General features: G+C 37.8%; 9 protein-coding genes across 34 annotated transcripts; 5 read left to right on the forward strand and 4 right to left on the reverse strand.

The window, feature by feature from the left end:
• The first annotated feature begins 41,374 nt into the window (after positions 1–41,374).
• On the forward strand, positions 41,375–195,120 carry sorbs2a (sorbin and SH3 domain containing 2a). Of its 21 annotated transcripts, XM_089132388.1 has the most exons (27): positions 41,375–41,445; positions 41,529–41,592; positions 161,546–161,598; positions 162,798–162,893; positions 165,320–165,346; positions 165,492–165,616; positions 165,901–166,482; positions 167,367–167,753; positions 168,901–169,021; positions 171,035–171,210; positions 173,254–173,320; positions 173,441–173,491; positions 174,112–174,310; positions 174,397–174,511; positions 176,581–176,664; positions 178,515–178,571; positions 179,943–179,989; positions 180,567–180,742; positions 182,164–183,825; positions 184,645–184,706; positions 184,973–185,070; positions 185,739–185,853; positions 185,960–186,088; positions 186,202–186,372; positions 191,386–191,423; positions 191,524–191,630; positions 192,881–195,120. In XM_089132388.1, exons 3-27 carry the CDS (start codon positions 161,589–161,591, stop codon positions 192,940–192,942), a joined length of 4,764 nt encoding a protein of 1,587 aa, XP_088988514.1. In that variant the 5' UTR covers positions 41,375–41,445; positions 41,529–41,592; positions 161,546–161,588; the 3' UTR covers positions 192,943–195,120. The 21 variants fall into 21 exon arrangements, with proteins under 21 accessions (XP_088988514.1, XP_039547239.2, XP_039547282.2 ...); XM_039691305.2 differs by lacking the exons at positions 41,375–41,445; positions 41,529–41,592 and adding an exon at positions 122,924–123,273; XM_039691291.2 differs by lacking the exons at positions 41,375–41,445; positions 41,529–41,592 and adding an exon at positions 135,847–136,226.
• On the reverse strand, positions 97,921–108,926 carry cyp4v2a (cytochrome P450, family 4, subfamily V, member 2a). Of its 2 annotated transcripts, none has more exons than XM_089132387.1 (11): positions 108,683–108,926; positions 104,475–104,587; positions 103,926–104,011; positions 103,577–103,767; positions 103,029–103,098; positions 100,543–100,669; positions 100,278–100,451; positions 100,087–100,189; positions 99,831–99,965; positions 98,524–98,703; positions 97,921–98,440 (listed from the first exon to the last, which is right to left on the reverse strand). In XM_089132387.1, the coding sequence occupies exons 1-11, from the start codon at positions 108,873–108,875 to the stop codon at positions 98,277–98,279; spliced, it is 1,536 nt and encodes a 511-aa protein (XP_088988513.1). In that variant the 5' UTR covers positions 108,876–108,926; the 3' UTR covers positions 97,921–98,276. The 2 variants fall into 2 exon arrangements, with proteins under 2 accessions (XP_088988513.1, XP_088988512.1); XM_089132386.1 differs by lacking the exon at positions 108,683–108,926 and adding an exon at positions 105,288–105,539.
• tlr3 (toll-like receptor 3) lies at positions 111,965–118,228 on the reverse strand. Its single transcript, XM_039691410.2, has 5 exons — positions 118,139–118,228; positions 117,023–117,502; positions 116,653–116,847; positions 112,502–114,351; positions 111,965–112,293 (listed from the first exon to the last, which is right to left on the reverse strand). The coding sequence occupies exons 2-5, from the start codon at positions 117,461–117,463 to the stop codon at positions 112,065–112,067; spliced, it is 2,715 nt and encodes a 904-aa protein (XP_039547344.2). The 5' UTR covers positions 117,464–117,502; positions 118,139–118,228; the 3' UTR covers positions 111,965–112,064.
• A 6,019-nt stretch (positions 195,121–201,139) lies between the features above and the next one.
• pdlim3a (PDZ and LIM domain 3a) lies at positions 201,140–209,429 on the forward strand. 2 transcript variants are annotated; one of them, XM_039691549.2, is made up of 7 exons: positions 201,140–201,374; positions 204,241–204,392; positions 204,852–204,936; positions 205,017–205,204; positions 205,632–205,762; positions 207,599–207,704; positions 208,629–209,429. In XM_039691549.2, the coding sequence occupies exons 1-7, from the start codon at positions 201,282–201,284 to the stop codon at positions 208,795–208,797; spliced, it is 924 nt and encodes a 307-aa protein (XP_039547483.2). In that variant the 5' UTR covers positions 201,140–201,281; the 3' UTR covers positions 208,798–209,429. The 2 variants fall into 2 exon arrangements, with proteins under 2 accessions (XP_039547483.2, XP_088988522.1); XM_089132396.1 differs by lacking the exon at positions 201,140–201,374 and adding an exon at positions 202,347–202,383.
• A 1,010-nt stretch (positions 209,430–210,439) lies between these two features.
• On the forward strand, positions 210,440–211,953 carry ccdc110 (coiled-coil domain containing 110). Its single transcript, XM_039647100.2, has 2 exons — positions 210,440–210,568; positions 210,865–211,953. The coding sequence occupies exon 2, from the start codon at positions 210,889–210,891 to the stop codon at positions 211,951–211,953; it is 1,065 nt and encodes a 354-aa protein (XP_039503034.2). The 5' UTR covers positions 210,440–210,568; positions 210,865–210,888.
• Positions 211,954–212,710: 757 nt separating this feature from the next.
• Positions 212,711–219,300, forward strand: ufsp2 (ufm1-specific peptidase 2). 3 transcript variants are annotated; one of them, XM_039691527.2, is made up of 12 exons: positions 212,711–212,842; positions 213,032–213,110; positions 213,224–213,410; positions 213,490–213,550; positions 214,839–214,993; positions 215,163–215,355; positions 216,007–216,153; positions 216,944–217,108; positions 217,343–217,467; positions 218,231–218,307; positions 218,658–218,782; positions 219,090–219,300. In XM_039691527.2, the coding sequence occupies exons 1-12, from the start codon at positions 212,840–212,842 to the stop codon at positions 219,174–219,176; spliced, it is 1,404 nt and encodes a 467-aa protein (XP_039547461.1). In that variant the 5' UTR covers positions 212,711–212,839; the 3' UTR covers positions 219,177–219,300. The 3 variants fall into 3 exon arrangements, with proteins under 3 accessions (XP_039547461.1, XP_039547471.1, XP_088988523.1); XM_039691537.2 differs by having other exon boundaries at positions 213,227–213,410; XM_089132397.1 differs by lacking the exon at positions 212,711–212,842 and having other exon boundaries at positions 213,033–213,110.
• A 1,377-nt stretch (positions 219,301–220,677) lies between these two features.
• Positions 220,678–222,417, reverse strand: ankrd37 (ankyrin repeat domain 37). Its single transcript, XM_039691611.2, has 4 exons — positions 222,233–222,417; positions 221,959–222,111; positions 221,772–221,863; positions 220,678–221,087 (listed from the first exon to the last, which is right to left on the reverse strand). The coding sequence occupies exons 1-4, from the start codon at positions 222,377–222,379 to the stop codon at positions 220,865–220,867; spliced, it is 615 nt and encodes a 204-aa protein (XP_039547545.2). The 5' UTR covers positions 222,380–222,417; the 3' UTR covers positions 220,678–220,864.
• Positions 222,418–224,397: 1,980 nt separating this feature from the next.
• Positions 224,398–232,597, forward strand: cfap97 (cilia and flagella associated protein 97). 2 transcript variants are annotated; one of them, XM_089132400.1, is made up of 6 exons: positions 224,398–224,601; positions 225,331–226,273; positions 226,355–226,644; positions 228,920–229,067; positions 229,676–229,806; positions 232,499–232,597. In XM_089132400.1, the coding sequence occupies exons 2-5, from the start codon at positions 225,373–225,375 to the stop codon at positions 229,765–229,767; spliced, it is 1,431 nt and encodes a 476-aa protein (XP_088988526.1). In that variant the 5' UTR covers positions 224,398–224,601; positions 225,331–225,372; the 3' UTR covers positions 229,768–229,806; positions 232,499–232,597. The 2 variants fall into 2 exon arrangements, with proteins under 2 accessions (XP_088988526.1, XP_088988525.1); XM_089132399.1 differs by lacking the exon at positions 232,499–232,597 and adding an exon at positions 229,990–230,211.
• A 302-nt stretch (positions 232,598–232,899) lies between these two features.
• Positions 232,900–234,525, reverse strand: slc25a4 (solute carrier family 25 member 4). The gene is made up of 2 exons (XM_039691562.2): positions 234,342–234,525; positions 232,900–233,426 (listed from the first exon to the last, which is right to left on the reverse strand). Exons 1-2 carry the CDS (start codon positions 234,450–234,452, stop codon positions 232,914–232,916), a joined length of 624 nt encoding a protein of 207 aa, XP_039547496.2. The 5' UTR covers positions 234,453–234,525; the 3' UTR covers positions 232,900–232,913.
• Positions 234,526–234,842: the final 317 nt, after the last annotated feature.

The raw sequence follows: 234,842 nt of genomic DNA on the forward strand, positions 1-234,842 counted from the left end.
ACTTCTATAATCGTTATTACAAAGCAAACGGACTACACGAGTATAACGTTGTATTTATTAGCAGCGTGTGGTAGCGTATCAGCAAAAGGTATGAGAACCGAAATCATAACCTAAAACGGTCTAACTAGTATAACTTCATAGTAAGGTTAGAGGCAAAAAAAGATGTGCTTGTTGATCTTTGAGGGGTTTAGCTGACTGAGGATGTCCATACAGTTTAATCCAAAAACGATACTTGTCAGGATTTGACTTCGGTTTTGGGAAGGGAAAAAAACGGACAACACCAAGGATCAGTGAAATCTCTCCACTAACCGAGGAATGAGTATCTAATTTACTCCTCTCCAGTCATCCTACCACCTGCCCTCTAGACCCCATCCCCTCACACCTTCTACAAGCCATCTCTACCACACTTCTACCAGCTCTCACACACATTATCAACTCTTCCCTACAAACTGGCATTGTTCCTACAGCATTTAAGCAGGCTCAGGTAACTCCACTGTTTAAAAATCAATGCTAAACACATCGCTCTTAGAGAATTACAGACCTGTCTCTCTCCTACCATTCATTGGAAAAACACTTGAATGATCTGCTTTCAACCAAGTATCATCTTTCCTGTCTCTGAACAACCAGCTAGATGTCAACCAATCTGATTTCAAGAAAGGGCATTCAACCGAGACTGCATTACTGCCAGTCACAGAAGCCCTGCGGATCGCAAAAGCTGCTTCCAAATCATCAGTTCTCATTCTCCTGGACCAGTCTGCTGCCTTCGACACTGTGAACCATCAGATCCTTCTGTCCCCCCTCTCATCACTGGGCATCATAGGTACTCCTCTCCACTGGTTTGAGTCCTATCTCACAGGTAGGTCCTTCAGGGTCGCATGGAGAGGCAAGGTATCCAAAGCACATCAACTGACCACAGGGGTTCCTCTTCTCAATTTACACCACATCACTGGGACCCATCATACAGGCAAATGGTTTCTCTTACCTCTTATTTCAACCAGATGATCCCACAGCAGCTGCACGAATCTCAAGCTGTCTGGCTGACATTTCAACATGGATGAAGGAACATCACCTGCAGCTCAACCTGGCTAAGACTGAGCTTCTCGTCCTCCCTGCCAATCCATCTCTACAGCATGACTTCACTATCCAGCTAGATTCTTCCTCAATCACCCCATCAAGGTCGGTCAGAAATCTTGAAGTAATCTTCAATGACAACCTGAGCTTATCAGACCACACAACATCAGGAAGATCAAGCTTTTCCTAACTGAGCAGGCGACACAGCTTCTTGTCCTGGCCCTGGTTATTTCTAGGCTTGATTACTGCAATGCTCTTCTGGCTTTGAAAAAAAAAAAAGAAAAAAATCTTTAAATCCTCACTTGCCTGGTTAATGCTACTCTGCGCAATGTTTGAAATTTGTATTTTGAGCACTTCTTATGTTCTTATTGCCTCTTCATGAAGACTTGTTTGGTTTAGTCCTCAGATGTAAGTCGCTTTGGATAAAAGCGTCTGCTAAATGACTAAATGTAAATGTAAATTACATGCAGTTGCTTCCTGTCGTCAGTTATGACTCTAACAGCGTTGTCTAGGGCGTCCTGGAAATTCTGCCCTAGCAGCTTGTGTTAGCAGAATTAAATTAAGGAGATTTGAAGTAAATACCTATTTACACTAGTAACACTACACAATTCACATACTCTGAATTAGGAACATATCTGTTTAATAAATCAATATTTTCAAATAATGCAAGTTGTTTAAGACAGGAAAACTAAATGTGAGTAATTTAGGCTACTCAATTAACAGAATTAACACAATTACAAGTCAAGTTTACTTAGACTATTTAATTATGCTTTGAAGTATATCTCAATCAAAAAATATTGGCCAAATATACTTAGACTTTTCTGACATTAGACGAGTATACTTGTGTAATATTAAGTATATTTGAAGTACATAAAAAGTAAAAAATGTATACTTTTTATTTTAGTTAAAATAGCACACTAATATAGTGTTAAAGCACACTTGAATAAACTTTTTTTTTTAAGGGCAGGTATATATCCCCCTTCTTCTATATTCCCCCCCAGCTCTAAACAAATCAAAATATCACAAAAAAGAAAGATTATTTCTTTAAATGGAAGGCGAGAAAATGAACAGGTGTTTTCTCACATTGATCAGTGTGCCTGAAAGAATGTGAGTGGTTAAAAAATTCATGTATTTTTGTCTTCTCCCTGAAGAAAACCTTTGTTGGTTTTCAGATGTTCTTAGGGGAGAAAGGTCTTCACTTTGTCAAACAGAATGAGAAAGTAAGGTATGAAGAACATCCCTACTGATTGCCCACAGTAAAACGGAGAATGAGGGAGCGAGAAGCATCATTAACCTTTCTGCCCTTTGGGAGATATGTTATAAATAAATCTAATGGAGAGAATATTACTCCTTTCCATTCCCTTCCTGCACCATTGAAATAATTCTTTCTTTCTTTGTGTTTCTGTCTATACTTTTTCCTTAACGTTGTTGTAGTTTGTGTGTTCGCTAATGCTGTCTGGAGATAATTCATCAAAACTTAATTTGTGAGTCTGAGCTTTACTTGAATGAGAATCAGTTTGAAGGAAATGAAAGGGATTTGAATTTTTGTTTTGTCCAGATGGGTCGGGGTCTGTAATGACATGGTGTACAGAAACAAGACAGATCTGCTGTTACTTGTTCCCTTGTCTTATGTCTGCACTTTGTTTTTTTTTTTTAGATAAAAGTGAATTAACAGTGCTCCAATCAAGTAAAAGGTCATCCTCATTTATATAGCGCTTTTAACAAAGTAGATTGTTTTAAAGCTGCTAAACAGAGATAAACTTAGTATAATTTAAAGTAACACAGATTGGTTTGGTTTTATAGCAGTTCTTGAATAATGTTATTTTCCAGCTAAAGTTCGTTTTGATGGATTCACTTCCAGTGAAATGATCATTTGTTATGAAAATTAGGGGCCACTATAAGATGACAAATTTCTCTCTAAACAGACTTTAAATGCAAACCTGTGATAAATGCTGAAGGCATTCACATGCACATTAATGGCAGGTTATGGTTATGGTTATTTTATTTATAAAGCACTTTACAACTGCACCTGCAGACCAAAGTGCTGTACAGTCAACTACATAAAACAAGCAACACATAAAAACAACAGGCAACTTACAAATATAAATGCTATCCAACCTCTCAAAGGCTAAAGACATGAAATAATTTTTAACACTGGTTTTAAAAACATTTAACGAAGTGATCTCTCTTAATTCAAGAGGCATACTATTCCAAAGCCTCGGACCCGCGACAACAAAGACTTTAAATGAGATCGACGGACTGAGAGCAATGATTTATTATTTGATCTTAAAGACATTGGTGCTTGGTGAGTAGCAATAAGCTCAGAGATATAAGTAGGAGCCATCCCATGCACTGCTTTAAAAACATACAGCAGGGTTTTATTTTATCCTGAAATCCACAGGTTGTCAAATTTCAGCTCTGGGTCAAACACTACACCTAAGTTTTTTACTTGGTCATGACAATAATCTGACCATGTGCCCAAATATGTCGCAATGTCAAGGCATCTTCTGGCAGGGCCAAAAAACATAATCTTTTTACTTTGAAAAAAAAGTTTTACTTTGATTTAACTGAACCAAATTATGAGTCATCCAGCTCTTAACCTCCTCCAGGCATGCCAACAGTAAATTAGAACCACAATTCTCTCCTGATTTCAACGGGAGATAGATTTGTGTATCGTCGGCATACAAATGGTACGACATGCCATATTTAAAAAAAATCAAAACCAGGGGCAACATATACAAAGAAAATAAAATAGGGCCAATAACAGAACCCTGAGGAACCCCACAGGTGACAGGCACTGCTGCTGATACAAAGTTACCATACTTTACTGAAAGTGTTCTATCAGTAAGATACGACTTGAACCACTTTAAATCTGTCCCACCTATTCCAACCATTTGGGATAACCGCTTTATGAGAATCGCATGGTCTATAGTGTCAAACGCCACACTCAAGTCCAATAAAATCAGAGCTGCAGCATTACCTAAATCTCGGATTAAACGAAGGTCATTAACAACTCTCAGGAGTGCTGATTCTAACCGGCCCTAAAACCGGACTGAAATTTATCTAGGATTTCATGTTTACTTAAAAATAACATCAGTTGTGCATAAACCACCTTCTCTAAAACCTTTGACAAGCATGCCAATTTTGAAATAGGCCTATAATTCTGCAAATCAAAAGGATCTAAGTTATGCTTTTTAAGAAGCGGCTGAATAACTGCTTGCTTGAGAGCCGTTGGAACAATCCCATTCTGCAGACTGCTATTAATAATAGAGGCAATACTTGGACCAACAGCATCCACCGATTCCTTGAGAAGGCATAATGGAGTCACATTACAAACATCAGATGTACGTTTCAAATGAATAATGATGTCCTTAACTTGCGCCACTGACACCTGCTCAAAGAAGTCAAAACTCTTAAAGGTTCTCTGAGCGATCCTGGGTGTTGTTGATGTTGGGAATATTTTCAAACAAATCGGAGGCTAGCTAGACCCTCCCTCCGCCGCATCTCATCTCCTCCCCCTCCCTTCCGTGCTTCCTGAAATAATTGTGAACGTGCATAGTTCTAGCTAATTATATCCTTGTGTGGGTTTGGCGAACATAAAGCGTCAATTAAGAAGAAAAAACAAACAATTTAACGTTACCCACCTGTCCAGCAAAAACAGAGCAACCTGAATGTCGGACTGGAAGCCCTTCTGCCGCCAGAGTTCTCGGCATCGTTCAAAAGCTTTGCTACCGATGTAAATTCGGAACTTCGCACGTTCTTTATCCGACTCCTTCTTCTTTTTAATTTGTTCTTCAGAACGACGTCTCTTTGGTCGTGTGTCGGCCATTTTTCAAACTTCCCTCTGATGCTTCTATCTCCTTCACACACACACCCCCTTCATGTGCACGCGCACCCCCAGACCCACCCTCAAATACTTCTTGCCAGTGATTGGCTGGAACACTGTTTGTTAGGTTTCGTGGTCCGGGTGAGACATGATTGTTTTTGTTGCCGTTTGTGGAGCCTGTGGTGTCTACAGAGACCGCGTTTTTTTACAGTGTGTTTAGGGGACAGGCAGCTAGCCGATAGTGAGGAGACGTTTGATGTATGTGACAAAAAATGTTTTGGCCCCACATCGCTTAGAGAACCTTTAACGCTAGCTGTCATTAACACAGTCTCAACTGGCAATAAAGGAAGACTAGATCTAATCATCTCCACTTTTTCTATAAAGAATGTTTGAAATCTATCACATGTTTCCAACGAAGGTGTCAAAGCAGAACAGCCAGTTGGTTTTAGCAGAGTATTTATCGTTGTGTAAAGGGCTCTAGGGTTGTTACATTTCTGTGCAATGACATTACAGAAATAATTTTGCCTTGCAGTTCTCAAAGCAGCCTGATAGTCTGAAAAACACTGCCTCATAATTTGAAGAGAAACCTGTAGTTTATCCTCTTTCCATTTTCGTTCAGCCTTTCTACATTCCTGCCTCAAAGAACGAGTATATGATTATTGAGCCAGGGTATCGAATTAATCTTTGGTTTCCTAACTTTATAAAGGGCCACTACATCCAAAATATCTGAGCAAACAGAATTAAAGATTAAGAATTGATTCTGTAGTTATGTGCATTTGAATTATGTGCGCAGGTTTGCAATTCCTGACAAACCATAACTAAACAAACTACTTGTCTTGCCTATAAATTATGAAACAGAATTATATTTTATTTGATTACTTCTGGGTTGGTACATGAACCCTAATTTCCACAATGGTGAACTAGGGGTCCTTCATAGGGAGAGGCTAGTTGGCACTTCAGCACTGCATTGTCATCGGTCCAGGCAAAGGTCCTTCGTCAGATCTGGAAACAGCCTGGATCTGGCAGGCTGCGGGAACACCTAAACAAAGATGCTAAAATTAGCGTAGATGCCATTTTCACTCTTTAAAAGAGATCTGCACCAGAGAATCCAATAAACACATTAACACACAACGTTTCTAATAGGGTGAAAGGTATGAACTATTATTCTACCAGTCTAAAATATGATCCAGTATAATTACTTTAATGTATTTTGTGCTGTCAGGGTCCCTCTATTCTTGTGACATGGTCCAGTGGTTCAAATTTGAAACTTAAATTAATCTTAAATTAACCAAATTTAGTCAATATTCTTAATATTATCTTAATTTGAAAATGAGAATCTGTGATGTAAGTTATATTCTTTAACAAAACTGGATGTGTTTTGAATGTCAAATGGGAAACTAATTTTGAAACATTCATTAAACGTTGGAAACAGGACTGGATCATCTAAAATCTTCAAATCATTGTCTATCTGATGCAAGTAGCCTATCTATGCTAATAGTCTTATCTTGTGCTCTACTGGACGTCCTGTGACAAAACAAAGAAGAGAAGTTCATGCTTGTTGTCATGATGTCAGGAAAAGAAACACAAATCTGTTTACTATGAAATAATATAAAGGGAGTTGAAGGAGACCAAAAACATAACAGGGGCACCACCATTTTTTAACCCATTTTTGACAAGTTAGAACTGTGGAATGTTAATTCACTTTCATTTAAGTTGATCAGACATTTATTATGCAATGTTATTTGTGGTAATCATAGAATAATTCGTTCTCTAATTAGTATTCAAATGATGTGTCAAAAAAAAAAGAGTTTATTATTCATAGTCTTTATCAATTCAGAATATCTCATATCTCAGCTGTTGTTCATCTAACTGTATTGCCCAGAACTCCTGAATGCACTGCTACTGATACCCATCATTCAAATTCTTTCTTTTTTTCTTTTTTTTTACCAGATGAGGCTGTTGGAATTGCTGTTAGAAAGTCAGAAATAATAACTTTGCTCAGGTTTATGCTTAAAACAAGTCTTGTGTAACTGAATATTAATACTATAAATATAAGATAGATGCACTGATTAATTGATTGATTGCAGTCTGTGTGAACTCAACTGAGGGATGTGTCTACTGTACTTTAACCGTACTTCAAGACAACTGTTAGTAAACCATTTGAGGTTTGAGAATGGTATCAATGATTAGATTCTGTGATGCCGTTAAATCATCGTTGTTTCAAAATTCGTCATTGTTTCAATTTAGTGATGCCGGAATTACATATCACCTTTTTTTTTTAAATGTATTTATTTTTTTATTTTATTTTTAAGTGCACCCTTTTTGCAGTCACAAGCCATATCATAATTTACAACTCCTTTGTGAACCGTATTCATATGCACTTGGTGACGTGTGCAATTTTCCTTCCTGTCAGCTGAAAGGAAACATGAATCTCTGCAGTTTCTAGGCAGCAGTATCTGCAATTGCATGTGTTTGTAAATGCACATTTGGTTCTATACATGTGTTCATGCTGAGCTTTTGAACAGAACTTGACCTCTTTGACTTGACCTTCACCTGTCCACATTTCAAAGTGGCCGGCAACATTCTGTGAGAGCAGAGTCAAAACAATGCTTATCTCAGGAGCATTAACTTCATTAGGACTGACAGAATCAGATCATGCATCAATGGATGCCGTGACCATTTCCACTAAACCTGTTACTGATCTTGACGTTGCCTTGAGCTTCTCCTCCAATGTGAGCGCAGAGGTTCTGTTGAAACTCTAAATAGCATTCGAGAAAAATCTGTCATCATGTTGTTTCCTTCCCGTTTGAAGACAGTTTCTAATCTCATCTCATTCTTTATCTCATTTCTCATTCCATTTATTAAAATCAGTCAAGTCGCGCTACAACCTGACAAATGCAAACAAATGCAACTTCAACGCGACAAGTCGACGTCAAGCTTAAAGCGTCACGGCATTGCATTAAGGTCGACTAATCGACTAGTTAGTTCAACCCCTAGTTTGTATATACATTCACATTTTTCATTTCGTTCAAAAATGTTTTTTTTTTTTTTTTTTTGAGTTTGCAAGTACTCTGCGATTCCTTAAATTCTTTTTGCAACACCGGCAAAGGTCGTTAACCCTCATTTTTCTTTCAAGTACTTTTTCCAGAGTGTGTGCAGTTGAGTTTTGTTGACAACAGTTGAGTTCAGTTGCTCAACATACGTCACTTACTGTGTTGCTCTGATTGGTTGTAGGTCTATCCAATTGAGTGCAGAGTTTTTTTTCTTATTAAGACCTCATAATCAAAGCCCTATGGAGCAGTATCAGACTCACATTCTGAATAGAATATAAGTATGATGAATTAAGGCTACTATACTCAAACTCTGGCACAATAAATAGTGCGCAAGTCTGTCTAGAACTCGACGTGGCGTTAAGCACTTTTCCACTTCAAAGACCGTTTTTATACATATCAACGTTAGCGTGAATTTTAGTATGCATCTACAGTGTGCACGTTTTATAAATGAGGCCATTGATGTTCTTGACAAGTAAAAATCCTATAAATTCTCCTAGCAAGCTCTGCACATTCCCCCACAATAACTTTGAGGTCCAGTTTTGTGACTCACTTAGGACTTAGGGACTTATAGACGAATCCGACGTGCAGTGGCCTCCAGTCACAGATGAAGGTACAAACGATCTTACAGATTAACGTCATTTATGAAAATAGCTTGGCAAGCTAGCTAGGCTAACGTTTGCTAACGAGGAAACTATAAAAAGTTCTGTCCATTTGGCAACAATAAATAAATAAATGAATGAAATAAAAAAAAACAAATTCATGTTTTTCATTTGTGTCCATTATTTATCTCATTTTCACATTGCAACAGGCAAGGGTATGGTAACGTTACAGCTAGAAAGTATACACAATATCGACCAATTAGTGTTTTTAAACCATGGAAAGAGGTCAATATAACAGCAGGAGAACAAGTATGTCACATAACGTTACATTTAGCTCAGGAAAGCCATTTAATGACCATAGCATGTTAATTGAATAGAAAAAATAGCAAGAGAGGAGATTTTGCTGATCACTATATCACATATTTATTATATATTTTTACTTATGTCATTAAATAATTGTTATTATACGCTAATGTCCACGTCTTGTACTCGCCCAGGAAATCTGTGTAAACCGTACGGCACCAGACAGGGACAGTCGACCCCGTGTATTCACAGTGTTTTCTCTTCAAAATTGAAATTTTACTGCCACCATTAAAACAATTTATAACGGAAACTGTTTACCCACTCGACATTATACAAGGGGTAACGTTGTAACGTTAGTGACAGTCGTAAATCGTGAGCTGTTTATTCCAGTGGACGCAAGTTGCAACTAAAACAATAGGAGGCAATGGCGCAACGCTACCCAGCAACAGCTCAGTAATGGCGCCCGCTTACTTCCGGTAGTTTCGCCGGATTCGTCTATACACAACATTCACAAAAGGCTGCAAGCAGTTATTTTTTGCTAATGGAGGGCACATGCAAATACTTTTATTACATTAACAAAGGCCAGAGTCTCCTTTTGCTCTCATATTACTCCAGCTGTTCTCAAGTTTGATGTCATCTCCCTAAGACAGAACTACTGTCATACTGACTCTTTTAATCTGTCAATCACTTCTAGAGGAAGAGACACAGTGTGTTAGTGTTACTGAACAAGAGACAAAAAGTTACGTGTTTGCTTCCAGATCCCATCAGACCTCTGGCTGTCTCTCCGATCCCCATCATCATGTCCATGTCACCCCTAAATAATAGCTACACATAATATCCTGTCTCATGTGAGAATTTATATTCCACATAATCTGCCTGTTTGAGGAACATTTATCTATACAAATCCTACTTAAAATGACCTCTCTACTAAAAAATAAAAAAAAAGTTTCCTACCCTACTTAGACATTCTCGTTCCAATTGAAAACATGCTCTGGATCAGGGGTGCGTTTCCCGAACAACGACGTAGTTCACTGTTTCACTACCATAGTACGATGCATCTTTGGAAAAATCACTAGCTAGTCACGACTGTTTCCCGAAATCCACTGTCGCAAAGTATCGTTCAACCACGTTGGTTTCGCATGTGGTGGAGTACCTATACTGTTTGAGATCCAATTAACGCTAGATTTGTTAATATAAATTACAGACATGTCATCTGAGGACTATGTCTAATTGTTCTCAAATATTTTGCTTTATTACCATACTCAATATTTGTCTCGTTCTTACATAGTAGAGCACGTTCGCACATGTGCACTCTTCAAACACGTTACTTCAAATCTTTTGAAAAACTAAAAGACGTAAATTACATTTGTATGTATTCTAAATAAAAGGCACGGTTGTACTGAATGTCAGCTTGCTTATTTTGCTCAAGATAAGGATTTATTACCTCCAAATGTGATGCAATATAGAAACGATGCCTCTAACCACAGGTCGAGAGCTGTCGTTCAAACCACCCAACTTTGCGATGCTGTTTGCGAATGTTCGTTGGAACGATGGTTTCGGGAAACACCGACTCGTTAAACTATGCTGATAACGACGGAACTTGCGACCATAGTTGGCTAAAAATGCTTTCGGGAAACGCACCCCAGTTCGGTTGTGGTGAAAAACCAATACAACAAATCAACGAACCAATATGTATCATAATTCACAATTGGAAATGTGTATATAAAAAGCAGCAGTGTCTGATTCTGTGGATGAGCACATTATATATTGCAATTGAATAGCAAAAACCACCTCTTTATCTTAAAATGTTGTCTAATTGCTCTTCTCCAAAACAGGAGCATTACAACAATTCTTTCCTGAAAGGCATATGAACTGTTTGCTTCATGTTAAGCCACATTATCTCAATTGGAATTCTGTTAAGACTTTGACTTGATCCTTCGTTCTCCTGAGCCATTTTAGATTTTCTTACCGTAAATCCATTAGGTCATTGTAAGTTGTTGGTCATTGGTTGTTGGAAGACCCATTTTTTGTCCAGGTGGTTTCTGGCAAAAATTAAGGTAGATTCCATGTTGGTTCTAGTAGTAGTTAAGGATCAATACAAGAAAGTTATGCAAATTACCAAATGAAAAGTTCAGATGCAAAAGCCTCTAAGTGCCATTTGAAATTTTCTTCTTTAATGATGATTTTTATCAAACTTGTATATTTAAGTTCAGTAATTTCACTTAAATGGTGATGATAATTACCTATTAATTGTTATTTAAATGAAATTACTGAACTTAAATATACAAGTTTGATAAAAATCATCATTAAAAAAGAAAATTTCAAATGGCATTTAGAGGCTTTTGCATCTGAACTCTTCAAATGTTAACCTTTTAACATGTGCATTATTATTAATCACTCCTTTCCTATTTGATTTAACTAATGCTTCCTGAGGTTGAATATTTTTTATTTTTCTTTTCACACATGATTTCTTATTACAACAGAAACAGGAAAAACTGTATTCAGTAATGACTGCGATATTGTAGCTAATAGTCTTTGATTTTACATAATTTATTTTAAAAGCACAGACATTATGAACAGAAAAGGCAAAAAAAAGGAATATCAATGGAGGTTGGATGATTAATAATACAGGAGAATATCAATGATAAACTCCTCACCTTTTTAATGAAACCTTCTTATGCCCTCCGATATGAGGCAGAATATTGCCCCATAACCTACATTTGGCATTAAGTGAACTGTATATGTAATGGCCGTTTTGCCAATGCCATATTTTATGCGCTGCTTCATTCTTGAGTGACACACTTATCCTTTTTGTGCTTCTCAGCCTCAATGATTCATTAACAAAGAAATGAGAAATGGTGCATGCGTGCAGTGCTGCTTCATTAGCAAGATAACAAGTGATTAACATGCACAAGGAGTGGCAAGCTGTCAGACTGAGCCGATAGCGGGCTGAAAATGTTGAGGTATGACTAATTAGAGAAATGAAGGACCTGGCATGATGACAGGCCATAGCCTGGGCAAGAAGCTCAGAGAATTGGACCTTTGAACAGAGATTTCTGAGACCTAGCAGGCCATGGCAGAGTGTTAATATCTTTACATTCCCTGGGCAAGGATTTTATGCTTGAATATTCGACTCCTGGAAAGTGTGCTTGGAAGTTATAAGCTTGATTCGCCTCAACCTATGTAAATGTGCCATAGAGTAAACTCAAGCTCAACATGCTTGGATGTACTACTGGCTGCCCATCCTTACTGGATACTGTTACATCCAGGTAGTTGAATGCTTGCTGAAAAAGCAAACCACAATTACAATCACGACATCAACAATTAGACATCAATTCAGTCATTTAGATAACCCAAAACTGTCTTGAAAAGCAAATCCACTTGAAAATAAGTGCTCATCGCCTTGCATGTCTTGCAGTCTCGAGCTGATCAACATACAGCATTTCCATTGTGTAATATAGCCTCAGGTTTGTATGAGTCCTCTAATCATCCTTAACCATATTGGGTCACACAGGTCAGTCTGAAATCCCAATGGTTTAAGCTTCTACTGGTGGAACTTTAATTGGAAGGTAATGACTCATCTGACCTTATACCCATGGAGTCCACAGGGAATTATCCCTCACAGAATGGCATGATCTGGGATTGTCAGGAGAAAATCCCCACAAGAGCCACAGGCTGTCAGAAGCCTACTTTACCGTAACTGAACAGGCTAAACGCCACATTGATTGGGTGAGTCAGGAAGTGCTGAATGTTTTAATTGCTAATTATGACATAAGCTTCTCGCTCCTGTATATAGGTACATTTTGGGTATTTTGGATAAAACTTTAAAAAAGTCTCACATAATAATACAGACAGTGAGTGAAGCCAATTGAAAAACAAAATAAATAAATAAATAAAACAAAATATTGAAATGGGTAAGCTTTGGAAATGATAAAACTCTCTTTGTTTCATGGGCGTTTCCTCAGAGGCAAGGGAGGCTCCTCAAAAACACTGGATGAGAAAATAATCAATATTACATAAAAAAAATAAGACAATGCACATTATTAAATGTCACATTAAAATGTTAATCACTATGATTGGATATGATTTGATATGAGTTGTCCGTACTATAAGTCCCACCTTTTGTTTTTGTGCACGTTCTTGAATAGGCCTGAATGAAGAACAATTTGGGGTTTAGTCAGCACATTTACACGTTTCTACAGATTGAATGAGACTCCCTCTCCAGCGGTATACGCTGCAGTGCTATCTGCCTGCCCGGACGTTTTGCAAGGGGATTCCTTGTGACTGCGTAGGTACTCGTCTTCCACTAGTACTTTCAGCACTGCCCCACAAAAAATGAAATATAAACTGGTTACAAACGTAACTGTGGTTCTATGACTAAGTGGGAGAACGTCTTAGTCTCTGGTCACTCGGCATCGCGAGTATGATCTAGAAATCAATCTGACGAGTTAGGAGGTGGTTATAGCTGAAGACACGTCATAAGTCATGAGGTGACAACTTTGTTATTTAAATTCTCGGTCAGGCGCAAACGCGAGGGATTTTCCACCAGTGCTTTCAGCACTGCCTCTGGCGGTCTTCCACTTTGTCTTAGAACCACAGTTACGTTCATAACCAGTATTTTTCCCCATGGTATTGAAAATGCTATCAAATATTGATATAGATATTTTCAAGATATATCAAAGTTAGAAATTCCAGTATCATGACAATACAACAAAGTTGGCTCTGATCTATCATCCGCATTTTCAGAATCAGACTTAGGCTCGAAATGGTGTGATAAACCCAATGATATTATTAACTGTTTGTGTTTACAATTGCTTTAGAAATCTTGGAAGCTTATTTTAAGGCGTGCAAGGTGTTTGGCCACACAACCGTCACAACGCACTAGGTCAGCTGGTCAATCAGAACACTGGGCTTTTTGGAAGGAGGTTCTTTGTAGAAACCAGAACTCAGTCAGCATGTTTCAGAGGTTTTTATTTATTTATTTATTTACACAAAGCATGTTAACCCATATGTTTGCACCTAGTAAACAAAATAATGACCTTTTGAAACAGCATGTGCACTATACATTAGTGGAATGTGGCACTGTTTGAAAGCAAATCTTTGGTGTCTGGTTTTAGATTTGCTTTGGGCCACATGAGATGTGGAATGTTTTGTAGTCTTGAAAACAGCGAGATGACATCACAGTGGGGCATTCTGGGACATAGGCAAGAGAGCAGATGAGAACTGAGAACCGCTGCATGTGGCCAGGTAAACAAATGTCTTTCACTGTCTCTCCCTTTATAAATTCACTTTGCCTCATACCAAATTTGCCACTTCAATTCACTTTACTCACCCCACTCTCACCGTGCGATTTACTACTTGTTACTTTTTCCAGGGATTCTAGACTCTTTTGATTTCAGCTTTTTGTTCATGTCATTCCTTTCATTTCTTTCAGGCTTTCTCCTCCATCTTCAGCCTCTGTTCTGTTTGTCATTCTCTCTGCTATATCTCAGGCACTTTATAGCTAAGATAAATAGCCAGTAGCCTCATCAAAGGTATTTCATTTTATTTCTATCTGCAGGAAAGCCAGGGATCGCTGTCCTTTGATTCCCATGTGTTAGAAGTACAGTTACTCCTCATCTTAGGGCAACTGATGCTTTGAGCCTCCAGAGTGGGAGATACTAAAGTTTAGCAGGTATATGTAAATTAGTCTGCATGCAGTCATTTTTAACTACTCTTTAACCTTATGCCACATGCTACACCATGATTGAGGTGACTATGCTAACCAGGCTAGGCCCTTTCAAAGTTCTGCCTAGCCCCCCTAAAATTTGTGATTTATGTAAGCTACACAAATTTGTGTTCGCTTCAGTCTTATAATCAGATTCACCGCATTCTTCATCTTCAATCGGCAGCGGTGCCGAGCAGAGAGCACGTCAGAAACAGAAAACAGTGTGTGTGTGTGTGTTCATCTGAGCCTCATTGGTCTATCAATCCTTGTCAATGTCAGAATATTTGAGATGACAAATCAAATCAAAGTAGGTGGGCTTTATGTTCATAGACGCTGCTAAGCGCGAATTTTAACAGTGTGACTCGACACGTACGGTCAAGTGCGAGATAAGATGTAAGTAGCTAAACTTAACATTTCATATTTGACCTTTTTTAGATCATAATTGTTAAACGGATGACAAAATAATGAGGCAAACTAATATAGTTTTGTCTAATTTCGCCATTTTGAACTGAAAATAGGCCTATGTAACGTACCTCATGTAATGTAATAATTAGTTTACTGTCATTGTGAGGGGACAAGCAACATTAACAAAGCCGTTTTCATCATTTTAGGCACAAGAGTAAAAATGTAATATATATGTAAATGTATAGATATTAAGAATATAATACAAATTGTAGCCTTTAGTAGGTTAAAAAAGCTCAGCCTTCGGAGGAGAAAGGGATGAAGAGACTGAGAAAAAAGAAACAGTGATGGAGATGAGGAGAGAGCAGGTACTGACAAATAAGCTACTGCCCACTGACATGGTTTTAAAGCTATTATCCTTTTTTTTTTTGGTCTTCAAACATCTTGAAATGCACATATCAGAGAAATAAAAAATTTGAAGCCCCTACCAACCTCAAATTTAGGACCTCTTTGATTATAAAGCCCTGTCTACGGCCCTGCATTACAGTAGGTATAAGATCAATAATGAATGTGTAGCCTACATATTGTGAATGCATTTAATAAACTAAATTACCTAGTAGCTTTCAGTAAATGAACGTGTCTGAGAAAAAAATATTCATAGTCAAACTCAAGCCTATATCAGTCAAAGCTCAGCTTGAAGATAAAAATAAATAGAAAAAGACGGTGCTGCTGCAGATGAGGAGAGAAAAATAATCAGCTGCCCACTGACAGGGTTTTAAAGCTGTTATCCTTTTTTTTTTTGTCCTTCAAAACATTTTAAAATGCACATATGTAGATCAGAGAAATCTAAATTTTCTTTGCATGGGAACCAAACTGCTTAATAATGAGCATTAGATCATAAACTAAAGTGGTACCTTTTTATTTTAATTATTATTTAAAAAAAAAAAGAAAATCATACCCTCATTGGGGGATTTAAGCCCCCTAAAAAGAATATCCTATGCTAACTGCACGTGGTCTCAACCCAAACAGCCTGAATTGGATCTGAATTCTGCTGCTGATAATGCGCTTGTTCTGCACCCTTGCTCCAATTATAATTAAAGTGATGTTATTGATAGAGGTTATTGATATGCTCCTTTGAATATTTGCCAATGTTCACCAAGGATCCTCCTTGTGACAACAATTATGTGGAATATTCATTACACCAATTCATAAAAGTGAAAAGAAACATTATGCTGTGGAGAACAGGACGGCTGAGGGACGTGAGAGGATGTCGCGAGGCCGGTGGTGTGATTGCTAAAGAGCAACACCTGTGAGCACACCGGTCTCGCGTCTCTCACAGAGGAGCGAAAGCATAAAGGGGGAGCGACAACGTGGATGATCGAGAGAGGAACAGGCCGGCTTTTGTTTGTATTTTATATTTTATTTTGGTAGCCAACCATCATCAGGGAGGGACTGCTGGCAGGTATTTATATTTTATTTTGGGGTTTATTTAATTTAAATAAACTTTTATTTTGATTGTTATCCGGTTCCTGCCTCGTTCTTCCTTAAACTTTACTACACATGCTAAAAAATAGCTGAATAAGCCTTTTGTCATAAACTAAAATTCATGCTAATCATTTATTCTATTATGAACAAACAATAAAATCGCTAGGCATTCTTTTGGTGTGTAATGAACTTCATGTTACGGAAAGAAGGAGGCGGGAACATTCCCAAGATTTTAATAAATGAAATAAACAAATACACAAATAAAAGTAAAGACTACAGTCCCTCACGGTCGACTGCCGCCACACATAATAAAACAAAACATCAAATAAAATAGTCCAGGAATGGTCCTCTCTCAATTTTCACGATCATTGCTCCTCCTTTTATGCTTCCGCTCCTCCGTGACAGATACGAGACCAGTGCGTCACGCAGGTGTCGCTCATCAGCAATTCACCTTTGGCTAAGCCCCGCCCCCCTTAGTTACTGTTGCTACATCCGTCAAACTTCATCTGCACTCTGCATGGCTTATGCTGTAACAGCTCTTCCTGCTGAAATGTTATCCAACTTTTATAAAGCAGCAAATAAAGTGTCCGATAGAAGTAGGCAAAAGGGGCTGCAATTTGTGTTCGAAGGCTATATTGAAGACATACAGGAGAAACGCAAGAAACAGCAAGGCATCCAAAATAGAGGCAAAAGCATAATGTTGCCGGTCACAGTCACAAAATGAACCACCGCATTTCCTACTAATCGCGACGGAATCTGGGACCATAGGCTGGGACTAACAATATCAGGGAGCAACACTGTTCATGCAAAGCTGGGTAGGTCTCTACTTCTATAATCGTTATTACAAAGCAAAAGGACTACGCGAGTATAACGTTGTATTTATTAGCGTGTGCTAGCGTATCAACAACCGGTATGAGTACCGAAATCATAACCTAAAACATTATAAAACGTTCTAAATAGTATAACTTCACACTCACAGTAAGGTTAGAAGTAAAAAAAAGATGTGCTTGTTGATCTTTGCGGGGTTTAGCTGACTGAGGACATCCACACAGTTTAATCCAAAGATTAAACTGGTTTTGGGAAGGGAAAAAACGGACACCCCCTCCAACCTCTCTGGGAAACGCATATCTGTGTTACAAATGCCCGAGGCACAACGTTTAACCATATTTTGGATAAAACTACGACGGTAACAGCCTGCCGAGACCAAAAATATGGGACGCCTGTGTTGAAAGTCAAAGGAGCGCTGTGAAAAAGTGTCCGACCTCTGTGCGAGCTCGTTCTTTGCTGCGCTGTGATTGGTCAATCTACATTCTAGGGCGTGGCTTAGCCAAAGGTGAATTCTCATCTATTCAGCCACATTCTATTCCAGCCTATTACTACTCTCAACAAGGTGCCTCTTGCCTTTTTAGCTCTGGGTAGCTGACCATCAGTATAATGTAGGCCTACTTCTGAAACCACTGCAGTCCTTATCATCCATTCACCCTTGTTTAAATAATTCAGACTGACATATCATTCTGGCTTCTCTGGACTTTAATTTTAATGACATGAGAGGAATATTAAGTGAAGCGAATGGAGAGGGAAATGGAGATGATGAGTAAGACTAAAACCAAAAGATGGAAAACAGAATGGAGAGGAGTGGGAAAGGATGGGAAAAACAGAATGGAAAGAAAGACTTGGATGGAGATGGAAACATACACAAGTTGTTTTGAAATCGGGTTCCCATCCCCCTCTGTAGAAATTGTAGAATCGCCACCACATTTGGGCCCTCTAGCGATGGCCCTGTCCATACTGATCATGAAAATGCTGCTGACCTTTATCAACAGCACCACTACACACCACAAGTTCATGGATGAATGGGCTCTGTGCACGGCGGTATTTCCGGTGAAGGTGTAAGGATGCTCGATAACTTCCGCCGATCGTTGAGTCCAATGCAATACAGAGAATTTATATTGAATTTTATACTCCATGGTTATAATAAAGAAACGTTAGTCACAAAAACAGATAAAACAGACACCCCTCGTTGTGTTTATGCTTCTTTTAAAAATTATATTAAATAAACATAACTATATATAAAATTACATCTAAACGTATGTACGTTTCGTTTCAAAGTCGGGAGGACAGTAAATTTTGAAGACTCTGCCATAATCCCGTTTTCCTCGGTTCCCCTCCGCTTTAATCTCCACAACCGGAAATGGACGAGCATCCTTGCGTCAAATGCGGAACTTATGCGTGCATATTAGCCCATTGAATTTTTAAACAAAGCAGGAAATATACATATTGTACATGATGGGATTCAGACAATAAACAAATAATATAAAGCACAAAATGCTAATATAAATACTAATATTTAAATATTATTTAATTACAGATTTTTAGAGCAGTGTTTGCCAACTGGGGTGCCATCTGACAATAGCAGGGGTGCCATCTAAAAATCCTTCAAACTTTTCTAAAATGCGTATAAAACATATGATAAATAGCTGATGTCTGAAATAATAAATAAAACAGTCATGCATGCATAATTGCCTCATAATTAAAAAAAGAATCAAATTCCCTCCCCCTCAACCCCTCTCGCTGAGCTGTCAGCAGCACGTCAACGCCAATGTGTGTATGTGTTTTATCCTCAATTAATAGTTTGTGACGATGTGTGTTTGTAGTGCAAAATAATATGGACAGATTTAAAAGAATAGCTCCAGATGCTTTTGGACCAACAACTTCATCCTCAAATAGCAGTCCAGAACGGGCAGCTGAGAGCAGCAGCTAGAAGACGAGAAGACAGTACATCAACAATTACTGTCATGGCTTCACCTTTATCGAAGATCAACCATGTCCTCTTCCTCTGTGTCTGGTATATGTGTGGACAAATTGTCAAATGAAGCAATGATTCCAAGCAAATTGAAAAGCCATCAGATGAAAAAAAATCACTAGTAAGGATGCAGAGTATTTTATTTGACTAAAAAGGCTACATGAAAACAGAACAAATATATCTAAACCACGAGAGAGGATATTTTAAAAAGTTTCCTCATTAGTTTGAGGTGTATCAGCAGTAAATGAGCGTAAAAGCTTTAGGGGCTTCTGACAATGACCATGTGATCTTCACCTCAGACCAGACAGCTTCTGATGAGTTTAACAAGGTCATTAACTACTTAGCCAGCCACACTTTTTTGCTACATCCAGCACCTCTCCGAGCCCCTTAAGGTCTAATTTAAATCTGTTAAGTACTGCCATGAGGGACTCTAGAGCAGTGTGCTTTGTGATGACCCCAGTTTAAAGAAATATTTTTTAAAGAGCTACATGCTAGATGTATTCAACAAGACAGGCGCACAGAGCGAAGCTTAACAAATGTTGCCTGCTGCCACTTCTAATATTAAACAAGTTGAGTGATTAAACATTCAAACACAAACACACAAACAAACAAACAAAAAACATTAGATCTTGGTTCAAGGAGAGATAAAGGCAGGGGTATGGAGGGATAACAAGTGCAGAACTGCATTTACGTCACATCTTCACATACTTTTTTGGAACATAAAAGAAGATATTTCGAGAAATGTCAATTTTTTCCTTCCTTTTTCTTAAATACAAGACAATTGAATGATAACTAAAACTGTTTGTTTACCACTATTTTTCTAAATGAAGAGTTCAGATGCAAAAGCCTCTAAATGCCATTTGAAATTTTCTTGAATGATCATTTTTATCAAGTTTGTATATTTAAGTTCAGTGATTTCACTTAAATGGCAATGATAATTACCTATTAATTGTTATTTAAGTGAAATTACTAAACTTAAATATACAAGATTGATAAAAATCATCATTAAAGAAGAAAATTTCAAATGGCATTTAGAGGCTTTTGCATCTGAACTCTTCAAATATCTTCTTTTGTATTATAGAAGAAATAAAGTCATACAGGTCATGCGGGTGAATAAAATGATTTTTGAACAAATTAATAAATGATAAATGATGAAATAAATGAATTGTGAATAAATGAATTTTCAAGTGCCATTAATGTACAGTAGCTTCCTTAATAGGCTCTATGCACAACTTACTTCTGTATTCTGTAAAACAGATCGCATCGCTTCCTGTTCAGGTCTTTTGTATGTGCTTCATGATTTTTTTTTTTTTTTTTTTTGCGGTTTTACTCAAGATAGTTTAAAATGAGCGAGCAAAGATTAGCATAAGCAATGTCCCTCACATGTGCAGATTGATATTTAAATGTTTTATATTTTTCTTCTTCTCTTCTTCACAGTAACGTTTAGATTTAAATGGAATAAAACGCCAATAACAAAGTGAACTAGGGTGTCCCCAGAGTGTGTATGTGAAGTTGTAGCTCAAAATGCCCCACAGATGCCCCACAGCATTTTTTACATGGCATGTTAAAGTTGTCAATTTTTGAGAGTGAGCAAAAATTAAACTTTTTGTCTGTCCCTTTAAATGCAAATGAGCTGCTGCTGGGGGACCTTTAACAGCTTGTGTCATTTTACCTCACACAGACAAACAGATATACACGTAAAATTTCAAAAACTTTTAGCCTTTTAGTTCAAACCAGAGCCAAATGATGTCAACTGAGTCAGAGATTTAAGAATGACATGTAAAATGCTACTCGGAGCGTGTCGTGTTGCCATGCCCACCTCGGAACTCAGTCGTGAAGCCAGAGCTGAAGCGGTCTCAGATGAAGCAATCCGAGTGGCATTGCATATGTGGCATATGCCCCAGGAGCCTCTAAAATAACTTCAGTGGAACCACACTCTTGCCCTCAAATTGTCTCAATGAAAAGTCAGCAGTAATTAGACGAGTCGATTTCCATATCGAGAAAAGAGGTCCACTGACGACATAAGCAGCTGAAGAATACCGGCTGTTTTTAAAAATTGAATTATGTATTTAAAAGTTGCAGAATGGATTAATTGGGAGACTCCAAAATTGGCAGAGATAGGCAGGCAATGCAAAACAAAATCCTACATTGGGAAATAGTGGGGGGGACAAAACTTAGATTTTGAAATGTGGTGGGAACATGTCCCCCCCACGTATAATGGCTCCTATGCCCATGCCTGAAGGAACAAGAGATTAAGTGTCTTGCTCAAGGGCACTGTAATAATTGGACTGGACTCTGACCGCTTCCTTCGTCTCTTTTACTTAGGATTGAAGAAGCAAACTTTCGAGATCAGATCCTCAAAGAAATATTCTAGGTTATTTCCAATTTATTTCCCATGTAATACATGTGTGCCATGCTGCCAGTTACAACAGAAAGTATTTCAAATTGTCCCTTATTTATTTAAACGGCTTGACAGATGTTATCTGATGTTTTAGAAATCAACCATACGATGTTAAATATGGTGTTATGAGGGTATTCGGGTCAACTAAAATGAATTATATGTACTTTTAATCATTTTTATTTTTTGTGCTTTTTTATAATCATTTCAATGCAAGGTTTTACAAGTTTAATAATTTATAATAATAATTGTATTAATTATTAATGAATTAAATGAAAAAAAAAATGTCACAATCTCCATTCACCAGTCCAGTCATCAGCACTCTAATTTCCACAATCCCTCCTGGTTCACACCTGCTCACACTCCACAATCACCAACATGTCTGCGATTATCCTCATCAGCACCTCTCTATATAATGCCTTGTTCACACTACATGATTTTAAAACGTCGGGCTGAACTGTGCGGTTCACACTACATGACTTGCTCTCAGTAAAATCTGGAGTGTTCAGGTTGTTAACTGTTCACACCACACAACACAACGTGATTGATCCACAACAGGAGGTAACTCACTACACGAGTTGACAACGCACTGCATAGAGATACAACCACGATCGGATGATAAGAGCAAATCATTTGTTCAATCATTTGACTCAATAAGAGCTGTTTCAGTACTATGTTACGGTCTAAATCCTGAAAATAATCAAATAAATAACAAGTTGACAACAACTCTGTCACCCAACGATTCTATCTTGTCAACAAACCACGTTTTGTCACGAAAAAAACACGCAATAAATAAATAAATATTGCGCCAATACCCAGCGAAGAAGAGAACACAACACGTGAATATGGACGTCAGACAGAAACTAGTGCTGCACACTGTTTGCTCGACGATCTGCTCTGAGGGAAAAAATGCGAAAAAAGAGAGAAAAACTAAGATTTACCTGGTGTCCTCAACCCATGCGTTGCTATGATTGGCTGTACTCATGACGTCACTGAGTTTGAGTCGCGCGACTGCTCTGGATATCTAGCAGGCTAGATATTTTTCTGGGCTCGGCGACGCGTCTGCGAGCGTTTTCGCTGCGTTGTTGGCTCTTTCATACACACAACAGATTGGCAAGCGTTCATCGTCCGCTAATCTCCCGCGATTTGCACGCGATAACACCCTGACCTGTCGGCGACTCAACGATTTGCAAATCGGGCATAAATCTGGCTTAAAATCATGTAGTGTGAACTTGGCTTAAGCTAGCACCACACACACATGTCAAGCCAGGCCTGTCTGGTCATTACTTATACCTGAACCACTTCTTCCCGACCAGTCTTCCCCCTCATCCCTGGAACAGATAAGGACTCTCATTCACTGCTATCATCAGACAACTTATCCTTTCACTCAGTTACTCACAATGCTTGTTCTCTGCATACTGGCAACACAATCTCCTGTTCAGATATTACCTGTGTGTTGCATTCTTCTGTTCCATGACAAACACAATCAATGCAACTCATGCAAATAATAACTGTTCAAACAGCCCCAAATTTGCAAGAATGTTTGTAACACTTGTGTTTGCATATGTGCATAATTCATTGAAACTGGTGCTAAAACAGCATGAAAACTAACAATGGGACTGCAATTCAATTGACAGCATGTCTCAAATACCTTTCCTGCATATCTTAATTTCCACAAGTGTCTTCACAAATAAGTGTCGAAAAAAATATATTATGTGCAGCAGAGCTTGTAACTGCTTTACGTGTGTGTTCTGTATGAGCACACCATTAGAAAACCTGTCAGGATAAACAACCACCTGTGCAACAGCGTGACGACTCCCCACAGAAAGAACTCAGTCACATGCCGCTTAACATTCCTGTCTTTTCTCTTTGCCAGATCAAAGGGATGGCATTTGACACGCGTTGATCGTTTGTGAAGAGACGTTTGGCTTTCATAAGGGTGAGTACATTTATACAGAATTTTCATTTTTGTGTGAACCGTCAATTTAATGTATCTCAGTCGGAACAATCAGACCTTTTGCAGTATATAGTCCAACAAAGATTTGTAACTATAGTAGCAGGTACGCACAAAGGCACTACTTGCACCAGTGTAACGGCAACAACAATTCCTTTTTCAACAACGCTGTTTACGAATTTTTCATCTTTTAATACTACTTGCTCTTCGTAGTACTGTAAATTAATAAAGACATTTCACATACCCCGGAAATGTACATCTCGTAGAATTAATAAACAATTTACTGTTCACAGGATAAACAGTTTAATTGATTGTAATATTCATTTCACAACATTAAAGCCACAATATGTATTTTATCTGCTTTATAAATAGCAAAAATAACTGTATCTATGTTATATATTTCTCTTAGATGTGTACTTACATTATCCCGACAGTTTCCACCAACTTTCAAATACGGAGAAATTTATAGTTTAATTCGAAGGCACGGGACGTTTCTTTATTTCCGTTTCGTCGCCCGTCTATGGCGTCATATAACCTTTGACTCCTCCCTTTTCTCTAACTTCCTTGCGGAACCCGGCGAAACTGCCAAACACAAAGGGGAACACTGGACTACCGCCAATAAAGCAAAGAAAATGACGAAGAAAAAAAAGTAGTAGCTATTTTTATGTGTGTAAATCACGTGCCCGCTCACGAGCGCTCACTCTTAACAGACACTGTCCCCGGTGCTGCTCGCGCATAAAGCGCTCCCCGTTTACAGTAACCGCGTCATTCAAAACAGCCAACTGTTGCTGTTAGCGAGCCGCGCACATTGAATACTCATATGAGTCAGGCTGCGAATGTACGTGCCCGCTTCAGCGTGCTCATGCTTACTAAACGCCTCACCTCCGGCGCCGCACACTCACTACATTCCCTTTAGCCTTTAGCACATAGTGGATGCATAACGCAAACCCAGTCAAACGTTTGACTGCAGTATCTTATGTGCTTTATAATCCGGTGCGCCCTATATATGAAAAATGTTCTAAAATAGGTCATTGATTGAAGGAGTGTAATATAAATATTTATATTCGTCTGTATTAGGCTATAGTTATGGACCACGATTACGCTTTGCCTGCACGTTCTGCTGCTACAGCCAGCTCATTAAAGCTCAAACGTACAGGTGAAAAATATGACCCGAGAAGGGTTTGGGACAGGAGAAAAAGCATGACACAGGTAAACATTGGGGTTGCATTTAAAGCTTCTCGACAAGCTAAATCTACAGAGAGATGCCGTATATCCGTATATTTTGTGAAACGATGATGTCATGTCATGAGCTGAGCTGGTTGTCATTGACAGCGACAACAACTCCCGTGAGCCCACGCTCTTTCCCGACGTCATCAAAGTACGTCTTTTGTTATTATTTTATATAAGTGACCCCTGGTGGCCAAAAATCGCATACTGTACGTTTAAGTTAATTACATTAAAGGTGGAATACCTAAGATTTAGATGCCGCTAGAGGGCGCTACATTCAAAACAACAACACCGGCTTTGCTTGATGACGACGTGGAGAAACGCGGAATGATGGGAACTGTTGTTTTCAACTCCACCGTGGATAAATCAGTCAGACGGGAATCAAAAATTAGTTGTCATGGATGAGGTAAAGTTCGATTTCTATAAATGTTGCGTTTAATGACATGCTTGTTTTTCATTAAACTGAAATAACCGCAAGAAAAGTCAGGTTTAAAAGTAAATTAGTTATCACAGATGTTAGGTACGAGTCACTGGACGAAGTGACTTATTTTTGTCTCAAATCGTTGCTAATGGATCCTGACTTCGCCCTATGCTGCAATATGCATTTAGTTTTGCATTCATTTACAGAAATCAGCTGCTTGAATAACAATAGCTGATGTTATTAGATTTTTCAGGTGAGATTCTCAATTCATTCAGTGAACGGATGATCTAGGTAAAGTTCTAGGTAAAGTGAGGTAAAGTTTTCAGAATGCAGACTCAGCAACGATTGTATTTAATTGTACAGTACAATCATAACATAGAACAGACATTATCTTTATTTCATGTCATTAAACATAACAATATTGCTGGCCATACACTGATGAGAAAGTGCGCGTCCGGTGTTCGATAACGTTACTGTGGAGTTGTCCTAAACGTGGCGCGTTTACAGCCAACAGTTCACATTCAGAGAATAAATGAAAAGAATAATTGTGCTCCATTCCATAACAAATGCGCGAAACAAGCTGACGTTTGTTGCTTGATAGACGCTAACGCACAACTACAACTTCCGCATTTGTCCAGGACTACACGTAGTACGAGCGGAGACCGAGGTAACGTGGATATGACGCAATTGACTGGCGACTCCCAGCTCACCCCTGCTCACACGCCCCGTTTCCTTGGTTAAAATATAAATTTTCTCGCGATTTAAACATTGTTTGAAACATTTGGAATATTGTAAGTTATCATCTTAACTAAATATATAACACTGGCCTTGTGATTTTGGGATATTTTAATGCAAAAATCTTAGGTATTCCACCTTTAACTGATCCAATTATTCATAATCAGTTATAGCAAGTTATGATTGATTACTAATATTTCTTTAGAGCTAATTTGCTACACACACTACAGTATGTGTGTGTAACTCCAGTTTGTCCTTCTGTAAGTGGATACATTTGACTAAAGTGTGACCTTTTCAGGGCATGTACCAGCTGCAGTGTCCTAGAGTTTCATGCTGGGATTTCTTTGGCTTAGCGGGTGTCCTTTTCATCAGACTGCTCTCTTGTTCCTCACACCACAACAGATAAAACAACTTAAATGTATTCAAATGCCTGACTCAGGCTCAACTCATTTAAGTTTATTTCAATTAATTAACTGCGTGCACTTGGCCGCTTGTAGTTTTTGACTCGATGGGTAATGCAAATCTGCCAACCTAAATGAGTCTTGGGAGCTCAGAGCCAAACATGAGAATTCATGAATCACTTATTACTGTAGCCAGTTCCAGATGTTTCACTGCAATCAAAGTACTGAATGAATGTGAAATCACCTCAACTGGAGGCAGTTCAAAATTGTAATCTTATTGTATTGCTTGAAATAATCAAATAGTGTATGTGGATCCGAGAATGTCCAACTTCTTCAAAGTTTCCAAAACCCAATAAAATAGCCTCAGAGGTATACGTATTTGTGTTTGTTTGTTTATAAACAACTAAGAGAGGCCGGCTCAAAGCTGCTCATCATGTAAGTGTGCTAGCACAGCAGGGAAATTAAAATCTCACACGCATACTTGTTCGCACTTTCACAGACGCACACTCGCATGCTAATACAAACACAGAGCAGAAAGATGTGTTTCTGTCCCCTTTTCTCATGTAACGGTCAGGGAATACATTCAATGTTCTATAATTTATGAAAATAAGTCACTATTTCCTTTGCAGCTTGCTTTTTCATAAAAATATGGGTGAATGAGTAATCAAGGTGAGAAGGCAGCACTTGAGGAGGAATCTCTGACACACACAGGGGTACACTACTATTTTTAGAACGCCTCCACCAAGGCACGCACCAAAGCAACAAAATCATCTGAATGAGTTTGGACATGACAGAGAGAGCATATGTATTTTTAGAAAGTCGCATTCATATTTTCATGAGTGAAATGTGTGGATCGCCTGTGGCACGTCAAAGCACACGTGTTCACATATGTGCGTGCTCCAGTTGTTGTAGAAAGGCAACTGGAGTTCTTCCTTCCCACAAAAACAGATTAGCTGTGGCAGGTTCAGGACAGTCGCGGCAAGCATGAGCACGTGTGTGTGTGAGAGTGTACTGATCTAGCAAACGTGTGTGGATCGTTCACAGGGACTTAATGTTTGCATAATGTAGGACAAATTAATGCTGCTGATGTTAAATAGCTTTAGAGAAATTTATTTGAGTGTCTGTTGGTATGTGCATAGTTGGTTAATCTGTATGTGCAGGTGTGTGACACAGAGAAAGTGCATTTCAAACTCAGGGGAAATCTGCCTCCAGGGAGATGAGGAAGCTGTGAAGTAGAAGGGAATCCACAGTGTAGTCTTTGTGTACGAATATGTGGGTGTTTATTGGTCCTCTAATAAGTGTAAAAAGAAATAAACATGTGCAGTCAACAAAGCTAAAATATTGTGCATTTATTTTCACATCATGGTGGTTTCAAACCAGTATATGGTTCCCCCCCCCCCCCCCAATGAAACACATAAGTACAATTGTAGAAAAGTACAAAAGAATCGTCATGCATTAATATTATTTTTAGATTTTTTATTTTTTTTTGCATACAGACGACAATGTTGACTGAGGACAGACTGATCCTCATTCAAGCATCCGTGAAAACAACTAAAAATGCTGTATTATGATATTGTAGCGCTGTAAAGATTGTAGCGTTATAATATGAATAACTGACCGGTAGTTGACCGGTAGAAGCTTATTCTGTCATATTAAGTGGAGCCTGTATGCAGCATGCTGTATATAATGAAGTTTGTTTTGGATTAAAAATATGATCAAAGGGGGGATTGATAGATTTTGTATTTTCAGTTATCAGATTCATTTACATTGTGACATGCATAATTAATCCACTCTGTCGGTGTCTGCAAAGGTGTGTGTCAAACGGCCCATACAGATGAATGGCCCATTCAGATGTATGGCCCACAGAAACTGATTGGTGTGAATGACAAAGACTCAGCATTGCTCAAAATGGACTAGCATCTCCTGTGGGAGGTCCTAACAGGTTTCTATTGTTTGTAGCCCATAATCTTCTTTATAAAGTTCTGTCTCACAGACAGAACATTGGGTTAAGATTGTTGAAGGGCGACATGATAACATCGCTGCTGAAGGACTGCTACACTACAAACCTTCAATAAATTCTTCTCCCCACAAGAACTGGTCAAGCTTACTTATTTTATGTATTGGAGAAATCCAATACATTGGCGAGCCACTGAAACCACTGCTCGGCATCACCAAAATCTAACACCATTGAAAATATAACTTTGTATCAATATATATATAAATGGCTTGCTGAGACCAAAAGGATCCTGAAGGTATCAAGAACTAAGTGAAATGGGCATGGGGTACAGAGATGCATCTTAGTGCATAATTACAAGCACCTATAGTTCATTTAATACTACGATAAAATCATAGATACCCCAATATGACATAGCCAAGCAGGCAAACATGAAAACATATCAAATATATCTTAGTAATGTTTTTATATGAGGAATGAAAAGTCCATGTATGTGTTTGTGTGTGTGTGTGTGGTTGTCTTGGGGGAAGCTTTGCTTTGGCCACCTGGAATTCCTTTCTTGCCGGGGAGGGGGTGTTGGGTGATACAAATCTGTTTGAGGCTCACGCGTTTGAGTTTGTAGCTTTTTGTTTTCTCTCGTGAATGCCACAAAAGTGTCAATGGGATTAATTAGCCTCCGGCTCTCTGACGCCCTACTTGTGAGTTACCGGACAAAGTCAGGGGTTAGAACGTTTCTGAGTGTTGGAATGCATGAGTCACCCTGACACTGTCCATATACGCTACAGTTGATTGACTAAAGACTGGATCATGGTAACTCGCTTAGATACAGGGCTACAATGGGCTGTTAAAAGCATAATACTGTGCATATTTGACAGTATTATGCACATGTCTTTATACACATTATACACATACTCTTTATACACATTTCATACATTTATTTCAGGTTTCTTTTCACAATGATTTTCTTTTTCACTATGTCACTAAATATAGTCTACCTTAATGATCTTTGAAACAAAGGACTGCAATCCTGATATCTTGATGGTATCTTTATGGTATCGTCAAACCTTTGTAAATAGGTATGTAGCATGGCTTGTTGTACCAGTATTGATTGGCAGGTTTGTGCTAACGCTAGAAAAAAAATATATATATAAATATATATACAAGGGGGCCTCTGCGATAAGTAATATGACCATTGTGCATGTGAATCATTAATGATCCATGTATGGTTGAAAATATTTCCATTGGCCTAATGGAGATAACATTCGGGGAGTTAAAACTATAAAGGATGAAGGATCCCTTCGGCAGCCACTCTGTGTGACTGTTTGACTGCTGGACTTTTCTTGCAAGAAAATAAACCTAAAAACAATTTGAATTGTGTGTCTCTTATTAAGTGATATACAGTAATTTGATTTGCCACTACCTTTTGACATGCATTCCTGTTGTGCATCTCTGTTTCTGGAATGGGGATTGGAGGGCCAGGGCTACAAATACAATGATTCATTACAGTTCCTTACCGAGTGTCATGCTGGTCTCATCTCCTCCTACCGCTAAAACGTTTTTCAGTTCCTGAGTGGGAAATGTTTGCTACTTTGGCACTCCAGAGGGGTTCCACCTCTTCCATACAACTTTCCTCTCCAGGGTGTCTCTCTCCTGTTCACCCCATGTTAGCCACAGAGGAGCATGAGTCTGTACAAAAACGCAGTGGCTGGAAGCTGTCCTGAACTACCCCCATGGATGCGCTGTCCTCACCCCAGCCCAACTACAGCCTCCAGACAGAAGAGAGAGATGTCCACCAATGTGCATTACATATTCCCAACTGTGCCCTCTCTACTCATCTACTCATCTTGTCGCCAAGTTTTACATTTCCAGGGATTGAAAACAGGCAAAGCGTGAGTAGTAGTGACACACTTTGAAGAGACTTTTATTTGAAATCAAATATGCAAAAGATGATTGAAGGGAAAAGATGCAAACAGAAGAAGAGTGCATGTTCCTTATCATGCTGTTTTATGTTTGGGACAATACAGAGGAGGACAGGTGGTCATTGTTTTCACAGATAAGTATCCTCAAACCTTTCTTTATAAAAAAAAAAAAAAAAAAAACGAGTAAAAAGCCTTGAGTATAATTCTAAAACTGTCCACCTTCAACAACAAACTGTCCAGTGTTTGGAATAACGCCGTTTTACCACTGTCGTCAGTTTGGTTTGAAATGTGCTGGGGACAGAGACGCATAGTGCATTTTCAAAAGCACTGGTACAAACTAGTCAAACGTCCTCTCTGCTCAACCCGTAAATAAATCCATCGGTCCGCAAATGCTGTTTGTGTTCTTCAATGGTCAAGTGGTAGATATTTTGCCAAGCGTGTCAAAGGTTACGGGTTCTAATCCGCACCACAATACCTCCACCACAGACGATAGTTCGCCATTCACTAGCAAAGAAAGACTCAGAGCAAAGTCCTCCAAGCAGCAAAAGCTAGATCTTTCTGCCTCACAACAAAAACCTATGACAGGCTGAATGAAGTCAACCATATGATAGGCAGGTATATGTTGTTAAAAGTATGTTGCCATTATCGACGTTGGAGGATGATTAATTCCGAGCCATTATTGCTAAAATACCTAAAAAAACAGGGGCCTGTACGCAAAATGACGTTTGCGAAATTAAGGAATTGCGAAATTAAGGAACAGCAAAATGAACACAGAGCTTATAAAGAGTTTTGAAGAGTTGGAATTTTTATCTACAACTGCAGATATTTGGACTGCGCACAACCACAGTTCGGCGTGACTGCCCACTGGTTAGATCCACAAAGCCTAGAGCGAAAGAAAGCATCCTCGGCCTGCAGACGTTTCAAGGGCCGTCATACGTATGACATCATTGCTACTGAACTGGACAAAATCCACTCATCTTTTAGTATTTCTAACAAAATCACAGTATACTGTCACAGACAATGGCTCGAATTTTGTGAAAGCTTTTAAAGTTTACCAGCCCGTTCAGGGTGATGACTCTGGGGAGAAGGAGGATGATGGTGATGCCTTACAACAAGACATAAATGTGGAAGAGGATGTGGAAGAGGATGTTGTGACTTTGTCACTACACTACAGATGTTCATCGCACGCAGCAAACCTTATTTCATGCTCCGATGTGGACAAGAGGCTACTTTCAAGGCCAGGCATAAAAGCTGTGTACAAATGCACAGCTTTGTGGAACAAGGCCAGCCGTTCCACAGTGGCTGCAGAGATCGTGGATGAAATCCTTGAAAGGAAGCTCCTTGTTCCATGTACGACCAGATGGAAGTCCTTTCATGATGCCATTTCTTGTGTCTGTGAATACCCAATCGCCGAGCTGAACACAATTTCCTACAATTTTGGGTTGAAGGCCATCACAGATCGGAAGTACCTGTTCCTTAGAGAATACTGCACGGTGATGAGGCCACTAACAGTAGCCCGTGACATCTTCAGGGCGAAGACCACTGTTTCTATGGCACCCTACTACCCACACTGGAGACATTGCTCTCCAAGACCCTGGACTTAAAGACTGGCCTCCAAATCTTTGGTGACTTTCCAGTAAGAGCTAGTATTTCTTCAAATACATTGAATACATACTCCCATACATGAAATATGCATTAATTATGAATTATGAAATCAAAGTAAGGTGTTTTTTATACCATCATCATTGTCCTCGTCAGAGCTCGTTTCAGAGCCCAGTAGCCTACATTCAGTATCTGGCTCATATTCGTGATCTCAAAAATATTCTCAAAACTATCATTTTCAACATATTCAAAATCAATATTTTGATCGCTGACAGCTTCGATCCAGCTGATCAACCATTAATGTAACACTGATGAGAACAGACAAAGAATAAAGGATAACTCAATGTTTACACCCGTGGAACAAACCAAGAGAATTAATGAGATAATTAATGAGACAACAGGTGAACAGAATGATTTATCAAAACAAACTGAGCTAGGTCACGGGGAACAAGACACAACATTACAGTGGCAATGTGACAAACCAGATAATGCTAGACAAACACATTGAAAGAGTATCTTTATTTAAATTTATTTAAATAAATGCAATGGATAAAAAAATAATGTAAATGGCTCTTTTCAAAGACTTCATTTTAAAATCTTGATTAAAATGTCAAAAAAAAACTCTCTCTCTTTCAGGAAAGATGTTTTAAATTCAGACCCATAATTTCGTTGACTTTCACTGGGGCTTCTGACTGAAAAATGACACCCTTCAGAAAAGATGGCATGTAATGCATCTCCTCCATTAGATATTTGCAGTGTTTTAGCCTGGTTTGTCTCATGAGCAGAAGTACTTAAGTCACATTTATTTATATAGCGCTTTTTACAGATTGTATCAAAGCAGCTTTACAGTGATAACATGAAAGTAATACGACATTGATCAATAATATTGTTGAATATTAAAATGTCCCCAACAAAGCAAGCCAAAAGCAAGGCAACAATGGCAAGGAACCAAAACTCCATCAGGCGATTGAATGGAGAAAAAAACCTCTCAGGGGTCGGGGTCCAGTTCTCCTCTGGCCAACGAAGGAACAGTGATTACAAAACAACTTGGATCGAAACATTAAGAGAATTGTCCATTTCCATCTGTTTGAAAGTCGAAGTAACCACGTCGGTTTGGAGACGAGTTGTTGGGAATCAGTGCCGATGGCTGCCGTGTCGATGAGGCCGGCACTTAAGGATGAGTCGGGATGGGTCCAGGCGCAGGTCCAACCATAGAGGGTCCCTCGGGATAAACAGAGAAACTGATATTAGCGTAGACGCCATCCTTCTTTTGATGTACCAAGTACATCAGGATTTACAGGACGTGTTCCCGGTTCCGCCTGATCCGGCTACAGTGTTCTTCCGCAAGACACGTGCAGTTTATTTATTGACGAATGTAGACGTTACGCGCATTGCACACTGATGGTGAAATGTGCCAATAATGAATTCACGAATTAAGGCATTTAAAAATGAAAATGTACCTGCATGACTCATCACAGATGTGCACAAAGTGAAGTAGTTCCAGCTACAATGTTCTTCCCGAAAGACACATTATTCTGTTAATAAACACAAGTTTGTCACTCACTAAAGCACCATAAATGTAAAAAATAAAGCCTCACACTGATAAAGCCTCACAAATAACTTTCAAGTACTGAGGCCCAAGACAGCCATCATTTAGTACTTTATACTTTATTTAGTACATCATTTAGCCTACTATAATTCTTTCTTCTTTCTTTTTTTTCCTGCACACCAGTGTGAATATTTGTTTTTTTTTCATTTCAAACAGGGCCATTATCTAGGCTTCTCCTAGGCTTATGTTTTTAAATTATAAAGGACCTAATGATGTTATTGTATTTTCAATATTATAAGCTATTATTTATGCATAAACATATCTGGTAATAGTAAAAATAAAGTTTGTTTGAAAACAACATATTTTGTCATCCTTGCTGCAAGCTTGAGTGATAATATAACTGAAGAGTTCAGATGCAAAAGCCTCTAAGTGCCATTTGAAATTTTCTTCTAGACTGATCATTTTTATCAAGCTTGTATTTAAGTTCAGTGATTTCACTTAAATGGCAATGATAATTACCTATTAATTGTTGTTTAAGTGAAATTACTGAACCTAAATATACAAGTTTGATAAAAATCATCATTAAAGAAGAAAATTTCAAATGGCATTTAGAGGCTTTTGCATCTGAACTCTTCATGTGTAGGGGGGCCCTAAAATATTTTCTTGGGGAAAGGGGGGTTTTAGACAAAAAAGGTTGGGAACCACTGTTCTAAATAAAAGAGCCAATCACCAAGAAGAATAAGCTCTGTTCCCATCCTGACCTGCACATTTGCATTGGCAGGACCAACTTGAAAAATGCTTTTATAACGCTATATGGGGATACGAACTTGACTTTTACTTTTATTGTCCATTATTTTAACTTCACCAACATAAATTAAGGCATCTTGCTGCCAAATACTCTTATAATTTATTAGCTTAAAGATTATATGGGCAAAGGAACACTTTAAATAGAGCTTGGCTCTAATTAGATTATAGATGCCATCTGTTTATTTGGCTGATTTATAATGTATTTCTCTCTGTCTCTCTCTCTCTCTCTCTCTCTCTCTCTCTCTCTCTCTCTCTCTCTCTCTCTCTCTCTCTCTCTCTCTCTCTCTCTCTCTCTTTCAACCAGCTAATCTCCGTATAAACACTTTCTGATCCACGTTTATCTCCTCTTTTCACTCGGGGACAGGTACGGACCGATGGGATAAAATGAAGAAAGAGTGGAAAGGACTGTGAACTATAAAAGCCAGACACATAGTTCAAGCATGTCAGCAGTTTAAGTCCATACTGTCCCCTGGGAATCTACTATATCAGCTTATAAGAGGCTCAAACAATATCAGATGAACAGACAAAACATACAGGAAAATGTACTGAAAGATAATTTCAGTGGCTAATAAAAATTGATAATAATTAAATTTAATAAAAATCATAAATTAAATTATTACAATCACATAAATTCTTTGAAACGTTTTTTCTGCATACCCACAATAGTTGTTGAGTCTTTAAATATAGGCATATTACCACTAGTTTTTTTTTTATCAAGACTTAAAGGGCAGTGAAATTGTGTTTTGCATTCAAACAAATTGTGCTCTCCAGCGCCTTGCTTTTTCAAATGCGTGTTTCATTTACGGTAGCCATTGTGTACCAAAAAGCTATGACAGAATGTCTTCTAATAGCACTTTGTCGAGGATCTTTACCACTCTCTCGACTCCCAGTAGGCTACAGATATTTTCAGTCAGAGAAAAGAGGAAGCTCCCGAAAAGACAGTTGCTTTATTTTTTATGATAGTCTATCTGATAAAATAAAAACATGATTGTGATAGCCTTTATGATTGGTCTGATTTCTTCAAACATTCACCATGTATTTTTTTTACTATGCGCAAACAATGCAAAAACAATCAAATGCTCAATTAAAATCTATTCTTTTTCGAATTTCTGGGTTACAGAAAGTGAAATAACAAACCTTGTTTTTAGCGACTTCTCTACTTTACTCAATAGCTGCCAATGTTATTCATCAAATAGTTTTACTTCTCACTATAAATGATTTACTGTCTATATTATAAAATACACAACCAAGCAAAGAAAAAATGCTTGTGATTAAGACAATAACATTGACTTACCTGTCGAGGAGAAAGCAGGACTTCAGTGTCTCTTTTGAAATATTTCTTGTTCATTAGCTCTATCCACCTGAAAAAAGCTATGCCGACATTTACTCTTGGTTTTTGTACTCTGCTGCGGTCACATTTCCTTTTTCGTTCAATTTGGGACTTTGGTGACGAGGTTTTATTCTCCTGTGGCTCGGCATACGTATGATTCGCCATAGAAAATAAAATTACAATTCAGCTTTTTAAAACTGGCGGGATTAGACTGCCTATGGTTTAGACTAGCGCCTCTCTCTGCTCTGCTCGTCCAGTTCTGCTGCTTCAGTCAGGTGACGCTCGCTCTGAACGAAACCACGTTGTGGACACTCATCGTCAAAATCCAACGCTTTAGCGTCAATATACCATGCAAAGAGCATTGTTCGGTTATGGGTAGGTTTAGTTCTGGGGTAGGTTTAGGGTTAGACCACTAGGAGGTGCCTTCTGGCCCATAAATATCTGCTTCTCATATTGACGCTAAAGGATGCCGTGTGCGTTGGATGTAGATGAAATGTCAAACGCGTCAGTATATGACGCCTTGGGATGAGAACGGGCTGTCTTTTCACATGAATTAGAAAGTCACTCTGTGTGCATCTCACAACAGTTCCTATAGAAGTGATTTAGATTATCCTGACAGAATATGCTAACTGAAGATAGTTAACTCCACATCAGCAACGTAAATTCATCAACTAACCATTCAGATATGTCCTGTTGCATTCTACATGTTGTCACTTCTTCTTAGTCTCTTCATCTTTGTCTGACTCTAAACATAAAAGGCAAAACAGTTTCTCACATTTTAGCATGTGTCTGCGTGGGGTAATCGGAGCTGCTAACTCTTGAAGCTCCGCCCACTGTATCGGGAGCTGCAGCTCACATGCATTTAAAGGGGTCATGAACTGGCTTTTTAAATTTTATTATATTGTTGTCTGAGGTCAACATATGATGTTCGATTGGTTTTTGCATTCAAAAACATCAAAATGAATAAGTAATAGGCTATTTTTTACCCTAGTTTTTAGCCTACCTGAAAAACGCTCGGTTTTTATGGGCGTCTCACACTGAAGACTTGGAAGTTAACGCCCACTGCTGTGAGTGGATAACAGTTTTGCATATTATAATGAGTTTCAACTCACTCGTCGGCGCACATGAGGGAAGGCATCTATGATAGTTAGCTATGCATGTAATGCATGAATCGGTGGGTGGGGCTAAACCGGCCGTGTTGAAGTAGGCATTGATCTTCTTCTGCGGGCGTGGTGTTTTATCCTCTTTGACGTTATAGTTCCCCACTTTGAAAAAAAGAGTCGTTTGAAGAGGCTGGTGTCAATAAAGGCTTTTATTGGACTAACAAGGACGTTTTCAGTTCTGAAACTTACAGGATATTCTTATGCTATATAAAAATATCCATGGGGTGTTTTGAGCTAAAACTTCACTATACACACTCTGGGACATTAGAGATTTATTTGAAATCTTGTGAGAGGGGCATATACCACCCCTTTAAGAAATAGTTCAGCTAGGGTTTGATTCAGAGATGTTAAATAATGTTTGACTTAAATAAAATCAATTAATGTTGATGTTACCACATTAAGCACACAATTAAATATACTATAAAATATAATTTATGTAGGCTATGTATGTGTTTTACTGGCCACTACATTTTATTTTTAGTGAGTAATTTTTGAAAAAAAAATAATTTTTGAATGGTAAGTAAATGACTACATAATGTTTGAGTGAACTACTTCTTTTATGCTCAGAGCTGTGTAATTTGTTGCACCTGATCTGTGTTTTACACACGGCTGCTTTGGATCTGTGTTTGCAGTATCCTGAGGGAGCCTAACAACTCACCAGCCTTCAAAAAAGAACTGCATTTAGACTGACTGATGGGATGAGACATGGCAGCGAGCGATCAACTTCTGTGTCCTTCACTCCATCTCTCTCACTCTCTCTCTTTCACACACACACACTCTCTCTCTCTCTCTTTCTTTTTGCTGAATTATAGTGCGATCCCTTTAAAATGTCTGTTCCATTTGCTTTTATTTATATGCACACAAAATGATGATAGCAAACATACAAGGACATGCTTTTGAACACTGATTGTTGCATTTGATCAGCAAATATTAATTAATTTATTCAAAAAATATTATTTTATTACCTCTCGGCTCTTCACTCTGAAAGTTCTTGAATAACTTTATCCTCTGAAATTGTTTTTTATCCATGTCTACGATTACGCTAAACTGGAGATTCCAAGAAGAAAAGCATGGGAAGATATGGCAGTTTCATCACAGCTCTCGATATAGATGCGGGTAATTTATGTTGTTCAACAAAACGTCACAAAGTATAGGTTATGTTTGCCACAATCTTTTTACACATAAATCGAAAACCCCCATTATAAAATTGGAAAATCTGAAAGGAACCATCTGTGAATTAGTAATGCCTGCACCACTCTATATTCAAGATACTAGGTATATATATATATATATATATATATATATATATATATATATATACATATACATATACATATAATATAACCACACTGACAAATTATTATTAATATTAATTATTATGAATATTATTGTGACTGTAGGAAAGCACTTCCACGCCAACAAGTAGCATTAAGTAAATGATATAAATATTTTGCTGATTGAGCATGCTGTTTAAGAATTAGTTCATTTGTTTAGTAATTATGATTACTGTGATTTAGAGATTCAGTAACATGGGTAATAGAAGAGATGGTCCTTCAATCCTGAAAACCCAGAGTAATTGGCCACTTACTAGGAGCTGCTGACTGGAAACATCTGTAGCAGAAGTGAACTGTCCACTGATTGACAATCAAATAGGAGTGAAGAAAAGGAACCTTTAGGGAATAAAAAGGGCTGCATTCAGCTCCTTTAGCTATTTTATTTTAATTGTTTCATTGCTTTCTTATCACCTTCGTTTCTCTCTTCACTCTGAGCCACATGCAACTTGTTTCCTTTAAAGCAGTGATTCTTAAAGGAATAGTTCACCCAAAATATAAAACTATCCAATAATTTACTCACCCTAAGTGTAAATGACTTTCTTCTTTCAGCCGAACACAATCTGAGTTTTTGTGTTAGCATCCCCCCACCTCCACAATGGTTGTCTATGTGCACTGGAACAATTATTCATAAAACTCATTAAACTTTAGTTTACACTGATATGCTCACACAAAAATGGCTGCAAAATATACTTAAAACCTGTTTTGAAAGCATCTTTTGCAGCTTTTTTTTTTATTTGGCACTATCTTAAAACCGGGTTTAAGTGTAAAATACCGAACTAACCCTTTAATTACCTTTTGCATATGGCCTTGTGACCTGTGTTCTGACTTCCTCATTAAATTAATATTCAGTAAGGTTAAATTATTCAGTAATTGTTAGCAGCTGCAACAGAACATGGGCAACTTGAAACTTGAAAACCCTATTTTATGTATGTTGAACAATTAAACATTTTTGATAAATTTTGATTTTGATAAATTTTGACTGAAATAGATAGACTTTTATAGATAGATTTTCAGATAGACTGAAAATAAAATTTGAATGTAATTATTATAACAATTTGACTAATGACATATTAAAATATTGTGAAAATAATGGTTCATCTTAGTTTTCATTTTCCCATCTCATATTTCATATTATTCTTTAGTGACACGTCACAGAATATGGAGGTGTGATTTGACAAGCTTTGTGACAACATGAATTGAGCTTTTAAAGTTTCCTTCAGAAAATGGGTGCCTTTGAAAATCGTGCTTTTTTTCATTCTGTGACACACATGGACAAACACAATGGTTGTTTTTCTTTTTTATCAAACAACCTTTTCCCCAGCTGCGAGTTCCCTATTATTATCCATGTGTTTCTATGATTACATTTTAAGTAGTTGTTTCCGGCCGAAATCGTCCATTGAAATAAATATTGGCAATTTAGTAGTTCTGCATTTATTCCATTGAATATGGTCCTGATTTGTATGGGGTCAAATAACACCCCTGGGCCAACAGTACACGTGTGGGACACATTTATGAATGTGTTGTACAGCCTTCAACAACAATTTGTTCATGTATGACCTCAGACTCCCACAGTGACATGGTGTCATTTTGGAATAAAGCAAACAAAGTCACTCTTCTCTGAACTACACATACACGTGCATGTACGTGCACATTATTACAGTAATTTATACCATGATACTTTCTTAATGTATGTTGACGCACGTGATGTGAATAGTAATTTAGCGTACGTGTACTGTAGTCTGTATTAGTCGCTTCACATGCACGCTTGATGGCAATATCTCTGGAACAATTAAATGTTCATCATTTACTCACATATGCACTCATTGTGTCCATCAAAGGAGCATTTTTTCTTGCTATAATCACTGTAGTTTTTTTTTCTGTGTGGAGTGTAATTATCAGACTTCTAAATATTGTCTATTGTCTAATGTCTATTGTTTTAGACACAAACACACACACAAGTAAAACTCCTGCTGGTCTGCACAGTTGCAGGCTGATCGACTTTTTGGATGCCTGGCAAGAGCCTTAATAAATCAGCTTGCTTTCTGCTGCCTCTTTTGTTTAATTTATCTTCTCTGTTCCTCTGAGAGCAAAGCCAGAATTATCCCAAACCTTAATTTTACTGGGTGTTTTTCCAACAATGGGAACATACAATTCCTTTTTGTATTTGAAGAGTTCAGATGCAAAAGCCTCTAAATGCCATTTGAAATTTTCTTCTAAAATGACCATTTTTATCAAGCTTGTATATTTAAGTTCAGTAATTTCACTTAAATGACAATTAATAGGTAATCTTCATTGCCATTTAAGTGAAATCACTGAACTTAAATATACAAGCTCGATAAAAATTATCATTTTATAAGAAAATTTCAAATGGCACTTAGAGGCTTTTGCATCTGAACTCTTCATTTTTACATTAACAATGTAATTAATGATCTATTTTTTTAAACCAACTATAAATCTCATTAAGTTAATGTTTTAAGCATTTTCCCCCAAAATAATAGCTAATGGGAGTAACAATTAAGCAATATATTTTATTTGAGAACTGATGGTCAGTTGTTCGTTTTAATAGTCAACTTATTTTTGGATCATCAGTCATCATGCTCGATAAACACTGGTCACAGACGAGAATACCTTTAATTTCACCAAGCTGATTGCACACAAAAAACTCCACACAGTCATCATGTTTTAGGTAATTTTAAGTATAATTTTGACATGACATCAAGTGGTCATATCTTAGTGCCTGAGCTGTTTACTTTACTGACTTTTTTACTAGTCTTTCCATTTATGCCATCATTTTGTTCATTCAGATGGATGTGCGAACACATCATAGTCAACCAATCACATTTGCGATAAAGGCATTTTTCTTTTCCCCATTCATTCTCATTTAACCTCCACTAAACCCATAATCTTTAGGGGGTCTGTTAAAAGTCAATGGGCTCATGCACGAGACCAATGTTTTGATGACTTATTGAAATATTGTGGAAAGAAAACACTGGATAATTTTATTCGCATCGCCATCCATTGAATTTCGTGTTGTTTTGCTTAATTTCTCGGATCAGAACCATTAAAACGTCTGCATTTGGTAGTTTCAGTGTGAATGCAAAAATCGGATATGGGTCACTTTTAAAAGATGATGTAAGCAGGTCGTCAAAAAAAAAAAAAAAAAAAAAAACGGATGTAGTCAGAAAATCGGATTTGGGCATCAAGACCTGCAGTGTAAATGCAGCCTTTATGTGTAGCCGGGTGGTGTTTGAACTTGTAGAAAAGTACTTCCCCTTTAAGAAATTTGAGCGCTGATGATGACGTGTCAATAGCGGGCAATGCAGAGAGAAACGGCAAACAGCAGTGCATGAGATTTATCCAGTCGTGTGTCGAGTATCATCCTTGTTTTAATTGATGCTCTATGTGAGTAAATGTGATGATCATCATTTAGTCTAATGTAATAGGATGTGTTTGTTTCATCTTGTGTATGTGTATTTTGCGGTTAGTTCGAGATGGTCGAAGATGTTTGATGCACGTGACTGCATTTTGAAGTCTCTATAAAAGAGTTCGGTAAGTCAATGTAAAGTGCATAACAAATGTGAATAACGTTTATAATATCATGTGTATGTTATATTTGATTCTTGTGAAATGGTGTTTGAAAGCACATGATGAAAATGCGAACAGGGGTTTTGTGTTTGTTAGCCACTCCCGTGTTTGTGTTTGCTTCCAAAGTGTATTGTTTCACTCTGAAAGTGTGCCCTAACATTCGTTAAGATTTGACATTGAGAAATTGACACTTTATGAGGCTTTACTGAATTATCAGTTAAGATATTTGTTTGTTAATTATTCATTTTGAGTTTATACTCTTTATTTGGTTAAATCATTACAGTGACCCCATGTGGGGAATTTGAGTAGTGTGGTTGAGTGATAAATTATCACCTGTTACTTGTTGAACTATTCAGTTTAAAGCATTGAAGATCTTAACAAAGAACATTTAAACAATTGATTGACTTAATAGATAAAGTGGTTCATGGTTCAGTGTCAATTGATTTGTTTTGTTTACTGGCAACATATAAGATGGCAGATTGTTCCAAAGCTGTGGAGCGGCCACAGAAAAGGCACAATCTCCTTTTAATTTTAGACAAATGTCCTCGGAACAGTCAGCTGTAGACTGCTGGTTGACCTGAGATTTCTAAAATCATGAATCTTCATATGTTCAACATGTGTGTCCAAAACTGCATATGATGACTTTACTTTAAAAGAAATCAGAGATGATGATGAAAATTTGTGCCATTTTCTTCAATGCCAAACATCCCCTGTGAGTGTAGTTTATCAGGCTAACACAGCTTTTCTGAGCAAAACAACAGTACAGGCATTAAAAGTGGATTAAGGGCATCAGCTTCTTTATCTCTTTTCCCCCCCGCTCATTTGTTGTCTTTTATGAAAATGTCACAAAGACATCACAATTGCACCATGAGAAAGAAATGCATATCTTCATCTGTCAGCTTACACAGTGAAAAGACATGCACAAGCACACCATTATATTCAGTGGTGTAGTGCAGGGTATACGCAGGTATACGGCGTATACCCACTTCCTTTTCAGTCGGCATTGCGTATACCCACTTCTAAATCCCCTCTGATGCGCATCTTAACGTTAGTTGCTAATCCAATTTCGTGAATAAAAAAAACACCCAGTTAGAGTCGTACCCGTATTAACTCTAATTTGTTGCTGCAATGATTCGCGACGATAACTGACCTTCTCATCTGATCTGCTTCAGCACTCAAACACCTGCTCGTCAATGTTTAAATGTTCGTGAGACCAATCAAAGAATGCAGTAGGCCTATTTCTGTTCACAGAAGCGCGAGCCGAGCGCGAATCCCAACGCGACGCTTCACTTCAGTTAACGACAGTGCGAGATAAGATGCAAGTATAGCTCAAATGTAGGGCTGTTTTTCAATAGACGTTTTAAATGACCGACAGAAATAATCAGTTTGATAAAAGACAATGGAAATTATAAGCTCAATTTAACAACACAAGCACCCTATTAAATATATTGCCATTATTATTGTATAAATATATTTGTATAACGTTTTTTCGACAACTTGCATCATTGAGCCAGTGGGTGGCTAAGTGACTGTCTTTTTGAGTGAGCAATTGAACCAATTATTAAATTAACAGATTAGTCCAAAAAACATTGATTAATTTAGGAAAGAAAAGTTGCTGAAATTGGAACTGATTCTCATGTTTAAGAATCTGATCAAATAGGCAACTTCATGATTTTAAAGCTACTGTTGTCAATTTTTTTGGCCATCAAAACACCTTAAAATTCTCATTTCGAAATAAGGAAAATCAAAATTTTCCCCCGAACCCCCCTAACAATATACTTTATGGGACCTGGCACCTGGGTATTTAGAAAAACATATGTGCGGCCCTGATATGCAAAGATACTACTGATTCTATGTGTTCTATTGTATTCATTACTCTATTCGTCTTGCATATTGAATACTAATGCAAGACTAGTAGTCTTACACGTAACTGTTTATAACACAGAGCGTTCATCCTTTGCTTGGACGCTTAAAAAAATATTGGGGGCATAAATTAAGAGTATACCCACTTCTCCAGGCACCACTACATCACTGATTATATTCCTTTCCCCTCTGTATTTCTGTCTTTATACTTCTCTATTTTAGGACAGTGTGTTTTAATAGCACTTATTTGATCACACAGTTTGAGCTCTTCTATCTCAAACACACCCCCTACACAATCTCTGATGAACCGATTCCTCACCAGATGTTATCAAGGTCTCTGCAAGGTTTCGGCTGCACCACAGTGCTCAGTTGCTAGGCCTGTGATGAAAGTAACAGACAGGGACAAGGTATTAGCTAAGGGGAAAAATGTGTTTGAGACATTCTGCAAATGTATTAAAACAACTTTTCATAATGTAGGTCAAGACATGTCAGAAAGCTAGAAGGTGCAGCTGTTTCTGTGAATTTGTAGATCAACATGATTCATTAAAGGGTATCCTCCACTAATCGATATCCTTCCAGATCATTCTCATTTACATTATTACGAATGTAATAATCTCTTTTAGGAAAGTGAGACTGGGGATCTGATATTGAATTTCATGACTATCAATTAGATTAGAGTGTACATTGCAGGAGAGACTTTCCCAGGATGATCAAGAAAAGCAATTCAGCACATTTCATTAATATATATATATATATATATATATATATATATGTATAAAGGTTCTACTATCCAGTTTGTGGGCTCCCCTTTTTTATGACTGACAAAAATTTATACAGTGAGTTTTGTCTAAAATATAAAATATTAAACTAGCTAGGAAAAAAAGAGAATTGTTTTAAATACAAGAATTTAGTTTGTTATTAAAATAAAGTCTAATCTAATAATCTAAACATAAAAATAACAATTGAACATGCACATTAAATATCCAATAAAGACCAGGGTTATTTTAATATTATTTATATAATAGTTTGTATTAATATTCATGTTTTCATTTTTAATGTTTTTTTTAATTTTTTAGTAATTTTTTTTTTTTTTTAGTTTTTTTTTTAAAGTACTTCAGCTTAAACTAAACATATTAAAAATGTTGTATTGGCAACTGACTGAAAGAAATGTAAGACTTTTTTAAATCTAATATTCATATTTTATTTTATTTCAGCTTGAATTCAATGAACAAAAAATGTTTTAATGGGTGTATTTTTAGTTAAAGGGATGTTTCACTGCTTTTTTGTTTACATGATTGTGTTTATGGGGTGCAATATAGCATGTGTTTGTGGTTTTTCTAGTTTAAAAAGTCTTATTTTTCATAAATTTCACCTATATTGTAAGTCGCGTTCTTCTCTGTCATTTGAATGACTGGTTTTCATCCTGATTGAAACCACTCCCTCAGAAACAGGCAGTGGGCTCAGATTGGTTAGTTTGGGCTGTTGTGTTGTGATTGGCTAAACTGTGTAGCGCACGTTGTCCGGATTCTTCATGACCAGTACCTTTACGGGCGAAAATTGCATATGTGTTCCTGTCAAATGTAAATAATGGTGTCGATACTGCAGTATCAGTATGAGCCAGAATCAGACCCAGAAAGCGGCGATGAAGAGAGTCAAGCAGAACCTCCCTAAACACGGCTCTTACAAAACATTTCTGAATGGTAATTTGCCGATATTTTTTTAAACTGTATCACATTTGTTTTACACAATAGCATCGAACTTACTGGCTACTATATACACAAACAGCATTGGCATTGGTTTACGTTCTTGATCAAATCGAAAAATAAGTTCCAAGTATATGCATGAAAAATACATTTACAAAATTAGTACATATACAAATTCAGGTCCAAAATATTTGTCCGCGTTTGTCGTAGACAAGAAATAGCATAACTAAGAGGCTATAAAGCAAGCGCTGGCATTTGATAAAACTAAAACATTACGTCTAAAATTTATACATGCAAATTGTGGAGATTCTGGAAGCTGTCTTTCATAAAATGCACAGTAGAGAGAGCTAAGTTACGATTGTAATTTTCAGGGACATAATCAAACATAAATTGTATCCATTGTTGATGAACTACAATGTCCGTTGGAAGCTGTCCGTTGACAGCTGGGTGAAAATACCACACTTTCGATAAGTCGCAGAAATATGGCCATGCCCTTTTTTGCATATTCCGGAGGGAGGGTTGATGTAAATGTATGGGTTATTTACGTATAAAACCTGTTGTAGTCCCATTCAAGTCGTTTTTGTAGGCATTAAACTTCCTGATTTTTAAAAGACAATATCTCTGCTTACATTGAACTTTCAGCGCTGTAACTTTGCAGATAATGTTCATGCACCAACAGCAACATTACACACTATTTAAAATGAAATCGCAATCAACCACCCCTTTAATGATAATAACACTGATATGGACCAATAAAGATTGAAACATTTAATATCATCTGATAACCAAAATGGTACTAATATAGCCTGCATCACCTCAAACATTTTAGCCTTATCAGAACATATTCAATAATAAACATCATCACCAAAACAAACATATCATTTTTAGTACTTTTTGGTAATAAAACACCAATAGGGCTAGAGTGGAATGTCAAAAATAAATGCTAAATTAAGTGAGCCTGTCTAAAACACAGAAATTTGTTTCTTATACGGTAAAGTTTATTGATGTGTATATTTTTTGTAACAAAATGTGGATACAACAAACACCCAACCTCCTTGTAAATTAGATTGTAAATCAAATGTTTATATATATATATATATATATATATATATATATATATGTAATTGAGCAGATGTAATTGAGCAGATGCACTGACAATATTCACACAGCCTGAGATGATAATATAATAAGTAAATCCAGTGTTATGGTGGCTACATATAAATTGCTTTGTGTCTGTCAAACAAGGACACTTGTAGAAATGGATATGAGTGTTTGACTTATATAGAAGTGAGTTGTTGGCCAGTAACTGTAATTAAAATGTATAAAAAGTTTTGCACTTCCACGGCGTACTTGATACTACAGAAGCAAATTCAAGGCTCTACTGCTGGAAGCAATTTTAGAGCAAGCTGAATGAGAACGGCTGGTGAGACAGGATGTGTTTTTATAGTAATTTAATTAGAAAGAAATAAGAACATCAAAGAACAGCCATCATCTGCATCCAAGACAACCTTCACTCTCAGAGGAATATATGAGTTCAAACACAGCATAACTTTTAGCATTTTTGGCAAAAATGATTGACTGCAAGAAATTAGTTATTTTATGTAGCGCTTGACCAATGCCAATAAATACGTTTTCTGAAGTATCAAGCTGTTACACTGAAAATTGTATAAAGATGCTCATCCCATTTATTTTCCTGTTCAGAGATATTAAACAGCAACGACACATACATTTTTACTGGTATCTGGTATGACGGGTGTCATGTATGAAAAAACTCAGTATGCTTGGGATTAAGAAGCAACCTATAAGCCACTACTTAGTTACAAGCACACACCCACACACACAGTATTGTAATTGCTTCCTGCCTTAATCTGATGCCCCACTGCCTTGCTGTTCCATCCTCTGCATGACTTAGCTCTTATCAACTCCAAAACACAACTGCCACACACACCCAGGCACACAAACCAGGCTTAATTCTTAATGGATATAAATGCAGAATGATAACATAGGACATCTGAGTGTTAGGAATTCCTGTAATGGTTTATGAAAGATTTGATATCACAAGGATTGTATGGGAAAAAAAAGTTTGAGTCTGTTTGTGTGAGTGTGTATTGGTAGTTTTGAATGATGAGCACATGTAAGGCCTTCAAACACAGTATAGACCATTTCACAAGATGTAAACAACACTGGCCCAGAAGCACTTCCTGTTTCAGTTTTTTAACACTACATAAAAGCTGGGATAAAATACAACCAACAGAACATTTAAAACTGATCAAAAAGTTAAACAAACATCTTTAAGATGTTTTCTTTACATGTGAAATAAAGAAAACAGTTACAAACTGAAACAGGAAGTGCTTCTGGACCAGTGTTGTTTACATCTTGTGAAATGGTCTATACAGCCTTGCTGATGATCTTCAGAAGCAATAAAGCAATCCTATTAGCCTACTGCCCTTCAATCTCCTGATGCCCTGATACAGTCACTGCTTCTTTGTTTAATGCACAAACATGAATACACACTCAAGCTTGTGCACTGTATTACATTTTATGTTATTATTACAAGAAATGTCTTCCCCCTGTTGTGTACTCACATGTGGGTGTATGGTGACAGTAAAATTTTAAAATGGTATTTTCAAGCCAAAGGGAATGTGATCTTTCTGGTCAGATACTGCCACAAAAAGATTTCCAGACTGGTTGATAAGATCGGCAGAGATCCTGGCTCAGTTGTTTTTCTTGGCGAGATAACACACTCTTGTTATTATTAAGTTGTATGCTAATGATTTACAAATGTGTTGCAAGTTATATTAAATTAATACGTAAATTATGAAATAAATCAGTTCTACCAGAAAGACTCAGGAGATATATTGATGAACAAATGTGAATTTATTGACAGCCCAGCAAACGATTATTTATGAAGTTCTTTGGCGTAGGCCCTGTCTGTAGTTCATTATATGAGGGTAGCGGATCTGCATTTCCTGTCTGGAGCAAAGGCAGGGGCGCATCCGACCCCCAGAAATAGGTGGATTATGGATCCAGGACGGGGCCAGCCAACCCCCAAAAATAGATAATGGAAGGTATACCCACCGGTGACGCCGACTTGGCAGTTCTCTTTCTGCCGGCTTATTTTTTGGCCAGATGCAGAAGGAGTTGCTGGACTGGTGGCAGACTCAGATGGATTCCCCAGAGTATTTTGAGCAAGAAAAATTAGATCCTCTCTGGACAGTCCTTGGCTGATGGGAATTCCGTCTGCTTCCAAAAAACTGGATATGTCCTCCGTGGACCACGTTACCCACAGTTGGTTGTGAAATTGAAGGCGTGCACTGCACCGTGTTGGAAGAGGAGATGGCGGAACAAAATCGTTATCAGAGTCTGAGTAATTGCAAACAATAGGCATATCGTTGGACATGGTGGTTTAAGCAGTGAGTGATAGTTGTCACGTCGGTATCTTTTTGTGAAGAAAAAGTACATACTTTTGAGTGTGTAGCAAAAGAGTAGGCAAGCTTTGGGACATACTACATCGTCATCTTTAACAGTTAATCTTTTGCCCACTTGATCTTTTGCTGAGGGCTAGTCCTACCCCACGTCCAGTCTCCCGCTGAAATTACTTCTAGAGGAATATTTCTGTTGAACTGCATTTTGCCTGTAAAGGGGCCATTTTCCTCCGTTACATTAAAAATACATGATTTACCTGCACTTCACTCTTGGGCCCTCTCTTCTCCACCTGACGTCAATAGTTTGATGAGTTAATAATTGATACAAAAATTATCACAAATAAATCATTGAAGTAGTTATATCAAAATTGTTTTGGTATCATTATCTCAATAAACAATGGCTCATCATGAACAAAGGATGAACAAACCTTTTAAAGTTTAGAAGTGTTCCACCCTGAGAAGCACCACAGACAGGACAACGTGATAAGATACAAAGTTGTTTTACTTTATTAAGTTTAAAATAGTCTCTCAACACAGGGCATCAACTAATCGACTTCTCCTTCTCCGACTTCTACTCCACAGTGGACCTTCAAGGCCAACAATAGGTAGCACTCGGGTAGGAGCTTCACAACAGACCCTCAAGACAGGTTACGAGGGCAGGGAAGTAAGACGCACTCTGACACGGGCAGCAGTGAGAAATCCCACAACAGTCCTCCAGACAGATGGTGCACAGCACTCAGGTAAGAACTTCACAACGGTGAACAGCAATCAGGTAAGGAGCTCCACGGGGGTTCTTCAAGGCAGACGGTAGGTAGAACTCAGGTAGGAGCTTCACAGCAGATCCTGCTGTTGTGAAACCCTCCTCAGAATAGGTGAAGCACCACGCGGATGTAGACTCCTCTTTAAATCATGCCAGCACGTCGGCAAGAATGATGGCTCTTTCCTGCTTTACACACACTCCACACATCACAGTTAATAAAGTCCAGCGTCCCATGGGGATAACAAGTCAACTGGTTGAAGTTACAGTTAAGGACAGAACTCGTATTCTTCCCACACTCGTGTATTCAAATCCAACTTCCAAGACTTTAAAATGTGCTTACATCACCTCAGACACTACAATGTACACACGTACAATGAATTAAGACTCCAGCATTCATCCAGTTTCCTCCATTCCCATGGAACCAGGACTTAAGGGCAGTATGAGAAAGCAATGTCGGCAGAGACACGAGCTTTGAGAGACCGCAACTACCGGGGTTAACTTTCAGGCTAAGGGACCCAAGTAATATCAGTAGGTTATTAGAATTGTCATCAGCGTGATTGTGGTACTTAACTGTCCCAGAAGTGATCGGTGCACATTAATTCTTCAGTTCATGAACGTTCCCCTTCCTAGCATCCATCAAGACTGCAATCATCTGTCCTGTTCCCACACTATCTCGGCCACTTCTTTCCCTTCTCCAGACTCTGCCTTCTCCTTCACCAAAATGCCTTTTTATACCCCTTGTATTAGACACGTGTTCCAATCGCTGATCACTTCCCTCATTTCTCGAAACTGACACTCATTTCTCAATCCATTATCCCGTGATCGGCCATCGCGGGTAAACTGGAACCGGCCCAGTGTTTCACCGGAAGTGCTCCGATGGGGAACGTCCTTGCTCGAAGAAAGGTTCCGCCTTTCCTTTTCGTCACTCTGTGACAGACACTCTCACAAATGACATACCTAAATTACTAAAATCACTAATACAACATTGTGCACACGGTTCAGCCATAGTGCAGTTTTCAGGCCTTGATCAATGCCCACAGGTATACTCATCAGTCAACATTCGTGGTGTTCCTGTAGCTCAAATACCAGAGTATAGGGCTTGAAACACCAAGGTCATTAGTGTGATTTGCAGGAATGAATGAACTGATAAAATAAGTTACCGGTCTCAGACAGGGAAATATGCAGCCCAGGCTCATTAGAAAAATGTACCTTTGACAATTTTTTTGCAAAACTCTAAATACACTTTATTGTGCATGTTTCACAACAGTTTCAAAGTAAAATATCCATTAAGTGGCGCTAAAAGCATTTAGCATTTTTCCAGAACAGATGAATGTGAATGTGGCAACATTTTATCATATTGGAGTTTTTACGTATAAACGCAGTTCTGAATTTAAATACCGTGAGTGGCGCCAAAAGCTTAATGTTATTTTAAAATAACAACACTCAACCCTAAACCCTTGGAAATCGATCTTTTATTCTCATAATTTCCTACAGGTATGTAAAATGTTTTTTATGGACCAATATCCATCCATTTTGATACTTGAGAGATTCATAAATGTTTTATCCTCCTTTTTAGCCCTTTAAGCTCTTCTTTTTTCATCTCTCCAACCCTCCACCAAAGACAACAATAATATTTCTTATTTATTTTTTTCTCTCCACTCCTCTCTTCTTTTCATGTGTGCTACAGTGCTTGCCCTTGAGTTGAATTCTGTCAAACACGGCCTAGATTTGATTCCTATCCCAACACCCCCTCACACACACAAATACACCATTTGCACAGTTCTGTCCTGGAATAACTTCTGATGTAAACTGGATGATAAATAATTGAAAGAGATTTACATCAAACAGCTGAACAAATGGGGAAAAAAATTTAATAAAAAAAAACCAGGAAGACCTTGAAATCAACATGGAATCAAAACTGAACCTATATGCTTTTATTTATACAAATTCCTGATATGTGGTACCCAATCTCACAAGAAAATATAACAACTCTGGGTGGTGAAGTGGAGATTTTGTATGGAAATGTAAAATTTTTCAGACTGATCTCACGAAGTAGCGTGTGTATGACACGCCAGTTCGTATTTCCATTTTTTGGTGTGCTATCAGCACGCATAATCGCTTTTCAGCGTGTTTATGAATGCCGTTGACTTAACGTTATTACTTTATATATAAAGATATGACTACCTCAACCCCGTCCCTAAACCTACCCGTCACTGGGGTTAATGGCATTTATGAGTCTTCCCCTACCATCCTAGGAAAAAAAAGATCGCTCGCCAGATGTAGAGCCACAGTTTGCTTCGTTTCGCTCGGACATTTGACGACGTGTACAGACACGTGGAATCACTCTGACATTAATGGTGTATACATACACGCATACACGCAGATAGCTCAAAATGCGTAGAGATAACACGCCACTTGACTTGAAAGTGGCGTGTATGTTTACGCAAAAGTCATGATGTCATGTTGCATTTTTAGAGGGAAAAAGCATGGGAGTCCACCCTCAGACCATGAGTGGGGCATAAGCAGATCATACGAAAACAAAATAACTATTTCATACCAATTCCCCTGCATACTGTATTACTATAGAAACCTGCCGTTCAAAATGGTGCACGGGTGACAACTTGAACCAACTCATTAAGAGCTCATTAACACAAAACCCAGAATATACACAAAAATAACGCCATTCATGCCATTCATGAAGTGACACAATCCAGCATTAAAACCTGTCATATTGATCAAGAATCTATTATATTTAAATACTTTTTGCACTTGTTGCACATTTGCAACATACTGTAGGCTACGTGTCTCGCTCAAATCCAAAGCTGTTCTAAGCTTTACGCAAGACGCGATTGGACGATTCAGCAAGTGGAAATGACATCACTCAAACGTAAAAGTCAATGTAAAAGACAGAACTCCAAACACCAGCACTTAGTAAACAGGAAAGAACATCATTATCATATTGCCTTGTATAGACGCAAGCATACATACTTTACTCATTGACATTTTGTTTCACTGCCCCTCAAGGACTGCGATACTCTACTCCATTGATCCTATTTTCAACTTTTGCCCATGTAACAATCTAAAGTTTGCGTGTACAATATGTACATGAAATACATAAAAAATATACACACACACACACACACACAACAAAACATATAATGCAAAGAACACACAACATTGAACTTAATCTGTACATTGCAAGAACAAAGCCAAAACTCTCTCACCGTAACTGTCTCACTCAACGAGTCTGTAAGCTTATCTCAGGCAGCGCTCTAAAAATGTGCCACAACTACAAAACGGCCAATAAAATGGTCTGTGCAAACATATAAAATTATTCTGTTTGAAATGTAAATGTTTGAGAGATATCTGTGAATGTGTAATGAATAGAACTCTATTTTGAGATAACATGAAAGAAACTGAGACCTACTGTAGCACTGTGCCACATAAGCATTCTATAAAAAAGTAATGGAGTGGAATCCATAGACACTTTAATGAGAGAAAACACTGAAAAGTGGGAAAAGTGCAGAAACTCAAGACTGGCAAAGAGGCTTCTGCAAGAAACTTCAGCTAAAGACTTGCACATAAAACGTACTCGGTTACTAATGTAACCTTGGTTCCCTGAAAATAGGGAACAAGTATTGCGTAGGTAATATGCAGTGGGGAAATTCATTTCCTTGAGAATATTGAAGCCTATATTTTAAAACGCAGCACAGCTGCACAGCAATCCTAGGGGGTGAACCTAGGGCAACATGCCCAAAGTTCACAGTGAGACACAAGCCACTAATAAAAAAAGCTCCTGATAGGGATATTCATTTTTAATGGGGACCAGACCTGAGTCGGGTCCTTATGACATAAAAGGAGGACTGGAGCTTTCGGAGCCATACCAGCTCTGTATGAACAATATTACTTCCCAGGACAGACTTGTGCTTATGGACAGTAAAATCATATTTAGACAGATAAGACCAGACGACCCTCAGGTCAGACTTATTATACAGAGAGGACTAGAACTTGTTAGCAGGGTATCCTCCATATTATAGAATCTGACAAATGTGGACGGCAAAGACTAGCTGGCCACTACACATGTCTTCAATCACCATTGGACCAGGTCCACCTCGACAGTCTCTGCTTCGTGACATGTAACCGTTTGGTGCAGCCTCCGAAGCACACAAAGAGCTGTTCCAACTGCCTGTATGGTGCTGAACACTCTGAACACTCGGGGCTGGAATTTCTTTTTGCCGGAAAAGGGGAAGGTTTTGAGGTGATAATTTCTGTGTGAAGCTGGCTCATCGCTGTTTTTAGGGGTGTTTTGTTTTAACACACATTCGCCATGAAAGTGTCAATGAACGTCATTAGGAATAGACTTTCTGGCACTCGCTGGTAAATTATTAGACGCGAGTCAAATCTTAAAGGTTTTTCCCCAAACTTAGATTGGTTGCGTCATGTGAGACTGTCCAGACACCCTACAGTATTCCAGAGGGGGGCTACTAGAAGGATTGTGCTTCTGATCTTCCTGGTCCGCTCGATGACCTGAGCAATCATCAGGATGGGAGGGAACGTAGAGAGCGGGAGTCTGGACCAGGCACTGGCCAGCGCATCCCTGTTCATAAAAAAGAACGTTGTGCAGTGAATGTTGCTTTCTGAGGCAAAGAGGTTGACCTCTACCCTGCCAGGGGAGTGTTGTCTTGGGACAACTGGTCCACACCCAGATTTTGGATGCTTTGGGATCTGTGTTTCAATAACTTGGTCTTCGACAAAACATGGCAAATGTGTTTCAATAATTCAGTCTTGAAGCCAAAACATGGCAACAGTGTGGGTTGTAGTAGTCAGTGTTTGGAGTTATTATTAGTAGTTTGGCGTTATTATTGAGAGTAGATTGAGTTTATTTTAGTGTTGTGATGGAGCCAGCGAGAAAGAGAACTCGTTCCCAAGTTTGGGAACACTTTAAACTTATTTCCCCAAATAAGGCTAGTTCTTTGACATTTCTGCATACAAATGTTTTTACATATGTAGTGCATGACATGGAGAAAGACAAAAACTTCAAAAACCCTCTGCTACATTATACAAGTTCAACCAGTTACACAAGCACATCCTTTTCACATACAAAAATATTAGTCCAACCAGTTAACAAGTTATAGAGTTCTGCTTCCCACAGGAAAGAAGCAGTAATGTAATGGTTTCTATATTCATGGAAACCATTACAGTTATTCTATTGGATGTAATGGTTTTCGTGGGAATTTAATTGGTTGTAATGGCAATTATATTGGTCTCTGTGGGTCTCTACTGATATGTGTTGGGTTGTATTGGTGGGGGCTTTAAATCCTAATGGAATATAACCCAAACACACTTCAAAAAATATTCTGGCAGTTAGCATTCTGAATGGCCGTTTCATGAGAGCTTTGTTCAGATGTCTGAGGTCTAAAATGGGCCTGATGCCACCATCCTTCTTTGGTACAAGGAGCGAGTGTAAAAACCCATCTGGCTTAGCGCAGGGGGAACTTTCTCTACAGCCCCTTTTGCTTTCAGGCTTAGCATTTCAGTGCAAAGAATGTGTGCCATGCTGCTTCACACCAAAGTCTTGATGACTGCCTGAAAGTGTGGGGTCTGCGAGCAAATTGGGGCGATTAACCTCACTTTATAGTGTTCTTTTCCCAATTCAGCCCATGTGGCTATGGGCCGCCTTGCATAGGGGGACCTATTACCAGTGCATTGTGTTTTGTACACATACTCGCTTTGGGGCTGGCTTGCCAGGCCTCGGCTCAACTGAATAGAGATAGAGTGACAACTGGGGATGGTTCGCCTAGTGAAGGGGGATCAGTTACTCACGTGTTGTGTTTGAAACATACTCTTTTTGTGATTTATATGGGTCACTGTACAAAGCGTTTGTTTGTAGGGCCACATGAAGCACAATGGCCCCTTTGACAATAGAAAAATCTCCAGCCACCTGAACTAAACAGGGAGCTGGGAGATCTAAGCGAACTCTTTCTCGAGGGCGAAGAGGCAGGTGCTGTAGACTGGCAAGTCGAAAAAAGCCATACTGTCCACCTCTTTGATGTCAGTCAGGTTTAACCAAAGATGACGCTCGAGCGTGATCAGGTTAGCCATACCTCTGCCGATAGATTGAGCAGTGGATTTCGTGGCGTGCAGTGCTAAGTCTGTGGCATTGCACAGGTCTCTAAATGACTCAAGATCCAATCCAGACTTGTCCATAGCTTGGAGAAGTTTGGCCTGGAATACATGCAGCACTGGCATGGTTGAACTGCTCTAATTCTCCATCCAGCAGTGGTGGGCGGGCAGAGATGAGGGGCAACCACTACTTCGAGAGGAGGCAGATTCTCATATCCTTTTTTTGCGGCACCTCTGAGCCGCTTCATCATGGCCATAGCCGCTTCGCTACAGTTGCTACAGCACAGCCAATGGGCGAGCTAGACGCTCTGCTGTGCAAAATATAAAATATAGACTTTAATATTCTCAAGGATATTTTCTCCACTGCGTATCAACTACACAATACAAAGTGACCGTTTTAAAAAGGAAACTTCAGCTCTTTAAAGGGGCCTAACCCTAACTAACTGCAAATTATTTTTTACACTGACACATGAATCATTCCTATTATGCACCTGCGGGCTTTTCCCTCCACAGATGCACTTAGGAAATAAACTTGCACTCCCTGGGCGAGCCGGCGCAAAAAGGAGTCATGTTTCGGTGCAAACATTCCCCAGTGCTGTTTTGCAGTTCCAGAAAACAATTCCGCAACTGACCAGAAAAAAACTAGTCTAAAGTCAGTGGTGCGTTGCGAATTGTTTATAATGCTATTTTAAGTATTTTAATGTTGCGTTTGCACAATGCGCATTAATTTTTATTCTCTCATCAACACAGATGCAACAGTTTTTATTTTTGGAAATCTTAAATTACATCAAGGAAAATATTCATTGTAGTGTTCATGAAGATGTAAAAAAACTGCATAATGTAAAAACATTTAGGAGATGTCCTTTCCATGCCTGTTTAACCTGTTTTCATTCTTTTGATATTCAATAACAATAAAATAAAAAAATACAAATGATTTAATATCTCCAATGTAACAATTTGAGAGACTTTTTGAGTGGCCATGCATTTTCTTTGTATTTGGTATGTGTACTCGATCTGGGATAGATTCCAAAAGTTTGTGCTAAAACTGATCTAAGTTCTATTCCAAAGAACATTCTAAGAAACCAAGGAAATCTAACTTTTCAAATAAAGGAATTAAAAAATATTTGATTTAATTTTTTTCATTATTTCAGTATTTTACACTGTGGTGTATCACAGCTAAAAAAAAAAATTAAAAAATCAGAAAGACACTGACAAGTTTTAAATTTGACTTTTAATAAGAACTCCTCATAGATATTTTAATATTTTCCTTGTGAACCGTCCAGCCAAAATAACTTTTGCTCTATAATTTTAAAAAGTAATTCCATATACACTTGAGGCTATGAAGAATGTGAAACAAAATTAAGTGAGGTTTATTGGAGCTTGCGCATTCCTGTGTTGATGGATGTCACTATAATAGATGAGAAACTTATAATAGATGGTTCAGGAGAATCCAGGCTTCATTTGAGCTGAGGAACATAATTTAGGAGGGTAGAGAAAGTTGACAATGATAGTATTCAAACTCCGAAACCATGTGTTATGCAATTTAAAGCCAATCTAAGTTTCCCAAATTATTCATGGAAAAAGTTTCAGATATATTTTTTGTTGAGTGTGTTCATCTATCAGGCCCCATGTCCTCAAGCAAATGGCTTGCTTAAATAATATGATGTAAGAGATTAATTTAAGGTTAAATTTGATTAAACTAACTTTTCAAGGAAAAATGGGCCAGGTTGTGTAAGCGGGGCAAATAATATAGTCTTAGGGACAAATGAAAAAGCTGACCCTCCTGCAAAATGAGGGTCAGAGTGATGAGAATCGCACATACTGAGAAAGAGGGAAGGAGAGAGAGAAAAAATAGGGCATTTCATTCCTCTGTAATTAGAACCTGTGGTTCAGTCAGGCTGACAACCAGGGGCTATAATGTCAAGACTTGTGCACTGCTTTATGGGTATGACCTGCAGGATCTCTTTGAATAAATGTGTGTGTGTGTGTGTGTGTGTGACTTTCCGAGTATGACAGCATGTTTTAACACCTCATTAAACAGGAAGTAAACCATGCACCATCTGAAGTCTGATTTTGCATTCCATCAAAGACCAGTAATGGACCTTCCTAACCCTAAGTCACCACTCCTTGGCTGTCAATCAATCCTAGCACTGGGGGTAGCCAGATGAACAGTTATTAATGGCCAGATTAATTATAGATCTGCTGCTTAATTATAAGAAGGACTGCGGAAACAAGGTCTTAACTTAGTCTCTTGGTCTCTAATGAGGACATTTACATTTTACTCAGTCACATATAAAGGAAAAGATTATGAACATCCTCTAAGGCTTTCGACATATTGTACAGTACATGCCAAAAAGTTTTTAATTAATAGCATAGTTTTTTATCTATCTTTTTATTTCCTTCTCTTTGCATTTCTTCCTGTTTTCTCTTGCTCTTCCTTTCTGTCCTACTCTTTGACAATTTCCTTGACTCAAGAATATTGATTATAAATGATTTTTATTTTGTTTTGTTTTGTTTGTTTTTTGATACTGGCATAGGCAACATCTCAGGTTATCTATCAGTGATGCGCGGGTTGATCCGAAATGAGCGGGTGCAGTTACAGGTCATCCAAAAATGTTTTTAATGATATTCGGGTCGCGGTCGGTCGGGTCGTTTGAAAAAAGATGACAATTAAACATTTGTATTAATATAGTACTAGACACAATGTTTGATGAAATATACAGCCCTACACATTATTGACTGCAATAACTGGCACGCAGATAACACACAAGCTCAGTCTGAACAGTTCTCGTTTCTATACTGGTGATTCGAGAACCGTTGTCCCTGTGCGTTCGGTATACGCAGTATCAGCTGCTCGTGCTCATCACTTCTCTCAACAGTGGCACATGTCTCGGTTCAGTGAACTGTTGGAGTTACTGGAGTAAAATATAATTCAGGATATTGATTTATTTCGATTCGTAGGCAACTGTCAGGCATGTCTGAAAGTGAGTAACTTTAGTAACTTGTGGATCAGCACTGATGCAAGACGCGAACTGTTTCGAACGATTCAGTTCGATTTAGTGTACTGGTTCGACCGGTTCACTAAAAAGAACCGGTTCAAAAGAACGATTCGTTCACGAACCGGCCATGTCTATGATCACTACAGTCTGCAGAAAGATGGAGGCGGCAAGAGTAAAGGTGAAGACTGGGGAGTGGAAGCTCTGCAAATACACAAATAGAAAGAGTAAAAGTGTGGGAGACATTTGCTGAAATAATGAAAGATGATGGCGAAAGTGCAGGCTTTGCCTTTGTTATGTGTAGGACGTCTTCTTGCGATGCTGTGTTGTTACACGTCTATGGCCCAATAACGCTCTGATGAGCATTTACTACTTTTAAAAAATGCGGTCAGGAAGCGGGTCGGGTACAATATTTTTCTACGGTCCGAGTTGCGGGCGGGTAGTTGAAAACATCGGTCGGTTGCGGGTTGTTTATACATTGACCCGCGCATCACTGTTATGTATGTAACCAGGTTCCCTGAGAAGGGAACGAGACGTTATGGTGTTGACACTATGGGAATACTCCCACAGTTCCACGTGAGCCAGTGTCTGAAGAATGTGTCTGCAAACACCAATCTGATTGGCCAAACGTATGGACATCATGACAGTGTATACCATCCATAAATAGGTGGCAGAAATGAGCATAAATAGATTCTAATTCTCTGAAAAAGAAGCACAGGTGTAAGCGAGGTGTGGCACGGGTCATGACGTTGACGATTTGGGAACTTCACTACCAAAGTTGACCCACTCAAGGTAACAGTGCCTGCACACAACGCTGTGTAAAAGCACAGACGCTTGTCGAGTGCAAACTGGACTTGAGTCAACCCTAAAGGCCACAACATCCTGGGGTTTAATCTGCATCCAAACTGTAGAGCCTGATGAATGTGTGCAGAGAGGACTAGCCTGCCACAGCACAAACATCCTATAAATGTGCACCCTTCACAAGAGGTTTAGAAGATGCCACACTTCTAGTGGAGTGGGCCCTGACACCTAGAAGTGAAGCCATTCTGTCACAGGATGGCATCTGTAATAGAATCCAAAATTTGAACAGAGCGAGATTAAAGATCCAGGAGAGGGTCATCTGAATCCACAGAGAGCATTAGAAATAGGCTATTCTCTTTCGTCTCAAAATCTGCCTCCACTTATTCAAGGTGCAGGAGCTTAGTCCCCATCCCTCGAGAAAAGGAGGGAGGCCAAGCGGGAGGCATTCCCTGAATAGAGGTTGTATCATGATTTCACCCTGTTTTCCCGTCACCATTGTTTCTGTATTCTATTCCTAGTTCAGTTCCTGTTTCCCTTGTTTTATTTCCTACCTTGTTTGTTCACCTTTACCTGTTCCTTGTCAGCCCCACGTTACCTTGTGTATTTAAACCCCAGTGTTACCTTGTGTATTTAAACTCCAACTTAGTTCTATTTCTTGTGGGTTTGTTCTGTTCGGTTCCATGTGGATTTACTCTTTGTTTTGTTTACTCTTTGACTTATTCTGTTTTTTTTTTCTTTCTTTTTTTTTTTATCTCAGCTGTGTGCATTTTTGTCATTTTATTAATTAACCCCTACAACTGCATTTTGATGCAGCTCCCCCGTTTCTCAGCATTACAGAAACATTTACTTTCTCTATGACTATCCACTGTATAACATCTTAAATAAAGTAAAATACACATCTTCAACAACTTTACCTTTGTGTCCAATGTGTAAAGTCATATATTTGTCTTCCTCTAATTACCACTTCTTTGGCCTGAAATGACCTTATCTGGATGTAATTGTACAACATGAGAGCCCAGAGAAGACATCATAGTGTCCAAACATTATGTACTGACTGATAAAGTATGTCATGACAGAGCAAAAGTGTTAGAACCAGCAGTAAACATTAGATTATAGAAAACAGATCAAGTGTCTTTTTCTTTCTCTTTGAGTGTGTGCTGTGTGTGCTTGACAAGAGATAGAGGTGGAATGTTGTGATAGGAGAGAGCGTGTTAAATTATTCCCTTTACAGTTCTAATAGCCTGCATGCTGAGCAGAATTGAATTGGGTGTTTAACTTTTTACAGAAAAGTAAGAGGGCTGATACACATAACTCTGACTCAAAGCAAGAAACCCGAAACTGGCTAATGCCTTTGTAAAGTACACTTATGGTTTAACATATTGTTTTGCTCACTATATTGTGATGTATTCAATAAGAATGAGAAATAATATTAATATATTTATTCCAAATATTTATATTTGAAAAACAATATCAGTTTACTGTAACAATAACATAATGGGATATACAGTATTATATATAATTTGTGTTATTTCATTCCTTATTTTTATAATACTAATTGTTTAATGTAATAAAAAAATGTGATGCAATAAGAGTAACATAATATAAGAAAACAATTTTAGGAATGCATATTAGGCAAGATCAAGTTTTAAGGAATATTACATAGTTATACTAATATTACAAGTTATTTCATAGAAGTAGTTTTTAAAATTGGATGTATCAGCTGTAACATGCAATAAATATAATAAATGGCAAAAACTCATAAAAAAACTCAAAGCTAACAAGGGTAATCGCTGACAGCTCTATTGGGGGAAATATATGAGCAGACGATTGGATTAGGAGGGGGATAAAAGAAGCTGATGCGGGAGGGAAAGTGAGCAGGGGAGAGGAGTGAGAAGAATCAGGGGAGATGCAGCAGAGAGACAGTGAGGAGGAGATTAGAGAAGGATTTTTTTGGAATGTCACAGCACTGTTTTTATAGCATCAACTAAAAACAAAAAAAAACTTTTATACATCAACATGATGGAAACTACAGTAAATGACAGAAACTATCTTTGGATAAAGGATATGTGAAGTGTAATTGAATTGTGTGTGATGAGTGATTAAGAAGAAAATCAAGGATTTATGAATCAATTCGACAGAATTACAAACACAAACACAGACTGGATGTGCATGAACAAAAAGGTAATACAGTAATCACAGTAAATAACTTTACATTACTCACAATTAACTCTTTGGAGTATATTCAACATTTTCACATCACTTAACATTTCTTTTCAGTCAGTTATTAAACTTAATTTGGGCCCAGGCTCTTGGAAAATATATATAAATGTAAAAAGTAGTCCCAATAAAGTAAACAAATAAAATTAAGATGCAGGCCTGAACGATGCTTGTGTGCGTTGGGGTGGAAAAAACACACATCGCCGCTTCACTCTTACTAGAGCCAAGTCAGCCAACAATAATGTAAATACTTTTCACGCTTGTCATGCTCACATCATCACAATCCCACAAAAAATACAGCAACGCATAGAGAGTCAGGAAGGAGAAAATACTGCGCTACAAAGGGCAAAAAGATCAACACTCACCGTGCGGTCCCGATCAGGGAATCCAACGAGGCCAGGGGAACTTACAGGCAGATTTTTTTAAAAGTGAAATAATTAAAGAAAGTGAAACAGAAAAAAAAGTTATAGAAGTTTGAAATTGATATCAAATGTTAGGTTGATATCTCATAAAATGAGCTTTCAGTAAGATTTTGTATGGGGGCAGTACTAAACTTTTTCACTAGATCCAGACTCCATTACTGCCCATATAAGGGTGCCTCCATTTCCATATGTGTTTTGAGTGATATGAACCACTATTTCCACAATTTTCATACAATTTATGAAGTAGACATCCTATTCAGAATTAAAATGAGAAGTTTGGCAGATTTTGATATGAATTCAACCTCGAAGAAACTCATAAAAAGAACAAGTATGTGCGTTATAGCTTCTAGCCACATCTCAAATGGTGAATTTATAATTATTTTCTTTATATTTCAAATATAAAGGCCTTTTTTTCTAAAATAATTGAATGAAGGCTATCTTTTGAACTCTTGGCATGAAAACAAACCGAGATTCCCTTTCATGGGAACTTCGAGCTGCATCAGACGCTGTAGGAACACCCCTGCGTTGTGCGTCATGAAGCAGGTATGGAATCAGCCCAGTCGAGACACGGAACGTCATAGGCGGGTAACGTCATCGACCAGGAAACTATAAAGCACCCCAAAATCACAAGCGCATCAGCTTCATATGCTATATGAGAATCTGTCTGAGTGTAAAGAGGGTACTGTGTCTGTCTTTAGTATTTGCTAGTCTGAGTGTAAAGAGGGTACTGTGTCTGTCTTTAGTATTTGCTAGGCAGGAGTTGTCACATTTACACCACACAAACAATTTTGTACGAGAGACTGCTCCCTGCTCTCGCTATCTAACGGGCGGGGATACACGTTCAACCTCCATGCCCGTGCTTGCCGTTTTTTTTTTTTCATTATCTCCATACTGAGCTGTCGAGATTATGGAAGAAGCCGGCTTCTAATAGAATTTTTACCCCCCCAATCTTTTACATATTTCGATTTAGCAAGGCTAGGTTTTTTGAAAAGAAAAGACGGCGCTTTGCCGTGGGCAGAAGAGACGCTTGCGAGTTATCTCTCTTCCGAGGCTGCATTGTCATTTAAAGCATCGGCATTACCTTCCAAGCTATTATGAAATATTTCGGCTTTGTAAAGTGTATTTGGCAGCAGGTCAGGCTGCGTCGTGTCTACATACAATGTCTATATTGCAGGCATACCAGGCTGATTTGCTAAAGGACACGAGCGTGAATGAGGAGGCAGTATTGACGTGGTTCGAGAACTGCGTCAGGCTGCCGATTTATGGTAAAATGAATTTTTTCCAAGAAAAAGCTTTCTAGATTCTTGATTTCTTCTCTCTCGCCTGCAGGGTTCTTCAGTGACATTGACAGAGTTAATATTGTCATTGATAATTTCAGGAAGAAAAGAAGCAGGCTGAAGCTTTTAAATGGTTTCTTCCATTAAAAGGTCACGACAGCCCCGGCCGTCTACGAGCTCATCGCATAGGCACTGCAAAGCAGAGTATCGTGTCTCGTGCTCCCCCTGCTGGACAGTGGGACTGCGGCACTCTCAGCCAAAGCTTTTGGGTATTAGAACTGATTTGAGGACAGCTATATTGGCTATGCTGAGGGTGGTCCCCACCGAGGGAGAAAGGTGTTCACCTCTTTTTACGGTGCCCATTCTTCCTCAGTGCCCTCAGGGACCCGTTCTGCCAACCCTGCCTTCATTCCTGGGGTGCAGATGGTCCCAGCGAGCGCTTTCCAGAGGGACGCTCGCTCCCTCCGAGGAGGGTCTCAGAGCAGTCAAACCAGTTGTTCCCTGCCGTTGCTCCATTACAGGGCGCTGTGTTTGCTTCTCAAATTACACCAGAGGCCAGTCTCAAGAGACTGGTACCCTTAGAAGATTTTTTTTTGGCAGAGTGGTAAAGCCTTCCAAGAATATCTCCGTGGGTCTTGCAGACAGTAGTAAGAGGTTATGCGATCCATTTCAGGTGTCGTCCTCCGAAACTCAGAGGAGTTCTGCCCATAGTGTGGCCCCCGAACAGGCTCTGGTAATGGAACAATGGTGAAAATGCTCCTTCAAAAGGGGGCTATAGAACGGGTTTCTCCTCCCAGTTTAGAGCTAGGTTATTACAGCCGATATTTCATCGTTCCAAAGAAGGATGGGGGGTTGCGTCCAATTTTTGATTTGCGCCTATAAAATCGCTTGATAGGGAAGCTCAATTCAAGATGCTCACTAACAAGCAGGTCGTGTTACAAATCAGGTTCGAGGGCTGGTTTGTCACATTAGATCTAAAGGACCCTTACTTACAAATTTCCATCGTTCCACAACACAGGAAGTTCCCGTGGTTTGCTTTCGGGGGCATTCCAATATAGGATTCATCCGTTCGATCTAGCTATCTCCCCGTACTTTCACGAAATGCACGGATGCAGTACTAGTGCCTCTGAGGCTTCAGGGCATTTGCATTCTCAATTACATCACCAATTGGTTGATACTTAAACAGTAAAGCTAGGCCAGCTACTCACTGTAAAGCAGATTCAGAAACTGTTGGGTTTGATGGCAGCAGTGTCCAACATTATACCTTGTTGTACAGGAGACCTGTTGTACATGAGACCGCTGCGGAGGTGGCTCAGGACCAAGGGATTCTCCCTGAGGGGAAATCCACTCTGCACAATCAAAGTCACGCAGCGCTGCCTTGCTCTGGTCTTGTGGAAATAAACTTGGTTCCTATCCAAAGGTCCTGTGCTTGGGGGCTCTTTGTCGTTGTGTAACGCTAACAATGGATGCTTCCCTCACAGGGTGGGGGGCGGTTATGAGTGGTCGTCCAGCCCAAGGTCTGTGGCAGGACCATCATCTATCATGGTATATAAATTGTCTAGAGATGTTGGCAGTGTTTCAGGCTCTGTAACACTTCCTAGCAGACCTGAGAGGTCGTCATGTGTTAGTTCAGTCAGACAACACGTCGGTGGTCTCTTATATAAATCAACTGCGGTCACGCCGGCTTTACAAGTTGGCCCGTCAGGCCCTCCTGTGGTCCCAAGGGAAGTTACTATCACTTAAAGCAATCACTGCATGAAAAGTGGGATTTTGGGCAATTAATGGCACATAAAATTGTCGTGGAATTTGAGGTTAAGGGCTATTAACGGGAATTTTTGGTCAGCACCAAAAACTGCCAGGAACTGCCAGGAATTGACGTGGGCTTTGTTTGTCAGTGTTGCTCCCATGACCCCCCTACCCCCAGGTCTAGGGGTGGCTTTCACATGTAAATGAAATGGCTGTGAGCCATACAAATGCAACAGTAAGTTAGTGGTGGAGGTTTGATTACCTTTCTGTAACCAGATGCTTACATTTTAATGTTTATTTGTTCATGCAAGTGACTAGAACATTTTTAACAAAAGTAAAAAAAAAAATCATTTTCTTTAATTTTAAATAATTCTTTGTAATATTTTCCATCAAATATGTGACTACACATGAAATATTATACAGAGGAAACATTTGACCAACGCGCGGCGCTGAAAACGTCCAATAACTGCTGGAGATTAGTGGGATTCATGGCAGTTTACAGGGATGAAAATCTCACTTTTCATGCAGTGAATGTATCTTCCTGGGTATTTGAATTTGGTATCAGACTCCCTGTCCAGGCAGAGGCCGAGGCCGGGGGAACGGAGACTCCACCCTGAGGTGGTGGAGCTTCTTTGGTTGAGTTTCGGTCTCACCGAGGTGGACCTATTCGCTTCCAAGGAGACCACGCACTTGTCATCTGTGGTCCTCCATCAGTCATCCAATCCCTCTGGGGTTGGACGCTATGGTGCAGCCGTGGCCGAGGTCACGTCTGTATGCTTTCCCCCCGATTGCTCTGCTACCAGGAGCTCTTGAAGTAGACTAAAGCCGTGTATACTCTCAGCTCTGGCTCTCCTTTGCACCTCCCGTCAGGAGGGATCTACTCTTTAATGCGGGCGACACGATATTTCACCTTCGCCAGTGGCGGTTCTACTTTGAATTACACCCAGGGCGAGACCACCCCCATAGCTTTTGTAGCCCTATGTCACTCTTAAAATGTCAGAGAAAAGGACCTAATCAGAGATTATTTAGAAAATAGAAAATTGCACTTTGCATATTATAGGCTACTGTAAAAACACATAATTAACGTGGATTTTAGTTGATCATTACGAAAATTATTTTTATTTCATGAATATAGTGACCAAAATGATCACATACACAGAATCTTGTTCAAAAAGCCTAATAGGCTACAAAATGAAATCAATTCACACATGCAAACATACACATATATACATACATACACATGCCTACACATATACACATGCACTAATGCATTCTCAATAAATAGATAAAAACAGCTAAAACAGTGAACACAGCAATTATTGCACAGAGTCAGATTCCACTGAGAGAGTAGGAGGGAGTAGTAGGTAGGAGACGTGTGTATTTATATTCGTTTGCATGGAGTTGCGTATGATTTTGTAATATGTTCACAGCTCTGGGGAAGAAACTGTTCCGGAATCTATTTGTGCATGTGCTAGGGGTTCTCAGTCTGCCTGAGGGGAGGGTGGGATAACAAGGAAATACTGAGATAACAAGGAATGTCCGGGGTGTGAGGTGTCCTTCCTGATGTTTATGGCCCTTGTGAGAAGACGGCTTGAGTATACTCCACTCAGGTTCGGTAGGGTGGAGCCAATTATTCTCTCAGCAGTCTTCACATCCCACTGCAGGTCCTTTCTTTCTCCTGCTGTGCAGCTAGAGTGCCACACAGTACAGCAGTATGTCAGGGTACTTTCAATTGTGCAGCGATAAAAGTCCGTCAGAAGTTCTTGAGGGAGCCCATTACGCTTCAGGGTCCTCAAAAAGAACATCTTCTGGTGGGTTTTTTTTAATGATATGTGAGGTATTCTCGCTCCAGGTTAGATCCTCTGCAATGTACCCTCTCTACCTCCTTCCCATTGATACACAGTCCATTGTGGCTTATTTTATTCTTTCTGTAGTCAATTATAATTTCTTTTGTCTTCTTAATGTTTAGGTTGAGGTCGTTGTCCGTGGACCAAGCTGACAGGCTCTGGACCTTTTTCCTATATGCTCTTTCATTGTTGTCTGATATGAGTCCCACTATGGTTGTATTATCGTCAAATTTAACGAGAGTGTTGGAATTGTGTGAAGAAGTGCAGTCATGGGTGAAGAGCGAATAAAGGGCTGGGCTAAGAAAACAGCCCTGGGGGATGCCGGTGTTAAGAATAATGCTAGAGGGAATCAGGGAATGAGTTAAAGGTAATCAAGTGTTGTGGAATAGTTACTTAAACTGTGAGGAGGCTAACTTAGGACATAGGACAGGTCATTGGAACGCAAGCTGTAATGGGACCACTGAGAAAAGACCGCCTTGGCCATACAGAATCGGCTATATGGGACAAGCCATAACAGACCGCACAGAGGGTGCTTCTCATTTCTTATTTGTGCATCCTCGTTTCCTTTCCTTGCTTCCTTTCCTTGCGTCTCAGCTCCACCCCCTGTAGGACGTGAGGGAAGGAAGCGAGGAAAGGAAAGGAGGACAGAGGAATCGAATAAAAGCTTTTTTATATCCATTGGAACTCTTGATCACTCGAGCGTCACTCCACAGTGTCATCAGCAGCGCTAAAAGGATCTGCCCTTATGTTGTTGAAGTTTGGTTATTTAATAAATTCATAATAAATAATAATAAAGATAGGCTATACTGTTGAAATATTTGAGATGTGTGGTTTATATAAACTGCAAAGGTAAAGTATAAATTAAAATGATTGTGACCGATGTGAAGGGGGAGGAGAATTGACACGTGCGTCACGTTTAGTCAGTATAACAGTTCCGCGTAGGATGCACCTGTGTATCCTCGCTTATGACTCCTCAGGAAGCCTCCTATCTCCTCGATCCTCGACTCCTCACGGTGCAATTAGAGAATTGAGATGTCCTTCAAGATGGCTGAGCTCGATCGGTTTCCGGGTCATAGGAGGGAGGACGGAGGAGCGAGGAGACGAGGAGGGATATTGAGAAGCACCCAGAGACATGGCCTTGATGGACCACGCAGAGCTAGGCCACCTTGGCCACACAGACACGGCCGCGATGGACCACACAGAACAGCCACATAGGGCCAGGCCTCATGGAACACACAGAGACAAGGCCGTGATAGACCACACTGAACAGAGCCATGATGGGCCAGGCCACCTTGGGCCACGCAGAGACAAGGCCACGATGGACCACACAGAACAGAGCCACAATGGGCCTGGCCTCATTGGACCACACAGACAATGCCACATTGGGCCAGGCCTCATTGGACCACACAGAGCAGGCCTCCTTAGACCGCAATCTGGCCACATTGGACCACACGGCCATGATAGGCCACAGAGACAAGGCTGCCCGCCCACATGGCCTTGCTAGACCACAGAGCACAACCACTAGCACACACAGAACCAAGACCATAAGGGTCACAAAACCATATAGGCCACACATAGGACAAGGCAATATTATGCCACAAGGCCTTGAGACCCGCACAGAGACAAGGCCCGCTGGGCCACAGGCTGCTAATGTCACACGAACAAGGCCAACGAGACACAGCCACTAGGCCACACAGAACCATGCCGTAACGGGCCACGGGACAAGGCCACATCAGGCTACACGGTCACAGTAGACCACACGGAACACATATCATGATTTTTTTTTTCCATGAGGCCACCTGGGACGAGACCACAACGGCTACTAATGCCACATAAAGACAAGGGCCACATCAAGACAAGGCCACTAGGCCACATATTGACGACGACTTATGACCATGAAAGCAAGCTGATTTAAAGACCAATATGACACCGGAATATAATGGCACCACCACCAGTAGTTGCAAAGATTATTTACCTGAACCGTTTAGTGAAGAGATTGCTGAGCTTCGAGGATGATTTTTGGATCAGGTCGTATGCATGACTCGAATATAGAGGAAGACCATCTGCCCAGGATTTTACTGGCTGCAGAATAAATGCCACGTTCGGCTGCTGTCGTGGCAGCCCCAATCCTGAAGGAATAACCAGTATACTGGAGGGAGATAAACTGTAGCTTTTGAGGACAGAAACTTGAGTCCTGAACTAGGCTTAGAGAGAAGTGCTCGTTAGTTAGGATAAATGAAGGGGAATTTAAAGAAATTAAATCATAATTTAATTTCTTTGGTCAATGTTACTGTATAAACATAACCAACATCTTCAAGGTTACAACACTCAGAGTTCAGCAATGGGAGAATTAAAGAATAGCTTTTTAAAGGTTAGAACAGCTCTGAGGGTAGCAAACAAATTCCTCCTGGGTTAGTGCATCACAACCTAAATTTACATGAATCCTGCCCACGGGACATGATTTAAAGAATTTTGACACAAAATAAGCTAATTAGCTAATTAGACTAGAGATAGCTACGATGAGCTACATAATTCATCAATAACCATTCGGAATGTTGTCTATGTTGACACTTGAGTCTCTCCATCTTGAATGATTGATTGAACCAATCACAGAACGGGGAGGGAGCACAGGCGCATTTGATAGACCTTCGTAGTACCCAATAATACGCCTCTGGGCATTTGTAAACCACGCCTCAAATACGAGAAAATGTACATGTGGTTTCCAGAACATGTTTCATTCTCAAGTGATAAACAAAGACACTCAAATTAGCGTAGATGCCATTCTTCTTATGATGTAACGAGTACATCAGGATTTAAGGGAAGTGTTCGCAGTTCCGGCTGACCTAATCTATGCAGCCTAACATTGAATTATAGAAGTGTATGCTAGGGCAAAGAGATGTGTTTTTAATCGAGCTTTGAATTAAGTGAAATATATTTAATTAATTATGAATTAATTATTATTTGATTAAGCTGTTATCTAGTTGTTGTTTATTAATCGTGCAGGGCAACCACCCAGTAGATCATTACAATAATCTAGTCTTGATGTCATGAAGTTATCAGTTATTTTAAAGGGATAGTTCACTTTGAAATTAATTTTTGATATGTTTTAGCTTACCTCAAGGGTATCCAAGATCTAGGTGTCTTTGTTTCCACAGTATTTTCAATTTTGACATTTTTCAGTCGAACCGTTGTTGTCTATCAGTCATACACTGGAGGCAAAGGGGGTCCACCAAAAAGCATGCACAGAGAAGTCAAAATTAAACATGATTTAATGACTCGTAAATGTAAGTAAACATTGATGGCCTAAGACGCGAAACGAGCGGTTTTTGTGAGAAAACGAACAGTATTTATATCGTTTTTACCTCTTGTAATCCAAGTGATCTGAATCAGTTGTTCAATGTCCTACTGAACCTAACTGAATCAGTTCAATGTTACGCCGGAAGTGATCGCTTGCATGTGACGTCACTCAATATTTACACGGAGATTTCGGAAGTTTTACCTTTTACTAAACATATTTAGATATACGGGAAACTGCAATAAAAGACGATTTCGGTATATCTAAATATGTTTAGTGAAAGGTAAAACTTCCGAAATCTCTGTATAAACAAAGAGTGACGTAGACGCGCAAGCGATCATTTCCAGCACATGCGCAGACCGAAGCGCCCATGGCCGTCAGATCATTTTGTCATGGCTATGATTACAAGAGGTAAAAACGATATAAATACTGTTCGTTTTCTCACACAAACCGCTCATTTCGTGTCTTAGGCCATCAATGTGTACTTACATGTACGAATCATTAAATCATGTTTAATTTGGACTTCTCTGTGCATGCTCTTTGAGGTGAACTGATTGAGGACCCCCTTCACCTCCAGTGTATGACTGACAGACAACAACGGTTAGACCAAAAAATTTAAAAAATTAAAATTCTGTGGAAACAAAGACACCTACATCTTGGATCCCCTTGAGGTAAGCTAAAACATATCAAAAATTAATTTCAAAGTGAACTATCCCTTTAACTTCAACTCTATATTTCTATGGTACATTTCATTTTGTTATCGTGAAAATACTAATAGTAAGTAATAGTAATATCGTTTAAGTTTCTGAGCTTAGCCAGAGCACTTTTCCGAAAGTCTGCTATTCTCTTTTATAAAAACATTGCTTTACAACACACACATTCCTTTTGTACAATTTCTAAGCGAACTGCCTACAAATGCCTGCTATTTCTCAACATGTGAATTTTTAAACATAAATGTACATGTAAAGTGGTCCCCTACAGCAAGCCTAAATATGCTAAAACTTGACAGAAAAAGACAGGCAGTTCTCTTTTATCTCTCTGCCTCTTGGGATGACTTGCATTTCATATGCCCCGTCCTGCATGTCAAGGTAAATTTGTCTGCACCCTAGGGCAGTTAGCAGTTAAATAGCCCATATTGAAGAGATGGGGAAAGGAGTGTAAATGGAAGATACTCTGTGTCCTTGGCCAGACAGAAGGCTTGAGTGTGCGTGTGTGACAGCCTGAGGCGTTAGAGGATCAGCCTCAGGGCTTCGCTGTGGGTAACATCACTACATACAACGTTAAGTGCTCAAATATTATCCGCAGACACGTACAGAACCACCCAAAGTCACAACGTGTAGGGGAAACATTCTTAGAGTGCCTGTAGCCATTTAGGCATTACTACTGAGGTGAAGGACCTGCTTAAATCCAAAGGTATGCCTTTGAACAAGACAAGGTGTTTACAGATAGTTGACTAGGATCTGGTTCTATAGGCCTAGAAAAACAAGTCTTTTTTTATACTCTGGAAGAACAGATCAATGTAAAAGGTAAATATTTAAATATGAAACAATTTACAAGAATCAACTGCATACGTTAACATGAACTGAAAAAGAATACTTGAGCAGCATTTATTAATCATAAGCTCTCATCTGACAAAACTATTTTTCGAATGACGTTTGAGTTACATTAGGATATGTTTTCAATTTCCACTGTGAGGCTGATAACGAAGCTCTTTGGAATGTAAAATCAAATGCATCAGTCGTTGCTTTGGTAACACGGCAGTTTACAGATGATATGAAATGTAAATAGCGACCGCGTTGTGAAGGATGATCAGATATTTCTTTTAATTGTATTATTCACTCAAATAGCACGTCTGGCCAGGTAGCTACAGAGAAACTGGCAGCCAAGAAACAGACAAGTGACCAGATTTTCAACCAGCATGGTTATGGGCCGAGAGCGGTTTGCCGTGCCAAACCAAGATCAAGTGGAAATATAACTGGAACTGTCTAACATTAGAAAAGCTATCATTACAGAAATTAATTACAGCTGTTGCCAAATATGCAGACATTTTTTTTAAATATAAGTAAAATGTAAAACATATTTGTATAAAAAGTACATTGTATCAAACAATTCATTAAAATATTAGGTAGTTAAAGACTTTTAATACATAGTTCACACATGGCGTCACAACATACGGGCATTTGCTGACCCGGCGCCATTGCTGAGGGCAAAACATTAGAAGAAGCAATACGAGTTGAACGAAGTGAAATGAGTTTCGTGCTATAAGTGAAAATGGTCATCTCCTGCTGGGTCAATAGATGATAAAATCGTGCCGGAGGTTCAATTAAATCGGGATTTTACACTATACCCGTCATTAGACTCCATGATGTGAAAAGACTACGTTTTTGTCCGAACAACGACGGAGATTCTGGCTGGCGAGCATAAACAGGAAAGAAACTCACTCAAAACACGCAAGAATTTGTTTGACAAAAGAACAATGTTGTGTTTTATTGCGAGTGTAAATAAATATAAGTTAACACTTTGCAGTTTGAATAATGTCCTGTATGAACAAAATGACGAGGTATTAAAAACATACAAAACAACATTGTTTCCACTGTTTGATCTCACATTCCAGCATCGCAATCTCAGATTATGTCCCTAAAGAACCCGCGTATAATGTAGTTCAGCATTACATTAATTAAATTGCACGCGAGTTATTTATTTTTATATTCATGCACCGAACCATGACGCCCGCAAGTACATGCATATTACAGAAAGCACCGGTGACTGTTTTAAGGGGAACATAGAAATTAAGTTGTGCAGACTATGGCTTTTTAATAGACAGATTAGCATCATGCTACTTCGCTATGATGACTAAGTTACTTTTCCATTGATTGCACTTGAGCAAACATCACCAAACCAACCCCACGTCAATCTGATCGTACGCCTCCAGTGATTTCCAGGCTCGGAATTGCTCACATGTGTAAAAACTCATGTTCCTCACCAACACCAGATAATGGTACACATGAAAATACTGTATCTGAGGCAAAGTTGCATAATCAGTGCTCAGTGCTTCCTTCGTTACTGCATAAGGATCCACACCATTTATGAATGAAATGTTCGCATTGTACCTCTCTCTGTCTTGTTTTAATAGTCTCTATAATCTATTTCACTTTTCATGATTTGCATAACAATATAAACAGAAATAAATATTTGTTTGTAAAACGACATTCTCTGATAAAACTTTGTAAACGCCTATGGTAAACACAGCGGTTTTGCCCTCAAAGATGGCGTCTCCGGGGAGGTCACGTGACATTAATTTGCCTGTGGGAACTATGTATATAAGTAGTGGCTGCAAGGGTAACCATCGTTCAAATCAAAAGGTGATGAATCTTGTTTAGATATTCCATAAACATTTTGATGAATGCATTTCTGATATTTTACTTTAAAATCCTCAAATGACTTAAAGGAGCAAAACGCAAGTATCTGAGTTTTTGCAGAACTACGCCCCCTCTGGCGACAAGCGAAACTGCGTGCACGCTCACACACACATACACGCACGTTTGCACGAGCTGTTCATAACCAAAGGAGCATCAGTGTGCGGCACACATCTTTTGTTACAGTCATAATGAGGTAATACAGTTATAAATCTGCAGGTCATTTAAAATATATGAAAGGAAAGGCATTCGAGTACACACTTATGTGTGTGTGAGGGGAAAACAGGGGTAGTAGAAAACTTCGGTTTTTGTTTCCATCTATCTCCATATTGAACTATTTTATGGGCTTACTGTATCCACGTATGATTGTATAATTATGGAAACACGTTCATGAACAATATAAGTTATTACTTTGTATAGGACCCGTTTGAGCCCTAGAGCAGACCGGAGATCTCTCTGTTTGTTGAAAGCCTTCCCGATGTTGACTCTCGTCATATTCCGACGTCTGGCACTGGACAGACAGAAGTTGTATTTTCTTTGTCTCACGTGGAGTTTGCGTTGGGGTTTGGAATGAACTACAAGCCGGTCTCTTTGGGGCTGTTTACATCTGGCCACAATGCGTTTTCTCAGATCGGATAGCTATCTGATTTATCAAAATGATTCAATTACACCTGGTCACATAAATGTGTTTTTGCAAAACGGATATAATCTGATCTTCAATTCCCGCTCTATATACAGAATTCATGAAGTGCACGTCACCGAATGCAACAGATATGAGCTGCATTTTATTAATCATCGGCTATTTTCGAAATCAGCAAAGACAGCAATAAGAGAGAGCGGCAACAGCCCTGGTAAAGATCAGTTCATTTCTTTACTTTTAATGAAGATGGTAGTGTTAAGAGTCTGCGACTTACTTTCACTTTGATTTGCGATATTGCGGCGCGCTGGCTTGATGAATAGGCGCTCAGCTGCTCATCTGAGGTGATGCGCATCGTCATATATGACTAAAATAACATGACATAACCTATAGCCTATAGTCCTCCGGGGGCCCCCATTGTAGCGTACTATCACCTGTTGTTAGCATCCCATTGACTCCCATTCATTTTGGCGTCACTTTGACAGCAAATAACTTTACATCTGAGGTGTCCAAAGACTCTATTTATCCATTATTTATTTCTAAAGAAACACGTCAATGTATAAAAGGCTCCATTACTTTGTATGTTACGTTATGGCCACGTAGACGCCGTTCTTGTAAAAATAGGCTAAAAATTGCGTCATAACCACTCGACTGTCCGTCGCACAGGAGAGAATTACTGTATGGAAGAGAAGCTCGCACAGCCTCGCAGGCAATCTTTTACTGTCTAAAGTCAGCCCATGGCATAAATAGAAGCAAGACGACAAAATAACTAATCAGAATATACTTACCAAAAGTTGCTACAGGTTGCGCTTCGCCGTCTCTGTGCACGATTAAAATATCTCTTGGCACAGTCAGTCAGTTTGCTCACGTGACATCTACGTCGTCAAGCTCAGTTTGAGCCTGCGCAGAACACTTGGCTATCAGGAAGTGAGTGCCCATGTTGAGCTTCAGCTCTCTCTGTTGAAATCAACGGGGTCGCTGTGTCCATTTCTTTTACTGTCTATGATAGCACCCAATAAATGACTCTGGGCATTTGTAAACCTGCATACGTCACGAAGTGTGGAACATCCAATAGGAAAATTCAACTGCAGTAGCTACCGTTCAACCTGAAGAGGGCAGCACTAAGACGTTTTTACACCATATATTGTAGAAATAAAATACTTTATATACAAATTTTAAAGTTACTCGAATCAATGACTGGTATTAATAAATATCCATTTTTACTGATCATTAACTAAAAAAAAGTTGGTTTAGGGTTTAGTTACTCTTTAGTTCTTTTTTTTTTGTCCTCTTTTGGAAGGCCAAACAAAGTAGGCTAGTTAGGCTTTCGCAAAAAAAAAAAACAAAAAAAAAACACGGCTTCTCCACACATGGCGGCGCCGACAGCAACAATAACACAGCAAGAATAAAAGTTGGTGGTGTTATGAAACACTTCCCCCACACACTGATGTATAGATTTGTGGGGGCATGTTTGAATTAAGTGTTTTGGGAAGGTGCGGCTGAGCTTTAATTTTTTTTTATAAAGAATATCTCTTTAGGTTTGACACTTGTTTATAAGTGTTGTAAATCTTATCTTATACTGCTTATACATAAGATCTTATACATGCACAAACAGCTACATAACACACTAAAGAAAAAGGAAAGCAAAAAAAAAAACACATCATATGACCCTTTTAATAAAGCTTTATTTGTCATTGACCTATTATTTTGTACATGAATGTCATGGTGCATTAAGCCAGATTTAAACAATTTTAATATTCTCTTCATATCTTTCCTCACCACATGGAAAATTACGTATCTGGGTTTGTCCTTGCATCCTGAGTATACAACTGGTGAGGTAATGTGTACATGGAGCTCACGCTGGTAATGGAAATCCCTAATTAAATGTAATTAGCTACCAGCTGTGAATGCAAGATCACATATATTTAATAGTCATCACAACTATGAGATTTCTTTAGAGATCTCCGCAAGACGAGATGATGGCTCACATTCAGAACACACAAGGACAAAGCTGCGCACTGTAACTCTGCTGCAACATTTGGTGTGTGAGAAATAAATCTCATAGAAAACCACTTTAACATATTTACCAGTTTTGCTCAAATATAACTTAAAAAAGGCAACGTGAGACTTTAAAACATTTAATTTATGCCTTTTGCACCATCTTGAAAAGTGCTGATTTTCCATGGTTTTTTGTTTTTGTTTTTTTGCACAAAACCATGCCAAGAAAGGCTGCAGATAAACAACGATAAAGACCATTGTTATTGATCTTTAGCTATAAATACCAAGTGACTGGAAACAATAGTCTTTCTGCTTACTAAAGGCCTCATTAAAACCAGTAGCTGCATTGCAATGATGAAACAAAGCACACTTGTGCATACGTCAGGGTGAAATTGCTAATGTGAGCAAAAAAAAAAAAAAAAGTAAACTCAAAAGAAATACATGCTTAAAAGAAAGACAGGTCATTGCACAGAACAAGTTCAGTTTTCTGGAACTGAACTGTAAGTGTGCAAGCATAACAAAAACACGTTTTTATTCTGAAAGTACCCTTCTTAGATGAGTTTCAGTTCAAAATTATTTAAGTTGGTCCTAAACCAATCACCAGATAGCACATAAACAGTCCTATAATGCTGCCCTTGCAACAAACTAAATGAGTGGACGTAATAATAATACAAGCATTATCGATAATCATCAGTCTTTAAGCAGAGAAAAGGGAAATGTGCGCTATTACAATACTATGTCTTTTTGTGCTATATACATTATAATCATATAAAACTGGGTCTAAATGAGAGTCATTTCCTTATCATTATCTCTATTATATTAATTATTGCCATTATAAAAGCATAACACATCTTTGGAGAGTTAATGCTTCGCTGTTTCAAATCGGAAGGAAATAAATCCTTCACATCAGCTGTTTTGAGAAGGTGCTGTTGCTGTCTATTATAAGTATAAGGGCACCACAATGACAGATGGTGCTGTTGCTGTCTATTATAAATAGTATAAGGGGAGCACATTGACAGATGATTCTTGGTTAGAGAGTGATTCAAAATGTCACTAAAATTGACCGAAATGATTGACCAAAGTTAGTTCTGGGAGTTTTTTTTAATTATAATTCTTGATCTATATCATGGTAAACATCTCAGTGGAAAATAGCTTACAGTTTAATTCATCCAAACCATTCATGTGTTATCTTTTTTTTTTCTTCAGGAAGCCATTTTAACATTATATAAATATATATATATATATATGTGTGTGTGTGTGTGTGTGTGTGTGTGTGTTTACTATTGCCTCCCTGCAGACCAAAAGGGCTTCTGTTCTCCCCTCATATCAGTGTTCACTTCTGCTAGATTTCATTCCTACAAGAAATAAGGAAACACAGCAAGAGCAAAAAATAAATAAACCATCCAAAAAAAGATCTCAATCATATTTGTTCACAATAGTCAAGCATTTCATTCACTTGTTAGTGGCGACATGCTTCAATATAATAACTGTGTAAGGCTGTGATAGATGACAAAAAACATTTACATGTTTTATTGCAGAAATACAAAAATCAATTTTATTTTGTATCACTGGTGATTCATAAAAGATGGTCAATGGGTGAAGATTTTTTGTAGCCCAAGACTGGTTGTCCACTGAAGCTAAGCAGGGCTGAGCCTGGTTAGTACCTGAATGGGAGACCTTCTGAGAAAACCAGGTTGCTGCTGGAAGAAGTGTTAGTGAGGCCAGCAGGGGCCTGTGTCCTAATGCCCCAGTATAGTAATGGGGACACTATACTGTCAAAGAGCACCGTCCTTTGGATGAGACGTTAAACCAAGGCCCTGACTCTCTGTGGTCACAATCCCAATCTTTTGCCCAGTGGTCTCTGTCCGTCATGGCCTCCTAATAATCCCTATATACCAATTGGCTTCATCACTTCATCATCTCCTTTCCACCAATAAGCTGGTGTGTGGTGGGCGTTCTGGCGCAATATGGCTGCCGTCGCATCATCCAGGTAGTTGCTGCACATTGGTGGGGGTTGAGGAGATTCCCCCTTCTATGTAGCGTGCAGAGAAAAGCACCATATAAATGTAATGAATTATTATTATTATTATTATTAATTTTATTTTTCACTGGTGATTCATAAAAGATGGTCAAAGGGTGACCATTTTTTGAGTCAACTATCTATACATGGTGTCTTTTGTCTATCAAAATTACCAAAAAGACTGCTAAATAGTAGACGCTATTGTGCTGCATTTTTTTTCTTAACTGACCACCAACCAACCGCAACTTTCAGATGACTTTTTCTTTTTTTCTTTTTTTACATTTACACTATATACTTGGCGATGCAACCCAAGGGAGACATACTGACTACAGACCTGGAAAAGCTTAGGCTGAAAGGGAAGCAAAAATGCAGTGATTTGCAATGGATGCAGACCAATTGATAACACAAGCTTTTGCTTACCCTTCGCCTGAAAGGCTCACAAGAGATAAGACTTCAGAATGACTCCACTGGGTTTAGCTTTTGTCCTCCATTGAAAAGAGTCATGTGATCGCAGTTGGTGTCCACCTGATTTGACGTCATTCTCCACAGTCGCTTTTTTTAAAAACGTATAACTCGCATTGACAGGGGGATATCCGATCTGTCCACTTACATGGCAGACGCAAATACACGTATCCGATTCATATCAGATTTATTTCCACATGAGGCCTTAAACCAATCTGAGAGTATCATAATCCATGTGCTTCACTTGAACCATGTAATGTAAGTTTGGCCGAGACATACCGATCTCTTGACTAAAGTTCTCTCCAGCTCTCAGATTCCCATCACTGGTGGGACTAAGAACACTTAAAGAGCACCTATCATGGATTTTTGAAAATGACTGTTCATGTAGTGTGGAATATAGCTCTAAGGGAATGAAAACATCCTGCAAAGATTTATATCTGAAAGTGCACCGTATATAAAGTTATTGTCTTTCAAAAGTGAGAGTCGACTCTGAGTCTATGAAATGAATTGTTTTTAAAACGAGTAATTAGCTGTTACATCGTGACGTAGATAGGTCATTGGCCATTGTCCAGGGACGAGCATGTGAAGAATCAGTGGTCAGAGTTCATATTTGCAACAGTATAGCCCTAATTTTGTGTTCTCATCATTTTAATGACGAATCATTCGCAACCCGGTTGTTCTTGAAGAAGGGCTCAGTATCCAGTGTATATGGATCAGGTTCGTCCTCTTCCGAATCACAATCTGTAAGTAATATTAATAATGTCTGCTGTTATGTTTTCTGTAGCATGCACAATATAGTTATATTGTGTTGTGTGTGTTGTGTACACTCCGCGCAGCTTCTAAGCGAGGTAAAGTTAGTTTTGTTTTTGATATTCACTAGACATTCATTGAAAAATGGCAATTACCTCCTAAACGACTTAGCCAAATATGACTTCGCTCTATATAATAAGCACTGCCTATCAAAAGCTGCCGCAATGTGTTTCGCCGGGAAAGCTTGCTCTTGACGGAGACGCGAGTAAGGGACCATGTGGAAGTGCACTGTTTCTGACACGTTTGTTCAAACACTATTTACAATTTTCAACACTTGACAAGCTACAATCCTGGTTATGGGCGTTCCGTTGCCGACAGTCTCTGCCTGCGGTTTACCAATAACAACTGACTGGGTCATTTGACCAATCGCCGCAGATTCGCGTCACTCAAAGGAGATGTTTGGGAAAATGAATCGTCGAACGAATCATTTGGGAGTCGTTGAGCAAATAAGTTAAAAATAAATGCATATTATAAGACAAATAAAGTGTTTTTAATCCTTGCATGCACGTTAAACTGTTTTTGGGAACTCCTAAAACAAAAATAGGAACATTTCAAACGCTATGATAGGGGCTCTTTAACAGTTTACCTTTAATAACCGATATACAAAAAAATTATGTCTTACAGACATTTTTAGTCTTTTTTTAATAAACCTTCCATAGATTAAATGAAACGTTTTCTCTTCAAGTGGAAAAAAATATCGTTAAAACAGCTGTTTTATTACAGTCAAATGTATTATTTATGTATTCTTTACATCAGTGTGTATTTGCACAAATTCACTTCCCTGCATCCAGGCCATTACTTAATTAATCATGTAATCATGATAACGTGTCATCCAAGCAACATAGCAAACCAAGCAACACCCAATGATAATTTTAATGACTTTTTAATGATCTCTATGTCTGCATTCTGAAATGTACTCAAGTCAGAAGAATAAGATCTGAATGGTAAATTATTCTTTTAAAGATGGCTTGAATTTTAGTGTTGGTTTCTTCCTGTGTAACTTCATCAGATTGTAACCGTACCAAGAGAAGAAACTGATTAAATAATACAGAAAAAAAAAAACTTCCCCTGGTCACATAGGACACAAGTCCCATCCAGCTGTTCATGTTAATACTTAACCTCATTATTCAAAAGTGACAGAAAATATGATTTAGATGATATGCATAATGATTTAGAGCGATAGCTATCAAAATGGAGGTTGGGGGCAGGAAGCACCTTTGAATATAAATATCAAAGACATGTGCACAGACAGCAATGAAGCAGATGGATCTTGGGCCACCTGAGATCTCTGTGTCTAACGGTGTTAGAAAGAAGCGAGGAGGACTGACACTACAAGGTGAGCTCCATCAGCTGAGGATCACTCCTCACATAAAGGAAAGCTGCGGCAGATGCAGAATAAAGCTAAGGATTCAGAACAGGTGCTTACACTAACTCGCAGCCTCGAACAGGTTTGCAGGGCTTACACAGGCGAGGGCAGCCATGTCACTGAGATGTTCTCTGAAAGAGGGAAGAATAAAAGACATTGGGCTCTATCTTGCACCCGGCACAAATTTATACACAAACGCATGTGTCATTCCTATTTTGCACGCGCGCAAAGCGGGATATTTCCTGAGGTGTCTAGACTTTTAAAACCATGAAAGCAGGAACAACCTTAAAAGAACTGAGAGAGTGTTTTAGATTTAGAGTGCATTTTGTGTTTGGATTTTCTCTTTCTCTGTCTTGTTACATTATTTCATTTGGCTGACATTTTTAACCTGTGAAAATCCATTTTAGGTGGTGTTAGCAATTTTTTTTTAGAAATGTACAGGAGGGAGTAAGAACCAAGTTTCACCATTCCTCATGCATAATCAACTGGAAAGCTCTCTACTCTGAAGGAGCATGAGGTCAGAAATAGTACAGTCAAAATTAAGACCGTCACACACACGCGTTCACCACAGTGCCCTGGAGCAATACATGTAGGAAAAGTTGACTGATAAACAGAGATTATTCATGAAAACACAAGGAGAAAAGGGGAAAGCTTAAAAAAGATTCAAATTACAAGTTATGAAATTTTTATGGTGCTTTTACGTCCATTTTGAAGCTTTGAAGCTTATAATACAACCTAGGTTCATTGGAAAAACCTTCTTCTACTTACATTTTTGCAGAACTCCTAAAATATACTTATACAGTGCATACAATTGACTGCAAATGGACACTATGGTAGCAGGAAAAAGCAACAATTAATATTCCTTTTTATATAAATAATTATGCTATATTATCGATTATTGAATAATAAAATAGTATTTTCATGCGTCTCTATGCACAAGACTGTTGTGACCTCAAAACACTTTCAATGGATGATTTGTAAACTAATACCTTTTGACATTCACCTCACATAAGCTCCATAATGGCTTTTCTGATGTAGTAAACTTGCTCAACATGATTCACCATGAAAGAGCTCAAAGACTCAATGAAGCAAGCCAACCTGACATGTTTGCTTCAGAAAATGCATTTTTATCTCCTGTTTGTTTTTGTTAGGTGAGGGTAGGGTTTAGTGTTGGCTGTACATAATATTCAAATGCAATGGAGCATTAAAGGAGAACTCCGGTGAACAATGAACCTTTGGTCTAATAAAACATTGGTACCTAGTCAATCGTTCTCTGAGATTTGTTTTCATGATTATCGAATGTAAAGAGTTTTGTCTCTAAAAACTGTTTAGCGTATAATGCTAGTAATGGGGGCATTGACTAAGTAAAAAGAAATCGCTAGTTTATACCACTAACAAGGCTCAAAATAGCCCCAGACTAACACAGCAACATAATGAGGCTCCATACATGCAAAACGAAGCATTGAGAACTTTGTAAGTGTAAAGACCGTTTAATAAGAAGATACTTTATGAAGAGAGTTCGCGTATACAGACAGGAGCCATCTTAGGAAATAGTCTCGATAAGTCGATCCCCGAACGCCGTTCATAAAGTTTAGAAGTTCGTTGAACTTCATACAGTTCAGCTCACTCAGCACGATGTTCGTGGTTTGACTTATCGAGACTATTTCCTAAGATGGCTCCTTAGCTCCAATGTTGCCATGATTCCCATTCCTGTCATCCTAATCGCTGTTAATTTTAATTTTAATAGTGACCAGCACCACTTGCAGAATTTCTCTTTTTTTCATTCTTCAGATTTGCTATGATATGACGGTGAGTAAATATTAAGGTATTTTTGGTGCAAAACGCCTGTGACAGTGGAATTTGTAGTTGTAGAGAATAGCCACGAATGTGTATCAGTAGATTTGAAGTCACAGAGAGAAATGTTTTCAGAGTTGCAAACTTGTAGACTTATTTTTTACATTAATATTCATGAGTTTCCCAGGCATGCTCGTGGAACTGCTCATTTTAGTTCATGCTTCTTGTTTCTCAACAGGATTAATGGATTATTTCAGAAAAGGTAAATATAGTTTTAGCGTGAACTTAAACTGCAATTGTGTATCGTTTAAGGACAACTCATTAAAGGTTGTATTAGCGATTGTGGGTAATGTCACTTCTGTTTGTGTTTGAAGCAAGATCCCAGAAAAAACAAGTTTTCTCGCCCCTCCCTGCGGTTTCGTACATCATTAAAAAAAACAAAAAAAAAACGATCATGCACACGCATATCTTAAAGCGACAAAAACACACTATTTTCAGATTGACAGTCTACCTCAATGATGGCTCATTCTGTGAACTGTAAAATGTGAACTTGGCTGCTTTGGATTACAAAGTATAATGATGTATATAAAATCTGCAGTCGAGCCATGTCATATCATACAGCTAGTTTTGCTGGTGCTTCACTGGAAGCAGCAGTGTGATAAAACGTACCAGAATCAGTCATATAGCTACAGATCTAACGTTATGGGGAAAACTCATGGTAACAACAGCTATCAGGAATAATTATAATTATAACACCGCATTATTATTATACGGCTAAAGTTATTCCTGAATGTAGGCTAGTGTTATTGCTAATAGTAGGCTACAATGCTATCATGGCTACAAGTAGATGTAACTAACACACTAACTCCCTACAGTCTGATATTCGCTAGAGCTATTAATATCCAAGTTTCGAGCTTCACTCATATTTTTTTAAAGAGTTATATTTTCACAAACAGTTCACTAGAAGCTACTCACCTGTCCAGAAGAAACACTGCAACCTCTGCACCCGATTGAAACATTTTCAATTCTTTGAGTTCTCTCCACCGTTCAAAAGCTTTCCTGATTAGTGTTAGTTTCTTTGACAAAAAAACAATGGTATTCCCTCGTCCTAATACTCCTCCTCTGCTTTTTGGGAATTGCCTTTTCCATGTTAACCCAGATAGCAAACTGACATTGAATCAACGTGGAAATATGACATCGAAACAACGTTGATCTGACATTGTTTTGCTCATCGAATTAACGTTGAACCAACGTCAGACACGTCATTCTTTCAAAACTAACGGAAAATCAACTTGAAATCAACGCGTCGTTTCAACGTTGTGAAAGCAAACCAATTTTCGATTTTCATTTAGCTTTGAAGAATGCCGCGTCTGACGTTGGTTCAATGTTAATTCGATGAGCAAAATCAACGTTGTTTCAATGTCATGAGAGACGTCGTTTCCACGTTGATTCAATGTCAGTTTGCTGTCTGGGAAATGTATTTGGTCCGGAAGCATAGAAAAGCATAGAGTTGATAGACGCTGGCTTATTCTTCGAGCGCAAAAACAAAAAACAATTCTGTCGGTGATTGGTTAGAACACTGTTTATTTTGATTTTGAGTGGTGGTTGTTCGCTTTAGTTTTTGTGTGCAGATCTTATAGGCTGCCTACAGAGACTCGTTTTTTTTTTTTTTTTTTTTTTTTTTTGACAGCCTGCTTATGGGATGGGCAGCTAGTGGATTGTTAGGAAAGATTAGATGAATGTGATCATTTTTGTCTGGGCCTTAAATCACTGATACAACATTTAAGTTCATAATGTTTTTATTTGTCACTCACTGAATGATTGCTGGCATTTACTTCGTCTAGGCCTATATAAAGTACAGCAAACTTCAACTCGTTGTATAAATTGCACCTTGAATTTGAGAAGGTGGAAGAAAAAAAAAGTCTACAAGTTTGCAACTCTTAAAACATTTCTCTCTCTGTGACTTCAAATTTACCGATACACATGTGTGGCTTTTCTCTACAACTACAAATTTCACTGTTACAGGCATTCAGTTGTTTTGAACAAAAAAAAAAAAATACCTTCATAAGTAAATGACAGAATTTTATTTTTTTAGTTTGTTAAATCATGATTTAGCCTACTCTCTACCTTTCTACCTTTTTCCTGCTGTCATGTTAAAGATATTGTATATAACAGAAAAAAGAAGCATGAAGTCTGCACACTGAAAATAGCTGCACCAAATGAATTTATTAATAGCACAACTTTTCGACCCTCAGTTTCATGAAACTGAAACCTTAACAGTGAACATTAACATGGACACATGGAAAACATGGAAACAATGAACCAATGACAACATGACAACACATGGTTGATCACATGACTAGAACAGGGGATCACAGGACAGACATGAAACAGGAATATGAAAAAAAATTAAATCATGACATATCCTCCCCTCTATTGATGGTTATATGGCATGAACAGTCTCAGGCTCTGCTGGCATGGAGTGAACAGTCTCAGCAGGCAAGGCTTTAAGAGGCTCAGGCTTGGCAAGCATGACTTGAAGTGACTCAGGCTTGGCAGGCATGATGTTTAGAGTCTCAGGCAGACATGCTGTTTAGAGTCTCAGGCTTGGCAGACATGATGTTTAGACTCTCAGGCTTGGCAGGCATGATGTTTAGAGTCTCAGGCTTGGCAGGCATGATGTTTAGAGTCTCAGGCTTGGCAGGCATGATGTTTAGAGTCTCAGGCTTGGCAGGCATGATGTTTAGAGTCTCAGGCTTGGCAGGCATGATGTTTAGAGTCTCAGGCTTGGCAGGCATGATGTTTAGACTCTCAGGCTTGGCAGGCATGAGGTTTAGAGTCTCAGGTTTGGCAGGCATGATGTGAAGAGACTCAGGCTTGGCAGGCATGACGTGAAGAGGCTTGGACGATACTGTGGGACTACGGGGCTCCTCGTCCACAAAACCCACAGTAAATGACGAGCCACTCAACTAAAGGGCGAAGTCACTATATTCTTATAGGGAAAAAAGTTGTATTTTATTTTATTTTTTTTCCCCCAGACATCTGTGAACGAATGGGTTCATTGAAAACCACTAGAAAAATCTATTTGAGTGTCACATCATTAAAGTTACACAGTTGACAAAGATCTTCTACATAATCCTCTGTAGGTGCCAGGTTTAGGTTGATGTCTTTTATTTTGAAATTTTTTATTTTCAGTTTGTTACGTCATTTGTTGTAGGTGCATATTACCTGTTAGTTTGCGTGTGGTTAGGAGGTTGGAAGGGGGTGAGTAGCTGGGACGCTCACTTTCTGTTGACCGTTTTCATTTCATTTTAGTTTTGTTGTTTTTCATTTTACTTTTCTGTCATCATCCATCATGTTCATTTCAATGTTACAATAAATCATCTGGATTTGCAGTGGCAACGCGTCACCTTTTATTCCCTCTACTCAGCCTCTTAGCGGTTACTGTCTGCCGCTACATCCTCTATGAACGAATAAACCAATGACAACACTGAACACATGGCTGGATCACATGACTAGAACAGGGGATCACATGACAAACATGAAAAAGGAACATGAAAAACAAAACAAAAAAAATGTTGACATGTAATTGGTATTTCTTATGCATTATATATATATATATATATATATATATATATATATATATATATATTTAATTTCTTAGGCCGTATGTCCACCAAAGCGTTTTTCCATGCACCTGACGTATGTTTTAAATTTTTTTCAATGGGAGCGCCGCGTTTTTTAAACGCCATGAGCGTAACGAGGCACTGAGCGTTTTTTTGACACTGAAGCGCCGAGCGCTTGGCGTATTTTACTGGTTGCCGAGAGTTGAAAAATGTTCAACTTTGGATAAAACGCAGCGATCATTACTGTCACTTTTAACCCAGCTGTCCAATCACAGTGGACGAGGGGCGGGACTAATACCACACCGACCAACTGTCACAACATTCAAACTGTGCTGCGGATATTATGTATCATAGCAACGAAACGTCTCAACGGAAAAAAACGCTGCGCTGCCAAAACGCTCTCAAGTGCCCAAAGCACGGCGTCTACAGCAGAGCGTTTAGCGTTTTCAGCTGGCTAAAAAAGCTTTGGTGGACACACGGCCTTATGCATATGTTGTGATTTTATAATTATTTTAATTCCTTTTCTGTATTGCACTTTGAATTAACATTGTACATTAAGCTACGCACATTAAATAAATTAAATTAAAAGAAAATATATGAATTAAAAAATATTTAAATATTTGCAAGATTAGGAAACAGCATTCCATGTTTCATCCAGAGTTGCAAATTTAGCCAAAATGAATATCTCATGCAGTAAGAACCAAATGATGTATCATAGTTTTTCATCAATTTTCCCATACAAATTAAAGTATTTGCTCCATTTTTAACAGTGTTGTAACAGTGTTGGAGGGTTAAACTTGAATAATATTTACATATTACACAAAATGGTAATAGGTTGAATGAGATCTAATGTTAAAGATTTTTGTAATGGGGACAATCTTGCAAAAACATTTAAAATGTGGGACAAGCCAAAATATATGAACAGAGTTTATTTACTATGATGAAATAAGTATGAATTCAACAGAATACATACATTTGATGTATTTTTTTTCATGCAAGGTTACTTTGTTGTTATAGTTTAAGATATCTAATAAACCTGGATATCTAAAAAGATCATTTCTTTACACTAAGAAAACATGAGTGTGTCATATAGTGTCCTGAGTGAACCATATTCTTAAGTGGCAAATAAATATATATATATATTTTGTGTGTGTAAAAGAGAGAGGGAAAGATGAAAAGTGAGTGAAGAGTGTCCCTAGTGCGTTGTCAGCATTTATTAATTTAGCAGAATTGTTTTGAAAATACTCTGTCTTGGAGGGTTTTAGTAAGGAAATATGAAATGCTATGAAGTTGTTAACGAGGATAAAATTGGTGGCATGACCCAAATTTCAGCCAATTTAGCTGTAAGATTACCACAGCACACACTTCAAAAGGAAGACCGTCACACCAGTATGGAGCCCTGAGCTAGTTAGCTGCCAGTACACGTGTGTTTGACACAATGCACTGCACACACACATATACCTGACCACACTGTCCATTGCACATCTATCTATCTATCTATCTATCTATCTATCTATCTATCTATCTATCTATCTATCTATCTATCTATCTATCTATCTATCTATCTATCTATCTATCTATCTATCTATCTATCATGTAATCTATTTTATACTTGTTTATTGAATTTTCTAATTGTCACATTCAGCATGACTATGAGTAAATAGTCAAAAGCAAATAATATTGCTTTTTAGAGTTAAAATAAAATTTAATATTGAAGTGCTGTGATGCTTTCATTAAATAGCTCACTTTAACTGTATCTTTCTTTCACATACATTTTTTTTTTTTCTAGATATGTCTATCTGCATTTCAGGGGAGTAGGTTCCAGGGAAGAAATATATTTGTAATATATTTCTAATAATGTATATAAAATATTATATTATATTATATTATATTAAAATAATATAATATAAATATGTATATTCTAAAGAAAATGTTTTTTTTTCTTTCCTTACAAAGATTTTTTTTAGGAAAGGAAAGAAAACAGTTTCTATATTTAAAAAAAAAAAATTGAAAAAACTTAAATAATAGATTTTTAATAAATTGTATTAAGCCTAGTTCACACTACGTGATTTTAAGCCCGATTTAAGCCCGATTTGCAAATCGTTGAGTCGCCGACAAGTCAGGGTGTTATCGCGTGCAAATCGCGGGCGATTAGCGGACGATTAACGCTCGCCAATCCGTTAGTGTGAAAGAGCCAACAACGCATCAAAGACAGCTCGCAGACAGGTCACCGAGCTCAGAAAAATATCTAGTATGCTAGATATCTCGAGCAGTCGCGCGACTCAATCTCAGTGATGTCATGAGTACAGCCAATCATAGCAACGCATGGGTTGAGGACACCAGGTAAATCTTACTTTTTCTTTTTTGCATTTTTTTTCTCAGAGCAGATCGTCGAGCAAACAGTGTGCAGCACTAGTTTCTGTCTGATGTCCATATTCGCGTGTTGTGTTTTTCGTTACAAAACATGGTTTCTAGACCAGATAAAATCGTGTTGTTGTCAACTCGTTATTTGTTTGATTATTTTCAGGATTTAGACCGTACTATAGTACTGAAACAGCTCTCATTGAGTCACAAATGATATGCTCTTATCATCCGATCGTGGTTGTATCTCTATGTAGTGCGTTGTTAACTCGTGTAGTGAGTTACCTCCTGTTGTGGATCAATCACGTTGTGTTGTGTGGTGTGAACAGCTAAACAACTTGAACACTCATGATTTCACTGAGGGCAAGTCATGTAGTGTGAACTGCACAGTTCAGCCCGACATTTTAAAATCATGTAGTGTGAACTAGGCATTAGCTGTCAGATTTAAACCATGTGGTAGCTAATGTCCATCTCATACACCTAATTGATATTCAGAGATTTTATTAAAGGGATAGTTCACTTTGAAATAAATTTTTGATATGTTTTAGCTTACTTCAAGGGCATCCAAGATGTAGGTGTCTTTGTTTCCACAGTATTTTCAATTTTGACATTTTTCAGTCAAACCGTTGTTGTCTATCAGTCATACATTGGAGGCTAAGGGGGTCCACGTCAAAAAGCATGCAGAGAAGTCAAAATCAAACATTGAATGACTCGTAAATGTAAGTCCACATTGATGGCCTAAGACGCGAAACGAGCGGTTTGTGTGAGAAAACGAACAGTATTTATATAGTTTTTACCTCTTGTAATCATAGCCATGACAAAATGATCTGACGGCCATGGGCGCTTCGGTCTGCGCATGTGCTGGAAATGATCGCTTGCACGCCTACGTCACTCTTTGTTTATACAGAGATTTCGGAAGTTTTACCTTTCACTAAACATATTTAGATATACGGGAAACCGCAATGAAAGACGATTTCGGCATATCTAAATATGTTTAGTAAAAGGTAAAACTTCCGAAATCTCAGTGTAAATATTGAGTGACGTCACACACAAGCGATCACTTCCAGCATAACATTGAACTGTTTCAGTTCGGTTCAGTTGGACATTGCACAACTGATTCAGATCACTTGGATTACAAGAGGTAAAAACGATATAAATACTGTTCGTTTTCTCACAAAAAACGCTCGTTTCGTGTCTTAGGCCATTATGTGTACTTACATTTACGAGTCATTAAATCATGTTTAATTTTGACTTCTCTGCATGATTTTTGACGTGGACCCCCTTAACCTCCAGTGTATGACTGATAGACAACAACGGTTTACTGTGGACACAAAGACACCTACATCTTGGATGACCTTGAGGTAAGCTAAAACATATCAAAAATTAATTGCAAAGTGAACTATCCCTTTAAGGTAGCATAGCCATTTATTACAGTGATATTTCCAAAGCCACTGTTCTAGAGTTGCAATGTTTGTACCAGAGATAATGCATCTCGTAAAAGGTGAGTTATTGCTGTGTCAAGACTTGGAGTTTGCCAGAGGGTCCAGTGCATATGCTTTACTTGGGCATTCATGTGTCTGGTGCCTTCAATTGTGGAGATTGTGTCTCTGTTTATGAGCAAATACAGTTAAAGAGGACAACACCACCCCTCTGTGCTCAGAAGACATCACTGCATGCATCCCTTTTATATTCAGTGTTAAAACAGTTTCAGCTCTCACGTTATTACTCCTTTACCAGCGGTTGTGTCACAATTCACAACATTTGATTTGGATTAGATGGAACAGGTTTTCATTAGCATCTGTGCATTGTAGCGATTATTGGCTCAAATAAAGGGAATATAATTTTAATGGAGTCATGCATATGTCCAGTAATCACATACATACTGTAATTAAATTTACCCATAAAGGGAAAAAAGTGAAATTAAATTATAGTTATCCATGCAGGTAGGCAAAATTAGATCAATTGTATATATCAATAATCGGTTTAACTATTTGATGTTCATTAAGTAATGTTGCACCTACATAACTCTCATTAGAGTGTTACTAGAGTATTAGTAGACCAGTAGGGTTAAGGATAGAATAAGTTGACATGTAGTTGCAAAGATACTTATAGTCAGTAGAATGTCTGTTGGAGGATCATCACTATAAAAAGTTAGCAGATATTAAGCAGACAGTGTACTGGTACTCTAATGAGAGTTAGTTGACATGTAGTTGCAAAGTTACTTAGTCAACATAATGTTCATAAGGGACAATAAAAAAGTGTTACCCCATAATCAATCACAACGAATTATAATTAAATATTAAAATGTCAATCGTCTAGGATAGATAGATTCCAAGGATAACTTTCATGGTGCCACAGTCCTCGTCTGCACCTGTTTGTCTTTCTCTGCGTTCCATTCGACCGTAAGTGGACTGCGAAGTGGACTTCACAGGGTATTTCGCCATCTTAAGTGAGATTCCAATTCGAAGGGAACAAACATGTTCAGTTCAAAGGGCACTGCAAACGGCATAGGGAATAAGGGAACATCGATACATCACTTCACAGGACGTCAGTGAAGTCCACTTCAAATGATATACCGTGTTCATGGAGTAGGGAGCATTGAACAGGGGGTGCTTCTCATTTCTTATTTGTGCATCCTCGTTTCCTTTCCTTGCTTCCTTTCCTTGCGTCTCAGCTCCACCCCCTGTAGGACGTGAGGGAAGGAAGCGAAGAAAGGAAAGGAGGACAGAGGAATCGAATAAAAGCTTTTTTATATCCATTGGAATTCTTGATCAATCAAGCGTCACTCCACAGTGTCATCAGCAGCGCTAAAAGGATCTGCCCTTATGTTGTTGAAGTTTGGTAATTCATAATAAATAATAATAAAGATAGACTATACTGTTGAAATATCTGAGATGTGTGGTTTATATAAACTGCAAAGGTAAAGTATAAATTAAAATGATTGTGACCGATGTGAAGGGGAGGAGAATTGACACGTGCGTCACGTTTAGTCAATATAAAAGTTCCGCGTAGGATGCACCTGTGTATCCTCGCTTATGACTCCTCAGGAAGCCTCCTCACTCCTCGATCCTCGACTCCTCACGGTGCAATGGGCTCTATGCACGGCGGTATTTCCGGTGAAGCATTAGGGATGCTCGATAACTTCCGCCGATCATAGAGTCCAATGCAATAGCGAGAATTTATATTGAATTTTATACTCCATGGTTATACTAATGAAACGTTAGTCACAAAAACAGATAAAACAGACACCCCTCGTTGTGTTTATGCTTCTTTTTAAAATTATATCAAATAAACATAACTGTATATAAAATTACATCTAAACGTATGTACGTTTCGTTTCAAAGACGGGAGGACAGTAAATATTGAAGACTCTGCCATAATCCCGTTTTCTCCGGTTTTCCTCCGCTTTAATCTACACAACCGGAAATAGACGAGCATCCTTGCGTCAAATGCGGAACTTATCACCCGGGTGCTTCTCAATATCCCTCCTCGTCTCCTCGCTCCTCCGTCCTCCCTCCTATGACCCGGAAACCGATCGAGCTCAGCCATCTTGAAGGACATCTCAATTCTCTAATTGCACCGTGAGGAGTCGAGGATCGAGGAGTGAGGAGGCTTCCTGAGGAGTCATAAGCGAGGATACACAGGTGCATCCTACGCGGAACTGTTATGTTGACTAAACGTGACGCACGTGTCAATTCTCCTCCCCCTTCACATCGGTCACAATCATTTTAATTTATACTTTACCTTTGCAGTTTATATAAACCACACATCTCAGATATTTCAACAGTATAGCCTATCTTTATTATTATTTATTATGAATTTATTAAATAACCAAACTTCAACATCATAAGGGCAGATCCTTTTAGCGCTGCTGATGACACTGTGGAGTGACGCTCGAGTGATCAAGTACTCCAATGGATATAAAAAAGCTTTTATTCGATTACTCTGTCCTCCTTTCCTTTCCTCGCTTCCTTCCCTCGCGTCCTACAGGGGGTGGAGCTGAGACGCAAGGAAAGGAAACAAGGAAAGGAAACGAGGATGCACAAATAAGAAATGAGAAGCACCCACTGTGTCGAATGGAACGCACCTGTCTTCACTACACTTCCCAGGATCCTCTTGTCCACACCTGTACTCACCCCTTAATCATCCACCTGTTCATCGTTATCTTCATCTGTGTCACCTGTCCTCACCTCGTTAGTGTTCGTTTGCATCTGTATTTAGTTCTCTCTGTTCAGTCTGTCTCGGTTGGTCTGTCAATGTTACATGGTGTATATGTTAGAGTGTGTTGTAACCAGCCAGCCTGTACCTGTTTATTGTTTGATTTTGGGCAAAACTGTTTCTATTGGAGCTTTTGCCTTATCTGTCTTCTTCAACCCACACACATGGGTCAATTTATTATCGAATAATCTGCTTTGTCAAGCAAAACTAATTGTCCGACCTTCATCAAACCTCATGAAAGTTATAGATGTTCAAGAGAAGTTATTCTCTGGCCATGAAAATTAACTTTCCTGTTTTTATAAATACTATTTAAGTATGAATTATTAGTGTTTGAATGCATGATTATCCCAGGCGTGGCCCAGATACGCTACATTATTACAACTGTTAGTCACATTATGGGTGCTATAATAAAAACAATTTTGCTGTTCCAGGCAGGGATGAAATCTATTTTCCTCCACAAAAGACTCTTATTTTAGCCTTGTTTTCATTTCTACTCTAAGATGGAAGATGTAAGAGGTCACATAGTACATCAGTGTTGTGGGTAAAAGTACAGTGACAATGGCTTTTCTGTCAAAATAAAGCAGTATAGTGAATGAGAAGATTATAGAGGAGAACACAAAAGCCAGAGAATGAAGGGAACGTTTTAATGAACTGCACCCCAGATGGACACTATATTGAATCTGCTCACAACTACCAGATCATTTGAGCACAAACAGAAAGCAAACAGCAGAAGCTAAATGAGGAGATAAATAATAAGGAAGAAATGGAGCCCTGTGCCTTTTAACAAATGCAGCTAGAGCTGACCACTATATGGCCCATGGCTGCTATGTAGTGTACCCAAACACATAGTGCCTATTTTTTTTAAAGCCTAATCTGTCTCGTCTGAAGTTAAGGGTTCTGCCATTAGAGGAAGTTGGTGGGCATTAGGCAGGGTGTTGATTAGCTCCGAAAACATGCTCACTGACCAGAGGTCGTGTGGGACCCTGTTGGTTGGGTAAAATGAGACACTACACTGATGAGAAAAAAAGAGTAAAAAGAGATAAGTACACTGATGAGAAAAAAGGAAGAAAGATTAGAAGAATGAGGACGGAGAGAGAGTTGATGGATGATGTCTGAAGAGAGGATGAAGTCATTAGAGTTTGACTTGGGTTCTGTAACAATTAACGTTGCCGAAAATAGGACAGAATGCACGTGCTGTGCATCACAGTCCACGTTTTTTTGTTGATAGATAGTAAGAGGACTTGTTTCTTTGTGATAACGTGCAGCAAAACTTTTGACAGCAGAACTGACAGGGGAGATAATGAAGAGATAATTAGAGTGGGCAATCAATGAGAACAGCAGCGCTATTCTTCTCCATTGTCAAAAATAAAATAGTACCCTAATCAGTTCATTTCAGCGATCTGAACAATAGAATCTGTTAGCTCTTTGCCAATGCATTTACTTAAAGTGAAAATAAATGCTTAAAACTGATTTAATTCCTTACACAATGTGTACTTTACCTCAAGGTGCTGGTGTGCTCAGTCGTGGGTCTGCAATTGAAGGAGGGGCCTATGGGAATTTTAAATAACATACATAATTCATTTGAAAAAGAAGTAATAAAAACAAAAGTGTATATATATAAGTGTGTTTATATATATATATATATATATATATATATATATATATATATATAAACTATATTAACTATATTAACTATATTAACGTTAACTATATTTAAACAACTATAACTATAATATAAATAATAATATAACTATAATATAATATAGTTCTGAATTTAAATGTGTATCTTGTTTCTATATATGATGTAAAAAAAAATATCAAAATATATTTTAAAACTTTTTCAAAAAGAAATGTTTCATGTATATGATAAAAAAAAAATAAAAAAACAGTAGGAGGCCTAACGTTACTTGTTGACTTTGACCAGTGTGTTGGCTCTCAAAATGGCTCTTCGAAAATAAAAAAGTAATACTGCTTTGTAGGAAGAATATGAAATGAATAACTTACCACAAAAAAAAGAAAAAAATTTTGTCGCTCCAAACTTGTTCTTGTCCCGGGATAAGCATAGACAGTGAAAAAAATGGACACAGCGATCCCCTTGATTTCATCAAGAAAATTGAAGCACTCACTTTCTGATAGCCAAGCATACTGCGCAGGCTCAAACTGAGCTTCATGACGTATGTGACATGAGCAACCGTTCTGACCTTTTAGTAGCTAAGCCAAGACAAATCTGAATTGAAATCTGAAACGAATCTGTTGAAATATTTTGTCCATTTGTTTTGTCTTTAAGTTTAAGGCAATGGAGTTTCCAATACAATGCAGTAAATCCAAACATAGCAAACAAAAGCAATATGAGATCATATTGGCACAGGACATTAATAGGTACTGTGATAAAACTCTAATGTCAAATGCTGATAAAAGCACTTTCATTAACCTTCAAGAAAAACTAGATCACTTATTTCTTTAAAGAAAAATTCTCAATGGGCTTATGTAAGGTCTCAGGTTAAATGGATAGAGGAAGGGGAGAAAAACACGTCTAATTTTAGTGGATTATAGAAAAGGAGACAGGAGAACAAGATAATTCATTCATTAATGATCAATGATACAGAGTGCACAGATCATAAAGTAATATCTGAAAAAAAATTATACATTTTACTCCAAACTCTATAGCCCTGAATATTCAAGATATGACTCATATCCCCAAAATAGAATTAGCCCTTAAAGAAATATGTGACTGAGATGAGAATGGCAGAATTAGATGAAGAGAATAGCAGTAGGGAAAGCACCAGGACAAGATGGCCTGACATCCAATTTTGAGCAATAGGACACTTACACAATGAAACAGGGGATAATAAGTCTCATTCCCAAACAAGGCAAAGACAAAAGATATATCAATAATATTTGCCTTATCACCTTATTGAACACTGACTATAAGCTACATGTTTTCTCATGTGAATGCTGACAGGTTGAGGAATGGTCTGGGTGATGTTATAAGTGATACTCAATCTGGTTTTCTCCAAGACAGATCTGTACATAACAATTAGATTGGTGTTAGACCTGTTAACATGCATCATCGAAAATATCATTCAGAAAAAAAATAACTGTTCTTAACAGTTGGCTACAAAGAGACGTATCTGTTTTTGAACGCATTTTATTTACTAAAATGCAAAGCTTGTCAAGTCTTACCTTCCCAGCCTCATTGGATATACCCAACAAATTAATTAAGAAGATCAATCAAGATAATTTCAATTGTTTTATGGAAAAATAAATATCAAAATAAAAGCGATACAGTGAAACCTGCCAAAGAAGATGTGTTAAATGTCATTGGCTTTGATCCATTGTATGGTACCATCAAATTAAAATGCTTACAGAATTTTGTAAAAGGTGATAATTTCTGGTTTGATTTCCCCTTCAAAATCTTCAAAATGTTTGGTGGCATACATTTCTTGTTAAGATGTGACTTCAACATTTCCAAACTACTGATTAAGCTTTCAACTTTCCATCAACAGGTTCTCCAATACTGGAAACTCACAGTACAATAACTTTACTCCTCATACAGTCCCAATATGCAATAAAAGAACTATGTTAATCAAGAGAAAATATTTTTTCTACATTTATTTACATTTATCTAATATTTTTTCTATTTTATCAAATAATTAACTCCATTAATTCTAAATGTATGTAAATGCGTGACTTCTACTTGTTTTAATGGGTGCGCGCGCTGAAAAAAACTGAACTGGAGCCAAGGGGGTAATCCATTGACCAGAAGTTGAAGCCTCGTGGGAGTTGCCATCTTGTAGCAGAACTTCACTTGCGTTAGTATTTCCATTGACTCCCATTCATTTTGGCGTCACTTTGACAGCGAATAACTTTACATCTGAGGCGTTTGAAGACCCCATTTGTCCATTATTTATTTCTAAAGAAACCTGACCGGAAGTTGCACCCACTTTATTTTTTACAGTAGCGCCCCCCGGAAACAGGTGGAAAGGCTTTTTTTTTTCCAGTGACGTTTCAAAGTTTTTAATGGGTCAATTATGCTTCTCAATGGAATCACAAAAGACCAATGTAGAACATATGCAGAGTGTGAGAAACACTTGAAGATAATTTACATCCAAAGCACAACCTGGAAACTTCGTTTTGGTGATTTCGAGTAAATGTGTTATAACCAGGACGACGTCCAGAAAGTTAGACGTGATATTTACGTTTTAAGAATGTCGAATTAACAGCGTTAAAAAAAACAATGTTTTTATGACTTTATGTAATGTTGTAAAAAAAAATTATTTATAACGTATAAAACCCCCCCCGACAACTCTCGTATTAAATACGTCGGATAAAAACGGTATCACAACCTTTTCACAACTTGAAAAAAGCATTTTTTAAAACGTTTTTGTGTTTGCTGGGTTCATAATAATAAGCAGTTATTAATATGCTATTTATATGCTGTTGTTTATTGGGGTGCATGGCTTTTATACTACTGTGGTGTTTAATGTTTTAATGGATGCATTATAGGCATATTTAAATGTAGTGATTGTTAATAACAAATGCTCAGGTGTAGCATACTAATTTAGAGCACAAGTGTTTTCAATGAGATATAAACCAGTGAGTGCTTTTTGCTTGATTTCTGCCATGCCAAATCATGTTGATATTTATGGTTTGGTGAATGTATGTGCTTATAACTCATTTATTGACGAGCCAACTTGATTTAGCACAAAAAGAAAATAAACAACGTCCAAATGACGTCTGGTGCTGGCTGGGAAGTTCAACCATGCTTGCTCGTGACATTAATTCCCAAACTCTTGTCTCTATCTAATGACTTTTATAAAAACCATTGATCTTTTTCAACACAAGTCATTACCGTCTCCATCATTTATTCTGAAGCTGTCCCATAATTCCAAACTTTTTCACGCTGACTTCACTGACCTATATATGAGGTATGAGTATTCATGTATACATGGGAATCTAACATTCTTTATCCTTATGTTGCATGTGTCATATGGCGTGTGTTTGAGTTATATTTGACTTGTGTTGATTATCCTTACAGCTATAAATGCAAAAGGCTACCAAATTTTGCCTGAGACCCCAAAGCTGAAAACGAAAACGAGACACTAAAGGTGCTTTAATAGTAGTTTCATTTTTAATAATTAGTTCTCATAATATTTCTACATATTTAGTTATTACAAGACTCAAAAATAGTTAGAATTGTAATCTTTGTCATTGTTGTTTATAAATTTCATAGTACTTTCAGTTACAGAACAGTTTCACTGCTAAAAATCAACATGTCTATGTGAGTGTTGTAATTGTGTCAACAGACTCTTCTGACAATAATTTGCACACGATGGCAATATCTTATGTAAAAATGTATAGAACAATAATAGTCAGGTCCAGGGGTTGGGTTTTATGGTTATATTTAGGTTTGAATCATACGCTCACATACATTTGACTCTCATGTCACTGTTTAGCTGTATGTTTTAGCGTTTTCTGCGCTCCAATGTGATCCAGATGCCTTGCTCTGGTCGCAGCACCAGTTCACCCAGTGGCCGGAGTTCCTCCCTCTTCTGACATGCCACTATGTTAAAGTAGCGCAGAATATAGGCCAATATAACCTTCTCCTCCATCATAGCAAACCGTTGACCTGAATATACATAAACATAAAAAAATGTTGGAAGCTAGAATAACAAATCAATGAAAAGTATGATGTTTGTGTGTAGGTCTCACCGATGCAGTTGCGAAGACCGGCAGAGAAAGGAATGTAGGAATAAGGATGTCGACCGACACAATTCTCTGGCAGAAAGCGCTCAGGACGGAACTCTTCAGGGTCAGGGAAGAAACGTGGATCACGGTGAAGGGCATAAGTTATGACGATGGCATTTGCACCTTTAGGGACTTTATAGCCATCTACAGAAGGCATATGACACACACACACACACACACACACACATACACACACACAAATCATGTCAGATGTCCATCTTTATAATTTCTCAGAATAGGAAGGACTAGCTCACCAAAAGATTGTCATTATTTAAAATATATATATATATATAAATTAGGAATGTCCGTCGGTCTGTGTGTCTGCTTGTTATCTGCATATCTCTCGAACCGTGAGTCTGATGGATTTCAAACTTGACAAGTGTCTTGCTACGGGCACTAGTAAGTGCAGTGCCATGTTTGACACTGTTTGGACTAGAAATGCAAAAGATATTGTTAAATATATTGGTAAAAGAAGCACACATTGAAGATGTTTAGAAGGTTGTGGTTTAAAAATAAACATTCGGACAAATACTGTTATGTCATATACTGTTTATACTGCACAGCCTGTTTGACCTATACTGTTCACATTGCACTCTTCTGCATTTTTGCACTTCTGGTTAGACCCTCTTCTGGTTAGGCGCAGTACCAAACTTTTTCACTATGTCACAACCAGACTCCATTACTGCCCATATAAGTACGCCTTAATTTCCATGTGTTTTGAGTGATCTGAATCATTATTTCAAAAATGTTCACACAATTTGTGAAGTAGAGATCCTATTCAGAAGTAGTATAAGTAGTTTGGTGGATTTTGATATGAATTCCACCTCTAAGAAACATACAAAGAACACGCACGTGCGTTATAGCTCACTGCGACATCACAAATTATGAATTTATTATTTTTTTCTTTATATTTAAAACATTTTCAGACCTTTTTTCTAAAATAATTGAATGGATGCTATCTTTCGCACTATTTTGGTTTCTACCATTTTTTCATGATTTTTCATGTTCATTGCTCTTTCAAAATAAAGGTCTGAACACGCCTTAGGAAAATATTCTTGTTGCAAATTGATAAACTACAGCTAAACTAGAGATTGTAAACTTTCAAATGATATATACTTTGTCAATATTACTTAAGATTTTTACTAAGATATTATTGTTTTAAAAATAAAATGGCAAACGTCCCAGTTAAGAGTGAAATTCCTCATTACTCAATGCATGCATGACTTAAAAATTAAATGAATATGAAGAGAAGACTAATAAAAGGAACTCACTTATCTTCGTATCCTCGCAGATGGTTCGGGCAAAAAATGGAACAGAGGGGAAGAGACGCAGAGACTCCTTTATCACACACTCCAGATAACGCAGTTTCTTCAGATCCTCTGTGTTAACAGGCCTCTCAGACTCGCCTGACACACACATTGCAAAAATGATTGAAATGAATTTCAGGCTCTTTTTATGTCACAACAATGTTTTAACTATGCTGGGTGTTTAACTGCATAATATGAACCACAAATGCGCTTAACACACCAAAAACCTCAAATAGTTCTTGTTGGGCCTTTCTTTGGATTTCAGGATGGGAACCTAACAAGTGTATGGCCCAGTTCATGGCAGCCGCTGTAGTGTCATGACCCTGCAAAAATGTTGCAAAATTGGTAATTGAAATAAAGCCATAAGGATATAACAGCACTCTAACATGAAGTTATTGTAACAGTTCCTGCCTCAAACATAAAGGTGTCCACTTCCTCCTGGATATCTTTGTGAGTTAACTTTTTCCCATCCTCATCGGTTGTTTTCAACAGCATGTCTAAAAAAGCCCGTCTTTTCTTCATGCCCTGATCTGATTCGCTGTCGGACTCAATGTAGGTGATGTATTCTGCCCTTTCATAAATCACCTGTGTCAGGAAAAAACAAACAGGTGATCAGAATGCAGCCTTGACTAGATTGAATCTAGACTGAATGTGGACGGATACCATAGGCACTTACACTCTCTGTGAAGGAGTGAAGGACCTTCAGACTACGGTTGTGTTCTCTGCCTTCGCCAAAATAGTTATACACAAAATCAGGCCAGTACCAGGGCATCCTCTGGCGCCTAGTAATGATGTCACTCATTCTGTACCAAAGAGAAAAAAGGTACTTGCAAGTAATTGACCCTTTTCAGAGACGGTGATGATGTTTTCACAATTATCAATAAGTCAATTAAAAAAAAAAAAAGTATATGTATATATATATATATATATATATATATATATATATACACATCATCTGAAAGCTGAATAAAGAAGCTTTCCATTAATGTATGTTTTTTTCAGGATAGTACAACTATTTGAAAATCTGGAATCTGATGGTGCAAAAAAAAAATATAAATACACTCAAAAAAAGATCTGTTGAATTCAATTATTTTTTTATTTTTTATGTAGACAGGTTCCACATAACTGGGTTATGTTAAACAAACATAATAAAAGTAATGTTAAGCGACCCAATTAAACGAACTGAGTGTTAAATGAACACTGAAGCAGTGTTAAAGTTAATGAAATAATTAAGTGAATAATTGAGTGAAGATTGAGCATTATTGAAGACACCTGATGTTACCAAGCAGAATCACTGAAGGAGAAAACCGTCATTTTAGGTCACCATTCAGTATTTGTTTTAGTTGGGCTCTTGACCCTCACGTCATTAACTTTAGTTTTTGTTTGGCTGCTGTATCTGAGTTATAACAGCCAGATGAACAAATAAAAAGGTGATCTGATGGTGTTGATTGTGTTTTATAATTATTATTTCACAATCATTTGACCTGAACTTGTTTAGGTCACCCAATTTCTGAGTTAAATTTACCTTATGGATTATAGCGGTACTGTCATTAATGTAGAGCATACCATTTTTAGCATTTTCAATTAAATCCAAATGATCAAATCAATAAAAAAAGAAACATTTAAAGAAAAAACATTGTATGCAGAGACAGACATCAAGAATTACCGTATGAATCTCAGCTATGGTGACAAACAGATCACCTCTGAACAAAAGCTAATTATTTTTTCATGCAGCAATGCATGATGGGAACCATTAATGAGTTTTGGTTGGTGACACCCAGAATGCACTGCAACATGCTTTATCTTTGTCACCATTGTTGAGATTCACAGACTGATTCTTGACGTCTTTGTATGATGTTCTTAATGTCTACATAAACTATTTTTTAAGAAGTTTCTTTTTTTATTGATTTTATCATTTGGATTTCACTACAATGGCAATGATGCTTTAATCCATAAGGTAAACTTAACTCAGAAATAGGGTTCAGGCCTATATGAGTTCAGTGATTCAGGTCAAATGATTATGATATAATGACTATGTTAAAACACAACCAAAACCATCAGATCACCGTTTCTTTGTGTTCATCTGGCTGTTATAACTCAGATAAAGCAGCCAAACAAAATTTAAAGTTAATAATGTGAGGGTCAAGAGCCCAACTAAAACAAACACTGATCACCATAATGGTTACTCAAAATTCCGGTTTCCACCTTCAGCGATACTGCTTGTTAACATCAGGTGTCTTCAATAATGCTCCAACATCACTCAATTATTCACTTATTTCATTAACTTTAACACTGCTTCAACATTACCCAGTTACTGTATGTGCAGTCTGTTGACATAAAAAAAAAGTTGTTTAAAGCCAAAATATCAGAACCTGATGACAAAAAAAAGTTTATTTATAATTAATGTGTTGAAGTTATATGAACAAATGATGTTTGTTTAACGTAACCCAGTTATGGGCAACCTTTTGATATAAAAAAAGTTAAGTCATGGAACCTGTAGACATAAAAAAGTTAATTAAAGCCAACATTTTTTTTTGAGTGTATTGAGAAAATCGCCTTTAAAGGTGCCATCTGCAAAAATTGAGGTTAAAATATCCCAAGAATGAGCTACACGCATCAAAAGAATGAGAAGAAATAAGGTTGATGATGTCATTAAAAAAATGACAAGTTATAGTGCTGCCGAGATATTAACCTGAATTAGCATGGTAAATTACTAGCCCCGGCCCGGCAGGTGTCGTAATACCAGTTTCGGCCATGGGAGGCGGTATGCGGGCAGGCAACATTACCACCAGCCAAACTGGCTGCAATAGACGAGTAAGTCGGCGGCTTGTGTGTAGATATGAGCTTTTGCAAGCGAGCTATAGTGTTGTGCTGAACCGTAAGACTGTTTTGCCAAATGATCTTAGAGTTTTGAGAATGTAATTTCTGTTTCAAGAAATGAGCCAAACCAATGGAGAAAAACTGTAAAAAAAAAAAAAAAAAAAAAAAACATGACAAGGAATAAAAACTAACTGGCCAACCCAGATAAATACACACAGTCATTTGCACAGATACAAACCAGTATTGATTTGTACTCAGATGTACAGTCCAATCTATCTACGTAATACCCACCACCCTAAATACCCCTGCCATATTAACACTAATGTAAAAAAAAACACGTACCTGTACACACTGCGCACATACTCCGAGTCATAGTTGCTCTGTGCATAGATCTTCTTCCCCATAGCAGTCTCTGAAATGCAAACCAGATCTGTTTTTAAGTTTGACATTTGCTCTACATCCTCAAAGTACTTTCTATTGTCATTATCACTAAAACCACCATTAACACACAAAACCGTGTACCTTTAACATCAGTCCAAAATGTATGAATTATCTATACCCTGAAGCATACATATCAGACTATCAGTACCTAGCCTGTTAACGGTCAGTGTCCAGGTAGCTTGACACTTGGTGGCCATTTTTATTGACTATCACATATAAGAGTAATTATCATAAATATAATTTGAAACCTTAGCTGTAATTCATAACTTGAAATTGGACATTGCATTACCATGAAAACTGTCATTTATAACCTTTTAGCAGGCTCAAACAGACTCAAAAACATATAGGCCAACCATGAATTACAACAATTTAAGATCAGATCTATGCTCAAAAAGAGGAGTATCGGTTAACAGGTTATGGTTAAAGTGTATTCAGAAAATCACACAAACCACAGATGATGTCAAGGGCGCAGAGAGTGATGTGGTTAAAGCAGTTGAAAGGCCCCTTTCCAGCTTGCTTCTCTAGTTTCTCTATGAGCACCTCCGCTTGCTCATTCATCACCTCAAGGAACTCAGTTAGTATAGAGAAATGAAATGTTGGAGTTAGCATCTTACGTCTGCGTCTCCACTTATCCCCAGTACTAATAGAAAGGAAAATAGAAGGGAATTTAAGACAGATATCCTTTATATCAGTGTGGATATTATTCACATACTTAATGGATAATTTGATCATTATTTGCAAAGGGATAATCCTAACATGTTTACGCTTTTATTAAGAGTGAGTTAGTCAACAGTTTACCTGGTGAGTAGTCCTGTTCCCAGCCAGGGGTGCAGAAATTTGTACGCGTAGGCCTTGTCCATGTGAACAGGGTTGTTCAGCACTGTCTGTATTATGTGTTAGGATTTGCCAAGAGCAACATTTAAAACAGAAGTGAGGACTTGTAAAACTGACAATCGTAAAACTCAACAAAATTTGACAGGTTTCATAAAGACTGCGTCATAACACTAATTTCACAATCTTGTCTTTTTTCACAAGTGTGAGGCATCTTGTTGCTGATTTGAGTCTTTTGTACACAGTGAAACTTGCACTTCTTTTTACTTTTCATTGGACTTTAAAACTCCATATAAAATTATCTTTTTAATATTCTCTTCTAATCTTAAACATGTATTATCTTTGTAGTTGTACTTATCAACTTTGTTATGCTGTCAGAGAAGTTCACAAACCCAGGTTATCTTCATCTTCAAACATTTGCTCATATCGTGAAATATACTGATATTATACTGATAGGCCAGAAACCCTGGTCAAAGGTTAGTATTTCTGTCTACATGCAAGTGGACAATACAGTACCTCGATAGTCTCAGCATGGTATAAGAGTAGAAATGGGACCGGTCCAATCCATACTTTAAGCAGAGGGGAATTCCGGAATTCATTTGTGTAGCCAACCAACTGACAAAAGAAATCTGAAAGAAAGTTTTTAACTTTTTTATTTTTTATTTTAATGCATTTGAAGGGTTTTTTATGTTTAATTGAATAGAGACTGGGGGTAGTAGTCACATTGGTAAGGTGACAAGTACAGTATATATTTCAAGTGTGTAACTTTAAGTAAAATTATTTCACAATCACTTATGCAAAAATTTACTATTGAGACACCTAGTCCCAGGCTTAAAATATGCCAAGGTAAATTGTATATTTTAGTGTTTTTAACTGATCACGATTTCTTTTACGTCTTCCCTTTGTATTGAGAATCAGATTTTGGAACAAGTTTCTAATTTCAAGAAAAACATTTTGAGAAAATAAAAGCTCTCATTTGTAATTTCTCAGAAATATTTTTGAACTGGGAAAATCTGTCTGATTCATTTGCAACAAACACATGACCTGCCAGAACTCACACCGAATGAAGTTGATTTTTTAAATAGAATAGTCTTTCAATTAATATGGCATAAAGCTGCACTGATGAGAATTACACATTGGCCAATTAGGGAAAAAAAATAAAAATTCAAGGAATTATAGCAGTGCATTATAATCATACTTTTATAATTTACTTGAAAATATTTTCATTTATAAATTTCATTTTTATTGATCAGGTTATAGCAGATTAAAGTCGGACGGCCTGAAGATTTTATGGGCAAGGGAAATGGACCGATATAAAGCTCTTCTTACCTCCCGCGTTTGATTTAAACTGTAGCGCGTTCCCAATGAATGGATATGTGTTTCCAATGCTCGGGATGGGCTTCAGCTCTTTCCAGTTGTGCAGGTAGTTTTTCAGCAGCTGGTAAGTGATGTATGTCAAGAGAATAACGCATACTGTTGCGGCCACGAACCCAAAGGTATACGCACCGCCAAACATGACCATCTTGACAATGAGATGCACGACCGGCGAGTTGTCTGTGTCTCTATCAGCTCCCCAGTGAATTTACTGGACTTTGGATCATCCTGAGCAATAATTACACAAGTGCTGGGTTAACCCACTGAAATGACTAAGAATTGCATAACTGTTCAAAATAAAAATGTTCTTTGAAATGACACAATTTTAAATTAGAAAGTTTGGTGTGTTTATGTTGTGAAATTCCCAATGGGAATTATTGGAAGGACTATAGGCTACAATAGGATGTTTGAAGCAGATACGTTTAGAGTGAATGTACCGAAATAATACTTTGTATAGAGATCTGCCAGAAAAATCACCCATGATTAATGGCCTAACTGATTTGTAGAAGGATCTGATGACCAAATAAATTGCAGTTCACAAATTTATAAATCGAGTGAGCCCAGAGCAATTTGTGTCCACAATGTACGTTTTAGCGAAATCTAGTCAGACCACCTCCCAAGATGCTCTTGGGTTGGTTCAGTCCAGATCGTTTGAAGTGCTCACATATCGGCAAAAAGACCCCTAAAAAGGACCAAGTGTGACAACTCATTTAAGGATGTGTTCACACTTGTTGATAGCATCTAGGCTACAGTGCACGAAGACATATTTGATGTCTGCAAGACGTATTTTTTAGTGTTTGCTCACTGGCAATATGTCATTAAGATTTTCCTGTAAGATGTCAAATAGACATTTAGAAAATGTCTTTAACATCTTTATGATTTAGAATGTATGGACAATTGAAGAATGGTTGTACACAGAAGATGCTTTCCAGACAGTGTGATGTATGTACAAGACATTTTGAAGATGTCCTATCTGGGTTGGTTGCATGACATCATGACTGTTGCGTAAACATACACACCACTTTCAAGTCAAGTGGCATGTTATCTATACGCATTTTCAGTTATCCGCATGTATGTCTACGCTGTTAAATGTCCGAGTTATTCTGCGTGTATGTACCCTACACACCATTAAATGTCCGAGTGAAACGTAGTAAAATGTAGATCTACATCTGGGGAGTGATATTTTTTATTCTAGGATGGTAGAGGAAGACTTGTGAATGCTATTAACCTCACTGACAGGTAGGTTTAGGGAGCGTGCCGAGAATTTATTTAATATATGATGAGATTGTTCCAGTTCATGTGGTGACCGCGCCTCGCCGGCGCCTCCATGTCATGATTATATTGTCTGCTATATTTGCTTCTTATTTATTAAATCCAGGCAATTGGTTAATGAAAAAAAAAATTATTAAAATTAAGATACAATTTATACAAAACGAAATTCACTTTAAAGAAAGGCTTTCTACAAAACAAAACATATGAAGTGGTCAAAATCATGCCAGAACCACTCCATCCATGTCTCCCGATATTCTACTTGAAAATGCATTTGTTTGATAAAAATGCATTTTCTCAGCTTTTTGTCCAGAATGTTGTGTTTTTGACAAAACCCGCCTCTGTTCAAGTAGCAATAAACAAGATAAAATAACATAGTTTTTGTGTGTTTAAAAGAAGAGGCTCAGATCTTTATTTTGATATATAGCATCTTTATATATTCATAGAAGAAAATATTCTGCAGGCCATTCAATTTTAGCGAAAATCGTCAAAAACCCTGGTGGTGGCTGGCAACTTTTTTAAAAATACTGGCAGGGAAAGAGTTAAGACAAAGATTGTGTTATAAGGGGTAAGAATTTTGCATTAAATTCTATTTATATTTATATTAATTCATATTTATTCTCCAAATAAATTGATTGAGATTCACAAATAAATGTAAAGAGTTTCACAAAATGAAGAAAATTCACAAATAATTAAAAAGAGATTTCCAAAAAATAATAATAAAGAATACTAATGTGTTTTATGACACAAACACATCATGGCATTCATTTGTGAATCGCTTTCTTTGCGTTTGTGAATTGCTTTCTATGCATTTGTAGATCCCCGCACGCATTTGTGGATTTAGAAACACTTCTAGCGTCAAGATGTGCAGACAAGTTCACAAATAAGTGGAATCCACCAACCATCTAACATAAGCCATCAGATAACAGTCATTTGTACTGATCACTCTCATGCTCCAACCAATCTTTAAAATCAGGTTGGTCTTGCCCCAAAATAAAGGTGCGTTTGCAATTATTATTTCAACTTGTAAGAAGTGATATCCGCGTGTATGCAAGAGATACAGCTTGTAACTTAAGAGGTCTGTCTTGTGAACTTTTTGTACCACACGACTGCTGTATCACCTGACTACTGCAGGTTCATTTAGGTGTTGATAGTGATGCCATAGAAACAAATACATTTCCATTCTCATCTTCAGACATGTCGGTTACAACATGGCGTGAATGCAGCATAACTTTGCTCATTCATCTGCATTGGTTCAAATAGGAAGCATAAGGCCCATTGAAGTGGTACAGGGATTTTTTATTTTTTTTTAATTTGGATTGCATTAAACCATTAGACTGTGTATCAAATCAAGCTGGTATTAGGCTATACTTTATGAGCCTTTGGAAATGCCAGAAAAACAACGCTTAACATCTCTGTTGTGGGAACAACACACGTTATTCAAGACAGAACAGAAAAGCATGCTAGCACTTTAGTTCACAGTCCTGTTCCATGTACATACATTTTAATCATAATAACTGGGTGAAATTTTTACATTGGTAAAGGTTGTGGCTGTAATTAATGGTGTCTGGATTTAAGAATGCAAATATTGCATTAAAATGTTGCTATCGTTTGTTTTATCTTCCTGCGTACATGTAAAGCATAACGTGAAGTTTGGCTAGGTTGCTATGACATAAGTTTCCTCCGTCATTAAAGCATGAGAAAAGAAATGTCTAAGTTGCCAGGATACGGTGATCAGAGTTGCAGTTATTCAGCTCCACGGGAGAGGGAGGCATTGTGCACGTAAAAGTATTGTTGGGTCGCCAGGGACAGACAAAACACTGAAGCTCATTCAAGGACAGGTTATTGTTTTAAATGTTTTATTGCTGTCTTTATTAGTGTTAAGTTGAACGTTGTTAGACACTGTAAGCTACTTACAGATCATGCACACGTTAATCATAAAACCAGTAGCCTTATTATTTTTAAATGTATCAATTTAAACAAAGTTAAACTGAAGTAGCTAAATAATTATCATATTTTATGTTTGTATATTATATCCTGTATAATATAGCCAAATAATTGTATTGTAACTTTGCACTTACCTCTTCTGTTAGACTTAAAATTGAGCGCGTTGCCTAGGAAAGGGTAAGTTGGACTAATCCCTGGGACAGGTTTTAGTTCTCTCCATTTGTGCAAGTAATCTTTAAAAAACTGATATGTTGTGAAAGTCAAAACAAGTAAAAGTAAGACAAAAAATAGAAATGCGTATAACAGTTCACCAACTTCCACATGCATTTTGATGTTTTGTAAGATGTGTAGTGCAGTAGTGTTCCAGAGATCATCGCCTGTTAAATGGCTACTTGAAAATGTTGTTGGCTACAGTACATCCCCCTAAAGACATGGGACGTGCTTAGGTTTTCAAATAGCCTACACAAAATGACTCTCCTAGTTTATTTTGCATAAGCCACAATCTTTATTTAATATGGAATAGAAATGACAAAGAGACCTCTCTCTCTCTCAATATATATATATATATATATATATATATATTGAATAAATACAAAATATATAAAAGGTGTTCATTACGCCAGACACCTACATGAACACGTTACGGTTGGTTTTATGACTTTAAGTCGTTCTCTTCAAATGCTATTGAAGTTAGAAACGTGTATACCAATGTCGCATGTAACTTTATTCTGTTCTGGTTCTGTTGTCAATCCGCGTTCAGTGACGCTGCTGACGCTGCTGAGTGCTGACGTGTATCTGGTGTGCCGGAGCTTTGTTTACAGTGTGAGGGAGACGCACGCTGTAAACTAAACAATCTTGGCAAACATGTCTAAGGATTTCGACACAGAGGAAGCCTTGCATTTTTTGCCCAGCCATATTTATTTGACCCAAATACACAGACACGCCAGATAAAACGTCGGCAGCGTCTTGCATCATCAGTGTCACTGCGGACTCGTGAACGTGGATTGACAGCAGAACCGGAAGACAAAACAATGCTGAATAAACCATAAAGTCATAGTTTTTGTTATTTTTGGACCAAAATGTATTTTCGATGCTTCAAAAAATTTCTAACTAACCCATTGATGTCACATGGACTACTTTGATGATGTCTTTATTTCCTTTCTGGACAAGGACAGCATACATTTTCAATGGAGGGACAGAAAGCTCCCGGAATAAATCTAAAATATCTTAAACTATATTCCGAATATGAACAGAGGTCTTACGGGCTTGGAACAACATGAGGGTGAGTCATTAATGACATAATTTTAATTTTTGGGTGAACTAACCCTTTAAGGCAACTAAACAACCAAGAAAAATATATGTCTACCTCAAATGTAACATCGGATCAGTACATCCACATCAGGGGAATAACGTAATCTCATTCACGGTAGAGAAAGATGCATGTAGGCTACACAGGAAAAGTAGCCGTGAAGATTTAACATAAAAGATTTAACATAACAGCCATCATAATGATGATAAATTATACACAAATACCCTTGAAGGTGCAGTGTGTATTTTGTAGCGACATCTAGCGCTTCGGTTGCGAGTTAAGTGCACTAAGCGAGCTCGAAGAAGCTACGGAGCTACGGTGGGACAAACATATTGTGGCACATACTGCGCAGACACAGAAATAGGAGCACAGAAAGTTACCAACGCTGCCCCGCAACTTTAAGTAATAGAATAGCTTCAATACTGAATCGCTAGAGTACAATATTTTTCAGCAACTGGGGTTTACATCCATAGACAGTAAAATAAATGGACACAACGACCCCATAGACTTCAACGGAGAAAAGTCAGGTCAATTAGAAGCAAGGGGGTAATCCATCCGCTGGAAACTGAGTCGCTATTGTAGCCATCACCTGCTGTTAGCATTCCATTGACTCCCATTCATTTTGGCGTCACTTTGACAGCGAATAACTTTACCTCTGAGGCGTCCAAAGACTCCATTTGTCCATTGTACTGTCTGCAGTATTACATTGTATGTGCGCCTCGAACACACCAGGCGCGGGTAATTTCTGTTTGATGCTACTTCTTTAATCTTATTTTGTTTAATAAGTAACGATGTGGACTGTAGAACATGTGACAGACAGTTACGAGTTTGATTTGGAGATAAAGTCTGAGTTGTGAGATGCCAATCGCCTCTGTGAGTCTGTCTGGCCTCTGCATTAACTTCAACTGTGAGCTATCCCTATTTTTCTTCCTGACACAACACGTTACAAGACCTTAAAAAACATCAAACTTACTAACATGAAAATGCGGACTCTGGCTTATTATGCACTAAATAATGTTATCGCATAATCTTGTTTTTGAGGGACTGTTTAGAAATAAACAATGGACAAATAGAGTCTTTAAACGCAGTAGACTGAGACGGACTGAGACGGGCTAAGAAGAGAGCCAAGACGGACTGAGACGGGCTAAGAAGAGCGCTGAGACGGACTGAGACGGGCTAAGAAGAGCGCTGAGACGGTCTGAGAACGATGTAAAGATATTCGTTGCCAAGTGACGCCAAAATGAATGGGAGTCAAATGGAATGCAAACAGCCGGTGAAGCCTTGTTAGCCAATAGCGGCCCCCGGAAAGACTTTAGTTTCCAGCTGGTGGATTACCCCCTTCGGTTACATAGCTTTTTTAAGTGGTTAATGGAGCACTGATCAGACACAGTGTGTGGTTAGCTGTGCATGAAATTATTTTAATGCATTTCGCGTCGAGCGGCTCTTTGCTTCCACGTTGTACATTAACATTGTTTATTACACGATTTTAATGCACGAGGTGGAGGCAAAGAACCGTCTGAAGTGCATTAAAACAATTTCATGCACCGCTAGCTGTGGATTACCCCACTTATACGATGGTCATTTTGCCAGCACTTGACCACTTAAAGCTGGCATTAATGTTTGCAGTGCAATATTTGACCGGAAGGTTAAACTGATGGTTATTTTCGACAGTTACTCGTTAGCTCTGCATTCTGCCTGCATTGAATCAGAGAGATAAAGTAGTATGTAAGATTACATTTACTTGAATTAATTAATTATATCATTTATTTTAATTAATTTTCGAGAGAGAGACTCGTATCCATCCGTATCGGTCTCTCTCCATTAACAATGAAGCTAATAGTTTTTAATTACTTAAAAAAGCGATGTAACCCCCTCATTTCTATACTCAAACATAAGCTGCTTTCTTAGTGACATCATTGGTATTTACATTGTTTAGCATTAACACTGATTTTAAATACAAAGAAAGAGCAACATTTATCATCAGTTTCTTACTAATTACTCCTTCCCAGGTTGAAACAATCAAATAATCAGTACCAGAGGCAACAATTTGACAGGAACCATCACTCAATATTATCTGACCTGCAAATTCTTTTCAACTTTAAATGTGTTAAGAAATATGAAAGTAAATAAACAGAGAATTCAAGTATGAACTGTTAGTACAACGATTGAGGACCTGGCACAAAATAAACAGTATGGAAAAAAAAATTCTAGTTAAGGTTGTTGGTGGAGGCTAATGCTGAACGAAGTTTCTGATGGAAAGCTGGGATACGTTCCCTGTGTAAAGGCCAGTAGAGAATACAGCAAGGTTTCAGCATGCCACGACGAAGATGCAGAGAGCGGTTCAGATTGTAATCAGTAACATCTTGCAAGAAAATCAGAATCAATGAGTCACGATTCTTCTCCATTACCTGGTGAAGTGCATGATGTACTTTGAATCTGCAGAGAAAGGAGGAGAAAGTGTAAATACTTCTGAACTTTTTGCTGAAATACCTGTGCATTTTAACAACTTGCTGTGTTGTTTTTTCAGGATCTGAATCTTTACCTTAAAGAACCGAAATAGTAGTTTTTATTTAATTAATGGTGACTAAATATTATTGGAGTAGGTATGCATTTTTCTTTCTATAGATAGAGAAGTTTTACTTACTGCCTACACCATGGATCCTTTAAAAGCATTTCTGTGATAACAAAAATGATCTTCCTTGATTTTCCCATGTTCTCAATAATGGTGTCAAGTTGAGAAAAGCCAGGTATTGCATCTCTGTCTTCAAGGAAAAAAATAAATTTTTCGTCCTCTAGGGGGAGCAGGCTTCGATCCACCCATGGTCTGTCCTTAGCAGTGTGAATGATATAAGCATCAAACACATATCTACCTTCAGCAACGCTTTCATCCTTCAGCGACCCCAGCATACGGTTTACCATTATGCTCCAAAAGAACTGGATTCTCCATCCTTGGAAGTGCACCAGGAAAGCTGTAAATAACAACATTAACACGGCTGTACTACTTAAAATGTACAGTGCCTTAAAAGGTGTCATATCCTTGCAGGACAATGGGTCAAAGTTCATGACGGAGCGGTTAAAGTAGGCATTTGGGGTGTTGCAGATGTAACTTTGAGGAAATCCAGGAACGCTTGCATTGGTTGAGTTTAGCCACTCAGAGAACCACAGGATGCTCTCACAGGTGCAGTCAAAGGGGTTGCGGTCCATGGAAAGTTCTGTCAGGTTGGACAGCGGCACGCCAAACGTGGCGTGTTGGACGGATGTTATAAGGTTCTTTTGAAGATGCAAATACTTTAAAGACTGTAGGTCATCAAAAACAGACGAATGCAGCTGATTCAAGAGATTACCACGGAGACTTAGCTCGTGTAAATTAGAGAGGCCACGCAAAGCATCAAGTGGAATCTCATCCAGGCCATTGTAATCCAGATCCAGGAGAGTCAGCTTTGTTGCATCCTTGAGGAAAAACACTGGACCACCTGGGTTGGCTGTTTTCCACAACCTAGCCAAGTTGTTGTGCTGCATTTTCAGCACTTTCAAACGATACAGCCCTGTCAGCATGCCGGCATTTATGTTTGCAACATTGTTATTACTAAGATCTAGAACTGTGAGGTTGACTAGTGGCCTAAATGGAGATTGTTCCATATCTAGGCTCCCTTTTAGGGCACGACCTAGCTTTAGAGTCCTCAACGTAGGGACGTGGATGAATGATGCATTAGTAAGGGAAATACTTTGCTGGTTTATAGACATGTCGATCTCTTTAATGCTAGTTAGGCCCTCTAACTCATCCCCTTTCAACTGCTGATTAATGAAGTTTCGGCCAAGTAGGAGTGTAGTAAGGTTGCCCAACATTGAAAAGGCACCAGGCCCCAACTTGTTTATACCCATGGCTGTAAGATTAAGAGTCTCAAGGAGTGGAGATTCTTGCAGAGAAGCAAAGGTTTTGTTTGTGACTGTCTTCAATCCTGTGATGCTCCAACTTAAATCCAGAGTCTTCAGGTGCGGAAGTCCAGAGAAGATGTGCTCCGTTATCTCTCGGAATGCAGTATTTTCCATACACAGATGCTCCAACTGGACTAAATGGTGGAATGAGAAGTCTTCAATAACTGGTAAGGATGATGTATGACTCTTAATCAGTGCTTTCTGCAGGTTAAGCTGCCTTAGATTTCCCAGTCCACTGAAGGTGTCCTTAGTTAGGTGTCTAAGGGAGTTATGCTCCAGGGATAGAGATTCCAGTCGGGGAAACCATTGAAAGGCACCATCAGCAATCTTTGACATTGTGTTGTAGCTGAGGTCAAGCACTGTAACGTTAGTCTTGTCTAGACCTTGAAAAGTCATGTTTGTGAGTGATCCTTGGAGAGTGTTCTTAAGGGAAAGGTTTTGCAAGGCTGTGCCAGCAAGTTCTGTGCAAAGATTGGTGACAAACTGAGAGCTGAGCCTGCTGTGATCCAGAACCAAGTCAGATATTCTAGCAATAGCCTGGAAACAGCCATTCTCGACCTGAGTTAACAAAACAATTGAAAAAGAAGACAACGTTTGTTGGAGTGAGCATGGTAGAGCTAAACCAGGTTCAAGAAACTACACTTTTTAGCATGACATTGAAAAAAAAAAAATAAGGCTGCACAATAATCACAATGAACATGCTCTGTGATCAGTAGTAGATGCTGCTCCATCTGAAAGGGAAGGGAAGCATTTATGAACCTCTTGTCCAACATTTAATAACAGACAACATTTAATAAATCAATCAAAGCGTTTCAATCTTCTGTTTATTCAGCTATACAGCGATAGTTTGATGTAGGGGTGGGCAAAGTGGCAAAAATATCATATCGTGATTGTTTTTCAAGTTGGTTTTACTATTTTGCAAGTGGCTGAGCATTACAGCCAAACTCATGTCCCTATTAAAAACAAAGCCTTAGGTAACAAAATATTAAATAAAAAAGAATGGCAGACATTTAGGCCAAAGTGGCGAAGATAAAAGCATTTGTAATTATTTTCTTAGATCCACATTACACAAATTAATATACAAATTCAATAAACAGTGCTTTATTTTTTCAGATACAGTAGGTGTATTTAGCAGTAGCATTGAAGAACGTAATTAAATGAACAAATATTAAAATTAAAACACTAGACTTAACTGTATAAATTATACATCGATTCTTATTAAAGCTATTATTAAAGGTCTCAGTAAGAGTGATTTTCTGTTTGTGTTTGGTTGTTTTATTAACATTAAAGGGATAGCCCCCCCCCCCCCCCCCAAATAAATAAATAAATAAATAAATAAAATAATAATTTGTCATAATTTATTCTCTCAAGTTGTTTTAAACCCGAATAAGTTCCTTTCTTCTGAAGAATGTGGGTAACCAAACAATTGCTGGTATAGTTTTTTCTTCCATGGAAGTCAATGGGGACCAGCAGCATTGAACAACTTTTATTTTCAACTTATATGTTCAGCACAAGAAAGAAATTAAAACAGATTTGGAACAACATTAAAGTAAGTGAACTATCCCTTTAAGGACAAGCGGCAGCATGTCCTTAAAGGGATAGTTCCAGATTTGTTTGCTTTTACTTTAGACATAACCAACTCTGTTTATGTAAACCTTGTGTGTATTTGACAGTATTAACGCAATGAGACTCTAAAGATAACTTAGTCCAGTAACCAGGCGCTGACAGGCTGTTAGTTCCTGTGAGCTTCGGGTGTACGGCTCAGAAAAACACACGTTAGGACAGTGCATAGCATGCTAATGAATTGTTTAACTGTCAAGGCTTTAAAGCACATGTAAATAATGAACTTTTTTTGAAATATTTAGTTTTAACAACATAAAATCTCATTGTTATGAGAAAAGATGTTGTTAAAATGACATAACATCTCATTATTACCACTTAATTGAGTGGAAAAAAATAATATGTACTGTATGTGGCAACAATTCGCCACCATAAAAAGAAACAACTTGGAGTCGAACCCCTGTCACTATAAGAGCAAAATGAAACTGTGACCCGTGCACGCAGTCCAATGCCCTATTGAAGGTGATAAATTCGTTGGAAAAATCCAAGCGTACACAGAGCTAAAATCATACTACATAGATTATGCACATATGATAAAGGGAAAGGGGGAATACACGTGCCCAATGAGGAAATAAAAAAAATGACACGATAAAAGTCCAAAACTAACAATAAAAAGGACCCATAAGGTGGATCTCCATTCAGAACAACACTCTACAACATAGGTCTTTCTACCTACTTCATTACATAGTATCCGTGATAATGCATAATTTAATATTTGAAGGATTAACTGTGGACTCATGTCATCTCTGTGTTTAGGAGAAGCTTTAGTCTGATAAATGTGTATACATGAGTTACAAAGCTGTTACAATCACATTTTCTAGGTTCATTAAAAAAAAATGCATATAAACACTAATTATCTGCCTTTTAGTTTGAAGGTTAGATCAATTTGATCAGTTTTTTTTCCTCATGTTACACAAGCACTTGGTAATTATACACTTCATAAGTTAGCTTGAGATTTTTAGGTCATGTCAATAATCAGACTCAAAAGTTTTTCAACATTATTTCATCATGAAAACATTACAGCAAAGTCCAGTTGTCTGAGCACCAAATAATATGGCCCTAACAGCTTTCCAAGAAAGATAAGGATGCGCGTAAACACACACTGTGGCAAACACATACTGGAGTCTGAAATAGGCCTACTGAATGTTTTTTTTTTTTATATATATATACTGTATATATCGAGAGAGTCTAATGTGCAGTGAAAGTAACCTAACATGTGTCACATTCTGTTCCTCTTACCTTTTTAAGAGACAGAGACGAGAGTATCAGAACCTGAAATCCAGAGGAATTACTGAGGAACGAGAAGTCATTCTTTTGCAGTACAGAAAATTCATTTCCAGAAAGAACAAGGGTCACCAGGTTTGGCAGCTGAGGTTGTATGCCCAGTTTAGCAGATTTCAGTTTGTTTCGAGATACATCCAACCATGTCAAACTCTAGACAGGGAGGAAATGTTATTGAAATGTATTATCCATAAGACCATAACAGACTGGAAAATGTTACTTCTGGTTAGAGGCCATAGCATGAAATCAGTAATTGGTTCGAGTAAACTTTTGATTCTATTTCATATATTTTTCTCTGTGAGGGAAAAATGTGTCTTCATAAACATACCTTAAGAACAGAGAAGGGTTCCCCTTGTAGCTTCAGCCGATTGTCAGACAGATCAAGTTGTGTTAAATGAAAACAGTTTTTCAGGTCTTTCTCGCTCATCAAATATACTTCATTGTGTTGCACATTAAGAATTTGCAGGTGTGGAAGAGAAAGACATAGATCCTTTTCTATGGCAGTTAAAGAGTTGTAGCTGGCATCTACACTCACCAGATTTGAGTACACAAGCAAGGAAGACAGATTTTTTAATCTATTGTGAGACACATCCAATATGGTGATATTTTTGGCCAAGTTGGTTGGAACTACATCCAGATTCATATGACTACAGTCTGCTTTGGCATTTTCAATCCTACATGTTTGCTTGTGAGGATATGCAGAGCCTGCACGGTGGGCATGGAAAGAAGTGCAGAACAGGGTCAACAATATGAGTTTCATCAGTTCCATTATTTTCCTTCCGTTTAGGCTTTTCCCCCTTAAGTCAAACTGTAATAAACATAATATTGTTGACAATATTTTATACACAAAGTATAAGCTTACCTACAAGACAATAGAACTTGGTAACTTACTGAAAGAGACCAGGGCTAGTTGTAACATGAGGAAGTTGGCACAAGATTTTAAACGGAAGTTAAAACCTCAGGATAAGTGTCTTTCTTTTTTGTCTGGCTGGGTCAGGTTGTCACATTGGTAATACATATAAAGTTTATTACTTACTATAAATGTTATATTTATGGTGCATTTTTCCATTTTTGCAGTTTCATTAGTATTTTGCAGCTGAATGTAATTCATACATTGCATATAATACTCATTAAATACAGTGCGTTATACTTATGAAATACTAGGCCTATGTATATATATATATATATATATTCTTTTCATTTTTCGCAAAAGGTATTGAAAGATTTGAGATGAGACAGCTAAATCTTGCAACTAGCCTTGGTCTCCACTCTGACCTCTATTAAAGAAACATTCTACATCCCATGAATGTTATAACAAAATAATTGTTTAGACTCTTTCCAAAACTGCTAACACGAGGCTGCACATACAAGTATTGTATTTTTTATTTTTTTTTTTGTAACAAAGTACTGAAATTAAATTTAGCATGTGTGTTCATGGACTTACTTGAATTGTGACGATCTCATTTCAAAAGTTCGGCTCAAATATCTGCATGGTTAAGTGGTTCAAGAGTGAAGCAACTCAAGTCAGTCCTCTTGTAGCTTGTAGGTAAAATAGAATATTTGCATGGGGAAAATAACCTTCAACAGGGAACAATTCCTGTTTCTTAACAAGTGAAACAAAGAGAGGCGGATCCTTTCACGGAGACGTGTCCTAGATATCAAATGTCGTCATTCAGATTAATCGTAGGCTATGCAGTGCAGCCTATGCCAAATAACATACTGTATTTAAAATGCAGAATCGAATATGTTGCAAATTGCTTTAATAAAATATGCATCTGCCAGCGAAAGAAATGCAAAAAAAAAAAAAAAAAAAATTCCTCATTGTCATTATGTGCGATAAATTTAATATCACTTCTGCTTTTTCTGATATAGTTCACCCCCCCCCCCTCAAAATATTAGTAGCTTCTTGAAAAGAAAAATAGGAAGCGAGTAGCCTAATCTAAGAGGGATTTCCCCCTCAGAACATTCTCTGCAGACTCTCGAGATTTTGTGAAAACTTGATAAATGATAAATTGCAGTAAGGATTTTCAGTTTAATTACAATATTTATTCATTTAAAAAAAAAATTTTGTTTGTTTGTTTTCTTTTTTTGGTATTCATGTAACATTTTAAATGCAACATCGCTTTAGCAGTCATTCATCAAAATGTCCGAATGAGGGCGCCAGATAATTCAAAATGTGATAGTCAAGATTCAATAAAACACTTTGTATTGTATTAACAATGTTTAATAAATCAGAATTCCATGTAGGCTGTGTTTGAATTTGAATAATAAAAAAAAAGAAACAACAAATATGAATCTGGCATTTCTAACTATTTGAATGTAGCCTATAGTGAATGATCTCTTCTCTGGCTGAATTATGCAGGAAATGTGTTTACAATCTCTATAATAATTTTAAGTCAAATGTATTTATTTTTAAATCATTAGAACTAGTCTTTGGTTTCATAAGATGGCAACAAACACCTTGGTGTCAGAGTTCAGCAGGTGGCTTGAGGAATAGTTGTGCATGTGGTTCTTAAGAATTTGGATCCAGATGTGTGCAGTTACCTAGCAACTGCAGCAGGAAGTGGAAGGGCAGCTGGAATCTGATGACTCACTGATAAAACAGCAGGTTGCAAATTTGTATTGGAAAATTATATCAAATAGACTGACGATATGTTCAACGCTTTTTAATTTCAGCCACATCAATATAGCCCTTTCTTTCTCTTTCTCTTTCACACTCCATATATCTCTCTCTGCAATAGTGACTGAACAATGCTGGACAGGTTTTATAGTCAGCAATTATTCGGTCCACACAAGTGATCAATATTCTGTGTGTGTGTGATGCTAGTAAACCTGTGCATGTTTCGCTGACACAGTTAATAGTAACATGCAGCTATTCTCACAGTTACTGCAGGCAATCCATCAGTCCAGGCACCCACACCGACTCTAAAGTACACTCTATGTTTCTGAAAGAATCAGCGGCAGGTAATGTCTGAATCATTCAAAATTTTGAATAATTTACGTGGTGTATATTTGCATATAAATTGATGAAGTGAAAGCTAGTGCAGATCAGTGACTGTGCAGATCAGAGCTGTCATCTTGTCTAAGAGCATCAAGTGCAGGAATGAAGGGACTTTGCGTTAGAAGATGGATACGACCAAAGCCATTTTTGTATATAGATATTGCATCCATCAAAACCTTTTGGATCATTCTCAAAACATGATCCATCAGGTTTTTGCATAGGCTTTGCTGAGAGTTCAGAGTGCAATACAATTGAACATACAATTTCTCTATGCTGATAATAGAATTTGCAACAACATTTTGGTTTAAAATAATAATACTTCTGGTCACTTCAACCGACCAGAACCATCTGTTTTGAAATTTCGTCCCCTTGGAATTATAAGGTTCTATCTGACATTTTTGTCAAAATTGAGTTATTCACATATTCTTATTCTGTGACAATTTATTTACATCATGTGATGTGTTTTGTACATTTAGGGTCCCTGTTATTTTTATGTTTGAAAGAAACTTGTTCCCCATACCTCAAAACTGTTCAGAACGCAGATAAAACCTTATAATTCCAAGGGGACGATTTATTTTATTTTAGCATTAATTAAAACATATCAATTTTATTTTGATATTGATATATCAAAATAAAATATATATTTATATATTTACATATATATTTTCCCCATGGCCTAAATAAAAACCTGCCTTTATACCTGTTCAACTCATGCATAATTGAATTGATAACATAATACCCTTTGTTTCTATTCATCTCGCTAGAAAGAATTATTTTGTCTCCTTCTTTTATCTCTCCTCTCAACAGTCTCTTTCAGTTGGTTATTCCCAAGCATTCTTTCAGAGATCCGAACAGAAAGATATGACCTTTGATTGACCTCGAAGTGATGCCAGTTGTGTACCTCAGTACATACTATATCTGTATTTTCTACATGATTGTATCCATAATATATACACTCACCTAAATGATTATTAGGAACACCTGTTCAATCATTAATGCAATTATCTAATCATCCAATCACATGGCAGTTGCTTCAATGCATTTAGGAGTGTGGTCCTGGGCAAGACAATCTTCTGAACTCCAAACTGAATGTCAGAATGGAAAAGAAAGATGATTTAAGCAATTTTGAGTATGGTATGGTTGTTGGTGCCAGACGGGCCAGTCTAAGTATTTCACAATCTGCTCAGTTACTGGGATTTGAGCCCGTTCTCATCCCAAAGCGCCATAGGACGCTTTTGCAAAAGCGTAAATATCCAATGCACATGGCACCCTTTAACGTGAAATGGGACGCAGATATATTTGGGCAGAAGGCGCCCCCTAGTGGTCTAACCCTTACCCAACACCTTACCTAAACTTAACCATAACCGAAGCGTCTCATTAGACGTTAAAGGGTGCCATGTGCGTTGGATATTTACGCTTTTGCAAAAGCGTCCTATATGGCGCTTTGGGATGAGAACGCGATTTTCACACACAACAATTTCTAGGGTTTACAAAGAATGGTGTGAAAAGGGGAAAACATCCAGTATCCGGCAAAAATGCCTTGTTGATGCTAGTTGTCAGAGGAGAGTGGGCCGACTGATTCAAGCTGATAGAAGAGGAACTTTGACTGAAATAACCACTCGTTACAACCGAGGTATGCAGCAAAGCATTTGTGAAGCCACAACACGCACAACCTTGAGGCGGATGGGCTACAACAGCAGAAGACCCCACCGGGTACCACTCATTTCCACTACAAATAGGAAAAAGAGGTTACAATTTAAAAAGAGGTTACAAAGAGCTCACCAAAATTGGACAGTTGAAGACTGAAAAATGTTGCCTGGGCTGATGAGTCTCGATTTCTGTTGAGACATTCAGATGGTAGAGTCAGAATTTGGCATAAACAGAATGAGAGACCTGGTTTGAATCCACTGTGAGACACCAATGTGTCCCTGAGCAAGACAGTTGCTTTAGAGGTGTGTAACTCGACATATAGCAATTGTAAGTCACTTTGGATAAAAGCGTCAGCTAAATGAATAAATGTAAATATAAAATGTATACTCTACACCAGTCTTCTACTCTGTCTGTGGGAAGTAAAGTCATTTACTTCTGTACACTAACCAGTCAAAGGTTATAATTAAGATTATTTTAAAATGTTTTTGAAAGATGTCTCTTATGCCTGTCAAGGCTGCATGTTTTTTTTTTCTTCTTCATTTTATTTTAAAATAACCATTTTCTATGATTCCTGCAAAATGGCCAAGCTGAATTTTCAGCTGTCATTACTCCATTCTTCAGAAATCAATCTAATATGGTGATTTGGTGCTCAGAAAAATTTCTTATATCAAAGTTTAAAACAGTTGTGCTGCTCTATATTTTGTAGAAACCTTTTAAAAGTTTGGGTAGTTAGGTATTTAATTGTATGATTTATTAAGAACCATTATTTATAATTGAGCATAAATACTATCTCACAGTTTTACTTTATTACTGTATTTTTATCTAAAAAAAGCAGCCTTGGTGAGCAGTCTCCATTTAAATTCAGATCTTTCAAAAACATAAAAAAAAGGTATCCCAAACTTTTGACTGGTATATTATTTCAAGGCATTGTAAAGTACCAATGTAAATACCCCTGGCAGCATCCCTTCATCTCTATTGCTTCACTCCACCCTGAAAAAGGGAAACAAGTAGAAAATCAAAAGGTTATACAATCAAGTTGAGCTGAAATGAGGACTTTATGCTGTCAGCAGTCGAATGTCTCTCAGATTTGATCTGTTGGCATTTATCGGTATAGAGATCTGCACAGTGGCCTTTTAGACGGAAGGTGAAAAATACTCCTACAGGGAGAGAGGTGTCACAGTCCTTCGTCTGCACCATCCTGTCTGCGTCTCCAGCACTACACTTCCCATGATCCTCTCGTCTGCACACCTGAACTCACTCCCTCATCAGCCTCCCGTTCAGCGTCCTGTTCATCTGTTTCACCTGTTTTCACCTCATTAGTTCTGATTCCTCTGTGTATTTAGTTCTCCCTCTTTCATTCTGTCTTTGTCGGTCAATGTTTGATGTTACTTGGTGTACCCCGTCTTCCTGCCTGTATTTATCTAATAAATGAATGTTTCTCGTGATTCTGGACTCAGCCTGTCCTTCTGCCTGCATCCACACCGTGACAAGAGGCAGATACGTGAGGTTTAGGGAAAATTGATGGACAATTAAGTGAGAGAGAAAGGAAACTGAGAGAGCGAGAGCAAACCTTGCAGAAAACAGCTGTGCGCTGGAGTCAGCAATGGAGAGGGAGACAGAGAGCTGTTGTGGGAAAAGAGTACTGTCACATTCACAAACTGGAATCTACTTATGAAGAAACACATACTTGGATACAGTTGGACATTTCTTGTCTAAGTGCACGTATCAAAGTCCACTCATGTAGATGGAATAACCACAGAGGTTGCTGCTGAATCAGAGTCTCTATCAGAGAGAGAGACAGAGAGAGAGAGAGAGAAGAGAGAGAGCTAGTGAATGCATAACAGCGTGTTCAAAGTAAATGTGAGCTTCACATACACTCACACAAAATATAAACGCTTTCTGGATTTGGATCTGAAACTCTGGACAAGGTAAGAGCTTAATGAGTTTGTGTGAATGTGATCTCATGTCTTTCTATCTTAAAATGAAATGGTGAGAAGTGTGTGTGTGTGTGTGTGTGTGTGTGTGTGTGTGTGTGTGTGTGTGTGTGTGTGTGTGTGTGTGTGTGTGTGTGTGTGTGTGTGTGTGAACCCTTTTCTTAGAATTACACTGTGGTAACAATCCTCCTGTGTTCTCATTAACTGACAAATAGTTTATAGAGGTCATCTTGTATGTATTTGTGGGTAAAGTTGTGTGAATGTCAAGCTGAAAAAGAAATTGCTGGAGGTTAGTGGTGGGCAATTTCATTTAAGTCCTACTGGTTTAGCAATGGTGCTGAAATAGATACTGGGCATGTAGACAGGTCAGATTTACTGTCAATATCTAATAACTGAAAATGTCTCAGCACAGCATCCATCACCTGATAAAATGTCTTTTCTATGGAAGGTCAGGAAGACATTACATTATGGGCCATAAAACCATCATAGCTTTATGTGGATAATTGGTAGAGTTAGTGCTTTGTGATGACGTGTGTATGTGTGAAAACAATAGCTCATGGTGCTTTTTTTCACATCAGGGGCTGCAGTGCAAGCCAATCGCTGACTCAGACACACACACACACAAACACACGCACACACACACACACATAATGTGCCCCCTGGGGGAGCGAGGCATCAATACTACACCCAGATCAGCAGCATAGCTCAGCATAGAACAGAGCAGAGCAGAAACACAGCCTCAAATACAACACAAAACAGCAAGAGTAACATTAAACTAAGGAAGCACCAGTCGGATTTCATTGGAGGCTTTTACTGAGATGATCTGACCAATACAGAAAGACCCAGATTCGTCCTTGCATCTCATTTTACATCTTCTTTTATATTAAGGTTGACCTTATTTGTGTTAGGGTCCCCGAGCCCCATGATAAGTGTAAAAATAATATCGTTTTTTTTTTTTTTTCAACTGCTTACGCACATTTTCAAAACCTCTTTTTGCCTCTTTTTTTTCAAAACTGTACATGCAAATGCACGAATTGCACACACAAAATGAATTTGTCCTATTGCAAACACCTTATATAATATTATATTTTTGTATATATCATACACACACAGTTGTTCAAAACGTAAAGCTCTTCTTTCATGAGCTCCTATGTACATATACACGATTGAAAGTAATTGGCAGAGACATGTTGAAAAATTCACGGTAAACACGAAAGCAAGATTGTAACCAACTATTTATTTTTTACTGTCAACATTTGTGGTTGTGAATACAGTATTACACACAGTCCGAAAAACCTATAACTTGACCTTTGGCCTATTTATAGGCCTATTCTAAAGCCATGATTGGTTGGTGTTAAGCAAAGCAATGAGTGTTTGCACATGTGAGGAGTTAGTGCAAGGCTCTGATGAATTAGTGTGGCATTTTAATAGGTTGTGTTTGAAAAGGGAAATCAAGATATTTGATATTTTTGTATGTTACATAGAGAATTGTGTGTTGTGGTTTGCAAAAAGCATTTTATGAAGTTGAAAACTGAGTCGAAGGCAGAGAATTTGTGTATGGTTATGCATATTGTGGTTCTGGTGTTTGAGTGTCAGGTTTCAGAAATTGTGTGACAAGTAAGAATATAGTGTGTAAGCAGTTGAAAAACTGTAGCAGTAATTTTCAAATTAAATAATAACAACAAAACAATTATTGTTGTTATTATTATTATTATTATTATTATTAATTATTATCTTATTATTATCTTGATTATTATTATAAAGTGTTGTTGTCTTTAATAATTATACATTATTATTTTTAATAGATAAGTTTAAATGTCTAATCAGTTCTCGTTGAATTATTAACAATGGGTGTTATTATAATTATTGTTATAGAATTTTGTACAAGTTTACATGAAAAGCCATGATTTTTTTACCCAATATGCCAAATTAATGAATTTTTATTTGTTGTTGTTGTTTTTAGCTATCAAGTAGTCTTTGGAGTCTCTCAGAAATGGAACATTAGAGTTAACATCTTCAGACAATACAGAGAATATGCATTTAATAAAGTTGTTGTATTTTTTCCTTTTTCTTTTAGTATTTTTTTCTCCTCTCTCATTTTGAGAAGGTCAAACACAAGATGCAATGAAACAGTTGCAGAGTTGACCCTCCCAGGAAATAAGTTTGCTGTGGAATGTGTGGGAATGCATTCTTTGATTCATTCATAGCATTTTTGTTCTGCCTGACTGCTGCATCTGTGAAAAAACATATCCGTCCTCACTCCCTTTTTGGCTATGATGATGATAGTGTGAATATGATAGGATAATTATTTTAGTCATTTTACAGAACATTTATAGAGTTGCTTGCTACCAAAGAAGGGAAAGAAAAGAAACTAGATTCCATTTATTACAACAGCTCAGAAACCCCCTAATCCTGATCATCAGCGTTGTGTGAAGAAAATAATTATATCATGCCGAAAGAAGATTTATAGAGAATTGGAGGCTTTACGTGTTACATGTGTTAATAAATTCTGTAGTATAATGCCTCTGTTATTCAAGTGGGTTGCCAGAATCGAGCCATAAACAAATTACTAACCAGTGGAAAAGTCAGTGTACATGAGTAATGTCTCTGACCTGGTACTGTATCTCCCTCTTGGTGACCAACCTTCCTGTTATACAAATATTTAGTTCTTAAATTCCAGATTGCATAGCCAGAACTTTTGACTTAAATGCCATAAAGTAGGTAATTCTGGAAGCACCATACACTAAGATAGGAAGAGGCCATCTGGTTGACATTGTTACAGGCCATTCGTGGGGAAAAATGTATACCACAATAATATAATGGCAATCCATTGAGGATGAATTATGATCAGTTCAGAAATTGTCGGGCCAATCAAATTGCCAGGGCAGGCTTTATACGATGATGGCAAAATGATCTGCAGTTACGTAATCATCATGTTATCAAAGAGCTCTTGGGTTGAACTGGTTTCCCTCAAAGTTGACAGCAGCTGGAGAATTGTATGTATGTATGAGATGTATAGATTCCGCGATCGCGTCTATTGTAAAATAATTCGACAGCGCATTCATTTTAAAAGACAAACAGAGAACTGCAATCAAGGCATTTGTCGATCAGGAAGATGTGTTTGCCGTCCTTCCTACGGGACTCTGCAAAGTCTCGGGTCACTCAGAAGATGGGAAGCAATGAAAACCCTGTGGTTGTTGTGGTTTCTTCTTTGGTCGCACTCGTGGATGACAAAGTAAAAGAAGCAGCGCTCATTATTTTACTACTTCTTCCAGTGTGTGTGGAGTTCAGTTTTTTTTTTTTTTTTTTCCTGGTTCGGTTAAGACCAAGGTAATCCACCAGCCGGAAAATGATCTCTCCAGGGGCTGCCATTGGCTAACAAGCCTTCACCTGCTGTTAGCATTCCATTGACTCCCATTAATTTTGGCATCACTTTGACCGCTAATAACTTTACATCTGAGGCGTTTAAAGACTCCATTTTGTCCACTGTTTATTTCTAAAGAAACACAACAACGTACAAAAGGCTCCATTACCGTGTACATTTTACATTTATTCATTTAGCTGACGCTTTTATCCAACGCTACTTACAATTGCTATATATGTCAGAGGTCGCACGCCTTTGGACTAGGGGTTAAGTGTCTTGCTCGGGGACACATTGGCGTCTCGCAGTGGATTCGAACCCGGGTCTCTCACACCAAAGGCATGTGTCTTATCCACTGCGCCAGCACCACCAACCTATCAACCCACCACCGTAGAAGCCGGTTTTGTAATAGATTAACGATTGCGTCCTAACACGCAACTCTCTGTCGCACAGTAGATAAATTACCGTATAGACTGAAGTAGAAGCTTGTGCGCAATCGGGGGGACGTGGAGGCATAAAGTCTAGGGAGAAGCCGATAGAGAGTTGTAAAGTTGCTCCTGCTGCAAGCTCATGGACAGCTAATATTTGTACCTAAAATAGTTACGTTTTCGTTTTAAGGGTTCTTTATTCCTTTTTTTTTTTCAAGTCTGCAACTGTCAAGCCTCTGGCTACTGATTTTCTGGAGCTCAGCTATACAACTAATAGGTTGGCAGGAATGTTATTCGAGGACTAAGAAGGATGTTGATGTGGAAATACACTTGGCAAAATCACAGTTAAACCTTTCGTCTCCATCTGATATTCAAGAATGCTAATATGTTATAACAGACATGCAAATTTGACAGACACTCACACATTGCTTTACAACAACAGAAATGTTTGTGGGTAGGTGTGTGGGTGTATTTTCATATTGTGACAAAGCAGTCCAATTGTCGGCTTCATCTCCTTATGCCAGTGTGCCAGTGCCATCTACACTAATCCAAGAGTGGCAAACTATGCTTCTTTCTATAGTGAATTAATCTAAGTGCAGTTCACTGAAATAACCTGCAGCTCTAAACAGTGTGTTCAGACCAGACTGAGTGTGTGCCCGCCTCGCTCTGTCTGAGTGTGTAGGTGCTAGCCGTCATGAGTGTGTGAGAGATGTTGATTGCTAAGTGCCGCTGAGAGCCGGCTCTATTATTATTCTCAATTATTCTACAGAGATGGCTTTGGTGCCTTTTGAGTGAAGCTTGGTAAGTGTGTGTGAACCACACCCTGGCACAGTGGACCATGTATTCCAGACATTTATTTTTACATTCATCACAAGATCCGTGAATACATTGTTTGAGAAAGTGCAAACAAAAGTGTCTATGATCTAAAAAACCTTTCAAATATGTCTGGCAAACCAACATTAAACATTTTTTGAGTTAAACAGCTTTGAATTTCTACTTCTTTACATTTCAATCGAATTCCAATTCTTTATAATGTTTGCCATACCTTAAAGCTACACTGTGTAACTCTTTTAGTTTATTCTTAGCTAAAAACACTTAGTTCTTTCAAAAATATATGTGCTCATTAATGTATATTTACTTCGTTCAAGTAATAAAGTATTCTTGTGAGTGTATAATATGCCATTGAAAAGGGTAAGGTGTTGGTTGCCATGTTGCCCCTCCATCTTGAATGTGCATTAGAAGGACATACCCGTTAATTCAAGCTTTACCTTTGGCGTCTACGTTTGAGTTAACACTCATGGACGAGGTCGAACTGGAAGCCATGTTAATCTTGGACTACATTGGCCACCGTAGGAGTTAAAACGAAATTGGAATTGAGAAGAACAGAAACTAATATTCACTGGATTGTCATATACCTTTTCACCGGTAGATGGGGGTAAAAATCACACAGTGTAGCTTTAATTCAAATTCAGACATGTCATTCTCATTTCAGCTCTGAATGATGGACAATAGGTTTGGGTTAGCCTATTATAAATTACTTTGTATTAAAACAATAGAAGTCTATATGCCCTCATATAGATAACTAGTCAAGTCAAGTCACATTTATTTATATAGCGCTTTTTACAGAGATAACAGAAAAATAATGCAGAAAAAGTTTGTTTCCAGAAGAAAATAGCCTTAGAGTCCATCTTAAGTTAGTTCAGTGATGTTTCACTTTTTTTTTAAGTTATTGATTTAGTCCTGCGCAATTCAGTTCTTGTATAATTCTGTCAATGCAGGCAGATCAATATTATTGAATATGATAAATTTAATGTCCCCAACTAAGCAAGCCAAGCCAATGGCAACAAAGGTGGAAAAAGGCGACAGTGAAAATGAACCAAAACTCCGTCAGCTGGCAGAATGGAGAAAAAAACATTGGGAGAACCCAGGCTCAGTCAAAGGGCCAGTTCTCCGGCCAATGAGCGAACAGTGTATGATTATTGAGGCAGCATTAAAGGTCAGAAGCCAGATTGTTTTGGAACAATCAGGGCCCGGTTCACCGATAACACTCACTCTTAGCGTTAAGAAGACTCGAAAGATATATCTTAACAAAGCTGTTTATGTTCCTAAGCTTTTTATGTTCCTGTTTATGTTTCCCCGAAGTGTCCCTTCCCTTAGTGTCCTCTTACGTTTGACGTTACACAGTAAAAAAAAATATTGATGGTTTAATTTTAAAAGTAAACCTGGTTGCCTTAAAATTTTAAGTTCATTGAACTGGAAAAAGTGAGTTAATACAATGAAGGAGATTAATTTAACCATCAGAAACTAAAAATTATATGTTATCTGAACTAAATAAATTATTTAAGTTGATTTGACAAAAGAAAAAATGTTGTGATTACTAGACTGTAAAAAAATATTGTTGGTTTAACTTAAAAAAGTAAGTAACCCTGGTTGCCTTAAAATTTTAAGTTGATTGAACTGGAAAAAGTAAGTTAATACAATGAAGTAGATTAATTTAACCATCAGAAACTCAAAATAATAAGTTATCTCAACTAAATAAATTATTATAAAGTTGATTTGACAAAATAAAATATGTTGTGATAACAAATCTTGAAAATATTTTTTTACAGTGACAAAGGCACTGTCCCAAGTGAAGGTGCTGAATAAGTTGCCATCGATTGCTCAGAAATTGATTTTTCACTTCAAACGAAGAAGGTGCATTACGACATTAAGAAAGACAACACGTTCTATGCACGTGGAATGAAACATTCCTCATTATTCCAGTAACATTTATTTTAATATATGATATCAGTAAAATAGACTATTAATTAAATTATCAAATTGTCAGTAATATGTTCATACAATATGTTGTGACGGTGTCACGGTAGATGAATCACTGTAAAAAAAATATTGATGGTTTAACTTAAAAAAGTAAGTAACTTGGGTTGCCTTAAAATTTTAAGTTGATTGAACTGGAAAAAGTGAGCTGATACAATGAAGGAGATTAATTTAATCATCAGAAACTCAAAATAATAAGTTATCTCAACGAAATAAATTATTATAAAGTTGATTTGACAAAAGAAAATATGTTGTGATAACAAATCTTGAAAATATTTTTTACAGTGTAGTGTCTCTTTCTGGTGTGTTTCACGTGGGTGCGTGTCTGTGTGGATGTGGTTACCAATCCTCAGTGAACTGCACCAGCTGTAATCAATCGCTGACTTCTATCTCCTTTAATCTCCTTTACATGTGCAATAATTTCGTGTTGTCAGATCGTTGTGGCTTCCCTGGTGTTGTGTCCTGTTTCTGAGAGCCCGTCTCTTGTTTTCCTTGTGTGGAGTACTGTTCATCGTGGATCTTCTTCGTGGTTCGTCATCAGTCTGGATTGTTTATTGTTCTGTTCCTTGAGCACGCCGATCACCTCACTCCTCATCTGGGTTGCCCATCAACGTCCCTGTGTTACTGCCATCTGAGTGTTTGTTCCCTGACCTGTGTTTGTGTGTGTTTATCTGATGGATAATAAACACCTGTTTTACTTGCAACTGCATCCGTTCCTGTAGCTATTCACCAAAGACGGGTAGACGAACCGGGTATCCCTTGCTATTCAGAAGATATACTTAGCGTACGAACATGTCAGGAATCGTGCCATAAAGTTAAGAGAGAGGTTAAGGAATAGGTTACGAACTACTTAGCAATAAACGTTTTGGGGAACCGGGCCCAGAATATTATTCAATTCCAGCTGGTTTAAGATTAGAATCATCACACTGGGATGGAAATGGGTTTGTTGAGGATCAGTGCTGATGGCTGTCGTGTCAATGAGGGTTTTGAAGAGAGTCTAGTTGACACAATCTCGGCCGACAATTCAGGGATGCATTGTGGTCCTGTCTAGGTAAACTAGCTTGTGCATGTGTGCATTCATACTGTCAACTGTGAAAGACAGAATCTCATCTCTGTTCCACTATTCTCACTTCTACTCTTCCTCTCTTATTCTTCCCTCTCAATCTGTATCCTTTGGTGTTCTTGCTCCCATTGCATCTCATCATAAGAGTGTCTCTTTTAAATAAATAAATAAATAAATAAATAGCCTGTATGTGTATTGTCAGACGCCTTGAGTTCTGTACAGTGGCAAGAGTGGGTTTGAGAGGGTAGTATACATGAATAAAATTAAGAATAAAAAAATGAAAAGATCATTGTGACCTATAAATTCACAATTGCATCTTTATTGGTTTTGAAATAGGAGAACTTATATTTCTCCTATTTTCCGTAGTTGAATTTATCTCAAAATTTAATTTGATATTTTATCTCACAGTTGCAAATTTGTTTGTAAGAATTTAATCTTTTGTCACAGATACCTCAATGTAGCAATGGGGTTTTATTTCAATTATTATTATTATTATTATTATTATTATTATTATTATTTACTCTAAGACAGAAGCAGACTTTTAAAAGGAACAGTACAAACATGCCCAAAAATGGACATTCTGCAGTTTTTTAGTATTTAACCTTCTTCTTTTTTTTCCCTGAGAAACAAAGAATAGACAGAGCGGAAAATGCACTCCTGTAGAGCAAGATCAATACTGCACAGTTTAATTCTGCTTGAATGCAGAGTCAATAAAGTTCAACATGATAGACAAAGGGGTGGACATAAAGAAATGCAGAGAATAAGAATGAAGACACCAAATTGATCAGCTGAGGACAGAGGTAGTACTTGACCAAGGGATTTTTTTTCATATCTGTGATTCTCGACCACAGACACCATCTTTGAATTGCAGATGCATATGTTCATTTACATGAGACTCCAGTCAAATTCAGTCTTATACAGTTAAAGTGGTTACTTTTAACAGGGAGCAGTACCCTACCATTTTGAGATCACATGACGATTTGAATCCCCTGTCATTGGACACTCTTGCTTGTGAATCTGAACAGCATTGTTAGCTGAAAACTTTTGCTTTTGAGTGAAACAAATCTGATTATATCTCCGAAATGGCTGCCATATTGGCCAGAACATACAAAAGTGCAGATGCAGTAAAGATTCCACCATCCTAAGATCAAAGGTGAGCCTAAGTGCTCTTCAAAAAAAAAAATGACCTCATGCAAGAACATTTCTGCCCGGAATGCTATGTGGCGAAAGCTAAGCAGACAGAGATAAAACCACACTATCAAGTGCATGGAATGCAAAGTGAACAGTAGCAGGAGATAAGGGTGTTATTTTTTCCCTGTGTATTTCATCACGTATGCAGACGCAACAAAGTGTGGCTGTATGTGTGTATGTGTGAACAGAAAGCATGCAAGCCACATTCCGTGGTATTTTTGGCGCTCACATGCAAGATAATTAGAGACTAGTGCATCACGTCATGCTGTAAGTGGTGGGCTGTGACATTTGCCATGCTCTGTGTATGTGTGTACTCATGCATGTGTTTTCACAGTGTAAACTGGGTTGTTTTCAGTGTATACTGTGACACAATCTCAATGAGGTAAACTAGGCAACCCAGCAACCAATAATAAGGCACAATTTTTTCTTTTGATAAAGTTTAGCTTTTATCATTCAGCAGATAAATTAATACAAAATTAAATCCTTACTGTAAAAAGTGAAATATTAGACATCCCCTTTAAGGAATATACGCTCTCAGATATCTTTAGTGGTATGACAGCTTGTCACTGGGGCTCTAAAATGTGTGTGTGTGAGTGTGTGTCATATAATATAAATATATAATTATATACTTATTATTTTTTTCATTTCAGTCAACCAAGTCCTGGCCATCTGCTGAGAAACACATACTCATGGTCACTCTCATGTACAGTCATACTCTATCGTAAATGTCAGCTGTGAGTGAAGAGATTATATTTGGATGTCTTTGATCTGCAGAAGTCAGAGGTGTTATTGTTGAGACTCACTCTCCACAGCAGCATAACAGTACAGTGGGGCATTTGTGACATTAAATGCATGTAAAGTTGAGATATTATGATATAATGAGAAAAAAAGACAATGTGATACATTGTGTAATATTACCTTTCAGACTCCTCTCTGTGAATGTAACATTATATATATAGGCCTACTGCAAAAGATGAAACCATACTGTTCTAAATTCTGTGAGATAAACTATCAAAATTCCACTTAACAGCTGCTCTGAACGCTGTATCCCCATTTCTTTCAGTCCTTGTAACGCACAGGTGTTCTTTAGCTAAAGGATGCATTTGAGACGTTTGTTTGGGTTGGAAGGTTTGTATTTGTGAGTGCTGCTCTATGACTTGGTGCTTTAATATGTGGGTCAAGCTGTAGGGGAAACCACCATGCTGCCACTGAATAATATATTACTATTGAGAGAGAGAGAGAGAGAGAGAGAGAGAGAGAGAGAGAGAGAGAGAGAGAGAGAGAGATGCAGAATGACCCTTGGTAAGGTTTTGTTTAATGTGTGCAAAAATCTGTAACAAAAAACGCGCCACATATGGTGTCCTCTAAAATTAACTGATTTTTGCCTTATAATAATAATAATAATAATAATAATAATCATAATAACAACACTTTTATAAAAAGTTAAACTTTTTACAGGATCACATAATTTGTGCATATCCACATCATATTATTGATGTTCTTATTTTATTTATTTTTTATTTTAAAGGCATTGATGTCAACTTTATTGGTTTTAACTTAAAAAAAATCGTTAATATCTTTGTACATTTATGAGCCAACCATAATGTAATAGAAAGAATGGCACATTGACTGTCCACCACGGTTGCCTCTCCACCACGCTTGCCTCTATCAGCCTGTAGACTCAATTGTGTGTTGAGGAGTCCGAATTTGCATGTCATGCGCATTCTCATCTACTTGAGCTTGCATCTGTACGGCACCCATTAGTAAGCACCGGCAATCGTTAGCAGTAGTGTTTTAAATTGACTCTGCGGGCGGAGAGAAGCCACCAGCCTCCAGCACAATCCAGACACACCCACGGAAACTCCTCGTAAGTTTTATTTATTTGTTTTTTTTAAAGCCTTATCTAGCGCGTCCAAAATAGAGAGTGAACCGGCATCAGGCAAAGACAAGAGTCAACATCGGAGCGGCATTTGATTCTTGGAAGGAGCTCCCGTCAGCGCTGGGTATAAAAACAGACCCATGCTGTCAAACAATAACCTTACAGTACTGTAACTTTTCTTACCTCTGTAAACATGCTGGTGAATCTCGATGAGCCATCTGTGGTTGCTGCGGCAACTCTCTGGTTGCAGTGGTCATGCTCATTCGAGCGTGCGGTGCACATGAGAACGAGCATGAGACGGGCTGTAGTTTCTCTAATGGCCACTGGTGTCAGTAACGGTTAGGATTTTTTTTTAACTTACACAATGCTCCTTTAAAGTGGGGCACTTTCTATTAATTTTTAATTAATACACATTATTGTTACATTATTAAAGGTGCTCTGCGATGTCGGGTGACGTGACTTCTTGTTGACATTTAAAGTATTTTCAAACAAAATGGATGTCACAGTGTCTGGTTGTGTTTCCTTGTTTGTCCTCTAGATGTCCTCCTTCCCCTCGGTGTCATGTCTTTCTGGAACTGCATTTCCCAGCATTCTGTCTGTCACTGTCACTCATCAGTTCATTGCACTCAGCTGTTCCCTGTAATCATTGTTCCCAGCTGTTCTGTGTTAGTCTTGTTAGTTCTGTGTATATATTCCCTGTCTGTGTTAGTTTGTGTACGGATTCGTTGCTGAATGTCACTAACACTTCCGAGGTCTGGTTTTTTTTTGCCTGTTCTTGTTTATTGGACTGCTAAAATGGATTTTGACCCCTGCATGGATGACTATGAGTTGGATTGCCCTGATAATAAATATGCTACATTTGGATCCACCTGTTTCCCTGTGTGTTCCCGTGACAATGGAAGGCTAGATAGACCCTCCCTCCTCCTCCTCATCTGCAGTGCCCCCCAAACCCTACCCCCAGGGCCTTCTTGTCAGTTATTGGTTGGAACAGTTTGTTATGTTTCATGGAGCGGGTTGCCGCAGTTTGTTTTTGTTGCCATTTGTGGAGCCTGGGTTGTCTGCATAGACCAAGTTTTTTTTTTTTTTTTTTTTTTTTCACAGTGTCTTTAGAGGACAGGCAGCTTGCGATTAGTGAGGAGATGTTTGCTGTATGTAACAAAAAAAAAAAACGTGGGGCCTTTTTGGGCCTAAAAAACGTGTGACATCTTTAACGTAGAATTATTTCTAATATTTGATGGTGAAATACTTAAATAATTTATTGCCCCTTAAAATGACTTAAATACAGTCCCAATTTATCAATCAATACCAGTTTGCCAGTTGTTGTCAGTGTCAAAGCATCAGAGAAGATCATATTCATTTGAAAACTATGTTATGATTATGAACATCATATAACATCATATTTTGCTATTGTATTACCTTTGTACAATTTCCCTGCAAGGCTTTGTCACTGTAAAGTGTTTCCCTGGCCTGCACTGCTGTTCAAATGTGGTATCACAGACTGCCAGAATTAATTTCAGAACCTGGAATCTTGTTCTTTTGAATTCTTTGTTCACATCAACTTCACATTCCTGAGGACTATAATAGTGTCAGGTCAAACGGAAGCAATAATAGTCTGAAATGCTTTCAGTTCTCCTCATTGCAAACTTGTCATCAAAGTTTAGAGACTGATAAAACAGTTCAATGCGGTGCTTTTGCCCTTGAGGTGACCTCAGCATCTCACATCACAGTTTGTGCTCCCCTGAGCCCGCGCGCTGATTGAAGTGTTCTGGTTGCCATGACTACTGAGAACCTGTGAGGGACCAATGCGCAACGCTCTCCATCTCACACATGAGCGCGCGGAGTGTGCTATAAAATACTCCTCTTCCCTGAGAAACAAGCGACGATTGGATGATGTCTGGATAAAGTCTCTATTAAGGACTAGCCCCTTGCGTTCGTGACGTGCTCATACGCTGTCTCGCGCGCAGGCGTCGCGTCCTTAAGCAAAACGAATGTGATATTGCGTTTACATCTCCTCCTCCTCTGCCAGCACGGAGAAGTGTTTCGTCATGTGTAAAGAGACAATTTTACCGCAATGCTATTCCAATAGCTCTCCAGCTCCGCACGAGAGCCACTGACCCAAGAGGAAAGGGTGGTGCCGTGCAGTGGCATAGTCCATGCGCGTTCACGCGTTCTAGAGTCGGCACAGCGGACAAGAACCGAGCGGAGCAGGTGTGTGCTTTCAGTCTGGGTTCACTCTCTCTCTCTCTGTCTTTCTCTTTCGTCTCTGACTTTGATGGACTTACATGCACATGTTAGTGTGTAACTGCGGTGGATGACTCCATATGCGTGCTTATTACTAGGGGTAAGAAACGCTTGTTTCACGGACACACACTGACAGAATCACAGTAGCGCATAGAACGAGCAGTTTGAAATCACAGATTTAAGAAACAATATTTTAGACGCAGAATTAGAAGACAAAGTACAGAAACAACATTTTAGAGACTAACGACACATTAAACACAGTTAAACAGATACAGATTTTTGAGGCATGGCATTCACACGAGAGTCAGTTTTCAATTACAGATATTAGGGATGGAGGCAGAGCGTTTCAGATACATAATTCAGCTGCACATTCCAGCAGCACATCATTTTACCTGGAGATTTCAGACCACAAACCAGTTATAGAACATGTTTAATGGAAAAACTATTTGCTAAGCTGAACTGTTTAAGAATGATGACCTCAAAACACAATGTAGCTATCAGATTGTAACACTTTCTCATCACCATTTTTTATTCTCTGATGTTTGCTGTACATGGTGTTACAGTAGCACATCTGCACATTTGGATGGTGCTGTATCTCAGCCACCTTTTTAGATATTTTGCTCTGGGATTCTGATGTGTTGTAGCCTAACAGTTGACCCAAAGTGTAGTCAGAAGTGATATAATTGTGTCAGTTTTGTCCTAATACCAATGCTTTGGTGTGTGAATTGAGTTTGTGCAAAAAGTGAAACTGATTACCCGTAACTCAATATAGCATGACCTTCCACAACAACAAAGAGCGCTTGTGTCCCAAAATCCTACGCCAAGATCCTTTGGCTTAATTGATTAACATAACAATTAATAGGCTTGTCATTACCAGCTCATTAGTGAGGTCCAGTAAGCGGTGGAGGTAATGACCGATCTGTGTACCGATGACGGTAAAGTGTGTGGCTTTGCATTTTATTATACGGTGATGGGATTATATTTTATTTCATAGGAATTTCAGCACTGTGTCCACAATTATCTTATTCAATCATAATTTTGTGCAATGCGAAGTCTGTACACAGCTTGTGTTAGATGTTATATAAGAATAATACTAATTCACTATGTTGTACTTTTATGCAGATATTTTCATTCAAAAATATGTAATCTTTTTATAGTAGTTTCTTTTTATAGTAGTGGAAATTGTGTATTTATACTGATGAACTCACTGAAGTAGTTAGATTAAATTTCTTGTTTAAATGGTGATGTTTCTAGTTAAATCGGATGAGCTGACTATGGCCCAAGGATAGGATGTTAATGTGTCAAACAGAGAGAATAGAGGTGCTTTAATCTCTTGTGATATTGTGTGTAGGATGATGTAATGACAGTAAAGTGAGAGGATTTATTTCCCTTTCTCTTTATCTCGTGATCTGTATTACACATTCATTTAAATACTGTTCTTGTGGGAGATTTATTAGCAGGTAAGGTCACTCCAGATCACGCCATTGACCTCACACTGAGAGATGTGTGTGTTCAGCCATGGAATAGCTCCACAGTTATGCAATCACAATCAATAAAATGTAAAGGTTTTCAATACATTTACTTGATTAACTTATATATAAAGATGCTTCATTGTAATTATAATCTATTAGCTACTTTCTGACATGTAGCACATGAAACTGAAAGCTTTCAATCACTGCGCTACCAGAATTAAGGCAATAGCATTTCTGCAGGGAAACCCATGAGGCAAATAAACCTCTCTCTGAAGTTACTTAACTTAAATTCCTCATCATTCATATTTAATGCATGATTTATGGCTCATTCTATGGCCTCAGTGTGTGCCAAACTGCCTTAAATCGGCATTTTCAATGAGAATGTAATCTGCAGGAATGTGTAGAGCAGAACTTCTGTAACACACAGACAGACAGACAGACACATGCACCTAGTGTCAGTGTCAAAAAGGTGTGAAGTGCTAAAGAAAGCATCTCTGTGAACCCAACGCTGAGTGTTTGCATGATGAGATCTGCATGCCTGAAGCCAAGGTGCCTGTGTACATTTGTCTAATGTTACTGGGTAGAGATCCCTAGAATAGTGCCGGATAAAGTGCAGATTACTTTCTAGACCCACTATATCTGTATAGGACTGAGAAGCATATTGAGTGTATACAAGGGAAAGCCTCTGATCAATACTTTCAGAGAAACCTTGGCCCTGCGTCCCGATGATGATGGATATCGACTCTTAAGAGCTTTCTCATGCAAGGTTTTTGAATGCATTTTACATGAGTCATATTTATTTATCTGGCAGATAACTTCTATTTAAGATAGATTGAATTAATTTAAATCAAATTTCATTTAATATATTTCATACATTGTATTTTTTGGATTTAAATTGTATTATTTTAATTGAAACTAAAATACACATGTAAAATAAACATAAATCAACATATATTCTGGCCGCATAAAGTATACAATACATTAATTTTGCTGTCCCATGCAGGTGATGCACTTAGCAACTAGAGTACTTATCGATCTGTGATGTTAATTGCTGCTATTTTAAGTTATGATGCTATTGGGAAACAGGCCATAAAAAATTAAGATGATTTTATGGTTTCTACAATTATTTTGAACCATGGGGTCCAGAGCATTCTAATTTTTGGTTAGAGTTTTGTTTGTGCATTCCATTTATCATCTCCAGATAAAACTAGTGCTCCCATAATACAGGGCAAATAGCAATACAGTAGCAGTGACTGCTGTATCGACCCACAGATAATGTACTGTATATTATTGTTTACAGTATTTTATTAATATTGTTTCCTATATTAAATGTTTTTAATCATCAAAACGAACGCATCTTTTTCCGAGTCAATTCATTTCTTTCGTTCGTTGAATAAAACAAATGACTCGGAAAAAGATTTGTTTTGTTCATTTTAATGAACGAGTTCGAACAGGAGAGTCATAATGCGTCACAGTACAGAGCAAAGCGACCATTTGAGTTTATAAAACTTAAACTTTGTTTTTTAAATGAGCTAACATTTCCCTTGATAGATCCTTTGTTCATCGTCTGGAATCTTTTAAAGCCCTTTGAACAGTTTGCAGTTTGCACTGAAAGTGTATTTTGGACCTTGAACCATTTGGTTCCCATTGAAGTGTATATCGAGAAAAATGCTGGAATGTTTTTATCAAAAACCTTAATTTCTTTTCGACTGAAGAAAGAATGACATGGACATCTTGGATGACATGGGGCTGAGTAAATTATCAGCAAAAGTTTTTTCAAAAGTGAACTACTCCTTTAAGAACTAGATGATTTAAATCTAGTTCAATAGATAAAAATGATGGCATCAAGCTTTTATATTCTTTTTTGGGATTTTTTTATTGGAATTAATTTATTTTTACCTGTGTCAAGTTTCTTTTATTTTGGTATATTGATTAGTTACGGTTTTGTTTTTGTTTTTTAAGTTTATGCTGTGTCATAGTATAAAGTTCTCTGATGAACTGATTAAGTTAAATAACATACTGTAAATCAGTGGCTTTCCTCAGCTTTCCTCTTAGCCATATGTTGTTGTCTTTTATGTGTAATGTATCCTCGAACAGTTCTCATTTGTATTGTTCCTAACTGCAGTTTTATCAGGCTACTGGAACATTTACTTACCATTACATCATTGTTGTGCATTGTATCAGCTTGCAGCTTGTTGTGATAGCAGAGTCATGACTGGTATGTACAGGACGTGTGATCGCGTCCTTTTTCATCTAGCGCTGACCGGCCAGCAGATCGTTGTATCAGAGGCAGTGTCATGCATCACTTAAGTCTAAACTCACACCAACCCACTTACAGATGTCTAATTCTCTACACCTCACATTGACTGATCATATAAGGACATTCAAAATAGTTTTTGAATTTCATTAAACATTTTATTAAATTAGCTGTGCCATGACCATGGAAAACACTGCAAATAAGGGCAACAGAACTCAAAGGGTTAGTTCTCCCCAAAATGAACATTCTGTCTGTAATTACTCACCCTCATGTTGTTCCAACCCCGTAAGACTTTCGTTCATCTTCGGAACACATAAGATATTTTTGATTAAATCTGAAAGCTGGATCACAGGCTTCTAGGAATCAAAACTTGCCGGCCCAGAAAAGTTAAAGACATTGTTAAAATAGTCCAGGTCATGGCCGTCCATCAAGAGTCCATCAATGGCCGATGCAAGGTAGCCGCCAATTTGGCAGTGAGATTATGAATGGCTTGGATATTGAAATATAATGATCTTTACGCTTTCGCTGAATCATTTAAGTCAGAATTGAAGAGCAAGTACACTTTTTAATGGAAAGTTTATCAAGCGTCAAGAATACTTTTTTGTGCAAAAAAAAAAAAAAAAAAAAAAACCCTAACAAAAATAATGACTTTAGGCAAGGCAAGGCAAAGCAAGTTTATTTATAGCACATTTCATACACAATGACAATTCAAAGTGCTTTACATAGAAGAAATTAAAATAATCAAAAGAAATCAGAATAATTAAAACAGTTTAGAATAAAAAATAAGAAATAATGAAAAATAAAAATTATGATAAAAATAAAATACAGTAAAATAAAACTATTTAGAATAAAATGAAGTGCAGTAACAGTCGGACGGACAGTGACAATAGTTGACTTTATTTAACTATTCATTTCTTTCTCTGTGGGCCTTGAGATTTCACGTAGTGTAACTGGACAGCGATTCTTGGTTGTACTTCACACACATGACCAGCATCGGCCAAAAATGAGCCTACGGGAACAACACAGAAGCATTGCACAGTTACAGTACGTGAAATATCTCTAGACCCACAGTGAAGGAAATTAATAGTTGAATAAAGTCATTATTTTTGTTAGATTTTGTGCGCAAAACACAAAAAGTATTTTTGCCGCTTGATAAACTTAAAGATAGAGCCGCTGTAGTCACTTGGACTATTTTAACGATGTCTTTAACTTTTCTGGTCCGGCAAGTTTCAATCCCTTAGAAGCCTATAGACGAATCCGACGAGCGTTCTTGTGTAGGCTGCCATCTTGTGGCGACGCCATTACTGAGCTGTTACATCGGCATAGACATATGCACCGGTATGTAAACAAACCTCGGAGATAAGGTGATAACGCACCCTTGATGACAGCTACAGCCAGGCAGACTTGTTGGGTTGATGATGTTAGACATTGGCCTCCAGTCACAGATGAAGGTACAAACGATTTTACAGATTATTTATGAAAATAGCTTGGCAAGCAAGCTAGGCTAACGTTTGCTACCGAGGAAACTAAAAAAAGATCTGTCGATTTGGCAACAATAAATAAATAAATAAATGAAATCAAATAAAAAATTTCATGTTTTTCATTTGTGTCCATTATTTATCTCATTTTTACATTGCAACGGGCATGGGTAAGGTAACATACAGCTAGAAAGTATACATAATATCGACCAAATACTGTTTTTAAACCATGGAAAGAGGTCAATATAACAGCAGGAGAACAATTATGTCACATAACGTTACATTCAGCTCAGGAAAGCCATTTAATGACCATAGCATGTAAATTGAATAGAAAAAATAACAAGAGAGGAGATTTTGCTGATCACTATATCACACATTTATTATATTATTTTACTTATGTCATTAAATAATTGTTATTATACGCGAATGTCCGCGTCTTGTACTCGCTCAGGAAATCTGTGTAAAACGTACGGCACCAGACAGGGGCAGTCGACCCGGGGTATTCACAATGTTTTCTCTTCAAAATTGAAATTTTACTGCCACCATTGAAACAATTTATAACGGAAACTGTTTACCCACTCGACATTATACAAGGGCTAATGTTGTAACGTTAGTGACAGTCGTAAATCGCGAGCTGTTTATTCCAGTGGACACAAGTTGCAACTAAAACAATAGAAGGCAATGGCGCAACGCTACCCAGCAACAGCTCAGTAATGGCGCCCGCTTACTTCCGGTAGTTTCGCCGGATTCGTCTATAGAGGAGTAATCCAGCTCTCAGATTTAATAAAAAATATCTTAATTTGTGTTCCTAAAATGTGTTCCATTTTTTTACATTGGAAATTTGGTAAAAACTGTCAGGTTTTTATTTATTTATTTATTTTTGTACAAATATATATTTGTCAGTTGCTTTAACTTTGTTGTGCAGTTGCTTACAGTCACAGTAAAAACAGCTATGCACACAAATTCACACACATTAGCCTGAGTTCTTAATCAGCATTTTGATGTGGTGATGAATGTGTCTCTTAAATGCTAGGTCAGTAGATTAGGCATATTTCTCAAACTGCCTTGTTGCACGTTAGAATCTCTCCTTGGGCCGTAATTTAGATGTGAAGCGGAGTTTACAGTGGATGTGAAGATGTTAGTTCACTGATTCTGAGATGACAGGTGGAGCCATGCAGACCTCATAGGGGAACTTTCTAGCCACTACAGAAGCATGTCCAACTACCAAAATAGACCTATTTGATCTCTCCCTTTTTCTCGCTAACCCCACCTATTTTTCGTTGTCTAACTCTCCTATCTCCCCGGAGTGGTGCTCTGCTCTGGATGGTAAGACTTGACAGTGATAGCCTGAATACAGAAGAAGATAAAATGAATTAAAATAAAGGATCAAAGTGGTTCAAGACAAGCAGAAAAGTAGGCTACCATTCTGACATTTCCCTGACCTTTGAATGAGAGCGAGAGTGGAATTTATATGAAGGTAGGATCATGCTTGGTCTGTGTCTCTGTCTCTTTCTCTGATTGTTGTGCTGATCACGCATCTTAGTGAAATGGCATTTTCTTTTCATGTATCTGACTTCATGTCTATTATGACTAAAAGACTGACAGATCACAGTAAAGTTTTGCTCCATTAGTAGAGCTAATATGGCGGTCTTGTGAATATATCCGGTTAATATTGTCAGAATGAAAGAAAGAGATGTCTCTGCTCCTAAACCTAGAGAGGCACCTACAGAGGCAGAGTAAGCACTTCCCACAGATCGATTGTTCCAAATGATGTATACTAATTGTGCTGCCTCCTCTTAAGATACCTTGTTTTAGACCAATTCTAAAGGAGATTCAATCCATAAATGCTGATGAGGCTTATACAATATGTATATTTCTGTTGTGTGTAGTATGTTAAAATCTGGTATGTATGTGTTCTCATATTATTGTAATTCTTTATCATAATCTTAATCCAAATAGTTTTAACTTTTACTGCACGTATCTATAGCGGCTAATGAATCGGATGTATCGCACATTCACAGGAAATGACTTACTTCCTTGTTTGAAAATAAGGTGGAGAGTAGTATTGTGTTGTTATCTTATGCTCTATTGAACTTTATTGTGGAGTCTTCTATATGGAACACTATTTGAGTTGCTGCCTATGTAGAGCATTCTAACTTGGATATTATGAGTTTCCATAACACTTGGATGCTATTAGAAGGTAGCCGCCAATGTTGGCAGCGAGATTTTGAATGGCTTGGATATTGAAATATAATGATCTTTACACAATCGCTGAATCATTTAAGTCAGAATTACAGAGCAAGTACACTTTTTTATGGAAAATGTTCAGAGATAGGACTAGTGAGTAGGTCAGCACAATGCAAGTCATATTGCTGCAAAAGCTGCAGTAAGTCTCCCTGGGAGTATATGCAGCAATTCAGTCGGTTCCATGTAAGAGGATGGCTTTATGCTCATATAGCAACTGAACACAGTTGTCAGAATTGGTTCTGGGTGCTTCAAATACATTTATATTTACATACAGTTATTAATAATAGATATGTTTCCTTCCAATGTTGCAAATTTAACTTAATAAAACATTTCCATCCCATGTGTTTAATGGGACAAAATCATCACTTACTTGGAAATTGAAAGCCACTGTAGCTCTTCTTTTGTACATCACCAATGATTTGCGCCTCAGTGCGGGCAGATGAAATGCAATAAACACTGGCATGTTATCTTGCATTTGGAGGCATGATGACTTGTTTTATGGGAGGTAATTATACTCAACCATTTTGATGACAGTCTTTGGCTCAGGTATTTCAGAATGACCAAACCAACATTTTAGATACTGTGTGTGCAATAAAATTGGTTCCCTGATTAGTCCAGCTGTCCAATCACATCCTATGTTAAAGGGAACTTCCTTTTTTTTTGTGTGTGTGTGTGTGTCGCACATCAAGGGATTTATTTGGTAAATGTTTTTCCATTGTAGTTTATGTGCATGTCTTCCTATTGGATAAAAAAAAATATCAGTCTCTCAATTGTGTGGATATGCTTTTTAGGAATTTTGTGAAATGTTAACTTATTGTGATAAACTCTTTAATACCACAATGACTATTTTAAAGGAATGTATAGTGCATAGTTTTGTATCATATTTTCTTTCTTTCTTTCTTTCTTTCTTTCTTTCTTTCTTTCTTTCTTTCTTTCTTTCTTTCTTTCTTTCTTTCTTTCTTTCTTTCTTTCTTTCTTTCTTTCTTTCTTTCTTTCTTTTTTCTATTTTATGGGATATACTATACTGTTTGCGACTTTGTGTGCATTGTTAATTGTTTAGATATGTAGCATTTGTTTCCATAAATTATTATACTCTAAAAATGCTGGGTTGTTTTAACCCAATTTTGGGTCAAATATGGACAAACCCAGCCATTGGGTTACATTGTTAAATTACGTTTTGTAACCCAATGTTTGAATTCATCCATATTTTACCCAAAATTGGGTTACAACAACCCAGCATTTTTTTGAGTGTATTATTCATTTTAGTTTTAATTTTGGCCTTTATTTATGAAATGTGATGAGAACAAATTGCTGCATGAATCAGTCTGTTCTTACAGTGTAACATTCAATTTAACACAACAATTTATGCAAGAATGTTTTACAAATGTTTTCCATTGGGAGCACAAAATGCTGTAGGATGGAAGCTGTCTGTGCGCATGTAGGCTACTATACGTGTGTATCTTTAGTTAGTCTCTGGTGTTCTGGAATGTCACCTTGACCTCATCACCCTTAAAGTACATAGAAAGTGAAATCTCTGATTGTATTACACACACACACACACACACACCTGCACCCAACACTGATACATATCGTTCTCTCCCAGTAACAGATAGTATTCTCTGTAATTTTAAATGATTTATCTAAGTACAGTAGCAGATCTAAAAAAAACAAAACAAAAAAAAAACGTGGTAACACACACCAGCACATTCTTTGACATTCTCTGTGTTTGTTTATTAGAGATACAGTAAATGGGAAGAGCGGGAGGATGTGTGTAACAGCTTTTCCCTCTCTTCCTCATTCCTCTGTTTGTGTATGATTAGTTTAAGCTCACTAGCTCTCACCACAACAAAGGCCTCAAAAGGGAGCATAGTGAGTTTGAGTTTCAGTGGTCTGAATACTTGGAAACCTGGCCAAACAGGGCATGCAGGAAAACAGACACGCACACACACTACTGTTCAAAAGTAATGGTACTTCAGAAATTTTTAAAAGACTTTAATTCTCAAGAATGCATGTAATTCAAAGAGAGTAAGGATTTTTACAGTTTACATTGTTATAAAAATGCTGTTCTTTTGAACTTTCGATTGATCGAAGAATTCTGTAAAAAAAAAAAAAATACTATGCATTTTAGATTAAGATGCATTAAGATTTTCGAATGATCATGTGACACTGAAGCTTATAATGTCATGTAATGAAAATAATGGCTGCTGAAAATGCAGCTTTGCCACCATCATGGGAAAAAGTAGCCTACATTTTATTTATTTTATATTGTATTCATATTTCACAAAATGTACTATATTACAGATCAAATAAATAAATAAATAAATAGTTAGAGAGACTTAAAAACCACTAAAAAATATCTTACCGACCCAAAACATTTGATTGTTAAAAATGATCAGTTGAACCAAGTGTATGCCCTCCAAACACCTGTAGAAATATATTTTTGTAGATGATTGAGTTGAGCATGCTTTTAGACAGGACAGAGGACAGGGCTTTATATTTAGACTCATCGTATCAGTGGTATTTGGACTGGAGTGGCTGGGTGACGTTATTCACAGACTTAAGTATGATGGATGGATTGCAGGTGATTCTGTTCAAGCTTCCTCTGTCTACCCATTTACTATGATATAAGTTAAGCTTGTGATGTGGCCTGTGCCGTCCAGTAACTGTTAGGACTTTCCCGTCTGAAGTAAGTTTTTTAAAGGAGTGTCGATAGATGAGAAGACAACAAAATATAATTTCACACCTTTGTATTTTGCCAAAGACGAAACACTACATGTTTTTCAGAGTAAGTGTTAGTTGATCTCCGCACAATCATAATATATTTTATAAATGTGGCCATTTGGATTCACAGAGCTACAAAAACGTTAAAAGAAATAACCAAAGCGTGTTGTCCTTACGTGTGTGTGTGTGTGTGTGTGTGTGTGTCCCAGGTATTTCCTATGTTGTGGGGAGTAAGGAGGAAACCTGACATTTTTGATGTTGTTTAAAAATTACTGTCCCCCCATGAGGAAACAATTTTTGAATCATACCACAAAACCCATACTGTGCATGAATGTATAAGAGATATTGTTCATGTTCCTTTCATGAGCCAAACTTATTGTCTTTCATGGTGCTCACAGCAATTATCCCAATTAGCACTGACTGAGCCTTAATGAAGTTTACGCTGTGGTTTGTTTGTGTGTGTGTGTGTGGGGGGGGGGGGTGGGGGACTGGTCTTTGTTAATATCGTGCACTGAAGGAACTCATTCATCTTACATAATACTGCATGCCACAGGCTCTCACTGAATTTCTAATTTCTCTGTCCTTGCGGTTTCTCTCTCTCTCTCTCTCTCTCTCTCTCTCTCTCTCTCTCTCTCTCTCTCTCTCTCTCTCTCTCTCTCTCTCTCTCTCTCTCTCTCTCTCTCTCTCTCTCTCTCTCTCTCTCTCTCTCTCTCTCTCTCTCTCTCTCTCTCTCTCTCTCTCTCTCTCTCTGTTTCCATCCTCTTCAAATTCTGCTGAAATATATTCATTATTTTTCCTCTACCGCGTAATACAATTTTGCAAATTTTTCATTTCACCAAATTAGATTGTCCAAACCTTAGGGCTATCTTTTGTTTCCTGTTTCTTTGCCTGGCATGTTGTCCCCAAGCTCCCTAATTTACTCTTTTCCCCATATTATCACCACTTTTTTCATGTCTTTTTTTTTACCTTAAGCATGAATATTTTGTCAGCTCTGTAACAGGTTATCATAATGAATATGTCAGCAGGCCCTGCATGCTATGAGGAGATGCTGCATTACATAATCAAATCACCCTACAGTTGAGTGGCTTCAAGAGTCCCTGCCATGTGTTGTGCATGTTAGAGTTTGGAGTAGAAAATACGATGAAACACAGAGCAGATCTATTCTATTTTATTCTATTCTATTCTATTCTATTCTATTCTATTCTGTAACAGATTTCAGATGTAAAATCTAAATGGGGAAGTAATATTCAAGGCAATCAAAGACATGAATTATGTTAATTTGACCGTTTTTAACATAAAATGGTCTTTACACCCATTTTGCTTTTAAAATCTAACACATTTAGGAGTGATACAGGATATTCCATATATAAATAAATAACATATATAAATGGATTTTGAAATGTGCGGGCTTTGCATTGTAGAAGAATGGAATTGGTGTTGTCAGGCTAAAAGAAAAATTCAGGTTTTAATTTCAAAAGTAGGGTAAACTTTTGATGAAATTGTTGAAATATTTCAAAGACTAACAGTTTTTGTCCATTTGGATCATTGTGCACTGATGAGAATAATGGACATTGTTCAAAATAAGACCAGTGTGCATTTAGAAAGTCAATAAACATTTTGTTTTCATATTGACTTTTAGACATTTGGGTTTGTGCCGAGCCTAATAGTAACTTTTCAGTCATAAACTCAATGCAGATCACAACTTTGAATGGTTATTCTATTCCTATTCACTTTAACACAGCAGCAGGGGAAGAGACTGTAGTATATCATTATATCAGTATTTTGTATTTCATTTTGAACCAGCAGTGTTTCATTTGCCTTTATGGTCTTGTTTTGTTTTGGAGATCATAAGGGTAAAGCTCCAGTGCCTTGTTTCAGTTAACTAGAATATATGTGGTCAGTTGGGAAACCAAGAGACCAAACTACACCAAGCAACATCAGCTGGTATAACCACCCGGAGTCTCTCAAACTCCTTTTTGCAACTCCTGACATGACGCTTTTAAGATATGAGGCTTTGAAAATATCCCACAAAAAAATGTACCAAACAAAATATCTTGGCACTGTTCCAGAAGCGTGTTCCTAGACAAAACAAACTGGATTCTTCCTTATTTGGATGGTTTGGAGGGAATTGAGACTTTGGAGGGAATCTGGCTTGACATTCTGAAGGAAGGATAATGTTGCTGCCCTTAGAATTGAACTGAATTTTTATTTAAGTGGCATGTGTTTCGTTGTTCACCACCAACATTGACTTGATGTGAAAATAAATGTAATGTAGCTTGTGTCCAGAAATAGCTGCCTGTTCCAAACATATCATAGAATAAAAACTGTACAGATAGGTGAGTCTGGTAGTTAAAGCGGTTTATCTATTGCTCTTTTCGTGTACAGCTTTAAATAGGGGCGTATGCACTCTCACACACACATACTATTAAGTGGTGACAGTCTGTGAGTGTGCCCTCCATAGTGTCCCTGACATGTCATGACCTTTTCTCCTTAGACCAAAGAGCCACCTTATCTCTGTCACATATTTTTAAAGGTCTTCCCTTTACATTAGAGTAGCCTATTACAAAAATTCTTTACTTTATTTATATTTTGTATTGTTTTCCAGTAGAAATTAGAATTTCGAATAAAATAGAAAAGTAGAATTTCGACTGGAAATCGCACATGCCTGGTATAACCTAAATCGAAAATTATTTGGACTTTGCTTTGTGATTTATTTTTGTCTGTGTGTGTGGTTTCCTATGATTCCTTGAGAATATGAGTATAACACATGGGCTGACTGTGATATGCTTTATGAAGGTTTATTTCTGCATGCAAAGTCTCTTTGTGGTTGTGGCTTTCACCAGTGTGGTGTTTCTATGTCTGTCACTGACTGTAGCAAGAATCTGGATCATGTTCCAATCGTATCGGTTAAAATAATATCAGACAGCACCGAACTGAATTAAACTTGACTGATGTAGCTCTGTTTTATTTCAGTGTTATTGCTGTCTGAGTTCCTCATGTAACCATACTGCCCTGTGTCACACTGTTAACCACATGATGCAATAAAGATAATTTACTGCATTCTACCGTAAACCACATTGCGCTTTAGAAAGAAAATAAATAATAAATCACTCTGCAGTACTGAAGTACAGCCAGCAGGAGTACCTTCTAGAATCATTTGTCAATTTGTTATGACATTATTGTTTGTTTGATGATGGCCCTTTTCACGATGAAATAAATCTGGTAAAGTTGGCAATAGGGCAGTATTCATATACAGCAATATTATGGGCACATTGTTAATTTCCTGCCTCTAAACATTTATTAAACAATAAACAGTGCCAGTTGCATTCATTGTTAAATGTTTAATCACCTGTATGGTTGCGTCTCCCATAATTCTGTGACGGATATTATATATATATATATATATATATATATGAAGTGTTCAGATGCAAAAGCCTCTAAATGCCATTTGAAATTTTCTTCTTTAATGATGATTTTTATCAAACTTGTATATTTAAGTTCAGTAATTTCACTTAAATAACAATTAATAGGTAATTATCATTGCCATTTAAGTGAAATTACTGAACTTAAATATACAAGTTTGATAAAAATCATCATTAAAGAAGAAAATTTCAAATGGCATTTAGAGGCTTTTGCATCTGAACTCTTCATATATATATATATATATATATATATATATATATATATATATAGCGTATAATCATTCTGGTATGCTGATTTTGTGCTCAAGAAACATTTCTTATTATCAATATTGAAAACAGTTGTGGTTCTTAGAAAGCTTTTGTAACATTTTCTAATGTCTTTACTGCCACTGAAAGTCCTTGATAAAAACAACAACAACAACAACAACAACAATTTTGTTCCCAGACCTCAGATTTGAACAGTAGTGTTAGTGTTTCACAAGGAGACAGTAACATTAAAAAAGTGCAAAATGTGTCTCAAAATTGCTCAGTATAAAAATCTTCTACAGATTATCATCCCATTTAGCACTTAGCATGGTGTTATTAGCATCATTGTGTTTGTAAAAAAAAACACTGCTTTAACATAAACTCAGTTGAAAATTCTGGTTTAGTTCAAAACATTAGCATTACATGTTGTGTAATGTGCCAGACGCTTCACTGCATAGGAAGTGGAACGTGGTTTGTGGCGTTACGGTCAAAGCCACTAATGAATCAGCAGCTCCGACTGAGGGAGGCAGAGAGTCTGTGGTTTGGGCAGGAGCGTAAAGGATCTACAAAGAACTTTTAGACAAACACATTCGTTTGGGCGTCCAATAGTACACTAATGACAACTTTTGTATAACTTTAGAAACCCACATGGCCTCCAGATTTCTAATGGCACAAACACACACGCACAACTGCAGAACAACCTCTTAAAGCTTCCTCCTCTCACTCCCACATAGCTTTAGATAGAACAGCTAATCTGACTGAACATCAACATTCATTTTATTGTGTCATGCTTGATGTTGTCCTCCCCTAGATTCTGTCATCAAGTTATGCAGAGTTAATTTATTTAGCTGACTAAAATTCTCTGGCCCTTTTAAATCTGTCATGGTGGTTTAAAAATATTCCAAATCACATTCTTTGGCGGTCGATGGTGGCCTATTCAGAGCGATTTTTATTTATGCTTACAAGACACACACGCACACATTCACTCGTAGACACAGATTGTATCACCATTCTACATTTTAATCAGCGGCTGTTATATGTGGGATAAAAAATGACCCTATTACACAGACATGCTCTCTGCCACCAGTTCTGTCATAGAAATATAATTAAATGTCACTGCTTAGGGCCATTCTTTACTGTGCCTCACAAGAAAATATCATCAATACAGGCCATGGATGTTTGATTAAGTACATAACAGTCCTGAAGCTGTTTCTGTTAAGAATTACAGGACACTAATAGATGATCAATACAAATTTTGCCAAATATAATATAATGCATGATGAATGCAAAATGAAGATGTTATTGTTATGTTAAAAAATACTAGGACATTTTTTTTTTTTTACACAGAAAGCTACAAGAAGTTCATTATTTTCATTTTTGAACAAACTATCATGTAATGGAGAGATTGATGAATGGATGCAAATGTATAATTAAAGCTGCAAGCAGCGATGGGCGGGCCCTCGCACCTGTAGCGCGTCGGGTTGTGAGGCGGCTGCGTTGCATATTCTGGAGCTCAGCCGGTGCGGCTGTGAATTTGCTACGCTTCATTAAAGGTCACTTCCTGTTGTCAGCAGGTGGCGCTATGACTGTTGGTGAATGTCGGCATGTAGATTTGTTCAGGGCGGGACTCTTGTCAAATGTGTAAAATTTCGTGCAGATCTGGGCATTTACAGCCAAGTTACTACAACTTCCTGTTTCATGGCGAATCATCGACGCCACGGACACGCCCATGGACGAAAACGCGCAGATAGCACAACTTTACATCGTCAATGCCTTTAGAAGGCACAGCAGAAATTTGAAGTCGATCAGACTAAATCCCTAGGAGGAGTTAGTTAAAGTACGTAATGAGTAAATCATCCAAAACTGGCGGTAAAATTAGCAATGGCGGACTTCCTGTCGAGTTTAGGGCATCGCTCCAAGAGTCTTTTCTGTGCGTCTGGACATGTTAGATGTACCACAGAAATTTCGTACATGTCGGTCAAACATGCGACGGGGGCTGCTTCGTTAAAGGCCACTTCCTGTTGCCAGCAGGTGGTGCTATGACTGTGGGTGAATGTCGGCATGTAGATTTGTTCAGGACGGGACTCTTTTGTGAAATATGTAAAATTTCATGCAGATCTGGGCATTTACAGCCAAGTTACAACAACTTCCTGTTTCATGGCGAATCATCGACGCCACGGACACGCCCATGGACGAAAACGCACAGATAGCACAACTTTACATCGTCAATGCCTTTAGAAGGCACAGCAGAAATGTGATGTCGATCCGACTAAAGCCCTAGGAGGAGTTAGTTAAAGTACGTAATGAGTAAATCATCCAAAAATGGCGGTAAAATTAGAAATGGCGGACTTCCTGTTGAGTTTAGGGCATCAATCCAAGAGACTTTTCTGTGCGTCTGGACATGGTAGATGTACCACAGAAATTTCGTACATGTCGGTCAAACATGCGACGGGGGCTGCTTCGTTAAAAGTCACTTCCTCTTGCCACTAGGTGGCGCTATGAATGTGGGTGAATGTCAGCATGTAGATTTGTTCAGGGCGGGACTCTTGTCAAATATGTAAAATTTCGTGCAGATCTGGGCATTTACAGCCAAGTTACTACAACTTCCTGTTTCATGGCGAATCATCGACGCCACGGACACGCCCATCGACGAAAACGCGCAGATAGCACAACTTTACATCGTCAATGCCTTTAGAAGGTACAGCAGAAATTTGAAGTTGATCCTACTAAATCCCTAGGAGGAGTTCGTTAAAGTACGGAGTGTATAAATCGTCCCTAATCGGTCGCCAAAATTCAAAATGGCGGACTTCCTGTCGAGTTTAGGGTATGGGTTCTTGAGGCTTTTTTGTACGTCTGGTCATGGTAGATGTACCACAGAAATTTCGTACATGTCGGTCAAACAAGCGGCGGGGGCTGCTTCGTTAAAGGTCACTTCCTGTTGCCAGCAGGTGGCGCTATGACTGTGGGTGAATGTCGGCATGTAGATTTGTTCAGGGCAGGACTCTTGTCAAATGTGTCAAATTTCGTGCAGATCTGGGCATTTACAGCCAAGTTACTACAACTTCCTGTTTCATGGCGAATCATCGACGCCACGGACACGCCCATCGACAAAAACACGCAGATAGCACAACTTTACATCGTCAATGCCTTTAGAAGGTACAGCAGAAATTTGAAGTTGATCCTACTAAATCCCTAGGAGGAGTTCGTTAAAGTACGGAGTGTGTAAATCGTCCAAAAATGGCCGCCAAATTCAAAATGGCGGACTTCGTGTCGAGTTTATGGTATGGGTTCTTGAGGCTTTTTTGTGCGTCTTGATATGATACACGTCCCCACCGAATTTCGTGCATGTACGTTGAACGTGGACGAGGGGCTAATTTTTTCCAATTTTCTAGGTGGCGCTAGCGTGCCATTTTGCCACGCCCATCCGCGAATCCCACAAAATACGCAATTTTTCACCAGTCCTGACATGCGTGCCAAATTTGGTGAGTTTTTGAGCATGTTGCGGCCCCGAAAATGGCGCTTACTTTGCAGAAAAAAGAAAAAAAAAAATTAAAGCTGCAAGCAGCGATGGGCGGGCCCTCGCACCTGTAGCACGTCGGGGTCTGAGGCGGCCGCGTTGCATTTTCTGCAGCTCAGCCAGTGCGGCTGTGTATTTACTACGCTGCTTCGTTAAAGGTCACTTCCTGTTGCCAGCAGGTGGCACTATGACTGTGGGTGAATGTCGGAATGTAGATTTGTTCAGGGCGGGACTCTTGTCAAAGGTGTAAAATTTCATGCATATCTGGGCTTTTACAGTCAAGTTACTACAACTTCCTGTTTCAAGGCGAATCATCGACGCCACGGACACGCCCATCGACGAAAACCCGCAGATAGCACAACTTTACATCGTCAATGCCTTTAGAAAGCACAGCAGAAATGTGAAGTCGATCCGACTAAAGCCCTAGGAGGAGTTAGTTAAAGTACGTAATGAGTAAATCATCAAAAAATGGCGGTAAAATTCGAAATGGCCGACTTCCTGTTGAGTTTAAGGCATCGCTCCAGGAGACTTTTCTGTGCGTCTGGTCATGGTAGATGTACCACAGAAATTTCTTACATGTCGGTCAAACATGCGGCGGGGGCTGCTTTGTTAAAGGCCACTTCCTGTTGCCAGCAGGTGGCGCTATGACTGTGGGTGAATGTCGGCATGTAGATTTGTTCAGGGTGGGACTCTTGTCAAATATGTAAAATTTCGTGCAGATCTGGGCATTTACAGCCAAGTTACTACAACTTCCTGTTTCATGGCGAATCATCAACGCTTCGGACACGCCCATCGACGAAAATGCGCAGATAGCACAACTTTACATCGTCAATGCCTTTAGAAGGCAAAGCAGAAATGTGAAGTCGGTCCGACTAAATCCCTAGGAGGAGTTCGTTAAAGTACGGAGTGTGTAAATCGTCCAAAAATGGCCTCCAAATTCAAAATGGTGGACTTCCTGTCAAGTTTAGGGCATCGCTCCAAGAGGCTGTTTTGTGCGTCTGGTCATAGTAGATGTACCACAGAAGTTTCGTACATGTCGGTCAAACAAGCGGCGGGGGCTGCTTCGTTTAAGGTCACTTCCTGTTGCCACTAGATGGCGCTATGACTGTGGGTGAATGTCGGCATGTAGATTTGTTCAGGGTGGGACTCTTGTCAAATGTGTAAAATTTCGTGCAGATCTGGGCATTTACAGCCAAGTTACAACAACTTCCTGTTTCATGGCGAATCATTGACGCCACGGACACGCCCATCGACGAAAACACGCAGATAGCACAACTTTACATCGTCAATGCCTTTAGAAGGCACAGCAGAAATTTGAAGTTGATCCGACTAATTCCCTAGGAGGAGTTCGTTAAAGTACGGAGTGTGTAAATCGTCCCAAATCGGTCGCCAAATTCAAAATGGCGGACTTCCTGTCGAGTTTAGGGTATGGGTTCTTGAGGCTTTTTTGTACGTCTGGTCATGGTAGATGTACCACAGAAATTTCGTACATGTCGGTCAAACATATGGCGGGGGCTGCTACGTTAAAGGTCACTTCCTGTTGCCAGCAGGTGGCGCTATGACTGTGGGTGAATGTCGGCATGTAGATTTGTTCAGGGCGGGACTCTAGTCAAATGTGTAAAATTTCGTGCAGGTCTGGGCATTTACAGCCAAGTTATTACAACTTCCTGTTTCATGGCGAATCTTCGACGCCACGGACACGCCCATCGACGAAAACGCGCAGATAGCACAACTTTACATCGTCAATGCCTTTAGAAGGCACAGCAGAAATTTTAAGTCCATCCGACTAAATCCCTAGGAGGAGTTCGTTAAAGTACGGAGTCTGTAAATCGTCCAAAAATGGCCGCCAAATTCAAAATGGCGGACATCCTGTCGAGTTTAGGGTATGGGTTTTTGAGGCTTTTTTGTGCGTCTTGATATGATACACGTCCCCACCAAATTTCGTGCATGTAGGTTGAACGTGGACGAGGGGCTAATTTTTTCCAATTTTCTAGGTGGCGCTATCGTGCCATTTTGCCCCGCCCATACGCGAAACCCACAAAATACGAAATTTTTCACCAGTCCTGACATGCGTGCCAAATTTGGTGAGTTTTTGAGCATGTTGCGGCCCCGAAAATGGCACTTACTTTGCAGAAAAAAGAAAAAAAAAAATAATCCTAACAGTTTCAATAGGGTCCTCGCACTGTTAGTGCTCGGGCCCTAAATAGCAAATAAATCTGTAGTGCTGTCAGATGTGAAATATTTTCTATCATGTGGCGCATATTGATGTTCTCATGGTTGTCGGAAGCACTCTGAATCAGCTGTCAGATCAGTTTACTGCAGCCACTAACACGTTTTTGAGAAGCATGAAAGAACTGTATGATGGATTTCACGATTTGAGATTGTTTTCTAACTCGTCATATTGCTTCCTAGACTTTACTTTTTCACAAAATGAGAAAAATCCTTATAACTGAAGAGGTCTAGTCTTGACAGCACTGCTTTATCTAAATAAATCTAGATCTAAAATAATAAACACTATTGTTCAAAATTTTGAATATGTTGGATTGTATTTATTTAATTATTGAAATAAATTACTTTTATTCATACTTTCATATACTTTCTATTTATCAAATAATCCGGTAACACTTTACAATAAGGTTCATTAGTTACTACATTAGTTAACATTAACTAAGAATGAACAATACTTCTACAGCATTTGTTAATCTTTGTTAATGTTAATTTCAACATTTACTAATACTTTATTGAAATCTTGTTAACATTAGTTAATACACTGTGAACTAACATGAACAAACAATGAACAGCTGGATTTGTATTAACTAACGTTAACAAAGATTAACAAAAACAGTAACAAATGTATTGCTCATGGTTAGTTCATGTTAGTTAATACATTAACTAATGTTTAATAAATGAACCTTATTGTAAAGTGTTACCAATAATCCTATATAAATGTATCAAACCTCGGCCTCATCCTGCCTGCCACATTATGCATTTGTACTCTAAGGTAATACGCACCTTTTAGGAGTAAAAAAAAAGGTATAAAGATGTCTTTTTAAGGGTACTGCCCCAGTGACGAGCTGCTGTTGTTCCCCTAAAGCTACTTTTTTTAACACATTTTTTCTGTCTTGGTACTCAATTATTAATAAAAGTTCTTCTTATTAACAAGATTATATCTTCTAATTATATCTTCGCTTAACAAATTGCTTATATCCCATGATCCTTTCGAAATAGTTCTAAAATGCTGATTTGAATAATTGAGCACCAAATCAGCATAGCAAAATAACAGCAAAGTAATTTAGTAAATGAGGATAATTGAGGACCGAATCAGCATTTTAGAACTATTTTTAAAGGATCATGGGATATAAGTGATTTATTAAGAAAAGCGTTGACAAATCTTACTGACCCCAAACTGTTGAACAGTAGTGTCTCTCATCATATGCCTGTGTGTAGACAGCTGTTGTGACGCCTCCGGTTTGCCCATTGAAAAACTATCCGCGGACTGTCCTGTCACTGTATGCTGATCTATAGTGCCGACATTCCAAAGGCAATGTGAGTGTGTGGATGAGAGAATTTAAGAGGCAAAAAATTAGTGTGTTACCAATAACCAATGGTGAACAGTGACAGACTGCATGTAGGAAATGGCAAAGAGACGAGTAACTTTATTCGCATCTAAGTCATGTCAAGAAAACTGCAATCTCAAAGCTACAGTACTGACAAAATCTTTACTGAGCTGTTCCACAAATCTATCTGAAAAAACATATCCACCATCTGAGCCTTGTCAAACAATAGAGAATTGCAGTATTCATGGGTAAGTGCACAAGCGTGGCAGCTTGTCCATTACATAACGGAAATGCCAGCTTAATTGCCCTTTAACACAAGCTGCAGATGGCATTGAATGTTTGTCTCACTCAAGTACACCCAGAGGGCTTTGCACTAATATTCCCAGTAACTAATCAGCTGGTCTAAGCTGCAGCTGTGGATCAGAATAAAACATTTTGAGGTGGGATGGACAGGACTTAATTTTACCCATCGGGAATAGGATTGTGTGGTTGGAATTATAAGCAGGCGGATGCCATGGGAAGGAGTTGAAAAAAAGGAAAATTTATGTTATGTGTCAGAGTGCTTATCAGTTTATTTGGTGATGATTCAGAATCAATTTCACTAGTTTAGTTTAGTTTAGTTTATTAGTTTTTTAATAACGTGGACAGTCCCTTTTTGAAAGAAAAAGAGCAGCTTTAGCCTCTACGGCTAATTTCCAGCTGTAGCCAGTTGTGAATGGGTATACATCAATTACAATTATATTTAAAGCAGGACTTATCAAGAGGGGACAGACATACTAAACATGTGACACTCAATTCAAACAAATAAGCAAGCAGACACAGATTGCAAAGGCACAATAACAATTCCAACTTTGTATCGCTAAATTACTAAAGTACTGGTATGAGTTTTCTAAAATATGAAAACCAATCTCATGAGAAAATTGTATATTTTGGTAAATTTGTATGAATACATACAAAATAAGATGTATAAAACATACAATTTATAGAAAAACTGAGCAGGAAAGCAGGAAGTTAAAGCATCTGTTCTGTGTAAGCAGATTGTACGAAAACATTCAAATGTAATTCACCAAAACATAAAATAGTTAAGAATTTCAATGAAAGTGTTTTGGAAATAACACTTGGCAGTAAAATAATAAACTGGTCTGGATAGTGTAGATGATCTTTAAATAGCCTGTGTTTTGCTTCCTTTTCATGATGACCCAGAGACTCATTCTTTTTAAAGATGTTACAGACTATTATAAGTGTTTTTAGTGTCTTTATTTTAGGCCCGACAAGTAGGGAAGAAACTTCACACCATTAGCTGGTTCCTACAGCATCTTTCTAGAGTGTTCTTTTACTTTCTGCATTTGTTTCAAGGTATAGGGGACAATAAAAAAAGGACATATAGCCACTAAGCGAATGCCATAGTTTCAGTTACTGAGACTCAAATAGTGTTGACAGCGTTTTCACTCTCTGAGTGTTGCACGACTTTCTTGGTAAGTTATAAATCTGTCAGTTGCAAAGGGATATCTGACAACTGCATCTTATTTTTATGTCTAAATGCTCTCTCGCATATGCTCTCTCTATCTCTATTTAATCCATTATGTCTGCTCCCGTTTAGCCTCAGTGAACGAGAGACACATTATCAGTTATTGTAAGGAGTGTGTGTGGAAATCCTCGACTGTTGCTATTCTTAAGTGGAGTGACATTATCATAACATTATCCCGACATAATTTCTATCTCAACGCATTCTCACCCCAAGGCGTCACCTTTGACCATGCTTCAATATTTGACGTTTTAGGCGCCCTTTAGCGTCACTTACATGACGCGATCCTACGGCGTCATCTAACTGACGCTAAAGGAAAGCGTCAGTTAGAGGACGCGGTTAGGTTTAGGTGTGGGGTGGGGGTAGGGTACACGCGATCCTAGGGCGTCATCTAACTGACGCTAAAGGGCGCCTAAAGCGTCAGATATTGAAGCATGTCCAAATGCTTCCCAAGGCGTCAGTTAAGTGACGCCTTGGGGGTGAGAATGGGCTGTCTATCTGCTACTGTCTGCATTATCACGTTCCCAGCTAACAGGGATCGTTCTCAGAATTTTGGATAACGTTCTGGCAAGGTTCTTTCAGTTATGAAGAAACGTTTTTTTTCCAGTATGTTCTTTCAAAGTTATTTGGTATTATAAAATGGATAGTTCTGGTCCTTGATTCTGATTGGTTGAGCCATGTTCAAAGTCGTTGTAAATTACTCCTGTGACCGCATTACATTAGTAGTACTGTGCAACTGGCATTTGTGATTCTTTGTTGCTGCATGTGTTGCTTGGCTCTTTGGAACTACATTGCTTGGCTGACGAATAAATGTTTTATAACGTTATATTTTTTTGTTGCTGGTGTGAATAAAATATATATATATATTAAAATGAATATTTTTTTACTTAGTTACTTAGGCCCTGTCCACACTACTGCGTTTTCATTTAAAAACGAAGACCTTTTGCTACGTTTGCACCTCCCGTCCAGACTAAAACGGAAAAAACGAAGACCTAAAACGGAGAAGTTTAGAAACGCTCCGTTTTGCGTTTTGAATCTCCAGAGGGCGTTTTAGTGTAGACGAGGCAAAACGGAGGACTTCAGTAACGCTGACGCAGAGGCTGACGCTCGGCTCTATGATTGGGTGTTATCAATCATGATGTACTAACCTTCCCTGATTCGTCAACCACTGTTTACACCGGTACGCGCATGCCCAGTGTTGGTAAATGGTCACGTGATCTGCGTTTTCAGTCGTTTTAATGTGGACAGAGATCATCTCTAATACGCAGAAAAAACGCTGGTGTGGACGGAGGTCGTATTCGTTTTAATTCTCCGTTTTTAAACGAAAACGCAGTAGTGTGGACGGGGCCTTAATCACGATACAGTACTTGCCTCGAGTACCTTATTACTTTTATAAAACGGTTACCACACAATCAAATTATTTAAGTAAAACAAATTTGTATTAGTGCAATTTTCATGAATTAAAATCACTAAAAGCCTTTTTTCCGCCAGAAAAAAAAGTCCCTGACCGTGAACAGCAACAACGTTCCAATATAATTTGCATGAAAGCTCACATAAAACAACAACATAGGAACTGCAGTGTTGCTGTTACATGTATGTCCTGTCTTTCCCCCTGCTTAGTGTGTTTGGTTTAGTCCTATCACAGTTTTCCCGCTCCTTGTTAGTGTTCAGTTCATTCACCTGTGTTTAGTTAATTTGTCCCAGCTGTGCCTTGTTTCCTTAATCTGTGCTCTGCGTATTTAAGCCCTGTGTTCTCCTTCACTCCTGGTCAGTTCTTGATTATCTATAGTGTGGTGTCTGTGACTCCTGTGCTTTTGATTAAATTCCTGTTTGCCAGTTCTCCTCGTGCTTCCTGGTCACCACATACCATAGCAGTTGCACATGTGATAAATAAAACCGTTGGGTGAGGTGGTCATAGCCATGTTTTATCATGAATAAAGCACAGCTATTGACCAATCAGAATCAAGGATTGTAACTAACCGTTTTATAAGTTTAAAAAAAATGGAAAACTCAGAGCATTCTTAGGGGTAATTCAGAATGTTTTTCCATCCCACTGTGATACTTTTCCATTGTTTTTCTATGTGAACACATGCTAGAAGGACATGTTTGATATTGTACCCCTGTCTTTTGTAGTGTTTTGTTAATTTTATTCCAAAGTTCGGTACTCAAGATAAAAGAAGTTCAACTTCAAGTTTAATTCATCTAATTTAAACTAATTCACAATTAAACTGCAAAAATACATTTTGTGTGAACTGGCCCCCTCTAACACATTTCGTTACAAATGTAACAAATTATTGGGCTAACATGTCTATTGGGTGACAGTATTTAGTATTTATATAAGAAAGATGCAAATGCTATGATTATCCCACCTTACACATTCCACACCTCATATTCGGAAATCCTGAAAGTGATAAGAGAGAGAGTGAAATGTGTGTGTAGCACACTGTAAAATGAATATATAGCAGGCACACCGAGTGCATTCCTGGTGTCCAGACTGTCTGGTGTCAGAGTATTACTACATGTGCACACACACTGACGCCACCATTAGCTGTTGTCTGTCATGGATCCATATTAAGGTCTGTGTCTCCATTTGATACACAACAAACATGTTTAAAGCAGAATATCTTCTATATCTGCCACACTGAGTAAATATAACCTGTGCTAGTCATAAAACACACAGTCGCCAAACAGTAGCTAAATATTCTATGTTGTTTAATGCCCAATACATAAAGTATTGGGCATTAAACAACATTGAATATTTAGCTAATAATTAAGCATGCTAATTCATTCTTCAAAACAAGATATACTTTTAGCATCTATTTACTGTAGTTTGATGTTTTACAGGTGAAAGTGTCATTTTTCAGAACACAGATCAGTGGAGATCATCATGAATACAGGTAAGTGCGTTTTTAAAATACCTGTGTAATTTCTTTGCCATTAGCCCATCATTAGTGTGCATTTGTAATCAGATTTTATGTAAAAATGTCATGACATGTGGTAGGCTAATAAGATATTGTGTCAAAAAAGAGATGCGGTAAGAGGTGAAGTAAGTGCTTCTGGTTCATACATCACATTTTAAATAAAAGGTCAAGCCAAGCACATTGCATTGTGGGAAATGCTGTAATCACACAGTAAGGTCTGTTGTATACTGTTCATTTGGACCAGCTTCGGACCAATAATATAACCGCATTACTTTATCAGATGTGTTCACATCACACCTGGTTAGGAAATAATGTCATTAAGTGTGTACGACTTGAAGCAGCACTGTGCCGACCAATTTGTGCATGACATCAAAATGATTTGAGAGCTACTAGAGAGCAGATGGCTCAGTATGCTTTCAAATCGCTTTTGTGGTACTCTGATGTCATACACCAATCCGTCTGCAACGAACAGACCTACAACTATATGTCAGCTTTCCTGCAATGCTTTGCAAATCAGTTACTGCATTGTATGCTGTTTTGTAAATGACTAATTACCATTCAAAATTTTGGGGTTTGTAAGATTATTATTATTTTGTCTTATGACAAAAGCACTCTTATCAAAAAGTCTCTTATCAAAAGTACAGTATACTGTATACATTTTATGAAATATTATTACAATTTAAAATGTTTTCAATTTTAACGTATTTGATAAAAAGAATTCATTTATAATTATTAATTAACAACAATATTTCTAATATCCTGGTTTTGTGCTCAAGAAACAATTCTTATTATCAATGTTTAAAACAGTTGTGCTGCTTAAAATTTTGTGCAAACTGATATTTTTGTAAGGATTCTTTAAATGATAGAAAAGTAAAAATGAAAAAAAAAAACCATCTATTTGAAATACTTTTTTTTTGTAATTATTAATCTTTACTCTCACTTTTGATTTATTTAATAAAATAATTTGATTATTTTATTTTCTAAAATAATCAAACTGACCCCAAACATTTGAGCAGTGTACATTGTTTCATTTTATTTACTTTTTCTCTTTTTTGCATTATGATTTGTTGCAATAATGTTGCATTTAAATTGCACGTGCTTTGCTTTCTGTTTGTTTTGCATGTATGCTTCTCTCTCTCTCTCTGTGTGTGTGTGTGTGCAAACAAACACTCCAGATAGCGGAGGACGCACTAATAAAAGAGCATCCCTGTTGCTCACTCTCTGGCCTGTGAAGAAGGCCCAGAGCTCACCCAACCTGTACGCTGCTGCAGGTATCAGTAATGGAGCGGGACTGTCTAACAGACACAGATCTTTAAAATAGAGTTTTTAGAATGTCTTTTTGCAAATCAGTGTTCCATAAGTAATTTAGATGAGTTTTCTGCCCACTGCTCGTGTGTGCGTCTGCAAGCTTGTTTTGCGCATGCTTAACTAATGCACATATAATACTGAATTAATATGTAACTAATGATTATTTAAGCTATTCATTATTGATTACCACATTAGGAACTAATTAAGAGTCTGTTAGGTTAATGTATTCGTTTACATGAATTGTTATTAATTAAATATGTAATTGTGGATTAATTCCATGATAACTCATTTTTTAACTAATAGTGTTAATTAATATGTTAATTACCAGAATGAGCCAGAGCCTTGTATTTCAACTTCCAGATAATATGACAGGTACACTAATATGCATTACATCATTAATTACTTCATTGTTAGTGCAAATTCATGTGCAAATTACTACAATTACTAAATAACTAGTTAATAATTATGTGCCCCAACAAGTAAAGTCATAACATAATGATACCTTTGCAAATCATTAGCTAATGATTAATTAAAGCAGACAACTGGAAGTTGAAGTGCATAACTTTGACTAATTGTGGTAATTAACACATTGATTTACACTATTAGTTATTAAGGAATATGTTAATAAGGAATAACACGAATATTTTATTAAGGAATTAATACACAATGACACACTGAATTAATAGCAATTCATGTATTACTTAATCTATTAATCACATTGACTCTTTATTAGTTGCTGATGCAGTAATTATTAATTAATGGTTTAGTTCTTCATAAGTTATACAAACTCAAGATTATCTGTGCATTAGTTAAGGATGAATTAATGCATATTTGTGCGCCCGTATTGTAAAGTGTTACCGAGGCATTTTCAGATTTAGGCGTTTATTGTCAATATGATTCAATTTTAAAGGAATAGTTCACCCACATAATATTATTTTCTCACTCTCAATATTCCTTGAATATTCATAGCAGAGTTACAAGAAACAGAAAACAATGACCTGTATGTGTTTTAGATAATTAACATCTTTAAATTAAGCCTTTCAATTTAATATGTTAATTTAGGGTCATTATAACAAAATAAAAAGGTTAATGTCATTAATCATGTGCCTTAAGCCATAATAATGTAATTAAACATTAATAGGGTGCGTATGTGAAATTTTCTTACCATCAGAGCAATTCATGGTTAAAGTTAATTTGACAGAACTTTCTAGTTGACTGACAGCCCTAGATTAAATTGAAAGGTTTTGAGACAATTACAATATACCAGTGAAAGAAAAAAGAAAAGAAAAAGAAACTACTGGACACATTTTCTCTGAACAAAAGATGTGCTATAATAGTTTTCCAATTGAATGTAACCTAATCTGGCTTTTTAATTAAAAATAATGTTTAGTTTTATGTGGTAAATATTGTAGACTACCCTATTGTAGACTACAAAGATTGTTCAGGCTACCCTTAATGTTTCCCTTTACCCTTTCAAAAACACACTATCTATTATACTTCACTGGTCTCAAGTAAAAATAGAAAATTGCTGCAATTTTTCTATGCTAGTTACAAGGATCCAGATAATTTTATTGTTATATCCTGTTGCTTTAGTGAGTTTGCTGAAAAAGTGACATGATGTCAAGGACCTGCCAGGGATTTGACAACAAATCTTTAAATTTTAAAAAGCTGCTGAATGTTGAATTGTTTATGGTACATAGGCTACTGATTTATCAGATGTCAGTTTGAATAGCAAAATGGAGACAATAACCTTCACTTTCACATATAACAGTCCATACATTACTGTACTCTCTGTCATCCTCTAAGCATGTATATTTTGCAATATAAGATTTTTGTTATTCCACTCTTTAAATGTACGTAGACAGTGTTGTAGTTTTTTAATCATCATAATGAGTAAGAGGAGTAGGTGTTTCAAACATTGTGTGGTCTTAGCTCTCTCTGTGTTAAGTTGTAGCTTCTGCTCTTTAATCTTCTGTCCTCTGTAATTCTGCACCTCTATTTTCATTCTCATATTGTGTCCTCCAATTAGATGTTTTATCATGGACCTAAATTTTGAGGGGCCACCAATAGTAGTACTGGCTCACATTTTGCTATAAGAAAGATAGGACGTAACCCCCGCCCCCCAAAACAACCTAATTGTTCAAAATATAGGAGTAACATAAGAATTATTTTATTTTTAAACTGGGCAATGTTTCCCCTTAATTTAAATGGGAATGATCCTTCTGCATGCTTTGCATATTTTCTCAGATATTCGTCTTGTTTTTCTGTGGACATACTGTTATCATAAAAGTAAATGATAAAAAAACACAACCAAATCATTTGCTCACTTATGTAGTTGTTACTTTTTTTGTGTTTATTTTAATTATTAATACATATTTTTTCTCCATAGGTAGTGATTCCCAGTCATCAGATTCAGGCAAGTATTTTCTGGATCTGTACGTGTCTGCTTGTGTGTGTGTGTGTGTGTGTGTGCGTGCATATATATATATATATATATATATATATATATATATATATATATATATATATATATAATATAGATATATTTTTTTTTTGTGTAGATGCCTGGCGTTCACGTAGTGTGTCTGAGGGGTTGAGGAACGGAGACGCCAGCAGCTCGTCCTTGACTGCTAAAGGCTTCCGCAGCGTTAGACCCAACCTACAGGAAAAGAAATCTCCTACGCCGGTACATATTTATTTAATTATAATGCAATTTTGGCTGTTAATGCATTCTTGCTTGATCATACTGCTGTTCTATATTTTTTATTGTACTTTGTGACTGTTTAGATTAATATTGGCCATGTTTTCCAAAATGACAACTTATTTTTAGAGACATTTAGACAACGGTTCATATCAAGTGTTTTCTTGACCCCCTGAAGCATTCAAACTGAAATTTCTCTATTTACTCTATTTAAAATTCACTCTAATTGAATTGATTTTATATATTTGAATTGACCTTTTCTCTGTCAGGTCCCCTTGCCGCCCCCTAGGAGAGAGAGCTATCGCATGACCCCTAACCCTCCATCTTACAGTTCCCTTTCATTACTGTCAGACACCTTCCTCTCTCCCCCACAGAATGATGATGTAATTTCCACAGGCTCTTACACTATCCAATCTAGAGCCACCTCATTTTCAAACTCTAAGATCACCCAAACCTACACGAGCAGCCCTGGAGCCCCCCTCGAGGAGTCCCCCTTGTCCCAACAGGCTAATGCTAACAATTTTATCACTCGGGTTCTTGGGAGCAAATTGTCCTCTTCGAAATTCACCACTGACCATCTAAATTCAGCACCTAACAAGATGAATATGATTGAAACTCACCCTATGTCTAGAACTAAACGGAAAGGAACATCCGCTCCCCCACCTCAAGACCCCTCTGCCACTTCTGAAATGCATGTAGCCTCTCTCTCCATCCAGTTAGCTTCCCGCAGTCCAGAACCCCAAGCAGAGACCCAATCAGGGCCTGAGACTGAATCCAGGACTAACGCATTGGACCCCGCTGACCCCATGCAAGCCCCTGTCGTACCACCAAGACCAGCCAGCAATTTGGTGGTATTACTGTCATTCATTTACAGTGATAATGTACACTTACTGTGCCAGTCAAAAGTTTGTAATAATTTATATTTTTGGTCCCACTTTATATTAAGTGGCTTTAAGTACTATGTACTTACATTGAAGTTACTACTTTGATACATTGGACTTATTGTGTACATACATGTTTTTACATTGTACTTATATTTTGAAAATACCTGCATGTAATTACAACTGTAATTAATTGATGTAATTACATTTGTTATTACACAGTTGACCCTTCCCTTACACCTTAACCCACCCTGATACCTACCCATACCACCCTAACCTTACCCATATCACACCTCAATAGCAGCAAAAGTGTTTTACAATACAACCTGAACACAATAAGTACATTGTACTTATATTCCTATGTAAGTACATAGTACTTAAAGCCACTTAATATAAAATGTGACCATATTTTTAATGCTTTTGAAAGAAGACGTTTAGGTTATCCAAAGCTGCATTTATTTGATTATAAACATAGCAAAAGAGTAATGTTGTGAAATATTATTACAATTTAAAAAAAAAACATAATAAAAGCTTAATGTCATTCATTATTCCAAACTTTTGACCAGTAGTGTATCTCTTACTCTTAAACTAACCGTATAAACAGCAACCATTCACCCTCATCTGTTGGGATAGAGTCAACAAACACAGACGGCATGATGAAATAGTGTGTGTTTCTGCTAATTACTCATTTTGTTTTATGTTTCCAGCCAACCATTTATTTCTTCCCACAGATTTGCCTGTTCTTCACTCAACATGGTTAATTTGCTTCAATCACTTCTTGCTCACTGGCTTTGTTTTGTGTTCACTTTAATTTCTTATCTTCCTTCCCTTTTATTCCCACCCACCTCCATCAGCGTGAATTTTCCCCTGTAAGACGGGGCACTGGAACGCTCTCTTCTGGACCCCCCTCCCCAGACCCATCAGCTCGTCGGTCACCGTATAGCCGGGCGAGTCAGGATTCCCCCGACTTCCTGTCGGGACTATTGCCCAAAGCCCTCTCACCAACTCCCTACATCCCTCTGGAACGTTCTGGGCTAATGTCGGCCTCACCTGCTGTGTCACCGTTAACCGTGTCTGCACTGAGTCATTATTCATCATCCACGGTCGGGCTTGAGGAGCTGCAGATCTGCGACATGGACTCCTCCCCCGCGGCCACACCTACCCCTTCCCCCACTCTCAGCCACGCCTCCAATGCTCCTGACGAGCTTCCCACCGCCCCGTCATCTGCCGCAGGCACTAACGTAACTATCCCGCATGACTGGCGCACCTCACCTCAGTCTGCTGTCACGTTTGTTTGAATCTACTCGCGTTTGTATGTCCTCACTAGTCTTTCAGTCTTTCTATTGTACGTCTAACTTTGACATGCTTTATGTGTCAGCTTACAGCAGGTGGCTGTCTTGGTTTTCACTCTGTTCTGTGTATTCAGTTTTTCATTGTGTGTATGTATGCTGATTCTCATTTAAAGTCAACATGTATGCGTAATGTGACGTTTTAAATTAAAACACAGAATGTAAAAACTGTTGGGTGGATTTTATCCATCGGGAATTGAAAAGAGTCCATGATAGAATAAAATCAGTTAATAATATGAACAAAAACCTATTACTGTTGTGCTATTGATCTTATATATATATATATAAATGCACACTACCTATCAAAAGCTTGGAGTCAAGAATATTTTTGTTGTTTTTTAAAAGAAGATTCTTATATTCTAATTTGCATTTATTTAATGTGAAATATTACTATATCAAATATTATATTTGTATTAAAGATTACAAACTTTTTCTTTTAAGTAATGTGAACTGATTAATTGTCTAGGAATGTGTATTAAGAAAGTTTAAGGTTCGTATGATGACCTCGGATTCTCCATGTGACCTTTCATGACGTTTGTTTGATTAAAATAATTCTCGTCTTTATATTGTCACCGTTGACTGAAGACTCGAACATCAATGGATTATGATTGTATAATGGAGCTATATTTCAGTGTTGTTAACACTCTTTCTTACATAAATTGCCCTGGCCTGCACTCATTATCTACTAAAGGTTATTTTAACGTAGGTTTGTTGTCATGTGGTCTAACAGTTTTTCAGTTACCTCTATATTTGCTGTCCATAATTTCTCTCATGTTACTATTGAAGCACCAACATTTGACCACAACCTCTGTCTTTTTTGTAACAGCATTTTCCCTATTAATGACATCTCTCAGATACATTTGTTATACAGAATGTAATATTAAATGTACCATTTGTCTTTTGAAGTGTGTACTCTAATGCCTTGCATTTCTCATTTTAACTACTTATTGTCGCATAACTTTCACCCACTCATACTTGTTTAACTTAAAGTGATTCTATGAATGACATTACCCACAGTTCCATCTCTTATATTCCCCAGGTTCAGATGGCAGTGAATGGAAGATCTCAGTCTCAGAGGCCCTTCTCTCCACCTGTGTACCCCCCTCCACCCCCAACCCTCAGTCCAGGCCTGGGAAAGATTCAGCAGGGTCGGTGTTCAGGTGAGTGTTCCTTCGGCTAGTATCGCAGGGTAAAGTTTTGACTATTGGCATAATGTTGCTTATTTAGGCAAGAACCGTCCACTTAGACTGGAATACGATGTCTGAAGCACTTGTAAAACAAGTTTTTGTATGTGATGTAAAAAAAGCATAAAAAGCTAGACTAACTGCATCTACCTGCAAAATCTGAATTTAAAAACAGCTGTATCACAAATAACAGTCTAACAGGTACTACTTATTGTTTGAAATTTACTTTGTGGCCATTGAAAGGTACTGTATGTTGCATTTAGTATGTATATGGGTGGTATTAAGCTTTTATGTACTGCGTTTGGCGTTATGACCAACCAGCAACAGTTGCATCGCTTCACCGCCATACAGTACATTAGTGCATGCACACACTTTTTTAGTTGGATTGGTTCCAAGTATTTTTGAATTCATTTTCCCATAATGATTTTAAAAAAAGGCTTGTTAAAGTGTTGGAAGATATAAACCAAGCCAACCAGCTACAGTATAAGGTGAATCACAACATTACATACTTGTATTTGATATATAAGGTACAAGACTATGTAGTAAACGGCTTTAGTGGGAAAGAACTACTATCCCACGAAGCAATGCGAATGACATATAAAACTATTAATTTTAAGTTGTTGATAATATATTAAGTTTCCATAAATATACAAATAAATATTTTAACAGCATAACTCGATTACATCATTTGTGGTTCTTCATGAGAGAGGGCATTCCCTGTAAGCGCCTTTGCTATTTGATCATTATGACTCTATGATTGGTGTAATTTTCCATATGGAGTTTTTAATTTCAGAATACAATTATTGCACTCAATACACAACTCCTCTCCCGTGGTTTCATATGATAGTAAAGTGACCATTGAATGTGTACTCTAGAATGTCAGCAGAAGCAGTAAGTCACCTGGGTACTTTTTTTCAAATACTGTATACATTTTTTTTCCAGAATACTATACAGTATGGAAGCAGACACAACTAAACTTTTAAGCTTTCCTCAATTGTATTTTTTTCCTTTTATTGCTTGATTTCTAGTTTTGGCATTCTAAAATAATGGATTTGTAACGCACAGTTCTTGTTAGTGGATGCTGATTTTTGGCAGTTGCAATCAGTGCAATCCAGTCCTCAGGATATGATGCATTTGCATCCATTAGACCAGACCGGAGCAATCAATACCCGAACAAAGGGAAACTGAGGAGAGGAAAAGCTCTGACTCTTTGGAGGGGATTTGCTTAGGATGGCAAATTCATACAATTGTTGTAGTAGTTTAAAGAAAGATGCTGACAAAAGTTTGCTGTAGTATTTCCTTATGCCATTGCCTTTTTGCTACTGCAAACCAATAGATGTGAAGGAATAAATGTAGCTGTCTCATTTATGCTGTATCATACAAATTTCATAGTTCAGGGTGCTTAGTCAGAGTGAGAGCTTGTGCCATGTCAGTGTTTCTGCTCAATTAGATTAGATTTGACTGTGACTGTCAAGCTCAGACACGCCATTTAGTTTCTGTTCCCAATTTCTGTCACTGTAGTGTAGTGTTTTGGTTTTTTTGGGGGCAGACACTGTGTGATATTTGCCATGATTTTGCAATCTGAGACATATTTTTGGGGAATATTCCAGATTTATTTTGCTGAATGCAGTCTTTATTCGCTTAGTGTGACATGCTCATGGACAACCAATTAATTGCCTTTACGGTTAATTGCCTCTGACAAAGTCCTGACAGTAACAAATTTTGAGTCCTGCACTGTGACCGTATCTATGGAAGCAATGAAGAGCCAATAGCAGCACAGCAATCAATGATGTGTGTGTGTGAGAGAGTGACAGAGGGAGAGACGTTCCATTAAAAAGGTTGATTCTAGGTTGTTGCACTGTTTTCTATTACCCAGGATCTCACTGGGGCCATGTGAATTTGACAAGAAACAGTTGTCAATGACAGAAAAAAATTGCACAGCATTTCTAAGCTGTGTCCAAACCATCTCTCTCTTTCTCTCTCTCTCAGAGGGTTCAGAGACGGTGAAGAGAGAGACCATTGTCTCTGGTCAGACAGTGGCCTGTAGCTCTGTGCCCATCGCTCGTTTCTCGGAGGAAGAGAAGAAGGTGTCTGTGATAAAAGCGCCCCATTACGAAGGTATTGGACCAGTGGATGAGTCAGGCATTCCCATCGCCATCCGTACGGTGAGTGATATGCAGGCATTTTTAAGGGAACTGAGAAAAATGACAATGGTATAGTAATTCATTGGTTAATTGATTCACCTCACCTGTTCCTTCTGTTCACTTAAGCCTCTTTCAAACTGTCAGTTCAAGTCTGATTTTTGTGCATATCCGATTGTAATCATATTTACCTAGGGTGAATGGCAGAGAAATTTATGAAATGTGATTTTTACCAAGCTTTTTTGAGCTACATTCATGTGTGGTTTAAAATCCTATTCAAATTGCATTTCTGTAAATCAGTCTGACTAATCAAATTTTGCATTGTTTATGTCACTTTCTCAGGTCACGTAAAAAGTAAACATATCAGATGTTGTTACAGTATATGAAATAATCCTGAAAGTCACTATAAAACAAGGTTGTGTTGTTGAGCATTTCAAGCAGAAAATGACATAAAGATTAGAGACTAAAGACTAGAGCTGTGCATACCAGCCTCCTACGTTTCTGCATCTGCCTCTGAAGACGTAGTAGTCCGGCTACATATTGTCATGTTGTAAATAAGACAACATCTGGATTGTAAAACCTTCCAATTGGACGTTGTTGTTTTTGCCTTATGCCTACCAACACCACAACATTGCCATAGAAACCAATGTAGAAATTTCGGAAAAACAGTTGCGATACACAGTGTGGACAGTAAATAATTTATATAAGATTCCAATCAGATACACAAATGATATTTGTCCGTTCTTGTCTATGTTATGTTGGTTGCTGTTCTCTTGAGTTTCTCTGATTTGCTTGTGCTCCTGCTTGTTTTGTTGTTTTGATTATTTTGTTAATAAATGTGACCTCTGCAAGTAGATCATTGATGTCCATAATGAACTGCAGCATGTGATATAATTAGGACTCTCTTGAGGAGTGAGTCATTGAACCATTTGTTGAACCAATTCATTTAAAACATTGATTCGTTCAAGAGAGACGTAACAGTTGCTCGGAGATACGAGTGGTTGAGTCTGTTTTGAATTTGTTTGGTTCTGTTTTTGTTGGAAAAATACACAAAGTAACTGCCAATATTTTCTAAAATGTTTATTGAACTGTTTATATAATTATAGTGGTATGAAGCAGGTTTTTGAACCAGTTTAGAGTACATGGCGCTTTCCCCCAATAATCAACAGAATGTTCTTGTCACGGTCATGGTTGGTTAGTACAAACACTGAGATCTAAGTTATCTTTTATTATTTGTATATCACAGTGCATCTTGTTAGTAACAGAACAAAAACAAACACTCATCCTCTTTCGCATGAAACGGAAGTTGCAATAGTTTTTTCTTCCCAATTAACATATATCCGTGTGAAACGTATTCTTGAAGTCATGCGTCATGATTTTGTCCATCAGGAATTGATAGGATCATTCGATCATTGTTGTTTGCTGTTGCTATAATCGAGTAGTTTGCCCCCCTACCAGTAAACACATCATCAGAGAAGAGATGTTGCTGCAAGAGAGAGGTTGAAAGAAAGAAAGAAAGAAAGAAAGAAAGAAAGAAAGAAAGAAAGAAAGAAAGAAAGAAAGAAAGAAAGAAAGAAAGAAAGAAAGAAAGAAAGAAAGAAAGAAAGAAAGACGTGCATGGATAAATCATTTATAATAAATACTGCAACATTCCATAAAAAATAAGAATTGTCCATTTTGATTGGATGGAGAGTTACATGACATCTGTTCACTGTCACTGATCAGTTTAAAACAACGATTGGCTGTTAATGATCTGTTTTGAGGGCATTTTTCTTGATTTGTGTCCGAGTTGTTTTGACATTTGATCCTCTTATTGTGGTTAGAGGAATGCTTTTGAGCTCTCAGCATTTCAGACTGTCTGTGAATGTGTGTATTTGTGAGCAGAGGAGAACATTCCTGGCTCTTTGCTGTCAGGTTACTATGATACTCCCTGTCTGTTCCTCTCTCTGTGCTCTGGTGATTTTGTTGGTTGTCAGGTAATGACAAATGCTGTTAGCTTTTGGTGCGCTTAACCAACAAACTGACAAGGCTGCTCGTTTCTGTGTGTATGTGTGTGCTTCTGTTTAGACTGTGGACAGACCCAAGGATTGGTACAAGACCATGTTCAAACAGATTCACATGGTTCATAAAGCAGGTGTGTATGATGGAGTGAGTGGGAGGATAATAGAACATATCCTGGAGTTTTCATTTAAACTGACAAACATGTACCGTATTTCTGCTTTTTTTACTTAACTGTGTAATTCTGTTTTACCAGACGATGACTATGCAGACACATATAATGCAACATATACTGTCATAAACAATGGTAAGATCTGAAATCTGAAACTTCCATCTTCCATCTGCTTGATTAAAATCTTACAATCTGTAATAGTGAGATAAAAGTCTGAATCATCTGTTTGTGTTTCTGCGTTGCTTATGTGTTTTTTTAGGGTATTAAATTATACAATATAACTGTTTAGATGTAATTCTTTTACATTAAATAAACACAGTTCTTTTACATTTTCAATTAATTAAAGAATCCTGAAAAAAATTATTGCAGTTTCCACAAAATATTAAGCAGCACAACTTTTTCAATATTGATAATAAGTAATGTTTCTTAAGCAACAAAACATAATATTAAAAAGATTTCTTCAGGATCATGTGACTGGAGACTGGAATAATGGCTGCTGAAAATTCAGCTTTACCATCATAGGAATAAATTACATTGTGAAATAGAAAATAGGTATTTTGACTTGTACTACTGTTTTTACTGTATTATCTGGCGTTGGCATAAGATACTTCTTTTAAAAATATAAAAAAAATCTACCCCCAAACTTTTGAATAGTAGTGTACGTTCATATATTTTATGTTTTGCTCTAATGTTGCCACTTTACATTTGTTTTGTTGATCTGTCATATTACTGTGATATTCGTGCCTCTTTCTTAGACCCTCCTGTTCATGCACACCCACCCCCTCGAACACACACGTACCGGCCTCTCTCTAGAAATACCTCAGACACGCCAGGCGGTGCCACCCATCGGGAGCTCTCACAGTCACCTGTGCCCCCGCCACCCCCTCCCATGCCTTCCCTCCTTCAGCTCCGCTCGCGGGACATGGACAGAGACAGAGAGTTTTCACACGACCTGTAAGACACCCAAACTCATGCAATGAGCTCCGTTTCAAAGGTACCCGACCACTCTGATTGGTTCTTATTGTCATTATTATCTGCAGAAATGAGTGGGGTCCTCCAGATCGTAAAGTGGACACACGTAAATATCGGGCGGAACCACGGAGCATCTTTGAGTATGAGCCTGGAAAATCCTCCATCCTCGAGCAAGAAAGGCCTGTGAGTGATCATACGTATTGTTGTTCATTTAATTTAAACTGGCATAAACATCCACACATAACATGGACTCATGGTTTCAAAGGTCTAAAAGAAATTCTGTTCTTGGGTTCTCATTCATTTTAGAGTAATTCAGTGCTCTTCCAGTCTATTTAATCACAAAATCAAATATACAGGGTGAGTCTCCTACACGGATTACGCCTTGTCCTGGATTAAATTTCTTTGTCAGCAGAGACTGAATAATGTAAAAAAAATTGCGGTCTGTTCCTCAAAGTTATTATAACCTCACATCTTATAGACCACTTTTATGAAAATATTATGGTGCTTTTTTGTCAACTTTTTTTGTCAACAAGTGTATAAATTAACATCTTAAACATGTTTCTACATAAAATAAATTAAATTCATATTTAGATTTAGGTATAAGTGAATGAACTAATAATTTGGGACAATTTAGTTTTCAGTTAACTTTTCCTTTGATTTCTGTGTGTTGCATTTATATATATATATATATATATATATATATTTTTTTTTTTTTTATTAATAAATATTATTTATTTATTTGTTTATTATTCTATTTATATATTTTAAAATAAATAGAGCCTAATGGTTAGCATAAAATACTTCTTTCAAAAACATAAAAAAAATATATCACAAAGCAAAGATTGAGGAAAATCGCAATTTCAACAATCTCATTGTTTTTTGGGTTTTTTTTTTTTGTTTGTTTTTGTTTTTTCATTGTTTGTGCTTGAATTCACCTTTATAACATTAACGCTCACAGGCCTAACTGACAATGTCGAACTGCAATTTTCCAGCCAGATGATTGGACATGTGGACATAAGTCTGGGTTTATTTTTAAGTGTTAAGGCTGGCATTATTTGACCAAATATTGGACCATCAGCCATAAGTTTTGTTTATCAAGAGCAATGCGGTCCTATAGCAAGCTTTAGCTTTCTTTTGCTTTGTGTATTAGCTCATGTAGAAGATAACATATTGGTAAATGTTTGCAATAAAAACAATCAGTTGGAGCTATAGTGTTTAACATTAAGTCATGGTATTCATGTGAACGATGCAGGTTTGAATTTTGCCAGCAATGCAGCATGTCCTAATTCCATTCTTCCCTTAATAATGTCTCTTTCTTTCTACTGTATTTGTCAACAGCAAAAAAAGGCACAAACAAAATGGCTCAGTTGAGGATTTTCCTCAGTTGTTATATGTCTCCTTTGAGAGCAGTTGAACTTTTGTTTAGCATTGCAGATGTAAAAAGCTGGAAGGGTGTCAAACAAAGCGGCACAGTTGTAGCCATTGGCTCGGTTCACAGGGAACAATGGGATAGAAATGTCAGGAGGTTGAATCACAGCACTGCCCTCAGCACCAATGCTGTGGATGTGGCAGTGGGAGATGTCCCAGGTGGCAAAATGAGTGGGCAGCTTTCTCAGCATGTTCTGACATAGCTCGAGGATGAGAGAAAAAGACTTGAGAGAGAGAGACGAGAGGAAAAAGCATGATGTCTCCCTCTTCTGGACAGTACTGAGAGACACAATTCCAACCGATAATGACAAATCTGTCATCATTTTCTAATCGTAATGTCTTCCAAATTACTTTCTTTCATTTGTGGAATATTGACAACAACACAATTTCGGTATCCATTGACCTCCATTGTTTTTTTATTTTTTTTGTGTGTTTTTTTGTACATACAGTGGAAGTCAAGGGGAACCAAAACTGTTTGGTTATCAACGTTCATCAAATTATATTATTTTGTGTTGCACAGTAGAAAGCAAGTCATACAGGTTTGGAATGACATTACGGTGAGTAAATGATGGCAGAATTTTCTTTTTTTGCAGTGGAATACCTTTATGTCTATACCTTTATGATTTGATATAATAGATATAATAGGTTGCATATGTTATGTGTGAAAGAAAATGTGTTGATGACCCACAACATCATCCTCCTCTGTTCTTTACCCACCATGCCTTGCAGCATATTTTGGTCTTAACGCTGATTGCATCTCTCTTTTCCTCTCATTGTTTTCCTCTCTGTTTACCTCTATTCTTCCACATTGCTTCTTGCTCCAGACGTTTGATTTAAACCCAGATGACATAGATTTAGAGAACGAGCCTTGGTTTAAATTCTTTTCCGAGTTGGAGTTTGGACGGCCGGTAAGTTGAATGAGGGTGCGGCAGGTTGGCATGTTGTAGGCCTTAATCCGGCACAAATGCTGTTGTGTCATGATAAGCGTCTGTGTGTATGTGTGTGTGTGTGTGTGTGTTGTAGTTCAAGTTCTGACTTGTGGCTTTAAAAAACACTTATTTGACCTATGAATCTGTGTTTGCACACTGAAAACACCACAATAACATTTAGCACAATCACATGCTAGAGTCAGCAGTTCAGACATCATACTGTATGTCTGATGTTAAACCACAAAGTGTCCCAAGACAAGTAAATAATCATGCTCTGTTCTCAAAACACTCACCGAAAGAGCAACACTATCTGTACTTGTGCTCTATTTATGGTGTACCGTGTTGTTTTAAGAGGAATTTGATCCTCTTTGATTGAATCACTTTTAACTTTTAGTGTGAAACACTGTGTTTTTGCTTTGGCTCTCTTTGCCCTATCATACACATGCTCTTATTATACAGCTTACAGCTCTTATAGCTGCAGAACCTGTGCAGAAAACACTCTTGACATGTCTAACTCTTTTCAGTGACCCTAAAAATGATTTGTACACTTAATCCACATAAACATTGCACAAGCTGAACAATATCACATCAAGAAGTTCTAAATGTTAAAACAATAGATAAACTGTACAAAATTTTAAAATGTATTCAGACTCTCAAAACCTGGCGTTATATAATATACCTGAGCATGCACTATACTAGGATCTAACCAAATTAACCCTAAAACCGTATTTTGGACAAATGTGGGCAAAATAGTTTTGATTTATTTTTAAAAAAAATACTTCCCTTGATCTGAGCGGTACAAGACTTGGCTACTTTTCCTACGTTTGCCTCCTGAACACACACATTTTTTTTTGACTCAATTTTACAATGTTGAGTGGGTGAAAAAAAAACTCCTTAATCTTGTATTTGGGTCAAAAATGGGCACCCAGAAATGAATGGGAAAAACTGTAATTAAGAGCATTCTTAAATAAGCCAAAATAAAACACCAGGTGACAGCAAAGTCACTTCATCTTTAGGTTTTAGCTCTAAGAACTTATTGGAATGATATTTTAATGTAGTTAAAAAAAAAAGCATAATTTACATAGAAAATATGGTACTTTTTGAAGTAAATAAATTCAAAAATACCCCCAAAATAAAAAAACACACCATAAATGGATAGACAAAAATTTATCGAAAACAGTGATATAACATTTATAATAAATAAAAATTAGGATCACACCTGAGTCCTCTGTGCCCACATTTATCCACAGACAGTTACAGGATGAAGGGCTATAAAGTGAATACGGTTTGAGGGCTACCTTTTTTTTTAAGTATTTTATTAGGTATTGTCATTATTATATGCTATCTAATGCAATGAAATGCATAAACATGTGTAATGTGTGGCTCAAGTGTCCATATATTTTGGAGGCCACTGTATGTTCATAAATGAGATATTATGCACAGTTCCTCCAGCTTCTAGAACACAATTTCTGGCTTGTTTACTAGTTGAGTTTGCTACCACCTTGAGTAAACAAGCAAAATACGTGTGAAGGCTTTTGTAGTTTCATCGTTGCGTGTATTATATGTGTACACACAATCGTCACTGTGTGTAAGGTACTGTAGGTGGAGCATGTGTTGGCACTGTAGTCGATTTTCGAAAGAAAAACACTAGTATTCACCCTTTGTTTGTTTACATGTTTTGTGTGATCTCTGTTTCTCCATGTCCTAATGTTCTCACTCTCTCCACATGTGTCTTTTTCCCATGATGCACCTGCTTCTCCACCTCATCTTCACCTCTTCACCTCTGTGCTGTGCTGTTCGTTCGTTCGTTCGGGTTGCGGGGTATTCAGCCTCCTAAAAAGAGGTTGGATTATAATCCTGACTACTCCACACAAACTGTGGCACAGGTAAATCTACCTTCCTGTCCATCCATCCATCCATCCTTTGCTTGTTTCTTTGCTCGTCCTACAATTTGCTGTTCTGCTTTTCACTTTGTCATCTATTATCTATATCTATCTCATTTTCTTTCACTTGTCCTCCTGCCCCATCATTTATTTTCCAGATGGCAAAGGAAAACCAGTTTGACCCTTTGTGAATTCTGATGTAAACTATACAAATGGAACAAATGTAAAATTAAATGTAAATATAATTAGTTGATAAAGGGCACTTTAATTGAGGCTGTCTCAGATGAAAACACTACTGAAAAAAGTGAAAAAAGAGAAAATATGCCGAAAATTGAACATTCACTTATGCATTTTGTGGTTTAATATGTTTTTCATAACTTTATTTATTAGAATGTCCTTTTGTATTATTTAGTTACTTGCTGTCAGGTTTACTTCCTCGTCCACAAGGATTGTTCACCCAAAAAGAAGAGATATTTAGAAAAAATGTTGGTAACCAAACAGTTTTGGTGATGTTGCCATTGTATGAACAATAGTTCTCAAAGTATTATAATTTATATTCCACAGAAGAAAGTAAATCACAGGTTTAGACCAACATGAGGGTGAGTAAATGATGACAGAATTTTCATTTTTGGGTGAACTATCCCCATAATTTCTTTGGAAATTTGCGGGGTCTTCTTAGAATTTCCTCTTATAAATGAATGTGTTCATTTTTTCTTTCTTTCTTTCTTTCTTTCTTTCTTTCTTTCTTTCTTTCTTTCTTTCTTTCTTTCTTTCTTTCTTTCTTTCTTTCTTTCTTTCTTTCTTTCTTTCAAAATATGTTGTTTGAGAAGAGTTACATGCTCTCAAGTGAAATGCGGCTTTGATTTGGCTTTTTATTTATTTTCCTATCTGGCTTGGATCAGCATTGGTGGAAAAAAAGCTGTGTTATTTTTTGCTTTCCTTTCTTTCCTCTGATCCAAGTCGCATGGCTAAGCCAGAATGAACAGCAGAGACTGCTGTATTGTGCTCAGATTTGTTGTAATTCACCCCAGGCTGTGTCAAAGGAAAGGAGGCGTGGCGATCTTGGATAACATAATAGACTGGGTGACCTGGTGCCACGTGCAGCCTCTCTAGATCTGTACTGCTTTTTTTTTTGCTGGCTTTTGTTGGGCTCTGGTTTCTGTGGGGCCCTGTCCCCTTTTTTATTCTTACAGGAGGTCACAGTTCATTGTCACAGTCCTTCAAGGTGGGATAGAGATATGTGGAACCCTTGTCAGTCTTCGTTTTCTTTGCGCATGCGGGGGGAAGGTTGTGAGTGAGGCACAGGACGGGTGCATTACACTTCTTTGTTCCCATGGATCTCACTCTTCCCTTTTATTGTCTGCTCTATTTCAGTCATCCCTCTATCTCTCGCCTTCAGAACAGCCTGATGGACCTTCAAGGTATGCTTCCCTTTCATTCATATATCTTATTTTCTCAAACAGCTTCTTTCATTTCGCAGAGAGATGCTTATTGGATATCCATATTTGTTCATCATGTTTTAAAAGCTCTGCCACTCTTTATTTGAGTCACTTAGTGTGTACAGAATATATGAATTCAACATACAATAATGGTGTGTGCATTGGAGTGTTAAATATTCTTTATACCTCCTACTGCTCTCAGATCCTCTCTAGCTCAGTGACACATGCTGTTGTTCATATGGCGCATCTATAGAGTACATGATATGAGAACCGTTTTTTAGAATTGTTTAATGCATAGAAAACCCTGTAATCAGACTGTAATCGTCAATATTTGTACTAGAGTATGTTGTCCACTTGCTATCTAATTCTGGGTGGTGTTTACGTTTTTCAAAATAGCATTATTCATTTGGTTTATGCACTGTTTTTAAAGAATCATTGCAATTACACAGTTATTCACTTAATTGTGATTTTTTTAGGCATAAGATTAAATTATTTCTCTCTAATCTTGTTTACATACTATGTAACAAGTTTAGTGTCATTTCTGATCTTTGAATTTTAGTTTTGCAAGTGACTACAGGAAAAGGAGAAAGTCAGAACCATCTGTCACTCAGGCCAACACAGGAAGTGAGCAGAATGCCAGTCAAGTTTCTTCCCGCCCTCTGGATTCCCATAAAGCACAGACATTGAAAAAGCCTACCATACGTTCCTCCCCCTCCTCACCATCCAGAGCCAAAGGTAATTTCCGACACTCTCACACAACTACACATGTGAATAGAAGGTGTTAGACTGATCGAATCTTGTTGATCATGCATCACTGCCTTAAGACCAAAGTATACTTTAGCAGTCTACGTTCTGCGACGGTCCGCGCACTGTCCGTGTGACATATTTATCATCATCAGGAGGGTCTGCGGATGTCTGTTCTAATTTGTGTGACTGTGCGAACAGTGCATGTACAACAGCACATATGCAAGTGACTTGAGAACTTGAAAACAAAGTACACTAGCACACGCACCATAGTGTCTTTAGGACTCTTATGGCGCTTTTCCACTGCATAGTACGGTACGGTTCGGTTCGGTACGGCTCACTTTGGCGCTTTTCCACTGCATGGTGCAGTACGGTTCGGTACGGCTCATGGTTCGCTTCGGGTCGCTTTAAATGGTACCTGGTCTGTTGAGGTTCCAGGCGTACCGTACCGGTACTAAAATGTGACGTGAAACACTGCAGATCACTGATTGGTCAGATAGAATCGTCACTACCAGCGTCACTACTAGCGTCATTGGATTTGCGACACGAGACACGAGACACTTTTTTAGCAGTATTTTGTTTTGCTGCCATCAGCCTCATTTTAAACACATTTTTCTGTCTAGCAGTTAAAAACAACCACATACCGAGAATCAGGAACACCATCCCCTCGATAGTCTCCATTGTTCCTGTGTTGTGGGTTTGAAAATGTGGCGCTTTTAAGATGATGTCATGGCAGTAGAGGCGCGCGCAAATAACGATCAGTCCCACACACTTTGAAGGGGTACTACTGCAGTGGAAAAGCAACCGAGCTAAGCGGACCGAACCGATCCGTACCGAGTCGAGTCGTACCACGCGAAGCGAGCCGAACTGTTCCGCACCGTGTCGAAGCGTACTGAACCGAACCGTACCGTAATATGCAGTGGAAAAGCGCCAATACTGTCAATTGAGTCTACTTTGAAAGGCTCGTGCTCTCGACTGTGCGCGAGACAGAGCAGAACGCTGAAAATGAATTATACCTGTGCCTTCATGGGATATTAAATTATTGCAACATTTTTTTTTTTTTTGGCAGAATAGCTGTTTGATAGATTTTTTTCTATCACAATTTCTTGGTTGAATAATTTCTAAACAATTCCTTTTTTTTTTTTTATGTCAGAAATGTGAAAATACACCTTTCTCTTGTTCATTAGATGGTCACATTTGTGGTTAGATAGACCTGGTCTGTAAAATGTTTGAATCTTTGTAAAAAATCATAATTACGTGAGACTGAACATTGTCCTCTTTCTCATATAACTATACTGACACTTTCTCACTGATACCTGTTTTCTCTCGCTTTATCAACCTCTTTCTGCTGAGCTAACTAACCAGCTTTCTCCTCTTTGTCATGCTGCGTTGGATGTTATTTTAATTCACAGCTGGAGACGTTAGTGAGTCACTCTCCTCCTGTTTGAGCTCTCCAGGTATGGAGCATCCCTCCTCTCATCTTTCCTCAGACTCCCTCACTATCTCCACACCAACCTGGCGTGGCTCCAAGCGCTCCATCTGCTTCAAGAACGGTTGGCAGGCAGGCCGACATGAAGCTGCAGAGACTTGGAGTAGCGTTGATGATGAATCTGCCATGACCCCTACATCACCACGGCTCAAATCACGCAGCTGTGATGACTTGTTGTCTGATGGACATGGTGCTAGTGATGACGGGAGAGCATCCACTTCTGTGACCACCACTCGCTCGGAAAGTGCTGGTTCGTTGCTCGATGAAGACGCTCCACAGAAGCCTCAGGTAAAAAGTCTTACCTCATCTCCAAGGGGGCGCCGACATCACCGGCGTAAGATGGCACATGATGCTCCAGGTTTCCTTCAGCTCTACAAGAAGATGCACCACATAGACCGTGAGCAACTGTTGCCGTCAGAGGTGATTCGTTCTGTACGTGCACGAATCCTCGAGTTGGAACGGCTACAGCAACAACAGAGGCACAACCTCCACGGTTGGGCGCCTTTTGGTCATGAGGTGCCGCAACACATGGTCCCAAACCGTATATCGGAATATGAACAGCTGATCCAGAAATCAAAGTCCATGCCAGACCTCGGTGACGAAAATGCCCCTTCGGGCACCACCACACCAGGGTCTTCGAGGGCCAGCAGCTGTCCCAAACGACGCTTTTCTGTTGAATCACTTCTGGAGGAGGAAGATCCTCCAGTAAGGGCTCGAAGTCCCCCTGAGGGACAGCCAAGACCGGGACCAGAAAGCAATAGCCTGGTGCCAATCCATGGGAAAATCCAGAGGCAGCATCAAGACTATTCGGACAGTGAACAGGACGCCTGTGCCTCCGAAATGAGTGACATCCACATAGAAGGGTCTTCACTGTGCAGCGAGAGCGACCTGGATCATTGCTCGCTCACGTCATCGGAGAGCTTCTATGGTTCTGGGCAACATCACCATCGTGGACACCATCACCACCGCCACCATCACATGCACCAGAGTGTGGGTCAGAGTCAAGGTTACCAACACCGCCACCTCATCAGCTCCTGTAAGGGTCGCTGTCCAGCATCCTATACACGTTTCACCACCATGCTAAAACATGAGCGACAACAGGAAAGGGCTCGGCAAGAATCCCACCCTGCATCCCCACAAGCCCAACAGTCACCCAGTGAGTCAGGCCTTTCCAAACTGGCCTTCCTGGTCAGCCCTGTGCCTTTCCGCCGGAAACGAGGCTCCCCGCCGACCCAACGACGACATTGCAGAAGTGGACGACCGAAATCCAAAACTGCGATTTATGAGGCCTTAGATGCTGCTTTGCAGGACATTTATGACCACATAAGAGCGGAGAAGGGACAAGGACCAGCAAGGATGCCAGATGATAGCATATTACGGCGGTTATTGGAAGAGTTATTACCTGACGTGCCCAAGCGTAGCTCCTCCTTGCGGGCTCAAAGAGGGTCCGGCTCACCCTCCTTGCCCCACGTCCACCAGCCTTACCTTGGAGCCCACCAATGTGCCTCCTACCAGCAGCAACATCATGCAGACGCCTCCAACAACAACCAGCATAATGCTAATGCTAATGTGCACTGCTACTCAGGTGCAGCTAGTTCTTTATCCTTAGTTTTTATCCTTCCGTATTAGTATTGCAGAATCCAACCGAAAACATGCAAATGCTTTCACTTCTTTTCTACATAATCAGCATGATTCTTCAGCATGGCTTGTGTGTGACATGAATGTATTAGGTAACTCGGTTGCCAGTGGTTTACTTTTAGTAGGAGGGACATTCTAAAACATATTTGATTAGACAATGGTCAAAATTTTGAACTTATTTAGTACATTAGCTAATAGTTAGCTTTAATGCTAACACAAAAACTCCCATTATGAATGCATGGAGAATTAAACAGTGTTGTTTTTCTTTAAGCCCGTCTCATCCCTGCATTTCATACTGTTTGTGCAACGATACAAGTGGAAAAGAAGTATTAGCAGTTCATGGTGCAATTCATGTCTGGCTAGTATATGCATGGTGTGTTTACTGAGATTAATTTTATGATTTGATTTTGTGCCCTTCCCCATCGTTGTTTGTTGTTTTTTATTTGCTGATGTATGGAATACTGTTGTTAAGCCGTTTTTTTTGTTTCATATTTTATGTACTTTCTATGTTAAGTTTTGGTTAAATACAGTGTTTTGTGATGACTGTAGTATTTAGGCCCTTTTTATGTCAAGCGCATGCCATTTTATGTCATACTGTGCTGTTCCAGATCATCCCTTACTTTTTGTTTGACCCCAAATGGTAAATAAATATTTGTACATTTTTAAATTGTCTCATTTTCCTTTTGACAGCAATAGAATGCATGTGGTGCCACCATGGACATTAGTGTGTTTTCTTTCTGTTGACTTTTTCTCGGTGCTTCCACAGATCAGGGCTCTGATACAGGACGTCTCACACCACAAAGCAGAAGACCCACTCCAGAAAGAGAGGTAGAAATGTTGCTATGCCTCATATCTATTTTTACATGAACTACTTTTTCTTTAATTAGAACCCTGATTTGCAATCTGCAGGGAAAACATAATTGATTAAAGAGTAAATGTATGGTGATGGGAAGCAATCAGAGCAAATCCTGTATCCTTATTGTGCTATGCCATAAATCACATCATCTTGTAACCTTTATTTTGGCCAAGGTCACAACATATGGTTTAGGCGCACATATGTTGGATAGCTGATGGTCTTTTTGCTTGCCTCGTAGGTCTCCTCTAAGCAGATGACCTATCTTATATTGTCTTCTCTCCTCCATCAGAAACAGTCTGCCAGGGCTATTTATGATTTTAAAGCTCAGTCTGCCAAGTGAGTATATACAGTATCTAAAACTCTGATACTATAACATCACAGCATCTCAATGAATATGAATCTGCAAAATTGGCTGTGCCAGCTTTTTTTGTGAAAATGTATTTAATTTTACTCCCGCCAATCAAAACTTGTTCTTTCTTTTGTTTTGCATTGTATAATGTGCCACTTTTTTGCTCTTTGGCTTCTGCATACTAAAGTAAAATTGGTCTCTGCTGCTCTGAGCTGTCAGTCATTGCGTGAAAATGTCAGCTTGCATGAAAATCCATGCTAATAAAATCATTAGAGAATTTCAAGACCCATGAATTTCAGCCTGAAATTTGCATGTCACCAAAATACATTATATAACAAAAACGATAATACCTCATAGCTTGCAAATAACACAGTTATATATATATATATATATATATATATATATATATATATATATATATATATATATATATATGTATGTATGTTCTATGCACCTTCCTGTGATCACCCAGTGGTATCTGTCATTGTGCACCACAGAAATGTTTTTGTTATTTGTTGTATCAGTAAGTTGAGATTTAACTGACTGATGCAAGGTAGGTTCAGTGTCAAATATGTATGAATAAATGGGTATAAATATATTATCCTTACAATGTAAGTAATGCATATTTTGCCTGCACATGTGTGTGCATTTACAGGGAACTTTCCTTTAAGAAAGGCGATGCAGTCAACATCATTAGACAGATCGACAGTAACTGGTATGAGGGGGAAAACAGAGGTCGGATTGGGATTTTCCCCATCTCTTATGTTGAGGTCAGTATAACCTATTCAAACTAAACTAACCTGAGAGTCAAACTAAACCCTGACACACACTTAATCATATTCTCTCTTGCTTTCTATCTTTTATTCTCTCCTTCAGAAGGTGCCATCTCCAGAGCGGAGGCAGCCTGTCAGACCGCCTCCTCCAGCTCAGGTTCGAGATATGGGAGAGGCCATAGCACGATACAACTTCAATGCTGACACTAACGTAGAGCTTTCTCTTAGAAAGGCAAGTGTAAACACCTATAACACCCCCTCTACCATCTCTCAAGCTCTAAAATACGTATACACTTACTAACTCACCCTAGCCTTAATTTTAAGCATGCATATTTGCTGTTGTAGGGGGAGCGAGTGATCCTTCTAAGGAAGGTGGATCAGAATTGGTATGAGGGAAAGATTCCTGGCTCAAACAAACAGGGCATTTTCCCTGTGTCCTATGTCGATACGGTCAAGGGCTCTCCTTCCAAGAGCCCCAGTCACCAAGGAGACACACATACACATAGGGCACAGAAGGTAAGTCTTGGACCAGTTTTGGACCATCACACCCACAAAGTCTGACCTTATTTAAGTCAATAAGTTTATAAACCAGTCTTTCTGATTTCTTTCTTCCTTGCTCAAGCACGATACAGACTCCCATTTCCAGTTGCTTGATTCTGCCACTAGGACACACCTTCAAATTGTCACTAGCGAATGGCTGTCCCTCACATTGGGTGTGTCCACCACTTCCTGTGGCAGTCCAGTGCCACCCACCCCTCCTCCCTTACCCAACCACCTACAATACAAATGCCTCCAATCCCCTGCGCCACTTGTGAAAAGGGTTACCCCACCGCAAAACCTTTCCTCCCCTTTTTTCAGCCATGGACCAATCACTTCAGAGTCCTCAAATGTTTCACATGAACTTATTTACAGAGATAAACCAACAGACATAGATGTAAAAGAAACTTTCAGTTTACCCATGAAATGGATCACAGACTGTAATCAGGAGCTGTTAAGAACTAAACGAAAGGAGCATGATGGCAAAAAGCTCTTAGAAGATATGTATGTAAAGGAGCACAGCTTGAAACAAAGCTATGACCCATCTAGGCCAATAAGCGAACATGACCCATATGGTGAGCTTACGCTGACGTTTCTAAAAAATCAACTCCATAATGAACTTCAATGCAGTTTGACCAATCGATCGAAAAACATACCTATTCAAGATGTATTACCTGATATCAGTTCAAGCCACAAATCAGAAAATAAATTGGATAAACATCATGATATCTGTGAGAAAAAGGCTGAGGAGCTGCTGTCAGTCATTTTGAATGAGAAAACAGAGTTTTACAGTCCAGTAGCTGCACTAAAATGGGAGGAGCTTCCGGAGTTGTACATACAGGAAGAGGATGATGAAACAGTCAGCAGATCAGCCTTGGAGGCTGTTTCAAAAAAAGAGGTGCAACATGCAGTGTGACAGAAGCATGATAGTCTGGTTGTTTGCCGAGAGTAAAAAACTGTTAAACCTTAAAGGCCCGTACACACCGGGACGAATATCATCGCACGTTATTCGTCAGCGTTTTTTGTGTTCACACCCAAGCGATTTTCGCTGACGAAGAGCCGAGTGAACATGCAAATTCATTCCCTGACATTAGATGGTGCCCATTTGCCAATGCAATACCACACCATAACAGTTATCTTTTATCAAGATGTGTGTAGTCCCCGTCACGTTTGTCATTTAGTTCTTTATGTTCTAACACCAATGAGAACAGCAGCTCTACATTCATCTTGCCTTGCATCTTCCTTGTCTTATTTCTTCCTGGCTGTGTAGACGGCGACGCGTACATCTTCTTCACCGCACTGCATATGTGTGCTTGGCAAGACCGTTTTGTGTTTGAGCGCCCCCAAGTTGTGTTTTACTGTCTCTTCAGAAGCTCCAAACACGTGAGCAAAAGCGCCAACTTCATTGGTCGGATAGTTTTTATCGTGGCGCATCAAACAAAAACAAAAAAACGGGGCGTTTTTTTAAAAAATTACGCTTTTACGCGTGGCGTTATAAGCATCGGTGTGAACACTCACATTGGTGCCCTTTGTTTAGTCACGAGGCGTTAAACGTCGGCGAATAACGCGCGTGAAATTCGTCCCGGTTTGAACAGGTCTTAAGTTTAATGGTATAATTTTTTTCTTTTTGTCAATTCTGAAAAAAATATATTATTTGCATGTTCTTTGACTAAATTAAAGGGGCCATATCCAACATATTTGTAAAACATATATAATATTAATTCTCCAAAGTTCATATGTATAGTGTTTTTCAGTGTTTCTTAAACAGACTGGTTTTGCATCTGAACCTTATTAGCCTCTTCACACCAAGAACCATAACTATAAACTTAACTTTAACCCTAACTAGCATCCACACACCCGTAGACGATAACTTTCTGTTGTATTATAAGTGTGCACTGTAGTTATTGTTGTCTGCCACTTTAAATGCTCAAACATTTTAAAGTCAAGGGGATTCTGATTGGCAGTCAAAATTTATATTGTTCATCAGTTAAAAAAAAAAATGTTATTGTGTTCGTTCACCTGAGCCATTAGTTGTGGTGTGGACTTCCCTTTTCTCATAGAATAAGAATGATTATATTTCCTGTTATATTTATCATTTATGGGTTTTGGCTTTTCTGTCAGGGTCCTTTGGAAAAAGATTTATGAAGATATGTCCAGTTTCCTGTGGTATCATCAGATATTCACCAATCCTGCGTTATCCTTATTACTTTCCCATTTCTGGACGTGCTAAACTTCCGGATACTGAATAGTTGTAGAAAAGTAAACATTGAAGGTTTTAGAAGATTTCTGAATAGAAATATAGTCTACTTTAATTCCATTTCAAAAGATAGAGGAAAGTCCTGTTTTCCATGATATGGCCCCTTTAAATAGTCTTTGTCACACTAGTCTTTTGTGAAATTTTGACAGCCAGGCTTACAGTTGTAAAAAGTAGTTCACTTCAGTAGTTTCAGCTTTGTCCTTCTCTTTGCCAGGCTGACTCCTCCTCCATCACTCCATCTCTCCCCTTCTCCTCCTCCCCCACCCCTCTGTCCTCCACTAGCTTTTCTCCTCCACAAATTGAATCATCTTCCTCTGGTGTTCACTGTTGTCCACCGTCTTTTTCCAAACCTTTTCAATGTTCTATTTCTTCACCTCTTCCTTTGGTGCCCTATTCCTCCTCTATCCTCCAAGCCTCAGTTGTTTCGTCCCCTTCAGACACTCCTCTCCCTCCCTCTCTCTCCACTCCTCTTTCTCTTCCTCTGTCTCCTCCAAACTCCCCAATCCCTCTTCCTCCTCCTTCAGCGACTCTTAACGTTAATCCTTCTTCGGGCTCTTCTATGCCTTATAATAATCGATACATTTCATCTCCTCCTCCTTCTCCTCCTCCTCCCTCATTTCCGCAAGCACTTCTTTCTTCTGTTGTTCCTCAGCTATCCTCTCCTACTTCCACTCCTATTTTCTCAAATATCCCCTCCTCCCACTCTCCTTCTCCTCCCTCCTCTCCTCATCTCTCGCCAATCCCACCATCTCCTCCTTCATCTCCTATTCCATCTTTCCATCCACCTCTTTATTCTTCCTGCCAGCCTCTTCTGCCAACTATTCCAGCCTCGCCACCCTCCACTCCTTCTCCTCCTCCATCTTCTTCAGACCGCATCCCATCCCCTAAAATTCCACCTTCTCCTCCCAGTTCTCCTACACTCCTTTCCTCACATCCTCCCTCCTCTGTACCTGTAGTCTCCACTCAGCCCTCACCATCCACCCCCCCATCCTCTACATCTATTTCTCCTCTCTCCCCACGTTCACAACCTCGGTCTCCTAAGATTAAGGTAAAAAGAATGTACAAAACAGTGGTTTCAGGGGTGACGTGTGGTGCATGCACGTGTGTATTGATGTGCGACATTTTGACATTAAACAAACATTAATAGTCATTTAATTTGTGGATATTAACCCTGGACCTTCAGAAAAAAAAAAACACAAAGGCTATGTATGTGAGCAATAGAAACATATTAATTTAATACAAATGACAAGACTTTATGATGGTCTTTTCTTCCCTATTGTAGTATATCTAATTGAAATGGCTTCTCAAATAAGAAACAATTTTGGACGGGACTTGAATTTTTCCATCAGAAACTGATCGGATCGTTGTTGTTCGCTCTTGTTGGGTTCTCATGTGAGTGGTTGTACAGCCCATCAGAGTAGAGATGTTGTTGTGAAAGGGAGGAGAAGTTATTTTGATTTAAAATTACGAGGGAATTAAAAATGTGCACGGATAAACCTCATATTGTTCCTAACCTGCAATAGAAATGTCACAAGCTGCTCTTTTCACACAGTTCACTGTGACCAGGACCAAGCAAGAACATATGGACCACTTTGTGCCTTTATGCTGTTTTCTGTTGGTATTTAAAATATTTCACTATATCGGTTATCAACTGCTTTTAGAGACTTATTTTGTAGTCCCTATTTTTACATTTATTACAAATTAAACAAATTAATTTAATCTAGTATTCTCAAATCTCAAAATGAACATCCATTTTAATGCCCAAATTCAGCATTTAAAATGATTGACTTAGTGTTTTTTTTTTTTTTTTTTAAAGTACATAATTTTAATATCAGCATTTTATCAATATTCAGCCATAACATGAATATTATCAATGTCAGACAGATTTTTAATATACCTGTCCTTATTTTTAGCTTAACAGCCAGTAGCCAGTAGCCAAGAACCTGTTATAAAACTGTATTGTCTACATCAGAAAATAACGTATGGTTTTTTTTAATGACAATGGGTCCAATCCATTCTTTCTCTATTTTTTGTTCACTTCAAATTTGATTTTAATAGTTTTGTTGGTTGAATGATCGACAAACTGAATGAATAGTACTTACATTCATTATTTTAAATACGTGTCAAGGGTCCATATAGTGCAAGTGAGACAGGTGTGTTTTTGCATGTCTGTGTCTCTTACTTGCCCAAACTGTACTTGGACTGTACTTATCAAATCCCTAATAATTCAAGATTTTGGAATCACTACTAAAACTGAAATGGAATTAACACAGCATTATTTATAACCTCATACAGTCTTAATCTCAAAGCCAGCAATGGATTTTGTACGAGAATGCTGATCTCTGATTGGTTGCCTTGCATTTGATTCTTGCAGACAGTTTATAGGCAGGAAGTGGTGGTTGAGGGTAAACCACCACGTAGCCCCATTTCCACCAGGAGGCGCTGTTTATCTCCCTGTTTATCACCCAGTAGAGCACGAAGGGTAGGATGGAGTGTGCTGTGACACTAGCACCAGTGCAGACTGGCAAATGAACCCCTTTCTAATCTCTTTTATAGCCCTCCGGTCGCATCATGGGTGGATTTCCTCAATGTGTGTATTGTAACAACAGGTTCTGTGATGACGACTCATAGAATGACATCATGTGCCTGGATTTGGCATGATATTCTGACGCTTTAAAGTGTTACATACACACTATAGTGAGTGACACTTTCCACTCTTTTTCTCTATCTCTTAGAAAATGATGCAGGATTCCCAGAATGCAGGTGGTGAGCCGTAAGTACATTTTACAGTTGTTGACGTTGTTTGTGTTTGTTTATTCACTGTCCAACCGTAAACAGCACATTTTAAAAACATTATTTTAATGTTGCTCAAGCTTCCAAGCTGTCTACAACTATGTCCCTCGTAATGAGGATGAGCTGGAGCTGAAGGAGGGGGACATTGTTGATGTCATAGAGAAATGTGACGATGGCTGGTTTGTGGGTATGTCTTTTATAAAGCTACAGCACCTCTCCAAATGGTATATCATTTCAATTAACAAGACTTGCTTGAAAGCTATTCTTTTGAACTTTATATTCATAAAATAATCCCGAAAATAATGTATCAAGGATTAATATATATATATATACAGTATATATATATACAGTATATATATATATATATATATATATATATATATATATATACTGTATATATATATACAGTATATATATATATATATATATATATATATATATATACTGTATATATATATATATATATATATATATATATGTATATATATATATATATATATATATATATATATATACACTGTATATATTAAGCCACTCAACTGTTTTTAGCTGCTATTACAGGAATAAATACTTTTTAAAATACATTCAAATGGACAGTTATTTTAAATTGTAATAATATTTCACAATATTAATGTTTTTACTGTTTGTTTTTTTCTTTTTCTTTTTTAGGAGTTATTTTTAAAAACATCATATTGACCCCAAACTTTTGATCTGTAGTTGATATACTAAAGGGTTTTTATGTGGCAGGCTGTACTTGTTTCAGGGTTCATACAAGGTGCTTAATTTAAGTACTTGAATTTGACTTTTTGAAAATTTAAGTCCTGGAAAACCTTTGAAAACTTTGAAGTACTTGAAAAGCTTGAATTATTAAAAGACAATATATGGGAATTTGTTTTTAAATTGTATCGATAAAACAATCTTATCACACAAAATTAATGCTGCAGCCCGTCTTATATAGATATAGAGGCATTTCACATGGCTATGTGCGTGATATTGCTAATTTAAATATCCAAGTGCAGCTTTTTTTCTTCAAGTCAATCACATATTCCAATGGAGAAAAAAATCAGCCCTTGAAAAAAAAAGTTCTTGAAATTCTTGGAATTAGATTTTACAGTTTCTGTACGAACCATGTTATTTCAGACCTAGTGTTATTACTAATTAAAAAATATCGGACAGACGATTTGAGTTGAAGATATTTTATTTTACCTGCACCGCTAGTTATAAGAAATCAGTTACTTTGGCCAGTTCTCAGTTATACAATCATTGTACAAAAATATTTGACCAAATAATGTGATTGACCAATCAGAATCAAGAATTCCCGAGTAAATGTAATTATGAAAACAAGTTTAATGACATGTTTTGACTATATCATGTTGGTTAAAACTGTTCATCGTACTGTATTGCTCATAATCGTCTTGTCTGTGTCTTTGTTTTCAGGTACCTCTCGTAGAACCAATTTATTCGGAACTTTCCCAGGAAACTATGTTAAAACGCTTTAACAAAGAGGAAACAATGGCACAAATACAGCCACTCCAGTGCCTACTGTGTAGGGCCAATGAGGCACCTCACCTTTGAGAAAGTGTGTGTGCGTGTGTCTTTATGTGTGAGTGTGTTCACAAACACAACACAACATTTTTAGCTCTGCCATTTCTGCACAGACAAACCACTGAAATTAATTTCACTTTGAGCACCTTTTGTGCCATCACACAATCTCCTCACTGTTCCTTTATCTGCTATTTTGACATTTTGTTATTTTCCAGGATGTAGTAAAGTTGGTACGGTGAGGATTCAGGTAGCATGGTATTGAGTGAGGTCAGTAGAACAGTATAAATGGTTCTGAGGTGAAACCCCAGGCATCAGTGTTAAACTGAGTGTGTGTGTATATCTGTGTGTAGTGTAATAAACAGTATACACGGTTAATAGCAATATAGAGACCACTGGTTATAGATGATGATGTATAGTTTCTTTAAAATGAGCTACAAGTGATGTCATGGACAATTCTAAAATTGTTAATTCCCCTTGTGTGGCCAAAATAAGGAAGTGATAGAAACAGATGTGTTTTAACCATTAATTGTATAGTTAACTATGGGGTGAATTCACTTTTTCCAAGTCTTCTCAGTGGCAAAAAATGTCCCAATCATCCTGAATTCACCCCTACCTTTGCCATACAGAATTACAAATTAACACTCATGGAGAAATGTTGCCATTGTTTAAGTGGCAATCTTTCATATAGGGTAATGTTTGTATAATTATCAGTGCATTGTGGGTATTTGTATATTGCATTGACATTATGGAAAGGAAAGATGCTTTTATGGAATTTGGTAACAAATATTTGATTAATGAACATGTTTTTTAATGTTTACTTGAGAATTTTTTGAATGGACTGAGTTTTAGAATTGTAAACCAGGTGTCAGTGAACCACCTGACTTTCATACAGTAAAAAACAAACATGTAAATCATTGCTGGTTTAGTAATGAATGGCAACAATGTTACAACAAGAAGTAGAGCCTGTTATAATATTTAATTATTTTGTATTATTATTATTTTTTTGTTAACCTAAATTAACTAATTTATCTAAAAGGTAATTTCTCAATTTTCACTTTTTTTTGAAAGTTTGATCTGTGGTATAATACTTAAATTTATGCCACATTTTATCTGCCACATTTCTCATGAGATTGACTCATATAGAGATCGTATCGTATTACGCAATAGAGAGAGTTGTTGGTCTTTGATGAATGTTGTTCATGTTTCGTTTCTGAATGATTTGTATATCAGTATTTTCTGCACGAAGTGTATCACTTGTGTTCTCATGTGAAAACATTGTGTTGCATCGGTTTTTACAAGTACGTATATTCAGTATATGGAAAAGTGTGTCAATGAATTTCACAGACAGCAGAGCAATCTTAAAGCACCTTAAACATTTATTAGTTCTATTAATTTTGTTTTCTTTAAAGTTGAAGTGCGTAAGAATGATATGCTTATCTGTTTAGCGGTCCAATGGCTGATGGGAAGGGTTTTGGAAAACTGCATGTTGTGGAAAACATTACACGCTTCAGCTTTAAATATTTTAAACACTGTATGCATTTTCCAGCTTCACAGCTGTGTTTGCTGATACTTTATATGTCATTTTGTATGTACATGAGTTTCACTTCCATTATAAAGCTTTCCTTTCACACGTTTGGTTTCTTTCATCTGTTTTTTAATCATTTATACTTCATCCCATGAGCCAAATTTGTTCTACATACCCAACTTCTGTGGTGCAAAAAAAAATGTATGCAAAAAAGAAATAAGCAAAGAAAATTTTTGGGACTAATAAAGGACTTTCTTCAGCACAGGATGGATACGGATGCACACTGTAGTTAAACTGCAGTCACTGTTTGCCTTTGCTACAGCCACAAACTACTCGCCACTACTAAAGACAGTGGATTTTTTTGTAGGATATTGTTTTGCCTCTTTATAGGCATATAGTGTTTGAGTTAACACTATGGTGTTATTTGATTCGTGTGTGTGTGTGTGTGTATGCTTGATGAACTGCTGAGCTTAAGAGGATCTTTAACCTGCTCACTTTCAAATAAAGCTTTCTCCTTCTTTATTATTTTCATTTTATTATATTTATCTCTCTCCCTCTGTCTCTGCTCTTTTTTTCTATATCCAATAAACTTCTGCTCAGTTGTTTAGGATTCTGTTTATCCACTGTTTATCCAATAATGGTATTTTAATTTGTGGATTCATTTCAAGTATTTTGCAACCTTTTTATATTTCTCTTTTCACAGCTAAAAGTGCATACACTCCACACCTGTCCAATTTCTCATTAATGCAATTATCTAGTCAACCAATCACATGGCAGTTGCTTCAATGCATTTAGGGGTGTGGTCCTGGTCAAGACAATCTCCTGAACTCCTAACTGAAAATCAGAATGGGAAAGAAAGGTGATTTAAGCAATTTTGAGCGTGGCATGGTTGTTGGTGCCAGACGGGCTGACTATTTCCAACGGATTCTCATCCCAAGGCGTCATATACTGATGCTATTGCCAATGCATATACATCCACACTTTAGCGTCAATATAACACGCTTTGGTTATTGTAGGTTTAGGTCTGGGGTAGAGTTAGGGTTAGACCACTAGGAGGCGCCTTTTGGCCCATATGTATGTACGTCTCATATTGACGCTAAAGGGTGCCATGTGCGTTGGATGTATACGCATTGGCAAAAGCATCAGTATATGACGCCTTGGGATGAAAACGGGCTGGTATCACACTCTACTCAGTTACTGGGATTTTCGCGCGCAACCATTTCTAGGGTTTACAAAGAATGGCTGATTTAAGCTGATAGAAGAGCAACTTTTTTTCTGCAACCGGGTACCACTCATCACCACTACAAATAGGGGAAAAAAGGCTACAGTTAGCAAGAGCTCTTAATTATTATCATTACAATGATGTTTTGTCCACACACACACACACACACACACACACAAAAACATTACTAAAACATAACACACAGGTCAAGGCTTTAAAGCTGTAGCCAGAGAAATATGAACATCTGACTTATTATCATTGACTTATTTCGTTTGGCCATATCCCCAAAAACCTTTTGTGGAATAAATCAATCAGGCCTATTGAAGTCCAATTCCTTTCAATGTCTTTGGGGTTACATTGTTACTCTGATGTTAAAGAGCTAGAAACGTCTATTATGACAGCGTTATGTGATTTATTTGTATATATGCAAAGCTGACTGAACTAAAAGATGGAGGAATTGATAAGACGGGAGATGGAGGAAGCCCAACTGTTTGTGCCTGGAAAAAAAAATAAAAAATCGGTGGAAGGAAACAGAACAGAGTTTATATTTGGATCCATGTCCACTGCCTCATGTTTATTATTACTTTATCAACAAAGTAGGAGTATAAAAGCAGGCCACATGAGAGGAGAATATGTAAAAATGAGAGAAACTGAACAGGGCTCTTCTTAACTTGTGATATACAGAGAAATCCAGATTGGTAATAAAAGAATGTGCCTGTGAGACCTCACAAGTCTCCACTTCGTACACTCACCAAATAAGGGCAGAAGTAGCGAGCTCTGTCTCCAGGCCCATATACAAGCACCCGGCCCACCACGAGAACCAGAGAGTCCTGCCTCTACCTCTGATGGATGCATGGCAGTGAGGTCAATGTTTCTGTGTAGCTGTTATCTAAGATCAGAAGGACCACCTTATAATAACAGAAAAGGGAATATTGAACTAATGCTTAAACCTTATAGGCTGGACAAATATGGGCACACCTTGGCTATATTCGGTAATTCATTTTTGGTAATTCGTTAACAATTTTAATCTAAAATTGCTTAACTTGCCATTTTATGGATTAACTTGATTTTATCCTGGAACAACATTCCAATCAAGACCCTTTATATGACCACTTAGACTTATTAAATAAAGTCCCTTTTCTTGGAAGTTACAGAGTAAGTCACCTACTGTAGATTGAGGAAACCATTTGTATGTGTAGCAAAGTTCAGGGAAGAAGGAGGCAGGAACCGGATATCCATAAATCCAGGAATCGGATATCCAGGAAAAAAATTACAGAACACTTTAGCGTTGTCCAGAATATTTTCTTTCATTCAATGTAAACGAATTACATAACAAGTATCCAGGCTAATGTGTAAGCTAACCAGCAAACTATCAATCAATCAATCAATTAATAATTTCAAGGTAAAAACAAATATTTGTGGCTATGTCCTAAAACAAATGCAGACCATTTTTGATAATTTCATTGTGAAGACTCTTTCCTTAAAGGGATAGTTATGAAAATGAAATGTAAAAAAATGAAAATTCTGTCACGATTTACTCACCTTCAAGTTGTTCCAAACGTGTATAAATTTCTGGTAACACCTTATTTCGATAGTCCACTTTAGACATTCTAACTATAAGTGAGTTTGCAACTACATATCAACTAACTGTCATTAGAGGATTTGTCACGGTATACAAATTCATTGTTCCTTCTCATCTTGTGTTTATGTTGTTGTGTAAGCGTGCATGTGTAGTGGGCGTGAATGAGTGTCATTGTCTGATCAGCGACAGCTGATCGCGATCACATCACCAGCTGCAATCAGTCTCCTTTTTCTTTATATACTCACTGTTGCCTTATCCCCTTTGTCAGATCGTTGTTTGATGTCTTCCGTGTTGGCGTTTCAGTCTTGTGCTTCAGTGTTACTGGTCCATGTTCTCAGTAGATGTTGTTCTGTGGTTTTGGATTGGATTTGGATCACGTTTCACTGGTTCACTTCATCACTGCACATGCCATCTGGTTCTGACAATCGAGGATCAAGTCCCTGTGCCACCCATCTTCCCTCTCCTGTCTGGAATTTTGTGATGCACGAAATAAAAACTGAGTTTGCTTGCATTTGCTTCCTGTCTCCCATTATGACAGAACGATCTGACCAAGCAATGGAAACAGCGAGTGTCTCATCGGCATCACTCGAGGATTTTGTTCACCATAGTGTCCGCCGGATGGATTCCCAGGAGAGAAATTTGAATGACACGGGTCGCACTGTCCAGTCCCTGGTGGCTCAGGTGTCCGAGCCCACCCAGCAAATCCAACTCCTGTGAGCTCCCACTGCACCGCCCATGCCAGCAGTTTCCCCCACACCATCAGAGGATCCTTCCCAATCGAAACCCCGCCTACCAGTTCCAGAGTCCTATTCCGGTGAGCCTACTTACTGTAGAGCGTTTCTACCTAGTTGCTCTATGCATTTTGCCCTCCAACCCAGGACTTTAAGCACAGAGCGGCCCATGGTCACATTCATGCTGACTTTGCTGACTGGGAGAGTGGCGGTGTGGGAGAACCAAGACCCATGCTGTGCCTCGTTCCAGACACTCTCCACTGAGATGAGGCAGGTTTTCAATCGGCCCATTGCCGGGTGAGAGGCAGCCAGAGTACTCGTCGATCTGCGTCAAGGAGAGAAATCGGTTTCACCCTAGTGTCAGAGTGTCAATGGAACGAGGGGGCAATCTACACCCTGGACCTCCAAACTTCACTCAACGGACTCATTGTGTTGGCCCTACGGGTGGATTCCCGACTGTAACGAGTCGAGCGATGGGTCACGTCCACCCGCACACATGGAGAAGCCGAGGGTCCATGGATCAGTGGCAGGGACGTGGTCAGCTCTGTCTAGGATCACAAATCTATGCAGGTAGGGCGAGCTCGACTTTCCCATTGGGAGAGGGAGAGGCGGAGATTCCAGGGCCTTTGCCTCTATTGCGGAGGGGCGGGCCACTACGCTTACTACTGCCCAGTAACACGCACTCAACTGTCAAGAGCTCTTTGAATACTTGGTCATGCCGTCCTGGCTGTCCAACTCCACAGCAGGTCTTCCAGGCCCTCGTCAATTACGTGCTGCAAGACTGTCTGTTCCTTTCCTAGAGTACATCATCTCGTCTGAAGGAGTGCGTATGGACTCTGAGAAGGTTAAGGCTGTGGTAGAGTGGCCAAGCCCAGATTCCCCTAAGGCCCTACAGAGGTTTCTGGGGTTCGCCAACTTCTACCGGTGTTTTATTCGCAACTTCAGCCAACTAGCTGCGTCTCTGACTGTCTTGCTGAATCCCTTATCCCTAGCTGAATGTAATTATGACATTGGTAACAAAGAGTTGTTGCCAGTCAAGTTAGCTTTGGAGGAATAGCATCACTGGTTAGAGGGGTTGGGGGTACCTTGTATCGTCTGGACTGATCACTAGAACCTAGAATACATCAGAATTGCCAAAAGATTGAAATCCAGGCAGGCTGGGTGGGCACTTCTTTTCGGTCGTTTTGATTTCTATCGGAATATCAAAATCGACTCCAAATCTCATATTTTTGTCCATTCCGAACGCTCGTTTACTCACGAGTGCATTTTACCTGAGACCCTATTTGTCTCAACGCTACCATGGGGGGTTGAATCGAAGGTCAAGATGGTAGCCCCTTCGACCGGTTTCCCACTGAATCGCTTATTTGTGCCGGAGGGTTTACATTCTGACGCCATTCAGTTGGGTCATTGCTCTAATATGGCTTGTTATCCAGGAGTTAACCGCACTAGCTTTTTAGTCAAGCAACGATTCTGGGGGGCACTTATGGCTCGTGACATTCACAGTTTTGTTTTGGCTTGCTTGGTTTGTTCCACTGGTAAGACTTCCAATTGACCCCCAGATGGGTTACTTCAACCACTGCCTGTCCCATTGAGACCCTGGTCCCATATCGCACAAGATTTTACTGCTCTCCCGCCCTCCCAGGGTAACACAGTCATTTTGACCGTGGTGGACCGGTTCTCGAAGGCGGCTCACTTTATTCCCTTACCCAAATTTCCTTCAGCTAAGGAGACAGCCTCCTGATGGACATGGTCTCCAACAGAGGACTCCAGTTTGTGTCCAAATTTTGGCAAGAGTTTTGTAAGTTACTGGGAGCAACTGTTAGTCTGTCTTCAGGGTTTCATCCCCAGAGCAATGGCCAAATTGAGAAGGCCAACCAGGATCTGGAGAGGGTATTGCGATGTTTGGTTTCCAAGAATCCTTCCTCATGGAGCCAACAACTGTCCATGTTGGAGTACACCCACAACGTGTTACCAGTGTCGTCCATGAGTCTATCTCCGTTTGAGTGTAGTTTAGGTTACCAGCCACCAATTTTTCCCAGTCTGGAATCCGAGGTCGCGGTCCCCTCCGATCACATCACCAGCTGTAATCAATCTCCTCACCCTTTATATACTCACTATTGCCTTATCCCCTTTGTCAGGTCATTGTTTGTCTCCCGTGTCTGCATTCCAGTCTTGTGCTCCAGTGTTCCAATTCTGTGTTCTCTGTGGATATTGCTCTGTGTTTTTGGATTACCATCACGTTTCACTGGTTCACTTCACCACTGCACCTGCCATCTGGATCTGACCATCGAAGTCCCTCCGCCACCCGTCTTCACTCTCCTGTGATGCACCAAATACAGTAAACTGAGTTTACTTGCATTTGCTCCCTGTCTTCCATTGTGACAGTATTAGTAGACTGTTTGCTTAATATTTGCTAACACATCATTTTGTTGGTCCCCCAACGGACATTTATTCTACTATTAGTAGTAAATTTATTCTACTAACCCGAACCATATATAACAGTCTACTAATACGCTAATGAGAGTTAATTGACATGTAGTAGTTGAAAAGTTACTTATAGTTAGTAGAATGTCTAAAGTGGAATATTGAAATAAAGTGTATCCAAATTTCTTTATTCTAATAAACACATAGGAAGATATTTTTAAGAATGTCGGTAACCAAACAGGGACAGTTGATGGGGACATGTTATTTTTCTTTTCCATATTGAAGTCAATGGGGCCCATCAACTGTTTGGTTACTGACATTTTTCAAAATATCTTCTTTTGTAGCAAATCAAACAGGTTTGTAACAACTTGAGGGTGAGTAAATGATGACAGAGTTTTCATTTTTGGGTGAACTCCCAATCCCACTGGGAAAAAAACAGAAGATCTTTCTGAAAACAAAAGAGTAGATATGGCTTGGTATACTTAACATTACTGAATTGTTCTGATATAGAATTGATGTGGTTATGATTAGTTGTGATAAGATAGATTAAGATGTAAATGGATATGGAGAGAGTAGCATAGAAATGTAGAAAGTAAATGATAATTTAATGGAAGGGAGCAGAGGGAGATGAGATGGAAACAGTGATGAATAGAGAGATAGAGAGGGAAGAGCATTATTCAAAAAAAGTGAGAGAGAAAGATAGAAAGAGAGAGATAGCCCTCACTCTGGAGGAGTGGTCTTCACTCTGCTCAAAAGGATTCAGAACTGAACACATCATCACTCTCGACACACACACACCTGCTGTGGATATGCCGTTCACTGTTGTGCTGGATGGACCCGCACCGTGGGGCTTTCGACTTATTGGAGGACAAGACTTCAGCCAACCATTCACCGTCGCCAAAGTGAGTGAGCATTTACCTGTGTAGGATTTTGTTTTAATTCCGTGAAAAACAAAAGGTCATTGTTTGTTATAAGAACTTTTTTAATGTTCAAAAGGGCAGCTGACTGATTTATAGAAATAGCATCTTACATCACCCATATAGATCTAAAAAATACACTTATCTGATGGCAGACTTGACTGCTGAATCACTGCTTCAGGAAGTGTGTGTTCATATGCCCTATGAATATAATGTTTCTCATTGATTAATTCCCATATTCTATAATAATAATTACAACAAAAATAGAAATAATAATAATTATTATTATAGTATATACATGAAAAATATACATGCAATATAATATAAAACAATATAATTCAATTAGAACATTACATTTTATAATTATTATATAAATATAAATATCAAATTTAAAATGTTTAAAATATATTTGTATTTATATAGCTCAATGGGAAAAGGACCCTTCAAAATGCATGAAAATAAAGTGAATATTGAATAGAGAAGGAATCGTAAAATAAAAAACACAAGGTTGAGTAAAAGAAAAGAAATGTGACTTGACTGTGTAAAACAAATTCTGTTATACATTTAAAAAATGACTCGAGGTTTGCCGTATAAGATGCCTTATAAAGAGAATGTTTTATGAACAATGGCTGTCCTCCTGCTCTATTTATGTTGCACTGTGTGCATGTGTGTAGCTAAAATTGTTGATGAATCATTCATGCTGGAACTAACATTTGGATCCTCACACCTGTTGTGGCAGTGGATTTATGGATTCTACATCTAAACAAATGTCAGCGAGAGTCAAAAAGAAAAATAAAGAGAGATAGGAGCACATATTTATTCAAACAGCTCTGTCCTTTCAACCCTCAAAGGAATAGTTCATCCAAAAATTAAGTTATCATGTCATTCCAAACCTGTGTGATTTTTCTGTCTTCCATGGAACTCAAAAAGTGACTACTCTTATCCAAACAGGACTGGGGCTTTTGTGTTCCAAGGAAGAAAGAAAGTGATGCAGGTATGGAACAACATAAGCAATAATGATTATAGTTTAATATATGAGTGAACTCACTTTAAGGATAAGTCTTTCAAAACAGTGGCTTAAAATTCACATACTTGTCTTCACACAATGATCAACCTATTCTTCATCCTTTCCAAAAAAATGAATTGTTTCAATAACTTTTGCCATGTTTAAAAGGTTTCAACCTATTACGTGATCAAAGATCCAGTATTGAAATACACAATGAAGTTATTGTGCTGATCTGTTTGCACAGAGGTTTTATGCTTTTGTTCTCAGTGCGGCTCTAGTTTTGGATTTCTACTTGGCTTTAATGAGATTTCACACTTGGAACATTCTCTGCTCACTCTGTGGGTTCAGCATGACACTGTTACCTAATCTTAACATCGCGCAGCCATTTTTGGTCAAACACTCTACTGTCCTCTCTCTGGGCCTTGGGAATTGTTTTTTTTTTTTTTTCTTTACAGCTGGACTGTAACCTGGACATTATTAATCAAAGTATGTTTTACCAGCAGAGGTTGGAATGAGATCAAAATGTAAGAGTGAGATTTGTTGGCCTCCAGACTGTGTGGAACTGATGCAGGAGAGGGATATTAAGTTTAAAACTGATTTAGCCTTTCACTAGTTTTGGAGCAAATTACTTTTGCCGCATTTTGCCATTTGTATAAACCTCACTAAATGTTGTTGTTAAGGATACTGGTATATGTTTTTGTAGAACAGGGACCAAAAAAAAAAAAAAAACTTATTTGTTTTCCTGAAAATCAGCTTGATTTAGTCTATTATGTTCTAATACATTTTCTAATTAGCATTATTTGGGGTCTGATCATCATAAAGTTGCATTCATTTAAAATGTTGTGTAATATTCATTTTTTTTTCATATTTATATAGTAATGAATGAAAAAAAGAATATTTATTATTTTTATTATAATTTTCTTTCTTTTTTTAGATAGGATAGCTGGTTTCCATTATTGAAAGTACATCTGGGATGAGTGAATACAAGACTAAGAAACACATTGAGTTCTTGATCCTTCTTTCTGCTTGCTGATAAAGAGCTCAGGAGTCAGGACCATGCCTTGATGTATGACTGATATGATGGATGCATCTTTACATTTGGTTCTTATACCAGTATACATGCCATTCTGCTCATGTAATGCAAGTCAAAATAATGCAATGCATGTGTAGTTTAATATAATTCATCTCTAGAGCTCCAGCAGGACTGCAGAACTGCTCTGGAGACTGTTATTTCCTCCAGCATGTTTACTGTAGAGTAGTTTACACAGATACATACCAATGATGACAAGGACTTACATATAAACACACAACTACATGTGTATTTTTTGTTGAGTATCATATTTGATACATCAGGCTTCTAATGGCTCATTTAGTATGATGAATGGCACTCATGCTGAAGGAGGGGAAAAACAAATTGAGCAAAACAATTTGGTGCAGTTGCGGCCATTTATATGGCCAAAATTTAAGATAAAACTTGAGTCTACAGTGTAAAACAATGATATCTTGATAATAGTGTAGCAGACTACTTGCATAAAATGCACATAAATATCAGTTGTCACTCTGTATCTCCCAATAATATGTTTTAGGTTGATGATTTTTAAATGCTTAGTTTTAAAGGGACAATGTGTAGGAATTTCTCCCATCGCCGAGTACTTTTTGTCCTTCTCTGCTATTATAGTTTTTCAAAATGGCGGAACTACATGGAGGCCTCCGTAGATCTACCTGTATATTATTATTATTAATACAAAACAAATTATATTAACCATATGAACCAATGTGACAGCTTAACCATTTGTTAACACTAATTAGCTTTTGTTGATGTTGTCTTCTATTATGTGTTTTCAGATATCACCAGGAAGTAAAGCTTCCAGTGTCAACCTCTCTCCTGGAGACATCATTTTAGCGATAGATGGAGTTTCTACAGAAAAAATGATGCACTGTGAGGCTCAGAATCTAATCAAGAATGCCGCCTATCAGCTCACACTTACTGTTGAGAGGTCAGAGGTCAACTAAAGGTCCATGTGAATATGCTTGAGTACAACTTGACTAACTGCTGCACACTGCATCAACATTGTCCTTTACATGCAACAACACCAATACCACATGGCACAAGCTGGCCAATGAGATCGCTTGCTCAACATTTAAATAGTCTTGTTCAGTGTTTGCTTTAGGCTAGTCCTGCATAGTGCCATTAGTTTCTCTAAACCTTCCACCTCCCACAGCTCCACCTGTCTAGATCTGCATATGGGATTTGTGTGTTTATTTATGCAGCAGCAGCACCACATGCTCATAGCAGTGTCTGTGTATATGCAGTAACCCATCCAAAAACCAAATATATTAACAATTTTTATTAACATGCCAAAACTACTTCAAGATTTATCATGACTAAAATGTATTCAGAGCAAATAAGAAAAACAAGACGTAATTAAAAATGTGATCCCATTATTGTTTTGCAGACCAGAGACTAAGCTGTGGTCACCAAATGTCACTGAAGACAACAAAACCAATCCATTTAAAATGAGTCTAGAGGCAGAAAGACAAGTATGTGTCTTCATAGCTTACATTATGATGTATATCTGCACAGTCTTATTATCTTTGATGCTTATAATTTTGGCTGACAGGAGTACAGACCAATAGGAACAGGCCATAATCGAAGGGCTTCACCCTTTGTGGCTGCAGCCAACATTGATGAATCACGTCAGGTGGTGAGCCCAACCTACAACTCCCCTATCGGCCTTTACTCTTCAGGTAACATCCAGGATGCCCTAAAAGGACAACTCAAGGGCCTCATCCATAACAAACAAGACAGGTGAATGTTACAGAATGTTATCATTATTTGAAATATAACATATACCCTGCTAACATTTTGCCAAGGTTATCTCAAAGTCATTACAAACAGTAAACATTAATAGAATTATTGTTCATTATCGTTGTCTTTAATAGTAATGTTCTCAAAATGTTAGCACAGAAAGATTCTTTCATGGAATGTTTTTTTTTTTTTTTTTTTTGTATGTAACAATGTACAGAGAACATTCCTATAATGTTAGCAAAATTATAAAATGTAATGTTCCCTTAAGCGTTTTAAATTCCCTTTACAGTTCCCTTTACAGTTTTAAACGTTCATAGAACATTAAGAAATGACATTTTCATAACTTAATGGGAACGTTAGAAAATATTTTTGTAAGCGGGGTAGTTTGATTCTATGGAGGGGAATACGTGGAATTATGTGTGTCTAGTCCCAGGAAGCTTAGCAATATAGAGGATTCAGATGTATATCGGATGCTGAGAAATGAAGATGAGGACGAACCCCACGAACCGAGACAGTCTGGATCCTTTAAAGCCTTACAGAGCTTCATCAAAAGTGAAGGTATGACACACATGTTCTGTACAAAACCTCAACAGTTTCAACAGTAATGATAAAGAGACACAAAAAAGTTAAATCATTCGGTTAGCCATGTAGCCTAAATAGTGCTATATAGACAAATGCACCAGAGAAACGTGGGCGTCGATCGTCATCTTTAGAATATTGTCTTTGAACTTCCGTTTTTGTAGAGTTACTTATTGTAGAGTAAACAAAAGGTATGAGCATTGTAATGTTAAGCATTGTAAAGCAGATGTCTTAACAAATGTCGACCGGGAATTTTTTACGAGCAGTTCATTCATTCCTATGCAAGATCGCTGTGAAAATACAGACCGGAAGTCAAAAGACAACGAGCGCAACGCTGAAAAGGAGCGGAGCTACATGTTGCTCGCGTTTCTCTGAAAAATACAAGATTTCTGACATATTTTAGATAAAAGGCATAATTGCCAATTATGTTTGTGTTTAGTTACATGCTGTTCTGAATAGATGCAATGTATACTGTACATGTCAGTGGCGGTTTAGGCAGATTTAGGGTCGGCATTAGGTGCTCGCACACAAAAGCCAAACAAACAAAAAACAGAATGTGCAAACCGACTAACGGTCACTGGAAGCAGTATCGGCCAATAACGATCACTGAAATACTGTATAGAAGGCTTCAAACAGACCCACAGCTATTCTTAACAACAATGTACTCTAAATTACGTATTAAAATTAAGAGATGAGAAAGTAGCATGAGTAGACAACTTTATTTATTGGCAAACAACATGCAACAAATATAGTATACCTGTGAAATAAATGATTTAAAACAAGAAAGAAAGAACAAGTCTATCAACAACAAGATATCAAATAAAACAAAACTGTATAGTTGTCACTGTATAAATTAGAAATAGATTATTATAGTACATTTAAATATACTAAAGAGCAGTGGGTAATTTTCTCTTTGTCTTTTGTTGTTTGTACATCAATGACACAGACAGCAGCAGGAATATTAAACTGCTGTCACTTTAAGACCAAATGCACGGATCCAATATACTGAAACACATTCAACTTCTGTAAACAAATAATAGAATCAATTGCAACGTTTGGGGTATAACAGTACTTTGGAAATCGAGATTGTATTTATTTAAAGGAGTAGTTCGCTTTAAAAAAAAAAAAACAACAAAAAAACAAAAAAAAAAACTTTTGCTGATAATTTACTCACCCCCATGTCATCCAAGATGTCCACATCTTTATTTCTTCAGTTTTTGATGAAAACATTCCAAGGATTTTCTCCATATACTGGACTTCAATGGGAACCAAACGGTTCAAGGTCCAAATGAGAGTTTCAGTGCAGCTTCAAAGGGCTTTAAACGACACCAGACAATGAACAAGGGTCTTGCACCCTTCGAGTAATGACTCGAAAAAAGATTTGTTCATTTGGATGAACAAGTTTGAACAGGAGAATCACGAACGCACATCACAGAACAGAGAAAGGCGAGCATTTGTGCTTATAAAACTTAAACTTTTTTTATTTATTTTTGAAATGACCGATCGTTTCGCTAGATGAGACCCTTATTCATCGTCTGGTGTTGTTTAAAGCCCTTTGAAGCTGCACTGAATCTCTCATTTGGACCTTGAACCGTTTGGTTCCCATTGAAGTCCATTATATGGAGACAAATCCTGGAATGTTATCATCAAAAACCTTAATTTCTTTTTCGACTGAAGAAAGAAAGACATGGACATCTTGGATGACGGGAGTGAGTAAATTATCAGCAAAAGTTTGTTTTTTTTAAAAAAAAAAAGTGAACTACTCCTTTAACAAACATGGTTTACTGGAATTCAGATCTTTTTGATCTTTGACAGGTCCATTAGTAACAAGGAAAGTCTGTGCCCCCACGACCAGGCCATCTGCTCCTGCGGGGAACTTGCACAAGTTACCAATGTGTGATAAGTGTGGGAACGGCATAGTGTAAGTCAGTTCACCGGAGCCCTTTGCATTGTCAAAACACTTATTTAAATACAACATTCTTGGTAAGACGAGCCACCAAGAATCTTTGTTTCTTTTCTTTTATAGACCATTTTGCAAGATGTAAACAACACTGGTCCAGAAACACTTCCTGTTTCAGTTTGTAACTGTTTTCTTTATTTCACATGTAAAGAAAACATCTTAAAGATGTTTGTTTAACTTTTTGATTCAGTTTTATATGTTCTGTTGGTTGTATTTGATCCCAGCTTTTATGTGTTAAAAAACGGAAACAGGAAGTGCTTCTGGACCAGTGTTGTTTACATCTTGCAAAATGGTCTATAGATGCACCAAAAATTCAGTATGATATTAAAATTCATGTTGTGGCTGATTATGATATGTATCATAAATGTACACTACCATTCAAAAGTTTGGGATCAGGAATATTTTGGTTTCTGAAAGAAGTTGACAGTTAATAACAATAGGGAAATTTGTTAAAAAAAATATTCACCTTTAAAATAAATGCTGTTATTTTGAATGTCATTGAAGAATCCTGAGGAAAAAAAATAGTAATATTAAAATATAAAGCAGCACAACTGTTTTCAACATTAATAAGAAATGTTTCTTGAGCATCAAATCATGTGACACTGAAGACAGGAGTAATCTACTGAAAACTCAGCTTCGCAATCACAGGAAAACATGACATTTTAAAATATGTTAAAATAGAAACCAGTTATTTTCAATTCTAATATTATTTCACAATATTATTTTTTACTCTATTTTTGATCAATCTTTTTTAATAAACAAAAACATAATGATTCCAAACTTGTGAAGGATCAGCTACACGCTAAGAGGAAGATGCATGAGATGCATTTCATGAATCCAGTTTAACATTCTTGTCTCTCTCTCTGATCGGCTCTGTTTTCTCAGTGGGACGGTTGTGAAGGTTCAGGATAAGCTTCGTCACCCGGACTGTTTTGTGTGTACAGAATGTGAGGAAAACCTGAAGCAGAAAGGATACTACTTCATAGATGATGAGCTGTTCTGTGAAACCCACGCTCATGCCCGGGCAAAACCTCCTGAGAGTCCAGACCTCTGACATTTTCACTAACTCTAAGTCTAGGCACTAAGTCAACTACTCAGTGCATGCACATCTTGTTTTAACCACAGACACAAACATTTTGGCACAAATCATGCACAATCATGATGGACACAGGATTATGGATAGTGCATTGTTGTGTCATGTGCTGAGAGTATTTTGCACCTTCAAGCAAGTTTTTGAATAAAGCATATTGTTTTTTGAGAATCATACTTCTATTTTGTTTAAAGCAGGACAGGGGAGAGCTTTCCTGACACGTGAAACAATATCCATCAAGACTCAACTCACAACAAGTGGTTTTGTGTATTTACATCATTGCCATGTTTAATTTGCTTGCAGGTCACAAATGAGTGATGAATAGAGTAGAAAGCATTTCTTAATTTTGATTCTGAATCTTTTGTTCGATTTCTGACATAAAGAGAAGTCTGCTTTGGACTTTTACTGTCACCTAGAGTAATGTACACAAGTGAAATTTACCTTATTGTTATTGTCTTTTCTGCATGCATCACATTTAATGTCTTTTCATCTCAAGCATGCCCTTTACTGACACTGTTGTCTCGTAAAGGTGACTTTTGATTCAACTTTATTAGTGGCAAAATTGTTCAGTTTGGTGGAAATAAAACAACTGATATAAATAAAATTGTATTAAAAGTCTGGTTCTGGCACAAGGGTAAGACAATGAAATCTACACATAGAAGTCAATCGAAAAATAGCAAAAATAAATGTTATGGTAAAATCGTTACAAAATGTGACATTCAAATATAAAACTATTTTTTTTAAGGAAGTAAAAATATTTATATACTAGCCTACAGATTTTTATTTTATTCTATATCGTCAGATAAATAGGCTAATGTTTGGAAGCTTGTTTCAGAGTAAAACAATGTGTGTCGTTTGCTGCATTTTTTTTTTTTCAACGAAATTAATGTAGGCCTACTATATTTTAGCTCAGTGATGTTTTTATTTAACATTTTCAGGGGATTTTATGCTACTAAATTATATTTACTCTGTATTTATAATCCATTTATTCACTTTTTGAGCATTGACCTGAAAATTTTATTTCCAACTTAAACTCTAAATCTTGAATGCTTTAGAGCACAGACTTAATTTTGATCTCTTTTCAAAAAGATGACACTTGGCAGATCTTGCTGAAGTGTAAAAAGTTTTAAAATGTGAACTTAAAGTTACAGAATTTTATGTTTATTGTTATGAAGAAATGCTATTTTCATTTTTTTTATACTAAATATATATTTTCAAAAACAAGTTTTACTCTAAAACTGTAAGAAACCAAAACCCATATATCCTAACAAGTTTGAGCCTGATGTCAAAAGATTTGTTTCATTATCATTGTTTGGCCGCAGTAGCCTACCAAATGTTTATGTGTTTGTGTTCACAGCAAGGGCCAAAACCTTTACCAACTTTCGTACCATTCCGATGAAGAAAAAAATTCTAAAAACTTTATAACTGCGACTTTTTAATATCACAATTTTGACTTTCTCCAAGTCACAAAATACAATTCGTGAGATAATCGCGAAGAATTAGGCTACCTTTAACGTTTTATTGTGGCGGAAAGAACGAGGTGACGTATAGTGACGCGAACCAACCGCACTAGTAAATGTTATGGTTACCATCTTGGATACCATACACTAAAGAGTATAGAAAATAAAGTATATATTTTTTTTTTTGTTACCAGATACACATAAAACTACTGTAAATGTGAGTGAGTCGAAGCAGAAGAAGAAGTATAAGCAAATTATCAGTCATTCCCTTCTCGGTATGTAACCTACTTTTTCATCCAAACAGACATAGAGAATGTCCTAAAATGGTACCATGTAACGTTAGCTTATGCTATTGTATCGGCTAATTAAATGATGCGAAATAGTGCCTGTTAGAAATAAATTAATATTTACTCTTGCCCTGTTAATTTTAAAGAAAAATTTCCCGTTTTTGGTAATAAAAATGATATTAAAATATTTAAAGACGTTAGGCCTATTGAAATTAAAATATAGTCTATATTTGATCTTGTTTCAATGTAAAAATAAAAAGTATATAAATATTTTTACTTTTCAGGAATCACACATAGCATCAGTGAACATGTTAAAGGAGATTAAGCGAAAAGTAAGTCCAGATAAAGGAGACACAGCCGATATGGAGAAGTGCAGATTTTCTGACAGTAGTTTCCCATTTGGGTTAAATTCTGACCCTGTCATGCAAGCAGTTGAAGGAGGAGACTGTTCCAATGTTAAAGACAGCAAGTTCAAAGCAACAGACCATAAAGGCACTGTGCAGACACTAAGAAATGCAATGGTGCCTCTTGAGGAGGACAACTTACTGAGTATAAAAGAAAATAAAGCCATGAAACCTGAATCAGACTGTAATGACTACAGTCTTGCAGCTAAGCCAACTCGTCAATGTCCATTTGAGGTTTATTTAAAAAAGTGCACACAATTAGAGAAGGAAAACCTAGAGGTTAAGAAGAAGCTTAAAAAGACAGAGAAGTATTCCAAGGTATGCAAAACAGAACTGCAGAGATTTGTGAATAGGTTTAAAGAGTTTACGACCATAAACAAAGACCTGGATTCGAAGAACACGCACATTCTCATTAAAAACCAGCAAATGAGGCAAAGAATTACAGAGGTCTTAAAGCAGACCAAACCTCAAGATCTAGTAAGAGTCACCAAATGTTGTGAACACCACTGTCAGGAGAAGCAGCAACTAAGAGAAACCATTTTACTCCAAGAGGGGCTGAAGAACTTGGCAGAACCAGTTGAAACTCAAAGAATGAATCAGGATTCGGAAATCAACATTGTAACTCAGCTACAACAGGAAAACCAAGCTCTAAGAGAGAGACTGGACCGCAACAGTCAGGTCATAAAAAATGCTGAGAGTAGAGCCGAGAGAGTTCAGCAGGAGCTGGGTGAGCTTGAGTGTTGTCTGCTCACTGTACAGACTGAGAGAAATCTACTCAGACATGAAGTGAAGAGGCTCCATAAGGATTATATCAGCCTTACTAACAGCATCTCACTGCAGCTCAAAGGAAACAACAAAGCTGCTGGTCTCAGGGGGTTTTCAGGGAAACCCACAAAGAGCAATGCTTTACAGTCACCAGGACAACATCTAGGATCCTGTGGGTATATGAAAAGACATTTTAACATTTGACCCTTAAAACGTACTATAGTATCGTATTTTTAACTTCCTTATTTTTTTTAGAATGTATTATTAGATAGATACTAGTACTTAATTATTAGATACTCACCTATTAAATAGGCTATGTATGTATAACATATTTGTTTATTAGATACCAGTTCATTTATTATAGGTACTTTAAATATTCATTAGATACTCATACCCATTAATTACATATTCATTAGTTAAGACTAATTGGAACGTGTCATAAAAAAATGTCACATATTAACATTTTGACGATGATCATTATTTAACTTAAGTTAAGTTAACTTTATTTTGTACTGTTTTCTTACTGATAGGAGGAGACTCAACATAACAGATAAAGGTGGAATTTGAAGACAACTGGAGAATGAGGAAATAGAAAAGTGTTTATGTACTTAATATGTATTTATATTTCCATATTTTTGTTATTTTAAATTGTATTACATTCTTAATATTATTCATTCTAAAATAAATCTCTACTGGTAAAAAAAAGTTTATTAACACTAATCTGTCATTAATGCTGTTTGTTCATTGGTATGTTTTTCCCTCTCATGTCCCCCAAAAATTCTGTCTCTCTTTACTGTTAAAGTCTGACAAAATAAAAATCTTATTGAAAATAGAAAACCAACATTACTTTTTTTTTTTTTTTTTTTTACATACAATTCACAAATACGATCACTTGGAAAAACAGCAAAGTAGGATTGTTTACACATTGAGCAGTCACTTTCAGGTCAGCAGGGGGCAGTAAAAGACTTTTCCCTGTGATACGACTTCACGCACACGAGGAAGCTGTGGACATGTTTTTATGATACGTCATCAAACATGTCAGCCTGCTGGTGACAGCCACTGAATTTGATCCTTGATCGAGGGAATTAAAATGGTAATATGCTTATCTTTTTTTAAAACAAATATGTATTCCGTGAAACGGTATTATTTTGCACATTATGGTAATATAATATGAGCTAGCCTTTTGTCAACATATGCTTCAGAGAGACGTACACACATAATAGCAAGATGAACTCTAATATTTATCTTAAGTAGTTAATAGTGTGTATTTTAATTCCCTAAGGTTTTTTCAGAGGAGTGCGCTATTATTTTTCGTTTGAAAGGAATCTTGGAGTTTGCTTGCCAGCTTGACAATCCAAATGGTACGTCTCAAATTAGAAAAGGATTCGATACAACTTTTAACTGTCTTTTGGGCATTACATCTAAAACATGCTGAAAATGAAAAAAAAAAGTGCTTTGTGTATTCTTTTTTTAGCAGGTTCACAAAGTCAAAGCACCATATCAAAAGTTTTTCAGGGCCTCCGATCCAAAGTATCATCAAAAAATATTGTTTTCACTGTCTGTAACAGTCCAATATTAATATGGCCCAACATTGGTTTCCGGTCGAGCATGGAAAGCTTGACAGAAGCATCAGCATGTGGAGACATTCTGCAGTATATAGAGTAAGTGATCCATATTGGTATCTGCATACACTCTCTAGTTTTTCTTAAAACTAAGACACTTTCTTGTTGCTTTTCACAGATCAGATGATGGTGGGAGCAAGAAGACATTAAAAAAGAAAGATAAGAAAAGATCTGTACATGTGAGAAAGCCTCTCTTTAGCTCAGCGCCCATATTCATAAAGAATCTTAGAATCTTAAACAAAGAGTGACAAAATTCTTAGAAAGTGGGTGTTTACTCTTAAAATTAAAGAAAAAAATCCTACTATAGAAAAAAGTCATTCTGAAAGTACCTTAAACTTAAAATAGGTCTTAAGGTCAAAGTTGTTAGGAGTACGGACGAGGACTTTTAAGAGGCTTAAGAGTTTCTTAATCTTTAGCAGAGGAGAAAATGGCAGAAAGTCAAAGAGGGAGAAAAAATGTGTTGCAGACAATGAATGACTGTGAGTTATTAAGACGCTATAGACAGATTTTCCTTTAAAGATGGTCTTGTGTTGTTCATCCACTAACTGGGCTAACAGTAAACACTGTTCCTCTGTCCAGTTGGGCTTTCTCGCCTTGATTCCATGTTTGTTACATTAAAAACAACATTCAAACCACCACTTAAATAGACATGCCAGCAATCAGTGTAATGGCAAAGAATGGAACCATTTTTATCATTCTTAGCCAATCAAGTACCTTTTAGGAAATTAACAGCATGGTAAATAAAAAAAGGAGTTATATACATTATATATAATAATGTGTGTGTGTGTGTGTGTGTGTGTGTGTGATAAAATTACACATGTCATTTCAAAGTGAAGGCTTAGAATAGACCCTATACTTCAAATCAGTCTTTTTTTTTCTGACTATTCAATTGAGTGCAGAGTTTTGTTTTGTTTTTCCTGGTTCAGTTAAGACACGCCTCATAATCAAAGCCCTATGGAGCGGTATGACGAAGTCAGGCTAGAGTTTTCTGAGAGGATTCTTAGAATCTTTATGAATACTGACCTTGGGGTATGCCCTGGATCCATAAATATGATCTTCCCTTTTAAAAGAGGAACCCTTTTTTTATGTTTCCCTTTTTTTTTCTTAACAATTAGGTAACACTTCCTTTTACAGTTCAGTTACCCATGTAAATACTATGTACTTCTTTTAGTAACTACAATTACTGGGTAATAACTAGTACTAACCCTGAACCTACCCCTAAACCACCCCTAAACCTACACCTGTTCCATGTACTTACCTCATATTAGCCAGTACTTTCTAGCCAAGTACACTGTAAGTACACTATAAGAACTGTACTGTAAAAGGAAGTGTTATGTATATATATGAAATGGATTGTAACAAAGTAACTGTTTAATCTTATGATTACAGACTAATCTTTGGAAAACTAAACTATTTGAAGTGTGGTGACTGTTAACAGTCACTCTAACAGAAACTCTCTTTTTTTAGACTGTAGTGAATCTGAAGCTGTTGTTTGAGGTCACAGACCCTGCTGGGAATGAAGCTCCTAGTCTCATCCGAGTGGACACACAGCAGCACTATGTGAAGATGCCATTGCCTTTAGACTGTGTTCTGTCTGTGACCACTGATGAAAGCCTGGCATCGTGAGTGCATTTCTTTTTTTTTCTTTTTTTTGTCTCAAGTTGACTTGTCTTGTCTCAAGGAAGTGGTGTTTTTATTGCAGTGATTTTAATGCTAATATCTGGATGTGAAGTTCAGCAGTGTGTGTGTGTGTGTGTGTGTGTGTGTGTGTGTGTGTGTGTGATTGTCCAGTGTGTGTACAAGGCTGGTGGAGACATTAAGGAAGCAGTTAGCAGAAATGGAAGAGGCTGTGCAGCGGTACAGGAAGGGCTCTTCGTTTGTGGTGCCACAGCCATTTCACTTTCAACTTCCTGCACCAGCTGGACTCACCACTGTAATCTACCCAGCAGGAGTGCCCGACAGCCAGTTACAGGCGATCAGAGAGGCAAGACAAGTACAGATACACTACCATAGTTTTTTTTTTTTTTTTGAAGAAAAAGAAGAAGAAAATTAATAGTTGTTCAGCAAGGATGCATTAAATTGACAAAGTTTTACTGATTGTCATAAAAGATTTCTATTTAAATCTATTTTCTATTTAAATCAAATTATTTCTGTTCTTTTGAACTTTTCATTCAGCAAATAATCCTGAAAACATTTTATCTCCGTTTCCACAAAAATATAAAGCTGCACAATTGTTTTTATCATTGATGATATACTGGTAATAATAAATGTTTCTTGAGCATCGAATCAGAATATTTTTATGGTTTCTGAAGGATCATTATGACACTGAAGAGTGAATGTCTATTAAGACTAATAGCTGTTGATTCAGCTTTGCAATCAGTAATAAATTACATTTTAATATACATTAAATTGTTATTTTAAATTGTGAAATATGATTACATTGTTACTGTTTTTACTATGTATTTGGTCAAATAAATCTTATGATGCTTTGGTGAGCATAAGATACTTTTTTTCAAAAACATTTTTAAAAAATCATACTGACCCCAGCACAATATCTCTATCCTAACCATTGTTATTTATTAGAAATCCACATAGTATTTTCTTTATTAAGTCAGCTTCTTTTTTTTATATGCAGGATCTGCACAGAAAGTTTGAGTTGCCAAGTGACAGGCCATACCTGAGACGTGCCAATGCCTTTCATTTCCCTGATGCAGCCTATAAAGACGGTTATCTCCGCAATCCCCACATACACCTGAACCCACCCAACATTGAGGATGCTAAGGTGAGACTGTGCTTTAAATGAATAGTTCATGGAAATGTCATTCCAAACTTGTTATCCAGGTTTTTTTTTTGGTTTTTTTTTTAACCTGTGGAACACAAAATAATTTTTTTAAACTTTTCATACTGCTCTTTTCCCAAATAGGACAATTTTTTTTTTATTTTTAAATAAAGTCATATGAGCATTTTTTGTGAGAAACAGATGTCAATTTAAGCTTTTAATCACTGATTCTTCCCTCTGCACTTATTTTAAAAGGGCACTTTTGGTTCGTTAACTTTAAAAATGGAAACTTTAGACATTTCAGATTGATGTGAAGAGATTGATGCCAATTCACAATTAAAAAAATATCGCATTATCTCTATGAATAGGTACTTATTTTGACAAAGTAATTTGCAATCGCTAAAAACCATGTTCTATGTAGAATGAATGTGTTTAGTATGAATTACTCGCCATATCACTGTCACATGACCTACCAGCGTCAGTTGCGTTACTTCACTGCCATTCACAAATCCTCTCAAAAAATCCTCATGGGATAATAAAGTATCCAGTGTATGCTAGTATGCACACTTCAAAATCTTGCCGGAATTACTAGGCCCTCCGGATACTTTTTGCCTAGTCTTTCATTAGTACAAGGACTTGCTTTTCTTGTGAGTAGTGACTTACTAAGTAGGTAAATAATGGTAAGATTTTAATTTGTGCATGAACTATCCCCATGAAAGGGGGTTGAGAATGTTCATGAGCACGTCAAATCTCTTGATACCAATACTAGTCTTTTTCTTCTCCATCTCTCTAGCTGTATTTGGTACAGGGTGTGTACAGTTATCATCACTACATGCAGGATCGTGTGGATGATAATGGCTGGGGATGTGCATATCGTTCCCTTCAGACTATCTGCTCCTGGTTCCAGCAGCAAGGATATGTGGAGACAGCTGTTCCCACACACACGCAGATCCAGCAAGTAAACAAAACTGTCACTGTATATGGCAACTCTGGCCCTCGAGATTGAATTTCCTGCAGTTTATCTTCAACCTTGATTAATGTGTTTGATTTGTGTTTGAGCAAAACTCTGCAGGACCTCGAGGGCAAGAGTTGACAACCCCTGTTATATGGGATGTTTTTAAAGTTATGCTGTCTTGTTATATGGATTAAAAAGGAACTGCCTTTATAATCTATACATTTGTTGGTTTGTCAGGCTCTTGTAGATGTTGGGGATAAAGAGCCACGTTTTGTGGGTTCACGTCAGTGGATCGGCTCCATTGAAGTTCAGGTTGTCCTTAACCAACTGCTGGGGGTCACCTCAAAGATCTTGTTTGTGAGGTAGAGAGAGGTTTTGTATGTTTACTTTATTATTTAGGGTGATTATGCATTTGTCCTTTATAATGGGCAGATTATGTTGGGGTGGATTCTGAAAAATTTGATAGAATTGAGCTATGCAATTTGGTTAAAAGCTATATAATAATATACAGTTGGTCAATCTGACCAAACCAACAATAATCTAGCCCCTTGTTTCACAGACAAAGATTAAGCCAAGTCCCAGACAAAAATGTATGTTGAGTTGTTTTTAATTAAAAGCAACTTGCACTGACATATCTTAAAATGTCGCTGCCATTGTTTTGAATCAAGATACATACCAGTAATATTTTCTTTTCTAAGGTACTGTATGTTTATACAAGCTTCTTAAATGTCCTAACTGAACTAAAGCCTAATACTGGCTTAATCTAAGCCCTGTCTTTGAAACCAGAACTTCAAAGGATCACGTTACCAGATTTTTAAAATCTTTAAAAGGCAACAAAAACTAATGCAGAAACATAAAAAAAGACGACAATATGTGTTCAGCTGATCAAAATCAGCTGATAATAATACATGTGTTTGATATCCTGCAACTAGTTGGAATCATAGTATAAAGTTAATAAATTTGAGTCTTCTTTGCGCATCGTATAATATGTGATTTCCTGTGAAAGAATCAAGGCAAAAGTCGTGTGATGTATTCCAGTCTTAAGCTGAACTAAAGCTGATGCTAGATTAACAATGAAAGTTTCTGTATGGCTTGATTTTAAAAATGATTGTCTTTCTGTTAAAGTCAGGGATCTGAGTTGGCAACCAAGGGAAGAGAGCTGGCCAACCACTTCCAGACTGAAGGAACTCCTGTCATGATTGGTGCGTTAAAATGATCTTCAGCGCCTTCCATCAACTTGTGATTTAATGGCAGCAAAGTTTTTCCTCCCCAAAAAAATATTATCATAATCAACTTCTGATCTGGTATACTTTTCAAAAGTGATAATAAGAAATGTTTCCTGAGCACCAACTCCACATTAGAATGATTTCTAAAGGATCATGTGAGTAATGGCTTGCAGAAAATTCAACTTTGCCTTTACATAAAAAAAACAAAAACTTTTAGATACTACTTTCAAAAATGTGAAGAAATAAAACGTTTCTTTTTTATGCAATTTACGGTTATGCTTTTTTACTTTTTTAGATGTTAAAGCTTGGTAATTCTTTCTCACCAGGTGGGGGGGTACTTGCACACACTATTCTAGGAGTAGCGTGGAGTGAGAACTCTGGTCAAATCCGCTTTCTTATCCTGGACCCTCACTATACTGGTGAAGAGGACTTGCAAACCATCACTGACAAGGTACATTTGACAACATCACATCTGTCTGGCCTGTCCTAATACATACAAAATTGGTTCTTTCTTCCATTACATCCAGACACAGATGGGATTTAAAGTGTAATGTGGTTTACTTGTTTAGGTATTGGCAACTGTTTAAATGGTGTCTGATGAAACTGACAGATTTAGCTGCACCTAGAGTTTCCCCTAATATCCTATTTAAGTTGGCTCCCATGTTCGTGTATTATGAATTATATCATTTGTCAATCAATAGCTCAGTGTTTTTTGTTTTTTAAAGTAGGTCATTTGTTAATGTGTGCATTTCCTTTAGGGCTGGTGTGGATGGAAGGGGCCCGAGTTCTGGGATCAAAATGCCTATTATAACCTCTGCCTTCCCCAGAGACCAAAGACCATCTGAGTCACGTACATGACACTTATTCATTCATGCTCCTCCTGCGAGTCTATGGATTCACAGGAAGTCTCATTGTTTTTAATGAGTACAAAGCAGTATGTCACAGTAAAAAGTGATTTATCATTTATTACCCATTGTCCTCCTCACAATGTTCTAAACGTTAATGCCTTTTTTAACATCCGTTTTCAGTCACGCTAAAGATCACGTTTATACAGTCTCATGATTTTACAATGAGGTTGTAAATGGGTGATCGTTTCTTTTTTAATACAATTACTAGAACACGTTTCTCAGTTCTTACAGTAGGTCTTTTTGTCAAAAGTCTTAACACAGTTTTCTTTACCAACTTCCAGTTTGGCACAGCAGTTACTTTCACATCCAAAATGCACTAATACCAAAACACTTCATATATGCCTCAAATCAACTTAGTCTTCCATGACACAGGCAAAGGTTTCACCCAACAAACACACTTCGTCACGGTAGCTTTATAGTTTAAAAAAAAAAACATTCCTTTACAGAACAATAATTATATCTCTACTGTTTAGAATTCATTACATTTCATGGTACATGTTTTAATTTCAGTACAAAATTATTTCCCCCTTTTCTATAAATAGTAACAAAGTCTAACACCTTTGTAGATTTTCAGCTACAATTGACCTAATTGTTTTGTTATATATATATATATATATATATATATATATATATATATATATATATAAAACATTTCTAATATATTTCAATATGGCATAACATACCATATTCAGTTTTGCGTTATGTTAGTTAGGTAGGTACAGCGTTTTGGCTGTGCTTGTTTCTAAGAGATTTTAAAGCAGTAGTCATTGAATTTTATGCCAAAGCAATGGAAAATTATCAACAGTTTGGCCCACATAGACTGCTGTTGTGCTCAATGTATGCTAAGTTTTGAGAATTGGGTCCTTGTGATTATTAAAAAAATATCCTTCAAACTACCTGATTTTGAGTTCCTCATACATTAAATTCACAAGATATCTTTGAACCATCTTGAACAGCAAGTAAAATCTCTTTCAGATCATGGAATAAACAATTTCAAAAACTGTTTGTCAAAGCATGACATATTCCCTTAACATTTGCCACAACATTAAGTCATGTTTTACCTTAGTTGTTTATATAGACCAAAAATGTCAAACACTTTAACAACTAATCTAGCCTTATGAAGTGTATTTTGATTAGCCAAGCTTGGCAGCAAGTCAGTTGCCTTCTGTTTTGCTCATTTATATCCACTTATTTCTACAGTCCCCAACTGACTGTCATAAAACCCTGAAAGGGTTCATATGATTGATTCACAAGACATTGTGATCCAAGTTAAATGTTGCACCTTTTCGAGTAAGAAACCCAGAAGTTTCAATCTCCATCTTTAAAGAAAATGCTCTGCTTTGGCCTTCATTGCCATCTGCTCTTGTGTTGGCAGGTATATGTGCATGAAGCACAGATCTACAGTGTCAGTGATTCCACTTTAACTTAAGACACCAAATCACTGACCCCAGAACAGGGTCAATCTATCTTCACTGTTGAGGCTGCAGTAAGCTCAATACCAAATGTCCACAGGTAATTCAGACTTTGAGGGCATGCTGAAACATCATCTGTTTCACCATTCACTCCGGTAATGGCTAAACAGCCTATGTTACTTGAAATTCTCTCTCTCTTTGTGAGAGCATTGATCACCAGTCCCGTGCTTTCTTCCTGTCTTGAGCACTGGAGCTTGCTCGGCCTCTCTTCTGTCCCGCGAGAGTGCTGCTCAGCATGTGGCGTTTAACGAGAGGTGATGATGAAGTGTTCTTCAGGTCCTGAGTTCTGCGATGCATGTTTAAAAACCTCCCACATTCCTCGAACCCACAAGACCATGCAATTTCTTCAGCGGTCTGTCCATCTTTGTTACAAATTCTGAACAGAAGGGGGAGGGAAATTATTGGAAAAGTGTTCATACTGTATTCATAAGAATACTGTTGTTGAGGATTATGTTTGCATTAACAGGAATGGAGCATTCCTGTTATGTTAATGCTTTTTTGAACTTATTAAAATCAATGTGCATGTGTATATATATATATATATATATATATATATATATTTAGATATACATATCACAATATTAAGATTTCTTTTTAATGAAATAAATGCTTGGTAATCATAAGAGACTTCTTTCAAAATCCAAAAATAAAAAATTAAAGACCCCAAACTTATGAACGGTATAGCACTCGGCTTCAACATTTTCCAATGTCTTTTGTTTGAAAAGTGTTTTTTTTTTTTTTTTTTTTTTTTTTAATTTTGGGAGACCTTTTTACCAGAATGAAATATGTAAAAGTGAGACAACCCTAATAGCCTACCATAAACTGGCCGTAAACAATTTTCTCAAGAAAAAGGTTAAGTTATTTGAAGTTCATGTACCCTATAAGCTAGGTCTGTGAAAGGTCAACTATGATAGCCAACCAATATATAATGTGACTATAGTACGCATTGCAAGAACGACATTATAATACTAATTTGAACTATGCAAATACTGTGGTTATATTTCTCTCTGTCAAATAAACGCTAGGAGGAGGAACAATTCAACCTCCCACATGCACTTACTCGAAATGTGCATCACTGGCCATCAGCACACTGATGCACTCCAAACTGCCCGCTCTGGCTGCTTTATGAATGGGTGTCTCTCCACTTGCGTCCTTAAAAACACAAAGAAGATTAGAATGATAAACAACAGAAACCCAAGTAACTACCGCTGGGTCAAGTTGTGTTAATACGTTTTAGGACGACATACCTGTTGGTTTGCATCAGCACCGGTTTGCAGCAGCCAAAGCAAGCAGAAAGCCTGACCTCCGCATGCCGCGAGATGTGCAGGAGACTGTCCGTGCCCCGGACCATTCAAACCATTGACAGCAAACCCGCTTTCAAAAAGATTGCTCGGACAGTCCTGAATGAAATGATTTTGACAAATAATAGCTTTCGTTATGGTTTCTTAAATCTCTGAGATAGTTTTTAGCGACTTGGTTAGACATATAGCGCTTAATAGTATTTGAATTGCATTGACTCACCGACTCTGTCTCAAGCAAAAACATAGCTGTTGTCTGGAATAATGCAGTAGGGCAGGGCATTAAAGTTTTGCTAGGCGTGACAGCTATTCCGCTGCTAAACATCAGTGTTCTGCAATCAAACACGCACACATGCATAATACATCTCATTTTCAATAAAAAGCAGAAGTATTAAGCTATTAACACCACATGGTTCTTTGATGCTGACCAATCAGAATCAAGAAAGGCACGTGACTATGCTTCAATACGCCCACAGCTCGCGAACAAGCTGTGTGCAGTTCCACACGTAGGCACTAATCAATTCACAGCATACTATGAGACATTGCTTTTAATAAGTAGATTTAATAAGAATACATTCTGGTGTTTCGAAAAAAAAATGTTTTATCTTATTTGAGAAAAAAACAAAAAAAAAAATTATTTTATTTTATTTTTTTGCTGCAGAAATACATTGCATCACAAATGAGGTTGAACAAAACTCAAATGGTAATAATATATTTTATATATAATATATATGCATAATAAAAAATTGTAATAAATGTACTCACTGTTGGAGTGTGGCACTGTTCTTCAGCACTGCCCTTCACCTGTACCTTTACACATGTAAATATTTTGCCAAATCTATTATAGCTAATGGCAAAGGGTGGCAAGACTTGCATGGTGTGAGGATGATGGATCAATTTTCATGCCACTTGTGCCAAGTAAACATGAAAGGGGCTTTGAGGGAATGTTATGCCCACAATTTAGCGCAATGCCCTACTTTAAGAATGAGCATCATTAAACATGCACAGTTGTCACGTACTATAATATCCCAGACAAAGGCGAGCTTGTTTAGCTGCTGAATTAATATTTTGAAACAGATAATTCAGCTCAGATGGTTATGTGGAGATGGTTGATTTGTCATTGACATCACATGGATGCACTGCATAAACATACAGATGTGATTTAGTCCAAAAAACTAATTAGACAATGGAAATTAGTTAATGAGAGTATATAATTTGACTTACATTTAATTGTTGCTCTTAATTTTCTTTTCTATTTTAAATTTATTGATATATTAATTTAATAATGTTGTTCAGTCAGTTGATAGGCATTGACTTCCATGGCATTTTTTTCCCTAACTGTGGAAGTCAATTGCCAACATTCTTAAAAAAATATCTTATTTTGTGTTCAAGAAAGAAACTCATACAGGTTTAAAACAACTTGAGGGTGAGTAAATGGTGACATGTTTTTATTTTGGGGTGAATTCTTTTATTTAAAGATGCCACTTGACAGATGAGTATCTTCACACTCATAAGTATCTTCAGCACTCTTAATATGAGTGCTGAAATGAAAAATGCTTCTAAAAAAGTAAATTAATTTTTAGTTTATTTTTATAAAAAATGCACAATAGGCCTAATACTATTTGCATTTTTTATATGGAACAGGCAAAACAAGTTTTACTCTAAAATTCAAAGGAAAATCAAAGCCATAACCATAAATATACAAGTTGTGTTCCAAATTTGAAATTTGAGTTTGATATCTCAAAAAAAAAAAAAATCTTCAGTAAGATTTTGTTTGGGCGCAATACCTAGCATTTCCACTTGATGTGGATTCAGGACTATTTCTTTCAGGACTATTCCTTTCCCATTAATGTCCAATGCACGCGGACTGGCCATAGACAGTGAAAGAAAGGGACCTACTATTTCTTTCAGGACTATTTAACCTTTTCGAATTATGTTCATGTTTTATGATCTCATACAATCTCACATACGTTGATGATGGATATTATGGACATTGAGACGCAGGGCAAGTTTCGTACGATATCGAAGAAAACAAACAAACAAACAAACAAACAAAAAACTACATTAATTAAATTAACTGCTTGCATTACCATATATCAGAAAGTGTTAGCCAGATGTTACAAGATAAAATACATAGCTGCCAATGGAGTGACAGAAGCTATTCACAAAAGAAGAGCCCGCTACATCAAAAAGAGATTTCTTCAAAAATATTTTCATTTGTGTTTCGAAGGTGAACGAAAGTCTTACGAGGTTGGAACGACATGAAGTTGAGAAAATAATGTCAGAATTTTCATTTTGGTGTGAACTACCCCTTTAAACGTGGACTCGTGATGCGGCGCCAAAATATTTAAGGAAATGACGTCACTTAGTTACCGTATCTCGAGCCCACACACTCATCTGTGCACGTGTGCAGCCAGCGAGCTGAACAGTTTAAAGAGTCTGTTTTAACTCTTATCCTCAACCTTTATCCTTCTGAACAGCATTTGGAGATTTATTGCGTATTAAAATGAAGTAACTTACGTCAACTCTATGGTTTGGAGACTTCGCCTGACAGTGTCGCGAACCCGCATGTTTTTGTTGTAATGTCAAAAGGTAGGCACTGCTAACTGCATTAACGTTAGAATTGTTCATAAAATAACATATATAGATTAAACGTAGAGCACGCCAGCATGCTGAACGTGAATGTGGCAGCATTGCCAAGTTAAATCAACTGCTGCATGGTTCTCGTCATAGAAACATTTCCCCGGTGTGTTTGTGTTATGAGCATCTCTTTAAAAGTGTTAATTGAGCTTTTTCCTGGTAGCTAACGTTACCTTAACAGCTTTGCAAGGTCTCAAGCGTATTGGTGTTTTGATTAATGCCAGAAAACACTAACGTTACACCGATGATAGGTTTAATATATTTCTGCTTGGTTATTAATATGAGTGTGTACTGTGTACCGATAGTGGTTCTCTACATGTTTAACTCCAAATTATCCACTATAATATTTGAAGACATTGTGCCTTTTCCTGTTTGTGATTTCATTGACAATGATTAAGGATACAATTTAATTGTTTTTTTGTTTTGTTTTTTTTACTAAAATTCTCCTTAATTAAATCATAACTAGAAAAAAAATGAAATAATTATGTAGAATCTATATGCATTTTTTCTAGGAAGTAGGACCCTTAATTTCAGGCTTATTTTAATGATTTTCTTTTTATTTATTTTTTAAAATAATGAGGCCCTGTATGGACCCTGCCCCCTGGTTTGAGAACCACTACTCAATATAATGTAATAGTTGCTGGTATATAAAAAGTTTTTGCTTTTTCCTTTTTCATGCAGGTTGCACTAAATGAGGGCACATTTGGAAGACACACAACAGACATGTACAGCCCCAAAGAGTTAGAGGGAGAAGTTGACCACTCGTTCTTTGACAGCGACTGTGAATCTAATGGACTTAATGAACGGCTCAATAAACAGAAGGCCTCAGAACGACATGATGAGAGAACAGCAAAAGAGACCCATGTTTCAATGGATCAGATAGGGAGTGAAGTTCAAAGTGGGAGGGACACTAAAGATAAAGCCAGATTGGAGAATGCTTCAAACCAGCAGGACAGACTGGGACGGAGTAAAGAGACAGAAAATGAAAGAGAGAGACAAAGTAGCGATGTACTTCTCAAAGGCTCCTCAAAACTCCCAAGAGCCACAAGCACAGGGACTATGAACAACAGCCGATCTAGTGTGCATTCATCCTCGTCTGAAGAGGAAAAGGAGCTGGATGAGAAGCATGTTGTTTTTAAACCCATGAAAACCAATGTTGATGCTAACCGTGATGATGATGATGGATATCACCGTAGTGACGATGAAAGTGAGGAGGACGATGTGAGATCATCAAAACATAAGAGATTGTCCCATGGAACACCTAAAAAATCTGCTGGTAAATTCCACAAGCTGAGCCGCAGCCACTCGTCATCATCCGACCCAGAGTCCTCACACAGCGGTGACGAGAAAAGCTCAATTTGCTCGCAGAAACATCATCGGGTAGGTTCAGCTAACCAGAAAGAGCGACAAAAAGAAGTGGCAGAATCTGATGACACAGTCACTGATGTTACCCCTCTCTCGACACCAAATGTTAGTCCTTCCCAGTCCATTGATGTTGTTCTGCCTTCTAAACACTTGGCAGCAGATGTTCAACAACAGCAGCCTAGAGTTGCTGAGGAGATAGTTGTGAATGATGATTCGGACGGTCAGGGCAGCACAAGTTCTGAAGGAGAGAACGGATCAGGTTTGTGCAATGAATCGAAATGGTTTTTGTTGTTGTTGTGGCTGTTTCTCAAGAATCTCTGTCTGTCTGTCTCCCTTGCAGTGTTTTTAAAAGCAGAGAAACAATTAGACAGAGTACCTGTGGTCTCCAGCCCTGGCAGTGTTGGGAGCAGTCGTAAGAACTATTCCTTCTCAAATGAAGAGGTACGAGAGATTGACCGGGAGAATCGGCGGCTATTACGTGAACTATCCCATTCCAGTGCTAGTTCGCGTAGCAGAAGCTCCGCCTGCTCCAAAACCAGCAGTCGAAGGAGCAATGCACCAGCTATACGTCTTTACCACAGTGCCCTCAACAGACAACGAGAGCAAGAGCGAATCCAGAGGGAAAACCTGGTCAGTACAGTCTCTTCACAGGAAAATATTTTCTCTCATTCCACTAGAGGGAGTTATTCCCTATGTTTTTATTTATGCAGTGCACTTCCGTTCAATATAAGATTAGATGTGAATTTGAATCACACTGAGAGCAACTCCTATTATAAGAGAGAAGCTTTCATCAACTGTTGGCCTCAGTCAAGGAAGTAATTGTGTGTTTAGGTGTACACTTGAGGAGCATATGCATGTACACTACTGTTCAAAAGTTTAGAATTTCTTTTGAAAAAAAGAAAATAATTTCTTTAAAAATCCTATTTAGCTAGGATGCATTGATTTGATCAGAAGTGACTGTAGAGTTTGACATGTTACAAAAAAATAAAGATAAATGTAGTTCTTTTGAACTTTCTATTGATCAACGAATGCTGTACCATGGTGTCCACAAAAAAATAAAAAAATAAATAAATAAATAAAAATAAGCAGCACAACCGCTTTCGACATTGTTAAAGATTATAAAAAAAGTTTCTTTTGCGCTAGATTAAGCATATTAGAAGGATTTCTGAGGAATCATGTGACACTGAAGACTGCTGAAAATTCAGCTTTGCCATCACAGGAATAAACTGCATTTTAAAATATTTAAAATATCAAATCAAAAAAAAGCAGCCTTGGTGAGCATAAGACATTTCTTTCAAAAATATAAGAAATCTTCCTAACCCCAGACGATGTTTCGATTCTGTTGTTTACAGTGCTCTTCTACTCAGATGCCCCAGTATGTATCACCAGATGTTCTTTGGTGATATTATTCATTCATGTAATGGTGTTCTGTGCGAGTGTTTATTTAAGTGAAAGGGTGCATGGTTTAGGTGGCGCTGTCAGCCACAGCCAGTGAAAGCAGAGAGACAGTGACCACCTGACTGAGACGAGAAGAGACAGGTGGAAGCAGTTTTGCGCACATGCTGGTCTTGACATTATACTGAATTCAGCCCCGTGCTTTCCTCATCTAAGCTTCAGTGTGAGATAGAGAGAGTATTATGCAACTCTTCAAATTACATTTTTACACAAGGGCGAGTAAATGATGAGGATCTCTCCAGCTCCTTGATTTTGGAAGCAACATAATCTGTGTTTGTGTTTTGTGCTCTCTTAACCTTCCTTGTTTACTATTACGCATGCATATTCTCCCGCTCTCTCTTTTGGTCATCCTCACAGAGCCTTACAGAGTCAGTTCCTCTGTCAGTTTTTATTGCAGAAAACAGGAAAATTAAAATAAAACGCTTAATCAATAGAAGCAGGGACTTCGAGCTTTGACTCAGACTTTGTGTTCCTCTAGGTCTTGTAACTCTTGTTAGCATTTTACTACCTAGCAACTAATGCTGGAACAGAAGACAGTCACTCTCTTTCTTTAAGAGCACTGAAGGAGCTGACCTCTATCTTCACCTTTACTCTATTTCCAGTCCCAGCTCATTTCATGGGCTTTGCTTACTGAGTGGTTTCCAAAGGGGTATTTGTACCAACATAACAGCCTGTGACATTCTGATCCTTGTGCACGGGTTATTTTTATTCTCAATGGTTCACTGTGGCTTTTCAGAGTTCATAGTTGTAGTCATGCTAATCTCTTCTTTGGTCATCTTGTCTTAGGCAAGTTAATGCAAGTTCATGGATGTCTTAAAATCTTTTAGCTCTAGGGTTAATGATACAAAATCTGTCACGAAAATTTTTATCTGTCATATTTCATCCCAAATAAAAGGAAATATGTTTTTAAGGGCCATTGTGGTATTTTGTGAATATCTGTGCACATTTATGTGCACATTTAAAAAAAAAAAAAGTATTTTTGTAGTATATTGTAAACATTTTTTACGGCATGGTAGCATTGAATAGTATATATTAAATTATTTTATTTCATGTGAATTGTGGAATTTTTATTTAATTAACATTTAACATGGTTGTGGAGAAAAAAAATATTTATGTTAAAAAACAATAAATGATTAAGTATTATTATACTATTCATGCTGTTAATATCGTTGTTGTTTTTTAATATGTCCTTAATTTGTTTTAATGTTTATATAATGAAAAATCTATGTAAATCATTGCTATTTATTATTAACTATTATTAATAGATTAATTATGTATTGTTTATTAATTTTTCTGTAAGCATTTTGGCCAACCTATATAACTGTCATCCTTGGCCATCATTTTAATAATAATAGATGTTAATAAATCATGTTGTAATCCAGCAAGCCCAAATGTTGAATTTAGTTCAGGAAGAGAATTAAATTTCTGACCTAAATATTTGTTCTTTCAGGCATTCCTGAAGCGTCTAGAATCTGTGAAGCCCACTCCTGGTATGACCCGAGATGAGCAGCTAGCTGATTATCAACAGCAGTGCCGATACATGGGAACAAGCGTTACAGCTCTTCCACCGGTCAAGCTCAAGTCCACCAAGACATCTGGTACATACACACACTCACACACACACACACACAACACAAACTTAAGCTGAAGTTTGCATGAGACACTTTGAATGAAGACATGTTCAGTTGTCTGCATGTAATCACCATTACATCACCATTACATCAGCCCATATTCAGCTTCCAGAAATAAACAAATTATTTCTGCTGTTCCTAATATCAGATATACTTTTTGTTTCTTCAAAATAGTGCATTCAGTTTGCATCCAACTCCTCTGGGGAAAAAAAAAAAAAACATTTTTTTTTTTTAACTGATTCTGGTAAAGTCTCTTGGCCTTAAGTACCATTTGTGATGTGATTCTTTTGTTTTTTTACTTGTTTAGTTTCAGTGATAATTAAAATCTTCCATTGCAACTGACTTTACTTTTAATTGAAGTCCCATCTGATTTTTTTATTAAGTGTTGGGTAGGTCTTTCCCCACTATTTACTGATAAACAAGAGTATATAGCCACAGTATTTGAACACAGACAACTTTTATGTTGATTAGCTGCGTGCATATCATTTACTGCAAAATTGTTCATTTAAATGTTAAATAAATTGTAAATTGTTAATGTTAACAATAGTACAACTCCTGTCTTTCCATGTACACAGGGAAGACTTCTAGACCTGGAAGTAGTCCTCACAAAGCTAAACCGGGAACCGTTAAACTCAACAGGGCATCACCACGGCCTGCGTGGTCCTGATCCTCAAAATCCCTTTCCCTTACATGTTCTGATCTAACTGTAAGTACAAGATATGACTGTAGGTCACTACATGAAACATTCGGAACAAACTGCTTGAGCTCACATTAATTTGTCTGGATATGGAGTGACATAAAAATGAAATATTTGTCAGATAATAATATACACAGCTAAATGTTAAATGACATTAATTATTTGAAAATGTGTGGCTTATTTGCATTTTAGATTTTGTTGGAGACAATCTAAACTGCTTGGGGACAATAAAGTGTGACATTCCATTTTCTGAGACATTCAGGAGTAAACCAGTTCCTATATTTTACAGACAAAAAAAATAAAATAAAAAAATTTAAAAGTCAATGTTGCTGTTATCAGAATAATTAATTACACGACACATCTGTTGGAAACTGCAAATATGATGTGAAATAAATGTTTTATTAGTTATGGTAATATCCAGTGTTGTTCCATTATTTGGAAAGTAAAAGTGCTTTGTTTATTGACCCAGCTGACTGACACTTGAATAGCTGGCATGCTGATATGAAGTGCCGCACATCCTCAGACAGTGTTCCATCTGTTACAATCAGAGTAACAATACCTGGCATTCACCTGTCACTCTTAAATTGCTTTTGAAAAGGCTGACTGACACTTGTTGACACATAGCAGACTTAACAAGGTTATCATTCAAACACAGAGACTGGCACAGTAGTCATTGTTGCGGAAGACACTGCTATGTTGTTTGATGCAATACTGTAACTGGTTACTGTTACTAGCCTTTACTAGGCTACTAGTATTATAAACCAAAATTACATTATATATTTCTTTACGGATCAGTATTTAAAGGGTTAGTTCACCCAAAAATGAAAATTAAGTAATTGATTACTCACCCCCATGCTGTACCAACCCCGTAAGACCTTCGTTCATCTTCGGAACACAAATGAAGATATTTTTGATTAAATCTGAGAGGTGGATCACTGCTACATAGGCTGCCTAAGGGAATGAAACTTAACGGCCCAGAAAGTCATTAAAGAAAATGTTTAAATATTCCATGTGCCTACAGTGGCTCAACTATAAGTTTATCAAGCGATGAGACTACTTTTCGTGCGAAAAAAAACCCATAAATAACGACTTTATTCGACTATTCCATTACTTCCTTGTGGGCCTGAGACGAGAGTTCAAGAGATTTGCAGAATGCATGCGCGGGAACTGAGATGAGGACGTTCTTCTTCGACTACTTGTTATCGGCTGCTCACCGCTTAGGAGTATTACCGCCACCTTCTGTATAAGATGACGTGCTGATATAGCTGGAAACGCAAAACTTTCTGTTTACAAGCAGAGGAAGACGCGCACTGTACATACACTTTTCAATTCGTAAATATGTCTGCTGATTTCGACATAGATGAAGACTTACATTTTTTTTTACCAACCGTACCTATTCGAACCAGAATATACAGACACTGATCTTTATATGATGGTTGTGTACAGGCACTGCCAACACACATTTCAGTACAATCAACTTGAAAAAGTGCATGTACCATTATATGACGCCTTTAAGGTGATTTATAATATATTAGCCATAAAATATTTATAATCGCTTGTATTCTAATATTATATTCTGAAATTTAAATATTTATATATTTCCGTAAAATATATATCGGTTTTTATTATTTATGAAAGAAGTATTCTATGCTCACCAAGGCTTCATTAATCGCATTTTTATGATTACATATGTTTGGCAAAGCTGAATTTTTAGCAGTCTTCAGTGTCATATGATAATATGCTGTTTTTGGTACTCAAGAAACATTTCTTATTAATGTTGAAAAGAGTTGTGCTGCTTGTGGAAACTGTAAAAAAACAACAAACAAAAAAACAGGTTTGCTTATAAATAGAAAGTTCAAAAGAACACCATTTATTTTAAATTGAAATCTTGTTGTGACATTATAAATGCCTATTGACTTTAATGCGTTCTTGCTGAATTAAAGTACTGATTCCTTTACAAAATGTCTTAAAAACATTTAACTGACCCCCAAACTCTGTATATTCTGTATTTAGTTTAAAATAGGAATTATACGATTTGAACAGTTTTTCTTCATTAATTCTGTTAATTTAAAATATTTGTGAAACAGTGTGAACTTTGAAAGCCAGTATGAGTCTACTTCCGTTACTCAGCTGTAACAAAACTTTTGACTTTTTTATCATAAAATCAAATAAAAGAAGTAGATGTAATTATAAAAAAGAAACCACAAGCATTGATCAGGTGTTGTATTATCAGCTTTATTCTTATTAAAAGAACACATAAGGTGGACTAAACCACAAGAACAGTCAGCCTTCCAGTGTACAGCCACTTGCTTCAGTCTGAGAGTGTTCAGCTAGCTACAGAAGAGAAGAGCCACCGTAGAACATGTAGACTCTCAGAGTTATGGGGGGTTGATTCAAATAAATAAATGAGAAAAAAAGATAACTTTCAATCTGACCAGACTGAAAGTCATCTAAAACTAGGGGCCAGTAGGTAGAGTTAAATATATTTACAAGTGTAGAGGTGGAGGGTGATGTGACCACCTAAGATCACATGATTGAAATCCACCCCTGGGACAGCATGGCTAAGTACACTTCTCCTACTTCACCCTGTTTGTTAACATTCTACACAATTAAGACATACACAGTGCTCAGGGGTTCCTTTGATGGGATTGACATGATGGATGGAGAATGTTTATGTGTACTTCTTGATCTCATCATACAGAACCAGCACGAAGGCGCCGCCCATGCCTCTGAGCACATTGGACCAGGCACCCTTGAAGAAAGCTTTAGCCCCCTCATCCTTAGTGATCTTTTTCCAACAGTCGATTGTGCCCGAGTACATAATGTCAGCTTTTGGAAAGAAAATGATCCGTTAATCGACTAATCATTCACAAAATTCATGGAACAATAGTTTGTGCCAAACTTTGGCTTACCTCCTTTGCGTCCTGACTGCATCATCATACGACGTCTGACGGTGTCGAAAGGATATGAAATGATGCCGGCTGCAGCTGTGACAGTCTGGGCAATCATCCAGCTAATGACAATGTGCGTGTTCTTGGGGTCTGGCAGCATACCTGAGTGATAGAGTTCGACAGTGTCACTGAGTTGTATTTAACGAGCAGTTTATTTGATCCATGTCAGATGTTCCCCAACAGCTGCTTACCTTTTGCTGTATCGTAGACACCGAAGTAAGCAGCTCTGTAGATAATAATGCCCTGGACAGACACATTGAAGCCAAGGTAGAGACCCTTAATACCATCAGACTTGAAGATCTTGGTCAGGCAGTTCCCAAGACCACTGAACTCTCTCTCCGCTGCGCCTTTACCGATATCAGCAGCAAGCCTTGTTCTGGCGAAGTCAAGAGGGTAGACAAAGCACAAAGAGGTTGCACCGGCGGCACCGCCAGAGGCCAGATTACCAGCAAAGTAACGCCAGAACTGGGTCTTCTGGTCCACTCCTCCAAGGAAGATCTTCTTGTACTTGTCTTTGAAGGCAAAGTTGAGGGCTTGTGTGGGGAAGTATCTGATGACGTTGGCGAGATTGCCTCTCCAGAAGGACAAGAATCCCTGCTCTTTGGGAATTCTTACTACGCAGTCGACGATGCCTTTGTATTGCATCTCAGCTGTGATCTGTTTGCTGGCATGCTGGACCTGTGAAGCAGCACAGTTTGAATTGGTAAGTGGAAGAGTGCACCCTTGATATCATTGTGGTCACACGTCGGATGTGAATTGTGGGATATGGATTTTTGAGCTGTAATTTCAATTATTTTCATGTATCAGTGTTGACTATCCTGTATAAGGGAGCCACAAAAAAAGTGTGATTACACTTAGGGATCAGTCTGTCCACGTGCGTGAGCTGCCCTTGGCGTCACACCCCGCTTGCGCGCGGGGTTTAAGTATTGGGTTGCAGCCTCCAGACTATTTTTAACTTTAAACTTACACCAAATATTGCTGCTCTTCAGAGTCACAATCTTAACCCACATGATTGACCTTTATAAACTCTGTCATGGAAGTCGTCAAGGTCAAATGTTTAAACTTTATTTATTTATTTTTTTTTTTATTAATTAGTAAAGCACTACTTAAATTACCATATAAAATCAAACATTAGTTAAACTTACTCTATGGTGAAATTGCACTTTGTCAGCGAGGCTTGTCTTGGCAACGCTTTATAAAGTAGCACCATGGACAGCGCCATAATTAATTGTCGGTAAAACTTTCCCATTTAGTCTATTCAAATAATTGAATGGTTTTATTAAATTATTTGAATTGTACCGAAACATTTTTAAACCAAACAAACTTGCCAAGTTCACTGCACCCTCTTTCTAATGTAGGCTATGCAGTTGTGACTTACTTGGAACTTTTTTCTCAAGCTATTTACGGGGATATTCAATAGCCCGCACTCGTGGGTTGTTTCAACCCATGTTTGGGTCAAAAATGGACAAACCCAACAGTTGGTTTAAATGTTTTAATTGAATTGTAAACCCAACATATTTGACCCAAACGTTGAAATGGCCCAGCATTTTTATATATAATTCTAAAATGATTGATTCTGACTTCAAAACGTACCTGCAGTAACAGTTTGACTCTTTCAATGGGGGCCACGGCTGTCTTGGAGATGGCAGCGGCCACACCACCGGCCAAGAAATCCTTCAAGAAGCTGGTCACTGCGTCAGACATGATGTCCTATCTCCTGGAAGACAATCTCACCACTAACTTAAGGACCCTATAAGAAGCCCAGCGACGCCCCTTCAAATGGACGAGTGCTCGTGTTTGCTCTCAATATATCCAGACTCATTATCGCGAGAGGAGCAGATGATGGATCCATGAGGGACCGAACAGAATCTCAAAGCTGAATAAATATCCCGGGTCACAGGTCATGAGTCTTGCGCAGGTTTATAATGTCCTGTGTCACGAAATTGGGGACGTTTAAAGGACACTATTTTTTCTCTCACGTTATTAACAGAAGCTTTTCAAACTTGCACCAAAAGTATTACATGAATAGTTGGCATATGCAATAAAGTATGCCTATATAATAATAATAATAATAAAAATAATAATACAATTTGG

Source organism: Pimephales promelas, chromosome 6 (assembly GCF_988280905.1).
Source record: "Pimephales promelas chromosome 6, fPimPro1.hap1.1, whole genome shotgun sequence".
Classification (NCBI taxonomy): Eukaryota; Metazoa; Chordata; class Actinopteri; order Cypriniformes; family Leuciscidae; genus Pimephales; species Pimephales promelas.

Bases quoted from the DNA above. Each gene is read 5' to 3' on its own strand.
- tlr3 (XM_039691410.2), bottom strand. From the start codon at position 117,463: ATGGAACTGATGAAACTCATATTGTTGACCCTGTTCTGCACTTCTTTC. The intron at 116,848-117,022 runs GTATGTTTATGA...CTCCCTGTCTAG, and splicing joins AACCCTTCTCTGTTCTTAAG to AGTTTGACATGGTTGGATGT. The intron at 114,352-116,652 runs GTAAGAGGAACA...TTGTTAACTCAG, and splicing joins CGTCTCTGTCTCTTAAAAAG to GTCGAGAATGGCTGTTTCCA.
- pdlim3a (XM_039691549.2), top strand. From the start codon at position 201,282: ATGCCGTTCACTGTTGTGCTGGATGGACCCGCACCGTGGGGCTTTCGA. The intron at 201,375-204,240 runs GTGAGTGAGCAT...ATGTGTTTTCAG, and splicing joins AACCATTCACCGTCGCCAAA to ATATCACCAGGAAGTAAAGC. The intron at 204,937-205,016 runs GTATGTGTCTTC...TTTGGCTGACAG, and splicing joins GTCTAGAGGCAGAAAGACAA to GAGTACAGACCAATAGGAAC.
- ccdc110 (XM_039647100.2), top strand. From the start codon at position 210,889: ATGTTAAAGGAGATTAAGCGAAAAGTAAGTCCAGATAAAGGAGACACA.
- sorbs2a (XM_089132388.1), top strand. The intron at 165,347-165,491 runs GCAAGTATTTTC...TTTTTTGTGTAG, and splicing joins TTCCCAGTCATCAGATTCAG to ATGCCTGGCGTTCACGTAGT. The intron at 191,424-191,523 runs GTAAGTACATTT...ATGTTGCTCAAG, and splicing joins CAGAATGCAGGTGGTGAGCC to CTTCCAAGCTGTCTACAACT.
- cyp4v2a (XM_089132387.1), bottom strand. From the start codon at position 108,875: ATGCATGTGGAAGTTGGTGAACTGTTATACGCATTTCTATTTTTTGTC. The intron at 99,966-100,086 runs GTGTGTTAAGCG...TGTGTGTGTCAG, and splicing joins AGAACTATTTGAGGTTTTTG to GCGAGTCTGAGAGGCCTGTT. The intron at 98,704-99,830 runs GTGAGTTCCTTT...TGCCTTCTGTAG, and splicing joins CTGCGAGGATACGAAGATAA to ATGGCTATAAAGTCCCTAAA.
- ufsp2 (XM_039691527.2), top strand. The intron at 216,154-216,943 runs GTGAGACTGTGC...CCATCTCTCTAG, and splicing joins CCAACATTGAGGATGCTAAG to CTGTATTTGGTACAGGGTGT. The intron at 218,783-219,089 runs GTACATTTGACA...CATTTCCTTTAG, and splicing joins TGCAAACCATCACTGACAAG to GGCTGGTGTGGATGGAAGGG.
- cfap97 (XM_089132400.1), top strand. From the start codon at position 225,373: ATGTACAGCCCCAAAGAGTTAGAGGGAGAAGTTGACCACTCGTTCTTT. The intron at 226,274-226,354 runs GTTTGTGCAATG...TCTCCCTTGCAG, and splicing joins TGAAGGAGAGAACGGATCAG to TGTTTTTAAAAGCAGAGAAA. The intron at 229,068-229,675 runs GTACATACACAC...CCATGTACACAG, and splicing joins CAAGTCCACCAAGACATCTG to GGAAGACTTCTAGACCTGGA.
- slc25a4 (XM_039691562.2), bottom strand. From the start codon at position 234,452: ATGTCTGACGCAGTGACCAGCTTCTTGAAGGATTTCTTGGCCGGTGGT. The intron at 233,427-234,341 runs GTACGTTTTGAA...GCTGCTTCACAG, and splicing joins GAGTCAAACTGTTACTGCAG to GTCCAGCATGCCAGCAAACA.
- ankrd37 (XM_039691611.2), bottom strand. From the start codon at position 222,379: ATGAGATGTATTATGCATGTGTGCGTGTTTGATTGCAGAACACTGATG. The intron at 221,864-221,958 runs GTATGTCGTCCT...TGTGTTTTTAAG, and splicing joins GTGCTGATGCAAACCAACAG to GACGCAAGTGGAGAGACACC. The intron at 221,088-221,771 runs GTAAGTGCATGT...CCTTCTGTTCAG, and splicing joins GCCAGTGATGCACATTTCGA to AATTTGTAACAAAGATGGAC.